Here is a 288358-nt window from a genome sequence, read left to right as displayed (position 1 = left end):
AAAAAGAAGCTACAATTAAAGTTTTGTAGAACTTATCAGCAGCCACAATAAAAGACAGCAGGTTCTGGAATCATATATACCAGCAATCAAAAAATTAGGTCTGCAGTTCAAAATAATATATCCAGAAAAATAACCCATAAAATTGAATGGAAAAAAAGGACAATGAAGAAAATATTTAGGATTTTCTATCAAACAAACCAGAACTCAATAGAAAATTTAACATATGAGAGATCAATTTCAAGGAACTTATGGACAAACTTTATAATTTCTACATGGAAATGTATACCATAAGTTTAGGATTGACATCAGCAATTGGGTAGCTCAAAAGAAAAATTGGGGCAGAGTTGCATATTATCTAACTAAAAAGCAAAAACACCTAGAAAAAGGTAAAAATAGTAATTATGCTCTGTAAATGAGGTGCAGAGGAAGAATAGACATAGAGGCATCAGAAGAGGAAGGTAGGCCTGTAGTTCTGAAAATCTATTCACATTGGGAATATATTAAATAGGCAACACTACATATATACCATGAAGGGTATAGTACCCTCCAAAATCTATAAAGAAATAAGGAGGGTGGGATGGATGGAAAAAGAAACAAAGGTTAAGAAAAGAAAATAATAGGGGGATCCATGGGTTGAGAAATTTTAAGTAATAGCAAGACAAGTTAAGGAACAGAATTATAGCAGAAGAGTTAGCAGTGCTAGAAGAGATAAGGTAAAAATTAAAGATTCAGTCAAGAGAGAAATCTACAATATACATCAGTCATAATAATAGTTTTAAATGCATGTTTACATATGTGTAAATGCATGTTTATATATGTGTTTGAGTATATGTAGATATGTATGCTTCTTGCTCTATGTATGGGTATATGCATATATATATATATATATGCATATATATATATATATATATATATTTGAGTGGATCTGTGGGTGGGTGTGAATATTTATATAAATTTGTGTATATGTATATATCTATCTATCTATATAACATATATCTGTGCTTAACTATAGCCTCCTTGGGGGAAGTGGGGGGAATGAAAGGGTGAAAAAAGAATAAAATAAAAAAATGTATAGCAGACATAAAAGAAATAATCTACAAGGAAGTAAAGAAAAGAGGGACACATGAATATAATTTCTTTTATGATTATTTATCTTTTTCTGAACTGGTAGTTTATTGTTACATATTTTGAATCATCCCTGATGTTCTGCTGGGAACTAGATAATGTTCTGTTTTGTTTTGTTTTTCTTTTTTCTATTTTTTAAAAATAAAATAATTTCTTTAAAAAATTATAGCAATGCAAAAGCTAAATATACAATCTAAAAACCCCTCAAGTTCAATGAATTAGGCATGAGGTTTCCTGATCCTCAAATTTATTTTATATTAATTTTGAACAGATCTTATATATAGTATTTTTATATTCACATTTTTTTTCTTTTAATAGAAGTTAAGCTCCTTGAAGGCATGAGAGATTTTAGGTTTGTTTTTGGATCCCAATGCCTAACAGGGTGTCAGCAATAAAAATGTCCTTAATAAATGCTTATTGGTTGATTGATTGATTGACTTTCAGCAAAATAGCTAACTAATCTGATCCTTAATTTCATTAGCTATAAAAGAAAGTAGTTGGACTGGACTGGTTAACCTCTTAGGTCTCTTCCAGCTAGATCAAAATTTTAATCTTTTTTTTTTTCTGAGGCAATTGACATTAAGTGACTTGCTTAGGGTCATACAATTAGGAAGTCAGGTCCTCCTGACTTCAGGCGGGTGCTATATCCACTGCACCATCTTGCTGCCCCTAAATTTTTTTTTATCATTTTAATCATTTTCTCTATTCTTTTTATATTTTGCTCCCTAAAATTTTCCTTTTATGTTATTAATAACATAGCAAAGATTAATATATACATAAATATGAAAAAAAAACAGAGGCAGACTATATATGAAAACTTGATATACCAACTATATATTTATATATAAAATATATCTAAAATTTATATATATTTCAAATAGATATTTCAAACAACATGGAAGTATCGATCCTCCCTATGTCTTCTTTTGAATTTACTTCTACTCTCTTGTTTTTTTTTTTAATAGAAGAGAAAGAAATGGTACAGCTATTATAATCTCATATGATTCACAAAACAACCATTTGAGGTAGGTGCTATTATTGACTCCATTTTATAGTTGAGGAAATTGAGGCAAAAGGCAATAAAGTGACTTGCATCTGAGTTCAGATTTAAAGTCAGGTTTTTCTGACTCCAGGCATAAGATTCAGTCCTCTGTGACATCAAATGTTTCTATAAAGCTCCTTGATGTTATTTTTAATTTGGGGAATGTTATTAATATGCAGTCTTCAAAAATATCCCTATTTTTTCCCCCTTCAAAAAACTTTATAACAAATAAGCTTAGTCACATGTAACAATTCCACACACTGGCTGTTCCTGAAAACATGCATCTCATTTTCCATATAGTTATGTTGCCTATTTAGAAAGATATGGGAAACCCGATTGATTAATCTTCTGGAGTAATTGATAAGTTATTTTTAAGATCATTATTCTTAAATCATTCATTTACAATGTTGTATTAATTACTTAACTTTTCTTCTTGTTTTAACTTACTGTATTTTGCAACAACTGATATAAGTCCTCTCATCAATGGACTCTGTTTTACAGTAGAGCATGTGATCTAGTACTGCTACTTTCCTTTACTCCTTGTAACTATTTCCTTTGAAGTTTTTGACTTTTATTCTTCTAAATGAACATTTAAGTTATTCTTTTCTGGTTCTAAAGAGTAACCTATTTCTAGCTCAAAAGGTATGATACTGAATCTGTAGGTTAATTTAGGTAATACTATGCTTTTTATCATATCAGCATGATCAAATAATCATATCTCTCCATTTATTTGTATCATCTTTATTTTTCTAAAAATAGTTTGTAATTTCATTTACATAAATATGTCTGTATGTATGTCATAGTTATTTTGAATGAAATTTCTTTCTTTGATCTCTTCTTTTGAGTTTTGGTTGTAATAAAGACTGATGGAGGGGTTGTTTTCTATCTTGCTACTTTGTTGAATCTATTGGTTCAATTATTTTACAAGTAAAGATGTTATTAACTACAGAGAATTTTTTCTTCATCTATGATCTCAATTTCTTTTTCTTGCCTTATTGTTATAACATATTTCTGCAATGTTATGAAAAATAATTGTGAAAACAGGCATTGTTGCTTTGCCCTGGATCTTATTCAAAAGACATCTAGCATTTATCTACTAGTAATACTATTAATTCTTGGATTTAGATAGATAATTTTGATCAGGTCAGAGATCAGTCCATTTATTCCTAATATTTTTGATCTTTAAAACATAAAGCATTGTTGTGTTTTGTTAGAGACTTTTTCAGTTTATATAATTGTGTGATTTTTATTTTGTTTTATTATAGTCTATTATGTTTATAGCTTCTTTCAAGTATCAATACTGCATATCTGGGAAAGGGGATTTAGAGCATGGAAAATGTATTTAGTAGTGATATAACATTGATTCATTTGGCTGTGATGTTCCTGTGATCTTGAAAATTCACATAAAATTTTTTGGTTTTCCCTTTGTGCCCAAGAAGTCTGAATTTTTATGGCATTGAAAGTTCAAATATGTTGATATAATGTGTTACTATGCATTGATTTGATGTACTTCTGAATTTCTAAATTGTCATCTGCTGGCTTTTGTATATCCCATTACTTTTATACACCCCTCCCCCCAAATTTCCATTAAATTTCTTACGCTGACCCATGATATAACAGAACTCTGATGTGTAAAGTTCTTATGTAGAAGGGATAACCATAATCAAGAAGATCTGAATTCTAATTCTTCTTGCTATATTATCATGAGCAAATAGTTTATATCACTTAAGCTCTGTTAGTCTTAGTTTCTTCTGTAACATAGGAATGATAATAGCCTGTACTCCTCAGGGTAGTTGAAGCAACAAATGAGAGCATATTTGTAAAGTGCATTGAAGATCTCAAAGTTCTATATAAATGGTACCTATTATTATTATTAACAATAAGAACAAATATGGACATCTGTCCTAGAAAGCAGTTCTAAAATTTTATGTAGGTTCTTAACATCTTTCTTGTTTATCTATTTTTACTCAGCCTCTTGACTCCAGGGCTATCTATCCTCTGCCCTAACTGCTCCTTGGTTATCTTTCCATTAAATTTTCTTAGGCCAGAAAGGACTACACTGAAGGTCTTGCCACTTGTTATAATTTTTTGCTTTTATTCTCTGTGTATTTCAAATCAACCCTTTCATTAAATAATTGGATGCTGCACCATTCAGCACCTTTATATTGAGTGCTGATATTATTTCATTATTTATGATACCTTTAAATATATTATAGTTTCCCTATTTATCTTATTTAAGCACATCTTTTTTTTTTGCCTCATCTAATAACAGTAATAGTAGTAGTAGTAGCAATGTTAATACAGAATATAATAATAGTAACTAGTTAATAATCACAGATAGCATTTATATAGTACTTTAATGTTTATAAAGTACCCTGTAAATATTATCGTAAGATCACAATTGCAATCTTGAAATTCATTAAAAACATAAAAAAATTCTTCTATAAGCTCTTGTGTTATATAAGTGAGGTTCAAAACCCTGTAAGGACTTGAGAAGGCTGTGTTTTGGATAATCATTGTTCAGTTTCCTTACCACCAATTATATAAAAGTCCCAGTCTATGGCTGGTGTTCTTAGAATAATTCTCACTGCCCTGTGTCTTCCTGACCTAGAGTGGCCCGTTGCTGTGATTAATGAGGAGGTGGAGGGAAGTAGCATTTTATCTGAATTGTATCCTTTTTAATCTTGCCTTAAGTAAAAATTTTATTGCTTTTTTATTGTCTATGAGTGGCTCATTACATTCTAATTCAGAGCTGGAATAACTGGACTGGTCTGAGTTAGCAAACACAAGGAGACTTCTATTTGTGGGGAGTTTGAAGCCTATTGCCATATACAGATATTTGGTTTTTTCTGTCACTCAATTAGCAGTCAACAGGAAAGAAGAGACTCTCTGTGCTTGGTTAGTGTCATTTGAAGATACCCCAGTTCTGGCACCAGAATCAATCAGCACCTCATATCTTCATGTGGTTAGCTGATCAGTCACAGTTTCAATGCAAATACTAAGATACTAATCATTGGGGAACAGAATGTTCTATTAAACATCATCACATCTTTTCTGCAAATAGGCTCCCAAGCCTCTTCCATGTGGAGACTACATCAGCTAAGCACAATACACATGTTCACACATTCACCTTCCCTTTTCCCTATGTGTAGGTATATACGTATGTATAAGGTTGAATAATTGAAAGAAGGGATTAAATGATGATGAAATGTTTTGTATAGGAGAAAAAGAGAAAAATGGCCCCTCAGAATCCTAATATATTTAAGGGTCACAGAGAGAGTTAAGTTAGACAAAGTCAGGATGTAGTTCTGTTCAGTTTTGTTGGTTTTAAGACAGGAAAGAAAAAGTTGGGCAAGAGAATATACCAGAAAAGTAATGAGAACAGGAGAATTTTGTTATTTTCCATAATTTGAGATAAATAAGGAGATTATTAAGTCATGGAGGAAAGAGTAAAGGAAAAGGACATCTCATGAATGCAGTTGTTTCTAATTAGAAAAAGGAAGGTTGACCACACAGACATATGAAGATTAGTGTATAAATGAATTATACTTAACATTTATATGGCCGTGAGTAGAGAAAAGATAGTAGGGAGCAATAGGTTCAGGAAAGGAACAGTCACCAACAAACAGCTTCTGGAACTTGATCATAAAGAAAGGATTATAAAAAGAGAAAAAAGAATGGGAGAAACAGAAATCAATTGAAGAGAGGGAGCAGCAGTGGATAAACTACATACCTCAATTCATTATTATTATTGGTGATCAGATATATTTTTCTCCATAGACTTTCTTCCTGGAAAAAAAATTAGGGATAAAAGGAAAAAAGAAAAAGTATAGAAGATTATAATGGTGGAAAATACACAATTAAAAATCGTATCAGTGAATTTGAATGGGATAAACTCTTCCATAAAATTAAATATGGTAGCAGAACAGTTTAGAAAGCAAAATAGACAACAAAATACATTTGAAACACAAACATTTACATAGCATAAAATGGGATCATTTTATTTTAGGCCTGGAATATCTCAGACCAGATCAGTAATTCAGACATGGGATCATGAACAATCATGGACCATAAAAATGAAATACAATGATTTTAAGATTTAATTTAAGATAGAACTTTGAGATCTTCAATGCACTTTACAAAGCTAACCAACCACATTTCCAATGCAAATTGGACAAAATGCTATCATCATAATAGCACTTATATACTACATTTTATATATTTACATGCTATAAAATTTTAATTTATTTTATACTCTCCAAACAACTGGATTATAGATGGTATTATCTCCATTTTACATAAAGAAAGGAATGCAGACACAGGTTGGCTGAATTTCTCAAAGTCACACTGCTAAGAAGTGACTGATTTCAGATTTTAATCCAAAGTCTCCTAACTCCACATTCCAGATTCTATCTACCATACTATCTGGCTGCCATTCTCTCCATCGCCGTGCTTTCACTAGGGCAACTAGACAGTCTGGGTCACAAAGTTTCTTTCAAGCAGCGACAATTCTTCTAAAACCTTTAACATAATCTCCCCATGAAACTCTATCAGGAAGTGGGTAGCATGCTTCATTTATCCTCTGATCTGTGGCTAATCCTTATATTGATCAGAGTTCTTAAGTTTTGGAAGATGTCTTTACAATGTTTTTATTTTAAATTATTTTCTGATTCTACTCATTTTATCTGGCATTAGTTAAGAGTTTTTCCAAGTTTCAAACTATCCCTTTTATAATTTCTTATAGAACAATAATATTCCATTACCATCATAAGTTCATGGGACATGGTAAATTATGAGACCTGGAATCAGATGAGGTCTGGTTTTAAATCTCATCTTTAATATTTAGTTCCATCATCTAAAAAATGAGGAAACTTGAGATTAGTATTGCATGAGATCATGTACATTAAGCACTTTTTAAATTTTATATTCTTATATAAATTACAGCTGTTCCTGTTACCTCCTGTACTGATCTTTGGGATACATCATCAAATAACTTTTTATTAATTAACTGTCATTTCCTGATATTTCAAATCTGAAGGGAAAAAATAACAAATTTGACTATTATAACTAAATATTGTGTCAATTTAGTCCAAATTAACTTTTGTTTTTGTTGGTGTCGTTTTTGCTGAGGTAGTTGCAGTTAAGTGACTTGTCTAGAGTCATACAGTGTCTGAGATTGGATTTGAATTCAGGTCTTCCTCACTTCAGGGTCAGTATTCAATCCATTGTGACATCTAACTGCCCTCCAAATTAGCTTTTAAACCTATTTTTGGACTATGTTAGCTAATTATTTTTCCCCCCAACTTACTTCTCTTACCTCCTCCCCACCTTAAAGAGATCAGGCTATTAGCTCAGTCATTAGGAAGAATACTGAATTATCCTACTGTTTCTGACATAAATTCCATGTGAGGCTTTTGCTAAATCACTTAACTTCTCTTTATCTCAGTTTTTCTACATAATAAGATAGTTATTCTAGATAATCTTAAAAAATAGCTTAAAGTTCTCTGATGAATTACCTACAGATTTCTCATGGATCTATGAGTTCAATTCACATAACCTATTGCCAGCCAAGTTTATTTCTTGCCCCTGCTTTTCCTTCCTGAAAAACTTTACTAAACTAGTTCTGGTATTTTTATTAATTAACTATAAATATATATGTATATATGTATATGTGTGTAATTAACAACTTCTCCAAAAACACCTAGCCATTAATAATAAAATTTTATAATCACCATAAAACTGTCCAGAGCATGGAAGATGGTGCAATAACTCATTCCTAATTGCTTTTATCCTCCTGCCCACAAACTCAGTAGGTGGAGAAATGAATTCCAATCTTGTAATTCATGCTTCATCATGTTTTATTGTTCAATTTACTCATAGTACTTAAACCAAAATAATCTGTAGTACTCAAACATTACAAAAACTCACAATGCAGCATGTGATGGTCAGTCAATAAGGACTTATTAAGCACCTACTATGTGTTAGACACTATGGTAAGAGATGTGGAAACAAAATGAAAAAATCTGTGATCTCAAGGAGGTCACGGTCCAATGGGGAACAACATTCAAACAACTATGCACACAAAAAATACTGCATAAATTAGAAATATTCAATAGAGGGAAGTCACTAGTATGAAGGAATATGAACATTTATACCTTTGAGATTATCAAATATTACAAATCAAGACTTAATTTAATAGATTATTGATTGTCTCCACTTATAAAAGTGATGGGGAAAATGTTCATAATGCAGACTAAATTTATAAGTGTATTAATTGTTTCCAGAAAACTAATTGATAAATATTTATTAGCACATAACTGATAAAGGGGGAAAGAGATATGGTTCTTGAAGAAAATGGGACTTTAGCTGAGAATTTAAGTTATCTAAGGGATCCAGGAGGGAGAGATGAGAAGAGAAAGTCCTATCTATGAAGAACACCCAGTGAAAATGCCCTGAGACAGAAGATGAAGTGTCTTTTGCAAAGAGGCCAGCATCACTGGATCAGAATATGGTAATTGAGGGAGAGTGTAAAGATGTAAGAAGACTGGAAAGGGATGGAAGTAGGTTATGAAGATCTTTGAAAGAAAAAAAGAATATTTTGTATTTGATTTGGAAGGTAAATGGTATCACTGGAGTTTATTGAATAGGAGGATGATAAATGAAGCATGTACTTTAGTGCAGTGAGACTTAAAGACGGCAGAGCAATCTGTAGGCTTTTTCAATAATCCAGACATGAGGTGATAAGGACTTCTGTCATGGTGGTAGAAGAATCAGAGGAGAGGAAAGGATATATTAGAGAAATGTTACAAAGAGGAAATTGACTGATCTTGACAACAGATTGGATGTAGGGAGTGAGAAACTGAAGGTTACAAGCCTGGGGAACTAGGAGGATGTTTCCCTCATTAGTAATAGAGAAGTTAGGGAGAGGGAAGTATTATGGTGGTAATTTTTGGATATGTAGAGTTTAAGATGTCTATGTCAATATCTAGTTGGTGATTGGATATGTGAATCTAGATGTCCGCTGAGAAGTTATAGGTAGACAAATAGATTTGGGAATCATCAGCATGAAGATGATCATTGAATCTTGGCAGTGATGATATTACTAGATAAAATATAATATAGGGAGAAGAGAAGATGACCTAGGACAGAGCTCTGGGGGACACCAACTGTTGGTAACTATAAAGAAGATCTAGCAAAGGAGACTGAGGTGTCCAGAGACATATGAGGAAAACCACATAGAGTAAAATCATAGAAACCTAGGGAAAAGAGAAGATTAAGGAGAAGAGAGTGGATGACAGGCTTCTGAGAAGTCAAGAAAGATTAAAAAAAGAATAATAGATTTGACAATTGGGAAATTAATTAGCAGCTTTGGAGAGAACAATTTCATTTGAATGATGATATCAGAAGTCAGATTACAGAGAGTTAAGAAGAGAACTAAAAGAAATGCATGGAGACTTCAATTGTAGGTGTCTTTTAAAAGAAATTCAGATCAAAAGATCATAGAAAGATATAACATGATAGCAGAGAACCAGAGAAGGATCAAGTGAGAATTTTTTTGAGAATGGGGGACACATTCCATTTTATAGGTAGCAGGGAAGCAATCAGTAGACAAGAAGATAAGTGAGGGAGTAGAACTGATAGAGAACGAAATCTGCTAGAGAAAATGGAATGGAATGAGATCACTTATGTATGTAGAGGTTTTGCCTTGGCAAGGAAAAAGGCTACCTCTGTGTGAGAGGAGATTGTTGTGAAGTAGGATATAATTGAAGAAGTCATCTGAGTGAGAGAAGATGAAGATCTCTGCAAATAGCTTCAATTTTTTTTTCAATGAAACTAGGTTAGGTTCTCATCTGAGAAGACTGAAGGAAGGGAAGCTATGAGAGATTTGAAGAAGAACTAAAAGGTTTAGAAGAACCCTTATAATAAGTGAGATAAAAAGATGATTAGGGAAGTATAAAAGAAAAAATGGAAAGGGTGCTTGATTGGGAGTCAGAAGTCCTGTCCTTTGCCATTTATTATCTGTGTCATTTAATCAACAGTATTGGGATAAATGACTTTTAAAGTCATTGTTAAGTCTATAGTCTAGAATTCCATGACTTTTGATTTTAGTCCTTCAAATGAAAATTTCATCATATTTTATTTTCTATAGTATCAACAATCAGAGGACCATGTCTCTTTTCCAGAAGTAAATGAAGTGATTCTCTTTGAGTAACAAGCATTTATACATGTGCACATGTGCACACATACATACACAAATGTATTTCCAGCTATAGTAAGTACAACAGTAACTGATTCAAGCAATTTAGATACTGTGTCACAGAATCATGGAATGAGAGAATTTTTAAACTAGCCAGTAACAGTTAAGTCTTCTAACTTATCTAGGCTAAGTAAGTCTATGTGTTTGATTGCAGACTTGTAGTTTCTATAATTATTAAGTCTATTAAGTCAATCTTTTACTATAAGGACTGGAGAAAGGGAAAATTTTTATTTTGCAGATAAAGGAGCAAGAATAAAAAAAGTTTTAAAATATATATTAATGCAATTAGTTTGCAAGTAATTTAAAATCAATTTCTATTTCTCACATAATATAATTTGAGTAATCATTTCTATCTCTGCAACAAACTTTTATTAATGCACCTATTAGGGGTTAGGCATTGGATTAAGAACTTTATAATCCTAATTATAAAATAATCTGGTTTATTCTCTTATGGACTAGAGAGTAAGTTATGAATGGACACTTCACAACTATTTCCATAACATAGTAGAACAGAAACAAATGATTGCACATGAAATTACAAATCTATTAGTTCAACTTATATTTCTCTTAAATATGCAATAAAGCTATCATGTAACTTCTTAAACCCCACCCCCTCCATTTTTTCTTTCCTCTCTCCTGCCCCTATCCTAGAAGTAAGAGACTGATATTATCATCTTTTTTGTCTCTCATAGTACTTAGCACAAGGCTGGACACAAAGGTCAATAATAAAGGTATAATGCAAGAAAAAAATAAAGTATTTAAAGATTGATTTTGGACAACCTTACTACCAAAATACATATCCAGCAACACCCATGAACACTCTCACACACAAATTACCACTACCATAAGAACAGGCAAAGTCGTGTTCCAGAGAAAAACTAGAGGATGATTTGGGTCTCTCAGGTATACATAGTAAGTACCTTTCCAACGCAGGAAACCTGTCTTGTCTATTTTACTTTCCTGTCCAATCCCTCAGGATTTTTCTCTTCTTTCTTATCAGTCACAATCTTGTTTGCTTACATGCCCTCACTCCATATTTTCATTTTCAAATATGTTTTAGTAATTTGTCTGTATTCCTTTCACATCTTTGTCTCATATCATAGTTATTTCTGCATTTGCCTTTGGTACTTGGACCAGGACTATGTTAGTTGCCTGTTTGTGTTCTTATTGTATAATAAGATATTTTAAAGTGGAAGCTTCCTGATAAAGGTTATTGAAGAAATGAATAAATTGATACATTTTATTTCATTGTCTCCTTCAAGAAAGTGTCTCCTTATCTACTATGTGCTGAATTGTAGACAAATGCCCCATCTGCTGTGTGAGACTAGAAACAGATCAGCCAATTCTTTGACTTGCTTTCTTCCTTTCTATAGCATAGGAGTTCTTACCAGAGCTATCTGGTGAGTTAAGACCCATAACTACTGAATGCCTGTCACAACAAAAGAAGTAAATAAATTTCTATATGATTAGGTGACCAACCCCCTTAGCAAATAATGAACAAGCAGAGAGGGCATCTGTTGACATGATGCCTTGATGGACTTTGTCTCACAATTCTTATGACCCTGTCTCTGTCTCTTTGTGTACATCAGCTCATTTGGCCTAATTAACCTTCATTTGCTTTGCTCAACAGAAACCATCCCCCTGAAACAGATGTTGCTTGCAGATTCTCAGAAAAGCTTTCAATGTGATATATGAATAGGAGCATCAGTCCTGAACCATGCCAGGAAATCAGCTTAACTTGATCTTCACTGGTTTCCAAAGTTGGTGTGTGGGTATGGGCTTTGTATGAATTGTGACAAAGGAAATCTATTACCGAGTTGACCCTGATTTTTAAATACACATTCAGTTCATTTTAGTTCTTCAGTTAGCAGTTATTAAATGATTACTCAATACCAAGCTTTCTACCAGGCACCTGGAATATGAAGACAAAAATGCAACAGTCCCAGGCTTCAAGGAAGTTATTATGTTTTACTTGAGGGAAATGACAGGTACACAGGTAAGAAACCATGAAGTTATTTTTTGGGGGGATGATGTTAATAACTGGGAGGGAGGAAAAATCAGATGACTCATAAGGTGTAACACTTGAACAGAGTCTTGAAGTCTTAGGACTCTAAGAGGTAAAATTGAACAAGAATATAATTTAAAATGTGGAGTAGAGTCTGTGCAAAACCATGGAGGTATGGGAGATGGAATGCTATGTATAGGGAAATAGGAATTAAGCCAAGTTGGATGGAATGAAGACTCTATGAAGCAGGAGTAATATGAAATCAATATGAAAATTTTTGGAGCAAAAATCTATAGGACTTTAAATTTCAAATAAAGATGTTTGTATTTTTCCTTAGAAGCAGTATAAAGACCCTGAAATTTCTTGAGAAGGGCTATAGCATGGCCAGAAACACACTTTAAGAATATCACTTTGAAAGCTGTTTTAGAAAAGTACTGGACTGCTGCTAGAAACAATATAGGCAGCTATTTCAGTAGTTCAAGAGAGAAGTGACGAAAGCTTGCCCAGGGTGTCTATTGTGAAGCTAACACTGAAAAGACACAAAAATTGATTGGATCTGGGAAATTATGGAGAATGAAGAGTAGAAGATGGTTATGAAATTGTAATTATGTGTGATCAGAATAATTGTGGCACCCACCATATAAGCAGGAAATTTAGGGAAAGGGGCACATTTAGAGACAAAGACAATGAGTTTAATTTTGAAATATGTTGTTAGAAATACCTATTCACTTGGGTATGCTAACATGAAGATGTGATAAAACAAAACAATGAGGACTAGACATGTTAATTTTGGAGTCATCTACTTAAAGATGATAATGGAATCAATGGGTGAATGTAAAGCAAGAAGGGCCAGGATGGAGATTTGGACGTGAGAGTCTTAGCACACTAGACTACTATTATATACTCTTACTTTCCAGGAAAAGAATTGATCAACAAATCAGTAAACGTTTATTAAGTTCCTGCTTTATGTCAGGCAATATGCTAAGCACCAGGAATGTAAAAAGAAACAAAAACCATTCCCTGCATTCAAAGAGCTTACAATCTAAAGGGGAATAAAATATATGGACAAAGCAAGTTATATAGAGAATAATTAGGATATAGTTAACAGAGGGAAAACACTAGAAATAAGAAAGATTGGGCAAGACTTTCTGGAGAAGACAGGCTTTTATCTGTGATTTAAAGTAAGGCCAGGAAGGTCAATAATTTTAGTAGAAGTGGGAGAGTGTTTCAAGCATGAAAGTCATCCAGAGAAAATGACTAGAAGAAAGATAGAGCATCTTGTTTGTGCAACAAGTAGGAAGCCAGGATCACTGAAACAGAGTATATGTTCAGGCTTAAGGCTCAAGAAGACTGAAAAGGTAGAAAGAAAAGTTAATCTGGTCAGTTCATTTAAAAAAATAGATGAAATTTCGGAGATAATCATATTTGAGTGGCCATGCATAAAAGATAGGACACAGATCCAGGAAAGGAAGAGGTGTGATTAGACAAATAGGAAGAGAATTCTGAGAGAGCAGCCATCAAAAACTCAGGGAAGTGAAAGTAGGTAGCCAGAAGGAAAATATGGTCAATTCCAGATGCTGCAGAAAAGAAGCAAAAAAGGTGAGACTAGAGATGAGAACTTGACAATTAAATTTTTGATTGGCAACGTTGAAGAGAATCACTTTAGTTGATTGATTGAATCAGAATATATACTTTAAGGAGCTGAGAAGAAAATGAGAGATGAAATAGAGATTGTGAATGGGAGGAAAAATATAGCATGACTCAAGCAACATCAGTGTCAGATAGAGTATTTTATTTGTTTTAAGTTCTTAAGGCTGGGGGAAAATCTAGAATGCTTGTAGATAGCAGGAAGGATACAGTTTATAAAGAAATTAAAGATGGGTAGAGGTGTAGAAAATTGAAATTTCCAAGTACCAAAAGGGATGGGATTAAAGATGCAAGTAGAGAGAGTGGCTTTGAAAAGAAACATTCTTCAGAGATTAAAACAAAAGTGAATAAAATGGGGAATGATATTGAGAGAATTTGAATGGTAGAATTGGGATATATAATTACCTTAAAAAATAGGAAGTACAAAGAAGTACAATTCTACTTGTATCATATTTATCCATTAAATAGTGATTGCACAGATTATCAAAACATTGAATTTTTAAAAAAGATCATAGAATGTCTTTAAATATATTTTGATTACAAGGAGACTATGGATCCAAAATGCCTAGAAATAATTGTATTAGGTATGGCAGTTTATAGACAATCAGAATGTTTGGATGCACTATTTTGCTCATTAAATTGGAAATTTCCATATTAATCTTCAAGTATTTGTAAATTCAAAAATTTTCCAGTCAAATAACCTCTAATTAGCCAAAGTATGTAAGTCCTTAAGAAAAGTCCTAAAGAAACCAAATGCTCATCAATGCATTAAGTTTGAACCATTTTTTATATTTTATTTATAGGAGATAAATAACATGAAAGAAAAAATAATTGTACAATTTATCCAGTTTGAAACAAGGTGAAAGAAATATTCAGTATAAAGTTTCAATGTGAGTATCAATTACTTTTTTAGATTTGAGCATAGTTCATTAGCAAATAAACATAATAATGTGAGAATTAATAATATCAATATTAATATGTGTAACATAAATAGAAGTAGAAATAAATAAAAGCTATATCATGATGTGAGGGTAACTAAGATGTTCTCTTTTAAGAGCCAAATAAAGAAATTGCTGGAATTGATATTATTGCACATTCATGAATAAGAAGAAATATAATTTTATGAAATATGTGGTCAACTTGCTTTACCTTTACTGAAAGACTATGAGAAAAAATTTTAGCTAATGCATCAATATTTTGCTTCAAAAATAAGAAGATAGAAAAATTTTATAAAGAATTCAGTAAGTCTCATCAAATTAAATCATATATACTTTAATACTAAATGACTTTAGAAGAAAAATGAATATAATGAAAGATGATGAAAAATATTTTAGAAAACAGAAGAAAAATAAATTGTAAAACAGGTTTTAGAATAAAGAATGAGAAAAGCAAAGGCCTGGTAGTCAATATAAAACTCTCATGTTACATGTTATGAAGGCTTTCAAGAATAGAATAAGAAACATTAGATATGCCAGGCATCAAATGTTATAAAAATAAAACTTATTCTATTTTAACAGACAGAAAATAGATAATTGTTCACTTAAACTCAGGATTTCCTGAATCCAGGCTCCACTTTCTATCTTTGAGACATACAGTTGTCTCATCACTTATATATCATTTTTCTCCTGACTGTGTTCTGACTCTCTTGATTTCACCAACATGATTCAGTCATCTTTTCAAGTGGGAAATTTTCTCATTCACTAGAATCTTCTTGCCCTTGAATATCCCTCCATTTTGCCAACCTCCTTTTACAATTAGTGAGTTTCTTCTGGGGTTTTCTTTTCTAGCACAGGTCCAGATGTATCATGCTTCATTCCTCTTCTGGCTGCCTCCCCAAGAGTACTTTCTTCTATCCTCCCTCCCATTTTTAGTTCTCTGAAGATAAAAAAATAATTAGTTGATACACTGGATAGAATGCTGAGCCTGGAGTCAAGAAAACTTGAGTTCAAACTCAGCTTCAAACACTCACTAGTCTTGTAACTCTGGTCAAGTCACATAATTACTATTACTATCTGCCTTGGTTTCTTCAGTTTGTAAAATGGATAATATTATTATTGTTAGATTGTTATGCAGAAAAATCAAGGTAATATTTGTAAATATCACAGGTGTAGTGCATTAGTAGTTATTATATAAATATTTATGTTCTTCTTTTCTTTCCAGTGTTTTCTTCTCTCAGATTTTTCCTCATGAGAATATTACGTGTGTGTGTGTTTATGTGTGTATATATGTATATGTGTGTGTGTGTGTGTCTAATTCTAAATTGATCTCCAGAATGGGTGGATCAGTTCACAACTTCATTAGGAGTATAGAATTGTGATTGGCATACAGGTGATGGGTTCAAAATGCTGAAGAAAACATTTCTTTGAATACTTAAAAAAGAAATTTTCTCTTGTGATGTGTATTTGTTGCATGAATTTCATTTTATTTTTCTTCTCTATTTAGTGACAGGAAAAGAAAATATCTATTTAAAAATTTAAAAAGAAAAACGATTCTGGTCAAAACAGATAGAATTGCATAATGATTAACAAAAAACTAACAAAATTAGCCAGGGCAGCAAAATAATGGACAGCTAGATGGGATAGTGTATAGGGTGCTGGGCCGGGAGCCCACGTTCAAATATTGTCACAGAAACTTACTTGTATCTGTTACTTGTGTCAGACCTGTGTGACTCTAGGTTAGTCAGTTAACAGCCTCAGTTTCCCAATCTATAAAATGAGCTGAAGAAGGAATTGGTAAACTACTCTAATTTCTTTGTAGAGAAAATGCAGATAGGGTCATGAAAAGTTGGACATGTCTGAAAAGACTGGACAACAAGCAAAAAAAGTTCTGCATTAATTTAGATGATTGCAACTTTCTTGTGCCCATCCTGCGATTGGTATAGTGGTCAGAAACTGTGAAAGGAGCTGAAGCTCTTGTGCACTGATCCTTTTGAACTGTGACAACCAAAAAAATTAGGCAATGATTCAAGCCTTTAGTTTCCTGATTTAATTAAGTCTTAAAGATAATTTTAAATAATTAAAAAAAACTACCTTAGCCTATCTACTAGTAGATATTTGTCTCATCATTTTTCCTTCCTTCCCTCTCTACCTCTCCATTTTTTCTTTCCTTCCTTCCTTCCTTCTTTCCTTCTTTTCTCCTATCTCCTTCCCTCTCTCCTTTCCTTCTTTTGAAAAATAGGATATATTTAACTATGTAGTGTCAACACTGGCTTGTGTCTGAACTTTCTTCAACTCCCTTTTGTGTATGTGTGTATATGTATATGTGTTTTAAGTGAAGTTTTAAAAAATCATTTCACTATCACCTCCTAACATTTCCTACCAAATATCAACCCCTCTTAAAACATTTTCCTGTATATCATATATTGTATTAAAGCAAATTTATCTGCATATTAGTCTTTTTTGAAAATGCATGTTGTATTGTTCTATCACCTCCCTGCCATGAATGCTAAGATGCAACATCATTCTTTTCTAGTCATAAGTGGTCACTAGATTGATCAGTTCCATAGTCTTTCCAAGTAAAATTTTTTTCTTTTCAATGTAGTAGGCATTATATAAATTGTTCTTTTGTTTCTTTCTTCATCAGTTCACCCTTATCAGGTTTCATTGAATCTGTCCCTTTCAAAAAATTTTGGACAATAACATTCTATTATATTAACATAGTAGCCATTCAAAAAACAAACAAAAATATTAGCTATTATCCGATTGATAGTGATTCACTTTGTTTCTAATTCTTTGGTATAGCAAATTAATGACTATACATACATACACAGATGTGTATATATACACACACATATATATTTAACATAACATTATTTATATGTATATATATAAAATATGTGTGTGTGTGTTTAACATAGGTATCCTTTCACTCCATCTTTGAGTTTACCGGTCAAAATGTCAGAGAGAATGCACAAATCAGTGATTTTGGCTAAAGACATAAATATACATTACAAAATGATTGGACCAATTTACATCTTCACAGATGGTGTATTGGTGTATCTGTCTTTTCATGTAACTTCTTTTTGGCTATTTCAAATCATATCATAGGATTATATTATCATACACTTAGAAGATGGAAGGGAACTGACATCTATCCAGACCAAACTCTTTGAGACCTGAAGAGATAAAAAAAAAAGATTTACCTATTTATATGATGGAAATAAGTGTTAGGGACTGGACTTTAACCCAGGCCCTCTGATTCCAACTGAATCTTCTTTTCATTCTATTTCAATGACATTATTGTTACCAATAATTATTGTGCCATCTTGAATCCAATAACGATGACTTCAGGACATGTAAAGTATGTGTAAGACTGGTGATAGAGACACCAAGTGACCTACAGACTAGTGTGTTTTGGTAGTTGGTGGTCTTTTTGCCCTCTTCTGTCCCTTTGCTGTGAGCTGTCACTTCCCTGTTATTGTTCTTGTGTCCTATTGCTTCCTCAGAACTGAGGTTGTCAGGTTGTCAATCTAGCTAAATTAATTTTACACACAATACTAAGTCATTGTCTCTGAACTGAGGGTGACTTCACACCTACCCTTCTGAGTGAAGGACTCCATTGTTTGTGATAGCCATTTTTCTCTTGGGGCTCTTAAGACATTTTCTATTTACATGCATTTTAAAACTGTGTTCTGGATGATTGATGTTGCCAGAATTCTGACCTCTGGATAAGTGAGGATATTTTAATGTGTAAACTCAGGCTGTATTAAATGCATGACACCAAAATAAGTGGTTAAAAATGAAAAGATTACATTAACTTGAATATGGTCTCTGAACTCTCAATGACTAAGGTTCTTTGACCCTGTCACAAGCATACTCTTTGGTTGGTGGACAGGATTAGTGAGAATGCTGTCAGGAATGCAGCTGACCTTGGCCTTATTTTATTATCAGTGGTGCTCCCTAGGTGCAGGAGTTCTGGCTCTTTGGCAGTGGTCAGAGTCATGCAAGACCTCAGGTATACAAAAATAATAGCCCCCTTGCTAGAGGTGAAATAAAGACCCTTTTAGAGAAGGTGGAACCAAAATGTCAGAGAAGTAGGAAACCATACAGTGACTTCTCTTTCAAAATTCTTCCAAAGGGATTTAGAAAACTTTACAAATGTATCTTGATAGAGAAGTCCAAAGAAAACTCACATTGTTTGTAATTTTCAAATATTTAAGTTAAAAATCTGGAATTCCTAATATTAGCAATTATGTTATTTATTATTAGGAAAAATAGGACTTAAGAACTTTGTAACAAAAGACTGAATAGAATAAACAAGTATCGATTTACTTTCAGTTTGTTTTTCATTTCCCTATTAGAGTAAAAGTTTCTTGAGAACAAGATTGTATCATAAGTAACATCTGTATTATTTGAATACATCTGCATTTATCACACAATAAGAGCTAGACAAATTTTGGTTGTGTTATATTGTATTATAATATACTGTTGATGATACCTGGTTAGCATGGTACACATTCTCAGAAAATAATTTTCAATAGCAGGGGACCAAATAGCTTGTGTGCATGATATATGGAAATAAGCTGCAGCACATTACTGAAGAGGATTAGAATGTTTAAAGTTAGATATCACAGGGAAGTGAAAATAAGATGGCAGAATAGCAGGGAGAAGTACAATGAATGAACTCATCCCTTTCCCTCAGTTCCTCCAAATAGATCTAGAAAGAGTAATGCTGATAGATAAATCCAAAAAAACACTCACTCTGAGTCATTTTTCCAGCCCAAGTGGAAACAGAGAGAGATAGAAAGGCCATTGGACACTGAAAATGGAGCAGAGGTGTGCTGCAAGGAGAATATTCCAGTGACCCAGAGGCTGTGCATCACGGCAAGAGGAAGTTTTAGACCTATATGTGTCTCACCTGGATCAGATATCAAATTGGTAGCTTTATAGCCCTCTACATTATTCAGGTCACAGATCCAGGATGAACTGAGGAAATGACCTAAAAAGGTGAAATCTTCCCTCCTCCCCAAAATCTGCCTGGCACTGTATATAAGGAAGGATCAGGTTCATAATCCAGCAGCAACAATGAGACTCAGATATCAGGGGCAGAACCTGAACTTACTTCTGATTTGTAGCCTCATCTGAAATGGAAAACAAAATAATAACTAGGTAGGAATCCTAGACCAAAGAGAACCTGTAGTTCTGATTCCCTAAATCAGGAGAACTTCCCAGTCTGGCTGTAGAGTCCAGAACTAGCCTAATATTACTTAGACTCAGAACCAAATCAGAAACTTTCAGAGTTCAGATTGAGAGAGAATAACAATCTTTCTCCTGGATCAGAATACTTTTGAAATACTGAAAGCTTGTAGTTCTCCAAGCTGATCTTGGAATTGAAATCTTGGAACAACACAACACTCAACCTCCTAAAAAAGCAGCAACAAAATTAGCCTAGACCTTTTTTTTTTTTTTTTTTTTTTTTTTTTTTTAAATTACCAGAAGTATACAAAGACTGGCTCTATTATTATGTTAAAGTTAAAAAATAGTATGGAAGAATGAAAACAAACAAACAAACAAAAAGAATCCCACAATAAATAAGCTGTTATATTGATAAGGATGCTCAAGATACAAAATCAGAAGAAGAAAACGAATCCAAAGCATCTATTTTTTTTTTGAAAAAAAAATGCTTTAAAAAACACACTCTGGACATAATTTAAATGTAATTCCTGGAAGAGATGAAGCAAGTGTTTTCAAAAAAAGAAGGAAAGATAAGTTTCTGTCCAGGAAATAAGTCTTAGAATGTAAAAAAAAATGAAAAAAAAGAGAAGTAAGGGATAAAGAATTGGAAAGGGAATCAATAGCTTTGCTCAAGAGGCACAAAGCCATGGCCAAACAACAAAATATCTGACAATGAGAATGAACTAAATAGAAGCCAATAATTCTACAAGACAACAAGCAATATTAAAACAAAGGCAAAGATTGGAAGAAAGGAAGAAAGTAAAAAGTATCTTATAGCAAAAGACAACTAACCCAAAAAGAGGATAAAAAATTTTTAGTATCATTGGATTACCCAAAAGCCATGAATAAATCTAGAGTGTAGACATTTAATTTCAAGAAAGCTTCAAAAAACAACAAAATTACCCTTTCCAAGATCTTTTAGAAACAAGAGGCCAGTATGCTAGTCCTGTTTTCAAAGAAATTCTTAAATGAAAACTTTCAGAAACATAATAACCAAAATTCTGGGCTTCCAGGTCAAAGGGAAAATATTTCAAACATCCAATAAACAAAAATTCAAGTATCAAGGATCCATAGTTAGGGATCCCACGTAATTTAGTAGCAACCATTACAAATAGTGGAGAAATTGGAATATGATATCCAAAAGGAAAAGAATATTGGCTTAGATAAGAATAACTTATCCAGGAAAAAAATGAATATAATTCTATGATGATGAAGAGGAAGATCTTTAATAAAATAGAAAACATCCAAATATTCCTGATGAAAAGACTAGAGTCATGGAGAAACTATATATCTATTCCTATATATACATATATGTTCATATATATATGATGTAAATGCAGAAATTTGTTTGTTTTTACTCTAAATGTTTGTAATAGGAATTTTGTGTTTCTTTTATTTCTAATTGAGGAGTGGATGGAAATGAGAGAAGGAGAATTTTTGTTGATTGAAAAAATATATAATTTTATAAAATAGATCATAAAGGGCATAAAAATTTTAGTAATCTCATTGTATAGTACAAGTGAAGAGGAGTTCCACTGGTTGTCCTATAAACTTACAACTTTTACTTTTGTTAGATAAGAACACTTCTTGGTTGAACTAATCAAGCAAAATAAAGTATGAACAGTTTTACATATCTTCTTGAATCATTCAGAATCATTGTAAAGAGATTTGCTCATTCTTTAAAAATATCTATTTGAATAAGGGGAAATGTACTCAAGCTAGAAATTCCAAGGTTCTGGAAGCAAGGAAGTTAATTTAAGATTAGAGTTCCAGCACATTTTTTTTTTTAGCTTTGTAGGCATTGTGGAACAGAAGAGTAGGGATGAAAGAAAGCTTGAGAAAAGATTGGCTTTCTTTAACTTCTCTGCTCAGTGCCTGTTATCTGCAGTATAATGTAATCTGCTGTTTCATTGCTCAAACATTTCCACTAAACTGAATTTTGCTTCAATCACAAAGAGTCTAGGGATTAACTAGAGATAGACATAAATGTAAAGTTAGGCATACAGCCCAATCTTTGACAAAGTGTAAGAAATCTTCCTTACTGGCAGCTCAGAATGATTGTGACAGAACTCATAACATTTCTTCTAAAATAAACTCTCTAATGCTGAAGAAGAGGGAACCACATGGACCTTAAAGACCATTTATATTCTTCCTTAAAATAAGCTAATTATTGTAATAGTGATACAAGTGATAACAGATGTACAAACATAGTGGAGTACCATGAACATGATTCTTAGCAAATTAGAGAAAAGTTTCTTATGCTCTGGAAACCTCCATTCATGGTAGATATCTAGCAAGAAATAATCAAAACAATGTAAGATGAGAATTGGTTAAGTGTTCTTATTCAGTATAGAATATGTATCTTAATATTATCATCATAACATAAACGCCTACATGTCAAATGCCCCCTATTTTAAATTTATTGTTTTAAATCTTTTTTTTTAATGCCTAAAATTTAAAACAGTATATGGTGGCCATAATTAATGTTTATGGAATTAATTCACAAAAAGTAGCATTCTAACTACTGCCACAATGGTGCAGGATGAAAAAAGCCCTTGAATTCCATATTGGAAATGCCAGTAGCCAGTGTATGTATTAGACACTAAGGAACTCAGTTTGATCCAGACCTGACTTAGTCTGTCCTTCAGGTTCCAGACTAGAATAAAATGAAATACTCACTCTAACAACTCTAAAAAGGTTCTAACAGTTCCAAAGGAATGCTAAGCCAAAGTATTAATATGATATATAGCTTTCCTCATTTTTATACAAAATTTATACATTCATTTGTTCAGAAGAGCAGGGTGAAGTGAATTGCACAACTGTGGAATATACTCCAATTCTAAGGGACCCTGATTCCTGATGAATTAAACTCTTTGGTTAACTAAGAGTTACCTGAAGACAGATCAGCTGCTAAAGCTTCAATCCTCTAGATGAATCAAACCTTAAGAATGACTTCTTTCTAGTATGAGAGGTGGATAGGAAACTAACCCAGTTTACATGGTGGGAATCCAGGTAGATGCTTCTCCTTCAACTGCATCATTAAAGTTTTTTTTTTTTTTTTAAGTACAATAATGACATAGCCATATCTATATGTAAACAAAGAAATTTAAATATGTAATAGTTTGAAGGAAACTTTGACTAGAGAGAAAAATAGGAAATCCTATTAGGAAACTACAGATGAAAATGAGGATCCATATTTAGTCAACAGTAGTGGAAATAAGAGATTATTGGTGTAGTTTAGGGCAACTTTCCCTTTTTTCATAATTTTCCTTGGAATACTTAATTTTTTTGCCCTTTTTTCCAGTTCAGTAATTTTATTGTCATAGCACTGAATAAGTAAACTGATTTAGATAGTATTGTCATTTCTGTTGTATTGGTATGACACAATTACAAATAGATTTTATACTATGGTTTATTTTCATTATACTTATTATAAATGTCATAACCATTATTGGATTTATGCTACCCTTTTATTAGAAAAAACTAGTTCCATTTTTCTTCATTTAACTATTTCCTTTCTAATATTTTTATTTAATATCACCCCCAATTACACGTAAAAACAATTTTAATATTCTTTTTTAAAAATTGAGTTTCAAATTTTCTTCCTCTCTTCCTCCTTAATTTTCATTTAAAAGGCAAACAATTTGAAATGTTACACATGTTCAATCACCCAAATCTTATTTTCATATTAGTCATGTTCTGAAAGAAAAAAATACAACAAAGGAAAAAAATATAAGGAAAATTAATTTTAAAATATGCTTCAATTTACATTTAGATTTCATTGGTTTTTTTCTGAGATGGTTGGCATTTTCATCTTGAATCCTTTGGCATTATTTTGGATCACTGTATTGCTGAGAATAGCTAAGTAATTTGCATTTGACTATCATACAATAGTGCTGTCATTGTGTATAATGTTGTGATTCTATTCATTTTTGCATTCATTCATGTAAGTTCAGGTTTTTCTGGCAGCATCCTGCTCATTGTTTCTTATGGCACAGTAGTATTTTATCACAATCATATACTATAATTTGTTTAGTTATTCCCAAATTAATTGGCATCCGCTCACTTTCCAATTCTTTGCCAGCATCAATATTACTGCTATAAATATTTATGTCCAAATAGGTCCTGCCTCCATATTTTTCATTTCTTTAGAATACAGACTTACTAGTGGTATTGCTGGGTCAATGGATATGCATGTATGCTTTTATACCATTTGGACATAGTTCCCAATTGTTCTCTAGAATAATTAGATTTGTTCACAACTTCAACAGAGCATTAGTGTCTCAACTTTCTCACATCCCCTCCAACTTTTGTATTATGTAAGCCAGTCAGATAGATGTGGGACCATACATAGTTCAAAGTTGTTTAATTTGCATTCCTCTAATCAATACTGATTTAGAATATTTTAATAAGATTAATAGATAGATTTGATGTCATTGTCTAAAAAACTTCTTGTTCATATTCTCTGACCTTTATCAATTAGGCAATGGCTATTTTTGTTAAATGAATTTAAATCAGTTCTCTATATGTTAAGGGACAGGTCAATTCTCTGAGAGCCTCCATAGCTGTGGATCATAGCATCTGAAGGAGTTGCAAGGCCACTTTTGCTGACACAGGTTTTGCAGAGTGGGAATGAGATAAATTGGAGGCAGAAGGAAGAGGAGAGAGGTCAGATAATGCAATGGCCTCTCAGTCAGAGAGGTCAGAGAACAACAACAGCCTCTCAGTCTCCTTGTATCATCCTCTCACAAGAGGAGATCCATTCTGGCTTGGACCTCCAGCAGCCATTGTCAGGTAGGTCCTGTCTATTCCAACAGGTCTCCCGTGTATTCCAACATCTATATATTTGAGAAATGAGGCCTTTACCAGATAAATTTTCTGTAAATTTATTCACAGTTATGATTACTGTATATTTCCCTCCATTTTTTGGTGCAGGTTTCTTCTTTTATCTCTCCTTTCTCTTTGTTCATCTCAAAAGTGTTTTGCTTCAGACTAATGTTTCCTCCAACCCACCTTCCTTTCTATTAGTCTTCCTCTTTCTCTTATCTTCCTCTCCTACTACTATCCTGTAGGCTAACATAGATTTCTATAACCTAGTGTGTATGTTATTCCCTCTTTGAGAAAACTCTGATGGGAGTAAAGTTCAAGTATTGTCTATTTTCTCCTCTTCCATTTCCTTTCCACTGTAAAAGATTTTTTGCATCTCTTTTATGTGAGATATTTTGCCTCATTCTAATTTTCCCTTCCCTTCTTTCACTGCATACCTCATTCTCATCCCTTAATTTTTTAAAACAATCATTCCATTATATTTAATTCATACCTGTGCCCTCTATGTATACTCTTATGAACTACCTAAATAATGAGAAAGTTCTTAGGAATTACAAGCATCATCTTCCCATTTAGGAATGTAAATAGTTGAACCTTATTGAATCCCTTAGGATTTTCCTTTCCTGTTTACCTTTTTATACTTCTCTTGAGTTTTGTATTTGAAAATTAGATTTTTTTATTCAGATCTGGTATTTTTCATCAAGAATGTCTGAAATTTACTGTATGCCCATTGTCCCCTACCTCTCTCCCATCCCCCTGGCCGCAGTATTATATACTCAGTTTTGCTGGGTAGTTGATTCTTGGTTGTAAAATTAGTTCCATTTCCTTCTAGAATATCAAATTCCAATTCTTCTGATCCTTTAATATAAAAGCTGCTAAATCTTATGCTATCCTTTCTGTGACTCCACAATATTTGGATTGTTTCTTTCTGGCTACTTGTGAAATTTTATCCTTGACTTGGGAGATCTGGAATATGACAATAATATTCCTAAGAGTTTTCATTTGATATCACTTTTAAGAGGTTATTAGTGGATACTTTCAATTTCTATTTTACCCTATGGTACTAGAATAGCTTGATAATTTCTTGAAAAATAATATCTAAACTCTTTTTTTGATGATAGCTTTCTCATAGTCTAATTCTCAACTGACTCTCTTCAACCTACTTTCCAGAGCAATTGTTTTTCCAATGAGATATTTCACATTTTCTTCAATTTAATTTCATGTTTATTTTGTTGTATTCTTTCTTATGTATATGGAGTCATTCATGTTTATTTTCCCAATTCTAAGTTTTAAGGAAAAAATTTCTTTTTTATTGTGGTAAGTTGATTTATTTTTTTAATACGTATTGCTTTATGAATCATGTTGGGAGAGAAAAATCAGAGCAAAAGGGAAAAACATGGGAGAGATAAAAAAAAACAGAATAAAAGAAGTGAACAGAGCATGTGTTGATTTACATTCAGTCTCCTTAGATCTTTTTCTGGATGCAGATAGAATATTCTGTCCAAAGTCTGTTGAGATTGGTTTGGATCACTGAACTTCTCAGAAGACCCAAACCTTTCATAGTTGATCATTGTACATATTTGCTGTTATTGTGTGAAATGTATTCCTGGTTCTGCTTGTTTAACTTAGCATCAGTTCATGTATATCTTTTCAGGCCTTTCTATAATCAGCTTGTTCATCATTTTTTCTAGAACAATAATATTCCACTACCTTCGTGTACCACAGCTTGTTCAGTCATTCCCCAGTTGATAGATATCCACTCCTTTTCCAATTCTTTGCTACACTGCTACAAACATTTTTGCATATGTGGGTCCTTTTCTCTCCTTTATGATTTCCTTGGTATACAAACCTTGGTGGGTCAAAGAGCATACACAGTTTTATAGTCCTTTGGGCATAGTTTCAGATTGCTCTTCAGAATGGTTGGATTGTTCCACAACTCCACCTACAATGCATTAGTGTACTAGTTTCCCATATCCTCTCCAATTTTCCTGTTATTTTAGCCAATCTGAGAAGTATGAGGTGATGATACATTAAATCATAACCTGGTTTCCCTGTTTATCTTTTTAAAATCAAGTCTATCTTCTGTTTTCTTGTCTGAAAGCATTCTTTCCTTCCATTGATTTTTTTAAAGTTTTAGGAAACTTGAGGCATGATATATATACATACACACACACACACACACACACACACACACACACACACATATATATATATAATATACATATGTATATATAAAAGTTTTTTTTTTTAAATCCAGGTTATTTTATTGTTGTTCCTAGTGCTTTTCTGGAAAAGCTAAATAAAAAAGCAAATAAGACATACAATTGTTCTGTTTTTTTTTTTTTTTTTGCCACCATCTCCCAATTTATGGTTGCATTCATTCCATTTTGATTCACAATTATGATTATTAATCTTATAATTCCCTCTGTCTTTTACTCATACTTCCCCCCTACACTCTTTAAAAAGAATAGGATAGTTAGAGATGACTGTTTTCGAAAGTAGTGACACAATCTATCTCTGTATATATTATATTATATGTGTACCTACTTTCTTTTGAGGTGATCTTCCACTTACCTAAATATATCTCATGTACCATAGGTTGTTTATGTATTGTCTCCCTTATTTGACTATGAACTTCTTGAGAGTAGGAACTTTTTTTGGATCTTTCTTATTATCCCCAATGCTTAGCAAAGTGTTTGACTTATATGTGATTAATAAATGCTTACTGATGACCTGAGCTTTTCCCTAGTGTCCAGAGGATTCTTTGTGCTAACTGGAGCTGGAAAAAAATTTAATATAATTTCTTCTTGGAATCTTTGATCATTGTTTATTTGTTTTATCTTTGTTGAAGTAATTTTGAGAGCTTTGGACTATTCTATTGTCTATCACTTTTTCATCTTAATTAGAAATTCAAGTGAAAAATTTTTTGAAAATCTCTTCTTCTGATCGCTTCTTCCTACATTTTATTTTTATCTCAACTTAGGTTTAGTCTCATTTAGACATCACATTTTACCTTGTTTTAAAGCTCCTTGAAGGGAGGCAACAAATATCATTTGGAATCAATGACTATGTTTGAATGAATAAATGAATGATAGTAAAATTCTTAAAGACATAGACAATTTAATTTTTGTCTTTGTTTTCTCAGTGTCTAGCACAATGCCAGACACATAGATATTTAATAAATATTGTTGATTGGATGTATTAGTTGAATCAATGAAAGATATTAAGAAATCTGTTTCTATAGGAATATATAAATATCTATAGGAATATGAAATTGTGATCTCAGGGGTTAACTTTTATTGTGTCTGTCTATTTTGTACCTCTAAGCAAATTCATTCAGCTGGCATAAACTGTGTTATATTTTTATTGTTAACATTTCAGTGAAGGAATATACCAAAGATCAAATATTATAACTTTCTTTCAGTAGGAGACTTTAAAGAATAACAACAAACTATGATTTTAAAGTAGATCTCAATGGATGATTTGAAGTCTTGGTGTCAAAGCCTGAGAGTAATAATTTTATGGCCAGACTAGATTTAATAACAGTGCTCTATCCCCTCTTTCTCCTCATTTACCAGATATAGCTATTTGGAACAATTGTATGAATTTTTTTTTCTCTTTAGTAATTATCTCAAAGAAAATGCTTTAAATAATTTCCTGCTACAGTGTAAAGGAAGTAAATTGAAATGTGCTGAATTTTACTTCTGGGAGTAGTGTTTCTCAGAATCTGCTCTCTCAGCAGGTATTATAGTGATCTTTGAACCAAGATACTATGTTAGCTTCATCTATAATTGTTCCTTAGTTAACAAAAAATACTTTCCCATTAACTGGTCTTGCAAAAAAAAAAAGAGAAGAGATTTGGAATCTTGAAACTTTGGGGACATTAGGAGAGTTATAAATATTCTATTGTTTTGAGTGTGAAAGGTATTTTTTCTTTGTGTTACTCTCTATTCTCTTTACTTTTAAAAATACTTTCTTACCATGTTAGACTAAATTTTAGTCCTAACTTTAATTTATATTGAGATAATTTAATATTGAGTAAGCTCGGGAGTGCTAGAAATGGCAGAAGTCTTGCTTCAAGCCCAACTATCATCCAAACAAGGAATGCTTGAACAATGTATCCTGTTGACTGCTTCTCTAAGTGTTGAAAGACCACTTCTTCCCTTCTCCATCCCAAATCATAACTAATAAAATATCCAGAAAAGAAAATTTTTATTAATGAAATCCTTGACTCTGTCAGAATTTCATAATCAATTTGATTTCATTGAAAGAGTTTATATTTAAAAAGATGTATTATCATATTACCTTAGAGTTGCATTGTCATTGAACCTTGTTATCTCTCTTACAGTTAAAGTAGTTTCTCCAAATAGAATATGATCTCCTTGAGAGCAGGGACTGATCTAATTTTTTTAATTGTGTTCTCAATGCTTAACTTATAAGAAGCATTTAACAAGTGCTCATCCATTCATCTATGTTTGTATATGTATATATGTAAAACATATATATGTTTCTATTTAAACAGCCTTTTAAGTTTATATGCAATTTTATATAGTAACTTTATATCATAGGTACTAGTATCATCCTCATCTTGTAGATGGGGAAACTGATGCTGAGAGAAGTTAAGCATCTTTCCTAGTAACTGGCTAAGATAGTATTTGAACTTAGTTCCTACTGAGAGTAACTAGGTGGCAAAGTAAATAGAGCTTCTGAATTCAGGAGGACTCGAATTCAAATATGGCCTTAGACACTTACTAGCTATGTGATTCTAGACAAGGATGCTCTTTTCAGGTACAGAGAAATGATTTGGTGTTTAAGGTAAAAAAGGAGAGACAATATAATTTTCACAGTCAGCAATGGTCATTCTCTTGCTGATCTTGTCATCCCAAGAACTGAAGTACTCCATGGCTTTCATGGTGTTCATTCTTTCTTTCACTTGGTCAGAAACCATATGCTTCTGATCTAACTAATCAGTCTTAGCAGTGTAGTTGAAAACCAGGAGCCATTTTATTTGTGTTGGTTCTAACATTTGCCATGGACAATGTGTCAGAACCAGAATAATTTAGAATATTCTCATCAGCAAATTTATCTCCTGGTCTCTATGCCAGACATTGTGTTAAATTCTGGGGATACATATAAAAAGAAAGACAGTTCCTGATCTCAAAGGGTTTATTAAGGGAAGATAACAATGGAAGAAGCTGGGAAAAATACTTAATGTGGCTACAAGGAAATATCCCAGGAACATCATGTTCTTTGTAGCTCAAATCATGACCTTTAGATGGGAAGTGGAGGATTATTTGGAGAATCTGAGTTCAAATATTCATAAAGCTTTGGGAGGAGTTTAATAATAAGGGGAGAGGAGTCTGGAGAAATGCAGAAGGGCTTGAGTATCCAAAACTGAGTTAAACAGCATGATGTATTTTCTTTTTCCTTTTTGATCTGATTTTTCTTGTGCAGCATGATAAATGTAGAAATATGTATAGAAGAACTGCATATGTTTAAACATATTGGATTACTTGCTGTCTATAGGAGGAGGAGAGGGGAAGGAAGAGAGAAAAATTTGGAACACAAGGTTATGAAAGGGTCAATGTTGAAAACTTAAAAAAAAAAAAACATGATGATAAGATTTAAGATGATTAGTTTATCCCAGGAGGGACATTATATTACTTGGAATTCAAACAAGCAGAGCAACTGATGGAAAGTGAACAAAATATGCATGTTTATATGTATGTGTATGTATTTATAAGTGAATACGTATATGCATATACACATACATGAATGTATGTATTGTTGAAAACCATGTATACATACTTGTCTATATGAATTGTTGAATACTCATTTCACTTACAATTTATCTCTTCTCTATCCAAACAGCTCCTTCTAGGTTTTTTGGTAAGCCAGGCCAGCAGTTGGACTCATCTTCATTTATCATCTTTCCCTCTGACTTGTGATATAATAACTTGGGGGGAATTTCATTTGTGAAATCTAGGATTCCAGAAAAAAAACTCTTCCAGAAAAAAACAAAAACAAAAACAAAATAAAAACATGTTCTAAGATCACTGGGTGATCACATGTGCTCAGGGAAAGAAATAAGGGAGTTAACCCTTCCTCCACTTCTCATTGGAAGTCTAAGAGAGGAGTTCCAAGCCACATGCTGAATCTCATCAAACAAGAAACTACCTGAAGACAGAGTTTATCTCTTAAAGACTACTGAGCATGCAATTGTTCCTGGTTCAGAGTTCAATGCCATAATGCAGCATCTATTCTGTCCCATGTATACCCTGATCAGAAACTTCCAGTTTTGCATGTCTTTTATTAAGAGATACCCAACATATATGAATGGTATGGAATATTATTGCTCTGTAAGGAATGACCAGCAGGATGAATACAGAGAGGCTTGGAGAGACCTACATGGACTGATGCTAAGTGAGATGAGCAGAACCAGGAGATCATTATACACTTCGACAATGATATTGTATGAGGATGTATTCTGATGGAAGTGGATTTCTCTGACAAAGAGACTTAACTGAGTTTCATTGGATAAATGATGGACAGAAACAGCTACACCCAAAGAAGGAATACTGGGAAATGAATGTGAACTATTTGATTTTTGATTTTCTTCCTGAGTTATTTTTACCTTCTGAATCCAATTCTCCCTGTGCAGCGGGAGAACTGTTCGGTTCTGCAAATGTGTATTGTATCTAGGATATACTGCAACATATTTAACATATATAGGACTGCTTGCCATCTTGGGGGGGGAGGGGGGAGGAGGGAGGGAGGGGAAAAAACGAAACATAAGTGATTGCAAGGGATAATGCTGTGTAAAAATTATCCTGGCATGGATTCTGTCAATACAAAGTTATTATTAAATAAAATTAAATTAAAAAAAAAAAGAAATAAAGCAGTAAACAAAAAAAAAAAAAAAAAGAGATACCCAACAAAGACCAAGGACAATGTGTCACCTGAAGAATCTCAGCTGCAAAGTCAGTAGGTAAGGCATTGAAAGGGACCCAGGTCCACATATGCTTTTTGGGGTATATTCCTTCCTAAATCAATCAAAGATTGATTATGTGCATTGATTATGTGCATTACACGTGTAATGAGATTTTGGTGTATAATAAACCATTTAAGATGGATCACATCATCCATGTGGAAAAATGCTAGAAAACTAGATTCTGGGATACTAGAGAACGATCACATGGTAAAAAAGGTGTTTATCTATTGGTTGGATAGTCAAAATTGTCATATCATTGAAACAGCCTGACCCAGCAATTTGGGAAAATAAAGAGAGAGTAAAACTTAACAAACCTGGTCAACTACCACGTAGATTAATATATCATCAATATGGAGACATTGCAATTAATAATGATGATGAATTAAAATAGTTGACCTCATGGCACATTATTTTGCACAATACTTTACAATTTATTATATTTTGTACTTAGCTAGATAGGGTTTAGGCAAAGATGAGATATAATAGATTTGTTGGACACAGTGAATAAAACATTCTGTCATAGTATGAAGTATAGGAGAAACAGAAATAGAATGAAGGCAGAAAGAAAAGCTGGAGAATAATGGGGGGCTTAGTTTACTTTGCAATTTTCCTCCACCACCTGTTTTATGTTTTGTTATTTAATGATGCAATAATTTTTAAAATGAGATAATTCACAAATAAAATATTGAATTATAAGGACAGGCATCTTAGACCAAAGCAGGTCAACAGTTTTGTCCCTCTGAGTCAGAAGACTTTTCTAGTTTGCTCAGAATGGATAAGTTCAATAGCAGTTTACTGGTATTCCTTCCTCAAGCAAGCCCACAGATATGTTGCTCAGAAGCAAAGATCTGAAATTTATTCAGAACATGAAATCAGTGATGGGACTTTTATCTGGATCAGACCATTATGGGAGAACTGAAACTTTGATATCCTTAACCTGAGCTCTCCCTGAGATCCTGAAATAATATAATACTCAATATCACAAAGAAAACAAAGTCAATTCCTTGGAAGATATGAATTCAGTCCAGAAATTGACTCCAGAAATAGAATCATAATATAACATGATATAAAGTCTAAAGTAAGAAATCAGGTTGTAAGAATGAGCAAAAAAAAAAAAAGAATCCCAACATAAAATAATGATGACAGGAATTCACATCTAGAAGGGAATGTCTCCAAAATATGTACCAATAAGGTTTCAAAGGGAAATATAGATTTAATAGAATAAATATAGAATTTAATAGAATAATAAAGGAAAAATCAAAAGGTAATTTTTTTTCTAAAAAATTTTAGAAACATTAGAACATTAGAAAAAATATTGGGGAAAAAATGGGAACAGTGGAAGAAAGAATTGAAAAGAAAATTAACAGGTTGGCTCAAGAGATACAAATGTCCTGAAAATTAGACTGGATCAAGTAGAAAATAATGTTTTCATGAGACAATAAGAAATATTATTTTGCTAATTATGAAAAACAAAAGCAAAAAGGAGAAAAGATATAACAAGAGGGAGGGTAGAAAAAGATAACAATTAGTTCTAAACCAAAGGAAAAATTCTAACTATAGGTAAATAAAATATTTGTAGAGTTCTTTTTGCTACAAGCCAAAAAAAGTTAACTTAGGAGATGTCCATTAATTGGAAAATGGCTAATCAAAGTATGGTATATGAATGTGACAGAATATATTACTATACTAAAAGAGATGATAAAGGTTGATTTCAAAGGAGTCTGGGAAGATTTGTGTGAACTGATGCAGAATGAAATAGGAAGAAGTAGGAGGAAAAATATAAATAACAATTTTATAACTATCAACAACTTAAAAAGATCTTAGAATTTTAATCAATATGATGATACTGAGAGGTGATAGAAAGTAAAAGTATACACACACATTTTCAATAAAAACACCATATATAATACACACATATGTATAATTTTTGTATAAATATACTTAAATATGAAGCTTTTGCTATGTGTGTGTATGTATACATACATACAAACTATATTTGGACATGACCAGTGCAGGGATTTGTTTGTCTTGATTATAAATAGGTGATGTTTGTAATCATGGAGGGTTGTTTTTCTTTATCAATAATTTTTCCTTCTTTTGGGGAATTTTAGGAAGAATTTTTTCTTTTAGCATAAAAAAATTGAACATACTTAGCAAAATAGATATTGAGCTTTCTTTATGTGTGTTAGCCATACCCAGGTGTCCTATTACTATCAGGGAAGTAATGGTTAAATGAACAAAGATACTTAATATGCAAATTATAAGGTATTTCAACTTCTTTATTTACCACTTAATGGTCATAAAAAGAGTTAGAACATCATTCTTCTTCAGGTGATGAGATGAGGTAAGATGATTCCTGACTTCTAGAGTCTTCTCATTTATCAATAATCAATTAGTAAGTTAATCATTAAGGATAATAATCATTTCCAGCACACTTGCATTAACATGCTGCATATGTCAATTAATCATTATTTTACTTTAGTTGAGACCTTAAATCAATTTCTTATTATCATCAGTTTCACTTCTGAGACCATGATGGACTTTCAAAAGACCAGAACACATGCAAATAATGGCTAAAAGATAGAGACAATCATCAGGTTTTATTAAGGGTTTTTTTTTTTTTGGATCATTGGTTCAGACATTATGAACAATTTGTACAATAAAAAGATGTGATTGCAGAAAAAGTTTTAAATAACCATGTAGTTATAATCCTTTTGTTTCTTTTTAAAAATGTATTTTGATATCCTTTATTGAATAAATCATTAAGATTTCTTCCAGTATTACTTTCCCTCAATCTTCAAAAATGTCATTCAATAGCAAAACTATTTTAAAAGAAAAACAAAAAAAGAGAAAGAAGGGGAAAGTTTGCAAAAGCAATCATTATATAAAATATTAAATTGAATGCAATTTTCACACTTCTAGTCTTCCCACCTCTTCAAAGAAGTGGGATTGGATTGTCTTCTCATATTTCAGCTTTGTAACAATGACTTTTCTTTGAAATTTTACAACCACACAATGTAATTTTTGTTTTCTCTATTTGAATTATTTTAATCATTGTATATATTAATCTTCTTCATACTGTTTAATTCACTCTGCAACACATCATATAAACCTTTCCATGATTTTCTGTATTTATCAGATTCAAATTTCTTAATGTACAATAAATTCCATTGCTACAACTTTTTAAAGCCATACCATGCACCAATGAATGAGCATCACCTTTGTTTTCATTGTTTGTTTTTTTTAATTGGGAAATGACACATTCTTATAGAGTTGAAAAAGTTCTTTATATATTTGGAATATTAGACCTTTAGCTGAGAAGCTATTATATAGTCACTTTTAGACATATTCTTATTATTGATATTTCTGGATCTAAGATTATGGACCTTTTAATCACTTTTTTGCATAATTTGAGAATGAAGGACCACCAACAACTGCAACAACAGCAATTCATGCATTAATGCACCAGCATGAGATTGGCTAAAATGAAAGGGAAAGCAACAAATTTTGGAAGGGATGTGGAAAAATTGGGAGTTATCATTGTTGGTTGAATTGTGAACTGATCCAACCATTTTGGAGATCAATCTGGAATTATGCCTAGAGTTATTAAACTGTATATACTCTTTGACCCAGCAATTTTATTGCTAGGTATATTTCCAAAGATGATTAGGGAAAAAGGAAAAGAACCTATATATTCTAAAATATTTATAACAACTCTCTTTATGGTGGCAAAGAACTAGAAGTTGTGGGTATGCCTGTCATTTTAGGGAATGAACAAATTGTAGTATATATGTAGTATATAAAGTATAAAGTATACTTTATAAAGTATATGTAGAATATGATGGTGAAAATACTACTGTGCTACAAGAAATGAGCTCAATAATCTAAGAAAAAACATGGATAGACTTGTATGAAATAATGAAGAGCAAAATGAGGAGAACAAGGGACCACTTTTTATAGTCAAAGAAATAACTTTGAGTGACTAAGCCATTTTGACATCTATAAATACCCGTTAAACAAAAGAATCATGGAGATATTTGCATCTAGAAAAAGAACTGATAAATAGAAGTATGTATAGAATAATTAAACACACACAAACACACACACACATATACACACACATAAAATAGTAGCCACCCCAAGGTTTGAGAGGGGGGAAAGGAAAGGGAAAAAAGAAATTTACATGGCAACTTGATTTATTATATTATTTTTATTATTATATCATATTATATTGCTATATTACATATTACAACTTTATTATATTTTAAAAAGGAATACCAATAATAGATTTGCTGTTTCATGTGCATTTAAAATTATACTATATTAAAATGCTTGCTTTATTTTGTAAATTAAAAATAAATAAATAAAAATGGATTATATATAAAAATGGTTTTATATGTATATTGAATATAAAATGGTTTTAGTGACTGCAGCTTTATAATGTAGTTTGGGGGTCAAAAGTACTATTCATCCCTTCATCTCAACTTTTTCATTATTTTCCTTGTTCTTCTATATCTATATTAGATGAATTTTTTTAAATTTAATTTTATTTAATAATAACTTTGTATTGACAGAATCCATGCCAGGATAATTTTTACACAACATTATCCCTTGCAATCACTTATGTTTCGTTTTTTCCCCTCCCTCCCTCCTCCCCCCCCCAAGATGGCAAGCAGTCCTATATATGTTAAATATGTTGCAGTATATCCTAGATACAATACTTATTTGCAGAACCGAACAGTTCTCCTGCTGCACAGGGAGAATTGGATTCAGAAGGTAAAAATAACTTGGGAAGAAAATAAAAAATGCAAATAGTTCACATTCATTTTTCAGTATTCCTTCTTTGGGTGTAGCTGTTTCTGTCCATCATTTATCCAATGAAACTCAGTTAAGTCTCTTTGTCAGAGAAATCCACTTCCATCAGAATACATCCTCATACAATATCATTGTCGAAGTGTATAATGATCTCCTGGTTCTGCTCATCTCACTTAGCATCAGTCCATGTAGGTCTCTCCAAGCCTCTCTGTATTCATCCTGCTGGTCATTCCTTACAGAGCAATAATATTCCATAACATTCATATACCACAATTTACCCAGCCATTCTCCAATTGATGGGCATCCATTCATTTTCCAGTTTCTAGCCACTACAAACAGGGCTGCTACAAACATTTTGGCACATACAGGTCCCTTTCCCTTTTTTAGTATCTCTTTGGGGTATAAGCCCAATAGAAACACTGCTGGATCAAAGGGTATGCACAGTTTGATAACTTTTTGGGCATAATTCCAGATTGCTCTCCAGAATGGCTGGATTCGTTCACAACTCCACCAACAATGCATCAGTGTCCCCGTTTTCCCGCATCCCCTCCAACATTCATCATTATTTTTTCCTGTCATCTTAGCCAATCTGACAGGTGTGTAGTGATATCTCAGAGTTGTCTTAATTTGCATTTCTCTGATCAATAGTGATTTGGAACACTCTTTCATGTGAGTGGTAATAGTTTCAATTTCTTCATCTGAAAATTGTCTGTTCATATCCTTTGACCATTTATCAATTAGAGAATGGATTGATTTTTTATAAATTTGAGTCAATTCTCTATATATTTTGGAAATGAGGCCTTTATCAGAACCTTTAATTGTAAAGATGTTTTCCCAGTTTGTTGCTTCCCTACTAATCTTGTTTGCATTTGTTCTGTTTGTACAAAGGCTTTTTAATTTGATATAATCAAAATTTTCTATTTTGTGATCGGTAATGGTCTCTAGTTCATCTTTGGTCACAAATTTCTTTCTCCTCCATAAGTATTAGATGAATTTTTAATATTTTATTGAGTTCCACAAAGTAACTTTTTTGATAATTTGGTGTAGTATAAAAACTGTGAATTAACTAGTAGTTTAGTTATTTTTGTCATACTGCCATGACCCAATATTAGAGCCAGCTCTAAATCAGCAGTCCTCTTCAGGTTCAATTTGAGAAGGAAATGAGACAGTTTTTAAAAATGGAGCAGGAATATGCAAGAAGATTATAGTGACTCTTACCTTCAGTTTTTACAGATATAGCCTTCCTCAATTCTTTATAGAAACATGTCTCTCCAGTTCATGGATATTAGGTTATGGCAACTTATATGATTTTAGAGACAATAATTCTGAGAGACAACAATTCTTCACCAGACATTCAGGGTTATCCATAGTAAAGTGGTTATAAAGCTAATCCTAAAATTCAAGTAGAAAGACTATTCCTGAATTGCCACTTACCTTGGTATTTTCTGGTCTACCCACCAAAACCTCTTCCTTCCTGGGAGCCAAATAATTGCTTCTTTAGAAGCCTCTGCTGAAGTTCTGTCTCTTTAATGCAGGACTGGGTAAGGACTAGCGCTTACTTTCATCTGACGATTCAGGGTTTATACCAAATAGGCTAAGGATTCTTTCATTCATAATCATCATTATTCTGCAGACATAGATGTATCTTCTTCATGTTATTAGAAAGCAAGCCAACCCTTAACAATTTCAATTTATAGTCCCCCAAGATTTCAATGGGGAAGAACTGATAAATCATCTTTTGGGAAAAAAGAACTGTCAATTAAGGAGGACCTGAGTTATTTCCCCAGAATGTATAGATCTTTCTCTGAGGAGACCAGGTTGTAGGGAATAGAGCAAAGAAGGCCTTGAGTGACTCACCTGGAATTACATAAATTTCTTATTTATAAACAGAGATCTTTCTCAAGTCCACAACCAAGAAACTGTTGGATTGCACATCCCTTTCCATTCTAGGGGTAGTATTGGTTTGTTAATGACATAACTTTTGGAAGCTGGGACACTCAACAATGACATTTAGGAGCATGGAGCTGAAGTTGTTTCAAGAGTTCATTCTAAAGTTTTGCAATGCCAGTTGCCTGAGAATGATAATGGGAAGTGAAAAATCCTAGAACTGTTATGACAATTTCAGATATTCTGCCAAAAATCATGGTCCAAGCAAGGAGCTATGAGGTGATTTTGGCGATTTTTGGTGATTGCTGCTGCAATGGATTGTTTTAAATATATTTATTGGCATATTTTCTCCTCATTAGATAAATTCCTTGAGGAGCTATCTTTTGCCTTTATTTGTAGTTTCAACTAAACACAGTGCCTGTTAAATAGTTATTCCTTTCATAAATGTTTTTCATTTTATAATTCTCCATGAGAAGTGATGAAAGCAGTTGTTCCAGAGGAGCCCTGAAAGTCTATATAAACAGATGCAGAGTGAAATGAAAAGAACCAGAAACACAATTTATACAACAAAACAATATAGTAAAGACAAATATCTTTGAAAAAGTTGAGTGGTCCGTTCAATGCAGTTACCAATTATGTATTCAGAAGATTCATGATGAAGTGTGCTATCCACTCTCTGACAAAGATAATAGAGTAAAGATGGAGACTAATTTTATACATATGTGTGTACATTATATATATTCAATGTGTGTGTATATATATATTATATTCAATGTAGAGATATATTTTGTAATATATATGTACATGTACATGTATATATACATGTATATGTATATAACTCCAATATACATTCAAACATAGTTATCATTCAAACAAAGTTATCAATATATTCAATAACTTTTATTACTTCTTCAATAACTATTATTACTTCTACCCTATCAACCTTGTTGAGGGGAAGAAAAGGATAACCTGGAAAAAGTAAGGAAATACAGTCAGGGTCATGCTATCTACCCTAAGATTACTATGGTAGCTATGAAGGCGTGGGAAAAACCCTGAATCACTCAATTTGGTTTTGATGATACAAATGATTGGAATAATATCCTGATCAAGATAATGCATCTCCTCTCATAAATCTAATCAATAAACTGTTTTATTAAGTTTTTAAAGCATCAACTTCAGTTGAGGGATTTAAAAACATTTAAAAACTCTTCTTTGAATTTCAAAATTTCAATTTGTTTAGTTGACTTTTTTGATTTGTTGCTATTACAGTTCCATGTCAAATTCTTTAATCTAGTCTTACTCTTTTATTTATGAAAGCACTTGGAAATATAATTTTTCCATCCCTACATCCCACTTTTATGCCAGGAATGCTTTTGATGCACATCATGTTTTAGGTATGTTGTTTCATTTTCTTTATTGAAATTAAAATAAATCTTTTATTTGATAAATTATCTAGGATTAGTCTCCATTTAAGGTTGCTTCAAAAGTTCTTTATTGATTATGATTTTACTTGACATGTTCAATATTCCCGCTTTGCTTCATTATTTTTGTGGTTTAATGTCTTAGCACACACATTGTGTTACCTCAACTGGACATCAGGCTTTATCCTTTAACCTCGTTAACCTTGACCAACTTCCTCCTGGCCAAAGCCTCTGTAGACATAAAACAAATAAACAAATAAGGCTTTGTAAGACTTCAGCAAAGAAGTGACAAAAACCATGATCAAAACAGGAAAGCCCACCCAGGCAGTATGAAAAGTCACTCCTAATGCTGATTTGTAACTGGGCAGTTAAGCACTCTTACAGAATGAACATAATCTACAGTATGGATAATCTATCTGCAAGCAATTGAGAGATAATTGTGCAGAAATTGAAAGTTGATTTATTGGCTGATTTTATCATTTCTTTTTTTTTCAGTTACTAGTATCATTACATTTTCCATAACTTATTACAATTGTATAATTACATAGCAATTTTTAAATGGTTTTAAATAGCAAAAACAACTTATAAAAACATGCATTTAAAAATAATAAAGTATAGTGAACTGATGACAAAGGGAGATGCAGGACTTTTTATTTTAGAAAGAGACACTAATAAGGAAGTGACTGTTTTTCTAGTTCCTGGGAAAATAATTCAATATTTGGTTTTGTTTGTTCAGCTGAATAAGTGATGCTTGCTACTGCAGCTATACTATGGGTTTTCCTCTGGGTACTTTTGGAGACTTCAATTGAAATGTAGCTCTTGTTTTCTTACCCCACAAATTATTACAAATATGGCATTTTTATTGTATAGTTTTCTCTTAATAGTTTGAAACAATTACATATAATAATATCTCTTAAAATACATATTATAAAATGTTATCATAATTGATACATATTGTTTTCTGTCCTATGTAAAATGTAAAAATGTTATTGATGCACTTTATTTTGATCCAAGTATCTGTTGGATGTTTGTCCAGCTGTTTGTGACTCTCTACTTATTTCTATATATTTTCCCAAATCAAAATTATCCTTTGATTGAAAATAATTATGCTGACTTTCAAAATTCTCAGAACTAATATTGAATCACCTATATTAACTCATTTTAAATATTGAATACTTTACTAATATTAAATTCTTTTTTTTTAAAACCTTATAACCACTATTCACCTACCACAAAGTACCTAAATTTAGCTTTTACATAAAGAAATTAAACACTGGAAATTAAATCAAATATTTAATTTTGTTTCCATCAAAAAGCTTTTATGAGAGTTGTATGGTGAAATACTAAAATTAAACTCCACAAAATACTCACTGGGGAAATGTTAAATTTTCTCTTAGTAGTATTGCAGTTCTTGGCATCCAACTCACAACATATACTATCTTCACTTTTAAATTTCAGAATCTACAAAAAAGTATGTGTTTGCCATCAACTTTATTTCCATAGATTATTATGTTTTATACGTGCAAAATTATTTTATGGGTCTTTTGTTTTTGATAAGGCTATTGTGGTCAAGTGATTTATAGCTACTAAGTGTTAAGTGTCTGAGTTGGAATTGAATTCAGAAACTTCTGACTCCAGGGCTGGTGTCCACTGTACCATTTAGCTGCTCCAATTATATTTCTTAAATAATAACTGCCATTTAAATAGCAGAATACTTTATATACACTATTTTATTTGAGCCTTATGACAACCCTGCACAATAGGTATTATTGGCGGATTTTTCCCCCCATTTTATAGATGAGAAAACTGAGACTTAGTAAGAGTGTGTGTCCTTTATAGAATCATAGACAAATAAATGTCAGACATAAGATTTTAATGCATATTCGAAAAAAGTATTTCACCTATTATTTACTAGGCACTGTGCTTAGCATTGTGGATATAATTAGTAAAAAATCAAGACAATCTCTGACCTTAAAGACCTTACAATTTAATGGGGGAGACAATACACAAAAAGAGGCAGAAAAGTAAGAGGGGAAGACATTAGAGGGTCCCCAGCATTAGGGTATCTTGTTCAGTGCAGTTGAAATCAGGCAGAGTAGCAGATGCCGAATGGAGTGAGCCCCAAAGTCCAATTTCCGCCCTTTATAAAGGAAGGCAAACTTCCAAAAAGAAGGTTACTTCTAGCCAAAGGGTAAAAAAGACTAAGGAATCCAGGTCTTCCTATTTTTTAAGTTCAGCACTCTGTTTATCATGTGATATTGTCTTAAGCAGGAAAGTATTTATTAATTGCTATTATTTGAAATATTACCTTATATGCAACAGAGACAAGATTGTCACCTGTATTTCTTTTTTTTTGCAATGCTATTTCTCTGTAGACCAGAATTAAACTGTTCTGAGATAGATTATAGGTTCCTCGAGAATAAGAACTTTTTTGTTGTTGTATTTCCCATTATATCTCTGGTTCTGAGAGATAAAGCACAGGATCTGTGATTTCACTGATATATGTAACTCACAGTGAGGAAACTTTCTCTATCAATCTAGATTAGTATATTTTCTGCCAAATTATATTCACAGAAACTTGCCTGTAGCATTAAGAAGTTAAGTTATGTGCCCAGAGTATAGAGTCAGTAAATGACAGGCAGGATTTAAATCCAGAGCATCCTTCCAAAAAAAGTCTATTGAGAGAGTCTAACCCTCTCTCAATCCAACCTACCTTTCACAGATAATTAATATTCAATACATATTGGTAGAGTGACTAATTGCTCTCTTCCCTTGAGATAAGAGAACTGAAATCATACTTTTTTTCTGAGGGTGCTGTTCCCCATATTAGATATGGCTGCTTATAGTATTATCTGTGAATATTAATTAGTTAACATGAAAGTTAATAAATCTGCTCATGGATATTAGTATATCTCTTTGACAATCATGATAGAAATAAATGTCTTCTTTAACCCTGCTTTTTTACCATTCAAATTTGGATCAATATTAAACATGCTGTGCTGCAAGAGAAACCACTAGGCAAGGATTTAGACTCATACAATGGGTGTTACAATAGGCAATCAAGGGATCATGTAGGACGAGACTTAGGTACTTTGCTTATATGAATTTTAAAAAAATACTATTTGTCATGGTCTAAACAGTATTAACATAATAGCATTTAAAATGTTTTAAATGTAAATGAAATTGATTTTAAACCATTTCAAATTAAAAAATTATGCATCCTCAAATTTAATAATCATAAACCATATTTTTCTAGGTTACAGATCATTAGCCATACTATTTAAGCAGATAGTTTCTATTTTTCTGATACTAGATTACTGATAATTTCTTTTCTTTTCTCTCCTTGACATTTCTTTAATACTTCTAAAGTTTCTGCACTCTTCTCAAGGCATGCAGTCCTTCTTACAGGGCAGATTGAATTGCATTGATGCTATCTGATCTCATGTAATTCTATTCATTGTCTTCCAATACTCCTTTCATAGAGGAATATTGAAAGACAGAGGCCTTCCTGTAGGTTTTATAATATTCTGCAGTGCAGAATTATTTGTCCATTCCTTATCCTTTGTTCTCACTAAATTATTAGCTTGCCTTTTGTGATCCAACATTTTCTGGATGATGCTTTTAAAAAATTTCTTGAAAGTAAGTCATATTTGAGAGAAAATATGATGATCTAGTGAATAGAAATATAGATTTGGAGTTAAAAAAAATTCAGTCCTTTGACATATATTGGCTGAGTCATCTGTGCAAGTCACTTCATCTTTTACTGGTCTAAGGTCCTCTTGCATTTGAATCCAACTATAGTGACCTTAATATATACTATTGGAGCTAGAAATAAAGTGGCTGATAGCATCAGACTTGCCCTCCAGTGGGTTTTGTAAAAGCCTCTCTGCAACATACAGATCATAACATCTTGGATGTATATGTCACTTAATCTCTTAGTGATCTATTCAGTTTTTGTAATGACCGTGTATTTAAAATCAGCCAGAGTCAGGAATTCAGGTTAAGGGAAAAATCTTCAATCTTTATTGAAGTGAAGAGGTGAATAAGGATTGTGATAGCAATATGGGCAAGAAAGATTGCGATAGCAATATGGGCAAGAAAGATTGCGATAGCAATATGGGCAAGAAAGATTGCGATAGCAATATAGGCAGCTGCGACAGGAAGCTAGCTAACAGAGGGGGATCTGAGCTGAAAAGCCATCACAAAGGCAATGCAAGCAGTCTCTCTTTCCCCTTCCTTTTCCACTCCCCTGCCTCCACCCACCAAAATTGTCATTTCCTATACAACACATAAAGGACTTGCACAAAGATTGGGCAGGGGGCCATTCTTTCTCCAAGCATATATATTAATAGAGTATGGTCCAATTACTATTTAGCCCCATGTGCTTGGGACCTCAGTGCATCAACTCAAGCCTCAGCCCATTACAAGTTTTTTTTTTTTTTTTTTTAATAGATTTTAAATCGCAGAGGAGGTACTAACTTTATTTATTTATTTATTTATTTTTTGCTGAGGCAATTGGGGTTAAGTGACTTGCCCAGGATCACATAGCAAGAAAGTGTTAAGTATTTGACTTCAAATACTTTTTTTTTTTTGAACTCAGGTCCTCTTGACTTCAGAGCTGGAGCCCTATCCACTGTGCCACCTAGTTACCCCTTCAATAGAATTTCTTTAACTGAAAGTGACCTTTATCAATGAAATCACAGGTTCAGTCTTATATACTTAGTCATATCTCTCCATTACCCTTTGGTAACTACTCACTATTGTTATTTTTTTGAAGATTTTGGTGTTCCTCAATTTCAAAATAATGTCAAATGGATGTTTCTAAAGCATTGATATGACTGCCCCATTCCTCAAAAAGCTTTAATGGCTTTCTACTTCTTTTAAGATGAAATAAAATTCTTTTGTTTGATATTCAGAGCTTTTCAGAATCAGGCTTCAACTTCATTCCTCTCAAAGTTGCACTTCTGTTTTTCTATCTTACCCATCATAAGTAATCAGTCCTATTGCTTTGCCTCCTCTACTTTAACAGTTTCCTTTTAAGTTTTTTTTAAATTAAAGTTTATTTTTATTTTCAAAACATATGCATGGATAATTTTTCAACATTGAACCTTGCAAAACCTTGTATTCCAAATTTTCTCCTTTTCCCCCCACTCCTTCCCTAGATGGCAAATAATCCAATGTATGTTAAACATATGCAATTCTTCTACACATATTTCTACAATTATCATGCTGCACAAGAAAAATCAGATCAAAAAGAAAAAAATGAGAAAGAAAAATGCAAGCAAACAAAAACAAAAAAGTGAAAATCCTATGTTGTTATCTACACTCAGTTTCCACAGTCCTTTCTCTGGGAGTAGATGGCTCTCTTCATCACAAGATCATTGGAATTGGCCTTAATCATCTCATTGTTGAAAAGAGCCATGCCCATCAGAATTGATCTTCATATAATCTTGTTGTTGCTGTGTACACTGATCTCCTGGGTCTGCTCATTTCACTTAGCATCAGTTCATCTAAGTCTCTCCAGGCCTCTCTAAAATCATGCTGCTGATCATTTCTTATACAACAATAATATTCCATAAGATTCATAGACCATAACTTATTCAGTCATTCACCAACTGATGGATATCCACTCAGCTTCCAGTTTCTTGCCACTACAAAAAGCTCTGCTTAAAACATTTTTGCACATGTGAGTCCCTTTCCTTCCTTTATGACCTCTTTGGGACACTAATACATTTTTGGTGGAGTTATGAAGTGATCCAACCATTCTGGAACAATGCCCAAAAGGCTATCAAACTGCATACCATTTGATCCAGCAGTGTTTTTATCAAAAATGTATTAGTGTCCCAGTTTTCCCACATCCCCTCCACATTTGTCATTACTTTTCCTGTCATCTTAGCCAATCTGAGGGGTGTGTAGTGGTTCCTCAGAGTTGTCTTAATTTGCATTTCTCTGATCAGTAGTTATTTACAGCACTTTTTCACATGGCTAGAAATGATTTCAATTTCTTCATCTAAAAATTGTCTGTTTATATCCTTTGATCATTTATCAATTGGAGAATGGTTTGAATTCTTACAAGTTTGAGTCAATTCTTTATATATTTTAGAAATGAGGCCTTTATCAGAACTTTTGAATGTAAAATTTCCCCCCACTTTATTGCTTTTCTTCTACTCTTCTCTGCATTTATTTGCACAAAGCATTTCAATTTAATATAATCAAATTTATCTATTTTGTATTCAATATCACTCCAAATCTTCTTTGGTGACAAATTCTTTCCTTTTCCAAAGATCTGAGAGGTAAACCATCTTTTGTCCTTTTGATTTGCTTGTAATATCACTCTTTATATCCTAAATCATGAACTCATTTTGACCTTATTTTGGTATACAATGTTACATGTTGGCCAAAGCCTAGTTTCTGTCATACTAATTTCCAATTTTTTCAGCAGTTTTTGTCAAATAATGAGTTCTTATTCCAAAAGCTGGGGTTTTGGGGTTTGTCAAACACTAGATTGCTACAGTCATTGACTATTTTGTCCTGTTAAGCTAACCTATTCCACTCAATGACTACAATTTTTTAGCCAGAACCAAATGGTTTTGATGACCATTGCTTTATAATATAGTGTTAGACCTGGTAGAGGTAGGCCATCTGCATTTGCATTTTTTTTCATTAATTCCTTTGAAATTCCCGACCTTTTGTTCTTCCAGATGAATTTTGTTGCTCTTTTTCCTACTTCTGTAAAATAATTTCTTGGGAGTTTGATTGGTATGGTACTGAATAAGTACAATAATTTAAGTAGTGTTGTCCTTTTTATTATATTAGCTCAGCCTACTCCTGAGAACTTGATATTTTTCCAATTAATTAGATCTGACTTATTTGTGTGAAAAGTGTTTTGTAGTTGTGTTTATATATTTCCTGACTTTGTCTTGGCAGATAGATTCCCGAATATGTTATACTATTGACAATTATTTTAAATGGAATTTCTCTTTGTATCTCTTGCTGCTGGACTTTGTTGATAATATATAAAATGCCAATGATTTATGTGGATTTAATTTATATCCTGCAACTTTGCTAAAGTTGTGAATTGTTTCTAGTAGGTGTTTTAGTTTATTCTCTAAGGTTCTCTAAGTACACCATCATATCATCTGCAAAGAGTCATTTGGTTTCTTCATTATCTATTGTAATTCCTTTAATCTCTTTTTCTTCTCTTGTTGCCAGAGGTAATATTTCTAATATAATACTGAATAGTAATGGTGACAGTAAGCAAGCTTGTTTCACTCCTGATATTATTGGGAATGATTCTAGCTTGTCCCCTTTATGTATGATGCTTGCTGATGGCTTTAAATAGATGCTACTAATCATTTTAATGAAAAGTCCATGCATTCCTAAACTCTTGTGTTTTTAATAGGAAATAGGTGTTAGATTTTATAAATTTTTTTGTATCAATTGAGATAATCATATACTTTTTGTTAGTTTGGTTATTGATATAGTCAATTAGGCCAATAGCCCTGAATTCCTAAGACAAATACTACTTTGTAATGGTGTATTATCCTGGGGATAACTTGCTGTAATCTCTTTGCTAATATTTTATTTAAGATTTTTGCATCAATTTTCATTAGGAAAGTTGGTCTATAAATTTTTTTCTCTGTTTTCATCTTACCTGGTTTAGGTATCAACACCATATCTGTGTCATAAAAAAAAATTGGTAGGATTTTTTCTTTCTTTCCCTAGTTTTTCAAATAGTTTGCATAGTATTGGAATTAATAATTCTTTAAATGTTTGTTAGATTCACATATAAATCCATATGGCCATGGAGATTTTTTCTTACGCAGTTGATTAATAGCTTGTTCTATTTCTTTTTTCCAAAATGGGATTATTTAAGTAATTTCTTTCTTCTTTTGCTAATCTGGGCAATCTATATTTTTGCAAATATTACTCCATTTCATTTAGATTATCAGCTTTATTGACATATAGTTGGACAAAATATATGTCAATTGAGCAAATTGGGCAAAATAATTCCTAATTATTGCTCTAATTTCCTCTTCATTGGTGGAAAGGTCTCCCTTTTCATTTTTGATGCTAAGAACTTGATTTTCTTCTTTCCTTTTTGTAATCAAATTAACTAAAGATTTATCTATTTTATTGTTTTTTTTCATAAAACCAACTCTTAGTTTTGTTTATAATTCCATAGTTTTGTTACTTTCAATTTTATTACTCCCCCATTTTATTTTCAGAATTTCAAATTTGCTATTTGTTTTTTTTAACTTATTATTTTTCTAGCTTTTTTAGTTGCAAGTTCAATTCATTGATCTTGTCGCATGAAATTATTGATTGTGTCTATGATTTGTTCTTTCACCCACTCCTTCTTTAGGATTAGAGTATGTAGTTTACAATTAATTTTTGTTCTATTTTCCCCTGGCCTTTTATTGCATGAAATTTTTATTGTATTATGATCTGAAAAAAATACATTTACTATTTCTGCTTTTCTGCATTTGATTTTAAGGATTTTATGCCCTTATACATGGTCAATTTTTATATAGGTTCCATGTACTGCCAAGAAAAAAATATATTCCTTTCTGTCTCCATTCAATCTTCTCCAAAGGTCTATCATACCTAACTTTTTTAGAATTCTATTTACCTCTTTAACTTCTCTCTTATTTATTTTGTGGTTTGATTTATCTACTTCTGAGAGAATAAGGTTGAGATCCCCTACTAGTATAGTTCTGTCTAATTTTTCTCTCAACTCTCTTAATTTCTCCTCTAGAATTTGGATGCTATGCCATTTGGTGTATATATGTTTAGTATTGAAATTATTTCCTCATCTATGCTATTTTTCCCCTTTTAAGTCTTACTTTCACTTATTTGAATATAAATCCCTGGAGGGCAAAAACTATCTTTCTGATTGTTTTTGTATTAAACAATGCCCAGCACAAAGTAAATTTAAAAATATATATTTTGAATCTTAAAAAAAAAAAAAACTTTTGAATTAAAAATTTTGTCTCATTCTCATCCCCACTGCTGGGAAGGCAAGCAATATGAAATAAATTATACATATGAAATTATGCAAAACATGTTTCCAGATAAGCCATTTTTAAAAGTTGTCATCTACAATAATCTTCTGGTTCTTCTTACTTCAATAACACACAGCAACATTGTGATAATCAATGTGATCATCATCATCAATTGGTCATCAATAATCAATTGTGAGAGATGGTAATTCTAACTAATACAATTATACAAGACAATTTCAAAAGACTCATGATGAAAATATCTATCATGCTTCAGCTGAAGCAAAAAGAAAAACAGGGTTAGCAAGTATGACCTCAGACAAAGCAAAAAGAAAAATAGATCTAATAAAAAGAGTTAAGCAAGAAAACTACAATTTGCTAAATAGGCACTTAAGACAATGAATCAATACTAAACATACATGCATCTAATAGTAAAGCATCCAAAATTTTATAGGAAAATTAAATGAGATAGAGAAAGAAATAGACATTGAAAGTGTAGTAGTGGGGAGCCTCAACTTTCTCGTCTCAGAATTAGATAAATCTAAGAAAAAGAGAAAGAAACTAAGGAGAGGATTAGAATTTAAGAAGAATTACCAAAGTATAGATTTGGAGAAAATTGAATGGGAATACAAATGAATATATATTTTTCTCAGTATTAAATGGAAACTGCACAAAAATTGATCATGCATTAGGATATTAAGATTTCACGAGCAAGCCAATTGGAAATTAAATAATCTAATTCTAAATAATGAGTGGGTTAAACATCAAATCACAGAAACATGTGATAATTTCTTTCATTTCTTTATTTTTTATTTTTTAAAATAATTGATAATTTCATCCAAGAGAATGACAGCAATGAGATAACATACCCAAACCATGAGATGCAGCCAAAGTAGTTCTTAGAGGAAATGTTACATCCCTAAATACTTATATCAATAAAATAGAGAAAGAGGAGATCATGCCCCATTTGGGCATGCAACTAAAGAAGATGGAAAAAAGAACAAATTAAAAGTCCTCAATTAAATACCAAACTAGAAATTCTGAAACTCAAAGGAGAGATTAATAAAATTGAAACTAAGATAACTATTAAGCTAATTAATAAAACTAAGAGTTGATTTTATGAAAAACTATTTGGAAAAATAGGTGAAGCAAGAGTCCTGCCAATTTCCTTCTATGACACAAACATGGTACTGATACCTAAATCAGAAAGAGCCAAAACAGAAAAAGAAAATTATGAACAGACAATTTTGAGATGATGAAATTTAAGCCATTTACAGTCATATTTAAAAATGCCCTATTGATTAGAGAAGTGCAAATCAAAATAACTCTGAGATATCACCTCACACCTCTCAAATTGGATAAAATGACAGGAAAAAATTATGATAAATGTTAGAGAGATATGGGAAAACTGGGATACTGATGCATTGTTGGTGGAGTTGTAAAATAATCTAACCATTTTATAGATAATATGGAACTATGCCCAAAGGGCTATAAAACTGTGCATACTCTTTGACCTATTAGTGCTATTGTATCCAAAGGAAATCACAAAAAAGGGAAAGGGACCCCATGTGCAAAAATGTTTGTGGCAGCTCCTTTTGTGGTAGCAAAGAATTGGAAAAGGTGTAGGTGCCCATCAATTGGGGAATGGCCAAATAAGTTGTGGTATATGAAGGTAATGGGATGTTATTGTTCTATAAAAATGATGAACAAGATGATTTTAGAAAGGTCTGGAAAGATTTATGTGACCTGATGCTGAGCAAAAAAAGCAGAACCAGAAATACATTGTACACAGTGACAGCAAGATTGTGAGATGATTAGCTATGAAAGATTTGTTTCTTCTCACTGGTTCAGTGATCAAGGCAACCCAATTAAACTTTGGACATAAAATGCCATTTATATCCAGAAAAAGAACTATGGAGATTGAATATAATTATCACATGCTATGTTTATTTCTTTTTTTCTGTGTTTTTTTTCTCTCCTGTGATTTTTCCCTTTTGTTTTTGTAATGTTGTGATTAGGTTTCTGGGACCAGCCTTGTTTTCAGCAGAGTAATCACCATGAGAATACACAGGGATCTTTATTATCTCCTTCATCTGGAGTCCAGCTAGCTTTCTGGAGGCCCTCCAGTATGGGTCTTGTTTTCAGTGGGGGAAGCAGGAGAGCCATCTGGAGTCTGATGAAGATGGAATGTCTCTCTCCTAGTCCTCGTTGGCTCTTCTATACTAAGGAAAGTGAATATGGGAAAATTAAGACTAGTGCATTGTTCATGGAATTATGAACTGATTCAAATATTCTGGAGAGAGATTTGGAGTTATGCCCCAATGATCTATAAAACTGTTTATATCCTTTGATCAATACAAAAATAGTTATACCAGCTCTCTCTGTATGGTCTCAGGTTCAGAAACTGAAGGGGTGTTTATCTATTGGGGCAGGGCTGAAAAAATGTATGTAATTTTGATGAAGTTCTTCTTATCTTTTTGATGCTTTTATTTATATTTGAAGTTGAAGAGATGTTGAAGTACTATTGGACTGTGACAAATGATGAATAAGATGCTTCAGAAAAACCTGGAAAGATTTACATGAATGGACACAAAGTGAAGTGAGCAAAACCAAGAGAATATTTTATATATATAGTGACAGAAAGATTATACAATGATTGACTGTTAATGACTTAGGTATTCTAAACATTTCAAAGATGAAAATGCCATTAACCTCCAGAGAAAGAATTGATGGAATCTGAATGGAGATCAAAACATACTATTTTTTTAAAACTGTTTTTTTGCCTGTGTCTTCTTTCACAATGTGCCTGATGTGGAAATCTGCTTTACATGGCTGTACATATGTAATCTGTATCATATTGTTTGCTTTCTAAATGTGGAGTTAGGGGTGGGAGGAAGGAAAAGAGAGAATTTAGAGCTCAAAATTTTTTTTAAAAAAAATGTTCAAATTGTTTTTACAGATAATTAAAAAAATAAAATATTAAACAATGAAGAGACTCATTATATAAACCCAATGATCTATAAATATTGCAAAAGAATGGAAAAGACTTTGAGGATTTCAGACAATGAACAGTAGCATAAAGCCAGGTGAATTCACTCAGAATGAGCTCTTTGAATTACTTGACTTATTTAATTATTCAAGTATCATAGATATGCTGATAGATTATTAATACCTGTGAACTAATCATTAGGTAACCCAAAGAGGAGATGCTAAGAAAAATGGCAACCCTATTGATCAAGGAAGGCATTATTACAAAGAAAATAAATCATATACAAGTCTGAAAATGACATTCCCCAGGAGGGACAAAAAGCCTGTGAATTCTGTATTTATCAGAAAAGTAAATATATCCTCCAGAAAAAAAAACAAAAAACATTAAAAGGCTTATATTCCAGCAAAACACTGGCCAGTACCAGAAGCACAAAAGATTAATGGATTGATGGAGAAACTTAAAAGGCTAGTTCTTGGCTTTTTGTAGGGTTTTAAAAAACAATAATCTAGGATCACCTAATAGGCATATTTGAAATCTAGAAATGTTGTATGGTCCTGATAAGATTTCATAAGAAGCTAAGACTACATTTATCAATTTTATTATTTAGTCTAAAGGAAAAAAAAAACTTGACTTTGTAGTCATATTATATATTCTATTTTAGAGTCTACTGTAGAGGAGTTAGAGAAAAACCTGTGAAGAAAGTCACACCAGATTAAATATATAGAGATTTAGGGATATCTCAGAACAGTGAAATATCCCTACATGGAACTGACATAATTGCCATCAGTTCAGTCTCTTATGATAAGATATAGTATACTAGTTAGCTTTCTGGAGGTCTTTGGACCAGGCTTCATTTCAGCTGAGTAATCATCATGAGAATAGCCAGAGATAAAGTCCAAAAGTCTTTATTGTCTCCTTCATGGTCTGTCTTCTTGCCTGGGGCCTGGGCTAGCTTTCTGAAGGCCCTTCAGATGGGCCTTGGTCTCAGTGGAAAAATGAAGGACAGGCTAGCCACCACAGTAATGGAAGTGTCTCTCTGAGTTCGAGAGCTTGAGCTCCAGTCGCCAGTCCACTGTCTTCTCAGAGTCTATCTCTGGCTGAGTTTGTCCCAGTTTATATGCTCTATTATAATTACATCATTACAATATACTGAGTATAAACCAATCATTATATCACTAGGGCAATCATACTGAACTAGAAAACTCACAAGCTAAACTAGATAACCATTGTCTTATCAATTCCACTGAGTTAACACATTTTTTAAATCAATCATACTGAGCCTTAAGTACTTTTCTCCAGAGTTCTGGTCCATTACAGTAAAACAGCCATATCTTTCCTTATCTTTGTGAAGAGGTCAATCTCTACTGACCTGGGGACATGTTACCAAGTGACACAGACATAAAGCTAGGAAATTAAGCTACATATGGAGAATGCAAAAAAGTTGGCTAGCTTAGAAGCATAAATGCTATTATGTCCACTATGTGTATGGACAAAAAGTCTATAACAAAAGAGGAGTCTGATTCTTTGATTATATCCTGGTAGAGGTATATCATATATGTCACCCTCAAATTTCCTTGATTTTTCACTTTGCCCAGAATAATTGTTTTCTCTACTATTTCTTCTTTCCCTTGATTTTATCATGCTTGCCTCCTGTTTTGCAAACAGATTATATTTGTAGTAAGTGCTAAGGAAGATTAATGTGGATATAGATATCTTCTTTCAAATATCACATGACAGAAAAGTTATAGTGATACCAAAGGAACATATAAAAATTATATGTGATTTCAAGAAGATGGACTATAGCCTTATTTCATTGAATCATAATTTTTATTTGCAATGAATTTCTGTGGATTATTAGCAGCAAGAGCAGATAGATAATGAAAGATTGAGAGAAATTGTACATGACAAAGGAAACAAGTGATGCTCAAGTATGCAAGTAAGTGATGTTCTGCTTTTACCACTGAGACAATGGTAGAGTTTTGCAATGGAGTGCCACATCCTACACAAGGTACCAGAAAAGAATCAGTGCTATCTAAGGTACATTGTTCTGTGGTCAGTAGAGTGGTAATATCATGATTTTGGACATTTGGATCAAATAAAAGCCATAGACGTAACAAGACAAAATATATTTTTAGTTCAAGAAATCAGCAAATGTAATTAAGTAGTATTAAAGTTGTGGTGTGGATAAAATTCATTATTGTATATTTGGAAGCTATAAGTACCAGCAAACCTTTGGAAATTGTTCACATTATCTTTCTGTCTCTGACCAATTACAATAAAAATAGATTATATCTCATTGATGATTAATTTTTCACCAGGTATGCACAAATATACCCAACCTTAAACTTCATAGTTGCTAAAGTATTGTGGGAGAAGTTTTTTCAATATAGATATTCCTTTCCAGAATATATTCTTATCAAAGTAGAGACTTAGAAGATTTATCAAAAGAGAATGAAAAAGAGTAAATATGTGTATAGAAAGACAACCAGGAAAGAACAATAAGGACAATGTCACAAAAACATAGGAATGAGTATTAAGGAGAAGAAGTTAATAGATAACATCAAAAATTGTAGAGAAGTCAAGAAGACTGAAGACTGAGAAAAGGTCATTGGATTTGGTCATTAAGAAATTGTTAGCACTTCTGCAAAGAGCACTTTCTGTTGAATAATGAAATCATAGATTAGACAAGTAGAGAGTTAATAGGAAAGTGAAAGTAAGTGGAAGCACCTATTGTAGACTGTTTTCTCAAGTAGTTTAGCCATAAAGGATAAAAGAAACATTACATGGTGTCTAAGAGACATAGACAAATCAAGTAAAAAAAATTGATGAGGGTGATATGGATGTGTTTGGAGACAGTAGGAAAGTAGACAGTGGAGAGTGACTAAAGATAACTTTGAGAATGGTAGTGATAAAGGGGGCATTTTTTTTTTTTTTTGGAGAAGATATGATGAATGATGCAGAGGGTTTTGCCTAGGCAAGGAGCAACTTCTTCACGAGAAACAGAAGTGAAGTGAAGTTGGTGAAGATAGTGGCAGAAATCATCCTAATTATGTGAGACGAGGAAGAGGAAAGAAGAGGGAGCTTATGGCAAAAGTTTCACTTTTTTTCAATGAAATATGAGGCAAAGTTTACAACTGAGAGAGTAGAGTTGGGGAAAACTATTGAGATTTAAGGAGATAAGAAAAGGTTTAGAAAAGCCATTTTGGTGATAATGAATCCACTAGAAATGCATATAAAACCTGCCTTGCTTCAGTGAGGAGGCCAATGGAGATTATATAGCATAACTTTTTTTTCATTGTATTTTTTTTAATAGCTCTTTATTGACAAAACATATGCATGGGTAATTTTTCAAGACTGATCCTTGCAAAAACTTTTGTCCCAACCTTTCTCCTCCTTCCCTCTACCTCCTCCCCTAGATGGCAGGTAGTCCCATGCATGTTAAATATGTTAAAGTATATATTAAATACAATATATGTATACATATTTATATAGTTATCTTACTGCACAAGAAAAATTGGATTTAGAAAGAAGGTAAAAATAACCTGGGAAGAAAAATAAAAATGCAAACAAACAATAATAGAAAGAGTGTAAATATAGCATAACTTTTTAACAGATCCAGTACTATTACATTTTGACTGAAGACAAATATGAATTATTCAGAACAATATGGGAAGATTTGTGTAGTTCATTTATCCCTTGGAGATTTAATAAGTATCTCGTTTGTGCTAGACACTATGTTAAATCCTAGGGAAAAAAAAACTTGAAATAAAAAAAAAATCAAAGAAAATGTAAAGAAATTTAATTTGAAGGTGCTTTAAATTTTCTATTATTAGTAAAAGAAGATTCTTAATTAATTAAGCCTTTGGTATGGACTAAGGACATTTTGGAAGAGTGCACAAAAGAGAGAGGGAATAGCTTTTATTAAAGGTAGTCTACATAAATATCTTTACAATTTTTTTTTTTTACAAATATTAACTCATTTGATTCTCACAACAATCCTGGGAGGTAGGCATTGTTACTACCTTATTTTACACTTAAGGAAATTGAGATAACAGAGGTCACCTGACTTGCTCAGGTGATAGGATCAGCTTGTTTACAAGTAGTAAGGAAGACAGGATTTCCACTCAGGTCTTCCTGACTCCAGACCCACTACTCAGTCCACTGTACTACCAAGTTGCCTCTAAAAATGGATAAAAGTGAAGAAAGCAGAACCAAGAGAATATCTTCAGTAATAATATAAAGGATAATACCTCACAGCAGCTGAATTTTGATGACCTATAATTAAAAACTGATAAGGCAACATGCCTTTCTCTGCTCACTAGAAAAGTAGGGACTACAGAAATAGAATGGAAAATATATTCTCTGAGGGTATCCATCAGTGGACTTTGCTTTCAAGTTTTTCTTTAAAGGACATTTTGGACTGGAATTTGGAATTATGCCCAAAGAGTTATTAAACTGCCTAGCTCCTTTGACCTAGAAATACCACTACTAAGTTTATTTCCAAAGGTAATTAAAGAAAAAGGAAAAGAAGCTATATGTTTTAAAATATTTATAGCAGCTCTCTTTTTGGTGGCAAAACATGGATATTGTGGGAATGCCCATCAATTGGGAAATGGCTAAATGGTATATGATTGTAACAATGAATCTGATGATTTTAGAAAAACATGAATAGACTTGCGTGAAATAATGAAGAGTGAAATGAGCAGAACCAAAAAAGCATTGCATATAGTAATCACACTATTAGGCTTTTTAACTTTAAAACTTTAAAAAAAATTTGTTTTTTTAAAATTATAATATTTATTATATACAATATATATAAAGTTTTTTCAAAATTTATTTTATTTGAAAAAACAGTTAGAAAAAAAGAAAAAAAGAAAAGGAATACTAAACATAATAACGCAAAACAAAGAAGAACATTGTTATATGTCCAGTAGCACATCAGGAAGGATTTAAAATATGTAATCACAAATTACCATATCAAGAAAATATATATTAGTAGAATATATTATATTCATTAGCTATATTATTTTAAGAACAACTGAATGATTGAGTTATTTGACTATTACAAATACCAATATTTACTACAAAGGACATATAAAGGAAGATACTATCTGCATCCATAGAAAGAACTGATAAATAGATATACAGAATGATTACATACATATATATATGTATATATACATGGATATACATGCATTCACATACATATACACACATATATGTGTGCTAGTGCTAGTGATTTCTAGAGTGGGAAGAGGAAGGGAAAAAAGATAGAAGTTACATAATTATTTTATTATATATTTAAAAGGAATAGCAAATTGTATACAATAGATTTGCAGTTTCATATTCAATCATTTAAAAAAATTATACTGTTATGGCAATGCCTATTTAATTCAATAAATTAAAAATAAAATTAATTTAAAAATTTTAAATAAGGGAAAGTAAAACTAAAAAAAAAACCCACCACAAAATATATTAAAAGGAACAAAGACACTTGTGAAAAGAAGGGATGAGATAGGATTATTATCCCAAATGAATTCTATATACTTCCTTTGCAGAAACCATATGTCAAGACTTCAACCAAGAAGTCATCTTTCAATCATATCTGCTGATGTGATGTAGAATTTTTCATGTCTCTTGAATAATGAAATGATAATGTGATTTTTCTTCACTGGTATAATTCTAAGTTAGGAATTCATTTTAACACCATTTCTCACTAATTGTAAGACTGATTTAAATGAGAAGTAATTAATCTATGCATGTTTATGTGTGTGTGTGTGTGTGTGTGTGTGTGTGTGTGTGTGTGTGTATTTAATGGATTCCAAAGCAATCGTTAAATGGAAGTTGCCTAAATTAAAAAATCATTCTTTAAAAAATAATATTTGCTGGAGTTAAATGCAGTGACAAAGAGGCTAAACCTTTGAAAGTATATAAGCAATCTTCGCTCAGAAAATATTACTAGACTATGTATCCAGTGAACAAGATAGTCAAGCAATATACAAAATACTCCCATACTTAGAAATTCTTCCTAGGAACATTCCTTTACCTTCTTTATTTTTCTATTTTGGAGTGGAATTTACCTATTTACCTCTTTTACTTGTGTCTCCCTCTCCTGATTTTTCATTCTTTCCAGACAGAGGTGACCCCCTCTTTCTTTAAAGTCTCCTAATACTTTGTATATTTATTATAAACTTTATTTCTCAAATTTGTTTTTTTTTTTATTTTTTTGTGCCTGCATTATTCCCCCTTCAAAATTGTAAGCCCCTTGAGTATCCTTTTTTCCCCTAAAACACATGTTGAAAGTAGTTCTATATGTATTTAAATGTTTGTTGAATGGAATCTTCCAATAATAACCCTCTGAAAAAGCCACAACAATCCATGTAACATTTGATGCCATAGAATTTAAAACAGTAGCTCACTACCTTTCCCTATCACACTTTCCATTATAGCTATAATACCATCAATGAATGCTCTTTGAACCTTGCTGCTTGCCCTACCCCTGACTAGCTTTTTAAGGGTACAGCTACACGTCCCTGAGTTTATAGAAAAATATACTTTCTTAACAAGAAATGTACTTCCCTAAAATCCAAGTGGAGTTTTGAGAAACTCTCTAGGTTCTATCATGGCAGGTATGACTCAGGTCTATTAATAATGCCAAAATTAAATCAGGTTCTCAGAATGAATGAGGATGGTACAGGAAATAAATCCTGTAAATGTTATGATTCAAGAAAATCATATTACCATAGCATCTCCATATTCAAGTGACTCAATAAAATGCCTTATTGCTCTTGTGGAAATGATTGAAAGGCCATTTCTTCATTCAACTCTGTAAGATTAATGTCTATAGGGAATTTACAGAAGAGTTTTATTTCAGGGTGTCTTTGAGGGCATTGCAGAGTGACTTCAAAAAGAATTTTGGGTTTCCATAGATTGATGAGAAAAAATCAGATAGAAATTAACAATGAGAAATATTCAAACAGAGAGCCAGTAAGGATAAATATGAAAAAGAAGAAACCTAGGTCCAAGGAAACAGCTTCATCCAGGGAACAATAAACCCCATCATTAGAATTCATAAAGACCACTGTTGTGTCAATACTATAATTATTTAGTGGTTATAAAAACCACTCAGGTCAGTCATAAAATTATTTGAAAATTACAAATCTATAATTAGTACAATTGAATTTAGCAATTTGAAGAAAGGTCTTTCTAAAGTTCCCTTCTCTGAAAGACTGACAAAGAAGATCAGTTAGACAGTATGGCAAATTAATGGAAGCTCTAAGTGAGATGCTGACAGTTGCCCTTCTTTACATGTAGAAGGGAATGAAGAGGCTTATAAAACTGAGAACTCAGGAGGATTCAGTTGCTTCTTACTTCTTTCAACTACTTTCTTCTGATGTTACCACTGAAACAAGTCCATTGCAATGACAGATAAGTTTGTTTAGTTGAGTTGTTACCAATTTCACATCAACCATTCTAGTCTTATTCTGTTCATTACAGTGAAAATGTCATTCTTTCTAGCAAAAAGCAAAACAAAACCAGAAACAAAATAAGAACTCAGTAGCTTTTTATTCTCTCAGTTTTCAGTGATCATCATCCCATCTACTCTAATACTCCAAGCTATAGTTCTTATACTTCATTTGACCCAGTTGTTTCACCTAACATGAGTGAAAAAACAAAACAAGAAAATCTTCCTCTTTAAACTATACATTGCTTCCTTCAATATCAGCTCATTTCGAGACCTTTGATACTGTTTACAAGATTGTCCCATGCTCTTATTATCCTCTATTACACACCATCTGATGTACATTTCTTTTTAAAAATCTTAGTCTGTTGATTTCTCTGTATAGCCACTTTTTTTCTCATAAAATTATGATTTTTCATTAAGTAATATAAAATAGTATAATTTGTGTTTTTAGGATTGAATTGAGAGTTATAATAAAAACAATATACTATATCTTAACTCTTTGCAACTTAGGCTAGTTGATTCTTAAAAGGAATAAAAGTCTATCCTTAAGACTAGATAAAAGAAATAAAAACTTAATCATAGATATCACTTCTTAAGCATTTGAGTACAAGGCAGCCACACAAAGTGCTGGGCAGCCTTCTACTAACTTTGGTTAGTAAAAAATGATGAGCAACATAAGCTTTGCCCAGTGGAATCAACTGTCGGTTTTTTCAATATGTCTCCTTTTTGTTATAGTTAAGTAAACCCCATTTTGTTAACTGTTTAATGTTAACTTTTTAATAAGTATTTGAACAAATCATTGATCATTTTATTCCATCATCAAACTATGAAGATTAAAATTATCCCAGCAACAAGAAAAAAAAAACTGAGACAGAGCTCTGAACCAATGGCACTTTTTCAAAGAATTCATTATCCACTCTAATAAAGTGGACCTCAGATTTCCCTTACACTCTGAGATGCCTTCTTCCAGGGTTCTATTTTTACAGAGCTTTTATAGAGCTAATTCCAGAATAATTCCATTGATTAACATGTAATGCATAAGTTAAACTAATCAAAATAATATGTTAGCAGGGTCACGAGTTGGGTAAAGTAAGGAATATCTCCTCACAAAATGTACATGCTATTACAATCAGTGACCTAAGATGTCATAAGATGGTCATCTGCTCCTACTGGGCAAGTGATTGGCTCAATTGGTTAAAAAAAAAACACATTGGAGGGGTGGGACTTATCATATAGTTATTATCTTTGCAATGCTGGGCTTGGTCACATGACTAGTTAAAACAAGGTTGAGGACCTTTCGTTAACTTCCTATTGTTAAGCAAATGAACCTAGAATTTGTAGCTTACAGCTCTGGGGCCTTAGATATTTTGTTATGAGTCTATCAAAATGATTAATATTGATCTGAAATAGAGTAGAAGTCCAAATAAATTGTTTCTCCCAAAATCTATTCTAACCATGAATGTAGCTTGTGCCAGGTACAGACCAGAACAATCCTGTAGTCATTCAGAGTTAGAATATAATTATTACATTGAAATGGAGGCTAGGCAGTGTGGAAGAAGTTGAGCCTGAATTGTACATCATGTTTCTGATGATTCTTTTGGTGACTGATGCTCCTAGAGATGGAGATTTTCACTGTGAGGTACCCTTGACTCCTGATAGATTGGAGAGCAACTTACTATCATCCTTAAACTCAGTCAAATATGGCCTCTGTCCCAGGCTTCTACTTCAGGGAATCCCATGCTTTGAAGAACCCTGACCATTGTAAACACAAACATTTATTAAGAGGGGGAGTGGGAAAGGGAATACTTATCGTCTTACAGCCTTCATGTCTAAAGAAATATTGAGAGGTAGCTTAGCTTAGAGCAGACCAGTCCTTGACGCCTGCTAGCTATATGACCAGGACAAATCACTTAAATTCTTAGTGTCTTATGACAAGCATTCTCCAAATTGTTTTGATAGTACGTATCTACGGGTAATGTATAAATTATATGCACATAAAAATTATAATTAAAAAGGAGGTACATGTAAAATAAATAATTTGACAATATTTTAACTTATTGAGACAAAAATCTTTTTGCTCTAAAATATTAGTAAGAAAAGTATGATTGAATGTTTTATTATTTTAAGAAAATTAGTGTATATAACCTTGAGGATAAGATAGGCTTATAATGAATAGTTTTAGTAATTAATTATTTGGTTAATTTGATTTTTATAGTTAGTCAAACATATAGATTTAAAAAAAATTTTTTTTGAAAGCTACACAAAACAACAGTCACAGGTCACATAAGTCAATGTTTTTATATTAATCAGAGAAATCATTTTTAGGATAGAGACTGAATCTAAGGAATCACTGGGATTAGGAAGCCCAAAGTGAGGTAATTCCCTTTATCAAGACAGGTCTACATCTTTTCTACATCTCTAAATTTAGAGATTTAGACTTAGATAATCAATATGTTTTGTATTCATCAATATATGCTAGAGGCAGAGCATGAAAACTGGGTCTTCTTGACTGAAATAAAATCTCTGTTTACTATGCCATATGGACTCTACTAGTTTTTTATACCTGATTTCTTTGGAGTAGATATTTCATTCCATATTTTATCTGAAATCACGTAGTGTTATTATTCATATTGTGTTTGCATAACTAGTTTTATACAATTTATTTTAGCAGTAGGACCAAACTCTATCTGCAATCTTTTACTTCTGGGCATGTGTCTAGTATGTTCCCCTATTTTCTTAGATGTAAGTTCTCTTCCACTTAAAATTTTCTTGGATTCTTTGTATCTCAAACTTGTACTTGTCATAATGTATCCTAACTTAGATGTGTAGGTAATAAGTAAATAAATAAAATATGTATGTAATAATTTAAACTCCATGGAGGAAAAGATTATATATTTTTAAAAGAGTGCCTAAATCAGCAAGCACATATTAAGACCTACTATCTGTCGGGTATTGTGCTAGGAGCTAAAATTACCAGCACCAATCAATTCCAGCTATGTTGGAGAGGCAAAATGGTTCACAGATGAGTAAATATAGGAGATTAGATAGGGATAGCTAGCTAACTGGATAGAGATTGATCTGTAGATTATATTTGATATATTAATCATAGTAATAACTTCTAGAACATAAGCCTCTAAGTTTCTTTTCAAAATATTAATCACTAATATTATGATTTTAATTGTAATAAACTTAAATTTAAAATTATTCAATGTAATAAAGGGGCAAAATGGTGATTGACGTCAATGTGTACATGTGCCCTAATTTACTATGTTTTATAAATGATATATTGTGTTATTTAATATTAAATAGAGGTTGCATGGTTTGGGTTTTAATAATCTGATTATTTGAATTTTATACTTTTTTATGTCTATATTTTAACTGTTGTAAATATATTGCAAAGGGCATCGTTTTAAATATGAAATATTTTATATTTGTATAAACAAGTAAATTCATTTTATTTCATTTACTAAATTTTAATTTTGATGTACTTTTTTAATGCAAGGAAATTATATTTTACTCCCAAGGAAAAGTTTCAAAAAACAGGGCATTTTGAAATGTAAACAGCAGCAATATTTCATTCTCAGGTTTTGTTTTTATTTTATTTTATTTTATTTTTTGTATTGCCAAGCCAACAAATAATATTTAAAGTAAAAATACCTGTAAATTTTAGGCTAAGATACAAAAATAATTTCCACAATTATCTCTGTGACAAAAACCAATATTATTATGACATTCTATGAAAGATTTCCCATTTTAATTTTAAATTATTTTATCTTTAACATTTATTTAAACATTTTTGAGGTCTATGTTCTCTCCCTCCTTCATGTCCCTCCTATACTCATTTGAGAAGATGAGAAATTTTGATGCCAATTATACATATGAAGTCACATAAATTTTTTGCTCTTAGTTTTAGTGAAGTTCCCTCTAGAGAATCCCTATTTGTATCTTTTGATTTGTGAGACACAAGACAATTTTGATTAATTCTTTTCAGACTGTAAATGTACTGTGAATTTCCCCAATCCTGGCATCTCCCCAATGTGTGTTTACTCACACTTAAGTTTTTGGCATAATTTTGCAAATTTTTCATTTGTTTGTATGACTGTTTAAAAACTGGGATTTTTTTTGCATTATTAAGTTAAATATGAAAAATCTGGAATCAGTAGATTGGTACTACTAGAAATATTCATATTGTTCCTTTTGTATTTAAATAGACCTAGATTTTTGACTTTAGTGATAACAAAATGCTGAACAACTTAGTTGAGAGTGACTATGCTGAAAATTCACAATTAGCTAATATTCTTAGCCTTTTCTCTAACTGAACCTCTTTGTCTTCTTGTCTGGTAAGATTGCGATTCCATTTGGTTTATCCTGGAAGTAGTAAAGATACATGAGGGAATTTAAGATAAGAGAACCAGAGGAAATTGTCTGGACCTCTATGAGTATAAAAGAATTGAAATTCCTAGAGGATTTTTATATGCCTTCTATCAAAAGCAATATATTTTGTGCAAACCACATGGGGATTTCCTTACTTACAGAGGGAATCATTAAAACGGTTTTAAATGCAGGACAATTTTCTCATTTGATAATGGGTGAATATCTGCTACGTGTAAGTATTGTACTGTGCTCTAGAGTTATTAGCATCAACTCTTACTGCCAAGTTGACTACAGGTCCCAAATCCCTCTGAGGAGAGCTTCATGTAGTTTGGAAAACTAAACTCAGACTTTGTTTCTGTTTGAAATGGAAGCCAGTTTTCTTTGTCTTTATTTATTTATTTGCTCATGGATTGAGGAAGCGTTGGTAAACAAATAGAGATATTTAGTAAACTTTGAAATTCTTCTTATTTTGTTGAATCTGAAAATTTTATATTTGCAGATAATTGTTATTTTCATTTGCTCATATGGGATATATATGATCCTGTATCATTGGCTATTTGGAGATTTTACTGACTAACACCAGGAAAGCTAGTGAAAGTTTATGCCTCCCTTGAGACTTGCATTGAATTTGGGACAAGAAGAACTTTGAATTAAGGACAAAAATCTATATTTGGGAGGAGAAAATGTACCTCTGATTTTTTTTTGTCAGGATATTTGTTTTTTAATTTGGCATTTAAGAAGTCATATGGAATTCTGCCACATATATTTTGTTGTGATTCTTTGGTGCAAGCCATCATGGAAGGTGCTTAAAAGAACAATGCTTAATTATCTTCCAGAGCTTTGAAACAGTTTTGGAATTGTGGATATGGACAAAAATGCCAATTGTGCCCCTGTCAATTTGCTGAGGATAAGCAGGAGTGCTTAATCACTTTTCAATCTCAGTCCAAATTGTTCACTGTAACTTCCTGGAACTTCCATTGAAAAACTCTGCATAGTTCAGGATCAGGGGTCCCTTTCCTAGTCTAAAGGAAATAATTGCTCTTCCTCAGATGTCTATTAGGTATCTTTAACCAATAACTCTATAGCTAGATTGCTTGAAGGACAAATGACTTTCTTTTTAGTACTCCAGCTACTTCTTCAGAATAATATCTTTTTTTAATTTCCAAGCATACTTTTATCCTTTTCCTTTCTTCCTCTATTTGACATTTTTCTACTTTTCAACCTCCTTCCAGAATTTCCAACTATCGAGGATCTGTTCAAAGAGTTTTTGTTCACAGGGTTATATTTATACTTATTTACTATATTAGAAATAAAAAATGATTTTGAATTTGTAGACCTTCTGAAAGGGTTTCAGAGACCCCAACAATTCTTTGGACTACACTTTGAGAATCACTGGTTTAGAGGATCAAGGATGCAATTGTTGGGAAGTGCAGAAGAGTGTGGAAGTTGTATCCTCAAACCAAGTGGAAGAGGAATAGTTGTTTATATAAACAATTCTAAGGTGAAAAAGATTTGATATCCTTTCTCATATTCCATTGAAAGAGGGAAGTCCTGGAAAGTGGAGGTAGGTCTCAGTTTTGACTCTGGAACTGGGTCAAGGTGTATCCATGGAGGTAATAAACATTTGGCTACCGAAAATGTCCTTAATGAAGGTCAGATGATTCAGGATAAAGCTTAGTTGATTGGTTGTATTGATCTTTGTTGAAGCCCTGATGTTCTTGATTATGTTCTACTCATAACTGCAATTTGATTTTGGGAGACTCATTGTGAACTGCAGAGATCTGGTATCATTCACCATATGTTGGATAGTCAGTTTTGAAGATGGATGGTTAAAATTGGGATTTGATCTTTGCTATTCTTCATGAAGTTATTCCTTCAGAACCTGTTATGCCAATTGCCATCTTCTATTTTGCTTTCTGCTATTCCACTTTAATTTTTCTTTTCTCCTTTCAGTATTTTTTATGCCACTTTTCCTTATACCTCCATGATCAAAATTGTTCAGTATATGTCTAAAATCACTTGATTTGTAGAAAGACTTTTAGAATCTTGCCTTTAATGGATGAGGTGAAATGATAGTAACAATCCTATGCAGGTTACATGGTTGTTTTTTTTTCTTGAAAGGCTTTGAAATTGTCAATGAAATTTACTTGTCTCAGGGAACTAATGACTGTGTGGTTGATGCAGCTTCCTTGTCACTTGAATAAGAAAAAAAATGGTACAAAGAGCTATACCTCTTTCTTCAGGCTTCCAACCACAGACCAACAGTAGGAACAACACAGAACTATCATAAAAGAACTTTTTTTTAAAATTTGCTGAGGCAATTGGGATTAAGTGACTTGCCCAGGGTCACACAGCTAGGAAGTACTAAGTGTCTGAAGCTGGATTTGATCTCAGGTCCTCCTGACTTCAGGGCCAGTGTTCTATCCTATGCCACCTACCTGCTCCAGAACTCATTCTTTTACAATATACAATTATTGTGTTATGTAGTTAGCATTGCCATTGCCAAGTTAAGCAACAATAGAAAAAAGATGGAGTTTTCAAGGAACACTTTGAAGAGCAATTATCAAGCACTGCCATGGATGGAAAATTTGATTTGAAAATGCTATCAAAGATCTGTGAAAAGTATTGGATACGTATTTCATTAACAAAGTAGAAAATTCAAAGGTTTTATTGCCTAATTAAAACAATAATGACAACAGAAGATGATTTTTTGTATTACTCTCAAAAAAACTGAAAGTAAAAGCCAAAAGATTAAGGGAATACAAAGAGTCAAAGTAGAGGGAAAATTAAATCATCAATTCAAATCTATCAAAATCTCTATTACAGAGATTTAAGAAGCAAGTACTCAAATGAAAGGAGAGAAGCCCCAAAGGAAGAGGATATGGAAATTTTCTGATCCTCTGTATGGTTGTTTGGGGAAGGAGGAGAGGGTCAACACAACAAACATGGAAGGCAGATTAATTGAGAAACAGAAAATTTGCATATTATTAATGTTATGAATATCAGAACAGTTTTTCAAAGAAGTTACTAAAACTTTAAATTCTGCAAAACAGATCAGATAAAATCCATATTTGTTGGTTCAAACATTTCACAGTAATATATGAATTACTATTAAACACTTTATCAGATTATTCTCATATATACTACCTTTCTTTTTTTTTTTATAGATTTAATAGAATACTTTCTTGATTATTTACCATATGCAGATAATACAATCAAGTATTTCATGACAATGTTATAATACCTTTCTTAACAGAAAACATTATGTATTTACTATAAAAAGATGAGACTCCCACCAACTCTCCAAATATAGGCCAGTTACATGTATGTACATATACATATGTCCACATTACACATGTATTACATGTGCATGTACATAAAACATTTATAGCTTGTATTACTTTTCAAAAATATCTATGAACACAAGATAACATATTAGCTGAAGAGGAAAAGGTGGTGCCAAAAATTCGCAGGGGTAAGAAGATTACATTATTATTTATTTGGTAATTATTGAACAAGTCTTCAGAAAATGTCATAACATTTATACTGTCTTTACGGATGATAGTAAATCCTTTGACTCAATTCCACATTCATGGTTTATTAACTACAAATATATATAGTGAGAACACTATAGTATTTGACATAAACATGAAAAACTATTCAACATGATATTGCCACATCAATGACAAGAACAACTGATAAAAAAAAATGTGGCATTTTTCAATGAGACAGTCTAAGTCCATTAGGGATCTGCTAGCTTTAAATCCATTATCATCTCTCCTAAATGGAACTAAGCATGGCTTTCAAAATAAAAAGAGTCAAATAAAAAACATCTTATTAATCATTCAATGTACATAGATGAAATAAAGTTACATGACTCACAAAATACCCATTCTATCAAGTCTTTCCAGCCATGGAATCCATTGCTAATGTTTTCAAAAAGTCAATTGAAATCTATTAAAATTTTTTAAAATAAGCTCTCAGGAGAGATAGACAAGAAAGACTTCAAGCCTGAACCCAAAGATCAAATACGTATATATATGTATGTTTGTGTATATATATATATATATATATATATATATATATATATATATACATATATATATATATATGTATGTTTGTATATATGTATACACACAAAAGCATCCTAAGATCAAAAATCAACAAGAAGAAAATGATAAAAACAATTAACACTTATATGAAACCAATCTTAATATAGGCTCTTGGAAATGTAAAATAAAGAATAAGAAATATGGAAAGCATCCAAACAAAAATCTGCATACAATTATTATAATTTATATATAATTTTATAAAGATGAACATTTTCTCATCAAAAAGGATTCATAGAGATTCATTTAAGCTATGAGAAATGGCTGACATGGGTGCAGGAATGATTTTAGAAATATTACTCTTTACTGAATCATAATCATGGCTGAGAATAGACGTATACCATTCATTTTGTTAAAACAGTCAATCAACAAATATTTATTTTTCTCCTATAGGATAAAAACTGTGCTAAGAACTATAGACACAAATGCAAAATACAAATACAAAAAAATTAAACATTTTTACTCTAAAGGGAACCCCAAAATACATATAAATATGTACAGAATAATTAAAAAGAAGATAATAGGTACAAATCAGTTAAGTACAAGGTAGTTTGAGAGAGAGAGTTAGGAGAATCAGGAAAGAATTTTTGGAGAAGATAGCAAATAAAGATTTCTTCTCAAGAAGGTGGGGAGGAATGGGAAAGAGGGACAGAAATTGGAACCTACAATTAAAAAAAAAAGATAATGTTAATTTTACATATAATTTGGAAATACTTAACAAATATATAGATTTTTAAAAAGAGAAATGATAGTGATTAAACTGAATCTTAAAGTAACAAAAAGATTCTATGAGATAGAAATAAGAAGACCGTTCATTGCTAAGCACCGTCATCTCTCCAATGGAATCATCTTTCCAGTTACTGGTATATTATTTCCTTCTTCCTGAACCCTTTCATCCCTCCCTCCCTTTCTTCCTTCTTTCCTTCCTTCCTTCCTTTCTTCCTTCTTTCCTTCCTTTCTTCCTTCTTTCCTTCCTTCCTTCCTTCCTTCTTTCCTTCCTTCCTTCCTCCCTTCTTTCTTTCTTTCCTTCCCTCCTTTGTATACCAATGTTTATCAATAATTGTGTTATTGGGGTAAATGAGTAGAACATATTACTGTCCAAAAAACAGTGTTATCTCTATACCTGGATTAGAAAGAGACACAATAAAAGAAGCAATTGAGAAACTACTCAGATTTGAAGAGGGAAGTCACTGAAAAATCTTCACCTAATGCAAATTTCTGAAATTCAAGATAATAACAAAAACATCACTGATAGCTCCAATGAAATTGATAATAAAATATTCATAACTTAGACTGGAATTCAGAGGAGGGGAAGTCCTTTTATACATGTATGGCATAAATTCTTGTAGCAGAGCCATGATATCAAATGAGTAAAAAGCTGGTCTTTGCTAAAAACAAAACAAAACAAAACAACAACAACAACAACAACAAAAACACGACAAAGCAAAACCCCATATTATCTGACAAAAAAAAAAAAACCCTTCAGAAGCCACACACACACACAGTAGTATATATGACAGCCATTGCCATGGAAAGAACTGCAAGTGAAGATAGAGCTATTAAGGAATAGCCACAAAGATAGGAGTCAAATTCCAGTGACAGAAATGGTGCATAAGGTTAAAGTTGTAAAACCAATTTAACCTTAATTGAAAGAAGAATGAAGAAATCAGAGGCCAGAGAGATTCCAAGAAGAAGGAGGGGGATGTAGAAGGAAAAGGTTGTAGAAAACTTCTGGTCTTCTATATGGTCCGAAGATGTGCTATGCAATGAAAATGAAACTTATATCACATGATAAACAGAATTGCACCAAAGTGGAAAGTGGAATTCCAGATAAGATGTATAATTATTTACTTTAATGCTTCATAGACATGCATGGATTACTAGCAAAGCACTTTACTTTTTTTTTTTTTAATAACTTTTTATTGATAGAATGCATGCCAGGGTAATTTTTTACAGCATTATCCCTTGCATTCACTTCTATTCCGATTTTTCCCCTCCCTCCCTCCACCCCTCCCCCAGATGGCAAGCAGTCCTTTACATGTTGAATGGGTTGCAGTATATCCTAGACACAACATATGTGTGCAGAACCGAACAGTTTTTTTGTTGCACAGGGAGAATTGAATTCAGAAGGTATAAATAACCTGGGAAGAAAAACAACAGTATACATTTCCATCCAAAAAAAATAAACAATTTAAATTGTGCATACCCTTTGATCCAGCAATGTTTCTACTGGGCTTATACCCCAAAGAGATACTAAAGAAAGGAAAGGGACCTGTATGTGCCAAAATGTTTGTGGCAGCCCTGTTTGTAGTGGCTAGAAGCTGGAAAATGAAAGGATGTCCATCAATTGGAGAATGGTTGAGTAAATTGTGGTATATGAACGTTATGGAATATTATTGTTCTGTAAGGAATGACCAGCAGGATGAATACAGAGAGGACTGGCGAGACTTACATGAACTGATGCTGAGTGAAATGAGCAGAACCAGGAGATCATTATATACCTCAACAACGATACTGTTTGAGGATGTATTCTGATGGAAGTGGATCTCTTCGATAAAGAGAGCCTTAATTGATCAAAGATGGACAGAAGCAGCTACACCCAGAGAAAGAACACTGGGAAATGAATATAAACTGCTTGCTAATGATAAACAAATAATAGTAGGGGAACAAAATGGCAGAGTGAAGTCAGGAAGCTGCTTGAGTTCTCTCAGTTTACCTTGAAAACCACATGAAACCAAGCCTCTGAACAATGTGACAGAATGAAATTACTCCCCAGTTTAGGATAGATTGGAAAAGAAATAAAAAAGGTCAGTCTCACTGGGGTGAAAAAGGTGTTCAGCCATCAGACAGAACTTTTCAAATTCAATGAGAGGGTCTTAATCAAAGCAGATCAGTATCTGAAGCCCTCTGTCCTGGCTCAGTCCCCAGTCCAAGCTCAGAAGGTAAATTCTGGGAATCCAGGCTGTTTTCTGGAAAGAGCAGATAAAGTTACACCTTGTTAACACAAGAGATTCCTGTGCTCAAAGCCAAGACTCAGAACTGCACAGAAAGCTTGGTACAGCACTCCCTTCACCCAGGAGCAGAGCTTGACTATAAATGTTAAAAAAGAGGAAATACCAAAAGAAAAGGAAAGAAAATGAGCTAGAAACAGAAAACAATCTTGACCATAGAAAGCTACTATGATGACAGGAAAAACCCAAACACAAACTCAGATGAATACAAAATGTACACAGGGGAAATCTTAAAGACTGATATGAATTGGCCTAAAGTCCAAAGAGGCTTCTTGGAAGTGCTCATAAGAAATTTTAAAAGGCAAATAAGAGAGGTAGAAGAAAAAATGAGAAAAGAAATGAGAGATATGCAAAAGAGAGTCAATAGCTTGAAAAAGCAAGGCAATTCCTTAAAAATACAATTGGTCAAATGCAAGAAAAAAATCCATTGAAGAAAATAACACCTTCAAAAGTAGAATTAACCAAATGGAAAAAGAGATAAAAAAGCTAAATGAAGAAAATCACACATGAAAGACTAGAACAGGGCAAATAGAAGTTAATAAGACACTAAGAAAAAATTTTAAAAAATGAAAACATGGAAGAAAATGTAAAATACCTCATTGGAAAAATAGCCAACCTGGAAAATAGATCCAGAAGAGACAATTTAAAAAATTATTGATCTACCTGAAGACCATGACCAAAAAAAAAAAAAAGAGCCTGGATAGCTTTCTTCAAGAGATCATCAAGGTAAATAACCTTGATATACCAGAGAGAAATAGTCATTGAAAGAATCCATCAAACACTTTCAGAAAGAGATTCTATAAGGAAAACCCCAGGAACATTTTTGCAAAACTCCAGAACTACAACCTCAAGAAAAAAATACTGCAAGCTATCAGACAAAAACAATTCAAATATCAAGGAGCAACAGTCAGGATTGCCTAGGATCTGGCAGCTTCTACAATAAAGTATTGGAGGGCCTGAAATACTATATTCCAGAAGGCAAAGAAACTGGGGTTACAATCAAGAATTAACTACCCGGTGAGACTGAGCATCATTTTTCAGAAAAAAAACAAAACTAAACAGGAAATTTAATCTTCAAAAACAGAACTCAAAAGAAGCATAGAAGGCTAAATAGGATGAAAATATATAATATTTAAAGGTTAAACTGTTTACATTCCAAGTTGGGAAAATGACACCTGTAACTCTTAAGAATTGTTATCTGTTAATGGGACAGACAGAGAGGTGAGGCATCATATGGACAGAAGGTGTGGTTGTGAATGTACTATGGTGTGATGATATCAAAGAAAAAGACATTAAGGGATGGAAAAAGGACTGTTTAGAGAGAAGAGGAAAGGGGAGGTATAATGGGACAAATCATTGTCAAATCATAGATTGCATGAAGAGGCACAAAAGACCTATTACAATTGAGGAAAAAAAGAGAAAGGTATGAACACTGTCTGAAGCTTGATCTCATCAGTTTTGGCTCAGAGAGGGAATAACTTAACAACTTAACAGTTGAGTATAACAATTTATCTAACCCTAGAAAGGGGGAAGAAAGGGGAGGAGCTGGATAGAAAGGAGAGTAGGAACACGAGGGAAAAAGAGGTATGAGAAGAAGGGAGGGTGATAAAAGATAAATTAGTGGTTGAGGTAGGTAAAAAAACACAACTAAGAACAGGGTGTAAAGAGAGAACAAAAGTATATACAAGGGAGAAAATAGGATGGAGGGAAATATAGAGCTGGTACCAAATCATAATTGTGAATGGGAATGGGATGAACTCCACATAAAATGGAAGCAAAGCTCAGAGTAGATTAAAAAATGGAATCCTATAATATGTTGTTTACAAGAAACACATTTGACATAGAGAGAGACATATAGAGTAATGGTAAAAGGCCTGAACAGAATTTATTATGCTTCCATTGAAGTAAAAAAAAGCAGGGAAAACAATTCTGATCTTAGATAAAGCAAAAGTAAAAATAGATCTAATTAAAAGAGATAAGGAAGAAAAGTACATCTTGGTAAAGGACCATAAATAATGAAGTAGAAATAATATTAAATGTATATGTACTAAGTGATAGAACATACAAATTCCTAGACAAGATATTAAGCCACTTACAGGAAGAAAAAGACAGCAAAACTATATTAGTGGGGGACCTCAACCTTCTCCTCTCAGAATCAGACGAATCTAACCATAAAATAATCAAGAAAGAAACTAAAGAGGTTAATAGGATCCTTAAAAACCTAGGTGTGATGGATCTCTGAAGAAAATTGAATAGAAACAGAAAGGAATATGCCTTTTTTCTCAGAAGTATATGGCACCAACACAAAAATTGACCATGTATTAGGGCATAAAAAACATCTCACAATCAAATGCAGAAAAGCAGAAATAGTAAATACTTCCTTTTCAGACCATAATGCAATAAAATGATATTCAATAAAAATCAGGGAAAGATATACTAAAAACCAATTGGAAATTAAATAATCTAATTCTAAAGAATGAGTAGGTGAAACAACAAATTACAGAAACCATCCATAATTTCATCCAAGAGAATGACAATAATGAAACAACATACCAAAACCTATGGGACGTAACCAAAGCAGTTCTTAGGAGAAACTTTATATCTCTAAATAGCTACATGAATAAAATAGACAAAGGGGAGATCAATGAATTAGGAAAAAATAATAAGTAGCAGGATAGCAACTTGAAGTGGCACATTTTCCATCTGAATCTCTTTGAAAAAGGTAAGAGATATGATAATAATAATGGCTGGTAAATATTCAATTCAATACTTTTTGGCTTACAAAGCATTTTAAACATATTATCTCACCTCATCTCTCTATATAATAACCCTATAAGAGAGATCATTAAAAATATTCTCATGCTACAGATGAGAAAACAGGTTCAAATAGATTAAATTATTTGCCAGAGGTCACACAATAAGTGAATGTCAGAGATGAAATATAAAACGTGTGCAAATCCATTGCTGGTACATTGGAAGTATAGTCTCATGAGCATAAACCAGAAGGGTTAATTCCTAAAGGCAAAGGACTAAAGTGTGATTCAGGGTCTTTCCCATGCATGACTGATGCTTTTGAGGTTTACCAACTGTTAAGAGCTGGGCAAGCCTGCCCCAGGCAGCTTTTTGTTAGTTCAGGTTCAGAGAAGAAATGAGGTACTCATAGGTCACTGAACAATTAACAAAAGGAGTTTTAGTTAGCGTTAAAATAGAAAAAGAATCTCTACAAGGATACAGTAGCACTTACATCAGGGGGAACCAGTTCTCTTGTGTTTATAAAGAAACATATATGGTTGTCAGGGTATAGTATGATGACTTTTATCATCTTGGGGCTGTCATCAAGCATAGGAGAACACTGCAGATGATCTTTTATGCATTTAGGTAATGAGGAAGCCATGTAAATATAGACAAAAATCTATCAGGAAGCTTTATCCAGCATAGCTTGAATCTTACCTCCCTTTAGGCTAGTCAAGTTCTAACATTATCTCCTTAAGAAAAATCTAGCCTCATCCAAGTTGGAGATTGAAAGAGAAGGGGAGACTCAATAGATATTGGCCATGTCACTCCAACATTTAATCATGGTAATAATTGCCTCATTTTATCATGGTGGAGATTAAAAACCCTTTCCTTTTTTTTCTTAGGAAAGAAGAAGAAAAGGAATTAGATTTGTTTGTTGACACAAATAGGTTCCAGTGAACAAATTCTCTCTATTGCCAAGTTCTTTGCATATTAGAGAATAATCAAGTTTAAGAGATGGGGGACATCATATTACTACCTTTTTAAATGATAAGGAAGTGGATGATAATAGAGAAGATATATCCATATTTATAGAAATTTATATCTATGTCTATTTATGTCTATCTATCAACTTCAGTCAAACTCCCATTTCATCCAGGGCCATCTCCAGCAATCCTAATCTATATCTGGCCACTGGATCCAGACGCCTTTGGAGGGGAAAGTGAGGCTGATGATCTTGTACAGCCCTCCGTCACTTAAATCCAATTCACTTACATGTCATGTCATCATCTTCCTGATGCCATGGTGCTCTTTAAGAATGAAGGACCAACTATAGTATCTACCTATGAAATTGTATAATGGGGATGAGGTGTTTGAAGCTTGTTGGGAAGAGTGTCAGAAAATTAAGTGACTTGACTAAGATCACAAAATCACAAATGTCAAAGGTGGATTTTGAAACCAGGTCTTTTTCATTGCTATGTTTTATCTTGATTTATTATCCCTTGCTGATTCACCCGTCTTTATTTATTTACATTATATTAGGGTCCCTTTTCTGCATTGTTAACACATGAGAAATTATTACTTAGATTGATGAATTGTTCTTATTCATGGGGCAGGGACAACGGCAAATTGGTGGGAAATGATGATAATATTTCATAAAAGAAGCACTTCTTCTGTTGTAAAGTAATTAGTTCTTTAAAAAGAAGATAGAAGTTTGGATGTCTAATTAGAGTTCTTCCCTCTGGTTCTTTCCTAGTAACCATGACCTTACCATTTGAGTTAGAGTGAAGGGAGCTATGCTTTCATCCCAATGGTAAAGTTTGCCTTTGGATATCAGTTTGAGTAAGAAATTTCTAATGTTGCATGATTTAAAATGAGAAAAATCAACACCTCTCAGCCCTAGTAATTGGCCAACAATTTAGGCAAATGCTGGATATTTAAAGAATAGGATCATCCTGACCCCAGTTCTTACTCATACTAATTACCTATGTTACTTTGGGAAAATCATTTCATCTCTTTACGCCTTAGTTTTATAATAGATAAAATAAGGGGATGTGACTAGATCGCAAAAGTTAATTTCCACTCTGAAATCCTAGGATTCTAAGAATAGCTGGTCACTTTATAAAGCTTGGGAATTTGAAGGAGATTTAGAAATGGAGTGAACTGTAATCATGTGGCCCAGCCCCCTAAATTTATAGATGGAGAAACTGAGTCTCAGAGAGGATAAGTAGTTGGCTCTAGGTCACTAGGGTAGTAAATAAAAGAACTAGAATTCAAAATAAGGTTCTCCAAAGTTCACCTCTACTGTACCACTGTTCAATTTCTCCATCCTCCATTAAGTAATACTATTGACACTGCCACCTCTCTTCCTTGCTCAGTATGAAACTATAGTATGAAAGTCTAGGTTAGTACCCTAATTTTGAAATAGATAAAATTCAGGAATGATATCCCTTTATGAATATGAATAGGATGAAAGAAATATATGTGGGAGAAAGGTTCTTGAAAACCACACTATGCTCAGTTCATTTTAATTCATTGATTCATTTAATTATATATAAATATATGTATATACATATATATATATATTTGTTTTTTGATTTTTTCCATAATTACACTCTTTCCAATTGTCTCTCCTCTTCTTTTGATTCACTTCTTAAAAGTTCTGAAAAATATCCAGTTTGAAGAATGGTATCAAGCTTATATTATGAAATCTAGCTGGAGAATAGTCCCCCAATCCCTAAACTTTTCCCAACTGAGTACTTGGAGTTTCAGGGAAGTGAGTTTAGCTAAGCAGTGAGATCCTTGTGTGATCCCATTCAGTACAGAGAGCCAACTTTCAGTTGTCATGTTAGAGTCTTTATTACAACAAAATATTATTTTAATGTAGTACTAACAGTAAATAGAAGCAATTGAGTTTTATCAACTAACACAAACTGTGGGATTTCAGACTTGGATTTTAGTTGGTATTTTAATGAAGTGTATGTGAACAACTCCAAATCTTCTGACACTTCAGCAGCTGAATTGCATATACAGAACATTGATAGTGGACCATGTGTTAACACTCAAAGGCTTCGACCCCATCAACTGCCTCCCCTCCCCCCACCATTACTTCACAGATCTGTCATTGGCTTATTATTTCTGCCCCTTCCAATGAAAAATCTGACATTCTAGGCATTAGCTTCAAAGCTGGTTACACTATTAGCACCAAGGTTGTATTTTTCTCATGATTTACTATAGTTGGATTGTTTTTTCCATGATAGATGCTCTGATAGTTCATCTCCTGTTAAAAATAAAGATACTTTTTGCTCCATTGTCTCATTCCTTAAATATATCCTTTATATATATTTAACATTTACTCAAAGGAGAAATACAATAGACAAGTGGGAGAAAAGAAGTTAAAAGAGGATATGAACACAGTTGAAATGAAAACTTTTAGCTAAATAAATCTCAAAGAGGATTAAAAAGGCATCCCTCTTTACATTTGAATCTTAGGAGTCTTGGCCAAAGGACTATTTCTGTAGTATATTTTCCAGAGAACAATCCAAAATTTACTTTAACACACACACACACACACACACACACAGAGAGAGAGAGAGAGAGAGAGATACAGAGACATCGAGACACACAGAGAGAGACAGAGAGACAACAAAGACAGAGACAGAGACAGAAACAACTAAAGTAATGAACTGAATCATAGGCCCAGAAGGTTTAGGGTTAGGATATCTTAAACATCATTTAATTCAAATCTCTTTTCCATGGATGAGGAAATTGAAGCTCAGAAAAGGCTTATCTGAGGCTACATTCATCATAATGACCAAGATCATGAACTTGATGAAATCTCTCCTCTCAATGTGACTAAATATGCAGTAAAATCACATTCCTTACATAAAATAAGTTTTGCAGATAAGTTAGGAAAGCCAGTCAACCAACCAAATAAGTTTCTCATAAATTAAAAAAAGCCACAGAATTTCTACCTCATATTTATCAGCTTCCAAAACATGATACAATTAGAGACAGTGTCAATGTTCTGAAGAAGTATTTTAGAATTTATATCAGATTAAGGTAAAACAATTAAATTTGAATTTCTTACATATATGCTGTCACAATAGGAAGTTAAATTTTGACTATGGGATCATTTTTATGAAAATGATGATGAAACTATATTTAATCAATAGAAAATAGTATTCATGGATACTGTATACATTGACCACATGCTAATTTAATAGAGTACAATCTTTAAAATAGAATGGAGTTGGTTTTTTGAAGACCAATTAACAACAAAGTATGAGAACTGACAATTCCTTCCCTGCCAAGAAATCTTTGAATATGGACTTGTCAGTAAACTAGATAGGGAGGACTTGGTTAAAGTCAGAGAGGCTTATCACCAAAAGTTTGGTCATCAGAGTTGTTGGCCATAATGATTCAATACATGGACAAACATCTAAGTACCTAGGATATGGGATGCTGAGAAAATGGTCTCTACCCTTAAGAAATGTCCATTCTATGGATTAATAGATGGACTTCACTGAATAAGGAAGGAAGAGTATGCCCAGTGAAATGACATTTAAAAAAATGTTGAAGTAACTAATCAAATAAAATATTTGAATTTAAGAAATTTGATAGAGAGGACTTTGGGATCACAAGAGAAGAGATAGAGAAAAATCTTGGAAAAAGACTGAACCTGAGGACATTATCTATTTAGATTGTGGGAAAGGACCTGTGCATTATTAGGCAAGGCTTGTTCAAAAATTAGAAATTATATTCTATGGTACCATATCAAGTAGCAGATTGATTAGATGATATTATTTATTCTATTGCCTATTGTAATTATTATAAGCAATAATATTAATGTAAGGTGATTTCTATAAGATCAAGTTGCTAAAATATGAAACACTCTAAACTTAAGGTTCCATATATAGGACTAAGTAGGTTCCAATGTATATTGTTCCTATGTGTATCATCATTATGCTTTTCTCCAGCCACATGAATATCTTTGAATGATACACATATGTCTAGTGCACAAATGAAAACTTTTATGATCAATAGGATTGCTTTTCTTAGGATGGGATCTTATTCTCAGTTTGGAAACTTATTTTCAAAGGAAGAACTCCCTTGAAAATAGTTTTCAAGTAATTTGGTAGACATTCTACAAGTGAGGTATTACAATAATATAAGGCACTATGGAATCAAAGAGAGGAGGACAGTTGGTGGGGGAGGCACAATGGATACAGCTCTGGGTTTGGAATCTGGAAGACATATTCATGAGTTCAAATCTGGCCTCAGACACTAGCTGTCTGACACTGGGCAAGTTATTTAACTCTGTTTGCATTAATTTCTAATCTATAAAATATGCTGAAGGAAAAAAAAAAGGAAAACCTTTTCAATATCTTTGCCAAGAAATCTCCAAATTGAGTTGAGAGGAGTCAGACATAACTGAAAAATGATTGACCAACAACACAGAATCAAAACTTTTAAGATATTGTTCAATTGGATCCCATATTGTTAAGAAAAAGAAATTAAGGGATTTAGTTCTCTGGTGTCTAATTAGTTTTTTTCTATTCAATAGTCATGGTCATCTTTGCATCAAAAATTTTTGATAAGGTCAGGTATCCAAGTTATATATGAGATGTATATACAAAAGACCAAGAGCCTACTTGATACAAAAATATAAACACAGAATTCTCAAAAGAAGAATAGAAAACTATTATAATGAAAAACTATTTAAATCACCAATAATAAGAAAAATGTAATTTGAGGTTGTAGGTTATTCTTAACAAATTGGCCAAGATGACATAGGATGATTGTTCATGTTGGAAGGACTATGAAAAAAAGACAGACAGTAATATTCTGTAGATAAAGGTAGGAATTAGTACAGTCATTATAGAAAACGATTCCGATTTTAAATGCCCTTTGACACAAAAATCTTTTTGATAGAAAATTGCTAAAGATGAAAAAAATCCTATGCAACAAAATATTTATATTATTTTTTGGCAACAAAGATAGATAATTATAGATAGTCCTGCTCAAATCCTGAGATCCCAATTCATATGCATCTTGGTATAGTATAAAGAGCATAGGTCTTGAAAATCCAAGCATTCTTGCAATAAATATGAACTTAGATATACCAGCTGTGTGATCTTAGGCAGACCACTTTCTCATTTGCATTAGGAAAATGAAACTATAGCACAATTTCACAAGATTGTTATGAGGAAAGAACTTTGTACTAAAGTAATGCTTTGTAAATGTGAGTTGCTGCTACTACAAGTGTTACAAATGGGACCAAAAAAGGGCCCAGATACTTTAGTCCAAAGTTATCACCACTATTGGAAAAATAATTCAAAGCTCATGCTTAAATACTATTATTTTAAGATAGAGAATGAGAATAAATTAGGGTTAGATTGTAAAATAAAAAAATTTAATTAATATATATTCAGTGTCTATTTGGAATTGTCATGAATTTCTATCTTAGAGGAATAGTCTTCTATTTACTTCACATGCCCCCAATCTTATATTATACTGAAACAGACACACACACACACACATACACACATACACACACACTCATGCATACATACAGGAGTAACAAATTTTAAGAAAGTTTTAAGGAATTGTCTTATTAAAAAACAATAACACATAAAGAATATTTTAAATGCTTAATAAGATTTAGAATAAAGCTTTCCTTTTTTACAATTATCATATGTATATATTGCTCATGACGTAGCCTTCTCAAAGTGCGGTACTCAGTTGAAACTGAATCTGTTAGTTCAGCTAGAAACAATTAAGTTAGGGAGTAGCGGGGAGAAAGCTGATGGAAATTAGAAATTTAGAATAAAAAAGAATAAAAAGTGTCATCTGGACCATAATAACCAGATAGCAATGCTATCACAAGGCTATATTATTTAAGTTAGAATGCTATTTTTTCTCTTCTCAATAAAATTGTAATAGCTTTTCACAGACCACTTCAGAGGTCATTAACTTCTCCCTCATCTACAGACAGCTTCCCCCTCTCTCTGTCTTATTTTGCATTACTTAACCCTGTGAAGTGTTTTCAGACAAAGGCTGAATAAAAGCAGTTACACACAATGTAACCCTGCAACAATCTCATTTCTAAGGCCATCTGCCTGCCACTTGTTTTCCAATGGAGTTGGTTCACCTAATAACAATAATAATAATGATAATGATAATAACAATATAGCTACATGAAACATTGATAGCTGTTCAATGAAAAGGAAATTACACATTTGGCAGATGGGCAACAAACCCTCCTACCTGATGAAATAGTCTTCACTTTAACTACATTAACTACATTATTTATCTATGTGGAATCTACTGATGTGGTATTTGTACAATATATAATAGACCAAGTAGCAGGCTGTTTCTTGTTTAGAGAGAGGACTGTGATAGAGGTTACAAGTTGTGAAAAATTTCAAGTTGTCAAGCTCTTACTATTCACTCCCCTTCAATCCTTTGTTTCTTCATTTAAAAAAAATTACTCTAAGAAATAAAAGAAACAATTCCATAAAATAGTAGAATAGGGAAAAATGTTTGCATATGAAACTGCAAATCTACTAAATGCAACTTACTATTTCTTTTAAATATATAATTTTACAAACATACACATATGTGTATATGTGTATGTATGTATACACACACATATACCTATTTGTTTCGAGTAGTACGGAGGGAGGGAAGAAAAAACAACAAAAAAAGAATTCACTTAATAATTTTGTTGTATATTTGAAAGGAATTACAAGTTGTACAGGATAGATTTGCAGTTTTATGGGCAATCATTTTTTTTTAGTTGTACTATATTATGGAAATGCTTCTTTTATTCCATAAATTAAAAATATAATAAAATTATCGTATAACATTTTTTTTCTTTCCTTCTTCTCACCCCACCCTGCCTTAAAGAGAGCCACCATTAGACACAGATATGTATAAACACACACATGCATAAAATCAGTTTTTATACATTTCTAATTATTAATTCTATCTGGATGCAGATGGAATCTTCTCTCATAACTTCTTTGTAGTTAATTTGGGTATTTATGAAATATAAAATGCTATCCTTTTCTTCAGAGTGAAAAGAAGACTTAGTGACTTGGAGGCCCCCAGATTGGTTGTAACAAAATGACCTTGACCTAGGTAATGCAGCATCATATGAGTGAATCCTACAAATGCTTAGTTTGGGATTAAAATGTAGCATTGAAAAAGAAAAGAACATAAAACTGGCAGTGTACATGTGTGTCTAGTATCTGATTAGTTCAGGTATATTATTTTCCATTTTGGGTAGAGGGAGCAACATACATAACAATTTCATGGCAATGGAAAGATATAAGATCATAGATTTAGAATTGAAAGGTACCTTAGAGGCTACTCAGTTCCTTCCTCATCATTTTACAAATGAGAAAACTGGGGCTTAGGTGACATATACAAAAAAACTAAGTGATTTATTCAAGGTCACTAAGGTAGTAAGTGGCAGAACAGGGTGGTCTTTCCACTGTACCCTTGTGGATAAAAGGAATAGACATTTTAATTCTCAGATCCAGGTAGGAAGCATTAGTTGTATTAATAATTACAGATAATTCTATGGTATATTAGAGTTAGTAGAATCACAGAACTGTGGTTGGTTCTGGCCATCATCTCAAATGTTTTATTCTTTCTGAAACCAGTGGCTTAGAATTATGGTAATATGCTCAATTTTTTAAAGATTCAGTATAAAATCAGATAACCATAAATTTAAGGTGGATTAGAACAAATTTCCCAGGAAGGATCACAGAGAAAGAAATGGAAAGGCAGTTCAAATGACCTATGATAAAATCTTGTTTTTCAGTTTTGCAGACATAAATTTATTCATTGATGACTTATGCCAAATGGAGAAGAATCCTAGTTAAAGTACTAGGATATAGTACTATAGAATAAGGGAGGTCTTGCTTATATCTAAAAGGTAAACTTTGAATTAAATTAAAATAGTTATTTCATGCATTGCCACATGTGAGATTATTCTTTCTCATCCTATCGAGGCTTAATCAATTGTAATGTTCTGGTTGGTTTTCTGGAGGTCTCTGGACCAGCCTTCCTTTTCAGTAGAGTAATCACCATGAAAATAGCCAGGTGTTAAAGTCAAAATCCTTTATTGTCTCCTTGCATGAGGTCCAGGCAGCTTGGTCTCAGTGGAAGAAATGCAGGAGGACATGCCAGCCACCACAGTTGTGTGAGATGGAGTGAATCTCTTTCCTTGGCATCAAGAGCTTAATTTTGCACCTCCACTTCTCTGTTTTCTCTGAGTCTGACCCTGGCTGAGTTTGTCCCAGTTTATATGCTCTATTATAATTAGATCATTTACAGTATACTGAATATAAACCAATCATTATATCCCTAGGAAACCATTATTTGTTGTAAGATAAACTATTAATCAACATGCTAAACTAGATAACCATTGTATTATCAATCCCACTGAGTTAGCACCTTGTAAGAATCCTTGTTTCAAGTATAGAGTTCTGGCCCATAACATTTCCCACTTTCTTTTGTTTTAGAACACCTCTTGACTTCCCAGGGAGGTGAGAACCCCAAAAAGGAGGTGATCATGCCTATCCTGACATCTCGGGAAGGAAGATGAAAACACCAAAGGAAAATGGGGAATCAAACCAGATTAATGGGTTTCTAAAGGATCTAAAGATATTCATAAATCCATCAACATGGAAGATATTACACAAGTACACAGTAACACAGGCTAGTAGTGATGTAACAAACAACATGAATTAACATAAGGAATTATACATCCATAAGTCCTAGAAGTAGTCCAAGACCAATCTATTGTCTGTTACTTCATGTGTCAGGGAATCCAATGATTCCTGCAGATTTTGAAGTCCTGTGTAATATCAGCCATGCTGTTTTAGTGTCAGATGTTTCTTAGGTCTTCTCCTTTGTTTCCAGGTTTTTCCTTCTCCCATTTTCTTTTGTTTTAGAACATGTGGTGAGAACCCCGAAAAGAAGGTGATTATGCTTTCTGATCTTCTCAGAAAACAGGGTGAAAACACATAAAAGGAGGTGATCATGCCCTCCCTGACATCTCAGGAAGGGAGATAAAAACACAAAAGGAAATGGGAAATAAAATCAGATTAGTGGGTTTCTGAAGGGTGTCTAACTTTGAAACAGGTATACATAAATCCATCAACATAGGAGGTACTATAAACAAACAAAATGAATCAACATGAGGAATTACATATGTCCATAAGTCTTAGAAATAGTCCAAAACCAATCTATTGTCCATTACTTCATGTGTCAGGGAATCCAATAATTCCTGTAAGTTTTGAAGTCCTGCAATAGTCTCTTCATTTGTCAGGGAATCCAATGATTATTTGCAGATTTTGAAGTCCTGTATCAGTCTTATCATGTCTCAGGGAATCCAATGAGTCCTGCTGGTTTTGAAGTTCTGCAACAGTCTTATCAACAATTTTTCATCTCAGGGAATCCAATGATTCCCTCATGCTCTTTCAGTGTCAGGTATTTCTTAGGTCTTTTCCTGTGTTTCAAGGTTTTTCTTTTTTTCTGTCTCTCTCTGATGGACAAGGTGAATATGGCTTGTTGGCACCCATCTTATTCTTTCTCCATCTGTAGAGATACAAGCAGTTAACCTATCTAGTCCCTTCTATTCACTACTTTATGGATCTCTCCTCATCACCTGACAATTACATTGGAGTTGCTTGAACTAGATACTGCCCTTTTGTTGGGTTAAAAAGCCTGTATTCTTTCCAATCGTAATCCCTTTCACCCATTTGATTGCTTTTCTGCTGATTGATAATATCAGAGTATTTAGCTTCTAAAGACTCTCTGGGTGTAACCTTGGATGCCATCATGCTCCACCTGTTTTTGTTTGAGGTCTTGGAGCTGGGTCCCACCTCTCATTTCCCTGGGTCAATCTACATTCTGAGGCCCAGTAGAAGCCCTTGTTGCATTTTGAACATGGGGTTTTAGGTCTTGTTCTTCTATCCTGTCTTCTCACTTTATCTCTATGCCTACATTGAGCTTTCAGATGTGTAATGTTCTTGGTTTGGTTTTCTGGAGGTCTTGGAGTAGCCTTCCTTTCAGCATATTAATCACCACAAGAATAGCCAGGTGTTGAAGTCCAAATTCTTTATTGTCTCCTTCACAATCTTGTCTCCTTTCCTGGGGTTCGGGCTGGCTTTCTTAGAGGCCTTTCAGAGTCTTGGTTTCAGTGGAGAAGCGAAGGAGGAGAGCCTTTCAGACTGGCCTTTGTTGGAATCCTTACTAACTGCTAACTAATTAGTTAGCAGTTAGTGAATCTGAGGCAGCTTCAGCCCCACCTGAGGAGCAGGTAATTGACTCTCCTCCATCAACTCCACCCTCCGGGATGGAGGGAGGAGGGGTAGTGGGGGGGGCAGTGATAGCACCAGCACCTCCCCCCCAGCATCCAGCACCTCCCCCCCAGCATCCAGCTGCTCCTATGAGTAGATTGCAAAAGGGACTAATTAAGGCCAGAGAAGAAGGGAAAAATGTATCAGAATTTCAACACCACATTTTTCCTGTAATTCAACAGTTTAATTCTTCAGGTCAAGAAAGTAGAAGATACTCACCTTTTGATATAGAAATCTTCAAAGACCTGAAAAAAGCTTGCATTCTTTATGGGGTTACATCAGCTTATGTTAAGATGCTATTACAAAATTTGTCTTTTGAAATCTTGACCCCTAATGACTGGAAATCTATAGTAAGAATATGCCTAGAACCTGGACAGAACTACTTGTGGCTTTCTGAATATAGTGAGCTCTGTAGGATACAAGCCCAACAAAACAGTCAAAGTGGAGTTCATACTGCAATCACCTGTGACCTACTAACAGATACAGGTCCTTATGCAGATGTCGCAGCACAAATTAGTTATTCTGTAGCAGCATATCAGCAAATTGCTGATAATGCTATCAAAGCGTGGGCTTCTCTTCACAATAAAGACAACAAGGGGGGGGGCTTCACAAAAATAACACAAGGGCCAAATGAACCCTTTGCTGACTTTGTGGGACGCTTGCAGATAGAACAAATGGAGAAAATGCAATAACAGACATTTTGATAAGGCAACTTGCTAAGGAAAATGCTAATGAGGTTTGCAGAAGAATTATACTAGGACTGCACAAGGATGCTCCTTTAGAGGAGCTCATAAGACGCTGTGTCACAGTGGGCACAGGTGCCTTTTATAGCCAGGCTATGATGCAGACTTCCCAAAATCCAAACATGAGAAGACAGAGTGCCTCCTGGCAAGGGACTTCCAGAGAGACTCGTAGATGCTTTCAGTGTGGAAAAGTAGGACATCTGAAAGCTCAATGTTGGTATAGAGATAGAATGGGAAAACAAGGTGGGAGAACAAGACCCCAAACCCCATGTCCAAAATGCAACAGAGGCTTCCATTGGGCCTCAGAATGCAGACAGATTCAGGGAAACGGGATGAGGGGCCCAGCCCCAGGGCCCAAGGCAAAAAACACTTGGGGCATGATGGCAGCCAATGGTGCACCCAGAGAGTGCCTAGAAGTCAAGTACCCAGACATGACCAATCAGCCAGAAAGCCATACGATGGGAGAAGGGGATTATACAGTCAACCAGCCAGGAAGCAACCTGATGGCAGAAGGAAATTACAATTGGGGAGAATAGAGCTGTATGCAGCTGGGACAACTGAGATACCCCCTGGAGAGGTGAAATCTGTTCCTCTCCAGCCTATGGATCCCTTACCTCCAGACCATTTCACCTCCTTTTTATACATACAAAACAGTGTCCATCCACACACTGATGTGGGAAACTGGGGAATGTGTAGATAATATCCCAGTCACTAATACAGGTAGACAATGTGTGACTTATCACCCAGGAGACATAGTAGCATCAGGTTTACTCATACAGAATCCTAATAAGCAGCCTGGTGATAGTCACCCAGGTTCTGACTCCAGACCACAAAATCCAGGAATATACTGGACAGCAGCTGTAACAGCTGACCGATCTATGCTCACTATCTATATAAATGGCCTACCATTGGAAGGATTGGTAGACACAGGTGAAGATCGTACAGTCATTAGAGGTGCCAATTGGCCCAGTCACTGGCCAAAGATTAAAGCAGACACCTATATGTCTGGAGTAGGAGGATCAATAGCAGCTGAAGTTAGTGCTGCCCCTATGAGATGGACTTTTGAAGGCAAAACAGGAGTTTTTACTCCTTTTATAGTCGAAATACTCCCCATCAATCTGTGGGGAAGAGACGTTTTACAACAATTGGGGTTAAAAATGAGTACTTTGGTTTTTTAAGCAGGGCTGCTGTTGAAGGCCTGCCAACACTTTCACCTGTTCCTATCCAATGGAAAACTGATACACCAGTGTGGATAGAACAGTGGCCCTTAAGTAGCGATAAAATTCAGGCCTTATTAGATATAGTACAGGAGCAGCTTGAACAAGGGCATTTACAACCTTCTCTAAGTCCTTGGAATTCACCAGTGTTCGTTGTAAAAAAGAAATTGGGAAAATGGAGGATGCTCACTGATTTAAGAAAAGTGAACGAACAGATGGAAACTATGGGAACTCTTCAGCCTGGACTTCCATCTCCTACTCAGCTTCCTAGAGAATGGCCTCTTTGGGTTATAGACATCAAGGATTGTTTCTATTCCATTCCTCTGGATAAGGAGGATATGAAGAGATTTGCCTTTTCAGTGCCCAGCGTTAACTTAGCTGAGCCTTATAAAAGATATGAATGGACAGTTTTGCCACAGGGAATGAAGAACAGCCCCACTATGTGTCAAATGTATGTTGCTGCTGCTCTTGCTCCAATAAGAAAAGCATTTCCAAAAGTTATGCTATTACATTATATGGATGATATATTGGGATGTGCACCTGAGGAACAAATGCTAGAAGCATGTCTACAAAAAACCATAGAAACATTAAGATACTACAAACTTCATATCGCTACAGAAAAAATTCAAAGGCATGCTCCTTTTCAATATTTAGGATATCAAATATATCCTAAGGCACTTACACTACAAAAACTGTCTTTAAGAACAGAGAGGTTGAACACCTTAAATGATTTCCAAAAATTAATAGGAGATATCCAATGGATGCGTCCAGTATTAGGTTTAACTACCAATCAATTGCAACCCCTATATGACATTTTAAGGGGAGACACTGCTTTAAATTCACCACACCAGCTTACAAAAGAAGCTCAAGAGGCTTTGAGAGAAGTTGAACTGGCTTTATCCAATATAGTTGAAAGAGTAACTCAAAAACCCTTGGAAATATCAGTTTTTGCTACTAAAGAAGCACCCACAGCAGTCCTTCATCAAGGAGACAGTGTGATAGAGTGGGTGAACCTCCCAGCACAACCAGAACAAAGCCTTACGCCTTACCCAGTGCTTGTGGCTAGAATTCTATTAAAGGCCATTAAGCGAGCAGTACAATTATCTGGGACAAGACCTGACAAGATATACACCTTTTATACAAATGCACAAATTAATGTATGCTGTGAAACCATCCCAGAGTGGCAGATTTTATTGGCCATGGCTCCAAATTTTGCACATGGATCTCCATTAAAGATAACCAGACTACTTCATAATTGGCAATGGATTTTTGAGGAGAAGGTTTCTAAGGTTCCTCTTGAAGGACCAACTATTTTTACAGACGTAGCCAAACAAAATATTTGTGCTGTATACTCTCATGATTTAACTGTAAAAAGAGTAGTCAGAACTCCTTTTCAGTCCACTCAGCAGAACGAATTATATGCGATCATGCTAGCTCTCACTTATTACCCAGGCAACATAAATATAATATCTGATTCAGCCTATTCAGTAGGTGTGGTACAAAGAATTGCCACAGCCCAAATAAAATTTGCAGCTTCTAATATATATCAGCTCTTTAAGGAACTTCAAGAGCAAGTGAGAAAGCATCCAGGAAAGATTTATATCCTGCATGTCCACTCACATAGTGGACCTCCAGGTCCTATTTTTGATGGAAATTCAAAGGCAGATAGCCTTTTAACTATGTGCCTTTGTTTCAGGAGGTCCAGGAATCCCATTCTAAATACCATCAGGCTGCTCGAGCTTTGCGTTTACAGTTTGGGGTTACAAAAGAAGAAGCTAGGAGCATAGTGAAAAGCTGTACAGCTTGCCTTCCCTTCCACGCTCCTACACTGCCTCCAGGGAAGAATCCTTGTGGTTTGAGACCCAATGAAATCTGGCAAATGGATGTGACCCATTATAAATCTTTTGGTCGTCTGTCTTTTATCCACGTTGTGGTAGACACCTTTTCAGGATTCACTTTTGCCATACCAGCAGCAAAAGAGACAGCCCGAGTGGTCACTGAATTCCTCATTCAAGCATTCGCAATTATGGGTGTGCCATAAGAAATAAAAACAGATAATGGACCGGCATATACCTCCAAACATTTTGAACCCTTTTGTGCACAGTATAAGATTTTACACACTACTGGCATACCCTTTAATCCTCAAGGTCAGGCAATCGTAGAAAGAAGAAACAGAGACATTAAGACTCCTCCAAAAACAAAAGAAAGGGGGAGCCACGGGTAACCCCAGAGAACTTCTAAATTTAGTTCTCTATACCATTAATTTTTTAATCTTTGATAAAGATGCACTGGCTCCAGCAGACAGGTTTTATAACCCACCAGAAGAGCAGTGTCCAGTGCGAGCAGCTCCACTATCTTTAGATAATCGCCAGGTGATGTGGAGAGACCCAGAAAGTGGTGAATGGAAGGGACCAGATAGGCTAACTGCTTGGGGGAGAGGATTTGCTTGCATCTCTACATGTGGAGAAGGAATCAGATGGGTGCCTATGAGCCGCATTCGCCTTGTTTATCGCAGAGAGATGGAGCAGACCCTTGAAACAAAGGAGAAGACCCAAGAAATATCGGGTGGTTCTGTTGCTGATTGTGCTCACCATTGAAAGAGCATAGCTGACAAGGAGACTGTCAAAAAGACTTTTAAAATCTTCAGGAATCATTGGATTTCCTAACACAAGATGAAACTGTTTTAGTTCTTGAAAAACCAGCGAGAATCATTGGATTCCTTAAGATGAAAAATTGTTGATGAGACTTTTGCAGTACTTCAGGGCTTACAGGAACTATTGGATTCCTGGCACATGAACTAATGGACAATGGATTCCTTATGGACTATTTCTAGGACTTATGGACATGTGTAAATTTTCAGGTTGATTCATGTTGTTACATTACTACTAGCCTGTGTTATATTGCTATGTGCTTTTGTAAATTATGTATAATGCCTCCCATATTGATGGATTTATGTATACCATGTATATCTGTTACAAAGTTCTGGCCCATATTGATGGATTTATGTGTACCCCTTCAGAAACCCACTAATCTGATTAGATTTCCTATTTCCTTTGGTGTTTTCATCTAACAAAAGAAAGGGGGAGATGTTGGAATCCTTACTAACTGCTAACTAATTAGAGTTGATCTAATCTTACAAGAAGATTTTGGCCAGAACCTGAAACAAGGTACTAAGTAGAACTAATTAATACAAGGCTTGTGTTCACACCTTTACTCATTGGAGTTCACAAGTATGCCAGCTTCACAAAGTAAACTTTCTAACTTCAAGGGAGCTCACACCTCCCTTAAAGCTCTTTGGGCCAGAGAGCACTATGGGAGAAAACCCATAATCCCATTCTCTCAGAAGATTCGCATATAAAGAGAGAGAGCTATTCAAGAATACATTTTTCCACTTGGCTGGCTGGTGGCAGACTAAGAGCTTTCAGAGGATAAAGCTACGAGTGAGAGTTCAGTGGACAACCAGATTCATCTTCATCTCACACCACTGTGGCAGAAGAAAGCAGAGGCAGAGGCTAACGGACATAACCTTTGGATTTGGAGATATTTGGAGGGCCCTAAGCTAAACCGGCTGTGTTTTGAGAAGAACAAGAACTCCAACATTTGAACTCATAACAGGCCTTGGTCTCAGTGGGGGAAGTGCAGGAGGCCAGCCACCAGGAACCTGACCAAAGATGGAATGATTCTCATCCAGTCCTTACTCCATTATCATAGATGTGAATCTTGTGGAACTATATTAAGTACTAAGTACATGTACTGAACTAGAGAATTATTAAACACCATGTTAAACTAAACAACCATTGTATTTATGAAATCCACTGATTTAACACCTTATAAGAATCCTTGTTTCAAGTTCAGAGTTCTAGCCCATAACAAGATGCGCTACTTTACCACACTGAAAGCATTGATGTGTCTCTCTGGAAGTCCGCTGCCAAGAGGGACCCTGTCTTCCCATGTTCTGCATTATAGCCTGGGTATAAAAGGCATTTGTGCCCACTCTTGCACAGCATCTTATGATCTTCTCTAAAGGAGCATCCTTGTGTAGTCCCCGCATTATTCTTCTACAAACCTCATTAGCATTTTCTTTAGCAAGTTGTTTTTATCATTATTCCTGTAGTTGCATTTTCACCAATCGTTTTTATGACAGCTGTCTGCAGATGTCCCACAAAATCAGCAAAGGGTTCATTTGGACCCTGTTCTATTTTCATGAAGACTTCTCCTCTATCTTGTTTTCCTGGGAGAGAGCCCCATGCTTTGATAGCAGCAGCAACAATTTGCTAATATGCTATCAAAGGGTAATTAATCTGTGCTAAAGTGTTTGCATAGTGACCTTTACCTGCTAGTTGATCAAAGATGATTTGTATATTAACTCCAGTTTGCCGATTTCATTGGGCTTGTATTCTACATAATTCACTATATTCTGAAAGCCATAACAAGTTTTGTCCAGGTTCTAAACATGTCCTTGTTGTACATTTCTAGTCACTAGGGGTTACAATTTCATAAGCCAAATTCTCTAATATCATCTTAACATAAGACAATGTAGCCCCATAAAGACTGCAACCCTTTTTCAAATACTTGATTTTTTCCAGATCAAAAGGAGTGTATCTTCTCCTTTGTTGACCTGAAGAGTCAAACTCTTGAATAACAGGGTATGCATTTATTTTTAAATGAGACATATCCTGTCCTTATTGTTTAGCTTTAACTAGTGCCTTTTGTAATCCTGTCAGGCTGCTTCATAGCTGGTGCTGATTGTGTCACTGCCCCTCCCCCTCCTCCTTCTCCCTCTACCCATGAAGGATTAATTGAGAGGGGTAGGTCATGACATGGGGAATGCCCTAATGGCTCCTGCTCCTCAATTTCATCAGAATAATACTTAACTCCATTCTTGTCTAATTCTTCATCCTTTTCACCTAGTTTGTGAGTATCCTCCCCCTCCTGTTCTTTTTTCTTTTTTCTTATTCTAATACTTACATAATTTCTTAAAGCCAATTGTATTAAGTTATATGTATAGAATGTTTTTTTAGGAATTAAATCAGGACATTATCATTGTAATATTTACATAGTTGTTCTCCTACTAATTTCCACTCATCTGGATCTAATTTTCTTTACTTTAGAGAACCAAGGAGATGTGTATTTTAATATTTTGAAGAGTTCAATGATCTGCTTCCAAGTTACGATCAAACCTTGGTTTTTTATTAGATTAACAATGCTTTCAATACATTTTCCTTGAGGTAGAAAAGGCTCCTTTTTAAACATTTGTCCCATTTCAGCTGAAATACTAGTTTAGGCCTTAACAAAGTTTCCTTCTTATTTATTTTTGTACTTACCCTAACTTCTGGGTCACAGAGACTTTTTCACTGAACTCAGGATTGTGTCAATCTGCTCTTAAATTCTCATCCCCATGTTCAGATGCCAAAATGTAGTGTTCTGATTGGTTTTCTGGAGGTCTCTGGACCAACCTTCCTTTCAGTAGAGTAATCACCACAAGAATAGCTAGGTCTTAAAAACCAAATTCTTTATTGTCTCCTTGCCTGGGGCCCAGGCTAGCTTGGTCTCAGTGGAGGAAATGCAGGAGGACAGGCTAGCCACCATGGTTGTGTGAGCTGGAGTGAATGTCTCTCCTTAGCTCCAAGAGCTTGAACTTCCGCCTTCAGTCCTCTGTCTTCTCTGAGTCTGACCCTGACTAAGTTTGTCCCAGTTTATATGCCCTATTATAATTAGATTATTTACAGTATACTAAGTATAAACCAATCATTCTAATCACTAGAAAACCATTATTTGTTATAAGATAAAAATCAATCATACTGAACTAGAGAACTATTAATCACCATGCTAAACTAGATAACCATTGTATTATCAATCCTATGTTTCTCTGATTTATTTATAATCTCATTCTTTATGCCTAAATCATGTACCCATTTTGATCTTATCTTGGTGTAAGGTGTTTAGTGTGGGTCCATGCCTAATTTCTGACATATTAATTTCCAATTTTCCTAGCAGTTTTTGTTGATGATGTATAAAAATGCTGAGAATTTATGTGGGTTTATTTTGTATCCTGCAACTTTGCTAAAGTTGTAAATTATTTCTAATAGATTTTTTAGTAGAATCTCTGGGGTTCTCTAAGTATATCATCATATCATCTGCAAAGATTGATAATTTCATTTTCTCATTACCTACTCTAATTCCTTTAATCTTGTTCTCAACTCTTATTGCTGAGGCTAGTGTTTCTCATATAATATTGAATAATAATAGTGATAGTGGGCAACTTTGTTTCACTCCTGATCTTACTGGGAATGGTTCCAGTTTATCCCCACTACATATGATGCTTACTGACAGTTTTAAATATGTGCTCCTGACTATTTTAAGGAAAAGTCCATTTATTCCTATACTCTCAAGTGCTTTTATTAGGAATGGATGTTGGATTTTATCAAATGCTTTTTCTGCATCTATTGAGATGATCATATGGTTTTTGTTAATTATTATTGATATAGTCAATTATGCTAATAATTTTCCTAATATTGAACCAATCCTGCATTCCTGGTATAAATCCTACTTGGTCATAGTGTATTATTCTGGGGATGATTTTCTGTAATCCTTTTGCTGATATTTTACTTAAGATTTTAGCATCAATATTCATTAGGAAGATTGGACCTTACCCTACCTATAGCAGTTGATAGACAAACTCCATGATTCTCTGTCTTTTGTCTTTCTCTGAATCAATGTTAGAACTCTGCATCTAACAAGAGACAGGATGAATAGAGCATAGGAATATGCAGAATAAGTGGAAAAGATATTGTGTGGCATAATTTCAGTGGTTTAGGAAAAACTCCACTGATCCATCCTAAAGTGTTTCTTTACCTGAACAATTGAGTTCTGAAATTCCACATTTAGAGATTTTCCCCTTTGATTAAGGTTTATTAAAATGCACATACTCACTGCATCTAAAGCTGGGAGGATCTGAGTTCAAATTTGGCCTCAGGCAATTAATGGTGACCCTAGGCAATTCACTTAATCTCATTTCCTCCTTTTAAAAATGCACATAATACTGAGAATGTTTAATTTATTGTATTATCAATTACATATGTCTTATTTTGAATGAGTACGTCTGAATCAGGTCTTTTTTTTGAGAGCAGAGTTTTTTGTTTGTTTGCTTGTTTGGTTTTTAAAAATGTATTGCTCTTTTTTGGTTATCCTGAGGTAATATTGTAGGTGAGTATATATTGCTCCTATAAAGCAAAGGTAGATTTATCTTCTGTGCTCCAGATCAATAATTTCATCATGGACTCAAGGTGCTCACATTTTTCCAGGCTTTTTCTTCAGAGTGATTGACCTGTTAAAGAAAAGCTTTCTTTCCATATGGGCTGGGTTCTCAGAGAAGTAGCTTGTGCATTCAAAGTTGTAACTTTTCAAAGAGCAATATACCAAAGTGTCTTTAATCATACACAGAGAATCCTTGTTCAAGTCACTTAAGAATCCACCAGGAAGTTTAGAATAATCCTTAGCATTTTTGTGTTAGAATAGTCTCTCATAGAATTGGATCTCATAATGCACAAGGGCTCAGATACCAGGCATGTAAAAACTTTGAGTTTCTCAGAACTATTTGCCTTGCTGCATGTCACTTCCAGCTTAGTCACTTGGACTCTGACATTCTTTATGATAATCTGTAAGTATTCTGTAAATTAGTAACATAACTTGGCATGGCTCCTTTTTAAAATCTGCATGATCAATATAGATTATGAGTAAGAAGGTGACCAAGTAGAAGCTCTTGGTCTCATAAACTAGACAATTGGGTTTTATTACATCTTGCTCTGGAATCATCTTTCTATCCTTCACAACCAATTTCATCCTCAGTGTGGCCTCTCCTTCAGCAAACTTCTCCTTCTTCATTCCCTCAAAAAGCAATAAAAATCCTTCAATTGGTTGATTTCGCCATGGGAGGATGGAGGATTTATCTCTTCTACCTGTTGGCAACAAACATAGGCATAATCCCTACAGATGAGCTTGTAATCCAGCTATTCTACCACGTCCTGGACTTTGGAAAAGTATTTCTCCTCCTCCTCAGGATCTGTGTCATCATAATGCAGGAAGCAGACTCTGTTGTTGACCTTAGAATAGCCAAAGTTGAACCTTAGAATGTCCAATATGCTAAATACTACTGGGCCCCAGTGGGAATCATCTTTATACCTGTCCCCCTATAATTTCCATGTGCTGCTGCAACAAAGGTATGGTATTGGGTCAGAATTAGGAATTTTGTAGTTTTTTTACTTTCTTTGTGAAATGTAAGTGTTTCTTTGCTGAGTTCCATCAGAGTTAGAGAAATTACAGGTTCTTCATTATTCAAAACAGAGGTCTTAGATGCCTTCAAGTCCTTCTTCTCATTTAGAGCTTTTGCAGCTTTCGATTTCTTTTCCAAATCCACCTCAGTCTTTGGGCCCAGAAGATGTAAAACTTGCACATCTATCTCATTTTTAATATTCTTGCTATCTTTTCACTTTAATGCTGTCCTCGCCTCTTCCATTAGCATCCCCATGTTGAAATGGTATCAACAAATCATATCTTCAACAATCTCTTCAATTTGCTCTGAGGATACTGATATCTATACCACGCTTCTGCTCAAAGTTTGGTATTAATAAGATTCAAGGGATAGCTCCACAGGTACTCCAGGACAGCACTGAATTGCAAGTCTAGGTAACAGAACCCACTAGAAAGGACAACTGTCAGGGGTCCTTGAGGCAAGATGTCACATTATTTAGAAGCATTCTTTTAGACTTCTCAAGCAGGGACCCAGACTTGCTGAGCCAGTGTTGCACTGCCTGGAGTTGTGTACTTAGTACATGGTTCTTCATCTTCTTGAGGGTCTCATTTTCACTTAGGTTGTAGCCAGTGGAGAGCTTATTGTTGTTTGTCCTGCATTTTCAAAGAGGACCATGACATAAACATCAAGGAGATGATGCCATGAAACACAAATAAATTGGATTTAAGTGGGGGGGGGTGTACAAGGTCACATGCCTTACTTTCTCTTCCAGAGCCATCTGGCTCCAGTTGCCAGATATAGATGAATAAATCAAGACTTTTGGAGATGGCTCTTGATGAAGAGAGACAGCAAGTCAGTTGCCATGCTGGAGCTCCTCAGATCAGGAAGAAGAGAGAAAGTTTGTTTTATTTATTTATTTATTCAGTTATTTATTTATTTATTCATTCATTCATTCATTCATTCATTCATTTATTTATTTATTTATTTTTAAGGTTTATTACATTTTTATTTTTATTTTTTAAAATAACTTTTTTATTGATAGAACTCATGCCAGGGTAATTTTTTACAACATTATCCCTTGCATTTACTTCTGTTCCGATTTTTCCCCTCCCTCCCTCCACCCCCTCCCCCAGATGGTAAGCAATCCTTTACATGTTGAATAGGTTACAGTATATCCTGGATACAATATACGTGTTCAGAACCGAACAGTTTTCTTGTTGCACAGGGAGAATTGAATTCAGAAGGTATAAATAATCTGGGAAGAAAAACAAGAATGCAAGCAGTTTATATTCATCTCCCAGTGTTCTTTCTTTGGGTGTAGCTGCTTCTGTCCATCTTTGATCAATTGAATATTGTTTTAAAGGAAAAAACCTTGGGTGTCTCTGAGTGACATTCTCTGATTGGAAAGAAGAGAGTGTTTTATAAAGGTAAAAAGAATGACAGGGAAAGGGACAGGGCAACAAAAGGGGAGTCAATTGGTGTTAAAAAATACCCCATAATTTTCTAGATTGAGATCTAGTTGAGATCTGACAAAGGTAAAAACTTAATGTCAATTGTAGCCCACTTATATACACATCTACATTCAGTATCTTAGGCTAGAAGATTTTGAACATATTAGCTTTAAATCTTACAATCCTTCAAATTAGAGACATAAGGCTTCTTTATTCTATAAACTATGTATCTTGACCTAATTATACTAGCAGATGACTCATACAGATCTAAGCACTTAAAAAAAAACCCCACAAAAAATTCCTGTCTTCTCTACTCTTGACATCTTAAAATTGATGGCGATTTGGTACCTTGGTGCCTTTCAAGACTATTCATCTTTACCTCTCCTCCTAGTCACTTAGCAGTCACCTCACTCCATGCCATTTCAATAGGACTTATCAAGTTAATAACCTGCTTCCCTCTACATTTCGATACTGGCTGTCTTTTTCAGCTTGATGTTTCAGGGATTTAATTCTGAGCTGGATTTAAATAAAATCAGAATCTGTCTGTGCTGGGTGAGATGTGTTTGACTGTACTGAAATGAAATTCGTCAGCTGGGTCAGTTGGTAGTTAGCCCCATTTCCCTCCTGCTTTGGGACCCAAGGAAATGATATGCTAACCCTCCCCCAAGCTGTTCATGTATTTTTCAGGGCCTAGGGTGAGGCATTGTGAGGGGAATAGGTGTAGGTGTGGGGAGAGGGAAAAACAAATTTTTCTTTTTCTGTATCTCTGAATTTGGTTTACTTTCTTCCAGAAATCTATTTAAATTATTAATCAAAAAGTAATGATGGTATCTAGCCAATATTCTATCCTGAACACAAACCCAGCTATCTAGGCTTGACAAAATAGAATGTTCCCGTACACAAGAAATTGCATGCTAATTTAGGGAATTAGTTGAAGGTTCTTAACTGTCCTCAGAGAACAGGAATTTTCCAACTTAATGGTAAAAGCAAAACAAAATAAAAACTCTCTGTTCTAAGTATAGGGGAAAGAATGAACAAAGAATTTTATCTTTCTTGAATCACTACTACAATCACTTTAATTCCAGGAGGCTAACGTTCTTTTACCATAATGGTTACTCTACAGATTGGTTTCTAATTGAAGGTGTATTTTATAGCATGGGTCCTTCAGTGGCTAAAGGCATAGAGGGAAGAGTAATTCTCATCAATCTTTACTGTGCAGAATTATTGTTATTGTTCAATTGATCTGACTCCTCTTGACCCCATTTGGTGTTTTCTTGTAAAGATACTGGTGTGGTTTGCCATTTCCTTTTCTATGCTCATTTTACAGATGACGAAATTGAGGCAAATAGAGTTGAGTGACTTGCCCAGGGACATACAGATAATAAAAAGCTAATAAGAGTCAGAGGTTAGACTGAAACTCAGGAAGATTAAGTCTTCCTGATTTCAGACTCAGATTTCTATTTACCACATATCTAGAAGTAAAATGTAAAAATAGGGAGCTCTATGTTAAGTGCTTTCGGATATGGGCAGAAAGGATCTTTGTGAATCTAGTTTATAAGGACCTTGTTCTATATGGTCAAAGTGGTATCAAAGCTCAATGACATGGGCATCAATGATATATTTTTTAAGAAGCAAATGATTGGTTTTCCTTTAATCTTAAAACAGCAAGGTGGAGGCAAAGTAAACCTGATTCAAACAAAAGAAAACACAATTTTAAAGTTTATAGAGACATAGTCATAAAGTTATATTTTCTTAACAATACACAACACACACACACACACACATATATATGTATATTATATATATAATTTTCCATGGTAAAGAACCCACTTAAAATGTAGATCATTTAAAATTCAGGATTCATGATTTTTAAAAGTTTGAGATAGGTAAAGAAACATGCATTTAACTATTTTAATTTTTTTTCTTAAAATAAAGAAAACATGAAGTCATTAAAAAAGTCTATAATATGAGAAAGAAATAACAATTGAACTAAGGCAAAAAAAAAAAAAAAAAAACTAGCAGAAGCCTAAAAACAAATATAAAATTGAAGTTCATTTTTCAAATTTTTTTGAAGATTGCTGGGGAATAAAAGTCCTTCTTGAAGCAGGAGTGATTACTATGTTGTAGAAGAAAATGTAATCAAAATGTGATATAAGTGCAGCCTAGTGGTGTTTATTTTTGGCTTTAGATGCTAACATCAACAAAGGCGTTTGCATATTAACCCACTGCCCTTATCAAAATAAACAGAGGGCCAATTTACCCACTTTGTTTCTACTTTAATCTTGGATTAAGTCTATTTATTGACATTATGAATTGACATTATGAATTAATTAAAATGAAAGCATGAAGAAATTAAGCAAGGAGTTATGAATACTTTAGAAAAGATGGAAATCTATTATGATAATCTTGTTCATTGTAAAAAACAAAAAGAAAGAAAGAAAAAAAGAGAGGGAAAAAAAAAGGGCAGGGAGAGACAATTTCAAGGTTGTGATCCTAGATCCAATGAAGTAAATGTTATGGGATAGAAGAATGCTAGATAAAAACAGGCAGCAATGAATTACTAGTATTATAAATCTAGAGCTAAAAAGGATATCAGAGACCAAGTACACAGTCTTCATTTTACAGATGAAGAAACTAAGGGCAAAGGAGATTAAGTGGCTAGTCCCAGGGTTATAGAAGTGATTAAATATAAGCATTAAGACTTCAACCTATATTCTTTCCACTATTCCAATTTTTTCTATGGCATACTTGAAGAAAGGCCTAGTGCAAAATCCAAAATTATTGTTTTCAAAATTTCAATTTTATTGTAGCAAAATTTGAAAGATATTTTTCTATAAGAAGGACATTTGAGATTTTCTCCCTACTACTAATTTAGCATAGACTCAAAGTAGATGGTAAAAAACTATAATTTCTTTAGTTATACTTATATCATGTCAATCATCACTCCTAATGCTGTTCCTACTTTAGCTAAGAAAGTGATGTTAATTAGCTGAAACTCATCTTCTTTTGCTTTCTTTTATCTAGTGGCTAGTATTCAAGGATATATTCAATGTAACTTTTAAATAACAATGCCCACAAAAGATCTGTGGATTTAATTTGCAAATCCTTTTAAAATTTGATCCTAATTTGAAATAGATACCTTTATTAAAGACAGCTATTTCCTTATATCCCAACATGGAATCCTCTCATATATAACAAAGAAAAAATGACCTACAGAGAAATTATATGTGTATCAAATAACTTTATTTATTTATTTATTTTTAACCAAGAAGGCTTTATCCTGTGTTCTGTCCTAGAGGTTTTTTTGGTGGTGGTATCTAGGTGCATCAGTGGCTAGAATACCAGCCTTAGAGTAAGGAAGTCCTGAGTTCAATTTCCAACAGACATTTACTAGCTGTGTGATCCAGAGCAAGACACTTAACCTCTGTCTGCCTCAGTTTCCTCAATTTCAAAATGAGGATTATAACAGCCCCTACTTCATAAGGTTATTTTGAGGATCAAATGAGATAATATTTGTAAAGCACTTAGTACATTGCTTGGCACATAATGGGCATTATATAAATGATAGCTATTAATACTATTATTATTACAACTCAATCTTTATTAGAGCAAATAATTAATCCCTGAAGTGGTCTTCATAGATTTGAATTGGTTCTATTGACGCCACAATTATATAAAATGTGATAATTGGTTCCAGCTCAATGGAATTAGGTAGCATTACCTAGAATCTGGCCATGTCAGAGGATTCATTATTTGAATTAATCAGGGTCTAGTTATAATCTGAGTTTAACTACATTTTAGTATTCTTTATGTCCTTTTGATATGAAACAAGGGAGTATAGTAAAAAGAGTATTGGACTTGGAAGCAAGAAAGCTAATAATTAAATGGCCTAGGGCAAAGTATGAAGAGCTTCTCTTGGAACCTCAATTTTCTAATCTGTAAAATAGATAACTATCTCATAAAAACTCATAAGGTTTTTAAGTAGGTGCTTTGCAAAGCTTCCAGAGCTATAGAAATCTAAGATATTGTCATTGTGTGAGTTGTTCTTTGTCCTTTGTTCTTGCAGAGGACTATGATATCAGGAAGGTAATGTCATGACTTGAAAGTGAATTTAATTTAAGTAAGGCAGGGCTCTACAAAGTCAGGAGCCTCACTCTTCCTTCTGGAGTCATGTGGATTCAGTGGCAAAAGTAGAAGACTGATATGATTATCCTCATTTTCTTTAGGTGACACCTCTCCCCCCCCCTTTAAGTGACTTCCCCAAAAGCACTGTTGGAAAAATTGAGGAACAATCATAATTTTTGGATGCATGACTATTTTTCTAGCTGTACAGAATGCCAGTGACACAAAGTCATATCACTACAATTAAGTTGCCCATGTAAAAGAACAGGACTATGAACTTTGTGGCATCAATTGGAAAATCAGGTATTCTTGATTCCAAGTAAAGATTTTCCTCCTTTGTACAGTACTGCCTTTCATATTTGTGCTTAACCACGATCCTTAAGAGTACATGAGCATTATTTGCAATTTTCTGTGGCTCTAAGGTTCAGAGTAGTTGCTGAGTCACATAGTAATTATTTAGTAATTGCTTATTGCTTTGACTTTCATAGCTCAATTCCTTTTTTTAAAGTTCTCTATATATTTTTCACCAACACTTCCTATCCTTTCACTTCTCAACCCTTTGTAATTTGGCTTCTTACATCCTCATTCAACTGAAAATGCCTTCTCCAAAGTCAAACTTGATGATTTTTCTTACCTATCAGTTTTCCTTGACATTGCTGACCACCCTTTCTTTTCTCGGTTTCCTTGACAGTACTTTTTCACTCCCTACTTGTGTTCTTATTCTTCTTTGCTGGCTCACACATCAATATTACACTCCCTAATTGCAGTTATCCCAAAAGTTTTGATCCTTACCCCTCCATTTCTCTGTATATAACTATATTTCTCTCTCTCTCTCTCTTTATATATATATACACATTTATTATGCAAAGCATTACACACATATGTGTATATGTATGTATGCATAATTAGATTCTACAAGTTTAACTCTCTTGTCATGTAGATAAATCTAAAATTTAAATATTTAAATAGATCATCAATTACTTATTTTACATTAAAAATGCATATCCCTGGGGATCTAAACTCAGTGGATTTAAAATTTTCATCATTATTCTTCCCCATAAATCCTTCTTTCAAATGCTTCTATTTCTGTTGAAAGTATCTTCATTTAGGGGCAGCCAGATGGCACAGTTCCATCCCTGAAGTCAGAAGGACTTGAGCTCAAATCTCAACTCAGACATTTAATACTTCCTAGCTATGTGATCCTGGGCAAGTCACTTAACTCCAATTGCCTCAGCAAAAAAAAAAAAAAAAAAAAAAAAAAAGAAAGAAAGTATCTTCATTTTTCTTGTATCTTAGTATAACAATCTTGACATTTTTCTGAACTTCTCACTTTCCTTCATCCCATCTAATCAGTTACTCAATCTTTCTATATTTACCTTCTCCAAGGTTTCTCACATCTATATCTTTTTCTCCATTCACAGAGCTACTGCTTCAATTAAGGTCCTTATCACTTCTTATCTAGTGTAATGGACTTTAGGTATGTCCTCAGATCACCTAAGATGGAGATGCTGGGCATCTGCTATTGGGAGAAGCCATCTTGCATTTCTCTACAGGATAAATTGGAGCAGCTTCCTTCTACTGGGGGAATAGCTGGAACTAATTGCATTTTTTAAACTACCGGACTGGATTCCAGCAGTACCCAGGAATGAAAGATTCTATGAGTTTTTCACCTACTGAATGGCATACTGTTGTTGGAAAAGACCAGAAGGCACTTTTCCCTCTCTTTAGACCCCATGATTCTAAGAAATGGATGTGGCGTTTTGGTTCATTTGTCCTTTCCAGTTCTAGGTGCATACTGGGCTCCAGGAGATCAAATGTTACAACCAGACCAATAGGAAGCTCTGAGAAACCAGGATTTCTGGATACAAGAGAAAGGGGAAGACTACTTGGAACTTGGAAAGGTTGATGTTTCATAAAAGTGAGTTAAACTGTGAACAAATTCTCCTGTTCTGTGTTTAGGCTGAAGGAGTGTAGGAGATCATGCTCCAAGATTTTGATGGGAATATTTTTATATTTGTTTTTGTTTTCCTTTGCAATAAAAATTCCTTTGTAAGAAACAATCTGGTTAAATGGAATGGGATGCTGGGACCACTAAAACTGTGGAAATATAAATGGTAGAAGCAGAGAAAAGAAACCTTCTTTCACAACTTGCCTAAAGGTACCTTGGGGAGGAATGAAATGAACAAACTTGGTTAGGCAGTAGGGACCACAGCAGTCACTGTTACACTAGAAAATTGTAATAATAAAATAGCAATGCTTCATAACAGTTCTCCCTGCCAGGCCATATTATATATTGCTGCCAGAGTTATTTTTATTAAGTGTAGATCTTATTGGGGGCAGCCAGATGGTGTAGTGGATAGGTCAACTGCCCTGTAGTCAGGAGGACCCAAGTTCAAATTGGGTCTCAGACATTTAACAAACACTTCCTAGCTGTGGGACCCTAGGTATTTAATTCCAATTACTTCACCAACATGTTAAAAAAATGTAGATTTCCTCATATAAATCCATTGTTTTACAGGATCCAATGGCTTCCTGTTCAAATAGGATCAAATATTGTATAAACTGCTCTGTTTAGTTTTGAGAGTCCTATATAACTTGTTCCCCAACCTAACTTTCCAGTCTCTATTCCTCAAAAAAGGCATCTCTTTGCCCAACTCCTGTTTTTATATTACCATTTCCCACGCTCTTAATGCTCTTTCCTCTTACCACTACCACCTCAGCTGTTCCTGTCTTCCTCTAAGATGCAGCTTAGATGCCATCTTCTCTTCACGAAGCCTTTCTTAATAACCTTCAGCTGATGGTGCCTTACCTCCCAGACTACTTTGTATTTAACAACTTTCTATATATTTTTATTAAATTTATATTTATTCAGAATATATTTTTATATGTACTTTTTGTCTTCCTCATTAGAATACAATTCACTTCAAATTGGAACTGTTTCATTTTTTGAACTTGTGTTCCCAAAATCAGGAGAGTGCTTCACACATAGTAAGTTCTTAATAAATACTTGATTGATTAATTGGTGGAAGGAGGAAAAGCAGCTCTGGAAACATAAATGAAAAATTGCTATTTTGTCTGTCTCTTTGTTAATAGTGCAGATATACTCTAAAGGAAGGGCAAGAAAGTACTTGCTGAATAAATAACCATTTTCCATTTTAATGTCTCTGCATAGGGAAGGTTCCAGGCAATACTCTCAGTTCTTGACCTTAAAGAAAAGTCATGAGCTCAACAGGTTAATGGGAGGAGTTGGGGAGCAAGTTTGCGGGGGAGAGAGGAGTGGAACCTTTGGGATTTAGCCTCAGAAATAAAAGAGATACCAAAAGGGAGCTACTTAGAAAAACCCCAGTACATAAAAGAGTAATGACTCCACCTGAAACTATTCTTACATGGGAACAAATCCTGGGTAATTCCAAAGCGAACATGTGGGATGCATCCATACATGTTTTCAATTAGCCCAGTCAGAACACTGGGAGTCAACTGATGAGCAGTAACAGATGGAGGGGTTTCCGAGGCAGCCAGCTTTTATTTAAGTATGAAGGCTCCCTCTTGTGCTAATGTCAACCAGTCATCTCCACTTAAACAATCCCTTTGCAGTGAATGGTTGTACTACACATAACACCTCTTTTGTCTGCAAACCTTCCAATAACTATCTTGTCTGTCTGCACTTTGCCCATGCATTTTTATGGGAATGATCAACACAGTTCTTTGCCCTAGAGACACCCAAATTGTTTAAAAGGATCTGGTCTTTTTCTCTAAAAATAGAGCTTTCTTGCACACCAAAAATGCTAAAGGATATCAGGGTAAATAATGATAGATTTTACAAATATTTGTCATCTATTTTCTTGGAAATTACTTAAAAACGGAAAGTAAAAATGATGGAGTGAGAAGGAAGGGATTAAGGCTGAAAAAAGACTACATTTAAAGAAGACATTCTTTGTCTATATTTTCTCCTTTTCTTTCTGGCTCTATCTCTGTCTCTCTTTTCTAGGCTGAAAATGCAGCATGTGCTCACAAGTCCAACCCCAATTCTGATTGGAATGGAGGTTTTGTCCTTCTCAATTTCTGACCTGGGCCAGTTGATTCCTTTTAGGCAGCTAATTCACTAAGAACTTACTGTATTGGTGTGAAACTTAGCTCAGAAGATTGATCAACTTCAACTCTAGTGAAGATCAGAATTTTTGAACCCAAGTCATCCATCAGCCTCAACCTCCCCAATATTAGGCATTGTAGGTGTGTGACATCAGGAGCAGCTTATTTATTTTCTTTGTAATTACTTTTCTTACATCTAAAATCAGGTTATCTTGAAATTTTTAATCTTTCTTGTAATTTTAATTTAACATTTGTCTTGGTTAGATATTGTGTGCTTGACAAGCAGAATTTTGCTAATTTTATGGGAGTAAAATTGGCCTCTTCATCATATTCATGAACCTTCATCATATTGCCACCCTGGAGAGTGGTAGTAACTTTATACCTGGAAGACATCCACTAATCTTGCCAATGACCCTAAGCCATTCCTTAAAATAGATAGGATATGTAATAAATGTTTTAGGGAGAATTAATGGATTTTTTTTAATATTATTTTTTAAAATCTTGAACTTAAAACAAAAGAAAACATTAAACCAAATAAAATGGGCAAATTTTTATCTTAGAATAAAATATATAACATAACAAATCTGCAAAAAAAAAAAAAAACCCACAAATAAAACTGCTTATCTCTTATGTGCAGATTGTTTTTTTGGCTTTTTAATTTAATTTTTATTTTACTCATTTCGAACTTAAATACAAAAAGGCAAGAAAAAAACTCATTTTCATATACATAACAGAGCACACTAAAAAGGATTCAATATGAAATCATGCATTTCCATTCAAACTGTTGACTTTAAAAAACAAATAAGCTGTGTTTGCTATAATAGTTTTCAAAATGACTTCACTTTGCTTCCTTTTGAGTTTTCCTTTGTTCTCCACTGTGCACTTTATATTTTTATTTTTTTTCTCCCTCTCTCTTTCCCTACCTCACTCTAGAGAAAACCACCATTTGACAAAGATACACACATATACATAAAACCCTACTATATATACTTCTATATATCTGTTCCTTCTCTGGAAATGGATAGCATCTTACATTGTAGATCCTTTGTAGTTGATTTGAATATTTATAATACTCAAAATAACTTAGTCATTCACAGTTGTTCTTTGAACAATATTCTTGTTAATATGCACAATATTCTTTTGGTTCTGCTCATTTCACTCTCCATGATTTCATGTAAATGTTTTGATTTCTTTTTTAAATCAACTAGCTCATCATTTCTTATAGCACAGTAGTATCCATCACAATCTGCTTTTCTTCTAATCTTGGAGACATGGGTTTTATTTTTAAAAAAAAAACTTTTAATTTAATATAATCAAAATTATCTATTTTATAACTCACAATACTCTCTCTTACTTATTCATAAATTCTTCTTCTATCCATAAGTTTGATGGTTGATATGATCCATGAGCTTTTTAATTTTCATGATATCTCCCATTATATCTAGATCATGTATCTATTTTGCTCTTATCTTAGTAAATGATGTAAAATGTTATTCTATATCCAATTTCTGTCAGACCACTTTTCAGTTTTCCCAATATTATTATTATCATTTACCAAATAGCAAATTCTTATTCCAAAAGCTTAAATCTTCAGTGTCAAATACAAGACTGCTATAATAATTTATTATTGTCTGTCTATTGTATGTCTGCTGCGTTCCACTGATCCACTTTTCTATTTCTTAGTACCAAATCGTTTTGATAATCTTTGCTTTATAATATACTTTAAGATTTTTTAGTGCTAAAACTTTTTTTTACATTTTTAAATTAATTCCTTTGACCTTTCTTGAACTTTTGTACTTTCAAATGAATTTTGTTATTTTTTCTAGTTTAAAATGTTTTGGGTAATTTAATTGAGATGGTATTGTTATTGAATAAGTAGTTAGGTAGAATTGTTATTTTTATTATATTGGTTTAGTTCATCCACGAACAATTAATATTTCTCCAGTTATTTAAATCTCACCTTATTTGTATAAAAATTTGTTAAAAAACACTATATTTGTATAATACATATAATTATGTTCGTGCAGTTCCTGGGTTTGTCTTGCCTTATATCCTGTTTTAAATGGAGGCATCTCTTACTATCTCTTTTGCAGCATTTTGTTGGCTATATACAGAAATGTTGATGATTTAAGGTGGGTTTATTTTATATCCTGTTATTTTCTAAAAATTATTGTTTTAAATAACTTTTTAATTGAATCTCTAGGATTTTCCAAGTATGTTATCATATCATATCATATCACCTGCAAAAAGATAGTTTTATTCCTCATTGTTCATTCAGAATCTTTCTACTTCTTTTTTTTCCTTATTGCTATTAGTGGCATTTCTAATACAATATTAAATAATATTGGTAATAGGGATATCCTTGTTTCACTCCTGATCTTATTGAGAAGGCTTCTAGCTTATTTCCATTATAAATAATGCATACTGATAGTTTTAAGTAGATGCTTCTGAGTCTTTTAAGGAAAAAATTCATTTAGACATATGCTTGCAAATGTTTTTAACAGAAAGGAGTGCTCTATTTTGTCAAAAGCTTTTTCTTTACTTATTGAGATGATTTGTGTCACTTTGGGGTTTGATATAATCAATTATATTAATAGTTTTCTTTATATAAAATGTCCCTGCTTCTTAATTTTTTAAATTAAATTTTATTTTATTTTCAATCAAAGTTAACTCTCTCCCCCTCCTTTTTCTCATTCCATTGTCTTTCATCCAACATTGAGGGGAAAAAAGGAAAACAAAGCCCCTATTACAAACATAAAGTAAAAAAAAACCCAAAATTTTTCATTTTTCATTTTTCATATTTAAAAAAAATTCTCAATGTAAGTATTGTTGCAGCTTCCAAAGATTCACTTTCTCACCTGCTCATTCCAATTTCCCTGCCATTGAGAATATAACAAAAATAAAATGAAATAAAACCTATTCTAAACCTGTATTCAGAACAAATTTCCATGTATTCTATTTCCAAAAACTGTTTTTGTTTTATTCTGTATTCTGAGTTTTTTTTTGCACTCTACCAGGAGATGTTAGTATATTTCCTTTTCAGACTGTTTAAATCCTGTTTGGTTATTATGGTAATTAAGAATTTATTCCATCACATTTATATATCATAACTTGTTTAATCTATTCCCTGAGTTATGATCACTCCCCTTAAGTTTGTATTCCTTTTTTTTTTTTAATAATTTTTTATTGATAGAACGCATGCCAGGGTAATTTTTTACAGCATTATCCCTTGCATTCACTTCTGTTCCGATTTTTCCCCTCCCTCCCTCCACCCCTTCCCCCAGATGGCAAGAGTCCTTTACATGTTGAATGGGTTGCAGTATATCCTAGATACAATATATGTGTGCAGAACCAAACAGTTTTCTTGTTGCACAGGGAGAATTGAATTCAGAAGGTATAAATAACCCGGGAAGAAAAACATAAATGCAAGCAGTTTATATTCATTTCCAGTGTTCTTTCTCTGGGTGTAGCTGCTTCTGTCCATCTTTGATCAATTAAGGCTCTCTTTATCAAAGAGGTCCACTTCCATCAGAATACATCCTCAAACAGTATCGTTGTTGAGGTATATAATGATCTCCTGGTTCTACTCATTTCACTCAGCATCAGTTCATGTAAGTCTTGCCAGTCCTCTCTGTATTCATCCTGCTGGTCATTCCTTACAGAACAATAATATTCCATAACATTCATATACCACAATTTACTCAACCATTCTCCAATTGATGGACATCCTTTCATTTTCCAGCTTCTAGCCACTACAAACAGGGCTGCCACAAACATTTTGGCACATACAGGTCCCTTTCCTTTCTTTAGTATCTCTTTGGGGTATAAGCCCAGTAGAAACACTGCTGGATCAAAGGGTATGCACAGCTTGATAACTTTTTGAGCATAATTCCAAATTGCTCTCCAGAATGGCTGGATGTGTTCACAATTCCACCAACAATGTATCAGTGTCCCTGTTTTCCCACATCCCCTCCAACATTCTGCATTACCTTTCCCTGTCATTCTAGCCAATCTAACAGGTGTGTAGTGGTATCTCAGAGTTGTCTTAATTTGCATTTCTCTGATTAATAATGACTTGGAGCATATTTTCATATAGCTAGAAATAGTTTCAATTTCTTCATCTGAGAATTGTCTGTTCATATCCTTTGACCATTTTTCATTTGGAGAATGGCTTGATTTCTTATAAATTTGAGTCAGTTCTCTATATATTTTGGAAATGAGGCCTTTATCAGAACCTTTGATTGTAAAAATGTTTTCCCAGTTTATTGTTTCCCTTCTAATCTTGTTTGCATTTGTTTTGTTTATACAAAAATTTTTCAATTTGATATAATCAAAATTTTCTATGTTGTGGTCAATAATGATCTCTAGTTCTTCTTTGGTCATAAATTCCTCCCTCTTCCACAGGTCTGAGAGGTAAACTATCCTATGCTCTTCCAATTTATTTATCATCTCATTCTTTATGCCTAGATCATGAACCCATTTTGACCTTATCTTGGTGTACGGTGTTAAGTGTGGGTCAATGCCTAGTTTCTGCCATACTGATTTCCAATTTTCCCAGCAATTTTTGTCAAATAATGCATTTTAAGTTTGTATTCCTTGCCACCACCAAAAAACACAAAAAAACCAAAACACAAAAAACCTGCAAACATTTTTGTACCTCCTTATAATACATTTTAGTTAGGACTAATGCATCCCTAAGTCTTCCTTCCCAGTTACTCCTTCTTCCTTTTCCATCTTGTTTCTTGTTGAGTGAAATGTATTTTTGTACCCAAGTTTATAAATGTGTTTATATATGTTCTTTCTTTTGAATAGTTCAAATAAAGTTAAAATATTAGTCATTTTCCTCTTCCACTACCTCTCCCTTGTTTGTATGGATGTCTATTTGTTCACTTTGATTATATTAGATAATTTTCCCTAACTTTCCTTTCCATTTCTCTAAGGTATTCTTTTCCCTCTCTTTTTCCATTCTTTTCTTAAGGTCATCAAGCCATGCTTTGTCTAATTGGACTCCTATGAATCCTGATGATAACAGTGCTCAAATAGGGTCCATGTAACCAGTATACATTTATATAATATTTGAATGTAAGTAGTTCATCTGTTCAATTATTTTTATTACCTTTTAAAATATTTTTTAACTTTTTAAATGTTTTATTACTTTTTATGTTTCTTTTCACTTTGTATTAGATCTTCTAAGTTTCTCTGTAACCCTGGGCATTTTATCAGGAATGATTGGAAGTCCTCTATTTCATTAAAGATCCATTTTCCCCCTGTAATAGTATCCTATTTTGCTGGATAAGTTTTTTTTTTCTGTAAGTTTATATCCTTTGCCTTCTAGAATGCCATATTCTAAGTTCTCCATTCCTTTATGGTAATGACTGCTAAATTGTGTGTATGTTCCTGACTGTGGTTCCTTAGCACTTGAATTCTTTCTTTCTGGCTGCTTGAAGTATTTTTTTTTTTCTGTGACCTTCAAGTTCTGGATTTTGACTATAATATTTATGAGAGTTTTTGTGGTGGTATTTTCAGGAAATGACTAGTATATTCTTTCTATTCAACTATGCCCTCTGGTTCTAAGAGGAATCTGGACAGATTTCTTGTAAGAGTTCTTGAAATATTATGTCTAGGTTCCTTTTATGGTCATGACATTCAGCTAGTTTAATGATTCTTAACTTTTTTTCTTTTTGATCTATTTTTCAGATTAGTTGTTTTTGTTACAAAATACTTTACTTTTTCTATTTTTTAAACCTTTTGACTTCATTTTAATATTTCCATTTGCCTCATGGAGTCATTAGTTTTTATTTGATTTTTTTCTAACTTTCAGGAAGTTTGTTATTTTTCTGCCAAACTGTCAATTTTCTTTCTACTTCTTTATTCCATCACTCTCATTTATTTTCCATCCTCCCTGCCCCTTATGCCTTCTAATTCCATTTATAAAAACCATAACTTAATTATTTTAACTCTTACTTCACCCAGGAATTCTTTTTTGGTGAGGCAATTGGGATTAAGTGACTTGTCCAGGATCCCACAGCTAGTAAGTGTTGTATCTGAAGTCAGATTAAATCCTGACTCCACAGTCACTGTTCTATTCACTGGATCATCTAACTGCTCCTTACCCAGAAATTCTAGTTGAGTTTATATCTAAGTTATATTTTTTTCTGAAAACTTGCTTGTAGATATTTTAGAGTAATTATCTTCCTCCATCACTATCCAGTATAGTGCTTATTCTAGATTTGTTTGGAGAAGTTTATGGAGTGGAGCTTGGCTGCATTATTCTTTTATTCACCATTCTAGCTCTACTCTTTGTATCTTTCTCTTTGTCTTAAGTTTATAATAAATTCAACATATAACTCCTCCTCCCACCATAGCTAATATGAAGGTTACTCAGCTTGAATAGTGGCTATTATAATGGAATCCAAATTAATGAGGTTCTGTGTATTATTCACAGTAAACACCTGACTTTCAAAGCTTCCTATTTGATTTGTTTTTTCTTCTGACCTTTTTATTTTTTCTGCACATTAAAAATGCTTTAATTGCTTTTCTCTCTCTCTCTTTCTCTCTGTTTCTCCCTCTTTTCCTACTCTCTGCTTCCTTCCCTCTTTCCCTTCCTTCCTTCTTTCTCTTTTCTTCCTTCCTTCCTTCCTTCTTCCTTCTTTTCTTCCTTCTTCCTTTCTTCCTTCCTTCCTTCCTTTCTTCCTTCCCTCCTTCCCTCCCTCCTTCCTTCTTTTCTTCCTCCTTTTCTTCTTTTTTTATTTCTTTTTTCCTTTACTTCCTTTCTTTCTTTGTTACTCTTTCCTTACCACTTCTCTTCATTTGAAAAAAGGAAAAAGAAAAACAAATTCTTCAAACAAATATATTTAATCAAACAAAATATTTTCTATTGTCCATATCTGAAAGTGTATGTTTTGTTCTGTAACTAGATTTCTTTTCTGTCGGTACATCCGTGGACTTCTGGAGTCCATAATTGGTCATTGGAGTGATCCCAGCTCAATTCTTTTAAAGTTGTTTTTTAATATGATGTTGCAGTTATAAAAATTCTCGTGGTTCTGTTCACATCACTTTACATCAGTTTTCTGCAAATTTTTTCAGGTTTCTCTAAAGCTGCACTTTCATCATTTTTTATAGCACCATATTAATTTACATTATCATGCCATTTTGTACAACCATTCCTCAGCTGGCAGGTACCTCTTTATGTTCAACATTTTTCCACTACAGAAAGAACTGCTAAAAAATATTTTTGCAAATGGGAGTCATTACAGTTTAGTAACTTAGGTGGCAGAATCCCAATTGCTTTCCAATTCATAGCTGTGCTGATAAGGCAATAATGTGCCTATTATCTCATGGCCCTCCACCATTGTAATTTTCTTTTCTTTTGACCATCTTTGCCAGTCTGATGGGAGTGAGGTTGAATCCAAAAGTTGCTTTATTAGTATTTTTTTTTTAATGATTAGAGGCTTCTCTATTTTTCCTTACATGGGTTTGTTTTTGGATTAAATTTCTTCCATAGAGAATTATTTTTAATTTTTTACTGTTTACCATTTGAGAAATAACTCTTTAATCAGTTTCTTATATGTATATTAAATATGAGATCCTTATCAAAGAAATGACCACAAAGATTTTTTTCCTAGTTAATTTTCACCTTAATTTTAGATGTATTGGTTTTCCAGTTTTTTAACATAATATGATCAAAACTGACCATTTTATTACTTCTGATCTTCATTCCCTTATTTAGTCATTAATTTTTCTCCTATCAGTAATTCTAAAAATAAAATTCTAAAATAATTCTAAAAGGAATTATTTCATTCCTCACTCCTCTGATTTGTTTATAATAAATATTCTAAGCCTAACTTAAATATCTATTTAGAGTTTATCTTAGCATATGTTGTGTTATGTTGTTTTATACTTAATTGCTGCAAGGCTGCTTTCTGGTTTCCTAGGAATTTTATCAAATAGTGAGTTCTTACTACAATATTTAAAGTCTTAAATTTTTCCTGAAAACAATGCTACTGTATATTTTATGACCCTGATATACTTCATGTTTGAAATTGCTTATGTTTGTTCCAGATTTCCTTTTTTTTCTGAATTATCCTGAATTATTCCCATTCTGAAAGTATCAAAGAAATATACATATCTTGCAAAATCTGAGGAGCTTAATATAAATGGAGTAGCTTTTTAAAAAAGTCTTCATCTAATGTTTGCTATAGTAGCACATTTAAAATAAAAGTAGTCAAGTTAGAAATATGTTTAAAATAGTACTGAAAATATACAGATCTTTTTATTCAACTATCCTACCTATATACAAAAATTATCAAAGAGACAAATGTCCCATATCCACCAAAAATATTTATAGCTGCAGCTTTTGTGGGAGCCAAGAAATAGAATCAAAGTAGATTCCCATCACTTGGGGAATAGCTAAACAAATTATGCTACAAAATTATAATAAAATATTATTGAATTTAAAGAATATGAAGAATTTGGAGAACCATAGGAAGTCTTATAAGAACTGATGAAAAGTAAAAAAAGCAGAACCAGGAAAGCAATAATATATATAAGGAGTATAACTCCCTAAATGGCAACTCTTCCCCCCTCCCCCCACCCCAGCAAGTTAACATTGAAACTATTATAATATCCACATAGTTTGACTCTGGAGGGAAATTGAGAAAATGTACCTCTCTCCCTTCTTTTCAGGGACAAAAGAATCTGGAGATGTAATATAGCATGTACTATCAGACTTGTTTGATGGTCTAGTTTCCTTTGCTGAACAACTTTTTTTTTTTTTAATATAAAACAAAACAAAACTCTTCTATGAGGGAGGGCTCTTTGATTTGGGGAGAGGAAGGGATGTTTACAATAATAAGTTGACATAAAAAGATATCATTGTAAAAGCTTAATGAAATAAAAGAAAATCAGGTTTTGGAGGGATATATTAGAAGAGGCTCAGATAACATCTGGCTCATGGGAAGGAAAAGTTGATTGAGGAGCAATCAGGTAAACTTTCAAGTGGCCTAGTGTTGCCTAGAAATTAGTCATGAAGCCATGACTTCTCCCTAGTCTCTCCCTAGAGAATTCAGGATGTGACTCACTGTTTACCATGTGGTAAGATTAGTTACTTTTCCATTTAGTAATTTTGATTTGATGGTGATACCTGATACCTCTCCTTTAAAATATCTTATTGAACACTTCTTCTCTTGGTAAAAGTGAAACTGAGCACTTCGAGTTTGATGGAAATATTAGCAAACACTAGAGAGTTAACATTTCATTCTTCACCTAGATGTAGCAAGTTGCAATTTTGTCCAATAAATATACTCCATGATATGACTGTGCAGTCTTTTGCATCACATAGTGGTGGAAAAGAGATGAAACCACTTATGGGATGGGGGCTGAGCCATTTTCATAAAGTTAATAAGTAAAATCTCATGATGCTTACATGTGTAATCCTTCACTTACAGGAAATGGGGAACCTGAGTTGATTTCAAAGACATTATAAGAAAGCCATAGAGAAGTGAAGATGATCAGTTCCTTTTTCCTTAAGAGAGAGAGAAGTGGATTGAAAGGAGAAATGGCCTACTTGTGATCCAGTTATACCAGTGCGGAAAATGTTGGTCTGCTTGAGAGTGGGAGCAGCCTGAGCTCACAGCACCACCTGCTGTTGGTTTTCAGAGCCCCACTCACCTGACTGTGGAGAAGATTCCGATTATAGACATTCTTTTATTTCTCACCAGTCTCAAGTTGCAGAAGTTGTTAAATTTCAGTGATCAGGTGGAAAAAAAGAAAAATTTTTATCATTCTGCATAAATCTCATTTAAAGGGTTTCTTCCAATTTTGGATATCTTAGTTGTAGTCCCAGGTCAGAGTATATATTACCATAATAATTAAAAATTATCATTTTCAAACAACTTTTCTGACTCCCAAAGCAGAGAGCAAAAGCTAAAGTGACACAGGCAGTGGATAAATGTCTATCTGTTTGTCTCTTTCATATATATACACACATATGTATGTATATGCATATATAATTTATACACATATACATATGTGTATATCTATATTTTAAAATTATGTTTAAAATATAAATTAATTTAGGGAAGTTGAGACAATACAATTTTTGTAAAGTGCTCAACCACTGATCAATCCTGAATATGTATAAGAATACACATCAAGATAGACAATTATTTTCTATAAGATTAAATATGAATTTAATGCTATTTTCTATAATCCAAACCATCGGGAGAAAAATCTTTCTGTTGGTACTCTATGTCTTTTAAAAATAATAGAGATAGGTTGCACTTTATGATGCCCATGCTATGTACTGATTGTGATATTTATACTCTGAACAAAATAGATAAAAAAACATTAAAAAGAGCAGTTGAAAAAGAAAGATCAGGTGTAATGCTTATGTGCCATGCCTTGTGTCAGTCATTGGAACTACAAACACAAAAACAAAAACACCCTGCCTTCAAAGAGCTCATGCTGTATAGGAAGAATCAAAGGAAGGAAGCAGTAATAGTTAGGGAGTCAGGAGGTGCTTTCTATAGAAGATACATGAACTGAGCTTTGAAGAACAATTGTTATTCTAATTTCCCTTTCCCTATGAAAAAAATAGGAGATGGAAAGTGGTGTGGAAGGAATAATATGAAAATCAATTTGGCTGAACAGTAGAACACCTGAAGGGGAATAATAAGCCTAGATAGATAGATTGGAATCAAGTAGCAAAAAAACTTTAAATATTATACCAAGAAATTTTTATTTGATCTGAAAATTCATAGGGAACTTCTGAAATTTATTGAGCAAAACAGTGACATAATTAGACCTGTGTCTTGAGAATTTTATTTTGACAGCTGTGTGAAGAACAAATTAGACTTGAGGAAAATTAGTATAATAAATAGTGCAGGTGAGAGATGATGAGATTTGAAGTAGTGTTGTGGCTTTGTGAATATAACTGAGGGAACAGAGATGTGAGATGTTTTATGGAAGTAGAATTGATACATTTCCCTCCCCTTCCCCCCATATTAATTAATTTTAAACAAACATTAATGGCAATTTTGAAGGGTAAATTAATTTTTTTTACTTGAAATAACTTATTTATTAATTTTAAAGCATTTTAAACACACATACAAAATTTGGGAAAACATTGCATAGAAGAACAAGAGAGGATTCAAAATACAAAGCAATAAATTTATATTTCAAGGATGCCTACATAATAAATGCTACATATTGTGTAAAGAACTATCCACCTTTCCTTTGTTTTCTTGTATATTTTCTTTTGTTCTTTGGGTGTATTTCTTTTTCTTTTTTCTTTTTTTCCTATCCCTCTTCCCCAAGAAGGCCACATTAAGTCCAGATACACACACACACACACACACATATCCACATACACATAATCTATAATCCTACAAATAAATACCCATATACATTCATTTATAGAAGGCCAAACTATGCTTTTTTGTCCTCTATTTCTCTGAAGGTGGATGACATCTTCCTTTATAGAGCAAGTTTTTTCCTACTTTTCTAACTCCAACAACTTAACATTTCTTATATCACAGCAATATTCTAACCTTATATTGTTCAGTTATTTTAAATAGGCTAAAACAATATTAATATGGCTGACACAATGTAGTTTCTCTGTTTTTCTCTTTTGATTAAATCTGTTTTAGCTTTAACCTTGTCTGAGATTGTGATTTCCATCCCTGCTTTTTTTTACATAACAAATTCTACTCCTGTACTTTATGTTTGTGTGTATCTCATTTCCTATCCTTTTAGACGTCTGTTTTACTTCTGTCTGCTTCCTGTCCCTCCTATTACTTGACTTACTTATCCCCCCAATCCCTCTTTCTCCACCCATCCTTTTCCCTTGCCCTCTTGTTTCTTTTGAACTAAGAAGACTATATTCTTCCAAATATATATATTGCTTTCTTTTTATCCCATTCTCATTAATTTATATAACCTTCTATACCACCCCCTTTTCCTATTCCCTAGCCATCTTATTTCTTTCTGAATTTAGAAAACTTTTATACATATATGCATATATATATGTATATATGTTTTCCTTATTGCTCATAATGTTTTTCTCCTTGAGTTGGGGATTTCAGAATTTGGCTATAACATTCCTATAGGTTTTCCTCATAGAATCTTTTTCAGGTGGTGATCAGTGGATTTTATTTTTCTATCTTTACTTTCCCCTGTTGTACTGACACTTCAAGACAATTTTATTTAATTATTTTTTGTTTTATTGTATCAAAATTCTTTTTTTAATCTTGTCTTCCAGATGATCTGGTTATTTTTATACTTTGTCTTCTTTATCTGTTCTCCAGATGTTTTTCTTATGAGATGTTTTATAGTTTTTCTATATCTTCATTCTTTATATTTTGTTTTAATTACTTTTTGATCGGACTTCCGGTTAAGATGGCGGAGAGGAGGCTCACAGTTGCATAAGCTCCGCGCTTTCTCTCACTATCCACTTCATTACAAGCCTCTGAATCAATGCTTGACTGAAAAAAACCCACAAATAGTTACCAAGAGAAGCCATCCTTGAGATCCGCCAAGAAAGGTCTGTCTTTACTGGAGGGCTGGGGCGGTTTTAGATCGGGAGCAGGCGGCGGGCAGCGGCAGTGAGGGCACAGGAGCAGACTGGAGAGGGGGTGGGGAGTGATCGCAGCTGTCTCTGCGGGGAGAGCTTCGCTACAGGTTTGGAACCTGCAGCAAGTCAGCAGCCCAGCAGAGAAGCTAAAAACACCTGGGCTGAAGAATACAACCCCAAACAGATGGAGTCTCTCAGGACCTGGCCGCCCCCCCCTTCCCCCCCCTCAGTGACTCAGCACGCTCTGGGATCTCAGAGTGCAGGCGCAGCACAGTCCTGCTAGTGCCTCACTGCTGCCCCCTGCAGTCTGTAGAGGAAGCTCGGTAACACACCCAGCCCCTCCCCCAAAGAAAGACTCCAGTTTTTTCTGTTCTTCTTTGGTAGTTTGTCTCTGACTAATAGACAGAATGAGCAAGAAGCTGAAGAGGACTTTAACCCTTGACAGCTTCTACACAGATAGAGAGCAGACTCTAAATCCTGAGGAGACTAAAAACAGGCAGTCCCCAGGTGAATCGCCAAAGGAGGAGATTGTCTGTTCCTCAGCACAGATGAACCTCATAGAAGTGATTAAAAAGTCTCTCACAAGGGAGCTAGAAGAAAAATGGGGAAAGCAGAGTGAGGCTTGGCAAAAGGAGAGAGAAGCTTGGGAAAAGGAGAGGGAGGCTTGGCAAAAGAGCCTGGAGAAAGTTAAAGAGAGAGTGGATAAAGAAGTAAAATCCTTGAAAAATAGGATTAGTGAACTGGAAACAGAAAACAGCTCTCTAAAAAACAAAATTGGCGAAATGGAAAAAAATTCCACAGAACAAAAGAACTCAATTGGACAATTAGAGAAAGATTTTAAAAAAGTGAGTGAAGAGAATACTTCACTGAAAATCAGAATTGAACAAGTGGAATTGAATGACTCGAGGAGACAAGAAGAATCAGTCAAGCAAATCCAAAAAAATCAAACAATGGAGAAAAATGTGAAATACCTTCTGGGAAAGACAACAGACCTGGAAAACAGATCCAGGAGAGACAATCTGAGAATCATTGGACTCCCAGAAAAACATGATGAAAAAAAGAGCCTGGACACTGTCTTCCAGGAAATTATCAAAGAGAACTGCCCAGAAGTCATAGGAACAGAGGAAAAAATAAACATTGAAAGGATTCATCGATCACCCACTGAAAGGGATCCTAAAATCAAAACACCAAGGAATATAGTGGCCAAATGCCAGAACCCTCAGATGAAAGAAAAAATATTGCAAGCGGCTAGAAAAACCCAATTCAAGTATCAAGGAGCCACAATAAGGATCACCCAGGATCTGGCAGCATCCACATTAAAAGATCGAAGGGCCTGGAATATGATATTCCGAAAGGCTAAGGAACTTGGTATGCAACCAAAAATAACTTACCCAGCGAGAATGAGCATCTTTTTCCAGGGAAGAAGATGGACATTCAACGAAGTAAGCGAATTTCATCTATTTCTGATGAAAAAACCAGAACTTAACAAAAAGTTTGATCTACAAATATAGAACTCAAGAGAAATCTAAAAAGGTAAAGATTAATCTTGGGAACTATATTTTGACTATATAGATGTATAAAGAATACATGTATACCTTGTTCTAGAAATTGATGTGGAAAGGACATTGTACCAGAAAAAGGGTAAAGTGGGGGTAGTACATCTCATGAAGAGGCATAGGAAACCTATTATATCTGAGAGAAAGAATGGAGGGGGATGAATATAGTGGGTATCTTACTGCCTTCAGAATTGGCTTTAAGTGAAAAATCTTAAGACATATTCAATCTATGGTGAAACTTCTCCCATCTCATTGAAAAGTGAGAAGGGAAAAGTGGAAAGGGAAGGAATAAGCTAAGCGGAAGGGAATACGGGAACTGGGAGGGAAAGGGGTAAGATAGGGGGAGGAACTCTAAGGCGGGGGGAGGGACACTAAAAAGGGAGGGCTGTGAGAAGCAAGGGGTGCTCACAAGCTTAATACTTGGAAGGGGGGGAAAGGGGAAAGAAGGGAGGAAAGCATAAACCGGGGTTAACAAGATGGCAAGTAATACAGAATTGGTCATTCTAACCATAAACGTGAACGGGGTAAACTCCCCCATAAAGAGGAAGCGGTTAGCAGAATGGATTAAAAGCCAGAATCCTACAATATGTTGTTTACAGGAAACACACCTGAAGCGGGGAGATACATGCAGGTTAAAGGTAAAAGGTTGGAGCAAAATCTACTATGCTTCAGGTGAAGTCAAAAAAGCAGGGGTAGCCATCCTGATCTCAGATCAAGCTAAAGCAAAAATTGACCTAATTAAAAGAGATAAGGAAGGACACTATATCTTGCTAAAGGGTAGCATGGATAATGAAGCACTATCTATATTAAACATATATGCACCAAGTGGGGTAGCATCTAAATTCTTAAAAGAGAAACTAAGAGAGCTGCAAGAAGAAATAGACAGTAAAACTATAATAGTGGGAGATCTTAACCTTGCACTCTCAGAATTAGATAAATCAAACCACAAAATAAATAAGAAAGAAGTCAAAGAGGTAAATAGAATACTAGAAAAGTTAGATATGATAGATCTCTGGAGAAAATGTAATGGAGACAGAAAGGAATACACTTTCTTTTCAGCAGTTCATGGAACCTATACAAAAATTGACCATATATTAGGACATAAAAACCTCAAACTCAAATGCAGTAAGGCAGAAATAATAAATGCATCCTTTTCAGACCACGATGCAATGAAAATTACATTCAACAAAAAAGCAGGGGGAAGTAGACCAAAAAATAATTGGAAACTAAATAATCTCATACTAAAGAATGATTGGGTGAAACAGCAAATCATAGACATAATTAATAACTTCACCCAAGAAAACGATAATAATGAGACATCATACCAAAATGTATGGGATGCAGCCAAAGCGGTAATAAGGGGAAATTTCATATCTCTAGAGGCCTATTTGTATAAGATAGAGAAAGAGAAGGTCAATGAATTGGGTTTGCAATTAAAAATGCTAGAAAAGGAACAAATTAAAAACCCCCAGTCAAACACTAAACTTGAAATTCTAAAAGTAAAAGGTGAGATCAATAAAATTGAAAGTAAAAAAACTATTGAATTGATTAATAAAACTAAGAGTTGGTTCTATGAAAAAACCAACAAAATAGACAAACCCTTAGTAAATCTGATTAAAAAAAGGAAAGAGGAAAATCAAATTGTTAGTCTTAAAAATGAAAAGGGAGAACTCACCACTAACGAAGAGGAAATTAGAGCAATAATTAGGAGTTACTTTGCCCAACTTTATGCCAATAAATTCGACAACTCAAATGAAATAGAAAAATACCTCCAAAAATACAGCTTGCCCAAACTAACAGAGGAAGAAGTAAATATCCTAAACAGTCCCATCTCAGAAAAAGAAATAGAACAAACTATCAATCAACTCCCTAAGAAAAAATCCCCAGGACCAGATGGATTTACATGTGAATTCTACCAAACATTTAAAGAACAATTAACTCCAATGTTATATAAACTATTTGAAAAAATAGGGATTGAAGGAGTCCTACCAAACTCCTTTTATGACACAGATATGGTACTGATACCTAAACCAGGTAGGCTGAAAACAGAGAAAGAAAATTATAGACCAATCTCCCTAATGAATATTGATGCTAAAATCTTAAATAAAATATTAGCAAAAAGATTACAGAAAATTGTCACCAGGATAATACACTATGACCAAGTAGGATTTATACCAGGAATGCAGGGCTGGTTCAATATTAGGAAAACTATTAGCATAATTGACTATATCAATAACCAAACAAACAAAAACCACATGATCATCTCAATAGATGCAGAAAAAGCATTTGATAAAATCCAACATCCATTCCTAATAAAAACACTTGAGAGCATAGGAATAAATGGACTTTTCCTTAAAATAGTCAGGAGCATATATTCAAAACCATCAGTAAGCATCATATGCAATGGGGAAAAACTGGAACCTTTCCCAGTAAGATCTGGAGTGAAGCAAGGTTGCCCACTATCACCATTATTATTTAATATCGTATTAGAAACACTAGCCTCGGCAATAAGAGTCGAGAAAGATATAAAAGGAATTAGAGTAGGCAATGAGGAAACCAAACTATCACTCTTTGCAGATGATATGATGGTATACCTAGAGAACCCCAGAGATTCTACCAAAAAGCTATTGGAAATAATTCATAATTTTAGCAAAGTAGCTGGCTACAAAATAAATCCCCATAAATCCTCAGCATTTTTATACATCACCAACAAAACCCAACAGCAAGAGATACAAAGAGAAATTCCATTCAGAATAACTGTTGATACCATAAAATATTTGGGAATCTATCTACCAAAGGAAAGTCAGGAATTATATGAGCAAAATTATAAAAAAGTCTCCACACAAATAAAGTCAGACTTAAATAATTGGAAAAATATTAAGTGCTCTTGGATCGGCCGAGCGAACATAATAAAGATGACAATACTCCCTAAACTAATCTATTTATTTAGTGCTATACCAATCAGACTTCCAAGAAAATATTTTATTGATCTAGAAAAAATAACAACAAAATTCATATGGAACAATAAAAAGTCGAGAATCTCAAGGGAATTAATGAAAAAAAAATCAAATGAAGGTGGCCTAGCTGTACCTGATCTAAAATTATATTATAAAGCAGCAGTCACCAAAACCATTTGGTATTGGCTAAGAAATAGATTAGTGGATCAGTGGAAAAGGCTAGGCTCACAAGACAGAATAGTCAATTATAGCAATCTAGTGTTTGACAAACCCAAAGCCCCTAACTTCTGGGAAAAGAATTCATTATTTGATAAAAACTGCTGGGATAATTGGAAATTAGTATGGCAGAAATTAGGCATGGACCCACACTTAACACCATATACCAAGATAAGATCAAAATGGGTCTATGACCTAGGCATAAAGAACGAGACTATAAATAAATTAGAGGAACATAGAATAGTTTATCTCTCAGACTTGTGGAGGAGAAAGAAATTTGTGACCAAAGATGAACTAGAGACCATTACTGATCACAGAATAGAAAATTTCGATTACATCAAATTAAAAAGCTTTTGTACAAATAAAACTAATGCAAACAAGATTAGAAGGGAAGCAACAAACTGGGAAAACATTTTCACAGTTAAAGGTTCTGATAAAGGCCTCATTTCCAAAATATATAGAGAACTGACTCAAATTTATAAGAAATCAAGCCATTCTCCAATTGATAAATGGTCAAAGGATATGAACAGACAATTTTCAGAGGATGAGATTGAAACTATTACCACTCATATGAAAGAGTGTTCCAAATCATTATTGATCAGAGAAATGCAAATTAAGACAACTCTGAGATACCACTACACACCTGTCAGATTGGCTAAAATGACAGGAAAAAATAATGATGAATGTTGGAGGGGATGCGGGAAAACTGGGACACTAATGCATTGTTGGTGGAGTTGTGAACGAATCCAACCATTCTGGAGAGCAATCTGGAATTATGCCCAAAAAATTATCAAATTGTGCATACCCTTTGATCCAGCAGTGTTTCTATTGGGCTTATATCCCAAAGAAATACTAAAGAAGGGAAAGGGACCTGTATGTGCCAAAATGTTTGTAGCAGCCCTGTTTGTAGTGGCTAGAAACTGGAAAATGAATGGATGCCCATCAATTGGAGAATGGCTGGGTAAATTGTGGTATATGAATGTTATGGAATATTATTGTTCTGTAAGAAATGACCAGCAGGATGAATACAGAGAGGACTGGCGAGACTTACATGAACTGATGCTAAGTGAAATGAGCAGAACCAGGAGATCATTATACACTTCGACAACGATATTGTATGAGGACATATTTTGATGGAAGTGGATTTCTTTGACAAAGAGACCTGAGTTTCAATTGATAAATGACGGACAAAAGCAGCTACACCCAAAGAAAGAACACTGGGAAACGAATGTAAACTATCTGCATTTTTGTTTTTCTTCCCGGATTATTTATACCTTCTGAATCCAATTCTCCCTACGCAACAAGAGAACTGTTCGGTTCTGCAAACATATATTGTATCTAGGATATACTGCAACATATCCAACATATAAAGGACTGCTTGCCATCTAGGGGAGGGGGTGGAGGGAGGGAGGGGGAAAAAATCGGAACAGAAACGAGTGTCAATATAATGTAATTATTAAATAAAAAATTAAAAAAAATTACTTTTTGATCTCTTGTAACTTTGCTGGATTTTTCTTACCCAATTCTTATTCTCAAGGACTAATTTTCTTTCTTAAGGCTTCTATATTTTCTTTTCCACTTGGTTGACTTTCTTTTCAAAATCTTTTTCTCTAAATAAACTTTTTTTAAAAGATCAGTTTAAGAGATATGTGTGGCAGGAAAAAAAGACTGATGGTTTGTATCACAGGTTTTCTTCAACACTAGTTTGAATTGTATCCACTTCTTGCTGCTTGTTTAAACCTTTGTTCAGGAATCTGAAAAAACAGATGTCCCCAAGGTGAATAACTGATGTCATCATCATCATTCTTTATACTTTTAAAATAAAAGAAGATCTAAGGAAAATATAATTCTAAGGAGTTCAGTGTGGTCACAGGAGAGAGTTAGATCACAAATTGATGAGGGAATGAGTGTAAAGCAGCTTATATTCACATCACAGTCACATCCTCCATAAATCTGCTTAATTTATGTATATGTTTATGTGACAAATGTACCATATATATATTTACAGATAATTACATGTACAAACATACATGCTTGCATATATATGCCTATATGTACATATACATGCACACATACATATATATTACTTCATTAAAGTAGCCTGAGCTTTCTTTGAAACCATCCTCTTCATTGTTTCTTACATTACAATAGCTTTCATAATCATGTAGTACAATTTGTTCAGTCATTCCCCAATTGTTGGGCATACCCTTAATTTCCAATCATTTGCCATTACAAAAAAGAGTTACTATAAATATTTTTTGTATTTTTTCCTTCTTTCTTCCTTTGATCTCTTTGGGGTATAGACCTAGTGATAATACTGTTGAGAAAAAAATATGTAAAGTTTAAAAGCTTTGGAGGCATGGTTCCTAATTGCTTTTCATAATGGCTAGACCAGTTAATAATTTCACCAATTGTATATTGATGTATCTACTTTATACCCATCAGATTAACAAGCAGTGTGACAAAAAAGAAAAAAAAAATGCTGGAGAGGCTGTGGGAAAACAAGTACATGAATTTGAATCTGTTCCCTATCTTATGAGGCATTTATCAGGAAAATTTATTGCAAAGATAGATTTCCCCTCCCTCTTTTTTTGCTTCTTTTCTTATTTTAGTTGTGTTGGCTTTGCTTTCACATAAACTTTTTAATTCTATGAATTAAAAAAAGTTCATTTTATGTTCCTGACCCTCTTAATTTCTTTTGGTCATGAACTCTCCTCTGTCCTCAGATCTGACAGCTACTTTCTTCCATACTCCTGTCATTTGCTTATAATGTCAACCTTAAGTCTAAATTCTATACTTATTTTGAGTTTGCCTTTGTAGAGTTATTAGATGATTATCTGTACCTAGTTTCTGCTAGGTGAATTGTGGTTTATGGGATTAAAAGCCGAATATAAATTAATAATGTGATATGTCAGTCAATAAAAAAATTACTGTGTTCTTGGGCTACTTCATAAGAAGCATCCTGGAATAGAAAGGAGATAGTCTCATTGGATTTTAAACTCATCAAACCACATATGGAATATTTTTTGTTGTTATTGTTATTGTTTTTGCTGTTATTGTTGTTTCAGACATGATTTCAGGGGAGTAAAAAAATGCCCAGTGGTGAAATTCCCCTGACTCATGAAGAGTGGTAACTTTCTACAACTATTAGAGAAATTGACATAAACATAGAAAGATTAAATGACACGTCACATGTGACACAGCCAGCATATATCCAGGGTATAAATTAAAATCTATGCAATCCTAACTACTAAGATAGATCTCTATCTCTATGTATCTCACCCTTCAGGTATGGCTATAGACGCAGGGGTCCTCAAACTATGGCCCGCGGGCCAGATGTAGCAGCTGAGGATGTTTATCCCCCTCACCCAGGGCTATGAAGTTTCTTTATTTAAAGGCCCACAAAACAAAGTTTTTGTTTTTACTATAGTCTGGCCCTCCAACAGTCTGAGGGACAGTGAATTGGCCCCCTATTTTAAAAGTTTGAGGACCCCTGGTATAGAGGATTTAAAATGCTATATTCAAACTGCTGTCAGTGCTTCCTTATACACTTACTCAAACCATATCTTTAGGTATAGTCTTATTAGTACCAAAAACAATCCTTAAATAGCTATACAATGCTCACAATGCTAACTGTATTTATTGTATGTGGTAAAAATGTTTTCTGGAAAAGAAATTCTCTATACTAATACTTTTAAATCAATACAATCTAGAAGTAGCAATGTGTTAGAAATAGTGCCCAACTAAAGCTTAAGAATTCCAGGGTACTTGGCCTTTGTATTTAAGATAACATTTTTTCTCGGGCAATATAGCCAGTATTACCACATGCAATTTGATAGCTACCCTTGGTCATGTGAGAACCTCTTGTTCTAGAGGCTTTGTTATCCCCACTTGACTTTTCTGCTGTTGAAACTTCTCCTGAGGACTGTTTCATTCTCTCTCTTCTATCATAGACCATAGATGCAATAGGTTTGGTGCATGTCCCACTTGTATGTGGGCACATGTACAATTATTATTCTAAGAAAAAAATAATTTTTTTTAGTGAACCTCAGAAGAGACAATTGATGATTGCTATAAAGATGAAGGGGGGAAATATTCAGGACTTTTTAATAATGGAGTTATACTTTCCTCAATAAAGGGGGAAAGACATTTACCAGAGACCATGTGAAGCAGGATTGTGTTAAAAAGAGATCCTGAGTTTCAAATATCCTCTAAATTATTGTGTGACCTAGAGCAAGCTTTCTCTGAATCTCAATTCCCTCATCTGTAAAATGAGGGGGTTTGTAATACATGTAGTCCCTCCCAACTTTAAATCTATTTTCCATTGATAATATGGCTCAGATTGTACATAGAGTTCAGTAAATATAGAGGATGACATAAATTTAAAACAAGATAGACTGCTAGCTTTCTGGAGTGCTTTATATGGAAATAGGGGGATGGTGAGTGGAAGGGAACCAAGTGATTCTTTAAGATCTCTTCTAATTCCATATCTCCATGAATGATGCTTGAAAAAACTGATTGACTCCTGAGTGCTTGAAATAATGTGGAATAAGATTAAATATAATATAATTCATTGTTATCTTTCAGTTTTGTAGTTGTATCTGAGTCTTTTTAACTCCATTTAAAGATTTCTTGGCAATGATACTGGAATGGTTTGCCATTTCCTTCTTCAATTCATTTTTTACAGAAAAGAAAACTGAGGCAAATTGGGTGAAGTGATTTGGCCAGCATCATATAGCTAGGAAGTGTCTGATGCCAGATTTGAGCTCAGGAATAATGAGTCTTCTTGATTTCAGACCCAGCACTCTATTCATTGCATCACCCAACCACCTGAATGGAATACTTGACATATTATTTCATACATCAATCAGCAATCATTTGTTAAGCAGCTATTAATATACAAAGTTCTGTGTAATAAAATGATAAAATATTAGTAGTCTTCCCTCTCAAGAAGCTTATTCTTTATTGGGCAGACAACTTATACACATATTAAACATCTACAAAATATATGCCAAATTAATTAAGATAATTGTGGGAATTGGCATTAACAGATGGGTGTGCTGGAGGTAGGGATCAGAAGAAGTCATATTTTGAGATTACTTTTTTAGGAAGAATTTTGTAGGACTTCTGAGAGGTAGAATTAAGGAAGGATTCAATTCTCTGTTCACCATCTTTTCTTAATGCTACTAGATGGAAAGATTAAGACTATTAAAGATTAGAAATCAGTCAATGTTTGTTGTATTGACTTCATTAATTGACATCAAGTGAATGGGGGGAACAATTTTGAACCAAACTTTCTTCCAGAAACCATTTCATTACATGACAGTGTCATAGAGGATAAATACTTGAATTCTTTTTCCTTTTCTTTTTCTTCCTCCTTCCTTTCCTCTCTCCTTCCTTTCCTCTTTTCTTCCTTTCCTCTCTCTTTTCTTCCTTCCTTCCTTCTTTCCTTCTTCCTTCCTTCCTTCCTTCCTTCCTTCCTTCCTTCTTCCTTCCTTCCTTCCTTCCTTTCTTCCTTCCTTCCTTCCTTCCTTCCTTTCTTCCTTCCTTCCTTCCCTTCCTTCCTTTCTACTTTCCTTCCACTTTCCTTCCTTGCTTCCTCCCTTTCTTCCTCCCTCCTTCCCTCCCTTTCTTCCTTCTTCCTTCCATTCCTCCTTTCCTTTTTTTTAAATCATTTTTTCTTTTATGGTGTTTTGAGTCCATTTATCTATAAAGCAAAAGAGTTAAGTGTTCTATATCAGAAATCCCAGAAATTTGGATAAGCCAATATGAACCTCACACTTATAAGGATTAACTATACAAGTCCCACAGGCTTGATAGACCTTGCATTTTGCAGGCATTTTACACTGCCTCCTCAGATCAGTGAAAAGGGTTTATGAGTGTGTCTACAAAAGTGAAGTAAAGAGCCAACACAATTATCCACATAATTGAGAGGGAAAAAACCCCAAACATCCTGTTCTTGATCAAGTATCTTGGTTGGGACTTGAATTATTTATATATGTCAGTAATTTTCTGTTGACTCAACTTGACTTCATATTGGGCAAATACTCTGGAAATACTGTATTTCCACAAAGGACTGCCAACACTAGGGAAATTTTTGGCTTGCTTCTACCTTAATATGGCCCAGATTGGCTTGACTGTGGATATGATGCAAGACAGAGAGCCTGGCATTGTGTTTGAAGGAGAAGACAACAGATGCATGTGGCAAGTCTTATAAAGCAATACAATACAGGAAGTTTTACCTTACTTAATCAATAAAAAGAAGTTGTGGCTGGCTAGTCAGGAGTTATTTGTTCTAGGGCCTGTGCCATTCTGGAGAAACTTGGTCTCTCTATTACTATAGAGTAGCATGTGTCTTGTATTGATTCCTAATCTATATGTATCTATGGAGGTAGCAGCAACTCCTATTGTTCTCGACCATATATCTACAAGAGAAGCACTGGCAATGAGATCTAGTTTTGTGATTATTTCCCAGTGACACTTATCTGTGGGCATTCTTAACCTCTGCCTATTCCCTGCTTATTATACTGGAAAGTGATGCTGAGAACGGGCCTGAGGGACTCTCCTGGGACTCCACTGAGGGAGGGACTTTTGTTTAGGAGATAGCAGTTTGTGATTAATCAGAATGGATGATTATAGAGTTTATGTCAACTCTTATGGGCATTTGATATTGTGTTACCTTTTAACTTATCTAATTATACTATTTAATTATGAAATTGAGGCTATTTGGGAACAATGTGGATGAACTAAGAGGAAATGGTAATTTTTTTTTTTCAGGGAGATGTGATAAACAAGGAAAAAAGAACTCTGGATTTTTATTTCTTGTAACATTTCTTAAAGAAAACCTATTTACATATTATTTCTATACTCTGATCAAAGTTATCATGGTAGTTAGGGTTTGCTTAATTTTTTTAACTTTACTTTTCATGTTGAGACAAAATTTGCCTCAGTCAGCAAAGGATGGAAAGATATTTGTGCCTCAAACTGCAGCAGGGAAGCAAGTTTTTCCTATCTTGTCAGCAAAAGCAGGAAACTGAATATTGGAACTCTTCTTCCTATATACTCAAGTGTCTCTGGAGAGTGCAGAAAGATGGCCATGAATATGTAGGCAAGTAAAAAGATAAGTAAGGCAGATGTCTCTCTGATCTCTACTGGGGACATTTTGGATCGCATAGAAGCTAATATACAGCACCTTTTTTGACTGTTACTTTTAACATACTACTCCCCACCCTTCTGCCTGTAAAATGTGTATACTTCCCTGCCCCCTTCTTCGTGGAGCAAGTTAATTTCAGCCAGTAGCAATGAGAAAAATCCGGGGAGAGGCTGAGTGGAATAGCTTAACTTTTGGTTACAAGTTTACAGGCTCATAGAATCAAAGATTCAGAGCTGGAAAAGACTTCATTTATCAATCAGGAGAGCTCTTATAGATGAGAAGACTGAGGGATTAAAATGCCTCTGTTTATACAGGTAAAAAATTTGAGCTGGGATTCACATACCGGTTCTATGATTACAAATATAGTGTTCTTTTCAACTGTCATCTTTTGTCACAGGTGCACATATTTTCATATGTAAAAACACTTGTCTCTTTTTTTCTTTGTTTCTTTCCTTCTTCTTCCCCTACCTTACTCTCTTCTTCTTTCCTTCCTTCCTTTCTTCCTTCCTTCCTTCACTTAGCATCAGTTCATGTAAGTCTTTCCAAGCCTCTCTGAAATCATACTGCTGGTCATTTCTTTTTCTTTTTTCTTTTGCTGCTCATTTCTTTTTTTTTTTTTTTTTTTTTTTTTTTTTTTTTTTTTATAATAAATTTTATTTTATTTAATAATAACTTCGCATTGACAGAATCCATGCCAGGATAATTTCTACACGACATTATCTCTTGCAATCACTTATGTTTCGTTTTTTTCCCCTCCCTCCCTCCTCCCCCCCCCCCCCCCAGGATGGCAAGCAGTCCTATATATGCTAAACCTGTTGCAGTATATCCTAGATACAATACATATTTGCAGAACCAAACAGTTCTCTTGTTGCACAGGGAGAATTGGATTCAGAAGGTAAAAATAACTCGGGAAGAAAATCAAAATTGCAAATAGTTCACATTCATTTCCCAGTATTCCTTCTTTGGGTGTAGCTGTTTCTGTCCATCATTTCTCCAATGAAACTCAGTTAAGTCTCTTTGTCAGAGAAATCCACTTCCATCAGAATACATCCTCATACAATATCGTTGTCGAAGTGTATAATGATCTCCTGGTTCTGCTCATCTCACTTAGCATCAGTCCATGTAGGTCTCTCCAAGCCTCTCTGTATTCATCCTGCTGGTCATTCCTTACAGAGCAATAATATTCCATAACGTTCATATACCACAATTTACCCAGCCATTCTCCAATTGATGGGCATCCATTCATTTTCCAGTTTCTAGCCACTACAAACAGGGCTGCTACAAACATTTTGGCACATACAGGTCCCCTTCCCTTTTTTAGTATCTCTTTGGGGTATAAGCCCAATAGAAACACTGTTGGATCAAAGGGTATGCACAGTTTGATAACTTTTTGGGCATAATTCCAGATCGCTCTCCAGAATGGCTGGATTCGTTCACAACTCCACCAACAATGCATCAATGTCCCCGTTTTCCCGCATCCCCTCCAACATTCATCATTGTTTTTTCCTGTCATCTTAGCCAATCTGACAGGAGTGTAGTGATATCTCAGAGTTGTCTTAATTTGCATTTCTCTGATCAATAGTGATTTGGAACACTCTTTCATGTGAGTGGTAATAGTTTCAATTTCTTCATCTGAAAATTGTCTGTTCATATCCTTTGACCATTTATCAATTGGAGAATGGCTTGATTTTTTATAAATTTGAGTCAGTTCTCTATATATTTTGGAAATGAGGCCTTTATCAGAACCTTTAATTGTAAAGATGTTTTCCCAGTTAGTTACTTCCCTACTAATCTTGTTTGCATTCGTTCTGTTTGTACAAAGGCTTTTTAATTTGATATAATCAAAATTTTCTATTTTGTGATTGGTAATGGTCTCTAGTTCATCTTTGGTCACAAATTTCTTTCTCCTCCACAAGTCTGAGAGATAAACTATCCTATGTTCTTCTAATTTATTTATAATCTCGTTCTTTATGCCTAGGTCATGGACCCATTTTGATCTTATCTTGGTATGTGGTGTTAAGTGTGGGTCCTTGCCTAATTTCTGCCATACTAATTTCCAGTTATCCCAGCAGTTTTTATCAAATAATGAAATCTTATCCCAAAATTTAGAATCTTTGGGTTTGTCAAACACTAGATTGCTATAGTTGACTATTCTGTCTTGTGAACCTAACCTTTTCCACTGATCAACTAATCTATTTCTAAGCCAATACCAGATGGTTTTGGTGACTGCTGCTTTATAATATAATTTTAGATCAGGTACAGCTAGACCACCTTCATTTGATTTTTTTTTCATTAATTCCCTTGAGATTCTCGACTTTTTATTGTTCCATATGAATTTTGTTGTTATTTTTTCTAAATCATTAAAATATTTTCTTGGAAGTCTGATTGGTATAGCACTAAATAAATAGATTAGTTTAGGGAGTATTGTCATCTTTATTATATTTGCTCGGCCTATCCAAGAGCACTTAATATTTTTCCAATTATTTAAGTCTGACTTTATTTGTGTGAAAACTTTTTTGTAATTTTGCTCATATAATTCCTGACTTTCCTTTGGTAGGTAGATTCCCAAATATTTTATGCTATCAACAGTTATTTTGAATGGAATTTCTCTTTGTATCTCTTGCTCTTGGATTTTGTTGGTGGTGTATAAGAATGCTGAGGATTTATGGGGATTTATTTTGTATCCTGCTACTTTGCTAAAATTATGAATTATTTCTAATAGCTTTTTAGTAGAATCTCTGGGGTTTTCTAGGTATACCATCATATCATCTGCAAAGAGTGATAATTTGGTTTCCTCATTACCTACTCTAATTCCTTTAATCTCTTTTCCTTCTCTTATTGCCAAAGCTAGCATTTCTAATACAATATTGAACAGTAATACTGATAGTGGGCAACCTTATTTCATCCCTGATCTTATTGGGAATGGTTCCAGTTTATTCCCATTATATATGATGCTTGCTGACGTTTTTCAATAGATGCTAATGACTGTTCTAGGGAAAACTCCATTTATTCCTATATTCTTCTTGTGTTTTTAATAGGAATGGGTGTTGGGTTTTATCAAATGCTTTTTTTGCATCTATTGAGATAATCATATGGTTTTTGTTAATATGGTTATAGATACAGTCAATTATGCTAATTGTTTTCCTAATGTTGAGCCAGCCCTGCATTCCTAGTATAAATACCTACTTGGTCATAGTGTATTATCTTGGGGGTGATTTTTTATAATTGCTTTGATAATATTTTATTTAAGATTTTTGTATCAATATTCATTAGGGAGATTGGTCTATAATTTTCTTTCTCTATTTTCATTTTACCTGGTTTAAGCCTCAGTACCATGTCTCTGTCATAGTTTTTTCAAATAGTTTATGTAGTATTGGAGTTAATTGTTCTTTAAATGGTTGGTAGAATTCACATAGTAAATCCATCTGAACTTGGGGATTTTTTCTTAGGGAACTGATTAATAGCTTGTTCTATTTCTTTTTTTTTAATGGGACTACTTAAGTAATTTATTTCCTCATGTTAATCTGGGCAATGTATATTTTTGTAGATATTCCTCCATTTCACTTAGTTGTCAAGTCTATTGGCATAAAGTTGGGCAAAGTAACTCCTAATTATTGCTTTAATTTCCTTTTCATTGGTGGAAAGTTCTCTCCATTTTTAAGACTAACAATTTGATTTTCCTCTTTCCTTTTTTTAATCAGATTTACTAAGGGTTTGTCTATTTTGTTGGTTTTTTCATAGAACCAACTCTTAGTTTTATTAATCAATTCAATAGTTTTTTTACTTTCAATTTTATTGATCTCTCCTTTTATTTTTTGAATTTCAAGTTTAGTGTTTGATTGGGGGTTTTTAATTTGTTCCTTTTCTAGCATTTTTAGTTGCAAGCCCAATTCATTGACCTTCTCTTTCTCTATTTTATACAAATAGGCCTCTAGAGATATGAGATTTCCCCTTATTACCGCTTTGGCTGCATCCCATACATTTTGGTATGATGTCTCATTATTATCATTTTCTTGGATGAAGTTATTAATTATGTCTATAATTTGCTGTTTCACCCAATCATTCTTTAGTATGAGATTATTTAGTTTCCAATTATTTTTTGGTCTACTTTCCTGTGGCTTTTTATTGAATGTAATTTTCAATGCATCATGGTCTGAAAAGGATGCATTCACTATTTCTGCCTTACTGCATTTGAGTTTGAGGTTTTTATGTCCTAATATATGATCAATTTTTGTATAAGTTCCATGAACTGCTGAAAAGAAGGTGTACTCCTTTCTGTCCCCATTACATTTTCTCCAGAGATCTATCATATCTAATTTTTCTAGTATTCTATTTATCTCTTTGACTTCTTTCTTATTTATTTTGTGGTTTGATTTATCTAATTCTGAGAGTGCAAGGTTGAGATCTCCCACTATTATAGTTTTACTGTCTATTTCTTCTTGCAGCTCTCTTAATTTCTCTTTTAGGAATTTAGATGCTACACTACTTGGTGCATATATATTTAATATAGATACTTCTTCATTATTCATTCTACCCTTTAGCAAGATATAGTGCCCTTCCTTATCTCTTTTGATTAGATCAATTTTTGCTTTAGCTTGATCTGAGATCAGGATGGCTACCCCTGCTTTTTTGGCTTCACCTGAAGCATAGTAGATTTTGCTCCAACCTTTTACCTTTAACCTGCATGTATCACCCCGCTTCAGGTGTGTTTCCTGTATACAACATATTGTAGGATTCTGGCTTTTAATCCATTCTGCTAACCGCTTCCTCTTTATAGAGGAGTTTACCCGTTCACATTTATGGTTAAAATGACCAATTCTGTATTACTTGCCATCTTGTTGACCCCGGTTTATGCTTTTCTCCCTTCTTACTCCCTTACCCCCTCCCTTACCCCCCTTCCCAGTATTAAGCTTGTGAGCTCCCCTTGCTTCTCACAGCCCTCCCTTTTTCAGTATCCCTCCCCTCCCCTTAGAGTTCCCCCCCCCAACTTACCCCTTTCCCTCCCAGTTCCCGTATTCCCTTCCACTTAGCTTATTCCTTCCTTTTTCACTTTTCCCTTCTCACTTTTCAATGAGGTGGGAGAAGTTTCACCATAGATTGAATATGTCTAAAATTCTTCTCTTACTGCTAAATCTGAAAGCAGTAAAATACTCACTATTTTCATTCCTCTCCATTCTTTCTCTCAGATATACTAGGTTTTCTTTGCCTCTTCATGAAATGTAGTACCCCCACTTTCCCTTTTTTCTAGTACAATGTCCTTTCCTCAACTAGTTTCTAGAACAAGGTATACATGTATTTTTTATACATCTTTACAGCCGAAATATAGTTCCCAAGATTAATCTTTACCTTTTTAGATTTCTCTTGAGTTCTGTGCTTGTAGATCAAATTTTTTGTTAAGTTCTGGCTTTTTCATCAGAAATAGATGAAATTCGCTTATTTCGTTGAATGACCATCTTCTTCCCTGGAAAAAGATGCTCAATCTCGCTGGGTAAGTTATTTTTGGTTGCATACCAAGTTCCTTAGCCTTTCGGAATATCATATTCCAGGCCCTTCGATCCTTTAATGTGGATGCTGCCAGATCCTGGGTGATCCTTATTGTGGCTCCTTGATACTTGAATTGGGTTTTTCTAGCCGCTTGCAGTATTTTTTCCTTTGCCTGAGGGTTCTGGCATTTGGCCACTATATTCCTTGGTGTTTTGATTTTAGGATCCCTTTCAGTAGGGGATCGATGAATTCTTTCAATGTCTATTTTACCTTCTGTTTCTATGACTTCTGGGCAGTTCTCTTTGATAATTTCCTGGAAGATAGTGTTCAGGCTTTTTTTTTCATCATACTTTTCTGGAAGTCCGATGATTCTCAGGTTGTCTCTCCTGGATCTGTTTTCCAGGTCTGTTGTCTTCCCCAGAAGGTATTTCACATCCTTTTCCATTGTTTGATTTTTTTGGATTTGCTTGACTGATTCTTCTTGTCTCCTCGAGTCATTCAATTCCAATTGTTCGACCCTGATTTTCAGTGAGGTATTTTCTTCACTCACTTTTTTAAGATCTTTTTCTAATTGTCCAATTGAGTTCTTTTGTTCTGTGGAATTTTTTTCCATTTCGCCAATTTTGTTTTTTAGAGAGCTGTTTTCTGTTTCCAGTTCACTAATCCTATTTTTCAAGGATTTGGTTTCTTTATCCACTCTCTCTTTAACTGACTTCTCCAGGCTCTTTTGCCAAGCCTCCCTCTCCTTTTGCAGAGCCTCCCTCTCCTTTTCCCATTTTTCTTCTAGCTCCCTTGTGAGAGCCTTTTTAATTTCCTCCATGAGATTCATCTGTGCTGAGGGATATAAGGTCTCCTCCTTCGGGGATTCACCTGGGGACTGTTTGTTTTTAGTCTCCTCAGGGTTTGGAGTCTGCTCTTTATCTGTATAAAAGCTGTCCAGGGTTAAATTCTTTTTCAGTTTCTTGCTCATTCTGTCTATTTATCAAAGACAAACTATCAAAGAAACAGAAGGAAAAAAAACCCCTTGAATGGAGGCTGCTTTCTTTGGGGGAGGGGCAGGGTATTCGTGAGGCACAGGTCCTACTGTGCTATGGCGCCTGCGCACTGAGATCCGAGCGCTCTGAGATCCGAGCGGGCTAAGACACTGTGGGGGAGGGGTGGCCAGGTCCCTAGAAACTCCAGCTGTTTGGGATTGTATTCTTCACCCCCGGTGTTTTTAGCTTCTCTGCTGGGCTGCTGACTTGCTCCTATAGCAAAGCTCTCACCGCAGAGACGGCTGCGGTCCTACCCCCTCTCCGCTCCACCCGGTTCTGAGCTGCTATCTGTGCTCTGGTTGCAGCTGCTGCTACCCGCAGACTGCTTCCAAATACCGTCCCCGCCCTCGCGCAAAAACAGACCTTTCTTGACGAGTCTCAAGGATGGTTTCTCTTGGTAAGTAATTGTATGGTTTTTTTTTCAGTCGAGCATTAATTCAGAGGCATGAAATGAAATGAATAGTGAGAGAAAAACACGGAGATTACACAGAAGTGTATTTCCTCTCCGCCATCTTGGCCGGAAGTTCCGTGCTGCTCATTTCTTAAAGAACAATAATATCCCATAATATTCATATACCACAGTTTATTCAGCCATTCTTCAATTGATGGGCAAACATTCAATTTCTAGTTTCTAACCACCAACATTTTTGCACATGTGGCTCCCTTTTCCTTCTTTAATATCTCTTTGGGATATAAGCCCAATAGTAACACTGCTGGATCAAAAGGTTTGCATAGTTTGATAGCTTTTTGAGCATAGTTCCAAATTGCTATCCAGAATGGTTGGATCCATTCACAATTCTGCCAAGAATATATCATGCCCCAGATTTCCCACATACCCTCCAACATTCATCATTATTTTTTTCCTTTCATTTTAGCCAATTCTGAGAGGGGTATCTCAGAGTTGTCTTAATTTGCATTTCTCTGATAAACAGTGATTTGGAGCACCTTTTCATATAACTACAAATAGTTTCAACTTCTTCATCTGAAAATTATCTGTCTGTATCCTTTGACCATTTATCAATTGGAAAATGTCTTGATTTCTTATAAATGAGTCAATTCTCTAAATATTTTGAAAATGAGGCTTTTATCAGAACCTTTATATGTAAAAATATTTTCCCAGTTTATTGCTTCCCTTTTATTCTTGTCTGCATTAGTTTTGTTTTTACAAAAACTTTTTAACTTAATATTATCAAAATTATCTATTTTGTGATTAATAATGATCTCTAGTTCTTCTTTGGTCCCAAATTCCTCCTTCTTCCATAGGTCTGAGAGGTAAACTATCCTATGTTCTTCTAATTTATTTACAATCTTATTATTTATCTAGATCATGAACCCATTTTAACCTTATCTTGGTATACAGTATTAGGTGTGGGTCAATGCCTAGTTTCTGCCATATGAGTTTCCAATTTTCCCAGGAGTTTTTGTCAAATAGTGAATTTTTATCCTAAAAGTTAGGGTCTTGGGGTTTGTCAAATACTAGATTACTATAGTCCTCGACTATTTTGTTCTGTACATCTAACCTATTCCACTGATCAACTGCTCTATTTCTTAGCCAGTATTAAATGATTTTGATGAATGATGCTTTATAATATAGTTTTAGATCTGGCACAGCTAGGCCACCTTCATTTGCTTTTCTTTTCATTAATTTCCTTGAAATTCTTGACCTTTTGTTCTTCTAGATGAATTTTGTTGTTATTTTTTCTAGGTCAGTAAAATAGTTTCTTGGAAGTTTGATTGGTGTAGCACTAAATAAATAGATCAGTTTAGGTAGTATTGTCATCTTAATTATATTCACTCGGCCTGTTCAAGAGCACTTGATATTTTTTCCAATTGCTTAGATCTGACTTTATTTGTGTGGAAAGTATTTTGTAGTTTTGCTCATACAGTTCATGACACTCCCTTGGCAGATAGATTCCCAAATATTTTATACTATCAACAATTATTTTAAATGGAATTTCTCTTTGTATTTCTTGTTGTTGGATTTTGTTAGTGATGAATAAAAATGCTGATGATTTATGTAAATTTATTTTGTATCCTGCAACTTTGTTAAAGTTGTAGATTACTTCTAATAGTTTTTTAGTTGATTCTCTAGGGTTCTCTAAGTATATCATTATATCATCTGCAAAGAGTGATAATTTGGTTTCCTCATTACCTACTCTAATTCCTTTAATCTCTTTTCCTTCTCTTATTGCCAAAGCTAGCATTTCTAATACAATATTGAACAGTAATACTGATAGTGGGCAACCTTATTTCATCCCTGATCTTATTGGGAATGGTTCCAGTTTATTCCCATTATATATGATGCTTGCTGACGTTTTTCAATAGATGCTAATGACTGTTCTAGGGAAAACTCCATTTATTCCTATATTCTTCTTGTGTTTTTAATAGGAATGGGTGTTGGGTTTTATCAAATGCTTTTTTTGCATCTATTGAGATAATCATATGGTTTTTGTTAATATGGTTATAGATACAGTCAATTATGCTAATTGTTTTCCTAATGTTGAGCCAGCCCTGCATTCCTAGTATAAATACCTACTTGGTCATAGTGTATTATCTTGGGGGTGATTTTTTATAATTGCTTTGATAATATTTTATTTAAGATTTTTGTATCAATATTCATTAGGGAGATTGGTCTATAATTTTCTTTCTCTATTTTCATTTTACCTGGTTTAAGCCTCAGTACCATGTCTCTGTCATAGTTTTTTCAAATAGTTTATGTAGTATTGGAGTTAATTGTTCTTTAAATGTTTGGTAGAATTCACATAGTAAATCCATCTGAACTTGGGGATTTTTTCTTAGGGAACTGATTAATAGCTTGTTCTATTTCTTTTTTTTTAATGGGACTACTTAAGTAATTTATTTCCTCATGTTAATCTGGGCAATGTATATTTTTGTAGATATTCCTCCATTTCACTTAGTTGTCAAGTCTATTGGCATAAAGTTGGGCAAAGTAACTCCTAATTATTGCTTTAATTTCCTTTTCATTGGTGGAAAGTTCTCTCCATTTTTGAGATTAACAATTTGATTTTCCTCTTTCCTTTTTGTAATCAAATTAACTAAAGGTTTATCTATTTTGTTGGTTTTTTCATAAAACCAACTCTTAGTTTCAATTTTATTGATCTCTCCTTTTATTTGTAGAATTTCTAGTTTGGTATTTGATTAGGGTTTTAAAATTTGTTCTTTTGCTAGCTTTTTTAGTTGCAAGCCTCATTCATTGATCTTTTCTTTCTCTATTTTGTGCAAGTAAACATCTAGACATATAAAATTTTCCCTTAGGACCGATTTGGCTATGTCCCACAAATTTTGGTAAGTTGTCTCATTATTGTCATTCTCTTTGATGAAAATATTGATTGTGTCTATGATTTGCTGTTTCATCCATTCATTCTTTAGAATGAGATTATTTAATTTCCAATTACTTTTGGTCTTATTTCCCCTAGCCTTTTATTGAATGTAATTTTTATAGTGATCTGAAAAAAAATGCATTTACTATTTCTGCCTTTCTGCATTTGATTTTGAGATCTTTATATCCTAATATATGGTCAATTTTTGTATAGGTCCATTAACTGCCAAGAAGAAAAGTGTATTCCTTTCTATCTCCATTCAATTTTCTCCAAAAATCTATCATACCTAACTTTTCTAGTGTTCTATTTACCTCTTTAACTTCTTTCTTATTTATTTTGTGGTTTGCTTTATCTAGTTCTGAGAGTGCAAGGTTGAGATCTCCCACTATAATAGTTTTGTTGTCTATTAACTTCTCCTTTAGGGATTTAGATGCTACAGCACTTGGTGCATATATGTTTAATATTTGATATTGTTTCATTATCTATGTTACCCTTTAGCAAGATATAGTTTCCTTCCTTATCTCTTTAAATCAGATCAGTTCTAGCTTTTGTTTGATCTGAGATCAGGATGGCTGCCCCTGCTTTTTTTACTTCACCAAAAGCATAATAGATTCTGCTCCAGTCTTTTACCTTCACTCATGTATCACTTTGCTTTAAATGTGTCTTTTACATATTGTAGGATTCTGGCTTTTAATCCAGTCTGCCATCCACTTATGCTTTATGGGAGTGTTCACCCCATTCACATTTAAGTTCAAAACTATTAATTCTGTATTTTCTGTCATCTTATTAAGCGCAAATTATACTTTTCTCTTTCCTTTTCTTCTTTACCTCCTTCTCAGTATTTTAATTATGAGCTCTACTTATGAGCCTCAAACAATCCTTTGTTATACTTTTCCCCTAATATTTATGTTTTTCCTTCCATTTAGCTAACCTCTCTCCTTTTCTCCTTTCCCCTCCCACTTTTCTATAATGTGAGAGAAATTTCTTGGTGAAACCTAATGTGTCTAATATTTTCTCTTTGAGCCAAATCTGATAAGAGTTAAAATTCACACAGTGTTCATAAATCTCTCTTCTTTCCCTCAAGTATAATAAGCTTTCTTTGCCTCTTCATGAGATGCAATTTCCCTCATTCTACCTCCAATTTCCCCCCTTTTTTTTTCCCGGTACATTCCCCTTTCCACCTCTAATTTCTTTTTTATATTATAACAGTAAAATCAGATTATACGTGCACTCTCTATGTATACCCATAACAGAAATAAAGTTCTCAAGAATTCTTTTTTTAAAAAAAACAAAACCTTTTTATGCTTCTCTTGAATCCTATATTTGGAGGTCATATTTTTTGTTTAGCTCTGATATTTTCATCAGAAATAAATGGAATTCACCTGTTTTTTTTGAATGTACATCTTCCCTGAAAAAAAAAGTTCAGTTTAGCAGGGTAATTTATTCTTGGCTGCATTCCAAATTCCTTCACCTTTCAGATTATCAGATTCCAGATCCTTGGATCCTTTAAAGCAGAAGCTGCTTGGTCCTGGATAATCCTTATTGTGTCTCTTTGGTATTTGAATTGTTTCTTTCTGGTTGCTTTAATATTTTTTCACTGGTCCAATAGTTTTGAAATGTAGCCATGACATTCTTTGGGGTTTTAATTTTGGGGTCTATTTCAGAAGGTGTTCAGTGAATTCCTTCAATGGTTATTTTACTGTTTGATTCTATATGTGGGCAGTTCTCTTTGATGATTTACTAAAAAACAGTGTCTTGGCTCTTTTTTTCATCATAATTCTCAGGGAGTCCAATAATCCTTAGATTGTCTCTCTTAAATCTATGTTCCAGGTCAATTGTTTCCCCAATTAGGCATTTTACATTTTTTTCCCTATTTTTTCTTTCTTTCTTTCTTTCTTTCTTTCTTTCTTTCTTTCTTTCTTTCTTTCTTTCTTTCTTTCTTTCTTTCTTTCTTTCTTTCTTTCTTTTTTTGTTTTGCTTGACTGATTCTTGTCTCATTGAATCATTCATTTCCATGTGTTCAATTCTGAATTTTAGTGAATTATTTTCAATTACTTTTTTCAAACTTCTTTTTATATTTGTCCAATTGAATTTTTAAATGAGTTGCTTTGTTCTATGGGATTTTTTCCCCATTTCATAAATTGTTTTTTAAGGAGTTTTTTCCTTTTTCTGTTTCATAAATTCTGTTTTTCTGGGAGTTGTTTTTTTCCCTATTTTATCAAATCTATCTTTTAATGAGTTATATGCCTTTCCCAAACTCTTTTGCAAAATTTTCATTTCTTTTCCCCATTTTCCTTCTAGCTCTCTTTTAAGATCCTTTCAAATGTCTTCTAGGAGAGCGTTGTGTGATGAGGATAGGTTATATCACCTTTTGGTGCTTCATCTGGAGACAATCTGCTTTTATTCTCCTCAGGGTTTAAAATCTGTTTTTCTCTTTCACCATAAGAAAACTGTCTATTGTCAGAATTCTCTTTGCTTTTTTACTCATTAAAAAAATTAGTTAAAGTCTGTTTTTAGGGCAAGGGAGGTTTTCTAAGCTTCCTCTACAAGCAGTGGCTTCCTCTATAAGCAGCAGCTTCCTCTATAAGCAGCCTTGGATGTGCTGGGTCAGTATTGACTCACACCTGGTGCTGGGTGGGCATGGCCAGATCCTGTGAGATTCTGGCCTTTTAGGGTTCACTATTTAACTTTTTTGTTTGTGCTGGATGTTTTTTATAACTTCTTTGCTGATCTATTGGCTTGCAGCCAGGGCAGAGTAGCCAATATTGCTGCTGTAGATTCCTCCCCATATATTCTCCTCCACATGGAGTTTGCATCACCTTGCAAAGTCTATGCTGTTTTTTCTGGTGTCTGTGCTCAGCTTGCTTGCATTTGGCCTGCCTCTCTATGTTTCCAATTGAAACAGACCTTTTCTGGTGATCTTCAAAATTATCTTCAGCTGATAATTTGTTGCATTCCCAATATTTGTGGATTCTCCCAGTCCAGAGCTAATTCAGAGGCTGGATTTGCTAATTGGTCTGAGGGCTGTAGGAGGTCAGAAAGAAACATGTGTCCTTTCTGTCATCTTGGCTCCACCCCTCTTCCTTCCTTCCTTCCTTTCTTTTTCTTTTTCTTTTTTCTTTCTCTTTTTCTTTCTTTCTGTTTCTTTTTCTCTCTCTTTGTTTCTTCTTTTCTTCTTTCTTTCCTTTATCTGTCCCTCTGTGCTTCCTTCCTTCCTTTATTTTTTCCTTCCTTCCTTCTTTCCTTCGTTTGTGAAAAAAAAAAAAAGATCTGTAATATCAAGTAATATGATGAAAAGTAATAAGGGTAAAGAGGAATAGTATTTCCAGAACCCAAACTGTACTATAAAATAGTGGTCTTCAAAGCCATCTGGTATTAGTTAAAAAATAGAACTAGATCAATGGAACAGACTAGATAAGGGAGAATCAGAAACAAGAAAACTCAACAACCCAGTGTTTCATAAAATAGAAAACATAAATTACCTGAAGTGGAAAGCCATCTGAAATAAATTCAACTTAGATTAATATGTTATATTATGCCACTAAAAACATTCTAAATGCACATATGACCTTAATATTAAAGATTAAATGATTTTTAAAAAGAAGTGAAATAAATAATATATCTCATAGTAATAATTCATCCTCAATTTGGTCAAAGACTCTGAACAAAGAGTTTTCAAAAGAAGAATTAAAAAGTATTCATGATCAGGAAAGAATTCTTCAAATCACTAATAATGTAAATACAGATCAAAACAACTCTGAGGTTTCATTGCACATCCCATAAACTGGCAAAGATGATAAAAATGGCAATAATCAATATTGGAGGAGATGATTGCAAATGACAGACATAATGACAGATGCATTTCTGGAAGAACTGTGAAATAATATATTCATTTTGGAATGCAAATAATGTGACTAAATGTGCTTACTATTTGAACCAGAGACTCCATTACTGGGCTTATTCCTCAAAGAAGCCACCAATAAGAAGAAAGTCCATATATGTGTGTGTGTGTATATATATATATGTCTATTGTGAAATTTTTTGTGATAACAAAGATTTTGAAAAATTGATGCCCATCAAATAGGGAATGGTTGAAGAAAATGAGGTATATAATGAAATATTATTATGATATTTGTGAGAAATACAGAGAAATATAAAAAGGATTACATGAATTAATGTTGAATGAAGTAAACAGAAACATGAAACCAATATACATAATAACAAAACCAAAAAAAGGTAACAAAACAGACCAAAAAGCCAATAGTGAATGTAAAAAAATAATAAAGATGAAGCAGGATTCAAATGAAAAGATAACAGATTATTGGTGGAGTTATGAACCGATCTAACCATTCTGGAGAGCAATTTGGAGCTGCCCAAAGAGCTTTCAAACTGTGCATACCCTTTGATCCATCAATGTCACTACTGTTCTGTATCCGAAAGAAATCATAAAAGAGGGAAAAGGACCCATGTGTGCAAAAATGTTTATAGCAGCCCTTTTAAGAGTGGCAAGGAAATGGAAATTGAGTGGATGCCCATCAGTTGGGGAATGGCTGAATAAATTATTGCATATGAATGTTATGGAATATTATTCCTATAAGAAATGATCAGCAGGATGATTTCAGAAAGGCCTGGAGGAATTTATATGAACTGATACTAAGTTAAGTTAGTAGAATCAAAAGAACATTGTATGTAGCAACATGATTATATATAATGATCAACTCTGATGGACTTGGAATGTCTCTTTTCAACATTAAGGTGACTTAAGCCAATTACAATAGATTTGTGATGGAGAAAACTATCTACCTCCAGGGGAAGATTGTGGGGCTTAATGTGGATCACAACATAGTATTTTTTTGTGGCTATTTCCTTGGTTTTTGTTTTCTTTCTCATTTTTATCTTAGTGTTCTTCTGCAGCATGATAAATGTGGAAATATCTTTGGAAAATTGCATGTTTAACCTATATTAGATTACCTTTTGTCTAGGAGAAGAGGTAGAGGAAAGTGAGAGAGAAAAATTTGGAATACAAGGTTTTGCAAGGGTGAATGTTGAAAACTATCTTTGCATCTATTTTGAAAATGAAAAGGTATTATTTTAAAAAAGGAAAAGATATGAAAGGACACTGACAAACTATCCCTCTACTGGAATGATAGGATTTACATATTATATGTTTTCAGATTTTTTTTTTTAGCATATTGACCAGTTGTATTGATTTTTCTCCTCTTTAAAAATGCTATTTATTATAATGGATATGGGGGAAGAAGGATAATAATATAAAAAACAGAAGTCATTTAATAGAACTATTTTAAAATGTTAAAATATGGTTAAGGTTGGTATTAGAGCTGAACTAATTCAAGACTCTTTTAGTTTAGATTTAGATTTTGGACACAATGAAGCAGTCATAAGTATTTAAACAGTTAGCAAAAAGGAAGTTGACTTTGCCCTGAGCAAGAATATTCAACAAGAATTAAATTATCCTTAGTTTCAGCTTTGGGAGACATAGCCTCATTCACCTACTTATGGAAATATAACTTCAGTAGGGAAGATATGTTTTTTTAAAATCAAGAATAATACATGACAAATTAATTTTCTTTATGTGATAGAGCTGCTGAGTTAGGAGAACAACAAATGTGTGTGTGTGTGTGTGTGTGTGTGTGTGTGTGTGTGTGTGTGTGTGTTTGTGTGTGTGTGTGTGTGTGTGAGAGAGAGAGAGAGAGAGATTTTGGTGAAGCATTTTATATAATATTACATGCCATTCTTATAGAAAAGGTAAATAAATAGACTAGAACAATAGTATATTTAAATGGATTTAGAAGAGGGTGAATGATCAGATTCCATGAGTGACTGCTAATGGTTCAATATTAAGTTCGTGAGACATTTTCAGTGGAATGCTTGGCTGTGAACTGTTTAATTATTTTTTCTTAATGACTTGGATAAAGTTTGGGTGATACAAAGTTGAGAAGGATAGTTAACACATTTCATGACAGAGTTAGAATCTAAAAAGACATTGATCTAAGAAGATGAAATTGAAAAGAATAAATGCAAAATCATGCACTTGAGTTTTTTTTAATATTTAATTGACCAATACAAAATAGGTTAGGTATGTTTAATGATAAATTAATTTAATGAAGCTTGTGGAGGTTACAGGGGAAGGGGGAAAAATAAATGTTTTACAAATATTATTTCATTTAACCCTTAAGATATTATCTTTATCTCTCTATTTTATTATACATTCTACTCTATTTCTATATCCTTTTTCTATTTTGTTGCCTAGAGGAGAATTTACTCTGCTTTTAACCAGCATCATGATTCCTCCCACTTTTTTGGTAGGAATGTGGCTTCTTGCTATTATAAGAAGGCTTTTCATCCTTCTGAGTCACAGATGTGGGGACTGGATTTAGGCTCAGATTTTTCAACTGTTGGATTCTTTTAAACAACTCCCTAATGTATCAGAGGAATCTTGGGAGGGTTATTATTTTAAATGGACTGCCTCAGTCAGGAAGTACATATGAAGTAGAAAGGCACATGGGAAGAGGACAGGAGTACTTTTCCTAACCAGACTAACTTTACAAGAGGAATTGATCAAGTGTGAGAAACTCCCACCTGGACTTTTAGATAAGAAAGACATATTTGGACTTCATTCATTCTAACTTGTCGAGGAATCAGGAACAGGGTGTAATTGGAGGAGAAAGTTCAGTGATCAGAATTTGGAGAACAGTTTATGCAAAAACAAACAAGATGAAAAATAAACAACTTTTTATGACTGAAGAACTCTGACAAGTGCAATAATCAATCATGGTTTCAGAGGACTGATGGTGAACTATGCAGTGACTTTCTAACAGAGAGATGACACACTCAAGATTAGAAATAAGGCATGACTTATTTGAGATTTTGTTTGGCCTATGAGTATTTTATAAGGATCTTCTTTTTCTTTTTTCTTTTCCCCAGTGGGAAGTGTAGATGGGAGAGTAAAAATATTTGTTAATTGTAAAACATCAAAAGTAAAATTAAAAAAAGAAAGAGTTTTTAATACTGGCTATTTCCACTCCCTCTTCTCTCACTCCTTAACCTTTTGAAATCTGTTATTCAACCTCATTACTCAACTCATTATTAAAGAGCAATGAAATTGCTCTAACAAGGATCTCTTAAGTGCCTTTTAAAGAATCTCCATCCCAATGTTTCTCATCCTTTCCTCTGCAGTGGCACTATTGATTACTCTGCCATTCTGCATCCACTTGAGTCATCTTTGGGTTTTTTGATATTACTCTCAATATTCTACCTACCTGTCAAACTGTACCTCTCAGTGTCCTTAGCTAGTTTATTTTCTCTATCATGCCCTCTGCCTATGAATCTTTCCTCAGGGTTATGTCTTTTTTTTTCTGTGTCTATCTGTCACTCTGTTCAGAAGCTCCCATGGATTTCTTTATATATTCAATCTAGTCTAACACTGGAGCTTTAGTTTTAAATTGCCAATTGCCTATTATAACATCCTTGATGTTGAGGAAAACATCTTAAATGCAATGGGTTTAAAATGTCTTCCTTCTAAAGTTGTATTCAATAACTTGTGTATTTTGTGTGTATGTATACATTTATGTATAGATTTATGTACATGTACATGTGTATGTAAACATGCAGTTTGAATATAGGAAACTTCACTAAGACATATAGATTGTGGATTTGGGCATGGTTACACACTTATGTGTATATGTATAATATGTATATATATAATATGCATATATATGTATATGTATACACATTGACATAGATGTCACACATACATACCTTGTATGTATGTATTAATTTTATATTTATGTACTTTATATACTTTACATGTACTCCTCTTGTGAGGCTTCAAAAGTATACACAATAAACTTATTGGGACTAAGAATTTTTTTTATTCTTTATACTTTTTCTCACATAACAGGCTTTTCACAAATAAGACCATGTAATACAGTGTGACCAAATCAGTTGTATCTTTGCGTTTGGGGGAAGAAAACACTAGTTAATTGCAAAGAGTTTGGTCTTCTATATTAAATGATAAATCCAAGATCATAGAGTTGGTTAATGGTATATATAGTAATGGATCACAGTTATGTAGCATTTTAAGGATAACAAAGCATTTTCAATGACTTAGGTAATGCTAATGTTACCACCCTCATTTTAGAGATGAAGAAATTGAAGCTGAAAAATGACTGGCCCAAGATTTTGCAACTTCTGTTAGAGAATCAAGATCCAAAACAAAGCTCCTGAGCCCAAGTTCAATGTTCTTTTCTTTGCATTCTACTGCCTCTCTAGGCATTCAAGTTCACTTCAGAACTCAAAGACAGTAATCATGGATACAACACTTAAGTCTGTTTTGGTTATTGGAGGGAGCTAAATTGCCTCTGTCTAGTCTTCCATCTTTCATTCATGATAGTGTCTGACAGGCTCCCATTATGTGAATCAATTCGCCTGCTTCATTGTTTCTAACAACATGTTCCTAAAGCTTTGACCAACCTTTCTAAAAGCAACTTGAAAGCTTCCTAGCTTTAACTGAGTGGGTGGGAAGGAACAAAGAAGACAGGTATGGTACAGAATGAAGAATGGAAAAATGGCACTTAGTCTAGTACATTTTACCTCTTGTTAACAACAATACATCTGAAATATTGGCGTTTTCAAAGGTCTCTGAGGCACAGAAGTCTTCCATCTGTATTCTATTTTCCACTGTTGTTCCAATCTGACTGATTTTACCCCCATTGCTTAATTTTTATCATTATCATTAGTTGTCAAATTTGGACAGAGAATGGTATCAGTACAGCAGTTTGTGCAAGATGCTGTCTACTGTCAAAACCTTTTATGTCTTTATTATAGACATATAAAACCTTCTTCCTCCACTGAGCTATCAAAGGCATGCTATCTGTCAACATGTCATCTGGAACAAAGTGACAAAGTCTTCATTCTTGTCTAGCAACTTGAAAAGCTGTTTAATATTGAACAATCCACTCAGCCTGTATGCTTTGTTTAAGATCTTATTCTCTCAGTGTATTTTTAGTGTAACCCTTTCTTTTCTTCCTTATATGTGGACAGCCCAATGAATTTCTCTAAGGATTGAGCACAGAGCAAATGGATGTTGCTAATTATTTTTTTTTCTTTTCTCCCCATTTGCAATTTAATTTCCTATTAATTTACTTCCCAGGTTCAGTTTCAACTGCATCAATCAGCATCTTGGGCTATAGAGAAGAGGGTTATGAGCTGAAAGACACTTAGAAATCATTACCCTATCCTTCCTATTCCAATTTGTGCTGATAGTAAAAAGGTGAAATGAGGCTTAGTTCCAGGTAGAATGACTAAAAGATTTTGTAACCACAGTTAATAAAATCTTACTGTATATAAGTACCTAGGAATGCTTAGAAAAGTGAGATGTATTCAATAGGCTGATGATTCTGTTGAAGATAATTCCATAGTATATGTACAAAACTCAGTAGTACATATAGAATAAAACTTTAGCTCACTGGAATCTTTGGTGGAGGAATATTCTGACTTGACATTTTTTATATAATTTAAGGGTTTAATCTTTTAAACACCAAGAGTTAAGAATATATGGAATGTTGCCTGTGCTAAGATATGACAATGTTATAATAGTTGCATAGAAAACTTTTTATTTTTATTTTTTAATCTTATTATTGGTACAAGGAAAAGTTCATTGGTTAGGTTTATATCCAGAATGACTATGATGTGAAAAAACAAATGATATCAAAAACATTTATAAAAGAACTTCTTGAATAGGACTCTTCCTGAAATTAACTGGACATTTTTCTGTCTTTTAAACAAAACCGACTGAATAGAATTTAGCCTTTTCTTGATTTTTTTTTTGGTGATTGGGCAGATCAAAAAAGGCACTGTGATAAAATGCCAGTGTTACTCTTAGGAATTATTAAAGATTTGTTGGTCCCTAAGTTAAAAAGCCCTGAATGGATATACTTTATAAGTTCTTGTATTTGCTCTTTGTAGTTATTATCAACTGATTTTTGCATTCAGACACTGCCATATAGTAATCATTCTCTTAATGTGCTGCTTCCAACTTATAATTTTCTGGGTTCACAGTCAGTGTGATCCCTTGTTAATGATTACATTTGTTAGACATTTGTGTAAAGTAAAAGTAAATTGGCTCTTAGTAAGTGCTGAGGGATCTCCACATAAATTGGGTTCATTAATTTTAATAAAATCTTTAAATTTTTTCTTTTGCATTTTATGGTCCATGATTATTTTGTGTAAACTAGTCTAAAACCTGAATCATTGAACCTCCTGAATTAGTCCTGGCCCAGAATATTTAGTGATGTTTTCAGAATTGGATTACAATGATTTTGTGGTTGAGGTATATGTGTATGTATATGTGTCTATGTATTTAAGAGTATGTGTTTATAAACACAGACATATACATACATATGGATAAATAGAATGATACACATACTAACACATATACTATGTTTGTTCTCTGTATCTCTGAAGGTGGATAACAACTTCCTTCATAAGTCCAAATCTTTCCCTATTTTTCTAACTCCACCAGCTCTTCATTTCTTACACTATAACACTAATCCAATCTTATACTCTCCAATTATTTTAAATTATTTGAAACAATATTGGTTAATATGGTTGATGGTATAGTTTCCTTATTTTTCTCTTTTGATTAAAACTATTTTAGCTTTAAATTTGTCTAAGATTATGATTATTACCCATGCTTTTTTACATAATAAATTCTAATCCTGATCTTTATTTTATATTTGTGTATATCTCTTATTTTCTATACCTTCTGACTCTTCTGCCTTACTTCTACCCACTAACTTGTCCTCCCATTATTTAACTTATTCCCCTTCCAAGAATCCCTTCCTTATGATCTCCTCACCCTTCCCCTTTGATCTTTTATTTCTATATGAATTTAGAAAATACCTTGTTTCTCTACAAATTTAGAAGATTTTCATTTCCTTTTTCATTTTTAACTCAGATCTGATGTGAGTAGGGTTCCTTTTAAGAATTCTTCCCTTTTGCTCTCCTCCTCCCTATTTTCTTATCCTCTTATTTCCCTCTAAATTTAGAAAACTTTTAAACTCTTCATATATATTTATGTTTCTTCTTTAACCCACTCGCAATGAGAGTACAGTTCCAGAACTATCAGCCCTTTCCTCCCATCTAAGTCCTCTGTGTTTCCTATATGGTTTTGCTTTTTGGAATCACATCATACTCAGCTCTAGCCCAATCTTTTTAAAAATTACCCCATTGCTAATGACAATCTCAAACTTAAGGTTTACATTTTCATGTATAAAAAAACAACAACAAACAGTGTGTCCTTATTGAGTATCTTGTATTTAGTCTTTAATGTTTACCTTATATTTTTCTTAGATCTTGTATGTCAATTATTCTAAGGTATAGTTTTTTGCAACAAAATCCTAAAAGTCTTGCAATTCATTGACTATCCATTTTTTCCCATTCAGGATTATACTTAATTCTGCCAGTTCTTTTGTTTTTTGAAATATGGTGTTCCAAGATCTGCAGTCTATTAATGTAGCCACTGTTAAGTCTTCTGTGGTTCTAATTGTAACATTTCTATGTTTCAGTTGATTTAAAATTTTTTTTTCATTGCTTATAACATTTTCTCCTTGAACTAGAAGTTTCAGAATTTGACTATGATAGTCCTATAGATTTTCCTTGTAGGATTTCTTTTCAGGTGGTGATTGGGTGGGTTTTTTTCCTATTTCTATCTCTACTTTTACTTGTTCTAACACTTCAAGACAACTTTCTTATTATTTCTCATATTAAAATTATTATTTAATTATTATTTTTTATATTATTGTACCAAAATTTTTTTATTGTAGCTTTTATATAGTCTGATTATTCTTATGCTTTTTCTTCTTCATTTGTTCTCCAGATCTGTAGAGAGCCACAGACAAGGGAGAACTCTTGGTGAGGTATAAGACTCTTCAGCCCAGAGAGAACCCATTGACAATATCTGGTTTGGCACTCATCTCCTCTTGGGGCACCTCATCCTTACTGAAAAGTTGTGGGGGGCATGGCAACCTGTGTTACATTTGAAACAAGAGATATTTAGAGTAAAATAGGCATTTATATATTAATAGCAGAGTGCTTATAGTTAGCACATGCTCAATGTGCTGTAGTGATGAAATTGTACAAAGTATTTAGAGGCTGAGAGAAATTGAAATAAACAGATTCCATTTTTGACCATCCCATGTGGATCCCTGGTTCATCACTCCTCCACTAGGGCCAAGGACTCGGATTGATCCTGAGATCCTCCAGAGAGCCAGTTCAGATGGTATATTTTGGCACCCCAGCATGGGAGGGGGTCTAGAAAGCACAGTACATTTTGGCATCCAATGTGGGGCTCTAAAAAGCATACTACATGGATCAGTTATTTTTCTTTTATGTTGCATCAAGAAGAAATGGAGAAAGAAAGAAAAGGAAGGAAGAAAGGAGGAAGAAATGGAGAAAGGGAGGGAAGAGGAGAGAAGAGAAGGGAAGAGAGGAGAGGAAAAGGAGGGGAAGGAAAGGGAGGGACAGTGGAGGGGATATAAAAAGGGAGGTAGGGAGGAAAAAGAAAGAAATTCCTACATATGTGGGAGCAATTGTAAGTGGACAAATATAAATGTTTCATCATCATTTGGCCCCTTCCAGTTACTCAAATATATTTACCTTTTCATACTTCCTAGATTCCTGTGTTTACATTTCAAAATTTCTTTTTTTGTTTTAACCTATTCATAGAAATACTCAACAATTTTCTTTTTTATTATTAAAGTTCAATTTTTTCCTCTCTGCAAGTTTATTCTTAGTTTTTTCCTAGATAATATATTTACTTGTAAACATTTATAATTTGTTATTTAGAATATTGTGTTTTCTTTTCTTTAGAGTAGTAGCTACTAAGTCTTTTGTGACCTATGTAGAATGCTTTTCCCCTTTGATTTGAAAGCTCTTGATGTTGCCTATGATATTCTTATGTCTTTTGACTTCAGGATTTCTTTTAAGAGATGATTGAGGAATCCTTTCTACTTTTACTTTGGTTTGTAATTCTAATAGAGGAAGTTTTTTTTAAAATAAAGTATTTTGGTTATGGATTTCTCACAACTCTTATGATTTGGTTTGTTTTTTAATTCATCTCAAATTATTTTTCAAGGTCAGATAGTTTGATTGTATGTCTTATATTGTCTTCTATTCCTGTAATTTTGTGAATTTGTTTTAATATTCCTTTTTTTCTCCTAAATTCATTTAATTCTATTTGCTCTGTTTTATTTTTTCATGGAGTCTACCACTTGAATAAAATATAATGCATTCTTTTCAAAGTTATTTATTTTACTTTCTTTTCTTCCCCTCTATTGTCCTCTCATTTCATTTTTATTTTTTGCTTCTTTTAATTTCTTTCAACTGTATTGTAGTCCTTGTAATGAAAGTATCTTTCCCCTCTGAGATTCTGTTTGCATTTCTTGTGTAATGACAATCTTTCAAGGAATGGTATTTTAGTACTTGTACAGCTAATGCTTTAGCAAGGAGCTTGACAAATCATAACTACTTAATGATTTTTGCTTATGTATTGAACTTCATATCTCATAATTCTTCATAATGTTTGGTTCCTGTTGGAATCCTTACAAACTGTTGAGTCATTAGAATTGATAGAGACAATAATTATCTAATTTAGCATGGTTCAGTATGATTGATCTGATCCTATAAGGAGATGTTATGGGCCAGAACTTGAAATAAGGTACTAAGTGGAACTGAGGAGACAATGTTTAAATCTAGTTTAGAATTGATTTAATCCTACAACAAATAATGGTTTCTCAGTGACATGATTGGTGTGTACTCAGTGTACAGCATATAAGCAAGAAGCTCTCGGGGCCAGGGACAGAAGCCCACTCTGGAAGGCAGAGACAGATTCATTCCATATTCCACCTTTGTGCTGGCTGGAGACATTTGAAGGAAGCTAGGGGCTGAAGCTCAAGACTTTGAAGGATACAGTAAAGGACTGGATTTTAACTTTTGGCTGCATTTGAAGTGATTATTACTTTGAACTGAAACTAAGGCTGCCTCCAGAAAATCTCCCCAAGAAACCTGCTCCTGGAGAACGATCATATATTATACAAAAGAAGACAACACCATAGGTTCCTTTTGCTTACTTATTTTTCTACCTCAATTCCTGATTGAGATTTTTTTTTCCATTTTGGCCAGTCTCCTCAGGTACATTTGAATATTTTGTGTAGGTCGTATTTTATCCTATTCCCTCTGAGGTCTAGAAGTTTTTGCCCACTGCTGATCTGGATGATGGCTGGTTCAGTCCCTTGTTTTTATATTAGTTTCTGGGTGATAGATTTAAGATTCAAAAAACAGGTGGTGTCTTCCTCCTTTTCTTTTGACATTGGTCCCAATCTCTGCACTCTGGAATGCTTGCTTCATAGATAACAAAATAGCTTTCATCTTAAAGCTTTCCCTTTTGACTGCTTGCCATCTAGGGGCGGGGGTGGAGGGAGGGAGGGGAAAAAAAAATCGGAACAGAAATGAGTGTCAATATAATGTAATTATTAAATAAAAAATTAAAAAAAAAAAAGGCAACCCACAAAAAAAAAAAAAAAAAAAAAAGACTATAAGGAGAGACTTTTCCCTATTCCTCATTCCTATAACTACCATGGCACACAAAAAAAAGTTGCTATAAAATATAAGTGAGAAAATTATATTTTCTTTACATGTCAAACACACACATATACACACCTGCACACAATCAGATGCAATGTTATAGCTTTTATCTGAAACCTTATTATCTCTCAAATAAGCAGGTCTTTTTCCCCAATCTCTGCTGAACCAAACTATGAGACTGAACTATGAAAGCAATATTATGATAAGAATATCAGACAACTGTTATCCTTTTTAACATACCTATTTAACTTTTAACTTCCTCCTAACCTAGTTTGGCAAAGTAAAACAAACAAAAAAGCATATGAAATACAGTCTTCTGACTTTGATGTATGTTTTATTCATGTAGGAAAAGAATATATGTATGCAAAGAGTAAAAAGTAAATTTATGATTCCTTGCTTTTTCTATCAAAATAGAGAACATACTTAGGTATCAGGAATTATTCTTCAATACAGCTGAAACACTTTTAGCTCCTTAAAGGAACATTTGTATCTCAGATACAAGCCTTAAAATGTAAGGCTTGTAGGGTGATGCTAAGTGATTTTCAAATACATGCATCAGAAAAGATATAGATATGTAAATATGCAAGCATACCTTGTTGTATTAAACTTAGCTTTATTGTTCTTTGGAGATATTCCATTTTGAGGGGATTTTTGTTTGTTTGTTTTTACAAATTGAAAGTTTGTGGCAACCCAGCATTAAGTGTCTTTCCAGTGACATTTTTCAAAAGCCTGTATTCACATCATGTCTCTGTGTCACATTTTGGTAATTGTTGCAATATTTCAAACATTTTCCTTATTATTATATCTGTTACAGTGATCTGTAATCAGTGATCTTTGATTTTACTATTGGAATTGATTTGAGACATCAAAATTATGCCCATACAATAATGCAAACTTAATCAATAAATGGTGTGTGTGTTCAAAAAAAAAAAAAAAAAAAAAAAAAGCTTTCCCTTTTTTTTTAAACTCCATTTTCTTGTGCTCATTGAGATATGTATCCTGATAACATAACTTTTGGGGTCACTTATTTGTTGCACATTCACTCATAAATCCTGTATTTATTGTACATTTGTTGTTTTTGCTTATCCCATCATATCTGACTCTTCATGATCTCATGGACTGTAACATGCCAGGCCCTTCTATCCTCCAGTATCTCTGTACAAACTTCATGTTCATTGCTTCCAAGACACTATCAATCTCATCTTCTTCTATCCCTTTTTCCTTTTGTGTTCAATCTTGCCCAACATCAGGGTTTTTTTTCCCAATGAATTATGTCTTCTCATTATGTAGTCAAAATAATTAAGATTCAGCTTAAGTATTTGATGTTCTAGTGAATAATCTGAATGATTTTCTATAAGTATAGACTATTGGATCTCCTTGTTGTCCCAGGAACTCTCAAACATCTTCTCTAGAACCTAATTCAAAAACATCAATTCTACCATATTCTGCTTTCCTTAGTCAATCTCTAACAGTTACACACACACACACACACACACACACACACACACACAAACATATATACACATACACACACATACATACTGCTGAAAAAAAAACATAGCTTTGACTCTATGTCACCAAGCTGATGTTTCTGCCACATTTATGTATGATGTATTTTGTCCAGATTTACCATTGCTTTCTTTCTAAGGAACAAAAGTATTTTAATTTTATGGCTATAGTAGTCACCCTAAAGTGATATTTGAACATAATAGCATATGTTTTGCCCCCACTTCTTTTTTTCTCATTTTATTTTCCAGCAGTTGATGGAATCAGTTGCCATGATCCCAGTTTTTATTGCTTTTTTATGTTGTTTTAAGTCAGCTTTTACTTTCTTCTCTTTCACCCTCATGAAGAGGTTTCTTAATTCCTCTTCACTTTTCTTTCATCAGAGTGATTTACTCATCATGGACTTTGATAGTTCTCCCAGCAACCTGAATTCTGGCTTTTGATTTGATCAATCTGGCATTTCAAATGATATACTTCTGTATGCTATATTGCATTAGGCTGTTGAGAGCAAGGACTGATTTTTTTTTTTACCTTTTTGGTAGTATATTTAGTGTTTGTGATGATTTAGCACATAATAGTTACATGATAAATTTTTAACTTGACTTGCCGTTTTGTGTTTTTTCATGTAATCATAACGGAATTCAGTGGAATGTTGCACATCAAAACCTACAGAATCTTTCTAGAGATGGTACCTAACCATTTAATTGTGCTTGCTTTCTACCATAATTATTTTTACTCTGAGAAATCTATGGTTAATTCCTTTCCTTCTGCAAAATGTGGGCTTCTTTTATTTCTGCCTCTACTGACAGAGCAGAATTAAGATGTGTCATTAGCAGCATAGTTACTAGATTTGGTGTCAGCTTGAAATTTAAGTAATTACTAACTGGTTTTTGGTTGGTTGTTAGAGTTCACATTGGTTTTCTTTTATTTCTTGGTGCTTCCACTGAACTGGCACTAACATTTGTGCTTTAATGCCTCTATCATCTTCTGAATGTTTTTTGTGCAGTTCTAGAATGGCTGAAGTAGCTTACTTATCCTTTTTTTCCTTTTTTCTTTATGATTGATCTTTCTGGGGCTTATTTCAAATTTTCCCCAGAGTTTATATGGGAAAAATGAACATCTTTATGTGTAATGGGCTGAGGCTTGAGTTGATGCACCGAGGTCCCAAGCACATGAGGCTAAATAGTAATTGGACCATACTCTATTAATATACAAGCTTGGAGAAAGAATGGCCCCTGCCCACTCTTTGTGCAAGTCCTGATGTGTTGTATAGGAAATGACGATTTTGGTAAGTGGAGGCAGGGGAGTGGAAAAGGAAGGGGAAAGAGAGATTTTTTGCATGGCCATTGCAACGGTTTGCTCAGCTCAGATCTCTCTCTGTTAGCTGGCTTCCCGTTGCAGCTGCCCATATTGCTATCGCAATCTTTCTTGCCCATATTGCTATCGCAATCCTTATTCATCTCTTCACTTCAATAAATACTGAAGATTTTTCCCTTAACCTGAATTCCTGACTCCAGCTGATTTTAAATACACGGTCATTACATTTATGACCTTTCACTTCATCTTAAAAGTCTCTTGCTCAGTACATTTTCAGAAACTGAGATTATTGATATTATTTTATATAACTCTATAATTCAATCAAGTAGATTGAAGAATTTTTCACCTAAAGGACCATACTTTTAAAAGTCCCTTACATTGACCAACAAAAGTCTGAAACAATTAAACCCTTTACATGTGAGAATAAGCCACTCCCAGGTATATACGTTTTGTAGTATTCAAAATGTTTTAAATAACACACAAGTCAAACAAAAGTTTCATGTCCTTCACAAAATATGAATGTGACCATTCTAAATCTGAAAGGCACAACAAACGAACACCTCATTATCATTGTTATCAGTGTTTTTTAGCAAATGATTTCATGAAATAAGTTTTAACAGTTTATCAGGAATAACATCAATTCCTCTAACTCTACCATACCAAGAAGATAATCCATGGATAGGGGCAATCTATACAACACCTGGTCTTTCTGCCTCAGCAGTAGAAAGATCATCTCTGAATATAGGTTGAGTGCCTAATCTTCAGATATATCTTCAAATTTAGTAGTAATGGATCAATTATTGGATATAATGAGTACCAGAAGAAATAAAATGAAATCAGAGAAGATAAAAACATGAGATGGAATAAATGTGTGAATTTCCTGGCATTGTTCTGGCCTTTATGATGCTGGCAAGCTTACTTACCCTTTCTGTGCTTAAGATTGACTATCTTTATGATGGATTTCAATTTGCCATCCAGTCAAGTAATCTATATTTATATTCATATGTGTCCGGTTGAAAATTTGAGATGATATTTGTAGAATGTTTAAAACCTTTAAAATAATTTAAAAATATGATTTGATTTAAAATAATGTTAAAAAATAACATCATAGTTGAGAATAGTATCTCAGAGGAAATAGAGTGGCTAGAATGTTACAGCTTAACAGCATTCCTTGAGCAGAATGTGGCAGCCTTGCACATAAATGCTCATTTGCATCTTCTCAAGGAACAGCTGGAGAGGGGGAAAAAGTGGTTTTGGAAAGTTGTTCAGCTCACAGAAAACTGAGGTTGAACAAACATTCCAGCTTTCCCTTGCTGACCATCACTCATACCTAATGTATTTATTCTTTTAAGCAGACAAGCCAGCAATATTCAGAATAGCTCAAGCTTCTGAGTTAATCATCAGGACACAACAAAAATGTTTTAAAAGATAGTACTATCCATTCTTATGCAATTTGGCCCCCTAACATTGGTGAGGACAATCTGAAGGCTGAGTCTGGAAGCTCAGTCTAACCAATGTGAAAAGAAAAGACTGACTTAACCTATTGGATTTTATCTATCTGTTTAGCATTGGCAGGTCTCATGGCAAGTGAGTTCTCAGAGTTTCCAAAATGACTCCAGTATATTATTTATATGAGTCACGAGATATAAACAATATCAGAAGAAGGATATTCTTACCTAATATGGATGAATTATGCTTCTCTTTCTGATATCATATTATAAAGTTTTACTTCCTCCAAAAAATACAATAGGAAAAGTGGTTTCTTTGGCTGTTTTTTAATTTGTGTCAAGACTGTGTGATTTAGCCATCCTCTTCCTACTCCACCCCTCCTTTACCATTTATAATAATACTTCACAGGAAACTTTGCTTATGTCCAAGTCCATACTAACCATGCTTCTTGCACTGTTTAGAATTCCAGGGCAAGAATTCCAAGATTTTGGCAGCTGGGTGAAATGTGTCTCTAGTTCTGCTCAATCAGGTGCATAAAATGTTCTACTCAGTATAACAGGATCATAGATCTTAGTGGGTATCTAGTTCTGCATGAGGAAACTGAGGGCCAGATATGCTAAGTGATTTGTTCATGGTTGATAGCATTTAATCTGATATACTGTGACTTCACATGCCCTAGTTAGTGGGGGGTGGACGTTCTTGTGCCTCAGTTCTAATTACTAATGTTTTTTACATCATCTCATTTGAATCTTACAATTATTTTATATTAGCTGTAGGGAAGTGAATTAAATAGGAAAAGTCAAAAGAGCTTTTATCAGCTGAAGTCTTCTAACAATAGTGAATTTATGAAGCAATATGAAAATAGTTTAGAATTTGAAAATGTCTTTTAAAGTTCCTTTGTAGATTGTGGTTTGCATCACTTTGCCTATCAACTTACAGTATAGAATCCAAGAACATAAACAACAGTATAGAGCTATGATACCTAAAATTGCCTAATTTAAGGCATCCATATGCACAGGAATTAAGATACCACATAGCCCCTCAGTTTATTTCTTGGCACTGATTGTATGAAGTTAAAATTGTCAAACCTGTGAGAGAGGACACTGAGACAATGGCACTGTATTAAAGAATCTATTGTTCCCTCTAATGAAGTAGACTTCAGCTCTTCCTTATGATCTGAGATTCTCCATAGTTCCTAGGATCTTACTTTTATAGGGTTTGAAAATTAAATATGCTAAAGAGGTAGGTAAAATACAGAAACTCATTGGTTGATAGACCTTGCTCTTGGGGGCCCAAAATTAAAATAGGTAAGGCAAGAGTCATCTTCAGTAATTAAGTGATCATAAGATGGTCCTAATATGATCACCTGTTCATGTTGGACAAGAGAAAATATTATAGGCATGTGAAAATAAGTTGGGGGACTTTCCAAGGAATCAAGATACTTGCCCAGATTGGTTTTGGATATGGAATTTTGATAAAACAGTGTGGAGTTATTTTTCTCAGCATTCACACGGTTCTGAAAGTGAATTTCATAAGTGATAAATAAATAATGAATGTTACATTAAAGTTTGAGACCCATTTTAAAGGCCTTGTATGGGATCCTCTTTTATCTAATTGTCCCTATATGATTTATGTAAAATATCAAACTGATTAACTTTGATTGGAATAGAGTAGGAGTTCAAATGAATCATTTATCACAACTGCTTTTATAGAAGATGATGCCATTATTTGGTTATATAAACATGTACAGTAAACGCTGAAGGCAAAGCTTATGGGTAGGGTCTGAATTATTGGGAAGTGCCTTCAATTCTTCCATTGTATATCAGTTGATGCAGTTGAACTACCCCTCCCCCTGCCTTTTTTTTTTTTTAACACTGATAGTCACCAGACAAAATTCTTATGTCCAAGGTAGCTGGAATATCGGGAAGAAAGATCAATAGAGGGAAGATTTTCAAAATTACTTTTCTATTCTTGTCATCCTGCCAACAGTCTAGTAACTTATTTAATATTCTATAAGAGCTTTGACCACTAATAGTCTGATTCCAAATATATTTTTCCCACATTTTCCCTTCTCTGTAATCTTATTCATGTGATAAGAGAGTGGATAGAGATCTGACTTCAAAATCTCAGAGACATGAGTTTGAGTTCTGCCCCTTGAACATACTAACTATATTAATGGCTTACAGAACTCCTTGACTATGAGTTATAGGCCAAATACAATTACCCATTGGTAGAAAGAATGTCCTGGGGTTAGGGGAAATAATACTATTTACTAAGTCATCATTTTTTAAAGATGGGTTGTAGCATGCCTTGGATATAGAAACACACTAGGTGCTATATTCATAAGATGTATGAGGAGTAGTCCAATTCTATTGAATAACTACACACCCATAGGAACTTGTTTGGTCTCACTTTGCTTTTGTCTCAAGGGCTGATCCTAGTTAGTGATAGGGATATATGTATATGTATGTATATGTGCATGCATGCATAAATGCATATATACATGTATGTTTACATGTATTGTGTGTGTATATACGTATGTGTGTGTATATATGTATGTGTGTGTATGTATATATATATATATACATTCTCTTGAAATATATATATATATATATACATATATACATATATATATATATATATACATATGCATGCCTTTCTGCTTATAGGCTTTGATGTTCATGGAAGCATGTGCTTGCCTAAGAGTATGATATTCTACTTCTTTTATGTGATATTCCACATATGCTTGGTGTTTACTATTCTGTGCCTCATCCAATATTGAGACAGAGATGTCTTTCTCATTCCCAAATCCCTATGCATTGAAAGACTAATCATACTGACAAAGAATAACAGCTACCAAAATTTCATTTTGTGAAGGTAAATTACAACCACAATTTAGAGTAGAACAGAGAAATGGTCCATTTGGATATGAAGAAGCAAGAAAGATATATAATCTCAGAAGAAGATTATGGACATAATGTATAGATGAGTGGCCAGGTCAAGTTTTGTAAAATAGGTGCAAGTTTACTCTAACTCTAAACCATCAAAGCCTTTCAGCAAGCAGGTAGACTCTTGGGATCGGAGGTAATACACTAGAATGCCAACTAGAAGCCCCAAGGATATTCAAAAAAGAAACTCAGAAGAAGACAAGAGAATTGGAAATGAAATTAAAGTTCAGGAGGGAAAATGTAGAAGAAATGTTAGATCTGGAAGGATACAATATATTTCCAAGTAACAAATTCCTTGAGAATCAGATTTATTTTTTTAATAGCTTTTTATTTACAAGTTATATGCATGGGTAATTTGAGAATCAGATTGATTTAAAAAGAGGTTACTGAATCTATGAGAAAACCAATTATGTTGAAACAAAGTTAAAAATGAAACAAATAGAAGAAAATTTAAATTATCTTATTTTGAAAATTAACTATTCTATAAAACATATAGAGGACAACTAATTTAAGAATTATTTGACTACTTGAAACCTATAACAATAAAAAAAAACTTGCTATGAATGTTAGCAAGAACAAAATAGATAAAATATGGAATAGACTTGAAAAAGTTGTTTTTCACTAGTTGAAAAGGAGATATTGAAGAATATTAAAATTTTGCTTTCAAATATCTCTAGAAAAACTAAGAAGTAAATATGTATCCAGACTAAAAGCATTCCATATTTTCTCTCTTTCTGTCTCTGTCTCTCTCTCTCTCTCTCATATATATATATATGTAGATAGATAACTAGATACAGATATAGATATAATAAATAACAAAAGACCTAATCAAATGTATCTCTTTTTTAAAATTTTGTCATTCCTTAAAACATATAGCCTATAACCTTCCCAAAGGAAAAGTACTTTTCTGTAATTCAGAAAAGATTAAAACATTTGTCATATTATTCCAGGAGAATATTTGTGGTGAGTGGACAAAGAAGGAATTGAGTGTAAATGAAAAATAATTGAATGAAAAGGCATTTATTAAATATTTACTATGCTAAAAGAACTGTGCTAAATACTGGGTACATATTAGAAATATGTGTCACTATTCTCAAGAAGATTACTTTCTAATGGAGGAGACAACCTATACTGAAATTTTCAGCTGTATATTAGATGGAAAGGTTCTGTGAACTTTTAAGGTATAGTATCAAATTAGGTGGTAATATATGTTTTTAAGTGTATTTAAATTAAATTAAAAATTTGAATGTTTTTTATTGATAAATAGTAGCAACAATTAAAGATATCTCAAAAATAAACAGATTGTGACTATTACTCTTGGATATTTACCCCCAAATCCTACTTTAGCACATTATTAGCTATTTCTTATTTAAAATTCCTATACGTGTTATTTAAATTTTCCTAGAGAGAGAAATGTCCAAGGATATAGAGTGACAATGCTAGTTTATAAATTTCTCATTGTAAGCCAGAAATGGTTAGATAAAGAATAATGTTATATGAAAATCTGACAGTGCCCAAAATGCAGAGTATAATAATAATGTTTTTTTTTTCAATATAGATAATGAGGACAAAGTAGGGGCTTTCCCAGTAAGATCAAGGAGGAATAAAGCAAGGAAGTCTATTATCATCATTATTATTTGATTTGGTACTAGAAATGATAGTGATAATCATAAGACAAGAAAAGGAAGAAATAATCTCAAATAATTAAAATAAGAAAACTATCACTTTTTGCACATAATATTGAGTTAATAGAACTATAGAAGGTCAACTAAATATGAATCATGGTAGTTAAAATTTGGTAAAGAATGAGAATATAAAATAAATTAAGTAAAAGCATAATTATTTCTATATAATACTAATAAAATCCAACAGGAAGAAATAGAAATATTTCATGTGAAATAACTACAAATGAATGAAATATTTGGGATTATATGTTTACTAAGGCACAAATACAGGAACTATAAAGACAATTTCAAAACACTATAAAATCAAAAAGGCAAATTAATTGAAGAAATATTCATTGCTCATTAGTAGGTCAAATCAATATAGTAAAAATTATGATAATATTCAAATTAAACATATATTTAATTTTGATGTCTAAGCTAGTTTTTTAAATCTCACATCAAATATAATTTATTATTAATCTTAATATAGATAAAAGTAATTCATTAGTAATCACTATTATAAGCTTAATAAAGAAGTACGATTTGGGGGGGGGGGAATTGACTATAATTTGTATGTTAATTTTTCTATTTTCTGTTGTCCAAACATGTGAATGGTTTAATCATTGGGTCTATGCTATCCTAACAGACAATATCCCTTTAATGGAAATGATTTAACTTGTAAACAAAGGATTTAGGTTAATTATCCTCTGGGATACATGCCTTACAAATTCAATCCTAATTCTATGTTGTCAAAAACAATGTGCTTATTACTTGTACTACTAATTTTGGCACTCAATCATGTTATTTTGTGGGTTTTTTTAATTACTGTTTTGCCTTTAAATGTCTTGTCTTTCCTACTAGCCTTTTACATACTTAATAAATGTTTGTTGAATTAGTTTGTGAGATCCTGAGTAAGATGACAAGTCCAAAAACACCTTCAAAGAAAAGAATGTCCTGGCCAAAGGTTTTATAGCAGTACCTAGAAGAAATGAAGAGTAGAAATAAAATATAATATCTAGGAATAAAAAAAAATGGTAAGGTGATAATGTTAGACTATATGTGGTAAATCATGCTCAAGAATACCTGTCTTTGAAAATTAGAATGTACCGAACAGAAAACAATGATTCCCTCCTAATACACACACACACACACACACACACACACACACACACACAGTGTGCAGGCACACAAAAGAAAATTACAACAATAACCAAAAGTACTCAAGCATAAAAGATTGGAAAATAGGTAATTGTAAGTTACATGACATTACAAAAACTAATATGGAAAACAGATCAAGGAAAGATAGTTGAAGAATTATCAGATTAACAGAAAATTGTGATTAAAAAACCCTATATGACATATTAAAAGAGAGCATAACAAGCTGTACTTGGTTATTCCCACTCAGCATGACAAGAAAGTCAGCAGCACTGGCCTCAGAGCAGCATGAAGGCACTGTTACTTATAGAGGAAGCTTCAGATAATATCCTCTCTGTCTTAAGAGCAGTTTTCAATCTTTGAAAATGAGCAAAAAAGCAAAAAGAGCTGTGACAATAGATAGCTTTTATACAGACAGGGAAGAATAGACCTCTAACCCTGAGGACACTAAAGGAAAAACATCTCCAGATGAAGCCTCATAGGGTGATATAAGTTGTTTACCATCTCACAAAGTTTTCTGGGAAGAATTCAAAAAATCTTAAAAGAGAATTAGTTGTACAAACAAAACCAACAGAAACAAGATTAAAAGGGAAGTACAAAGCTGGGGGAAAATCTTTATAGCCAGTGTTCCTGATGAAGGTCTCATTTCTAAAATATATAAAGAAATATACACAAGTCATTCCTTAATTGACAAATGGTCAAATGATATGAACAGACAATTTTCAGATGACCAAATTAAAGCCATCTATAGTTATATGAAAAAATGCTCTACTGATGGTGAAAAATCACTACTGATTAGAAAAGTGCAAATTAAAACAGCTCTGAGACATCACGTCATACCTCTCAGGTTGGCAAAGATGACAGGACAAAATAATGATAAATGTTGGAGGGGAAATGGGAAAATTGGGATACTAATGCATTGTTGGTGGAATTGTGAAATGATTCAATCATTCTGGAGAGCAATTTGGAAGTGTTCCCAAATGACTATAAAACTGTGCATACTCTTTGTTTGATCCAGCAATATCATTACTGGGTCTGTATCCCAAAGAAATCTTAAAGGAGAGAAAAGGACCCACATGTGCAAAAGTGTTTGTAGCAGAATTTTCTGTGGTAGCAAAGAATTGGAAAATGAGTAGATGCCCATCAATTGGGGTATAGCTGAACAAATTGTGGTATATGAAGATAATGGAATATTATTGTTCTATAAAATTGATGAATAAGCTAATTTTAGAAAGACTTGGAAAGGTTTACATGAACTGATGCTGAGCAAAACAAGCAGAATCAGGAATACATTGTACACAGTAACAGCAAGACTGTATGATGATCAAGTATGAAAGACTTGGTTGTTCTCAGTAGTTCAGTGAGCCAAAGCAGTCCCAATAGACTTTTAACTGAAAATGCCATCTACCTCCAGAAAAAGAACTAAGGAGACTGAATGTAAGTCCACATATGCTATGTTCGTCTTTTTTTTTTCTTTCTTGGTTTTTCCCTTTTGTTCTGATTTTTTTTCTCCCAACATGATTCATAAAGTGTATTAAAAATAAATAAATTTACTAGAAAATATATTTAAAAGAAGAAAAATTGATACACAATCTTGAATCAAAATTTTAAAAAAGAATAGTTGCAATTCTGAGGATCAAAATGGAACAGTTCACTTGTGGTTGCTTATTTATCAGCTGATAAGTAAATTTATTTTATTTCTTTTATAGGGTTATCTAAATAAAATGAAAATAAGCAACTATTCTTTTAAAAGTGGAGAAAGCAACTAAGGTAAACTGGAGAAGATTTTCAAAGTGCCCTATGTATTAAAAAAGGCAACCATGAAGAATTATTTTGGGGTCAAAATCTTAATGTACTATGAGCATTATCTAAATAACCAATATTCAGTGGATATGGGAAAATTGGGACACTATTCTCCTGTTGGTGGAACTGCGAACTGATCAAACCATTTTGGAGAGCAATCTGGAATTATGCCCAAAGAGTCATTAAATGATCTATACCAACAATTCCACTACTAGGTCTATTTCCCAGGATGATTAAGGAGAAAGAAAAGAATCTATATGTTTTAAAATGTTTACAGCAGTTCTCTTTGTGGTGGCAAAGAATTAGAAATAGAAAGTATGCCCAAAATGACAGAATGGCTGAATAAAGTGTGGTATATGAATATAATGGAATACTATTGAACAACAAGAAATGATGAACTGGCAAATCCTGAAAAACTTATACAAACTTACACAGAACAAAATAAGCAGGAGTATACATTGTATACAATATTAGCAACAATGTGAAATGATCAACTATAATTGAATCAGTTTTCAGCAGTACAATGATCCAGGAAAATTCTATCCATCATTTGAAAAAGAACTAATAGACTCAGAATGCATATTGAAGCATATTTTTTCACTCAATTTTCTCTTGTGTTTTTAAAATCTATTTCTTCTTTTGTAACAATATTATGGAAATATGTTTTACATGATAGCACATGTATGAACTAGAACCTGCCTACGAACTTTGGAAGAGGGGAGAATAGAGGGAGAAAACTTTGGAACTCAAAATCTTGTAAAAGTGATTTTTTTCTTTGCATATATCTTGGGAGAAATAAAATATTATTATGTGAAGAAAAAATTAAAAGGAGATTTAGGAAGAATATGGGGAAGAAAATGAGAACTCTGGAAAAGGAAATACAGAAATTCTCTAAAGAAAATCACTCCTTAAAATAGTTTTGGTGAAATGGAAAAGGAAAACTCTTTGAAAAACAGAATTTGTGAAATGGGGAAAAATCCAATGAATAAAAGAAATCATCTAAAAGTTCAATGCAAAAAGAGATTAAAAAAACTAACTAAAGATAATAATTCACTAAAAATTAGAATTGAACAAATGTAAGTTAATGATTCAATGGGACATGAAGAATCAATCAAAGTCAAAAGGTGAAAAAAAAGAAAACAATGTAAAATACTTCATTGGAAAAACTGATCTGGAAAATAGATCCAAAAGACAGTCTAAGAATGACTAAATTACCTGAAAACCATAATGAAAAAAATTAGCCTAGACAAAACTTTCAAGAAGTCATTAAGGAAAACTGCTCTGATCTCCTAGAACCAGAAGGCAATATATCCTTTGAAAAAAATCTACTAACCATATCATGAAAGAGACCCCAAATGAAAACTCCAATGAAGATTGTAGCTAAATTCCAAAATTATCAGATCAAGGAGAAAATACTGCCAGTAGCTAGAAAGAAACAACTCAAATATCAAGCAAACACAATCAACATTGCCCAGGACCCAGAAACTTCCAATTTAAAGGATTGAAGGCCCTGGAATATGATGTTCTGGAAGGCAGAGAAATTTGAATAGCAGCTAAGAATCAACTATCCAAAAAACTAAGCATTATCTTTTAAGGAAAATGATGGACATTCAATAAAACATGGGGTTTTCATTTATTTTTGATGAAAAGACCAAATGGCTTTACAGAATATTTGGTCTTCAAATTCAGATCAAGAGAATCATAAAAAGGTAAAAAGGGAAGAAAAAAAAAACATTTTAAAAGTTAAAATGTTTGCATCCCTATATGGGAAGATGATATATTTGACTCTTGAGAGTTATCTTTGTTATTTTTGTTAGGTGTATACTTAGAGAGAATAGTAGACATATTTAGGTTGACATAGAAACTTGTCTCATTCTATAAGGAAATAGGAAGAGAAAGAGGAAAGAAAAGGGGGTGGTAATAGAAGAGAAAACGGAAGTAGAAGGGGAAAGGGCTAAGATGGGGGAAGGGCTTTAAAAGAGAAAGGTAGATTGAGGGAAGTTGTGTTTAGAAACAAAACATTGGGGAAGAGGAAAAGGGAAAGAGGAAAGAGAAAAGTATAATTTGGGAATATAAGATGGTAAAAATATAGAGTTAGTAATTTTAACTGTGAATGTGAATGGAATGAACTCTTCCATAAAATGGAAGCAGATTCCAGAATGGATTAAAAGCCAGAATCCTACAATATGTTATTTACAAGAAACACATTTAAAGCAGAGTAATATATATACAGAGTAAAGAAAAAAGGTTGGAGCAGAATCTATTTTGCTTCAGCTGAAATAAAATAAAAAAAAAAAACAGGAGTAATGATCCTGATGTCAGATCAAGCAAAAGCAAAAATAGATGTAATTAAAAAAGGTAAGGAAGATAACTACATATTCCTTATGTAATAATGAAGTAATATCAATCATTGAAGTAAAATCAATTATTAGTAATACTAATGAAGTAATAAAATTGCTAAACTTGCTAATGAAGTAATATCAATGTTAACTATATATGCAACAAGTAATATAGCATGCAAGTTCCTAGAGAAGAAGTTAAGAGAGCTGCAAGAAGAAATAGAAAACTATACTAATTGGAGATCTCAATTTTGCTCTATCAGAACTAAACAAATCAAAACACAAAATAAACAGGAAAGAAGTTAAGCAGGTAAATAGCATTTTAGAAAAAGTTAGGTATGATTGATCTTTGAAGAAAATTGAATGGGGACAGTTTTTATTATCTCCTTCACCTAGTGTTGCTTGGCTCTCAGAGCTTGAGCTCCTGCCTCCAGTCCTTTGTCTTCTCTGGCTCTCACTTTGGTTGAGGTTCCCAGCTTATATGCTCTAAACTGAGTATAAATCAATCATTATATCACTAGGAAACCATTATTTGTTGTAAAATTAAATCAATCATACTGAACTTAGAGAACTGTTAAGCACCATGTTAAACTAAGTAACCATTGTCTCATCAATTCTACTGACTTAACACCTTGTAAGAATCCTTGTTTCATAGTTCTGGCCCATAACAGAGAGGAACATATTTTTTCTTAGCAATACATGGCACCTACACAAAAATTGACCATATATTAGGGCATATAAAATGCAAAAAGACAGAAATAGTAAATGCATCTTTTTCAGATCATGATGCAATAAAAATTATGTGTAAAAAAAAAAGCCAGGGAGAAATAGAACAAAAATTAACTGGAAACTAAATAATGAAATCTCAAAGAATGAGTGGGTGAAATAACAAATCAAAGGCACAATCAATAATTTCATCCAAGAGAAGGACAATAACAAGACAACATACTAAAATTTATTGGATGCAGCCAAAGCAATTCTTATGGGAACTTTTATATCTCTAGTTGCTTACTTGAATAAAATAGAGAAAGAGAAGATCAATGAATTGGGCATGCAATTTAAAAAGCTAGAAAAAGAACACATTTAAAAAACATTTAAATATCAAACTTGAAATTCTGAAAATAAAAGGAGAAATTAATAAAAAAAATTATTGAACTGATAAACAAAACAAAGAGTTAGTTTTATGGAAAAAACAATAAGAGATAAACTTTTAGTTAATTTGATTAGAAAAAGGAAAAAAAAGAAAATCAAATTGTTAATAAGAAAAATGAAAAGAGTGAACTTTCTATCAATGAATAGGACATTAGAGCAATAATTGGGAGCTAATGAATGAATACTTACAAAAAATTTAGATTGGCCAGATTAACAGAGGAGAAAATAAATTACTTAAATAGCCCCATTTTAGAAAAAAAGACATTGAACAAGCTATTAATCATTTCCCTAAAAAATTTCCAGGGCCAGGCTAGATGGATATAAAAGAGAATTCTCCTTAATAGAATTACTTAATTCTACTTAATAGAAATTATTAATAGAATCCTACTTAATAGAAATACTTGGAGAACAATTAATTCCAATACTGTGAAAACTATATGGAAAAAACTATATGGAAAGGAAGCATTGTACCAAATTTCTTTTATGACACAGATATGGTGCTGATACCTCACCATATAGGGTCAAAATAGAGAAAGAAAATTATAGACCAATTTTCCTAATGCATATTTATGCAAAAATCTTAAATAAAATGTTAGCAAAGAGATTACAGCAAGTTATTACCAGTATAATACACCATGACCTAGTACTATTTATACCAGGAATGAAAGGTTGGTTCAATATTAGGAAAATTATTACCATAATTGACTACATAAATAACCAAACTATTACAATCATATGATTATCTCAATAGATGCAGAAAAACATTAGACAAAATCCAGTATCCATTCCTATTGAAAACATTAGAGACCATAGGAATAAATTGAGTTGTCTTTAAAATGATTAGTGGCATCTATCTAAAACCATCAGCAAGCATCATATGTAATGGGGATAAACTAGAACCATTCCCAATAAGATCAGGGGTGAAACAAGATTGCCCACAATCACTATTAGTATTCAATATTGCATTACAAATGCTATCTTTAGCAATAGGGAAAGAAAAAGAAATTAGAATAGGTAATGAGTAAACCAAATTAACACTTTGAAGATGATATGAGTTATGCTGAGTAAATCTTAGAGAATTAACTAAAAAACTACTAGAAACAATATAAACAATTTAGAAAATTTGTAGGATACAAAATAAATCCATACAAATCATTAGTATTTCTATATGTTAGTAGTTAATTAAGGCAGCAAGAAATCCAAAGAGAAATTTATTTAAAATAACTGCAGATAACATAAAATATTTGAAAGTACCTGCCAAGACAACATCAGGAAACTATATGGACACAATCATAAAACACTTTCTATACAAATAAAGTAACATCTGAATAATTGGAAGAATATCAAGTGCTCATGGGTAGGCCGACTTAATATAACAAAAATGACAATTCTACCTAAATTAATTAATTTATTCAATGTCATACAAATCAAACTGCCAAGAAATTATAGAGCTAGAAAAAATAATAACAAAATTCATCTGGAAGAGCTAAAGATCAAGAATTTCAATGGAATTAGTAAAAAAAGACAAATAAAGGTGACCCGACTCTACTAGATCTAAAACTATATTAGAAAATATCAGTCATCAAAGCCATTTTGTACTGGCTAAAAAATAGAATGTTGATCAGTGGAATAGATTAGGTTCACAAGATAAAATAGTCAATGACTATAGTAATCTAGTGGATGATAAAGACCCCAGCTTCTAGGATAAAAACTTACTATTTGACAAAAGTTACTGGGAAAATTGGACAATAGTAGGGACTGACTAACACCTAACATCCTATACCAAGATAAGGCTGAAATGGGTTGATAATTTAGAAGTAAAGAGTGATACCATAAGCAGATTAGAAGGATAAAGGATAGTTTACTTCTCAGATCTGTGGAGAAGTGTAATGGGCTGAAGCTCAAGCTGATGCACTGAGGTCCCAAGCCCATGAGGCTAAATAGTAATTGGACTATACTCTATTAATATATTCTTGGAGAAAGAATGGCCCCGCCCACTCTTTGTGCAAGTTTTGATGTGTTGTATAGGAAATGACCTTGGGACGATTTTGGTGGATGAAGAGAGAGAGGCAGGGAGAGAGGCAGAGAGAATGCTGGCTGGGTTCGTGTGGCAGCTGCTCACATTCCTATTGCCATCCCCCTTCACCTCCACAAAGAATAAAGATCGAGGATTTTCCCTTAACCTGAATTCCTGACTCTGGCTGATTTTAAAATATATGGTCATCACAGAAAAGGAAGAAATTTGTGGCCAAAGAAAAACTAATGTATGAAATACAAAATGGATAATTTAGATTGTATTAAATTGAAAAGATTTTGTACAAAAAAAAAAAAACTAAAGCAGATAAGATTAGAAGGGAAGCAGAAAATTGGGGGAAAATCTTTACATCTAAGGGTTCTGATAAAGGCCTCATTTCTAAAATATATAAAGAACTGCTTCAAATATCCAAAAATACAAGTCATTTTCCAACTGACAGATCATCAAAGGATATGAACAGACAATTTTCAGACAAGGAAATTAAGATTAATTATAGTCATATGAAAAAATCCTCTAAATCACTATTGCTCAGAGAAATGCAAATTAAGGCAACTCTGAGCTACCATTATATATCTCTCAGATTGAGTAAGATGACAGGAAAAAATAATGATAAATGTTGGAGGGAATGGAAAACTGAGACTTGGTGGAGTCATGAACTGATCCAACCATTCTAGAGAGTAATTTGGAATTGTGCCTTAAAGTTCATCAAACTATGCATACTCTTTGATCCAGCAGTGTTTCTATTGGGCCTGTATCTCAAAGAGATCTTAAAGAAGGGAAAGGGACCTGTATGTGCAAGAATGTTTGTGGCAGCCCTCTTTCTAGTGGCCAGAAACTGGAAAATGAGTGGATGCCCATCAGTTGGAAATGGCCAAATTAGTTATTGTATATGAATGTTATGGAATATTATTGTTTTATAAGAAACAATCAACAGGATGATTTCAGAAAGTCCTGGAGAGACTTACATGAACTGATGCTAAGTGAAGTGAGTAGAACCAAGAGAACATTGTACACAGCAATAAGAAGATTAGGTGATGATCAATTCTGATGGAGGTGGCTCTTTTCAACAGTGAGATGATTCAGGACAATTTCAACAGACTTGTACTGAAGAGAGCCATCTTAGAGAGAGGACTCAGAGAGAAGATTGTAAGGATTGAGTATGGATTACAATATAGTATTTTCACTTTTTTTTGGTGGTGTTTGCTTGCTTTTTGTTTTCTTTCTCATGTTTTCCCTTTTGATCTCATTTTTTTTTTTTGGTGCAGCATAATAATTATGGAAATATGTTGGAATCCTTACTAACTGCTAACTAATTAGAGTTGATCTAATCTTACAAGAAGATTTTGGCCAGAACCTGAAACAAGGTACTAAGTACAACTAATTAATACAAGGCTTGTGTTCACACCTTTACTCATTGGAATTCACAAGTATGCCAGCTTCACAAAGTAAACTTTCTAACCTCAAGGGAGTTCACACCTCCCTTAAAGCTCTTTGGGCCAGAGAGCACTATGGGAGAAAACCCATAATCCCATTCTCTCAGAAGATTCACATATAAGGCGAGAGAGCCATTCCAGAATACATTTTTCCACTTGGCTGGCTGGTCGCAAAGGAGAGTTCAGCTGGACTGGAGAGGAGCGACTCTGGTGGCAGACGAAGAGTTTTCAAAGGATAAAGCTACGAGTGAGAGTTCAGTGGACAACCAGATTCATCTTCATCTCACACCATTGTGGTAGGTGGCTGGGCTCCTGCACGCCCCCCACTGAGACCAAGCTGGTCTGAAAGACTCACCAGAAAGCTAGCCTAGCCCCAAGAGAAGGAAACAAGAGATTCATTCCATCTCTGTGCTGGTTGGAGGCTGAAGAAAGCAGAGGCAGAGGCTAACGGACAGAACCTTTGGATTTGGAGATATTCGGAGGGCTCTAAGCTAAACTGGCTGTGTTTTGAGAAGAACAAGAACTCCAACATTTGAACTCACTACAGAAATATATACAGAAGAATTGCACATGTCTAACATCCATTGGATTACTTTCTATCTAGGGGAGGGAATGGGGGAAGCAAGGGAGATAAATTTGGAAAACAACATTTTGTAAGGATGAATGCTAAAAGCTATCTTTGCATGTATTTTGAAAATAAAAAGCTATTATTTCAAAAAATTAATTATATAACCTATTTTAGTTGGGAATCATCTACCATGACATGCGCAAAATCCCTAGAAAACAGTCAGTAATTAGAGATTTATTAGGTAGTGATAAGTCTTGGACATGATGATAAGCATTGGAGATAACAAAAAACTGACGGGGGAGACAAAGTGTAAAAAAATAGGTACAAACAAGCCATATTTAGGATAATTTTTTTTGATTCTGATATAAAATTGTTTTTAAGTGAGACAGACTTGCCTGAAGTCATCAGCCTCATTCTCTCTTCCAGAACCACCACTCCAATGTCAAGATATGATTGGTGATGACTCAAGATACAGTGGATGACCTTGGTGTCTTCAGTGTTTGACCAAGCTCTAGGCATTCCACTATCCTTGCTTCATCTGCTTTCATGTATGTTGAACAAATTGTTCTCATATGACCTCCCTCAATGAATACCCCCTCCACTCATCATATGTTATGAGACCTCTTGATTACCCTCAAACTAGTTCAGCCCATCTGCTGAAATGGTTTACCAGGGTGTGGTCACTATGGATGCTAAAATTTCTTAAACTCACAGATGAGAGTTAGATGGGTCAGATGTGCATTAAAGGTGGAAAGCAAGCCCCCACTAGAGATATTAGTCTTCCCTGAATACATGCTAGACTCAATTGACTTTGAATGCCAATTGGATAAAGATTTTCAAATTTTAGCTTTTCAAAGTCAATAGAATCTTATCAGTGCCTTGGACAATTCCTGCAAAGGAACAAGAACTTGGAGTGGAAGGAGTTGTGATACTCTCTTTTCCCCAATGCAGGAGATCAGACTAGAATCCTGATGGAGTGCCATTTTCTCCCTTCCTCTCAGAGGCAGAAAACTAGTATAATGTAATAATGATTCTCTTCATATAAGAGACTAGTGACTAGTAGGAGATGGTGATAGTAAGTCACCCATCTCTCCACTTTCCACTCTATTTGAGCAAAAATAAAACTCTTTACAGAGAAAAAAGCTGGGTGACTCTGAAGAAATATTAGTTGCTTTTTTGATAGATTAAGCCAATATAATGAAAATGTCAATAATACTTAAATGAATTTACTTATTGAATGCCATATCAGTCAAAACTGATTGTTTTATTGAGCTTTAGGACTGTAGAACTAAAATAATAATAATAAAGTATTTCAAGAAAAATAACGAAAATTAGTAGAGTGTCTGGTGGGAGAAGAAACCTAGGAGTAACACATCTCAAACTATACTAGAGAGTAGTAATCATTAAAGCAGTTTGGTACTATTTTAAAAATAGAAAGGTGAATCAGTAGAATAGATTAGATGCATAACAATGTGGGACCAAATATCATTAGTAGTTATTTTAACAAATTCAAAGACTTCTGGTGTCAGGTCTCACTAATCGACAAAAAACATACTAGGAAGCTCTCTGGCAGAAATTAGGACATACCTAACTTATCTATTCTTTATTCCTCTCCTAGTTTCATTTGTAACCTCTTCCTTCTTTCTGATTTTTAATTCCTTTTTATGTGATGTTCTCTCCAATTATGATGAAAACTTTTTTCTTTTGTTTATTTCCCTGTTCCTGGTACATAATATATTTTAATTGAATTGCTCTTGACTTGGGAATAATTTTTTCTTACTAAAGAATAGGAATAAAACATTGATTTCACACACCTTTCTACCATGAGTGATCTCTGCAAGTGACATTTATCATTAGGCCAACAGACAATTTCAATTGTCAAATACCATGCTTCAATCATTACTTATAATTGCTATGTTTCTGGATGCCTTTGATATGTTTATGTATGATCACAGTTTAATTATATATAGTCTGGACCCTATAGTTTCACCAGGGAAGGTAGATCACTATGCACAACAATTTTAACAATACTATAGCTGGAAAGACAAAAGATATATGGTAGTAGGATGTAGCATTGTACATGGAAATTGACATAAGAGACATTAATTATTGAACCAAAATTTGTTATAATCTTACTACGTGTAGAACATTGGAGTAGGCTCTAGGGATTCAAAGACAAAAATGAGACAATCCTGGCACTCAACCAGCTCAGATTAGTAGGTTGTAGCATGTAAAAAGACATGAATAAAGACATGCATAACCAGAAAAAGGATGAATAATTAGTAAGGAATGGGAGGCTTGAGTGAATTGATGTCCACCAAATAGTTTGACGAATGGAAAGAACACGGTGATGGAATATGACCTGCATTGGCAGATATCTGTCATGTTGATGAGAATATAAAGCCTCTGAAGCTTTGAAATAAAAATAGAAAAAAAGTACAATAACTTTACTAGGAGTAAGTCCAATGAGTCTGCCACCTACCAAGTTTACATTTATAGCTCCAGTAAGATTTGATGACCTCTATAAAGCAGATAATGAAATTCTTATCCAGGTACTAGATTTTTTTCCTGTTATTGCTTCCCCTCACAACTCATGGATCATGACTGACAAATGACTAATTGTTTCCAAGGACTATTTGACTTTCTATGCAAAAACATTTTTATGTACTAGTTCAGATATACTCAAAGAAAAGGCTTGTAACCTCCATTTGTACCACTTTCATTAGAGGAAGATGAAGATATCATTTTCCAGGTATCTGCTGAGGTGTGTGTGTGTGTGTGTGTGTGTGTGTGTACCATATAAGAGAATGGTGAACAGAATTTGAGTAAAAAGGTAGTCACTTTAAACAGATCTGAGTGTCCAAGAAATACAGCAACATTATTTAAAGACCTCTTAAAAAGAATCCTCCCCTGTTAGCACACACTTGGCTGGTAATCCCCGTCAAACAAACTGCAGCTATATTTCTTGGAGACATTATTTAAAATCCTTTTAAAGTGCAGTTCCTCCTTATCCCCTGACGATTGATACCTGTGAATTGCTTAATAGTATTAAGCTAGGGAGTTAGAGTGGAGGGGGGAGGTTGGGAAGAGGCCCTAGGGGAGGGGGAATTGGAGGAAGACTGATACTTAAAAGGATTTTTAAAAATGTCAAAGACATATTTCATTGCTACATTGCCTAAAAGCCTTTACAGTTAGGGAAACTGTGGCTGCTCCCTAATGTAGGCATAATTTTGTTCTTGAGACTGCACATTTACCAGTGTTACTTCACTAGCTTTAGGAGATACAAGTACAGATGGTTTGCCTGTCAGGAACGGTTTTACATCATGGATGTTACTTATTAAGAAAGACTGGAGAAATTCTTGGAATTACTTCTTATGGCCTTAAACCAGTTATTCATCTTTTCAGACATGAATTTAGATTAGGGAGTCTCCTAAGGTCCTTTCCAATAGTGGTTTTGTAATTATTATACCCAAGTCACATGTACGGAGAAATCAGTGGAATTAACTATCTCTCCCCTTTCTCAGATTGAAAAATTGTGTTTGAAGCCCACTGGACTAATCAGATCACAAAATTATAAAAATTTGGAATTATAAAAGATCATTTTGCTCAATTTCCTCATTTGTTGCAAATATACTTGCCCAGAATGACCAGAATCAGGATCAGAACCTTAAACCTTCTGGACTCTGATATATCACATTAACTTTAGAATTTACATAATTCTTGGATACCTTATTTGTTAGTTGATGAAGGAGAAGGGTTGGAAGGACATAGGATCTTAGAATTTTAGGGATGGAAAAGGTCTTAGGTCTTATTTAGTCTGATACATTTGAGGAAGCTGAGTTCCATAAAAATTAAGTGACTTAAGCAAGATCTACAGTAAGTAGTAAAGTCAGGATTGTAATAGGATACTTTTAACTTTAACTTCTAACAATCTTTCCACTGTTCGAGAATAACATAGAATACAAAGTAGATACTTCAAATTCTAAATCTATGATCTTCTTTGAGACTTTTTTTTTTTTAAATTTGAAAGTTCACATTAAGATGGCAAGTCAACCTTTCCATTAAATCACAGTACATTCTAGGTTAGGTCTCATTTGTCCACATTGGTTAGCATATAGCATGTGACTGATCATTGAATTGCTTAAAAAGTAAATGTTAAAGTAAATCAAAAAAGCAAAAAAAAAAAAAAAAGCATTCTAATTTTACAAACATAAGTTTTCCAAAAGTATTTAGGCTGGTCTACTGCTTGACTTTTTTTTAATGATAAATTTTATTACTGTTTTGTAGTAGAACTTGAAATTTCCTATTCTTTTTTTTCCTGCAATTCAATTTTTTCATACCAATAATTTTTCATTATTATATTTGAAATACTTCATCTTTACTTTCTCCATGTGAATATAATTACTATTTGATTGATTAATGCCAAATATATTTAGGTAATGTTATCATTTTTATTATATTAGTTCTACTTACCCAGAAACAATTAATATTCATCCAATTATTTTAGTCTGTTTTTATTTCTTCAAAGATTGTTTTATAATAGGATTCATAAACATGCTAGCTCAGTCTTGGAAAACATACTCTGAAATATAGATTCTGTTGTTCTTTAGAATTCAATTTTTCTTTCTAATGTTTTCTGTTTGATTTTGTTGGTCATATAGAGGAATGTGTATGATTGATGTGGATTGATTTTATATCTTGACATTTGCTAAATGTATTAGTTGTTTCAATTAATTTTAATTGATCCTTTAGAATTTTTTAAGTAAAATATCATATTATGTGCAAAATAGAATAATTATTTCCCTTTCTTCTATGCTTATTCCCTCGAGTTGTTTTCTCCTTACTGCTACAGTTTGAATTGTTAGCATTATTTTAAATGTTGATGATGATGACAGATATCTTTGCTTTGCCCCAGCTTTTATTGAAAAAAGGTTTTAATTTTTCTCCCATTGCATATATCATTTGTTCAATTTGTTTATTATGTTAAAAATTTGCTTATTTATTTCTTGCTAGTATATATTAAAAATAGATATATGTGTTGAGTTTTGTCAAAACTTTTCATCATCTATTGGCATATAACATGGTTTCATTATGTATATTATTAATATGGTAAATATTTTTATAAACTTCTTTATTTTGAATCGACACTGTCCTATTGCAATAAATCCAACTTGACAATGGTGCATAAATTTTGTAATATATTGTATCTAATTTATAAATATTTTATTTAAAAACTTTTGTCAATGTCTCTTAGTTATATTGGCCTGTGGTTTTCTTTTTCTAATTTATCTCTCTCTGGCTTAGGTATCAAGATCTATTTATAACTTATAGAGCCATTTTTTTTCAAGATGTTTATGTAATATTAGAATTAATTATCTTTACTTTTTGATAACTTTCATGTGTAAATTCATCTGGAACTGGACTTCCTTCTTTTTCTCCAACCCCTACTGAGGAGTTCATTTATAGCTTGGATAATTTTTTGGGTTATATTTGATCATTTAAATAGTCTAGGTTTCTTTTGTTAATATGAATACTTTATATTTTATAAGGGCTTATTTTTTCCTCTAAGTTATCAGTTTAGTTAACTATGTAATTGGGCAAGATAGTTTCTCATAATTTTCATTATTTCTCTACAATTGTTTTGAATTTTCTTTTTAAAAATTTAATTATAATTTCATTTTTCTCTCTTTAAAATGTGAGCTGCTTTTTACTTTTTAAAACTACTAATTTTAACATAATAATAACACAATATACATTTTATATGTAGTGCTTATTGTATATCAGACACTATGTTTCATGCTACATATATATTATCTTATTATCTGATAACCATGTTTAGTAGGATCTATTATTATCCTTATTTTATGGATGAGGAAACTGAATTAAATAGATGGTAAATTGACTTGTTTTATTTGTCAGTTTAATACTTATGTATTTTTTTTTTGCTCCAAATTTTATTGACCTCTTCTTTGATTTCTCATATTTCTAATTTTTTGTTTGGTTGAAAGGAATTTTGTTTTGGTTGTTCAAATTTTTCTCTTTTTTTTTTTTGATGTGTCAACTCACTGATTTTTATTTTTTTCTTTTTTCAATGAAAGCCTTCTTATTTCTTTAAAAACACCAACTAATGTGCCATTAGCATGGTAGTTATAAATAATTCTTATTTGATAAAAATAAGACTAAGCTAAGACTTGCATTTCATTCATCCATTTATTTACTCACACAATTTATCAAAATTTCATAATTGTTTATTAAGAATCTGCTTTAAACATGAATCTACAATGTATAAAGATCTGAAGGAAATGAAAAATTTCTTCTAAAATTTTCAATGATTTACAATTTTCATTAGATAGAATTTTCTTCTGAATCAATCCAGATTAGTGAAGGTCAAGTATATTTTCTCCTTTCTCTTATCCACTAATTTAGTTTTTAAAGGGAATAAGATTATTATTTTATTAGCTCTACTCCTATATCAGGTATTTTGAAAGTACTGATTACTTCCTGTCAAATTCCCAGAAGGCCTTAAAGAATTAAATATTGGAAAAATCTTCAACATGACCATCAAGTGATTCATCATTTTTACCTTTCCCAGGAAAAAAAAATTCTAAAATTTTGACCTTTGTAATAGACATCTTGTCAAAATGTAGTCCCAGAATTTTAAAGTTAAAATATTCAAGGAAGAGATAACAGAACTCAAAATGTTCCACATTCAAAGTTTGGAAAAGGGAGAAAGATAAAAGGAAAGAAAAGCAAATTTCCTGTCTGTTTCATATGTTAGCATTCTTGTTGCTAAATTCCTTAAAGCTATGAAAAATTAACCAACTGGAGTATATTTCAAGCTTTGTTATAAACTTTGGTCTATATCAATTAATAGTTTTGTAAAAAGAGACAGATGAATCTAATTGCTAATAAAATCTATGGAGATTGATTCATGTTTCATAGGTATTGCCAACCATTTATCTCATTAAAGTATTCATACTTGAAGGTTGACCTTGGACTTTATTGCCACTAAGATATCAAATATTAAGCTTTAAGAAACCTTGAGTTGTCTTCCAGTCTGGACATTTTCCAAGCATGATTCCACTTAAACCATTCTTATATAATAAATGTTTAGAAAAATCTTTAGAAGATATTCTACTATTCCATCTTGCTAATCCATTTTAATATTTAATAATGAATTAGATGACCCTTAGGCTCCCTTTAAACTCTAGATCTATGATCTTATTCTATTAAATGGTTACTTTTTTTTGCCAAAAGTTCACCTTGAAATCATCACTTGCACCTCAAAGGTCTTAGTAATTTCATTTTCTGTTTTAGCTTACTCTGCCTCCTTGACTGATAAACAGCAAAGTTCCATTTAACCCCAATTATTAAAAGGAAATATTTGTAAAATCACTTAGAACAATGCCTAGAACATAGTAGACTTTATGTAAATGGTTGTTCCTTTACTCCTTAATTCATCCCTAATATAGAATTAACTGGGGAAGGGGGAGGGAGGTTGTTGTTGTTGTTGCAACTTTTGTTGCCCTTTTCTCAAGAAAATGGGAGAAATTTTTGTCAACATATTCCATATGATAACTCTTTGTATTCAAGTTTATCATTGTTTTATTTTTTTCTCTGACATACCACCTATTTTAGATATATTATTGACAAGCTTATTTCTTTGGGATAATCATAAGAAGATATTGAAATTGCATATTAAGCCTATGAAAAACCACACTTTATTATTTTATTAAAAGAAAAAGATGGGGTACCCACCTCTGAAGAGAGCTGATGAATTCGGAGTGCAGAATCAAGTATTTTTGTTCATTTTCTTTATTTTCTTGTTTTCTTATGGTTTGGGAGAATTGTGTGTTTTTTCCCTATATTACTCACATGAAAATATTTCTGAGAAGAGCTAAGTTGATTTTTGTTGATCATCACACAGCCTTGCTGTTACTAGATACAGTGTTTTTCTGGTCTGGTCACTTCACTTAGCTTCAGTTCGTGTAAGTCTCTCCAGGCTTTTCTGAAATCATCCTGCTCATCATTTTTTTTTTTTTTTTTTTTTTTTTTACAAAACAATAACATTCCATTCCATTCCATAATATAACTTACTCAAACATTCCCCAACTGATGGGCATCTACTCAATTTCCAGTTCCCTACCACTACACATAGGGCTGCCACAAACATTTTTGCACATGTGAATCCTTTTGCCTTTTTAATGATTTCAATGGGATACAGACCTAGTAAAGGCACTGCTGGATAAAAGCGAGCACAGTTTGGTTGCCCTTTGAGCATAGTTCCAAATTGCTCTCCAGAATGCCTGGAGCAGTTCACAAGTCCATCAATACATTAGTGTCCCAGTTTTCCTACATCCCCTTTAACATTTATGATTTTCTTTTCCTATTATCTTAGCCAATTTTACAGTGTGAGGTGGTACCTTAGACCTATTTTAATTTGCATCTCTCTGATTAATAGTAGAGCATTTTTGTATGACTATAGATGGTATTAATCTCTTGATCTTAGCATTACCTATTCATATCTTTTGACCATTTATCAATTGTGAAATGATTAGTATTCTTATAAATTTGACACATGAATTGAAAATTTTTTTCATGATTACTAAAAAAAAAGTAGAAATAACAAAGATGAGGAAATATTAGAATTCATCTAATGAAGTAGAAGTTTCCATATCCAGAAATTACTGAAATGTCTTTTATGTAATGCTTTCTTCTTGGGGATCACTTATAGTAAGATTTAAGGGGATATTGAGAATTTCTCCCCCACTTTCTTAGTTACTTAGTCATTGCTCTGACTCATTATGCCCAAAAGAAATCCTTATTGGATGAGTATAGAAGGATCAAAATTGCTAGTATATTTAATGGTAGAATAGAGATAGTAAGTCATTTGTTTCCTTAACCTTTCATTCATCTTATATTATATAATGTGTTACTGTTCATAAATTAGTGGTAAATGATATCTTATAGATTTGATAAGAACAAAGAAAGTCAAATGAAATATAGTAACAAAAACATAATTTTTATACCTTCTTGAGATAGCATTCTGCCTCTGATCTTTACTCCTTGTAAAGCATTAAGCAAATAATAACTTTCTTGTCCCTCAGTTCCTTTATTTGTAAAATTGAGGGAATAATTTTTAAATTTCCTTTTAGTTTCCAATCTGTGATTTAAGGAAACAATAAATTCATTTGCTTGTGTTTCCAAAACAAAGTTAATAATTATTGATTGCATACTATTAGTAAAATTCTAGCACTCTTTTACAATAATTAGCTCATCTTAAGTATAAAGACAATAATAATGGTTCCTCAGCTCTACAATCCCCTCTTCTGCTGTTTTAGGATTTTTTTTTATTTAATAGAAAGTTATGGATAAAATCGTAATTTTTCTAAGCCTAGTAGGAAAGTATTTTTCTCTCACGCGTCTTTGATCCCATTTTTAATGCTTTTTTCCTTTGTGATTCTTTGCCCTCTTCTCTTTCTCTAGTATTTCACTTTGTGTTATCTCCGCTCCTCTGATTTCAATTATTATATCTATGTTGAGAATTCTCAAATATACAATTCTCTCTATTAACTTCTAGTCTCACATTTCCAACTATCTATTGACATGTCAAACTGGATATTTCATAGACATCTTAAATACAACATATTAAAAACTTTACTCAATTCCTGCCCAAAATTTCTCTTTTCTAACTTTCTTCTTACTGTCAAAGATACTGCCATCTCTAGATCTCCTTTTTTAACTCACCAAAACCAATCTTCCAAAGACTACTGATTTATCTTCATAACGTGTTTTGTATGAACTTTTCCCTTGCCTATGATACTGCCACCACCCTGGTGTCCTCAGCATCTCATGCCAATCTATTGCAACAGGATGTTGGTTGACTTCCCTGCCTAAAGTTTCTCTGAAATCTGTTCTATTTTCTACTAAGCAAAAGATATATTGCTAAATATATTGGATTTAACATATATTTAAACATATTTAACATGTATTGGACTACCTGCCATTTAGGGGAGGAAGTGGAGGGAAGGAAGGTAAAATTTGGAACAGAAAGTTTTGCAAGGGTCAGTATTGAAAAATTATCCATGCATATGTTTTGTAAATAAAAACTATAATAAAATAAAATTTAAAAAAGAATAAAGATATATTGCTAAAGCACAAGTCTGACTACATCACCTTACTGCTCAATACAGTAAACTACAGTGGTCTTCTATTACCTGAAAACTCAAATAGAAAAAAAATGACTGTCTCACTCTTTATTACCTATCCCCCCTCATTACTTTTCCAGTTTTTTTACATTTTATAGTGTTGCCCTTTCCATGTATCCTTTGATACAATGACACTTGTCTACTTCCTATTCTTTGAACAAGTTATTCCATCCTCTAAGTTAGGGCATTTTCCTTGGCTGTCCTTAATGATGAAATAAATGTTCTTGCTTCTGATCCCAACCTACTGGATTCCCTAGCTTTTTCAATTCTCCACCAAAATTCCAGCTATATAAAAGAGTTTTCTCAATCCTCTTAATTCTAATGCCTTTCCTCTGGTGATTCTTTCAGTTTTACTTTGTATTTAGCTTATATGTGTATAATTTTTAGCAGATCATCTTCCCCTTCAAGGACTGTGAACTCCTTGACAACAGAGATTATCTTTTACCTTTCTTTCTAACCCCAATGTTCGGCATGGTATCTGACACATATTAATAAATCTTTAATAAATATCTTTAATAAACATTGACCATCTGATTAAATTGTTGAAGCCTATTCATGCTAGAATTTTGTTCTCTGCCTTAATTTGCACTTATATTTGTTTAGTCCATCTGTGGTTCTTTGTGCTTAAGTAAAAAAATCTGGTTACTAAACATGAATGTAAAGTTAAAAACCAGATTAGTTTTTTTTTTTTTTTTTAAGTAGAAAACCACCACAAAGAGAAGTTGGAAATTTTTCTTAGAACTTTTCGGTCTGTGAGGAAATGGGTTAAACTGATAGCATGAACTCAAATCTTCTGCAAAATGTCTAGAGGGCAAAGGTTCTCCTCCATCTCTCCTTTTTCTTCCACAGCTCACTCCTTGTACCTCCTCTTGATTATCCTTATATTGCTAATTCTTTCCTATTTAACTATTGATGCATCATTCCTTCCTTTTTATGCCAGACCCTAAAGTCTCTGGGTTCCAGCTAGTACGGTGATTTTATACAACCACCAGAAGATACGACTAAATTCTCCAGCAATCTGAAGATACTTCCTCTTGGAACTCAAGAAGTGTTCAGATCTTGTTGCTTTCTAATGTAAAATTGAGGTTTGTACCCTGACAAAATCTTGTCAAGTTTATGTGATTAAAATATATTCTGAAATTATTAAAAATATTGAAGGGTTAAAAGAAGTGCACTGATTTTTCCACCACCTTTTTGCAATAAAATTAATTTGCATTTCACATAATGAGAATTTGTGAATCTAAATGATTGTCACTGATTATCATTTAAAAGTATTTTTGAATTTCTAGAGATTTTTTGGTAAAAATGAATTAACATAAAATCAGTATTCCAGAAAACTAAGATCTCTTTAATGCCACTCAATTTCTGAGTCGTCATTGCTTCTTATATGTCAAGACCTCTTTACATATAATATTATTATGCAGTGTAGATTCACAGTGCTCCCTGCAATTAGCTTGTCCCACTTAAAGTTACTTATTTGACCAAATTCAATTTTATAAATATTGAATAAAAAATCTTGAGGACATACTATGTGCAGCTTATTGTACTATGTCCTTATAGTGCAAAGTTTATATGATACTATCCATGCCCTTCTAGAAGTGATAGTTTAATAAAAGTATGTGAAATATATACAAATAATTATAATATACATTAGAACATTATAATATGAGAGCAGCAGAAGTTACCAATATACCATATATAAAAGACTTGAAAGAAATCAAGCAATATTTAAATTAATAATAGTCTATAATTCAAATATTTTGCTAAAACACATATGATTTCCCTTGAAATAGAAAAAGTGAAAGCTCCCAATTGTTATATTCTTTCTTTGAGAAGTAGTTTCATATCATTTACTATATAGACTTGTGTTTATAAACATCAAAGAGCTTCATAAACTTTTATGAACAGATAAAAAAGTTTCTAAGGAGACACAAAAAAATGAAGGCCCAAAGGACTTGCTGTATCCTCAGTGTGGGTATTCTCTTTAACAATCATTAATAAAGTATAACACAACTATGACTACTGTTAGGAACAGATTTAAATCAGGCCTGCTCATTCAGGTTCAAAGTTGAGAAAAAATGAAGAATTTGTAAGTCATTTAACATTTAATGAAAGAAGGTTTCCTTAGCTATGGCATAGAAAGGATATTCAAAAAGGATGCTCCAGCACTTAGTTCATTTCCCATATGAAAACCCTGTCTGTTCTACAAGGGAGATTGTGGTAACTCACTGGTTCTGGGACATACCTCAGGAATAAAGAGCTTTGGATGCAAATGAGTGGGCCTTCAGGTCGATGAAAACAAGGCATCTAGACCTTGCACTTGCACCTTCGTGGGCAATAAAGTCTCAGGGAGAGATTTGTCATGGTTAAGGGGAAAACTTTCTTATTTTGAATGGAGGAAGAAGTTGGATATTTCTTTAACTACATTTGATCCTAAACCTATTCTTGTCCATGTCTTCTCAATAATTTTAGCACAAAGTTTTCATTGATATTTCCTGTAATTCTTTGTGTTTAAGGTATTGTAGTCTACTCAAATTCATTATGTGCTTCCCAATGATAACAGATTACTTTCAACTTCAATTCTTCAGAGATTATAGTTTTCCATGATACATAGCTACACAACATAACTAAGATCTGATCAGTTTTTAAAAGGAAAGGACTTCATTTTTTTGGAACTGAATCAAATACCTGCTTGGTATCATTTAGCACATTGGATATTGATGGTGTCAAAATAGTGACTTGACATGATGGGTGCTGGTAAAGAGGTAGAAATAAAACAAATGGGGGGTGGGGGAGAAAGGCAGGATTAACAGCACTACATAGCTACTCAGAGATTAAGTGAACACAAAAAGCCTGATACTGCCCAAATGGTATGAAATTCTAGTTGAATAATCTCTTCATAAAGCGTGCTGGGATATAATGCTCCACTTTTTGTTCTGCCATTTTGATTTTCAAGTAGTAAATAAGCATTCTGAGAGTATGGTATGAAGTTATTTCACTGATATAGAGAATCCTCAATGAAGAAAGATTTTCCCCCAATCAACTTGGAACCATTTTGCAACTAATGATCTCTGGCAAGTTATGTGACTTGCCAAGAGTCCTACAGTCGGGATGTATCAGTGGTGAGACTTGAAACCTCATTTTCCTAATTTACAGGCCATTTCTTTATTTGTTGTCAACCAGAGGAATATTGGTGTTAAAATGATAAGTGTTTCTTTTAGGGAAAAGTTTGGAATCATTTATTTCTATCCTATTCCTTCCAGAATCAAATATAATGTGCTCTCTTTGACCTTTTATAACTTACCTCCTTCCTACCTTTCTAGTCTTCTCACTTACTTCTCACTTAATGCCTTACAGATATACTCTTTGATTCAGTGGAACTAGTATTCTGACTTTCTGATGAACAAGACACTCCATCTCTCAGCTATGGGCATTTTTAATGGCTGTCCTTTATGTCTGAATCACTCTTCTTCCTCATTTCTGCCTCCTGACTTAAAGTTCCAACTACAATTCCATCTTCCTTTAAATCTTTTTACCATTTCTCAATTTTTAATTTATGTGTGTATGTATTTTTCCCTTCTATTTTCTTCCTGAATAGCTAAAAATTAGTAAAACATTGATTTGATGAGTGTTGGGTCCCAACAAACTCTTACTCTTCATTACCACAATAAACATAATATTTAGTGAAGCTTGTGGATCTAATTAATAAAGATCATTTATCTCACCTTGTTTATGCTTTCTAGTCAAATCTTCATGCTTTCCTTTCCTTTTTCATTTTCTTTGTAGCAAATATTACATAATTATACAAAGAAAAAAATGGAATAGGAAGAAAGGAGCAAAGAACTAATTTTTACCTAGAATTTCTGATAATGTACATAATAAAAAGCAAAAAAAATTCAAGGTCATGGTAAGTCAATCTCACTATTCTGTAAGAGTCCAGGTTTTCCTCTAGAATATATTTCTTGGCAAGTCTTTTGGGTGGGAGGCAATGCTATGGTTTGTAAAAGGAAGAACATTATTTCTTTCTAAATTTAAATTTTTTTTACACTCCTCTATGATGGATTCTCCCTTAATATCATTAGCTGCACATGCTGCTAATTGTAAAGGCTGCTAATCCATCTGAGGAGCCAAAATGATATTAGCTTTCAATAGGATTTACATATATTCAGTCATGTTTCTGCATCAGCTAGCAATTAAAGTTTAAACTGTTGAACATGCAGCTTGCTGTGGGCTAAGTAATATTTAATACCATTAACAATGCACTTCCCTATTCAGCTCCAAATCTCTTTACAGGATCATCAATTCACAGGCCTCTTTGTATGGCACAACAGACATTAGCTGTCATCCTAATAGTTTCCAGAGGAGGGCACTGTTATGTGAAGCACGATGGAAATGACAATTGCATTCATTATACCTATTAAGAATATATGTTTCTCCCTTCCTCCCTCCCTCCTTCTCTTTCTCTGTCTCTGTTTCTGTCTCCTTCTCTCTCTCCTTTAATTGATAATACATTAGTTATTAATCTCTCTTTAATGAATAACAATAACAAAAGTTAAATAAGTTGCCCTAAGTTGGGGGGAGGGTCTATATAGATGACTAATAAAAAGCATTACTAAAATATTTTACTATTACTCAGCTTCAGGCATGTTGAGTGCAAAGCAGAAATGATCCAATAGCAAAGCATTTTTTTCCCTTTCATATCAAAAATAAATCCATTCCTCCTTGCCAAAGGACCTTCTGGTAAAATCTGACAGCTGGTGATATCAAAAGGTATTCTAAATGATAAATCTGCTTCAAAGAAAAGACATGAGTCAAAAAAAATCCTACTATTGTCCTCAATCATGTATATGGGGGGGATATATGTGTGATTTGAAAATGTCCCTCATGCTAACCTTTTTTTTAAAGCTACATCTAGATTAAAACTTGCTGCATGTTTTCATTCAGACACTAAAAAGAAAAAAGAAAAATCAGTCTACAACTGTTGGTTCCATTTCCTCACCCTTTCTTGCTTTGACACAGTGAAATTTCACTTCTGACTCCACCACTTTATAAAATCCAATTATTTCCAAGCTTACCAATGGCCATTTAATTGCCTCATCCACAGTTTTATTTTTTCCTTATGTTAAATTGATCTCTCTGTACACAATTATCCATTTCATCTTTCTTGACACTTTTTTTTCCTTATCCTATAATTTCACAAGAAGAATCACTTTTCAGTTCTTTTCTCACTTCTAAGACAATATCTTCTTTGACTTCTACTAGTCTTTTTTCTCCTCCTTAAATGAGTATCCCTTAAGGTTCTATTTGCTAAAAGTTTTGCTTTTCTCTATACATCTCATTTTTTTGGAAACCTATTTTTTTCACCTTTCTGCAAAATTCCTAAATATATTATTCCATTCCCAAATCTGTTCTAAATGTAATAATGGATTTAGAGGATGGGGGCTACACTTATGATTTCATTAATGTAAAACTCTTTCAGTTGAAGAAATTCCCTCTATCAATGCTCATTAACACTTTCTCTGCAATTTATAGATAACCTAAGAAAGTTTCTTAGAACACTGTGGTAGAGATTTGCTTAATGTTATACCACTAATTAATTAATGTTAGAAGCTGATCTTGAACCCAGTAATAATGATTAAGACTAAGAATTTCTAGATTCTTTTAATCCATAGTTGAAAGAAAAATATTAAAAGGTTAAGGCAACAAAAAATAAAAGGAGCTCAAGGAACAAGACAAAAAAATATTTTTTTTTTCCTGAAGTAATTGGGGTTAAGTGACTTGCCCAGGGTCACACAGCTAGGAAGTGTTAAGTGTTTGAGACCAGATTTGGACTTAGATCCTCCTGACTTCAGGACTGGTGCTCTCTTCACTTGGCCACCTAGCACCCCCAAACAATTCACTTTTTTTTGCCAGTTAATTCTTTTAATTATCAAGATCTATGAAATATAGTAACATCTTTCTTTTTTTAATTATAGCTTTTTATCAAACATATTCATGGGTAATTTTTCAACATTGACCATTGCAAAAATTGCTGTTCCAACTTTTCCCCTCCTTCCTTCCACCCTCTCCCCTAGATGGCAGGTAGTCCCATACATGTTAAATATGTTAAGTATATGTTAAATTCAATATATGTGTACATATTTATACAGTTATCTTGCTGCACAAGAAAAATTGGATTTAGGAAGAAGGTAAAAATAACCTGGGAAGAAAAACAAAAACACAAGCAAATGATAACAAAAAGAGTGTAAATACTATATTGTGGTCCACACTCATTTCCCAATGTTCTTTTGCTGGATATAGCTCGTTCGGTTCATCACTGATCAATTGGATCTGATTTGGATCCTCTCATAAACAATTCACTTTTAATGAAAATCTCTTTTTCAGGCTTAAAGGAAATCAGAGGTGAGAAAAATTGAAAAACATTATGAAAAATGTCTGATCATTTTTATCTGTGGTCCTCAAAGTTAAGACTAAGGCATCTTGAGATTGAGGGAATCATGATCTGACTGCAGGAACACGTGATCAAGTAGGTAAGAATAAATCCATATTTCATACTTATTTCTATACCCAATTATGGGCCTCATCTCTAACATAGTCATTCCCAGCATCCCTCAATACTTACCATTTTGCTTTCTCCCTTTGCTCCTAATCATTCTCCTAGTCATTCTCACCTGGATATCAGGGTAAAAATATCTGCACAAATTCATTGAAAAAGTTTCTCCACTAATTCTTGCCTCCAAGATCACATTGAATCTTTCTCAAAACTCTCTCAGTGAGGAAAACTTGGAGACAATAATAATAAGTTCAATATCTTTTTGTTTTGAATTGCACAGAGTAAATTGTATGAGAGAAGCAGGCATGGATAGTTTGTAACATGCAGCCCCCAGTCTTTTTTTTTTCCTTCAAAATTCCTATTCCAAATTTAATCTTGAAAAAGATACCATCATTCTTCCAATCGTATATTATTTTTTTAGTTTTAGTGTTATCTTTTATCACTTATTCCCTCCTACTTCACATAGAATCTCTCCTCATTATCTTCTGCAAGAAACCTTTTCTAATTCCACTAAATAAAAGTGTTGTTCCTCCCAAACTATATTGGATTAAGCTATACATACCCATATTTATTTCCTCATATATGTATTGTGTATTTATTCTATGTGCATTTATCCACAGTGCCTAGAATATGGTATGTATAGTAAATATCTTTTGAGTGATATCCATGTCAAATCTTGTAAGTTTTATCTCTAAATCTATCAATTTTGTTCTTGCTTTCTTTCTTCTGACATTGCAAAGGTCACAATGGAGCCTCTGCTAAAGCCATCCCTCATTCTTGCCATATGACTGATCCATATTCTTCCTATTATACAATTTCTTGGTAGAATTCTTAATTCTTGTTCTTCTTAGTTCTTTGTTGATTATGCATTGCAGCCTACTTATATTCATTAGGGGCTGATTCATTGCCTTTCAAGTCATATTTATTTCATCAGAGGCAGTGTTGTTCCGCAGCTCACTTTACTGGGCACAGTGGGTTTGTTTTTATTACTGATGGACCTTTGCCTATTTTTGCAGAAAGTTTGGATTCAGTAATAGAGGTTGGCAATTTTCTGAATGACTTTCAGGGCATTTCCCTTATTCTTTCCTATTCAGGGTCATATTACTATGCATTTGTACTTTCTCTTGCAGATATACATTGCATCCATTGACAAATGCCAAGATTTTAAAATGCATTTGTATGGATATTCTTTAGGGCTTGTCCAGTGTTATGTTGGAAGAGCTGTGCATAAATACAAATATTTTTGAAAGCCATTTAGAATTATGTAATAAAGTAATTAACATGTCCACATTCATTGAGTAAGGTATTCTAATACTTCCTTATCAACAAAGTCATTGATAAAAGAAAGTCTTCACATACACCAAAATATTTATAATAACACTTTTTGTGATAGCAAAAAACTTGGAGAAAAAGTACATGCAAGAGCATATTAGAGAATGGCTAAATAAATTATAATGAAAGAATGTAGTAGAGTAATACTTTGCTGTAAGAAATGATAATATGAATACATAAAAGATTGAGTGAAGCAAATAGAGAAGTGAGAACAATATAAAATGGTAACAACAATAACCACAACAAAAAATAAAATGTGAATGTTGCAAAATTGCAAAGGATAAGCATGGCTCTAAAGAAGAGATATGAGAAGATAACCCTATCCTTCTTTGCAGTGATGGAGGTATACGGATTACATGCGTATGGATCATCACAAATATTTTCAGAATTTTAAAATTTTATTGTTTTTATTGAATTATTTTATTCCTTGACTTTCCTTAATCAGACTTTATAAATGAATTTGTATTCTAACCAATTATTACCTTTGACAGGTAATTTCTCTCTATTTGGAAATAAGTCAGAGGTTTGCTTAGGAGTTATTTGAACTAATTTGACGTTCTTACTTTGCAAATGATTTACATGAATTGCAATCCTGTATGAAATTATTAGTTAATGGAATATCTTTTGTTAACAATGCTAATGATAATAAACCATCAGAATGACAAAAAGAATAAGATAAGACTCATAGTAAAAGAAGGAAGGGACTGAATAGACATTGTCAAAGTACATATCTATTTGCAGCAATTTTATGGATGAAAGTGTAGGTAAGTGTTACAAGGTGAAAGAATTATACTCAAAAATCATACCTTTCAGATCACTATTTAACTGTCACCTTATTCTCACACACCAAATTCAAATGCATTTTATTAGAGATGATCTAAAATTACCTCATAAATTCAGATAAAAAAAACCCTTTCATTATTTTTTCCTAGTACCTACCTCTGTTTTTAAAAAAGTAATAACTGTAGAAACATCTTTTCACAAAACATTTTCTCAGTCTCATATCCTGTACTCATAGGCTGAGATAAAGATCACTAGTACTGACTATGCAATTTATTAACAGTATCAAATAATGCAAAGATCTAGATGAATGTTTGAACAGACTATCAACTGTGAGACAGGCCAAAGTCATTTCTAACATTTATTCCTCCAAAATATTTTAATTATAGTCCAGCAATTCAGTTCTCTGGTTGATGGTTAAAAGGTTTCAGTAATTCTCTTCAGTAAGTTTTTTTTTCACAGAATATCTTGTTTGTCTAATAAGACTAAGGCTAGAGCATTAGTGATGATTAGGAGAATAGCATTATTTATTATTTATTTTTTTAAGAATAATTTTTTTTAATGTGAAGAAGAAAAGAAAAATTGGGAAGAACAATAGATTCTGTGAATAATAATGCATAGAATCAACCTTAGGCAAAATTGATAAAGTAAAATTCAGGACCTAGATATTCCCATCTCCTTTCAAACTCTCTATATATTTTTTAAATTTAATTGTATCTTTTTATTTACAAAATTATGCATGTGTAATTTTTCAACACTCTCCCTTGAAAAACCTTCTATTCCAAATTTTCCTCTCCTTCCTCTCACTCCCTTCCCTAGATAGTAGGTATTCCAATACATGTTAAAATATATGTTAAATCCAATATATGTATACATAGCCATACAGTTATCTTCCTGCACAAGAAAAATCAGATCTAAAAAGAAAAAAAAACTGAGAATGAAAACAAAAATGCACACAAACAACAATAGAAAGAATGAAAATGCTATGTTGTGGTCTACACTCAATTCCCACAGTCCTTTCCCTGGGTGTAGATGGCTCTCTTCATTACTGAACAATTGGAATTGGTCTGAATCATCTCATTGTTGAAGAGGGCCACATCCATCAGAATTGATCATCATAGAGTCTTGTTGTTGCCATCCATATACACTGATCTCCTGGTTCTGCTCGTTTCACTTAGCATCAGTTCATGTAAGTCTCTCCAGGCCTCTCTGTATTCATCCTGCTGGTCATTTCTTACACAACAATAATATTCCATAACATTCATATACCATAATTTATTCATCCATTCTCCAATTAATGGGCATCCATTCAATGTCCAGTTTCTAGCCACTACAAAAAGGACTGCCACAAACATCTGCACATACAGGTCCCTTTTCCTCCTTTAAGATCTCTTTGGGATACAAGCCCAGTAATAACACTTCTGGTCAAAGGGTATGCACAGTTTGATAACTTTTTGAAAGATAGAAGACTCTTTAGACGATATTGTGCAGAAGGAGAGATGGAAGATAAGAGATTAGAGATTCTTAAAATTAACTGTTGAAAGGGAGATCAAAATCAGTTAGTCAATAAGCATGTATTAGACATCTAATGTATGACAGATACTGTGCACATTTGACATACAATGAAAAAAACCCAAGCCAAAACTGTGCTGTCAAGGAATTTCCCTAAAAAGGGAAATGGTTGTACTGGTAAATGTTTAAGCACAGTTCTCTAGCAAAAAAAAATGTGGAGGGATGTATGATACATTTTATTTTATTTTATTTTTTATTTTTTAATTTAATTTTTTTTATTATAACTTTTTATTGACAGAATCCATGCCAGGGTAATTTTTTACAACATTATCCCTTGTACTCACTTCTGTTCCGACTTTTCCCCTCCTTCCCTTCACCCCCTCCCCCAGATGGCAAGCAGTCCTATACATGTTGAATATGTCACCGTATATCCTAGATACAATATATGTGTGCAGAACTGAACAGTTCTGTTGTTGCACAGGAAGAATTGGATTCAGAAGGTAAAAAATAACCTGGGAAGAAAAACAAGAATGCAAACAGTTTACATTCATTTCCCAGTGTTCTTTCTTTGGGTGTAGCTGTTTCCGTACATCCTTGATCAATTGAAACTGAGTTAGATCTCTTTGTCGAAGAAATCCACTTCCATCAGAATATATCCTCATACAGTATCATTGTTGAGGTATATAATGATCTCCTGGTTCTGCTCATTTCACTTAACATCAGTTCATGTAAGTCTCTCCAAGTCTCTCTGTATTCATCCTGCTGGTCATTTCTTACAGAACAATAATATATTCCATAGCATTTATATACCACAATTTACCCAGCCATTCTCCAATTAATGGGCATCCATTTATTTTCCAGTTTCTAGCCACTACAACCAGGGCTGCCGCAAATATTTTGGCACATACAGGTCCCTTTCCCTTCTTTAGTATTTCTTTGGGATATAAGCCCAGTAGAAACACTGCTGGATCAAAGGGTATGCACAGTTTGATAACTTTTTGGGCATAGTTCCAAATTGCTCTTCAGAATGGCTGGATGTATTCATAATTCCACCAACAATGTATCAGTGTCCCTGTTTTCCCACATCCCCTCCAACATTCTGCATTACCTTTCCCTGTCATTCTAGCCAATCTAACAGGTGTGTAGTGGTATCTCAGAGTTGTCTTAATTTGCATTTCTCTGATTAATAATGACTTGGAGCATATTTTCATATAGCTAGAAATAGTTTCAATTTCTTCATCTGAGAATTGTCTGTTCATATCCTTTGACCATTTTTCATTTGGAGAATGGCTTGATTTCTTATAAATTTGAGTCAGTTCTCTATATATTTTGGAAATGAGGCCTTTATCAGAACCTTTGACTGTAAAAATGTTTTCCCAGTTTATTGTTTCCCTTCTAATCTTGCCCACATTAGTTTTGTTTGTACAAAAACTTTTCAACTTGATATAATCAACATTTTCTATTTTGTAATCAATAATGATCTCTAGTTCTTCTTTGATCATAAATTCCTTCCTCTTCCATAGGTCTGAGAGGTAAACTATCCTGTGTTCCTCTAATTTATTTATAATCTCAACCCATTTTGACCTTATCTTAGTGTAAGGTGTTAAGTGTGGGTCAATGCCTAGTTTCTGTCATAAAGTCTCTTGTTAAAAAAAAAAAAAGTAGAGTCCAGCCTCACTGACAAGTGTGCACTACAAAGTCTAAGAAGATCGAAAGAAAAAAGTGGCCACGTTATGTAGGACTTTACAAGCCAAGTAGAGAATTTTATTTTTGTTCAGAGAGGCACTGGAGTTTATTGAATAGGAAGTAAAGATTTGTGCTTTAAATTTTCAATTTGATAGCTTACTGGAGAATAAAATGGAGTGGGGAGATACTTGAGGAAGACCAACCAATTAGTTATTGCAAAAGTATAGATATGGAATGATAAAGGTCTGCACTAACAACTTATAAACAACTATATAAATATAGAGTACATATATGTATGTATGATGGTAGCTGCTAAATCTTGTGGGATTGGCACTACAATATCTGGATTTTTTTCCTTCTTTCTACTTTAGCATTTTCTCCTTCACCTGGAATTCTGGCTTTTGATGTCATTATTCGAGGGAAGTTTTCATTTTTAGATTTTTTTTTCAGAAAGTGATCAATTAATTCTTTCAATTTCTACGTTGCCCTCTATTTTGAAATAGAAAAAAATGGTTTTTCCCCTGAAAAGTTTTTCTTTATTTCTTGAAATATGATAGCTAACTTTCTTTCTATTCATAGTACTCAGATACTTCAATGATCATTTATTTCTTTTCAATCTACTTTCCAGTTCAGTTGTTTTTCCTATGAGAGATTTAACATTTTCTTCTATTTTTAAGCCTTTTAGTTTTGTATTATGTTTCATGATATGTTATGTAGTCATTAACACTTAACTAGTTCTAATTTTTAAGGAATTTTTTTCTTCAGTGAAGTTTTATATCTCTTTTTTTATCCAATCTGTTAATTTTCTTGTTATAATTCACTTTTAGAGCTCTCACTTCTATTCATAATTTTTGTTCTGCTGCTCTTATTTGATTTGTAAAATCATTTTTGCTCAATTTTAATATCTTTAATTCTTCTAGAAATTTCTATTGGGCTTGTATCTAAAATACATTTTTTTCTTTAATACTTTGTTTATAGATATTTTCAAGTCCTTCTTTTCTTTTGAGTTTGTGTCTTGAGCTTTCCTGTCATCATAGTAGCTCTTTATGGTCAGGATCTTTACTGCTTGCTTATTTTTTCAACCTATTTCTTGATTTTGGATTTTGTGTTAGTGTTGAGCTCTGCCCACTTCTAAGGATGAATGTTTAATCTGTTCTTTATGTATTTCTGTTGCTTTCAAAAATTAATTTGGGCTTAATTAAAATTTTAGTTCTTCCAAAGTGGTATGATCCAGTGAGAAATTTGCTCTTTGTAAGTTTTTGACCTGCTTTGGGTCTGTTTGTTGGTTTCCTCTTGGTTTTGGTCTTCTACCCTCATGTATTATACTCTAAGTTTGTATTCAGGGTTAAAGATTAGAATTGAGTACCCACTGTATTCTTGGGCTCAGAGTCATACAACTATGGTATGAAGCTTTTTTCTTGCTTCTTACACAGGGAGGTCTCTCTTCCTTAGCAGCCATAACCACTTCTCTTTAATTTGGAAATGTGATGAGTAAGAGGTGTCTGACAGCATCAGGGTCTTCTGGGCTGATGGGCTGCTTTTCAATGCTTCTACTCTTTCTCCCTGCTGCCATGCTACTGCTGGTGTACTTCAGGCAAACCTCCACTCCAGTGAATATCAACCCCTATGTCTATCTACTTAAACTTCTGTAGTTTGAAAAATGATTCATAAATTTTTCTTATTTTTCCCATTCGAAATTTGGTTTTATGCCTTTTCTTTTTTATATACCAAATTGAATTTATTGCTAATTTGAAGTTTGCCTAATTTTACATTTAACCATACACCAAAAACAGTTTTTTAAGGCATTTTCTAAAATATTGGGAAGAAGATTGTAGAGAAATTAAGGCAAAATTGTTAACTCTCACTCTGCCATTTTGATTCCTCCCCTGCTTCTCATTGGTAACTTTGGAAAGAATGGTTTCAGTTGAATGATGAAATCAGAAGCTAGACTGCAGAGAGTTAGGAAGAGAATGAGAACAAAAGAAGCAGATGAGTTTCTCAAAGAAGTTAGCCACAAAAGAACAAGGAAGTATAGGATAATAAATAGCAAGAAAACAGACTTCTATACTTTTCCTTGAAAATATTTATCTCTCATTCTTGTCATTTTTTTGGTCTGTCTCTGATATTTGGAGTGCTCTGCTTTCCCATCTTTGCTTTCTGGCTCCCTTCAAGTCCCAGTTATTTATTTTATTTTTTCCATGATCTTGAACAATGTAAAACTATTGTCTTCCTCCTGTTGATTATTTCTAATTTATCCTGTCTATATCTTATTTGTACATAGTTGTTTGCATGCTCTTTCTCTCATTAGTCTGTGAGCTCCCTGTGGTCAAGGACTATGTTTTGCCCTTTTTTTTTTTAATCCATAGCACTCAGTACAGTGCCTGTCACATAGTAACCTTTAGAGATTATATGTTAGTATGAGAGTTGGTGTGAGGTGATAATATAATAGCTCAAGATCTAAACATAAAAAAAAATTGATGAAACATTCTGGAAACCAAATTATCAAACTGAAAAGCAAACACCAATGGTTAAGTGTTATCCTTTTTTGGATGTCTTATTTGCCTGATCCTTGAGAGGTCTTCTTGGTTCTTATTTGGAACCAGATGTTTTTAAAATCTGTATTTCTAGGCCTTGGACATATATTCTATTTCTCCTGTTGCCCCATGATAATCAATTTATTTTTTTCCTTGTATAATTTCCCATTTGCTTTTCAGTATTAAAAAGAAAAGCATACTCAAAAATCTTCAGTGACTTCCACCATATCCCTCTACTCACACAACTATTTCTTATACTATTAAGGGCAAACATATCCTTCCATTCAAGATTCTCCATGCTCTGGCTAGAAACTTATGTTTCTAGATTTGTTTCCCATTACACTCTCATAGAAATATTCGAAGCAGTCAAGCTTATGATTATTCAAACAGACCTTGTACTTATAGTATAAAGGAAGAAATTCTAAATTGACATTTAGAAACCTAGTTCATACCATAATGGATCATAATGTCCTTCACCTAAACTCTTCATCAATTGTACTCTTACAACAATCTGTCATGTCTTTACCTCTTATCTCTTCAAATATAAATTCTATCTAATCTTCATGGAAGAGACAATTGGGCAGCACAGTGGATAGAATGCTCAGAGTCAGAAAGACCTGAATTCAAATCTTTCCCCAGATATTAGTTAGTTGTGTGATCCTGACTAATTTACTGAACTTTTGTCTTCTTTTGTTTTCTTAATCATACACTGAAGAAAATAATAGCAACTTCCTTTAAGAATTGTAATGAGGATTAAATGATATGATATTTGTAAGCATAGATACATAATAAATCCTTCCTTCTTTCATTCCTTCTTCCTTCCTTCCATTTCCTTTATTTCAGCAATAAGTTAAAGAAGTATAGGCATAATTAATGATGTTTTTTCTGACATGCTTCAATTTAAATGTTATTTTAGTATTTTTGCTATTATTTATAGGTATGACAATGGGTTGTATCACTGCTAGGTGAATATCAATCTAATTAAGTTAATAGAGAATCATCAAAAGATTGGGTACAGGTTGATAACCTATTTAGGACCATAAAAGTTCTCAGAGACAAACTACTAAATTAAAGAGGAGTTATGCATTTCATTAGTGGTAGGGATATTTGTATCAATTAACTTATCTGCTTCTCCAGTGTTATGGGAAGACACATGTTAAGTTTAAGGAGGTTACAGGTTGCATCTTAGCAACAATAACACATAAAAAGAAGCATGTAGGACAGAGGCTCAGAACTCATGCAGTGAAAAACTTCCTGGAGATAGTTGTGTTCAAGATGTGTGACCTTGTACACGTATTTTATCTCATATCTTTTAACATCAGCTTTTTTCATATCCATATAGGGAGATTAGATTACTTCTGATGTCCTTTTACCTTAATAACTATGATTAAATATAAATATAAGATTCTTGAATGCATATATTAGCAGAAAAAAAGTATACCTATCATATAATAAGAATGAGAAACAATATATGGAAAGCTCAGATGGGATATTAATTTGCCTAAGATACTATAAATAACTACAAGAAAACATAGCATATTGAATGGGATTTAATGAAAAATGTTTAAGGAAGCATGTATAAGAATTCTACAGGATAAAAAGACAATGAAGAATTCTCATTCTCTAGTAATAGAGCCTTCAAAATACCAGTGTCAAAAGTTTCTTGTCTTTTCTACTTCTTGAGGATAGGAATTCTGTAAGAAAAGGAAAGAGAGAGAGAGAGAAAGAAAGAAAAAGACAGATAGAGAAAGAGAGAGACAGACAGAGAAATAGAGAAGGAGGGAAGGAGGAATAGAGATAGAGAAAGAGGAAGGAGTAAAAGAGAAAGGAGGGAGAGATGAAGAAGAGAAGGGAAAAAGAGAGAGAAAGAGACACATACAAAGAGAATAGTGGTATATATGAATATTTATGTATGTATATATTATGGCAAACAGAATGATGCCTACACATAAAGTTCAATCAATATTTAGTCACTATTTTAATGGTTATCTTTTTTTCTTAAATAATGTTAGTGAAAAAACACATACAACATAACCATTTGGTATTTTATGTAGTTTTCAGGTCAATATTATTGGGAAGTTTTGTTTTTGTTTCCCATTTGGAGAACAATAATGATATGACTTTAAATTGTCAGCAGAGTAGTCTCATTTTATAAAAAAGTCCCTCTCAAATTCATCATTCCCAGAAACACCTATCTCAGCTTGTTTTTGTTTTCCTGGGCTTGGGGGTGTTGAAGTAGCAGATTAAGGAGTTGTTTTCCAAATTTCCTAAGTATTTCAGTGACTAAGAGATCAACATCCAGGGAAATAGAAGGAAGAGTAAAAGCAAGGTGAAACAAGGTATCTAGATCTCATTATGTAAATGGATTTTGTTGTGTCCTTTTATGTCCTTGTGTCTTGTGTTCTTGTATCTTGTCTGTTTCTGTCTACTAAATAAATTAAGTCTCACTCTCCAGATGGTACTAGAGTCCAGCACCCAGGGAAATAAGGAAGAGGTTCTAGAGAACAGCAGCAAGATGAAATATAGTGGGAGGCTTCTTTTATTTTTATATCACCAGTTTCTCTCTCAGACAGACAGTTTTCTATTATAATCGCCAAAAAGAGTTAGTCAAGATAACTACCAAAAAGAACAGAAATGATTCTTCATCCAGTTTGAAGCATGTATTGAGAGCAAGGTGAATTTTCTTTAATCCACAGAGAGTGTACTCTGTGTTTTTGCCAGTATGTGCAAGTTTATTTTTATCTTAAGAAAAAAATAAAAAGATTATAGGAACATTTTTTTTCTCTTCAGTGGTCAGAGGAGAGGATATTTTCCTTTTAAGAACAGAAATGTTTCGAAGAGAAAAGAAAAACATTAGTGTAAAGAGAGAAAATTGTGTTAGGAATTTGGAGAATGGAAGAATATGACACAAAAGAAGAAGGAAAGAAGGATGAGAGAACACTTCAAATTATATAATAAATATGAGGTTCTTCTCATAGAGAATTTCTGTACTTTCTTTGAAGTGTGGCTTCCAAAAGAAAAGAAAGATCACTAAGAAGATTTTGCCTGAAGCAAGATTTTGCTTTAATTTTATTTGGGCAATTTTTAAAAATTTCATGACATCAAATAAATATTTTTTCTTTTATAATTAATTGACTGCATCCCTTATTTTATTATTAAAGCATGTCCTATTTATAGCTGTTAAAAGTTTGTAATCTACATCTTTACTAATTATTATAGTATGCTCTCTAAGAAATAAGTGACATATCCAGCTTGAATTTATTGTAGTATATTGCAGTTGGAATCTTTGCTAGTGTGATTAGCACACCATTAAAATAGTGAATTGTCATTGTTATTATATCGATTGTATTGTCATTGTTATGATATTAGCATAGCTCAACCATGAGCAATGAATATTTGTACTTAAATAATTTAATTAATGATAAAGCAGTAGTCAAAAGAATAAAGATAAAATGTGTCATTTATTAATCAGAAAAGTGATAAATATTAAATGTCAGATATGGGATTTGTGGAATTTGTTTTGTAATACTATGCATCAATGAATTGAGAACATTTTTGTTCTATTTTAGGTTCTATTTTTTTACCCAATTGGGGCATAGTGGAGGAATGGATTAAAAAGGAAAAACATTTAAAATGAAATAAGAGGAATAATGGAGAGGTCTTATATTTTTTGTTGTTGCCATGTTAATGATAATGGTATTTGTTGTGGGAGGTAGATTGAAGGTATCACATTATAGAATAAAGGCAAAGCAGTATAGCTGCATCTGCAGACTCAAATTTGTGAAATGTTACTCTCTGAGGTTTCAAAAACAGCCCAACTTCTTAATTGTAGTTGAACAATAATTGAAGAGGTTACACCATAATGGTAACTTTAGCTGTAGGAATTCTTTTGTTGAGGGATATATTATGCTTCTCTCTTCTTTTTTAATTTATATCTTCATTTGTTCATTAAATAAATGGAGGGATTAGAGAAGAATTTGATTTCCCCTGGTCTATATCATACAACTAGTTAGTGCAAGAATTAGTGCTGGCTCCCCTTCTTTTAGCCTACTCTGCATCCAGAAGCTGTTTGAAAATTGTCACATTCCATTCTTTTTCTGGAAGTTTTTTCCCCTAGATATATACAGATATATAAAGAGCTGGGAGGAAGCCAAAGAAAAAGGCACTTAGGTTCAACTGAAATGTCAGCCTGCTCCACTCAAAGAAGCATGCTTTCTGAGAACCAATGTCAAGCAGTCTGTGCTGTTAGAACCAGTCTCCTACTAATTCATGGCTTAAATGACTATTAAAAAAATAAAATATTATTGGATTGTGGGGAAAATTAAATGTTTGTTCATTGAATAATTGAATTAACATTTCCTAAATACATGTATTACTCAAGACAATGCCAGGGATCAGAGATGTAAAAATCAAACTTTCAGGTTAATTATGTTGCAATGTATTGAAGATCCTAAACTTGTCTTCTAGTTTCCCATGAATCATAGCAGTCAAAAAGTGATTTAAAGATTCTTTTATGCAATGGTACTTCTCTACCAGCATTAGTTGAACAATCAATGCAAAAAGAAATGATACAAATGGAAAATAACACCAATGCCCATGTGATTAACAAAGTAAAGAGCCTTTCTCATACTTTTCTAATAGCATGTTATACTCCTGAAGGTCTCACTCAGTCAGAAAGGCCAAAAACATAGGAATGAATTTCTTCATGTCACTTTTTCTTTTGCTGAATTAGTCAGGCTCAGAGGTCATATAAGTCGCAGGAGTTCTAGAGCTGTCTAAACAGTTGAAATATCAAAAACAAACCATGGAGGACAGCAAAGTGAGAAAGAGTTTCTGTTAACTAAAGATCAAAGGAAGTCAGCTTACTAATATATACATTCTATGAAACAAGAAAAGAAATATAGTTGGCTTCAATGAGTGAAGAGCATAGCTTGAAAATAACACAAAACAGTTCTACAGAGAGAGCAGAAAAAGTTCTTAGGGAAGGTGATTATGAGGGTGAACTTTGGTTCAAACTATCTTAGGGAAAATCAGTGGACCTGTGCCAGGGCTTCTCATATGACAAAGTAGTGCTTAAAACCTGACAATGCAGAATAAAGCAATTTAAAAAATCTTATTTTCTAGACAGATTTTGATTTTATATTACTTTAATTTCTAAATATATCCTTTCTCCCTCTTTTTCTGAGTGAATCAATCCTGGATAAAGTGCTTAGCCCAGGACCTGGCACACAGCAAGCACTTAATAAATACTTATTCCCTCCTTTTCCTCTCATCTTCAATTTAATTCAATTCAACAAGTATCGATGACATGTCCGTTATATCCTGGACACTATGTTAGAATCTAGGGATACCAAGAAAAGAAAAATAAAACAATTTATGCACTCAATAACTTTGCATTCTGCCAGGGAAAACAAAATTCCTATAAGCAAATAAGAACAAATTATTTCCTGGGAAAGAGAGGTAAGTATGATTGAAGAACATTTTCTTAATCAAACAGAGTTGTCAGTGGTAAAATGGAACAGTTGGGAAGAATACATTTGGGATAAAGATTTAAATAGAAAATGAGAAAAAAGATCAATTTGACAAAAACAAAATAAACAAAATGGCTAACTGGTAGCATATGAAATAGAATAAAACCAATTTAAAATCCCTGTATTTTGAATTAAGACAGGCAGGGATTTTTAGGGAGCAATTGATGGTCTAAATGCACTGGAAAATATTCCCATAATCATCTTTTAATTCATTCATTTAAAAATTAATATGGGTTTTTATATATTTGACAAATGGGTATCTCACTAACTTTGTAATAGCATATAATAAATGTTGCATGTATTCTGAAAGGATAACATATGCACATAGAGATAAACTACAACAAATTATATGAGATTTGTTTTCTGCTATGCATAGACCACAGTTTATAAAGAAGCAACTAAGTTTCCTGAAAAGGAGGATTTGAATCTAATTTGAAATAACTTTTAGCCTTGAACATTTTGGGGGGGTCTTTTTAACCAGCAGTTTAATAAGGTAAAGTATCATCTTATAGAATCCCATCATTTGCTTTGCTTTCACCTTAGTCATAGAGCACCTATTCCCTGTAGCCTCATAATTCAAGCAGAGATTGGCAATGAAGATTTCATACAAAACTCCATCAACAATCATTTACTATTTATTGTGCATAACAGCAGGGTGTCCTAAAATATGGGCTGAGTGTATAGATTAGAGAAAGCTGAAGATGATGTTTTTGTAAGCAAATAGGCAGCTATTCCCTGAGGCTGCTTTGTATCTGGTTGAATTGAATTTCACATTTGATATATCTGGAGTATTAGTTTGCGAGACAGTGACAATTAAAAAACTAAGACCTTTATTCTATGCAGGTTCAAAGCACTTGATAAAACACTTTCATTTAAAATGAGAAGCATTAGAGTTTATAAAATAAAATATATGTGAATAGCAACTAATTTTATTTAAGTAGGAATAATTAATACTAATATGTAATTTTTACAAGATTCTTTCCTTATAACAAAATCCCTATTTCATTGATAGGAAATTGTGACTCAGAGCCATTAAATGACTTGTTTTAGGTCACATAATCAATAACTGGCAGGACCAGGCCTAGAATTCTAATCTGCTATTGCCCAACCTCATGCTTTTTTCATTATGGCACAGCTGACTCCCTCATGTTATAGAACATGTGATCCTTGTCCAATTAGATGATTTGAATGTAATACTCAAAACTCCCAATCTAATGAGACCATAGACACTTCAGATGTAAAACTCATTTTTACTCAGGCCAGATGGAGAAAAGACAATCCTGTGCTATATGCTGTGTACATGAAGGAAGAAATGACAACTCATAGAGAGAATGTTGTTTTTTACTGTACATCTATGTAAAGAAATTGCTTCAGGTGATTGTATAGAGAAACAGAGACAGTGAGACAAAGATACAGAAATAGAGAGAAAAAGGAGATTAAGACAAAAATTTGGAATTATGAACTTTGAGTCCCTGGTGTAGGGAAAGTCAGAACCATACCATGTCCCTTTCCCTCCAGTATCTATAAAACTAGAGACTGTTGAGAATAGGACTTCTCCATTGTGAAATCATTCTTTCTCTGTCTCTCTGTCTCTGTCTCTCTCTGTGTCTCTGTCTTTGTCTCTCTCTCTCTCTCTAGATGAATTGAGATACTTTTAACTTGAATGCCAGATAAAGAGCTCTTTGATTATTGTTTTTGTTTTTCATTTTTGTTGTTTACTCATTTTCAGTAGTGTTGAATTCTTCATGATTCCTTTTTTGTTTGTTTGTTTTTTGCAAAGATCTGGAGTAGTTTGATATTCCTCTAGCTCATTTTATACATAAGGAAATTGAGACAAATAGGATTCAATGAGATGCCCAGGGTAAAACAGCTATTAAGTGTTTGAGGACAGTTTTGAAGTTAGGATCCAGAGCTGGTGATGTATTCACTGTGAGACGTAGCTGCTTTCACAGTATGGGGGAGGGGGAGGAGGATGTTAAATAAATAAAGGAAGGAAGGAAGAAAAAAGAATAGATGCTTCAAACCATAGCCAGTGAGCTTTACTTTGAATTCTGAGAAGCAGTTCATCAGAGATGGTCAGGAATCATCTAGAAAGGGAAGTACTGATTACAAATTTTATTTGTTTTCTGATAATATTACTCAACTAGCAAATTAGAGAGATACTGTTTATATTTTAGTACAATTTTGATGAAAGATCCCTTACTAGTCATAAAGAAAATGGAGAAATATTTACACAATAATACTGGTTAATTGGCCAGACTCAGAATAGTTGTTGATGGTGGCTGTCAAAGAACAATGTCAATATTGCATGAGGTCTCCAATGGAGTACATTAAGGATCTATGTTTGTAATTTTTTTTATCAATTATTTGGATAAAGGCATGGTATATCCATCAAATTTGATGATGATATGAATCTAAGATGTATAAATCATTCACTGAATAAAAGAGAATCCTAGCAATCATTTTGTCCACACTCCAGCTCCTCTTATTGTACAGATGAGGTAATTGGGACCCAGGAAGTCTTAATGAATTCTTCAAGGTCACAAAAAATAAATGTCCCAAGCAGGATTTGAATCTAAATCTTCAGATTCTAGAGGAAGTGTTACTTTTACTAAACTACTCTATTCTATTAACATGGATAATTTTAACTATATAAAATCATAATGGTTTTCACAAATAAAACAAGTATAGGGAGACTTAAGAAAGAAAAGGTTAACTGGAAAATTTCTATAACAAATTTCTCTACTGAAGATCAAGAATGCATGGGAATTGCAAAGATAGAAGAATTTTAAAGCCAACCTCAAATGGATAAATAATCAGAGGATGTGAATATTTTCAAAAGAAGAAAATGCCAAATGTTGGAGGGGATTTGGGAAAACTAAGACACTAATGGATTGTTGGTAGAGTTCTGGACTGATCCAACAATTCTGTAAGGAAATTTGGAACTATTCCCATAGGGTTATAAAACTATGAATACTCTTTGATCCAGCAATACCTCTGCTAAGTCTACGACGCAAAGACATCGAAAAAGGGGAAAGAACCTATTTGTACAAAAATATCCATGGTAGTTCTCTCTCTCTCTCTCTCTCTCTCTCTCTCTCTCTCTCTCTCTCTCTCTTTCTCCAAGAATTAAAAATTGAAGGGATGCCCACAAACAGTGGAATGGCTAAACAAATTGTGCTGTATGGTTGCTATGGAAATTACTGTGCTATAAGAAGTGACAGCAAGAAGAAAGAAAGAGAGGAAGGAAGGAAGGAAGGAAGGAAGAAAAAAGAAAGAAAGAAAGGCAGGAAGGAAGGAAGGAAAGAAGGAAGAAGGAAGGAAGGAAAAAAGAAAGGAAGGAAGGAAGAAAGAGAGAAAGGAAAAGAAAGAAAGAGAAAGGAAAAGAAAGAAAGAAAGAGAAAGAAAAAGAAAGAAAGAAAGAAAGGAAGGAAGGAAGGAAGGAAAGAAGGGAAAAAGAAAGAAAAGAAAGAAGAAAGAAAGAAAGGAAGGAAGGAAAAAAGAAAGGAAGGAAGGAAGAAAAAAGAAAGAAAGGAAGGAAGGAAGGAAGGAAGGAAAAAGAAATGAAGGAAGGAAGGAAGGAAGGAGAGAGAAAGGACAAGAAAGAAAGAGAAAGAAAGAGAAAGAAAAAGAAAGAAAGAAAGAAAGAGGAAGGAAGGAAGGAAGGAAGGAAGGAAGGAAAAAGGAAGGAAGGAGCAGAATGATTTAAGAAAAAAATTAGACTTACACAAATTGATACAAAATGAAGCGAACAGAACCATGAGAATGTTGCATACAATAACAGCAATATGATTTGAAGAAGACTTGTGAATGGCAGCTATTTTCCAATACCTTCTTCCAATCATCTAGGTTCATAGTTTACAAATCATGGTTAAGTTCTGCCATATCCCTCTTATTGGCTATTGGGATAGCCAAAACAATCCACAGTTTTTAATGATGAAGCATACTATGTACTTTCAGAGGAAGGCTGATATTGTTTGAATGCAGACTGAAACATTTTTTCACTTTCTTTCTTTCATTCTTTTTCTTTTATTCGTATTCTTGTATAAGATGACTGCTATGAAATGTTTTACATGATTGCACCTGTATAACATATATCTGATTTTTTTTATTAATTTAGAGAGGGGGGAGAGTGAGGGAAAGAGGAAGAGATTAGAATTTGGAATTCATAACTTAAAAAAGAACCTAAATATTAATTATTTTGACATGTAATTCAGGGAAACATATATCTGTTTTTGCACATAAACATACATATATGTAAATATATGCATGCATTTTATAAACATATATACACAAACATTTTTAAAAATATAAAAGGAAAGAATCAGAGAAATAATGGAGGCTTTGATATAATGCACATTCAAATAAATAGTCAGGAGAACAATTTTTACAATGATACAATGGTATAAAGAAAAGCAAGTATATATGACTTAAGAACTAAGATCAATGAAATGCCCATTCTTAAAAATACTGATGATGAAAAATGTTTCCCACCTTCTGATAGAGATGTGATGATGTAGGCTTCCAGAAAATATGCAGATTTACTTTTCATATAGCTATGTACATACTTTTGTAGGAGCACTTTCCCTAATACACTTGTTTCTTTGTGACAAGAGGAATTTTCTTTCTTTTTATTTCTTCCTTCCTTTCTTTTTTTTTTTTTCAGATTATTTGGGACTAGGTGATAGTCATGCTAATCAAGAAAAGAAAAGAAAGGCCAGCCATTGAATTATTGTTTTTAAAGTAGGCAGAAGAGAATAGACCAAACTTCAGAAGGGGTCAGACAAGCAGATGTAATTACTCTCTTAAATTTGAATTAAACAAAACAATATGAAAAAATAAGTTGCTAGGAAAAATAAACAAACTGTACATTACAGAACAACACAATTCTTTCTCCTTTTATTTCCTATGCTTTGAAAACAACTCCCTATAATCTTTTTGCTGTGAGGTCTGCTGCATTAAGGCTTGTCATATCCTCACCAATTTCCCCACAGAAGGGACTAGGTATACAAACAAGTTCCCAGTCTTCTACTGTCAGTATTTTAAATTTTTTTTTGAAATTTTTTTTTTATTTTATAATAACTTTTTTATTTACAGAACCCATGCCAAGGTAATTTTTTACAACATTATCCCTTGCACTCACTTCTATTCCGATTTTTCCCCTCCCTTCTTTCCTCCACCCCCTTCCCTAGATGGCAAGCAGTCCTATCTATGTTAAATATGTCACAGTATATCCTAGATACAATATATGTGTGCAGAACTGAACAGTTATCTTGTTGCACAGGGAGAATTGAATTCAGAAGGTAAAAATAACCCGGGAAGAAAAACAAAAATGCAAATAGTTCACATTCATTTTCCAGTGTTCTTTCTTTGAGTGTAGCTGCTTCTGTCCCTCATTGATCAATTGAAACTGAGTTAGGTCTCTTTGTCAAAGAAATCCACTTCCATCAGAATACATCCTCATACAGTATCATTGTTGAGGTATATAATGATCTCCTGGTTCTGCTCATTTCACTTAACATCAGTTCATGTAAGTCTCTCCAAGTCTCTCTGTATTCATCCTGCTGGTCATTCCTTACAGAGCAATAATATTCCATAACATTCATATACCACAATAACCAACCATTCTCCAATTGATGGGCATCCATTCAATTTCTAGTTTCTAGCCACTACAAACAGGGCTGCCACAAACATTTTGGCACATACAGGTCCTTTTCCCTTCTTTAGTATCTCTTTAGGATATAAGCTCAGAAGTAACATTGCTGGATCAAAGGGTATGCACAGTTTGATAACTTTTTGGGCATAATTCCAGATTGCTCTCCAGAATGGTTGGATTCATTCACAACTCCACCAACAATGCATCAGTGTCCCAGTTTTCCCGCATCCCCTCCAACATTCATCATTATTTTTTCCTGTCATCTTAGCCAATCTGACAGGTGTGTAGTGGTATCTCAGAGTTGTCTTAATTTGCATTTCTCTGATCAATAGTGATTTGGAATATTCTTTCATATGAGTGGTAATAGTTTTAATTTCATCATCTGAAAATTGTCTGTTCATATCCTTTGACCATTTATCAATTGGAGAATGGCTTGATTTCTTATAAATTGGAGTCAATTCTCTATATATTTTGGAAATGAGGCCTTTATCAGAACCTTTAACTGTGAAGATGTTTTCCCAGTTTGTTGCTTCCCTTCTAATCTTGTTTGCATTAGTTTTGTTTGTACAAAGGCTTTTTAATTTGATATAATCAAAATTTTCTATTTTGTGATCAGTATTGGTCTCTAGTTCATCTTTGGTCACAAATTTCTTTCTCCTCCACAAGTCTGAGAGATAAACTATCCTATGTTCCTCTAATTTATTTATAATCTCATTCTTTATGCCTAAATCATGGACCTATTTTGATCTTATCTTGGTATACATTGGTATAGCATTTTTATACATCACCAACAAAATCCAACAGCAAGAGATATAAAGAGAAATTCCATTCAAAATAACTGTTGACAGCATAAAATATTTAGGAATCTATCTACCCAAGGAAAGTCAGGAATTATATGAACAAAATTACAAAAAACTTTCCACACAAATAAAGTCAGACTTAAATAATTGGAAAAATATTAAGTGCTCTTGGATAGGCCAAGTGAATATAGCAAAGATGGCAATACTCCCTAAACTAATCTATTTATTTAGTGCTATACCAATCAGACTTCCAAGAAAATATTTTAATGATCTAGAAAAGATAACAACAAAATTCGTATGGGACAATAAAAGATCGAGAATCTCAAGGGAATTAATGAAAAAAAAAATCAAATGAAGTGGCCTAGCTGTACCTGATCTAAAACTATATTATAAAACAGCAGTCACCAAAACCATTTGGTATTGTCTAAGAAATAGATTACTCGATCAGTGGAATAGGTTAGGTTCAAAAGACAGAATAGTCAACTATAGCAATCTAGTGTTTGACAAACCCAAAGATCCTAACTTTTGGAATAAAAATTCATTATTTGATAAAAACTGCTGGGATAACTGGAAATTAGTATGGCAGAAATTATGCATGAACCCACACTTAACACAGTATTTTAAATATTTTTGCATAATCCAGTAGATTGGGTTGTTCCTAAAGTGGTCTCTTAAATCCTAATTTTCCTACAAATTATTTTGCATTCTCTAAATCATTTGACTTTTCTTGTTGATATCTTTGTATTTTTTTTTCTCTGCTTAGATTCCACTTCTAAAAATTAGGATATTTCATATATATTTCAAGTACAAAGCAACAGAGTACTCATTAAACAGATCAATCTTCAATTTTTCAAGTATTGATAATATAGAAATTGTAATTGGCATACCAATATGCCATACTAATCAATAATCCTGAAGAATAAGTAGAATAAATAATGAAATAATAGCTACATGAAATTAATGTGTATCATAATAGCAAAATAGGAAAATTAATGCCATTAATCATTTGCTGCAATTCACATCTGTGGGTCTATAAATTCTAATAATTTGATAATGAGATAAAATACTTAATTGCAAAGGAAAAGATATTCAAAAATCTCAGATACTAGATCCCATGTATGGCAGGGACCTAAAATTAACCATTTTAAATGTCACATAAGGTAATCAATTGTTCATTTATTATTAGCTCATTACTCCCTTATTTATTCTTATTCTTGGTTCTAAGATAAACAAGAGACATGTTCAATATTTCTACATTAATTATTAAAATTGCAACATATTTCTCATTGATTTATCAATTAGGTTTGAGTCCTATAAAAGCACTTTCCCCATATTCCTTTGCTCACCTTTATATAGCAGAACCCTTATTCTCTTAGGCATAAATAAACATGTCTTACTGGCTGTATTCTTTATTAACATTGTAACAAACACTAAAATAGCCATAAATTATCATTTAAAGCATATCAACCATGAGAAAGATTTTAGCCAAAGTCATCTTTTACCATCACTATGATAAACATTTTGTTTCTGGAAGCACAAGCCTACAATTCATACTCTCAGGATAAGAATTAAAGATTCTAAGCAATTCCTAAGGCTCTTCTATAGCACTTTTAAATGTTTTGGGATTTGTTTGTGTTTTTTTGGGGGGTAATCATGCCAGCATAAATTATATTAAAGGTAAAAAGGGGGGAAATCTCCCTCCAGTCTTCTGAAAGAATCACAATAAAGAAAAATGAAGAAAGAAATATGGAAGAGAATAAATCTCAGCAATTTAATTTATATGGTGGTTGTGACTGCTCTTCACAGTTCACAGTAGATTTTCTAATGTAAGGAGGTAACAATGAATCAGAGCAATAACACAGAGGGATAGGTCACAACACAGATAATAACAGTAGTACAACTAAGAATTTTTCATCATGCATTAGGTCATTTGTAATCATCTGGCTAAAATGCTAAGTTCATTTATCAAGACTTTTCCAATACTTCTATCTTCTCTATATTCTCTTACCAATGCATCAAAACGTTTTGTTCTTCAAGGATACATCACAGAATGATACCACATGTTTGCTTCCTTGGAGGTCTTTATAGAGGAAATAACTCCTTTCCCCACAAAATAACTTGCCCCGTCCAGGAATTTGTTATTATCATTGAATCAGGTTGGGGTTTCTTTTTCTTTCAAGTGAATTCACATTCAACATAACAACATACTGAAAAATTATGTCTTTCATGCTTTTAGAAAGCAAGGCATCTCCCAACATTGCCACTTCCTAAATTTTTTATGGTCAGTACTTGTCCAAAGCATCTCAAAGGAAAGGAAGTCTTTCACTCGAGAGAGACCCAAACTATTTCTTTAGGACAAACAGAACCCTGTGAGAAGGCAAGGGCCTTAAAGTCAAGATACTTCTGTGCTGGAAAAACAATAAGAAAGAGACAGAAAGATTCATCTGGAACTTTGTCCAAAAGTATTCCATTTTAAAGTCTTGATAGAGATTGGATACAAGAAACCATTGGACTGGAAGTCCCTTTTCTCCCCAGAGTGACATTTAATCTATCTCAGACATGATTTCTGGGAAGTTGGACATTTAAAATAGGCAGTTAAGCACATGGTAATGTAGCTGTGGATTAACCGGGTAAATTCCTTGCTGTGAGTTAGGAGAGTGCTGTTTTGCCAGACAGGAACAGTTTCAGAGTCAATAGCATTAGGTAAATGCTCTGAGCACAGAGAACTCAGCTGGTCAGGGATAGCTATCTTGTTTTTACTTTGTGTGATAATATTATTCCATGAAAGGCAAAATTTGATATTACTAAATTAATGTCTTTATTGGCAAAAGACCTATTCCTCAAACTCTGCTGGAAAGGGAGAGAGAAGGAGACATGGGAGACAGAGATGAGGGAGGAAAGAAAGGAGACAGAGAGAGAGAAAGGAAGGAGAAGGGAGAAGAGAGGGAAAGAGAAAAAGAGAGAGACAGAAACTACTAGGGGAATGGAACATGGATGATGACTAGTGGAGGACAATGAGAATGAGTGCTTTGACACATTGGAGGAAAACCAAAAGAGTTAATAAAATAATGAAAACCAAAGGAAGAAAAATATTGGGAGAAATGGGTGCTCAATGTCAAATGTTTCAGAGAGGTCAAATGAAATAGAATTTTTAAAAATCTATTGTATTTGGCAACTAAAAGATCCTTGGTAATTTGGGAGAGAGTAGTTGTAGTTGAATAAGTGATCAAAAACTAAATTTTAGGAGTTTGAGAAATGATTGAGAGAAAATGGAATAATTGATGTAGACAGATTTGAGGGGATGTTTGCTATAAATGGGAGGAAAGATGTAGGAAGGGGAAGGTCAGATCAAATGAAATCTTTTGTTGCTGCTGTTGTTAATATATTTTTTTTAATGGACAAGATCTGATATTTTCAGGAAAGAAAGAAGTTGATATGGAGAGTTTAAAAATTAAAAATGGAAAGGAAATACTCATTGGTCAAGCTACTCAAGGAGATGAGAGTCCTAAGTAGAGGGGCTGGCTTTCCTTTTCTACCTTAGAGGCTAGAGCTAAGGAGGAGAGAACTGGAGAGTGTGAGGATGAGTTCTATCATGTGTAGAACTGAAGAGAAGTGTATAGTTCCTCATGGATGACCTTGTTTCTCTATAAAGTAAAAGTCTCCAGTTGAGATTGAATCAGGAAGCTTTATAAGAGATACTATGAGAGCATAATAAGAAGTCAACTGAATAAGCATAAAAATGCAGTAATGGAGGTTCAACTGAGATTAAATAACCTACATTTATAGTGAAACTAGTTAACACAGCAATGTGAGTTCCTCCATCAGTTTTCAGCAGCATCTGTAGGCAGCAGAGAAGGTGAATAAGAGTAATCCCAGATGGTGTTTGCACAAGGATTAGTGGTGATAGGACAAGAGAGGAAAGGGAAGAGGACATCTCAATTTAAATCTCAAAGTACTTTATGGTTCCTCATCTGCACAAAGCCATAATTCATAAGCTTGCGCTGATATGTTTATTTTTACTAGTCAGTTAGAGGACACAATTATTTCAAAGTAAAGACATCTAATGTAATAGGATGATAAGAAAAGTAGAAAGAGGACATTTACTCCATAAGCTTAAAGCATGCTCTTCTAAAATATACATACCATGAATAGGAAGAATGGACAGATCTATGAAATATTTGTGGGATAATATACACATTGAAACCAGTGTATATGTGGGAAAGGTAATTCACATCCCGAACACTGCCTATGTTTTCCAATCAAATTACCTTAATCTCAAGTTACCACTGGGCATTATTACCCATTGGTCTGTCACTGTTGAATATATCATTGTAGAGTTTGTTAACAGTGTTTTACTGAAGTTGGAATATTCAAACAATATTCTATCTATTCCCCAAGAGAAAGATAAGCAAGAACTACCTTCTCTTTTTTAATGTAGAGCTCAATAGTATTAAGTTCAACTCTTTCAAGGAAAGAGATAGCTCTTCAAAGGCAGTAGACCAAAAAAAATTTAATTATTATCTCTTAAAAAGAAGCAAGATCTCTGAGTTCCCAGAATTGATGTCTGCAAGGAATAAGCTCTTTTGGTATCTAAAAAGACTCTGAAAATAAAGCCTATTTTTGAGCCTACTTCCTTCTACTCATCATGATAAAATTCTCTTATCTCAATGCTCCCTCTGATTTAGGTTTACAAACTCTTCTAATTCCTGTTTGTTTGCTAATTATCAATCTGAATCCTTTTGAAAATAATTTAAAGCATTGCTAACAATAAACCACAAAGGGATGTTTTTGTCTAAAGTCTTGTGTATTTCCCTAGCCCTACAACATTCTTGAATTCTCTCATGCAGATGAAATGAAGTGGGGTAGGTGAAAAGGTACAAGAAAAGCTAGCTGAAAGTATAGTATATTATCATTCTGTCTGACTCTTTGTATTATATAACTGGTTAACAAAGACTCAGGCTTTTAGGCACTGAATACTTAACTGATGGAGGCTCTTTTTGTCTTATTCCTAACATTGCCTTGATTATAACATATGACACAGAAAAACAAGCAAACACATCTTTTTTCAAAAAAAAAAAAAAGCATTGTACCATGATTTTGATGCTAGATTTAGTGTGAAAGAGCCTGGGTTCAAAGTCTGATTCTACCACTTAATACCTCTATAGCCTTATAGATATAACTTAAGCGCTCTGATTTAGTTTTCTCATTTTTAAAATGAAGAGATCCCTGCCAATATTTTCAACCAAGTGCTGATTAATGTTTAATAATTGGTGCTCTGGGAAAAATATATAAGCAACACATTTTTCAATTTAATCTGAATTATATAGACTATTAACAAAACAGTAATTCCTGATTTGTATTTGCTGAATTGATGATTATATTTGCTGATATAACAAAATTTAAACAACTGATTCTTGTGAAATAGTTGAAGTTGGATCCAGTACACCTTTGCTTTTGGTATAAGGTGATAAATATGTCACCTTATGATCCTATAAGAGCTTATCGCTTACCATCGGCCTTACTTGTGTCAGTGAGTTGCCTAGTTATGGAGGTCTTAAGACATCCAAAATATTCCTTTTTGACTAAGAAGATTGACAAGAGCATTGCAAGATCTGTCCATGCCTAATTGAAGGGATAATTCTCACAGGACTGCTTGGAGGTAAATACTCTGGGAAACCTCAGATTTGGGAGAGAAATCTAGCACCAATGACCTAGGGAGGAAGCCATAAATCCAGGACCCTGAAATTCCTTCACTTCCTCTTGTGTCTATTCTTTCTTACCTAAGGTGAAGAAATATTGGAGACAGAGCTAACTAGATGGGGAACTTGTGAATTCGAGGGCCTGGAGACCTATCAGAGGTACAGAGAGATATGTGGGATGCAGCCCAATAGAGACTAGGACTTGGTAGCCAGGGAACCAATTTTTGCCATTCAGCTATTCTTATTCAGAGATGAACTTCACAAAGAAAATTCTTTAAGCTCTCTTGGAAACTAAGATTTTACATGAAAAAGTATAACCTAGTTTAGGAAAATAGTTTCTGTTCCTATCATTTCTTTTTGTTGAATGGGGAAGCAAATAAGCAAATGAAAGTAATAACCTAGGTTAGGGAATGAGTTGGTCACAGTTGAACTTTAGGTACATTTATCATTTAAATAGAGAGCTTCTTATTAGTCAGTAAAAGAGTAAAAATTTTAACCATTAAATAGCTATTCTTTTTTTTTTTTCAGTTGGTTACTTCACTAAAAGTAAAAAACAAAACAAAACAAAACTACATCTGTTATCAAGACAATTTGCAAAATTATCCTACCATTTTCTCCCACATATTGTATTTGTGTGAGCAAATATTTTCAATTTTTTTCTGGTTTTAACTCAAAATTCAGAACCTAATTTAGACTGTACTTGTCTAGTATTGAATTGAATATTATGTTATTATTATTATGCAAAACACCTTCCAAATTACAAGATATTTCATTGAAATATTTTTTACATTCAACAAAATTTGTAAAGAATTTTTATTAATGCAAGTTTTAATTTGGAAAGTTTATAAGCACAAGTGATTACTATACTTGTTCTAGGTACTTAATGAAGAAATAAAAAAGAATATTATGAGTGGTATGTTGAGTTATACTAGGAATTCAAAAACTTTTTTATTGAAAGAAGTTTGTAAATCAAATTTTTTTGAGAATCATTGAGTAGAGTAGCAATTTTGAAACTCCTTTGTCTTTTGATTCCCTAAATCTATTAAAAATTACTGAGGACTCCAGAGTCCTTATTTATGTGCATTATATCTATTTAAGTTTGCCATATTTGAAATTAAAACTGATAAAATTTTAAGAGGCTAATGTATTCCTTCATCTAAAATATAATAAATGCATTACATGGTAATATGAATAATATTTTGTGAAAAATCATAGTTTCCAAAGCAAAAAAAAATAGAAGAGTGGCATTGTTTTACATAATTTTTCAAATCTCTAATGTCTGGCTTAATAGAAAACAACTAAATTCTTATATCTTTTACAGTAATAAATCTAGTACAAATTTTTATGTGTGTGTTGAAATATATGAAGAAAATTTAGCTTCATACAGATAAGTAGTTGAAAAAAGGAGAGCATTTTAATAAATAAATAACATTATTATTATGAAAATTGTTTTAACCTTTTGGATCCCCTAATGGGTCTTGAAAACACTAAGGACACTTAGATTATGCTTTTTGAACCATTTGTGAAGAGGAAGAAGAACAGGATTACTCTCAGACAAATTCACTAGGTGATCACATTTTATGTGATCTCTCAACTTAACATTAAAATAGTTCACATATGTCCTCCAGGAAGCTTCCTTGAATAGTCTAAAACACAAAGTATAAGGCCAGCTGGGACAGAGACAAAAGATTCCTTCAGATAGTTAGTCTTGGCTTGGGAATTAGTAATGTAAACCTATAAAAGACCTCCTATGGAAAGCTCTCAGTGGCTTTCCAGACTTGATTAGACCCCACCTTATGCAAGCTGCTCCATCAGGGTCCCAACCATGTGTGTCTCTGTAGGACTGAAAGAAACTGAGGAAGTTACACATCAGCCAGCCACTGAGAAAGTTCCTCTTTGTTGTATCTATATTTTAGTTTTGTATCCTTGTTAGAAACATTATTTTAGCATTAAAAGTAAAATGCTGTTGGTTTCATAAGGTTTATCACAGAAACATAATATGAAAATAATGATAATGGAACAGTAAAAATAGCAAGTTAGAAAAGTGTCCCTGAATAAGAATTGCCTGATCTGAGTGTCTAGTATTCAGTGCCTAGAAGTTCTTCCTATTCCTGGGGTATTCCATACAATGGAGTAAAAATAATTTCCCTAGGCTATCTGATTAATTAATTGTGGATCAAAAGATAAGATATAGCTATATTATTAAAACAAAAATCCAACAAATAAAATGGAGGGGAGTATTGAACTTTTTTCTCTCTACATATGAGATTTAAGCAATGTTCTACAGAGACCAAGAGGAAGAAACAAGGGGTAAGTCTAAATCTTGTAAAACAATTTGAAAATTAATTTCCCCTTGGTCTAGTTAAAACAGAGTTTAGTGTTTTCTGAATCAGGAAAAGCTCAAACAATTCAATTTAGTATGAAATGTGTGCCCAGACTAAACTAAAATGATCAAAGAACTTCACAAAATAAAATTGTTTTCCTATTTTCTCTTAAGGAGTAGAGAAACTTAGAAGACCTAGAATGGGCCTTAAAAGAATTTCATAATGTCTGAAGACATTTTTGTTATTGTAAAATTAATGTCAATGTCAACAAAGGCATTTGCTTCTACTCTCTTTCTAAGCATGCCCGATTAAATACTATTTATTTATTCAACAAATAAAATTAGAATCAATTTTAAAAGAAATGGGAGTTTATAAGTAAAGAAGCTTTCCCAAATTATCTGATTATAAGTATGATTACATTTCTTTTCTTTTTCCTCTTCATTTGGCCAAGGCAGAGTAGAATGAGGAAAAAGGGGAAAGATAACAAAAATGTCAAGAAAAAAGGCTCTTTTAGAGAATTATGAATAAAAAGAAGAGACTAAAATTGTGTTTAATATGACCCTCTTCTGGATCATTGTCTTTTCATGGTGGAGGGCTTTCCAAGTTCAATGAAACTATGAACTATGGCCTGAAAGTTTACTGGAGACAGACAGTAGAGTTCAGAGAAAAGGTCATCCACTGGAGAAGGAAATGAAATACCACTCTAGTATCTTTGAAAACCCAAGAAAACCCCATGGACAATATCAATGTGCTAAAAGATATGACAACAAAATATGAACCCTATGTCCAACACATTTCTGGGAAAACTAGGGGACAAGTACAAATAATCAAGGAAAAAGTGAATCAGCTGTTTCAAAACTGAAAAGATACTCAGTTGTGGATGTCACTGATGAAAAAAGGAAAGTTCAATGCTGTAAAGATCAATATTGCAAAGGAACCTGGAATGTAAGATTTATGAACTAGATGTAGTCAAATGGGAGATGGAAAGATTAAACATTAACATCTTGAGTGTCAGTGATCTCAAATGGATGGAAATGTGTGAATTTAATCCAAGTGACTATTACATCTACTAGTCTGGACAAGAATCCTATAAAAGAACTGGAGTAATCCTCATAGTCAATAAAAAAGTGAGAAAAGCAGTAGTGGAGCATAATTTCAAAAATAACAGGATGATATCTTCAAATCTAAAGCATACTATTCAACATCAGAGTGATACAAATCTGTCCTCTAACTATTGATTCCAAAGAGGCCAAAGTTGATCAGTTTTATGAAAATCTACAACACCTTCTAGAAATAATATCAAAAATGGCTTAATATCATAAGCCATTAAAATGCTAAAGTAGGCAATCAAAAGATAATTGGAATAACAGACAAGTTTGCCTTGGAGAACAAAAATGAAGAGACAAACAGAGATAATTCACTGATCATAGTAAATACTCTTTTTCAACAACCTAAAAGGTGAATCTACACATGGATACTACCAGAGGCTCAATACTGAAATTGGGTTGATTACATACTTTTTCAATCAAAGGGGAAGGAGTTCTATACAGTCAGTTAGAACAAAACCTGAAACTGACTGTGGCTCAGATCACAAGCAAAATTTAGATTACAGTTCAATAAAGGAGGGAAAACAATGAGACCATATGGATGTGGCCTAAATAACATCCATTATTAATATATAATAGAGGTGATGAAAATGACTGAAAGGATTAGATATGGTAGATAGCATTCCTATGGATGGAGATTTACAATATTGTACAGGAGGCAGGAACAAAAAACATCCCCCCAAAAAAGAAACACAAAAACCCCAAAATGATAGTCTACTGAGACTTTACAAATAGCTGAAGAGAAGGAAAATGAAAAAAAAAGAAAGGGAAAAAATACCTAACTAAATGTAGAATTCCTGAGAAAATCAAGGAGAGATGATAAGAAGGTTTTCTGAAGTGATCAATGAAAAAAAAATAAAAGAAAACAATATAATAAATAATAATAAAGAAAAAGAAATTTCTTTGAGAAAATTAGAGATAATAAGGGATGTTTCATGCAAAAAATTGGAATAATAAAAGATAAAAATGGGAAAGATTTAACAGAAGTAGAAGAAATTAAGAAGAGGTGGCAAGAATATACAGAACTATACATAAAAGATCTTAACATCACTGACAACCACAATAATCTGGTTACTGACTTAGGCCAGACATCCTGAAGAGTGAAGTTAAATAAGCCCTTTGCATTGCTAACAATAAGACTTGTGGGAGTAATGGAATACCAGATGAATTAGATGATGGTCTTATGAACTTGATGGTTATGTTAAATTGCTACATTTAATATGACAGCAAATTTGGAAAACTCACCAATGGCCTCTAGATTGGAAAATATCAATTTATATTCCAAATCTAAAAAAGGGAAAAGCCAAAGAATGTTCAAATTATCAAACAATTGCTCTTATTTAACATACCAGCAAGGTTATACTTCAGATTTTACAAGCTAAGTTTCAGCAATATGTGAATTGGGAATTACTAGAAATGGAGACTACTTTTTGAAAAGGCAAGGAAACAGGAGGCCAAATTGCTAACATTAACTGGATTATGGAGAATGCAAGGGAATTCCTGGGGGAGAAGAAATCTACTTTTGTTTCCTTGATTACACTAAAATCTTTGACTGAAATCACAACAAATTATGGCAAGTTTTCATAGAGATGAAAGTACCAAATTGTCTTGATTGCCTCTTGAGGAATTTGTAGGTGTTTCAAGATGAAAAAGAACAGAGCATGAAACATTTGATTGGTTCATGATTGGAAAAGGAATAAGACAAAATTGTATGTTGTCACCATTTTTTTAAACATATATGCAAAGTATATCATTCAAAATGCCAGGTTGATTAAATTAAATACCAGAATTAAAATTGCCAGGAGAAATGTTAATAGTCTAAGGTATGTAGATGATAGCACTCTTATAAAGAAGGACTGAGGATTAAAGAGGAGAGTTAAAAATGGCTTGAAACTTAACATTAAAAAAAAAAAACTAACATCATGCCATCAGATAGCATTACATTCTGGCAAAGAGAGAGAGAGAATAAATAGAAGCAATATCAGATTTCATATTCTTGGGCTCAAAATTCATTGTAGACAATGACTGCAGCTATGAAATTAAAAGACACTTCTTGGAAGGAAAGCTATGGCAAATCAGACAATGTATTTAAAAAGCAGAGACATCATATTGCTGACAAAGGTCTATATTGTCAAAGTTATGATTTTTTCAGTAGCAATGTATTGATTTAAGAGTTGAACTATAAGGAAAACTGAGTACCATAGAGTCAATACTTTCAAATTCTAGTGCTGGAAAGGACTTTTGAGAATTACTTGGACAGCAAGGTAATCAAATTAATACTTTAAAAATTAACTCTACCTATTCATTGAAAGAAAAATACTGAAACTGAAGCTTAAATACTTTGGTCATATAATGAGAAGACAGGACTCACTGGAAAAGAATATGATGTGCAGAAAGATTGAAGGCAAAAGAAGAAGGCAATGGTAAAGAAAGAGATGGATAGAAAGCAATGAACATGAGGTTGGACAGACTTCAGAAGATAGAGGAGGACTGAAGGGCCTACAGTACTGTGATGCATAGAATCATGAATATTTGGAAAGGACAGAACAACTAAACAACAATGATGATGAATCAATGCAAAATATGGTGAGAAAGATGGAACTATGATCTTTGTATTAGTGGTGGTTGGTGATCAGGGTTCTTCACTCTAGTATTGATTATTGTCTTAATAAATTTCCTAGTGTAAATCATTTTTATTTATTCTGGGAAGTTGTAATAAAAGAGTACATAATTCTACCTATTTTTAAAAATACAAGCCTCCAGACTTGATGCCCTGATAAAAAATATTTCCACTATTAAAACTTCTATTTTTTCTGAGAATTCTCTTTCTCACCATCAATTGTCTCATTTTCAACACATGTCTAATAAGCAATCTAGACTAAAAAGGTCTGTGTTTAATGTATTGTAAATAGATAAAATAATAAAAATAAATAAAGGTAAAATTTTTCTCAGATGGAGATGAAAAAATTAGACTTGAATTTGTGTCCAGAGGGTTTTAATTTTAACAACACAGTTTCTATCCCAATCTTCTGTCATGTTTAATATACTTTTGCTCCCATATCCCTAATCCTGCTCCTTGTGTTGTTTACCTCTTCCCACATTTTGGCCTTCCTAGATTCATGAGGATTACCATTGCCCCACTCATCTTCATCCCTTGTTCTGCTCCATTTATTGCCCATACATTTTCTCAGAAGTTGAGTTTTCCTTCATGCTTATAACCTAATGCCACTTGCACATTCCTTGCTAGGTAGCTAAAAAAACTCCAGCTTCAAACTAAGCTGGAAGCCTGATCTGGGATAAGCCTTGGCAAATATTTCCCCAGCTTTTCTTTCTTGGTATTTCTCTGCTGATACTTGCCATATCTCAAAGAGCAACTTGAAGAACAGATCTATCCCATTAAACTAATATTCTTTAGGTTTTTGCTTATTCTTTTCTATAATTCTTTCTGTTACAATATTGAATCCTGTCAGTGAAAAATCTTCCCCTAAATTATGGTGACTATTCAGTACCTTTAGCAAATTATTTCTGCCAGAAGGATCGGGTTTTCTTAGTGAGATTTTATATTTCCTTGTCCATTTAGCTTACTTTTCTTAATAAGAAGTTCTTTTCTTCAGTGGTTTTTTGCCTTTTACCATTCTGGCAATTCTATTTTTAAAGATGTCATTTCCTTCATTTTTGTGTGTCTCTTTTTACCAAAGTGTTAATTGTCTTTTCACAGTTTTCTTAAATCACTCTCATTTATTTTCTTTATATTTGCTCTACCATTCATCTTTTTCTTTAACTTTTTCAGTAATTCTTGTTGGGCTTATGTTCCAACAAGCATTTTTGTTTGAGACTTTGTTTGTAGCTGTTTTTATAGTATGGTCTCCTGAGTTTATGTCTTGGTTTTCCTTGCCACTGTAGAAGCTTTTAATGGTCAAATTATTTTTTATTTTTTGTTTGCTCATTTTCTTATCTTATTTTGAAATTTTTCTTAATTTTGGATTCTGTTCACCTGGGAGCTACTTATTGCTGCTATTGAGTTTAGAGCTTCAAGTAGGTTTTTTGATTATTTTATTTTCTTATGCTATAAAAATGTCTCACCCTGAACATTTGTTGGCTTTATTACTGAAAAATTTAATTTGAAGCATTATTTTAAAGTTGTTTTGAGGGCAATGTTGATAGAGTCTACTTGGATTGCCACTGATTCAATAATCTTTGGCTTCAATAACCTTTGTTATTTCAATAGGTAAGAATGAAATAATGTATTTACTATGATGTATTAAAATTAAAGTTCAGAAATGGGTAAAAATGTACCGAAGTATATTTTTTGAAATGTTAATCCACTCCAATCCTAATCAGAAAGAAAGGAGGAAATTATTTATGCTCAGTGATTGGGTATTTGACAAATTCATCTCCACATTTACTTATCTATACAGCTTATTGAAATAAATATTTTCATAATGAATTCATCCAAATGCTGTATCCAACCATACCAAATTAGTTCCATTTTAAAGAAAACTTACCATGTTTGCTTCAGTGCTCATCTTTCTGGCAGCCAGCTATACAAGTGGCAAGTGGGACATAATTGATCACCTTGCTTTTAAGTTCCTGCTTAGCCTGGCAATATGGGATGTAATGCAGTTAATTTGCTGTTCAGATTGCATTTTCATTATAGAGAGCAGTGATATTTCAGAAGGATTTTAATTCTCATAGAAGAAATAGGAGTACAAGGAAGGGGTTAGTTAAGAGAAGGGCCTTGAAGTAGAGACTTTAAAGAAAATACCAAGATCTATTTATTACTGTCAGAAGAAAATTATTATTTCTAATGGAAATTCTTAGTTTTCTCAAAGAATGAAAATAGGCAATATGTGATTTCTTCCACTGTTAAAATTAATTTAGCAATTGATTTTGTGTTCTCTTTAAAATACCATTGGTCATCTAAAGGAATGACAAATACTTAATGATTTAAAACAAAACTTCCCTAACATGGTAAGGTTTATTCTTGAGTTAAAAGGAAATCTTTGTTTTATTTTAATTCTTTGACATGAGCTAAGATTACTCACATTTAGCACTAAAAGTAAGGAGATAATCTAAAATGTTTGACTGAAAATATCAAGCCCTCCACTGTGGCATATTCTACATATAGGCACATTGTTTTACATTTAAATATATATAGCTTTTAAATTTTAAATGGTTATATAAGAATCCTTGGCAGCAGAGAAATTAGATTGGGAAGTCAAGTGAGAAAACAAGAGCAGAAAACATATTAAAATGGGATTTTTTATTTTTAGCATCTCACATATCCACCTGAAATCCAGAGTAAATTCACAGATGGGCAGTGTCCAACATGGCATTTTCTGAAATGCCAAAGTACATGACAGAATGTTGAATAACTGTTCTTTAAAAATATCCAACTCTGTAATAAAAAGGTAATAAAGGAAAAAAAAATTGAAGGAAGCAAAGAGCTATCAGTATTATCATTGAAGAAGTAATGAATATCTAGGAAATAGTCCTTAAATGAGATTCAGAAATCCATAGCTCTGATTTACTTAGAAGATATTGGGAGTAATGCAGCTCATTATTTCCTTTTCCTAGTAACTTCCCATGAAATTGAGATAAATAAAATGGAGACAGAATAGAGTTTTTAGAGATTACTCCTTCTATTTAGTAATAAAGAGAATATGAATTGAAGTTTTGTTAGTATGAAATGAACTTCATTAAGATGGTTCTCTGAGGTGGAGACAAATTGTCAGTATACCAAAAAGAAGCACAGCCCACCATCCCAACATGCCTCATTTATCAAGAGTTTTGATCATGAAATACAAAAAAACAATCATAGTGATTTATTTCTAGCTTGGGTTTATACCTGGTGACAGACAAACTTTGAGATTCATAGTGGTTAAATCTAACAATTGAATTCAAAAACAAGTTCTGAAAATGATCAGGAGGAAGACCAGCAAACACAAAGGAAAAAATTCAAATAATACAAGACTATTATGGCTCACCAGAAAACTCAGTATGAAATGATATAATGGGTTCCAAAAAGCATTGCTTATATATCTGTATATTGTCCAGTTTGACTTAATCTAAAACTATAAAATGAAAAAAAAGGTGAAAACCAATAAGACAATATTTGAAATATTGTTAAAATGAAAATGACACATCTTTAGCATTCCAGACAATAGAAGTATAGAAAGGATGAATGAATGCAGCAATCAATGATAGCAATAGCAGCAGAGTGATAGCAGAGAAAACAGCAAGAGATTCCTTTCTAAATGTAGACAAGGAGACAGAATGAAAGTGGAAACTCAGTGGAGATAACAGCAAAGGAGCTGGCTTGAGGCATTTTGGACAAAAGCTAGTGATATCTTTCCTTATAGATGAATTAATGTTTTTATTTCGGGGTGGATGATTGGGACACCTACTTAAAAATGGAAGAATACATGGGAATAGATGAGAATTTGGAAGAACATGCAATTAGGCAAAGTTGACCCCTCTGATCTCAGGAAGAGAAGGATCTGCAAACAGTAGGTGAGGAAAATGAAGGAAGGGTTAAAAAGGAAGACAGAATTAAGAAGCATTGCTTTTCTTTGATGGTAAGAGAAGGTTCCACATGATAAATGAAGAGAGACTTGTGAAGGGAAATGGGGATCATATCCTGGGTGTGATCTGGAGGTGCATATAAAGACCACTCACTCTACCTTGGGAAGAATGGAGTTGGAACTCTTAGGAACAACTGATACGCAGGAGAATAGAATATGGACTAAAGGAAAAGATTTAGAAGCAAATGGGGAAAAGAAGGTAACTGAGGGAAGGATATAGATTGGTGGTTGACTACATAATCCCCTACCATGTTGGGGAAGTAGTGCCTTATAATGATGTAAAGTCCTGCGATTCTTCTGCTGGGATTAGAATTGTACTGTGAGTGAGACACAACAGAAAGACATCTCTTCAGCAAGTTCTAAAAGACAGTGGTAGACATTACCTAGAGGGGAAAGTGCAGAATGGGTACTTCAGAAGTTTTTATTCCATGAGGAATATATAGAAAAGAGAAAAACTAGATAGTTATAGGGGTCATGAACAGAAAGAAAGGAAATATAGATAACGATAATAGAGAGAAAAACGCTCTCAGAAAAGGATTGCAAAAAATTAAATAAAAAAAAAAACCTAAGAAGCAGGACTAGTTAAAATGGAGTAGAGGAAGAATCTTTTTTTAAAAGCTTTTTTATTTTCAAAGTATATGCATTGTTATCAGCATTCATCCTTGCAAAACCTGTGTCCAAATTTTTTTCTCCCTCCCTGCCCTCTAGATAGCAAGTAATCCAAAATCACATATGTTGAATATGTAAAATTCTTCTATATTTATTTCCACAATTATCATGCTGCTCAAGAAAAATCAGATCAAAAAGAGAAAGAAAACAAAAAACAAGCAAGTAACAAGAAAAAAAGAGAAAATACTATATTGTGATCCACATCTAGTCCCAATGGTCCTCTCTCTGGATGCAGATGGCTCGCTTTATCACAAGACCATTGGATCTGACCTGAATCACTTCACTGCCAAAAAGAACATAAGAATTAATCTTCACGGAATCTTGTTATTCCTATGTACAGTGTTCACCTGGTTCTACTCACATCACTCAATCTTTCCAGCCCTTTCTGAAATTATTTCTTATGGGACAATAATATTCCATAACATTCATACACCATAACTTATTCAGCCATTCTCCAACTCAATTTCCAGTTTCTAGCTACTTATAAAAGAGATGCTTACAAACATTTTTGCACATGTTGGTCCTTTTCTCTTTTTTATGATCTCTTTGGGATATAGACCCAATAGAGGCATTGCTGGATGAAAAGATATGTATGATTTGATAGCCCTTTGAGCATAGTTCTAAAGTGCTCTCCAGAATGGTTAGATAATTGCGCTTCTTCACCAACAATGTATAGTGTCCCAGTTTTCCCACATCCCCTTCATCATTCATTATTATTTTTTCCTGTCATTTTAGTCAATCTAAATGATGTCTAATGGTAACTCAGAGTTGTCTTAATTTGCATTTTCCTGGTCAATAGTGATTCTAGAGCATTTTTTATATGACTAGAAATGGTTTTACTTTCTTCATCTGAAAATTGTCTGTTTATATTGGTTGACCATTTATCAATTGGAGAATGACTGGTATTATAAATTTGACTCAATTCTCTATAGGATTTAAAAATGAGGTCTGTATCACAAGTCTTGGATGTAAAAAATTTTCCCCAGTTTTCTGCTTGCTTCTAATCTTGTCTGCATTGATTTTGTTTATATACAAATTTTTTAACACTCAAAATTATCCATTTTGCATTCCATAATGTACTCTAGCTCTTCTTTGGCCACAAATTGCCTCCTTCTATAGATCTAAGAGGTAGACTATCCATTCTTAGCTTATAATATCACACTTTATGTCTAATTCATGAACCCATTTCAACTTTATCTTGATATAAGTGTGTTAGGTATAGGCAATGCCTATTTTCTGCCATATTAATTTTCCAATCTTTCAAAATAATTTTTGTAAATAGTGAGTTCTTATCCCAGAAGCTGAGGTATTTGGGTTTTTTCAGAAAATAGATTGCTATAGTTATTGACTATTGTGTCTTCTGAACTTAACCCATTCCACTGATCACCTCTCTATTTCTTAGCTAGTACCAAATGGTTTTGTTGACCACTGCTTTATAATATTGTTTTAGGTCTGATAAAGCCAAGTCACCTTTATTTGGATTTTTTTTCATTAATTCCCTTGAAATTCTTGACCTTTTGTTCTTCCAGATGAATTTTGTTTTTTTCTAACTCTGTAAAATAATTGCTTGGGAATTTGATTGGTATGGCACTGAATAAGTACATTAATTTAGGTAGTATTGTCGTTTTTATTGTATTCTCTCAGCTTACATATAAGCACTTAATATTTTTCTTATTGATTAAATCTGACTTTGGAAAGTTCTTGTAATTGTGTTCATGTAGTTTCTGATTTTGTTTTGGCAGATAGACTCCCAACTATTTTATATTATCCATAGTTATTTTAAATATAATTTCTCTTTTTAGCTCTTGCTGCTAGACTTTGTTGGTAACATATAGAAATGCTGATGATTTATATGGTTTTATTTTGTACCTTGCAAATTTGCTAAAGTGGTGAATTGTTTCTAGTAGTTTTTCAGTTGATTTTCTAGGATTCTCTAAGTATACCATCCTCATAACTTACTTTAATTTCTTTTTCTTCTCTTATTGTTAAAGCTAACATTTCTGATGTAATATTGAATAGTAATAGTGATAATGAGCAACCTTGTTTTATCCTTGATCTTTTGGGAATGCTTCTAGAATATTTGCATTACATATGCTTGCTGATGGTCTTAAATAGATGTTACTGGTTGTTTTAAGGAAAACTCCATTTATTCCTGTGTTCTCTAATGTTTTTTAATAAGAATGGGTGTTGGATTTTGTCAATGTCTTTTCTACATCTTTCTTTTTCTTTTTCTAAAATGGGACTATTTAAGTAATTTTTTTCCTCTCCTGTTAAAGTAGGAATCTTTTGACTGAGAAGTGAAAAAAAGGAAGAATTAAATAATCAAATAAAATCTGGAAAGGAAAAAGAACTAATAAGCAAAATCTCAAAGAGAAAGGTGCTAAGAAGTAAGAAGAGAAGACTCAGAATAAGGCAATAAAAGTCATTGGGAATGGAGCCACCTTTAAAAAGATTAATCTAAATCACAACAAAACAAGATGTAAAAAAAGCAATAATCTGACCATGTGCACAATTATTTTATAACAAAACTAAAGAAATAGAGGAATGAATTTAAAAAACCTCAAATATCCAAACTATCAGGAAATCAGACAGATCTAAATAACCCATTTTCAGAACAAGAAAAATATCTAGTTGCAAAGGAAAATAAAGAGAAAAAGTATTTTAGTCCTAATGGTTCATAGCAGAATATTGTCAAAATTATTTAAAAAAAACAATTAGTACCCATACATCACAATTTATTACAAAAATTGAGAGAGAAATCACCTTTCCAGAATTATTTTATGAAAGAAATATAGTATGTTTTTAAAACTTAGTTTAATTTTTAAATTTATTTTGTTTTTATTTTATGGGTTAAAACAAGAATTTCCATAACAATATAACAAAAAAGATAATTACACATTAAACTACAAATTTATTATGTATAATTTGCAATTACTTTTAAATAAATAGTAAAGTTATCATGCAAATTTTCCCTTTTTCTTTAAAATTACCCTGTGCATCCTAGAAATAGCTACCAGTAGACACAAATATATATGTATACAAATACACACACATTCATTCTATGCATCTATTTATCAATTCTTTCTCTGGATGCAGATAGTGTCTTCATATGTTCTTTATGGTTAATTTGGGTATTCATAATAATCATATAATCAAATGATTATAATCAATTTATAATATTGAAAAATAATAATTTATTTATTCAAAGTTGTTCTGAAAACAATATTCTGTTACTGTATAAAATATGCTCTTGGTTTTGCTCCTTTCACTCTTCATTATTCCATGCAAGTCTATCACATTTTTTCTAAGATCATCATTTTTTATCACATAGTAATATTCCATCACAATCACATACCACAACTTGTTCAGTATTCCATAATTCCCAAAATTTTTAGTTCTTTGCCACCAAAAGAGAGTTGCTGTAAATATTTTAGAACATGTAAGCTCTTTTCTTTTTTCCCTAATCATCTTTGGAAATACAACTAGTCGTGGTATTGCTGGATTAAGGGATATAGTCTGATTTTATCAGGGAGGGAGGTATTCATATTTTGTAAGAGATCACTAGGTTTTTAAATTTTGTTATCTAATCAACATTTCATCATCTATGATCATATCATATAACAAATTATTTGGCTAGATGGCAAAAGGAGGGAGAAAATAGAAAACAAGTATTCCTTTTCATTAACATGAAAAGAAAAAAAAAACAACTTTTATTAACCCATCTTTTCTCAGAGAAGCAGACTTTGCATAGTAGATGTAGAAATAACCTTAAGACTCTAGATATTTTAAAAAATCATTGGACTTAGGGACTTCACCAAAAAAAAGTCTAGATATTATCTTTCAAGAAATCATTTTTAAAAACTGCTTAGATCATTCAGTAAATGGGGGAAAAGTAGAAAAAGAAATAATTCAATTGTCTCCTGAAAGAAATCGAAATGAAAACTCTCAAGAATATTAAAACTTAAACCCAAACTTTCCAAGTTAAAGAAAAAATACTATAAACTACCACAAAGAAGAATTTAAGTACTTTGAGTCATTGTCAGAATCACACAGAATTTACCAATATAAGAAAAAAACAGAGAACAGAGCTTGATATGAGGCATTTCAAAAAGCAAAAGATTTGAGCTCACAAGAATAATTTTCTAATAAAAATAAATACCATCCTCTGGGCAAAAAGCATGGCTTTTTAATGAAAAGACTTCAAAGCATTTCTGATGAAAAGCCATGTAATGCATAGAAATTTTGAAATATAATTATAAAAGTTAAAAGAAAAATAAAAGGTAAACTGACTGAAAAATCAGTCATAAAGGACAAATAAAGATAAACTATACATATCTGCTAATATGATGAAAAAAATTAATAGAAGAAGTACAATTAGATGGAAAACCTGGAATAAAAGGAGAAAGTTGGAGATTATTCATAAAAACAGGTTAGAAAGTATCATAACACATAATTGTGGTGTATAAGGAGAGCAGTACATAAATGAGCAAGAAGATCTGGGAGAACTGATGACACTAAAATTTCATTCTCTTTTAATCTGGCCAAGAAAAAAAGAACGTACACACAACTGTGTACAGTAATATATTTCACTCAATGAGAAAATAGGCAGAAAAAGAACAAGGGGAAGGGAAAATAAGGAGAATAGATTAAGGAACATCAGTCACAAGCTAAAAAAAAAACTATTTAAGCAGTGTGGTTTCTGAAAAAGAACATAGAAGATAAAACTAAAAAAGAATAAGAACGATATTGGTGAGGACAACTTTAGGGGAGAGCAAGAAAGCAGAATCAGATTATAACAAAACTAGAATCCTAATGGTGAGCTCAAACATTTTCTCTCACTTTGTTTTCTTTTTTCTCTATAAAGAAGGAGTAGAAAACAAAGAAAATTAAAAAGTAAAGAGAATAGGATGAAGGGAAATACATAATTACAAAAAATAACTGAGTGTGAATGCTTTGAATTTGCCCATAAAATAAAATAGGGGAATAAAATAAATCAGAAAGCAGGATCAAATGATATTGTTTACAAATTATACAATTGAAACAAAAGATACACTTTGAGTTAAAATAAGGGTATGGAACAAAATTGAACGTTAACTAAAATAAAAAAGAATTGAAAAGAGTTCATGTTTTCAGAAAAAACAGCAACACAATATAGCCTTAATTAAGAGAAATGGGCAAATGGCATTTTGAAAAAAGGTTGCCAAAGTTAATAAATTAGTGTCAATGATAAAAAACATGCACCAAAATGAGATAATATCTAAATACTCAAAGGAAAAAAATAGAGGGAGAAATTGAAAAGAAAAATGTAATAGGGAATTTATTCCTCTAAATAAATTTATTCTTCTCACTCCTAGATAAATGAAATAAATAAATAAGGAAAGCAGCAATAGGCCTAAAATAATTGTATAAAAGTTTGAAAAGATAGCATTCTGAAGCTTATTAAATGGAAATAGAAAGGAATGCATTTTTTAGTCTTTCATGGCACCATTACATTGAAAAAACAATTGAATTTAATTAGAGATTAAATAACTTAATCCTAAATAATGGATGAACAAAAAAAAAAAACGGGAAAGAATCAATAATGATATTAAAGATAATAATAATAAGAAAACAAACCCTCAAAATTTGGGGACTATCAAACTTATCTTTAAGAGAAAGTGTATATCCTAAAAAATTTCATTGATAAAAGAAAGCACAAATAAATGAATCAGGAATGAAAAACATTAAATCTTAGAAATAAGCAAATTCAAAACTCTTAATAAGTCTTCAAAATTGAAATCCCAAAAATTATAGAGGAGAGTGACAAAACTGAATGAAAACAACAACACTGAATTAATGAAACTTTTTAATAAAATAGAAAAGGGAAGGGAATAAAAGATTAAACATTTATATAGTGTCTATTATGTACTAGAGGACAACTAAATGGTATAGTGGATAGAGTGCTAGGCTTGGACTCAGGAAGACTCATCTTCCTGAGTTCAGTGATTGGCACAAATCTGTTTGCCTTGGTCTCTCATCTTTAAAATGAGCCAGGAACTGCTACATATTTAACATATATAGGATTGCTTGCCATCTTGGGGGGGGGGAGGAGGGAGGGAGGGGAAAAAATGAAACATAAGTGATTGCAAGGGATAATGCTGTGTGAAAATTATCCTGGCATGGATTCTGTCAATACAAAGTTATTATTAAATAAATAAATAAATTTAAAAAAAAAATAAAATAAAATGAGCCAGGAAAGAGAAATTCATAAATGGAGGTGAGAAGAAAAATGTTTCTAAGCATGGAGAATAGTCACAAAGATACAAAGATAGGCAATGCAATGTCATATGTGAGAACTGCAAGGAGGTCATTGTGATTAGATCATAGAATGAATGGAGAGTAAAGAATAAGAAAACTGGAAAGTTAGGAAATTGCTAGATTGTGAAGAATTTTTAGAAGGTTTAGGAATAGGGGTGGAGGGCCCAGATTGTTAGATAAAAGATTTTGGTAGTTCCCCTGGAACCTAAATAAAAGAATATTGTACAATAAGAATCTGCTGGAGTTCAATAATAGTGTATATATCTCTGTGTGTCTAGTTTGTATTGAAGTTTGTGTTTAGAAGTGAGGGAGGTAACCGCTAACTCTGTCTGAATCTGTCTGAACTTTAGAAAATCACTTTGGTAGTTGAGTGGAGTAAGTGGTGCTACATTATTATTACCAAAAAAAGAAGACCCAAATAATTTATTTACCTATATACATTTTCCCCATCTCTATAGAATTTTTGAGAATAATGTGTACCTATATATTGATGATATTTTCAACAAAATTAATGAGAAATGAATCATATGTTACATTTTAATGATTTTGGTACAGAGTAGATTCTATTTGATGAGGAACAGAGGTCTAATTATTCCATCGTCCTAGTGGCCATTTTCGTTGTGCTACAACTTCCTTGTCCCTCTATTCTTCCCAGTTCTGTCAACTCCTATGGCTCTTTTTTTTTTTTTTTTAGCATAGTTTGGTATTCTTTTCAAACCATGTAGGGTTAAGATTTGGGGGGAACAATAGGAAGATAAAGTAGTTGATATGCTACTGTGAACACAAACTCCCAGTTTGTTCACTATCTTTTCCCCAACTCAAACTACTAAAACTCATTTTCCTACAAGTAATAATGATCCACTATTTTCCTTTCTATTGTTCTGAGGAATTATAAAAATTAATGAATATTTTTTTTAAATTTATGTCTGAACCCTCATGTTAGGAAAAGTCCTAGAACCCTCTTTGTCTCTTTTTCTTTCTCTTTCCCTCTTTCTCTCTCCCTCTCCTTTTCTTTCTCTCTCTCTCTCTCTTTTTCTTTCTTTCTTCCTTTCTTCTTCCTTCCTTCCTTCCTTCTTTTCTTTCTTCCTTCCTTCTTTTCTTTCTTTCTTTCTTTCTTTCTTTCTTTCTTTCTTTCTTTCTTTCTTTCTTTCTTCTTTCTTTCTTCTTTCTTTCTTTCTTTCTTTCTTTCTTCCTTCCTTCCTTCCTTCCTTCCTTCCTTCTTTCTTTCTTTCTTTCTTTCTTTCTTTCTTTCTTTCTTTCTTTCTTTCTTTCTTTCTTTCTTTCTTCCTTTCTTCCTTTCTTCCTTTCTTCCTTTCTTCCTTTCTTCCTTCCTTCCTTCCTTCCTTCCTTTCTCTCTGTCTCTCTCTCAAATATATAATCAATAAAAGAATAGCAGATCACCTATTTTTTCTTGATGAATATGATTTAAAAAAAAACAAACAAAACAGAAAGCAATGAAAACCCTTAAGAAATAGAAATTGGGAAAACAGATTTATTTCTATTTTGAGAGATAGAAAGGAGAATGGGAGTGAAGCAAGAAATGAATGACAAAGAGAGGAACCACCAGTTTTAGTAGCCTAAAGGGCAGAAGCTATTCTGTGTAGTGTAGTTCTTAAATAGTCTGTTCACAGACCTTATCTTGGTTCCTCTGCTATCGGCTCCTGTAGCCTTATTGAATCTCTTTCTCCTCTTTGGAGCCCTTTGCACATGTGCCTCCATCTTCCATATTCTTTTCTTAAATAGTTTTCTTCCTTTTTATGTTCCCTTAGGGATGGGATGGAAAGAAGTTCTAAATTATTAGCCACAAGATTTCAATAAACCCCTAGAAACTTTTAAAAAGTAATATTGTGGGATTTTCTAAACAGCAGTGGGCATTGCCCTCCATTGTCCTTTTATATGAACACCTGAATAATAATGCAAGGCAGAGCATCCTATGTCTCATAAAAGGTAGATATTACTTAGTTTAAAAAAGGGAAAGTTAATACTTGGTAGCATTTAAAGAGGATGCTGCAACAGGTATAAATGTGGAGGTAAAGGACAAGTGGAAAGAATGGCATGAGTCTAGGAATGGATGTAAGAAAGTACAGTTTAGGGCATTCTTGTGGAATAATAGAAATGAACTTGATTGATGACAGGAAGTGTCCATGCCTTAGTCCCCAAACTGAATTGCTTGTGCAGGTCTCAGGAAATAAGAAGGAAACACAGATTTCACTTTGTGTTTATTATTGTTGACATTGACCATCCACCAGAGAGAAATTATGTATAAGAAATAAAAGCTAATATTTCCTCTTCAATTTGGAGAATGAAGGGGATTATTAAATTTCTCATAAAAACTATATTCTCATTTCCTAAAGCATTCATTTCTTCTTGATTTAAAAACAGGAAATATGTTTCTAAACTAACAGGATCTGGACAGTTTCTATATTTTACAGTACAGCAAATAGAAAGAAGCACTAATTGGTCCTTAATGAGAGCTATGATTTTTGTTGCACACTATGTTAAAAGCATGATCAGCTTTAAGACATTTTCACATCTTTCCTCTTGTGCTGTTCCCCTATATATGACAACCAACCAAAGCATGTGTGGCACTCATGTCTCTCCTGATCTCTTTTCAACTTCATTATAGTGCTATTTAGCCAACAGCCTTATTAAATACTTGTCATTTACCATAAGAGTCTTTCTGTCTGGGTAGTTGGCTCACACTTCAGAGATAAAGTATTGAGATTTCAATGTACTCAAGTAGGTCACAGATTCAGTAAAACAAAGCAAAACAGAAATACTTCTACTATGTTTTCTATTATTTGTTATCAGGTCCAATAAAAGTGAAAAACAAACAAACATGGAAATGACAAATCTATTTATGAGAAAAAAGTATAAGAAATGTAGCATTTCCCTTTTGCCCTTGACTACAAAATAAGGCTCTCTTTTTTTTTGTCCTAAGAAAGATTGTTTAATTTCATTTAGATATCTTAAGTATGTCTTTAAAGATTAAAAAAAAAAGAAATGAAACACTCTGCTTACACATACACACACACACAAAACACAAAAGTTTATTTGATAAGGTCCTGTTTTTCCTTTTATTCATGCCCTCCTTTAATAATGTAATCCTGTCTGTTTGTTTTGTACCCTGGGACTTTTTGCAGAGGTTAATATATTCTAAGCTTGTTTATTTACCATCTAACATTACTTCTAATCACAGTGGGGTTTTTTCAGCCCACAAAACATCATAAGGAGGAAAAAAAATTAAGAACACAGCTTCTTTTGCTACAGTCATAAATTACAAAATGCTTATTTGATTACCTTAATGGAAATATTTTGTTTATTAATTATCTTCTTCTGTACACAGGTGAATCCAATTCAAATTCCAGGTGAGTGGTTATACCTTGTTCAATCCTTTATAATTTATAATTCTTCTGCAAATAAAGTGTATATGTATATTTATGTATATGCACACAATGTCTCTCATATATTTTCATATATGTCATTCTTGTATTTATACACATACATAGATGTAGTTATGTCATATGCATCTGTATACATCCCCATTCTGTGCATACAGAAAAGTTATTCTTAAGTTATATCAAGAAGTGAAGCTAAAAACTAACAACTTTTGAATTTCGACTTCTAGACAAAGTGAACGTTGATTATGAAATAAGAAAGAAAAAAATAGTGACCCCCATGGAAAGAAAAGCCCATCTGAGGGATTTGGAGGACAGCAGCTCTGAAGGGGCAAATCTGCTTCTTTTGATGTGGGAGGTCTGAGAGTAACCTGCTGGGATGTTCCCTGGGACATCTCATTAACCATGTCATCAAAGCCCCCCAAGGTCCCCTGAATCATAACATTATCTCTGACATTACCACACAGATACAAGGTTCCTAAGGCAGTCTATAAACATGCCTGTACTAACCAATCCATCCCGGTTTGACATCCCTGCAAGGGCTGGCTGCCCTTTAAGGAGCTTTGTGAATTGCCCTGGTCATTCATCAAAGTTTCTTGGAGTGCATTTCACACAGCATTAAATTTAATTAAAGCAACATTGACTGCCTTGTAAGCCTCTGGAGGCGCTTTGTCAGAAAGAGCTGGAAAACTTAGCTTCAAATATCCTATTGTTTTCTTGCGATTTGTTTAGTTCTTGGGTTTGGGCTTTGCTTATTTTATCTCTTCTTTGTTTCAAGTTGGCAGTCCAGATCTAATGAAAGTGGTAACATCTTTCCTCTTTTATATTCTTTTTCCTAAATCAAGAGGTATGTTGCTGAAGAAGTTTCAATAGGATATTTCACCAAGATTTTAAGTACTTTTCCCACACAAGTAAGACTATTAAGTATTTTATATTTATCGGCTAGGCATATATAAGCAGAAAAAGAAAAATCCATTTATTTATGTGTGTATATACAAATATATTCAGTTGAGCAAGTGAACACTCTCAAGGCAATGGTGTTCATACACAGATATTGTGACATCTCATTTCCCAAAATTCTTCTGAAAATGTATTGTTCTTAAAGGTTTCTCTTTTTAAAAAATACTTTGCATTATTATATTTTCAGCTGAGGAAAAATAAACTTTTTTCTTTTTTTAGGGAAATAACTGAATTTTAAGAAAAGGAAAAAAGTTCCAAAGAAAAATGAGTTGTTTCATTACTAGTTGAATTATTTGTAGAGTCAAGTGGGAAGGAAGATCAGTGGTAGAAAAAGTGAAGATTAAAATGGATATTATTCTTAACTAGGTTTGTCTAACAACCTATAGTTTGTATTTATCAATATTTCAAATAATTTATGAACATTTGGATCATAGATTTAAAGCTGGAATGAATCTTAGAGGTCATCTGGTCCAATCCTGTTATTTTATAGATGAAGAAATAGAGGATTGAGGCCTTGTGATGATTAAAAAAAATAGTTGCTCTGAGTCACACATAGTAAATGCTAGAGGTGAGATTTTATTTTATTATTTTTTAAAATAACTTTTTATTGACAGAATCCATGCCAGGGTAATTTTTTACAGCATTATCCCTTGCACTCATTTCTGTTCCGATTTTTCCCCTCCCTCCCTCCACCCCCTCCCCCTGATGGCAAGCAGTTTTTTACATGTTGAATAGGTTACAGTATATCCTAGATACAATATATGTTTGCAGAACTGAACAGTTTTCTTGTTGCACAGGGACAATTGGATTCAGAAGTTATAAATAACCTGGGAAGAAAAACAAACATGCAAGCAGTTTATATTCATTTCCCAGTGTTCTTTCTTTGGGTGTAGCTGCTTCTGTCCATCCTTGATCAATTGAAACTGTATTAGCCCTCTTTATCAAAGAGATCCACTTCCATCAGAATATATCCTCAAACAGTATCATTGTTGAGGTATATAATGATCTCCTGGTTCTGCTCATTTCACTTAGCATCAGTTCATGTAAGTCTCTCCAGTCCTCTCTGTATTCATCCTGCTGGTCATTCTAGAGGTGAGATTTTAGACTACATTCTATGATCCCAAGTATTTACTTAATTAGGGTATTTGAATTATATATGTAGACCTATATTGGCAGGGAGGCTGCTGAGAAGTATACTTTTCACAGACTGAAAGGGAAACTGAAAAAAATGCGAAAAGTGAAAGCCATATTGAGAGTGGAAGCCTAGAAACTTTTAAGCTCAGTGGAGAAGAAAAAGTGAGGGGACATAAAGATAAGCCAGTGGGGAAGCCCACTGCAAATCAATGGCACTGCTGAACTAATTATACTTATGAGCAACTAAATCTTGTCTGGCTCCTTGATCTGCTAAAGGAGTGATCTGCATGATCAACACTTAACATTTGTTTGAATGTACATGAATTTATACACTACTTTCTCCCTGTTCCACCTGTCTCAATATTGTCTAGCAAAATGAATTTTAAAGGAAGTACATTAGAAAAATGACTGTCAAACTGGAAACTGAGTAAATGCCCATCAATTGGAGAATGGCTGAATAAATTGTGGTATATGAATATTATGGAATATTATTGTTCGGTAAGAAATGACCAACAGGATGATTTCAGAATGGCCTGGAGAGAGACTTACATGAACTGATGCTGAGGGAAACGAACAGGGCCAGGAGATTATTATATACTTCAACAACAATACTATATGATGATCAATTCTGATGGACTTGGCCATCTTCTGCAATGAGATGAACCAAATCAGTTTCAATGGAGCAGTAATGAACTGAACCAGCTACACCCAGAGAAAGAATTCTGGGAGATGACCCAATCCCTATATTTTCGCCTGCCTGCATTTTGGATTTTCTTCACAGGCTAATTGTACAGTATTTCAGAGTCTGATTCTTTTTGTACAGCAAAATAATGGTTTGGTCATGTATACTTATTGTGTATCTAATTTAAACTTTAATATATTTAACTGGTGATCTTGCCATCTAGGGGAGGGAGTGGGTGGAAGGAGAGGAAAAATTGGAACAAAAGGTTTGGCAATTGTCAATACTGTAAAATTACTCATGCATGTAATTTGTAAATAAAAAGCTATTTTTAAAAAATAAATTAATAAAAAAAGAAAAATGACCGTCCATTTAATCAGTGTAGAAATAAAACAAAATACTATTTTTCTTCCCCCAAAGGAAAGAAAACCCTAAAGTATATCCTGGGTGAAAATCTTTTTAGTGACTCCCGGAAAATGCATGGAGCACCTAAAGTATATGATGAATGAGGATCTGCAGTAGTTTGCCTCTAGGGTATCCCTTTCCCAATTTTCATTTGCAGACTGAATTCCCTGGTAGGCAACTGGTTAAAGTTCAAATTAATCTATGGGTCTGGACTCTCAAAATTAGACCTCATGAGTCTTCACTAATGCATTTATTTTGGATAATCAGACAGTTGACGGTGAGCTCAAAGCAAAGGACTAGATATGTTTTTGAAATAGTCTAATATGAGCATTAGTAATATCATATTTTCCCCATAAAGTAAACTCTATCACAGGTATATACAATATTATTGTTAATTCTAGTCTCATACAACATATTAGAGGCAACTTATGACTCCAATGGTATACCTCTCCATAACCTTCCTCTTCTGAAGAAATCCTATAATGCAGTTTGCAAATGTTAATCAGTCATTCTTCAGTATAAACTTAGCTGTTAGAACCAACAAATAAAGTGAATAGCAAATAAATCCATATATCCAAGTACAAAAATAAAAGAAATTATACAAAGGGGAATGTGAGCAAGAGGAAGGGCTTCCCCTTTGAGGAGGAGGAGAAGGAGAAAGGGAAAGGGAAAGGAAAGGAGGAGAAGAAAGGGAAAGGAAAGGGGAAAGGGAAGGGGAAGGGGAAGGGAGAAGAGAAGGGGGAGGGGAAGGAGAGGGAAATATAAAGGGAAGGAGGAAGGAAAACATGGAGGGGGAAGTAGGAGAGGGAGAGGAAGGGGAAGGGGGAGGGGGAGAGAAGGAAAAAGGGGCAAAAGAGACACATTAAGGAGAGAGAAAACAAAAAATGAAAAGGTTTGTGTAAATGGCTTAAGTTTCAGATTTTATATAGACAAGATATATGTATACACATTTATATGTGCACATATGTGTATATATACATTAATTATTAATAATAACAATAGTAGTAATAGCTAGTGTCTAGTAGCTCCTACTATATGATAGGCACTGTGCTAGGTGTTTTATAAATAATACTTCATTTGACATATAATTACATATGGACACACACACATATATATATGAATTTCCATTTTATCAAATGACTAAAAGGTGGCTTAAAGACAGAAAACATCAACAGCTGGAAAGATCAGGAAAGTTTTCAAGCAGATGGTTATATTTTAGGTGACTTAAAGGATAAGGCTGAAGTGATTTGGAAAAGCCTTTCAAGCATAAGGGTATGACTAAGTAGCAAAAAGGCCAGTTTGTCTACAATATAAATTACAAAAACAGGAGTAATAAGACAAGAAAGGCAGATTGGGGATAGATCATAAATTTATAATTAAAATAAAAATTTATATTTTATCATAGAATCCCTAGGGAACTACTGGGTTTTATTGGGTAGATGAATGACATGGTTAGATGTGCATCAAAGGAAGATAACTTAAGCATTAAGTGGAGGATGGATTGGAGTGAAGAGAGACTCAAGGCAAAGAGATCAATTAGGAGACCATTAGAGTAACCTAGGTCAGAAGTGATGGGAACACTGATGAAGGTGGTGGCTGTTTTCTAGAACAAAGACTGGGGTATAACATCATTTAGATACAGGGGTCCTCAAATTTTTTAAATAGGAGGCCAGTTCACTGTGCCTCAGACTGTTGGAGGGCCAGACCTCAGACTGTTGGAGGGCCAGACTATAGTAATAACAAAAACTTTGTTTTGGGGGCCTTTAAATAAAGAAACTTCATAGGCTTAGGTGAGGGGGATAATCAACTTCAGCTGCTGCATCTGGTTCGCGGGATGTAGTTTGAGGATCCCTGAAGATGATATGTAGAGATGAACAGCCATCAAAGGATACTAAGAAACATTTCTCATCAGTAGAACTTTTTTTTCATCTGAAAATTATAAGTTTTGCATAAGTAGTCCCCATACTATATTTTCATGCTGATATTTGGAATAAAGACAGGGGAGATGGCTGGGAGTATTCTATATTTTTATAATTGTGGATTTTTCATTTAACAGAGTTTTGCTTGAGAGACCAAATATTTTTGTTATGCTACCTTTTCCTATAAATCAAGATATGTGTATTATACCACAGCATAACAAGCTATGTGTCAAAAGTTGTTTCTATGTGAAGCTGAAAGCTCTGTTTTTATAGGCTTATCCTATTTCACATGTATTGCCACACTGATATAAATCAAAACATTCTGTATTCATGCCTGTGAATGGTATTGACTAAAAATTATAACAGATCAGAAATGATATAAGATTAAATGATACAAGAGAGGAAGTTAGTCTAGGTAGAATGGAAAGCTTTTACAAGACAGGAAATGAAAGAATTACGATAATGATGGGGAAAGGGAGTTACCTAAAGAGTCAATTGTACTTGGAACTAATCCACCAGCTAAGATTTTAAAAAGCTATGTGCAGAAGATAGAAAAAAGGGAAGGTAATGGAGGACAAATATAAAACTGTTATAGAATTCTCATAAAAAAAAGTGTTAGGAGTGCTATGGTTTGGAATAAGTTGATGCTTTAATACAGAGTTGTCAGCAAAACATTGTTTTCACATAAAAATAATGGAGTTGAGGAAGAAGGAAACAGAAGAGAAAGAAGAAAAGAACCAACCACTGGCTGTTTCCTTTGGCAAAGTATCTTCATTGGAAAAGACAATTTAAATTTCAAAAGGAAGTTGATATATAAGATGAGAAGGAATATGGTAAGATTTACTTGAAAAGTCCAAACCATAAGGCTTGATAGATAGAGAGACAGAGACAGGGAGACAGAGACAGAGACAGAGATAAGGAGAGAGACAGAGAGACAGCCAAAGAGAGATAGAGACAGAGACAAGGAGAGAGACAGAGACACAAACAGACAAATAGAGAGAAAGAGAGAGGAGGAGAGAGAGACAGAGAAACAGAAAGAGAGAGACAGAGAGAGAGAGAGAGACAGAGAGAGAGAGACAGAGACAGAGACAGACAGACACACGCGCGCGCGCGCACACACACACACACACACACACACACACACACACACACATATAGAGGGAGACAGAGAGAAAAAGAACTTTATCCTAAGGAATTTACATAAAAGACTATCATTTAAGCTATCTCAGAACCAGAGGTAGGCATCTAGAAATCCTGGATTTCATATAATGTGGTTTTTATAGCAAACCTTTGACAAGGAAAGATAAACCTGAGTTCTGTCAGAATAAGTAGATATCAAAATATCATTGATTCTATAGTAATACTGGATCAGATGATCCAGACTAGAGGAAATCTTGAGAAAAGGCTATTTTTTTCTAGTTCCTATCTCTACACAGACCCTGTATGTATGATTTAATTATCTAAACATTTCCAGTAAGCCAAATTTTGCTTTAACTAAAAAGACACCAGAAGGTGTGTGTGTGTGTATGTGTGTGTGTGTGTGTGTGTGTGTGTGTGTGTGTGTGTAAAGAGAGACATATAGTACAACCTTTTTCTAAATATTAGGATTCTTTGTAATTAAGAGCTTGGAATAATTGTATCTGAACTTATTTATTTTAATTTCAAGCACATGCTCTAAAATTGAAGCGTATAGAATGTATGTGATTCTTAGAAGCCATTATTTTGGCCTGTAGGGTTAAAATGACTTAATTAATATAATGGGTTTTATGTAAGACTAAAGAAAGAGAAAAAAATGAAGGTTATAGATCATGAAAGAAGTAGTACAAGATTGAAAATGAAGAAATGTCTTCTCAATTAAGAAATACAACCTATAGAACCGTGATTTTTTTCTAGAAAAAAAAAAACTAGACATATTAAAAGATGGATGGTTAATGAAGATTTAAAAAAGGAAGCCTGATCACAAAGAACCAACAACATGACATTGTATGCACAAAAATAGACCATGTCAAAGTTATCTATTTTTTAAGACAGATTTAGTAGAAGCGTAGATTAGAGGAATGACACAATTATAATTTATCTAAATTTTAGAAGAATATATAATCAAACACTTTTTCCATAGGCAAGATGTGAGATATTCAGTAGAAAACAGAGTCATTAGGTGAATTAGGAAATAGATGAATAATAACCAGTTCTAAGAGTACTCATTGAACTAGCTAAAAGTAGATTATATAGAATTTTCTGAACTTATAGTAAGGAAGATCTATGGTCACATTTAGCCAAATACACATACCTTGACAAGAGACTTGACTTTTGTAGTTGATTCTTATGTAAAATGGGAATCATAATAACATCTACCTTCCAGAGTGAGGGAAAGAAAAATAATATTTGTAAAGTACTTTGCAAACATTAAAATACTACATAAATGCTAACTATTGTTATTGTTGTTAATATTAATGGTTCTAAGCCAACTTAGAAGAAAATATCTAGTAGGTGGGCAATGGATTTAAGCTTTATCTTGGGCAATTTAAATTTTTTATCAGTGACTTGGATAAAGGCATAGAAAATGTATGTGTATATGTTAGGATTCTTACAAGGTGCTAAGTAAGTGGAATTGAGGAGACAGTGATTAAATCTAGTTTAGCATAGATTTAATCCTATAACAAATAATGATTTCCTAGTGATATAATGATTGGTATATACTCAGTGTGGTATATATAAGGAGGAGCTGTCAGGGCCAGAAAGGACAAACCCACTAGAAGCTCTTGGAGCCTCAGCCAGGATTCAGATGAGGAGATTCACAAGCCAGAAAAGGCAGCTTAAAAAGCTCTTGGAACCAAGACTACAGAAGGCTTCTAAGAAAAACTAGCCAAGCCCCAAGTGAAGGAGATAAGATTTTGAAGGAGACAATAAAGAACTTGGACTTTAACTCCTGGCTGCATTTGGGGGGATTACTCTGAATCTAAAACTAAGGCTTCCTCCAGAAGTCCCTCAAGAAACCTGTTCCCTGAGAACATTATACTTTAGAGAAGAAATTACACATATATATATACATATGTTTAAAATATTTGCAAGTGACATAAAACAAAGAGCTAAAGTGTTGGATGATATTGTCAGAATCAAAAATTCTGTTCAGATCTAGTCTAATTTTTTTTAAGTACATAAAGCAACCCCAAATCAGTCATTAGCCTATCTGTTATACTACCAATGAAACCTAGCATGAAGAGATAGAATCAACCAATTTCCTTTAAATATAACTATAAAAAGTATAAAATATTTGGCATTAAAAATGGTTTATACTGACATAACTACAAACTAAAAACAGGAGAAAAAATGTATCATAGCTATGCAATGCCAACTTAATAAAAGTTATCGTATACTAAACTAATTTACCTATACATTACCATACTAATCAAACCAGTAAAAGATTACTTTATAAAAAAATTTAAAATTATAATAATCTGTCAAAAACATTTACTTTTAAAATTTCTGAAAACAATTTCAATTTTAAAAATTTATCTTTTTTACTCCTGCTGCTACTTTATAAAAGCCTATGTTTTGAATATTCAAGCAAACCAAATTTCTATTCCACTCATTTCTGAGAATATATGACTCATTTTACATCTTAGTTCCAACACCTCACTGTCACTTGTTGGGTAGCAACAAGTTTAAGATCTTATTGAATTTATCAGTGTTCTTAAGTTATTTGTCTTTACAATGTTGTTTTTGTATGAATTTTACTACCTCTGTCCCCTTTAATCTGCATAAATTCAAATAAGTCATTCCAGATTTTTCAGGCATACTTCCTTTTATCATTTCTTATGGAAAATAATATTACATTGTATTCATATACCATAATCTAGTCATTCTTTACCCACTTGATAGAAACCTCTTGAATTTCTAGTTCTTTGACATGGCAAGAAGAACTTTTGTAATTTTGATTTTATATAAAGGAGTTTTTATATTCCTTCTTCAATTTCTATGGAAAAAGGGTCTTTTACTGAAGTGATAAGGCAAAGAACTAAGCAGTTTTGCAACTCTTATCACACAGTTCCAAACTGCCTTCAAGAATGACTGGGCCAATTCACAGTTCCACTAATGGTGTATTAAGATAACTATTTTTACTGCAGCCCTATCAACATTTGCCAGTATATTTTGGTCATCTTAGTCATACTGAGCTGAAAACTCAATATTACTTTAATTTACATGGCCCTATTACTGATTTATTACTTCCTATTATTAAGATATCATTACATAATGATGCTAACAATCAAATAAAAAAGAAAAATAATTAGGAAATGACATGAGTAATGAAAGAAAATTGTGAAAAGATAATTAATAATTTGCTAAAAGAGGTACAAAAACCACAATAAAGAAAATAACACCTTTTAAAAAACAGAATTATTAAAATGATAAAAAAACCTCACTAATGAAAATAGTTCCTTAAAAAGCAGAATTGGTCAAATGAAAAAGGAAGTACAAAAGTTCACTGTGGTGAGCTTTTTCTTCTAGCCCAGTTAGCTTAGAGGCCTATCTCTCTGCTTGGTTCCAAGAGCTCTCTCCAAATGTCTTTAAATCCAAAGGTCTGGTCCTTCAGCCTCTGCCTCTGCTTTCTTCAGCCTCCAGCCAGCTCCAGTCTTCATGTCATTCCGGTGAAATCTCGACTTGTAGCGTCTTCCTCTCTCAAGAGCACTTCTGCCACCAGCCAGCCAAGTGGAAAATATTCTGCCTTGCCTCGGAGAGAGGGCTTCTGGCGTAACTCTACTGAAATCTGACCGAGAGCTTCTGTCTGTTTCTTTTATCCAAGAGGGAGGAATTGTGGGATACGAGAGAGAGGGATTATGGGTTTTCTCCCATAGTGCTCTCTGGCCCAACGAGCTTCAAGGGAGGTGTGAACTCATTGAACTTAGTTCTACTTAGTACCTTGTTTCAGGTTCTGCCCAAAACATCTTCTTGTAAGATTAGATCAACTCTAATTAGTTAGCAGTTAGTAAGGATTCCAACATCTCCCCCTTTCTTTTGTTTTAAAACATAGGGGGTTTCTGAAGGGGTACACATAAATCCATCAATATGGGCCAGAACTTTGTAACAGATATACATGGTATACATAAATCCATCAATATGGGAGGCATTATACATAATTTACAAAAGCATACAGCAATATAACACAGGCTAGTGGTAATGTAACAAATAACATGAATCAACATGAAAATTTAACTACTGCAAAAGTCTCATCAACAATCTTTCATCTCAAGAAATCCAATGATTCTTGCAATTGCTTAAAATACATAAGCACATAGTAATATAACACAGGCTAGTAGTAATGTAACAACATAAATCGACCTGAAAATTTACAAATGTCCATAAGTCCTAGAAATAGTCCATAAGGAATCCATTGTCCATTAGTTCATGTGCCAGGAATCTAATAATTCCTGTAAGCTCTGAAGTACTGCAAAAAGTCTCATCATCAATTTTTCATCTTAAGGAATCCAATGATTCTTGCTAGTTTTTCAAAAACTGAAACAGTCTCATCTTGTCTTAGGAAATCCAATGATTCCTGAAGCTTTTAAAAGTCTTTTTAACAGTTTCATAGTCAGCCATCTGATTCTTTCTCCATCTGTGGAAATATAAGCAGATCCTCTTCCCCAAGCAGTTAATCTAATTCCCTTCTATTTACCAAATTTGGGATTTCTCCTCATCATCTGGTAATTACATTGGAGTTGTTTGCATTGGATATTGTCTTGTTGTCTTAAAAGGCCTGTATTCTTCCCAACTGTAATCCTGATTGCTTTTCTGTTGGTTGATGACAACAGAGTTCTGAATTTCTAAAGTCTCTCTGGGTGTAACCTCAGCTGCTATCATGCCCCACCTGTCCTTTGATTGATACTTTAGAGCTGGGCCCTGCCTCTCATTCCTCTGGGTCAATATACATTTAGAGGCCCAGTGAAAGCCTCGGTTACATTTTGGACATGGGGTTTTGGGTTTTCTCTCACCCTGTCTTCTCACTCTATCTCCATATCTACAATGAGCTCTCAAATGTCCAATTTTTCTGCACTGAAAACATCGACGAGTTTCTCTAGAATTCCTCTGCCAAGAAGGACCTTGTCTTTCCATGTTCATCATAGTCTGGGCATAATAAGCATTTGTGCCCACTGTGGCACAGCATCTTATGATTTCTTCTAAAGGAGCATTTTTGTCTAGCCCCCATATGATTCTCTTGCAAATCTCATTGGCATTTTCCTTAGCCAAATGTCTAGTCATTATTTCTGTTGCTGCATTGTCTCCAATGGTTCTTATTACAGCTGTTTGTAAACGTCCCACAAAATCTGCAAAAGGTTCATTGGGACCTTGCTCTATTTTTGTGAAAGCATTATTTCCATCTTTCTGTCCAGGGAGAGAATTCCAAGCTTTTATTGCAGCCTTAGAAATTTGCTCATACACTGTTATGGGATAATAAATCTGTTCTGAACTCTCTGCATACTGACCTTCTCCAGTTAGTTGGTCAAAAGCAACTTGTACAATAGCTCCTGTTTGCCTATTGCGTTGGGCTTGAATCCTACATAATTCATGAAACTCCGAAAGCCACAATAAATTTTGTCCTGGTTCTAGACAAGTTTTCGTTATGGATTTCCAGTCATTCGGGGTTAGGATTTCATTAGACAAATTATCCAGTAACATCTTCACATAAGATGATGTAGCCCCATAAAGAGTGCAACCCTTTTTCAAATCTTTAATTTTTCCCAAATTAAAAGGAGTGTATCTTCTCCCTTTTTGACCTGAGGAGTTGAGCTCTTCAATCACAGGATATGCATTTATAAAATCAGATATATCTTCTCCTTCATTTTTTGCTTTAATTAATGCTTTTTCTAATCTTGTCAAATTCTGCTTTACAGGAGAAGCTGACTGTGTTTCTGTCTCTCTCCCTCCCCCTTGTTCCACCCATGAAGGGTTAATTGTGGGGGGAGGGTCATGAGATGTGGAATCACCTAATTCCTCCTGCTGTGAAGTATCATACTCAGAATTGTAATTAACTCCATTCTCATCTGATTCATCCTCCTTTTCACCTAGTAAAGTTGGCACTTCCTCCTGTACTTTCCTTTTCATCATTCTATCACTTAAATAACTTCTTATAGCCAATTGTATTACATTATATGTATTAATTATTGAGTTAGGCCCATTTTTATCATAGAATTGACAAAGATCCTCTCCAACCAATTGGTATATACTCAGTGTGGTATATATAAGGAGGAGCTGTCAGGGCCAGAAAGGACAAACCCACTAGAAGCTCTTGGAGCCTCAGCCAGGATTCAGATGAGGAGATTCACAAGCCAGAAAAGGCAGCTTAAAAAGCTCTTGGAACCAAGACTACAGAAGGCTTCTAAGAAAAACTAGCCAAGCCCCAAGTGAAGGAGATAAGATTTTGAAGGAGACAATAAAGAACTTGGACTTTAACTCCTGGCTGCATTTGGGGGGATTACTCTGAATCTAAAACTAAGGCTTCCTCCAGAAGTCCCTCAAGAAACCTGTTCCCTGAGAACATTATACTTTAGAGAAGAAATTACATATATATATACATATGTTTAAAATATTTGCAAGTGACATAAAACAAAGAGCTAAAGTGTTGGATGATATTGTCAGAATCAAAAATTCTGTTCAGATCTAGTCTAATTTTTTTTAAGTACATAAAGCAACCCCAAATCAGTCATTAGCCTATCTGTTATACTACCAATGAAACCTAGCATGAAGAGATAGAATCAACCAATTTCCTTTAAATATAACTATAAAAAGTATAAAATATTTGGCATTAAAAATGGTTTATACTGACATAACTACAAACTAAAAACAGGAGAAAAAATGTATCATAGCTATGCAATGCCAACTTAATAAAAGTTATCGAATACTAAACTAATTTACCTATACATTACCATACTAATCAAACCAGTAAAAGATTACTTTATAAAAAAATTTAAAATTATAATAATCTGTCAAAAACATTTACTTTTAAAATTTCTGAAAACAATTTCAATTTTAAAAATTTATCTTTTTTACTCCTGCTGCTACTTTATAAAAGCCTATGTTTTGAATATTCAAGCAAACCAAATTTCTATTCCACTCATTTCTGAGAATATATGACTCATTTTACATCTTAGTTCCAACACCTCACTGTCACTTGTTGGGTAGCAACAAGTTTAAGATCTTATTGAATTTATCAGTGTTCTTAAGTTATTTGTCTTTACAATGTTGTTTTTGTATGAATTTTACTACCTCTGTCCCCTTTAATCTGTATAAATTCAAATAAGTCATTCCAGATTTTTCAGGCATACTTCCTTTTATCATTTCTTATGGAAAATAATATTACATTGTATTCATATACCATAATCTAGTCATTCTTTACCCACTTGATAGAAACCTCTTGAATTTCTAGTTCTTTGACATGGCAAGAAGAACTTTTGTAATTTTGATTTTATATAAAGGAGTTTTTATATTCCTTCTTCAATTTCTATGGAAAAAGGGTCTTTTACTGAAGTGATAAGGCAAAGAACTAAGCAGTTTTGCAACTCTTATCACACAGTTCCAAACTGCCTTCAAGAATGACTGGGCCAATTCACAGTTCCACTAATGGTGTATTAAGATAACTATTTTTACTGCAGCCCTATCAACATTTGCCAGTATATTTTGGTCATCTTAGTCATACTGAGCTGAAAACTCAATATTACTTTAATTTACATGGCCCTATTACTGATTTATTACTTCCTATTATTAAGATATCATTACATAATGATGCTAACAATCAAATAAAAAAAGAAAAATAATTAGGAAATGACATGAGTAATGAAAGAAAATTGTGAAAAGATAATTAATAATTTGCTAAAAGAGGTACAAAAACCACAATAAAGAAAATAACACCTTTTAAAAAACAGAATTATTAAAATGATAAAAAAACCTCACTAATGAAAATAGTTCCTTAAAAAGCAGAATTGGTCAAATGAAAAAGGAAGTACAAAAGTTCACTGAAGAAAATAATTTCTTAAAAATTAGAATTGAAGACATGGATGCTAATGACTCAATAAAACATTAAGAAAAAATAAAATAATGTCAAAATACTAGAAAAAAAATAAAAAAAAATGTGAACTATTTCATCAGTAAAACAATTTTCCTGAAAAATAAATTGGGAAGAGAAAATTTAAGAATTATTGCTCTAGCTGAAAATCATGATCCAAAAAAAACAAAGAGCCTAATCATCGTATTTCAAGAAGTTGTAATAGAAAAACTGCCTCAATATTCTAGAACCAGAAAGTAAAATGAAAATGGAAAGAAATCCATTGGAGAAAGATTTCCAAATGAATATTTCCAGGAACATTATAACCAAATTCCAGAGTTCCCAGGTCAAAGACAAAATACTAATATCAGCCAGAAAGAAACTATTCAAATATCATGGAGCCATAATCAGGATTGCATAAAAGCAGCCACTACATTAAAGGAACATTAAAATTAGAATACTATAAACTGGAAGTCAAAGGAACTAAGATTGCAACCAAGAATAACCTACCCAGCAAAACTGAGTATAATTCTTTAAGGAAAAGTGAATATTTAATGAAAGAAAGAACTTTTAAACATTCCTGAGGAAAAGAATAGAAAATTTGACGTCCAAATACAAGACTCAAGAGAAGCATAAAAAGGTATACAGGAAAGAGGAAATAATAAGGGAATAAATAAGGTTAAACTGTTGACACTCATATTGAAGTATTCTACACGTAACCCATAAGAACTTTATTATTATTAGAGCACTTAAAAAGACTCTTCATAGACAGAGGACATGAGAATGAGTTAATTATGTTGGGATGATCAGAAAAATAATGGATGGGTGAGAAAGAAGGATGCACTGGAAGAAGTGAGAGGGAAGAGGAAGAATAGGAAATATTACCTCACATAAAAGAGGTATGCAAAGAAGACCTTTTACAATGAAAGGGAAAAGGAGGGGCAGACAACAAGAACCTCATTTTCACTTGAGTTGGTTTAAAGAGGAAAAAAAATATATGCACACTCAATTGCATACAGAAATCCATCTTACCCAAAAGAGAAATTGGGAAGGAGATTAAGGAGTGGGGTATAATAAAAGGAAGAGTAGATTAAGGGAGACAATGGTCAGAAGCAAAACAGAACAGAAAAAAAAAGGGAGAAGAATTAAAAAGGAAAAGATAGGATGAAGGGAAATTCATAGTAATCATAGCATTGAATGCAAGTGGAATAAATTCACCCACAAAATGAAAGTAGATAGCAGAATGGATTAAAAATAAAAATCTAACACACTTGAAATAGATACATTTGAAGTAAAAATAAAAGACTTCAAAGGATCTATTATGTTTCATCTGAAGTTAAAAAAAAGGCAAGGTTAACAAACATGATATCAGACAAACTAAAAGCAAAAATATAGCTACTTAAAAGAGACAAACAGGGACACCACATCTTGCTAAAAGGTACCAAAGACAATGAAGTAATATTACTAAACATCAAACATTATGGCATCCAAAATCTTAAAAGATAAGTTATTCAAGTTACAAGAGGAAAGAGTAAAATTATATTAGTGGGGAGGTTTCAACTTTCCCCAAATAGAGCTAGATAAATCCTAAACAAAAAATAAATAAGAAAAAAATTAAGAAGATGGATAGAATTTTTAAAAAACTTAGATATGAAAGCAAAAATTGAAATGGAAAATTGAACAGGAATTCAGAGGAGTATACCATTTTCTCTGCTATATATGGCACCTTCACAAAAATTGATCACATATTAGTATGTAAAAATCTCACAAACAAATGCATAAAAATGAAAATGCTACATCCAAACATTTCATACTATAATGCAATAGAAATTACATTCAGTACAAGGTCTTGGAAGAATTTGTTGTTATTGCTGTTGTTTATTCAGTCATGTCCAAATTTTAATGAACCATAGCACACTGAGTCTTTCTATCTTCCATTATCATTTCTTGAAGTCTCAGTTCAGTTTCATTGATTGAATAACAATATCTATCCATTTCATCCTCTATCCTCTTCTTTTTCTTTTACTTTTCAACTTTTCCAACAACTCTTTTCCAAAGAGTCCCATTTCCTCATTATGTGACCAAGGATTTAAGCTTCAGCTTCAGGATTTGACCTTGCAATGAATAACCTGAATTAATTTCTTTAACTATTGACTGATTTGATGTCCTTGATGTCCCATAGGCTCACAAAAGTCTTCTCTTTCCAACCATCTTTTAATTTCATGACGGTGGTCACAATCTGCAGTGATCTTTGAGTCCAAAGATATGAATAGCAACAGAGCTTCCATTCTTTTTCCTTATATTTGCCAGCTAATGATAAAATCATTTGTGAAGATCTTAGATTTTTCCCGTTTTATTATTAGATTTTTTTAAGTTTAAATTTTGAGCCAGCTTTTATATCGTCTTTTTCTTTTACATTCATCAAGAAACTTCTAAGTTCTTTTCTTTTTAAAAATTTTCTTTGAAAATTTGTTTACTTTATTTATTTACTTTAAACTTAAATACACAATAGAAAAAGAAAAAACAGAATAAGGAAAAAAGATCATTGCCATGTTCACACTAAAATGTGAGGAATCCAAAATTTGAAATAATAAACTTCCATTTCCTAATAATAAATACTACATATTGTGTTCAGAGCTGATCATCTTTGCTCCTTTGTAAGTTTTCTTTTGTTCTTTGCTGTGCACATTTTACTTTATTCTTTTTTCCCCCTTTCTTCATCCAAGAAAACTACAATCAAGAGTGGATGTATTATTAAACACACACATACATAAATACATACATATATATATATATATATATATATACATATATACATATAGATATCCATAATCATACACACATTCTATATATATACATATATACGTATATGTTTGTGTAATGTTTATACTATGCTTCTCTGTTTCTCTGAAGGTAAATAACATCTTTCCATATTTTTGTCAATCCAGCAACTCAACATTTCCTATTTCAGAGAAATATTTCAATATTATACTACCAAGTTATTTTAAATAGTTTAAAACAGTATTTGCTGATATGACTGACATATAATATAGTCTCTTTTTATCGATAATATATTTTTTATATTTTATGTTTTACAGATAATATATTTTTATATTTCATATTTTCATTCATGTCATATAATATTTTCTCTTTTGATTAAATCTATTTTAGCTTTAATTTTGTCTGAGAATGATTTCTATCTCTGCTTTTTTCCCCTACTAATTAGATTAAATTCTACTAATGAATTCTATTGGAATCCTAGTGTTAACTCAACTTGAAACAAGGTGATAACTCAAGGGAGATGTTAGAATTCTAGTGTTAACTCAATAGAATTGATACAATGCTTGTGTTCACACCTTTAGAGAGCTCATATAAGCAAGAAGTATTTAAGTACTCATTGGAGTTCACACTTTTGGGAGATTCACAAGTCAGTATTCTGTATGAGATTCACAAGCCAGAAACCCACAATCCCACTCTCCCGGAGAAGGAGTCAACCTTTGGGAGATCATATATATAGAAGCTCTTAGAGCTTCAAGTCAGTTCACTTTGGAACATTGCCAGGGGTCGGAGAGGAGCACTCTGGGAGGAAGCCCACAAGCCCACTAGCCCACTCTTGGAGGTGGAGTCAGATTCATTCCAACTTTCACCTTGGTGCTGGCTGGAGATATTTGGAATGGTGACTGGCCTCCTGCACTTTCCCCACTGAGACCAAGGCTGGTCTGAAAGGCTCTCCAGAAAGCTGCCCAGGCCCAGGCAAGGAGACAAGAGATTCATTCCATCTTCCACCTTTGTTCTGGCTGGAGGCTGAAGGACAAACTTTTGGATTTGGAGACATATGGAGGGAGCTTTTGGAACCAAGCAGAGAGATAGGCCACCAGGAAAAACTAACTGGGCTATATTGAAGAACACAATAAAAGATTTGAACTTTTAGTACCTAGATGCATTTGAGTGATTATTACTTTTAACTGAAACTAAGGCTGCTTCCAGAAAACATCCCCGAGAAACCTGCTCCCTCCCAGAGAGAACTATTAAAGAAGAGAATACCACAGAATTCTATTAATTCTACTAATTAGAATTCTACTAATGATTATTGTTCATATGTATATTTTTAAAATATCCCTCTGATTCCTCTACTTTATTTCTAACCACTATCTTGTATTGCTATTACTTAACTTCTCTCTGCTTACCAAACCCCCATCCTTTCCCTTTCTTTTTATTCCATTCCCATTAATCTACGCACCCCTCTATACTTCCACCTTATCTTATTCCTTCCTTCTCTTATTTCTTTACAAATTTAGAAAACTTTTTTAAAAAGTTTATATTCACATGTTTAATTTTTTTTTTTTTAGTCCTAACCCGTTGAACCCCATTCGTGATGGGGATCGGGGATTGCAATTATTCCCCATGAACGAGGAATTCCCAGTAAGTGCGGGTCATAAGCTTGCGTTGATTAAGTCCCTGCCCTTTGTACACACCGCCCGTTGCTACTACCGATTGGATGGTTTAGTGAGGTCCTCTGATCTGCCCCGCCGGGTAGGCTCACGGCCCTGGCGGAGCGCTGAGAAGACGGTCGAACTTGACAATCTAGAGGAAGTAAAAGTCGTAACAAGGTTATTTAAGTTATTTATTTATTTGTTAATAACTTTTTATTGACAGAACCCATGCCAGGGTAATTTTTTACAACATTATCGCTGCACTCGCTTCTGTTCCAATTTTTCCCCTCCCTCCCTCCATCCCCTCCCCGAGATGGCAAGCAGTCCTATACATGTTAAATATGTCATAATATATCCTAAATACAGAAGGTAGAAATAACTCGGGAAGAAAAACAAAAATGCAAACAGTTTACATTCATTTCCCAGTGTTCTTTCTTTGGGTGTAGCTGCTTCTGTCCATCATTGATCAATTGAAACTGAGTTAGATCTTCTCTTTGTCAAAGAAATCCACTTCTGTCAGAATACATCCTCATACAGTATTGCTGTTGAAGTATATAATGATCTCCTAGTTCTGCTCATTTCACTTAGCATCAGTTCATGTAAGTCTCTCCAAGCCTCTCTGTATTCATCCTGCTGGTCATTTCTTACAGAACAATAATATTCCATAATATTCATATACCACAATTTATTCAGCCATTCTCCAATTGATGGGCATCCACCCAGTTTTCAGTTTCTGGCCACTACAAAGAGGGCTGCCACAAACATTCTTGTACATACAGGTCTTTTTTTCCTTCTTTAAAATCTCTTTGGGATATAAGACCAATATAAGATATCAAAGGGTATGCACAGTTTGATAACTTTTTGAGCATAGTTCCAAATCGCTCTCCAGAATGGCTGGATGTATTCACAATTCCACCAACAATGTATCAGTGTCCTTGTTTTCCCACATCCCCTTCAACATTCCACATTATCTTTTCTTGTCATTCTACCCAATCTGATAGGTATGTAGTGGTATCTCAGAGTTGTCTTATTTTGTATTTCTCTGATCCATAGTGACTTGGAGCATCTTTTCATATGGCTAGAAATAATTTCAATTTCTTCGTCTGAGAATTGTCTGTTCATATCCTTTGACCATTTATCAATTGGAAAATGGCTTGATTTTTTATAAATTAGAGTCAATTCTCTCTATATTTTTGAAATGAGGCCTTTATCAGAACCTTTGACTGTAAAAATGTTTTCCCAGTTTATTGTTTCCCTTGTAATCTTGTCTGCATTAGTTTTGTTTGTACAGAAACTGTTCAATTTGATATAATCAAAATTTTCTATTTTGTGATCAATAATGATCTCTAGATCTTCTTTGGTCATAAATTCCTTCCTCTTCCACAGGTCTGAGAGGTAAACTATCCTGTGTTCCTCTAATTTATTTATAATCTCATTCTTTATGCCTAGGTCATGAACCCATTTTGACCTTATCTTAGTGTAAGGTGTTAAGTTTGGGTCAATGCCTAGTTTCTGCCATACTAATTTCCAATTTTCCCAGCAATTTTTGTCAAACAATGAGTTCTTATCCCCAAAACTGGGCTTTTTAGGTTTGTCAAACACTAGATTATTAAGGTTATTGACTGTTTTGTCCTTTGAACCTAACCTATTCCACTGATCAACTAGTCTATTCCTTAGCCAATACCAAATGGTTTTGGTAACTGCTGTTTTATAATATAATTTTAGATCTGGTACAGCTAGGCCACCTTCTTTTGATTTTTTTTTTTCATTAGCTTCCTTGAAATTCTTGACCTTTTGTTTTTCCATATAAACTTTGTTGTCATTTTTTCTAGGTCATTAAAATAGTTTTTTGGGAGTCTGATTGGTATAGTGCTAAATAAATAGATTAGTTTAGGTAGTATTGTCATCTTTATTATATTCGCTCAGCCAATCCAGGAGCATTTCATATTTTTCCAATTGGTTAGAACAGGCTTAATTTGTGTGGAAAGTGTTTTGTAGTTTTGCTCATAAAATTTCTGATTTTCTTTTGGCAGATTGATTTCTAAATATTTTATACTATCAGTAGTTACTTTAAATGCAATTTCTCTTTGTAACTCTAACTGTTGGATTTTGTTAGTGATATGTAAAAATGCTGATGACTGATGTGGGTTTATTTTTTATCCTACAGCTTTGTTAAAGGTGTGGATTATTTCTAATGCTTTTTAGTAGAATCTCTGGGGTTCTCTAAGTATACCATCATGTCATCAGCAAAGAGTGATAATTTGGTTTCCTCATTACCTACTCTAATTCCTTTCATCTCTTTCCCAATTCTCATGGCCAAAGCTAGCATTTCTAATACAATATTGAATAGTAATGATGATAGTGGGCAACCTTGTTTCACTCCTGATCTTATTGGGAATGGTCTCTCCTTTTATTTTTAGAATTTCAAATTTAGTGTTTGACTGGGGGTTTTTAATTTGTTTCTTTTCTAGTTGTTTTAGTTGCAAGCCCAATTCATTGACCTTCTCTTTCTTTATTTTATGCAAGTAGGCCTCTAGAGATATAAAATTTCACCTTATTACCTGTAATGGGCTTGAAATTCTTGAGTCGATGCACTGAGGTCAGGACAGCCAAGCACTAAAGGCTAACTACTGATTGGACAATACTCTATGGGCATATGCTTGGAAAATGACCTTTCCCACCCTCCTGTGCTGGGTCTATGATTGGTATATACAGATAATTGTAGGAGGGCCTAAGAGGTGGAGTAAGACTAGTCAGAGTCACTTTGGTGGTAGATGAGGGAGAAGGAAAGTCACGGAGATTCTGCTTCCATACAATTCAATCCTACCTCTAAAGACCAAGAATAAAGACTAATGACTTTTGCTTATCCTGACTCCAGCTGATTCTAAGGTATCCAGGATGCTAACACAGTCATCACAGTTACCACTTTGGCTACATCCCACACATTTTGTTATGACATCTCATTATTGTCATTTTCTTGGGTGAAATTATTGTGTCTATGATTGCTGTTTCACTCAATCATTCTTTAGGATGAGATTATTTACTTTCCAATTAATTTTTGGTCTATTTTCCCCTGGATTTTTATTGAATGTAATTTTCATTGCATTGTGATCTAAAAAGGATGCATTTACTATTTCTGCCTTTCTGCATTTGAACTTGAGGTTTTTATGTCCTAATATATAGTTAATTTTTGTATAGGTTCCATGAACTTCTGAGAAGAAAGTGTACTCCTTTCTGTCTCCATTTAGTTTTCTCCAAAGATCTATCATACTTAACTTTTCTAGTATTCTATTTACCTCTTTGATTTCTTTCTTATTTATTTATTTTGTGGTTTGATTTATCTGATTCTGAGAGTGCAAGGTTGAGATCTCCCTTTATTAGTTTTTGGTTTTGCTGTCTATTTATTCTTGCAGATCTTTTAATTGCTCTTTTAAGAATTTAGATGTTACCCCACCTGGTGTGTATATGTTTAATATTGATATTGCTTCATTATCTATGCTACCCTTTAGCAAGATATAGTGCCCTTCCTTATCTCTTTTAATTAGATCAATTTTTTGTTTTTGCTTGATCTGAGATCAGAATGGCTACCACTGTTTTTGTTTTTTTTACTTCACTTGAAGCATTGTAGATTCTGCTCCAGCCTTTCACTTTTACTCTGTGTGTATCACCCTGCTTCAAGTGTGTTTCCTGTAGACAACATATTTTAGGATTCTGGCTTTTAATCCAGTTTGCTCTCCTCTTCTGCTTTATGGGGGAGTTTACCCCATTCACATTTATGGTTAAAATTATGAATTCTGTATTTCTTGATATCTTGTTAACCCTTGCTTATGTTTTTCTCCTTTCCTTCCCTCTTACCCCCCTCCTCAGTAAACTTGGCAGTACCATTTGCCTCTCACAGCCCTCCCTTTTTATGATCCTTCCCCCATCTTAAAATTCCTCCTCTTTTCTTCCCCCCTTTTCTCACAATTACTGTATTCCCTTCTGCTTAACTTACTCCTTCCCTTTTCCCTTTGTGTAATATTTTTCTCTTTAAGCCATTTTTCATGATACACAGTGTAAGATATACACTGTGTTCAGTCCCCTCCCTTCTTTCCCTAAGATATAATAGGTTTCCTTTGCCTCTTCATGAGATGTAGTACCCCCGCTTTATCTCTTTTTTTTTGGTACAATTTCCTTTCCACCTCTAATTTCTTTTTTAAATTATTACTGCAAAACCAAATTATACATGTGTTATTTATTTATATTCATAACAAATATAGTTCCCAAGATTTTTTTAAAACCTTTTTATGTTTCTCTTGAGTCCTATATTTGGAGATCAGATTTTTTGTTTAGTTCCAGTTTTTTCATCAGAAATAGATGAACTTCTGGCCAAGATGGTGGGGAGGAGGCACACAGCTGTGTAAGCTCCACGTTTTCTCTCACTATCCATTTCATTACAAGCCTCTGAATTAATGCTTGACTGAAAAAAACCCCACAAATAGTTACCAAGAGAAGCCATCCTTGAGGAAAGGTCTGTTTTTGCTCGAGGGTGGGTACAGTTTTAGATCGGGCGCAGACTGAAGGCAGCAGCAGTGAGAGCACAGGAGCAGACTGGAGAGGGGGTGGGATGTGATCGCAGCAGTCTCTGTGGGGAGAGCTTTGCCACAGGATTGGATACTTTGCCCTGGCAGCAAGTCAGCAGCTCAGCAGAGAAGCTAAAAACACTGGGAGGTGAAGAATACAACCCAAAACAGCTGGAGTCTCTCTGAACCTGGCCACCCCCCCATCCCAGTGACTCAGCACACTCTCCGAGTCTCAGAGCGCAGGTGCTCTGCTAGTGCCTCGCTGCTGCCCCGCAGTTTGTAGAGGAAGCTCGGTAACACCACCCAGCCCCTCCCCCCCCCCAAAGAAAGCAGACTCCAATTAGGGTTTTTTCTTTCTTTTTTTTTCTTTGCTAGTTTGTCTTTGATTCTTTGACAAAATGAGCAAAAAATTGAAGAGGACTTTAACCCTTGACAGCTTCTATACAGATAGAGAGCAGACTCTAAATCCTGAGGAGATTAAAAACAGACTGTCTCCAGGTGAATCCCCAAAGGAGGAGATCATCTGTTCCTCAGCACAGATGAACCTCATAGAAGTAATTAAAAAGGCTCTCACAAGGGAGCTAGAAGAAAAATGGGAAAAGGAGAGGGAGGCTTGGCAAAAGGAGAGGGAGGCTTGGCAAAAGAGCCTGGAGAAGTCATCCCACTCATTTAAAGAGAGAGTGGATAAAGAAATAAAATCCTTGAAAAATAGGATTAGTGAACTGGAAACAGAAAATAGCTCTCTAAAAAACAAAATTGGTGAAATGAAAAAAAAATTCCATAGAACAAAAGAACTCAATTGGACAATTAGAAAAATATTTTTAAAAAGTGAGTGAAGAAAATACTTCATTGAAAATCAGAATTGAACAATTGGAATTGAATGACTTGAGGAGACAAGAAGAATCAGTCAAGCAAATCCAAAAAAATCAAACAATGGAAAAGAATGTGAAATAGTTTCTGGGGAAGACAACAGACCTGGAAAACAGATCTAGGAGAGACAATCTGAGAATCATTGGACTCCCAGAAAAGCATGATGTTTCCAGGGAAAAAGATGGACATTCAACAAAGTAAGTGAATTTCACCTATTTTTGATGAAAAAGCCAGAACTTAACAAAAAGTTTGATCTACAAATATAGAACTCAAGAGAGATCTAAAAAGGTAAAGATTAATCTTGGGAACCATATTTCGGCTATAAAGATGTATAAAGAATACATGTATACCTTGTTCTAGAGACTAGATATGGAAAGGACATTGTACCAGAAAAAGGGTAAAGTAGGGGTACTACATTTCATGAAGAGGCATAGGAAACCTCTTTATCTGAGAGAAAGAATGGAGGGGGATGAATATAGTGGGTATCTTACTGCCTTCAGAATTGGCTTTAAGAGAAAAATTTTAGACATATTCAATCTAGGGTGAAACTTCTCCCACCTCATTGAAAAGTGAGAAGGGAAAAGTGAAAAGGGAAGGAATAAGCTACGTGGAAGGAAATACGGAAACTGGGAGGGAAAGGGGTAAGATAGGGTGAGGAACTCTAAGGTGGGGGGAGGGATACTAAAAAGGGAGGGCTGTGAGAAGCAAGTGGTGCTCACAAGCTTAATACTGGGAAGGGGGGTATGGTGGAAAGAAGGGAGAAAAGCATAAACCGGGGTTAACAAGATGGCAAGTAATACAGAATTGGTCATTTTAACCATAAATGTGAACGGGGTAAACTCCCCCATAAAGAGGAAGCAGTTAGCAGAATGGATTAAAAGCCAGAATCCTACAATATGTTGTTTACATGAAACACACCTTAAGCAGGGAGATACATGCAGGTTAAAGGTAAAAGGTTGGAGCAAATTCTACTATGCTTCAGGTGAAGTCAAAAAAGCAGGGGTAGCCATCCTGATCTCAGATCAAACTAAAGCAAAAATTGATCTAATTAAAAGAGATAAGGAAGGGCACTATATCTTGCTAAAGGGTAGTATGGATAATGAAGCACTATCTATATTAAACATATATGCACCAAGTGGTGTAGCATCTAAATTCTTAAAAGAGAAATTAAGAGAGCTGTAAAAATAAATAGACAGCAAAACTGTAATAGTGGGAGATCTCAACCTTGCACTCTCAGAATTAGATAAATCAAACCACAAAATAAATAAGAAAGAAGTCAACGAGGTAAATAGAATACTAGAAAAATTAGATATGATAGATCTCTGGAGAAAATGTAATGGGGACAGAAAGGAGTACACCTTCTTTTCAGCAGTTCATGGAACTTATACAAAAATTGACCATATATTAGGACATAAAAACCTCAAACTCAAATGCAGTAAGGCAGAAATAGTAAATGCATCCTTTTCAGACCACGATGCAATGAAAATTACATTCAACAAAAAGCCAGGGGAAAGTAGACCAAAAAATAATTGGAAACTAAATAATCTCATACTAAAAAATGATTGGGTGAAACAGCAAATCATAGACATAATTAATAACTTCACCCAAGAAAACGATAATAATGAGACATCATACCAAAATGTATGGGATGCAGCCAACGTGGTAATAAGGGGAAATTTCATATCTCTAGAGGCCTATTTGTATAAAATAGAGAAAGAGAAGGTCAATGAATTGGGCTTGCAACTAAAAATGCTAGAAAAGGAACAAATTAAAAACCCCCAGTCAAACACTAAACTTGAAATTCTAAAAATAAAAGGAGAGATCAATAAAATTGAAAGTAAAAAAAACTATTGAATTAATTAATAAAACTAAGAGTTGGTTCTATGAAAAAACCAACAAAATAGACAAACCCTTAATAAATCTGATTAAAAAAAGGAAAGAGGAAAATCAAATTGTTAGTCTTAAAAATGAAAAGGGAGAACTTGCCACTAATGAAGAGGAAATTAGAGCAATAATTAGGAGTTACTTTGCCCAACTTTATGCCAATAAATTCAACAACTTAAATGAAATAGAAGAATACCTCCAAAAATATAGCTTGCCTAAACTAACAGAGGAAGAGGTAAATATCCTAAACAGTCCCATCTCAGAAAAAGAAATAGAACAAACTATCAATCAACTCCCTAAGAAAAAATCCCCAGGACCAGATGGATTTACATGTGAATTCTATCAAACATTTAAAGAACAATTAACTCCAATGCTAAATAAACTATTTGAAGAAGTAGGGATTGAAGGAGTCCTACCAAACTCCTTTTACGACACAGACATGGTACTGATACCTAAATCAGGTAGGCTGAAAAGAGAGAACGAAAATTATAGACCAACTCCCTAATGAATATTGATGCTAAAATCTTAAATAAAATATTAGCAAAAAGATTACAGAAAATCATCCCCAGGATAATACACTATGACCAAGTAGGATTTATACCAGGAATGCAGGGTTGGTTCAACATAGCTCATAATTTCTACAAATTACCCAATATATGTTTCAGAAAGCAGCATATTTCATCTAGTTAGGGATATAAAACATGTGACTTCTTAAGGTAAGTTACCAGAATTTTGTTTTAATAACTCCTTTTTAACTTAAAATCAAATAAAACATAGATTTAAATTTCCAGTAGTAATGTTTCAATAAGTGTACACAAATTTCTAAGATCTTGTGTTTAAAATAAACAAACTCACAATTCTAGCACATAGCATTTAATAGTATTGTCTCATATAATTGTAAAAGTAAGAGATTCATCACATAAAATTTACAACTCATTTTGATATCTATGGAGGTGGTCTTAAGCTCAAGATTCCTGGTGTAAAAGCCAATCATAAGTTGTTTCTACTTAACAAAGTTATACATTATCAATAAACGCATTCTTTCATTGGGACTTATGTAACTCAAACAAGTTATTTCTCAGGGAGAACAATAGTTTAGGAAGTCTAACAAACTTACAATTTAAGAGGAATGCCAGAAAAAAGACTTTACTTCCTGTCTGTTTACTTTCTTTGACTGATAGACATCTGCTTTCTTTATTCTCTTTTATCTCTCTTCCCCTACCTCCATTCAGAGCTTACTTTTAGGTCTCCAGGCTTTTAAAGTGAAAACCTGATCCAGATAAGGTTTGTTTGTTTTTGTTTTGTTTTGTTTTGTTTTAGTTTTGGTTTTGGTTTATTTTGCAGAGACAGACTTTTAGTTATATGCCAAATCATAATCCTACAATTTTAGAAAGAAACCATTACTTTTGATTGTTTTTGTTTCCAAATTATTTTACACACACAAAATTCATTTATCTCAACATTGACATTGTATGTTTGTCACATCTAAATATCCATATAAAGTTATGAAATACGAAGCAATTAAATCCAATAAAGTTAACTCTGATATAGCATTTGTTTTTTGCTAAGCACTTTTTCAATCTTGAATTGACCAACTGCCAAATTCCTCAATCATTGCTCTCAAAAATTAGCTAACTTTATTTCTGTAGCTCCCAACTTAGCCAGAGCTGGGGTCCACAGGAAGAAGTCAGACTTTTTTTTTTTTTCTAAGGAGGAAGCCACGGATGTTAAGGAATATTTCCTAGTGTTCTAACTATAGCATAGAAATTTTTCTTCATGCTGGCTGCATTTTAAATCTGCACAAACATTCTGCACAAAGACACAGACAAAAATTACATGTAAGAGAACTGTCCTTCCCCATCCAAAGCAGCAATATTTCATCAAGTGTACTCTCTACTGGTATTTTAGATTTTTGCTCTGAAATTTGGTTTGTACTGCTCCTTCTCCTTTCCTTTCTGGGGAGAGAAGCTCCAATCTCATGGCTAATGATCCTGTAACTCACAGAGCCGACTTCTCAACTTGGATCCTCAAGTCTGGAGGAATCTTCCCCATCCAGCAGTCATCCAGAGCTCCCCTGCTTTGTGCCATTTACCAGGATTTCCTTCTGGCTTACTAGACACCAAGATCACCAAACCTTGATGATCCCAGGTTCCCCTTCAGCCTGAGGACAACCTAAGTGCTTTTTCCTCAGATTATGTACCCATACATTATCTGACTGGCCACTTCACTTGCCCTTGGGCTTCTTAAGAGAATTCTGCTTCTGTTTCTGTGTGAGTGCCTTTCTTTAGGCCCATAGTTCACAGAAAGGCAAAGCTGAGAGTCCGATCTCAAGAACAATTGAATCCAAGCTAGTACCTACCCTGCACCAGAACCTCAGCCATCAATCTGGAAAGTCACAGATCCCGGATGAGCCCCCATAAACTGTGTAGGATGGGGGAAGGATCCCCTTACCCAAATTGACTATTCAGAGGCATTTTCAGATACAAATAGGAAGCATTTATTTGGTCCTTGCAAGGAAAGGCCCAAGCACACCAGAGCAGAAACAGAGCTTCTGAAGTCCAATCTCTCAGCATGGTATGTATGGTCCTGAGCTAGAAACAGGGAGTTAATTATATAGCAAAAGACTTGGGTTCATTGGATGGACTGAAAAGGAAGCAACCATTGACCATTGATCACCAATGCTGTCTACTTCCTGTGGGTCATGTAACTTCCTGAAGCTTAGACCTAGGGCTTGACCTTTTCCTGAAACTTAGCTTAAAGTCTGACCCACTCCATCTCATAAACTTTTTGAGAACTCTTCACCTGGTCTCTCTCAATATTATCTGAAAATAGATTAAAGAGAAAAAATTTAAGAATTACAGAACTTCCAGAAAACTGTGACCAAATAAAGAGATATGGCTGGAATGTATCAAGAAATCATTCAAGAAAACTATCCAGACATATAAGAACAAGAGAACAAAATGAAAATAGAAAGAATATGCTGATCACCTCCTAAATGAAACTCCAGATAAAACTATTAGTAATTTCACGGTACTAGTAATTTCACACTCAAAATCCAAGGCTTCTAATTCAAAGGAAAGAAAAATGTTGATGAAAGCAGGCAAAAGGAAAGAGTACCAGTACTGGACAGCCATTGTCAGAATAAAGCCCACAAGCTTTAGCAGTCACCACATGAAAGAAGCAGAGAGCAGGCAATATGAAATTCTAAAAAGCAAATGATATAGGCTTGCAACCTAGAATAATTTATTCATAAAATAGTCTATATTTTTACTGGGGGGTGGGGGTAGGAATGGGCAATGCATATTTGATTAAATGGAAAAAAAGAATTATGCCCAAAGAGTTATTGTGTGGGACAGTAGCAAGCACAAAAACATTCAGATACTCTCAGGGAAAGAAAAAGCAAAAAGAGGTTTATTAAGATTTCATGAGAAAGGGAGAAAGGGGCATCATCTTCCATCTGACAAAGTGTTTGTCAACGAAGAAGTGCCAAACATAAACTGCAAAACACCAAATTATATAGCCTGAATGTAGAAGCCCAATCCCCCAGCCTTGCCTTTTCTCTTATTGTTTACTAGAGTCTGGACTTAAATTCTAATCACTGAAATATAACCCAGAAGCAAAAGAATACAAGAAATAAACTCAAGAGAATCCAAAGCCATCATTATCTTCTTTTTTTTTTTTTTTTTTTTTTTTTTATTTTATTATTAAATTTTTTTTTAATAATTACATTATATTTACACTCATTTCTGTTCCGATTTTTTTTTCCCCTCCCTCCCTCCACCCCCTCCCCTAGATGGCAAGCAGTCCTCTACATGCTGGATATGTTGCAGTATATCCTAGATACAATATATGTTTGCAGAACCGAACAGTTCTCTTGTTGCATAGGGAGAATTGGATTCAGAAGGTATAAATAATCCGGGAAGAGAAACAAAAATGCAGATAGTTCACATTCGTTTCCCAGTGTTCTTTCTTTGGGTGTAGCTGCTTTTGTCCGTCATTTATCAATTGAAACTCAGGTCTCTTTGTCAAAGAAATCCACTTCCATCAAAATATGTCCTCATACAATATCGTTGTCGAAGTGTATAATGATCTCCTGGTTCTGCTCATTTCACTTAGCATCAGTTCATGTAGGTCTCTCCAAGCCTCTCTGTATTCATCCTGCTGGTCATTTCTTACAGAACAATAATATTCCATAACATTCATATACCACAATTTACCCAGCCATTCTCCAATTGATGGGCATCCATTCATTTTCCAGTTTCTAGCCACTACAAACAGGGCTGCTACAAACATTTTGGCACATACAGGTCCCTTTCCCTTCTTTAGTATTTCTTTGGGATATAAGCCCAATAGAAACACTGCTGGATCAAAGGATATGCACATTTTGATAATTTTTTGGGCATAATTCCAGATTGCTCTCCAGAATGGTTGGATTCGTTCACAACTCCACCAACAATGCATTAGTGTCCCAGTTTTCCCGCATCCCCTCCAACATTCATCATTATTTTTTCCTGTCATCTTAGCCAATCTGACAGGTGTGTAGTGGTATCTCAGAGTTGTCTTAATTTGCATTTCTCTGATCAATAATGATTTGGAACACTCTTTCATATGAGTGGTAATAGTTTCAATCTCATCCTCTGAAAATTGTCTGTTCATATCCTTTGACCATTTATCAATTGGAGAATGGCTTGATTTCTTATAAATTTGAGTCAGTTCTCTATATATTTTGGAAATGAGGCCTTTATCAGAACCTTTAACTGTGAAAATGTTTTCCCAGTTTGTCGCTTCCCTTCTAATCTTGTTTGCATTAGTTTTATTTGTACAAAGGCTTTTTAATTTGATGTAATCGAAATTTTCTATTCTGTGATCAGTAATGGTCTCTAGTTCATCTTTGGTCACAAATTTCTTTCTCCTCCACAAGTCTGAGAGATAAACTATTCTATGTTCCTCTAATTTATTTATAGTCTCGTTCTTTATGCCTAGGTCATAGACCCATTTTGATCTTATCTTGGTATATGGTGTTAAGTGTGGGTCCATGCCTAATTTCTGCCATACTAATTTCCAATTATCCCAGCAGTTTTTATCAAATAATGAATTCTTTTCCCAGAAGTTAGGGGCTTTGGGTTTGTCAAACACTAGATTGCTATAGTTGACTATTCTGTCTTGTGAGCCTAGCCTTTTCCACTGATCCACTAATCTATTTCTTAGCCAATACCAAATGGTTTTGGTGACTGCTGCTTTATAATATAATTTTAGATCAGGTACAGCTAGGCCACCTTCATTTGATTTTTTTTTCATTAATTCCCTTGAGATTCTCGACTTTTTATTGTTCCATATGAATTTTGTTGTTATTTTTTCTAGATCAATAAAATATTTTCTTGGAAGTCTGATTGGTATAGCACTAAATAAATAGATTAGTTTAGGGAGTATTGTCATCTTTATTATGTTCGCTCGGCCGATCCAAGAGCACTTAATATTTTTCCAATTATTTAAGTCTGACTTTATTTGTGTGGAGACTTTTTTATAATTTTGCTCATATAATTCCTGACTTTCCTTTGGTAGATAGATTCCCAAATATTTTATGGTATCAACAGTTATTCTGAATGGAATTTCTCTTTGTATCTCTTGCTGTTGGGTTTTGTTGGTGATGTATAAAAATGCTGAGGATTTATGGGGATTTATTTTGTAGCCAGCTACTTTGCTAAAATTATGAATTATTTCCAATAGCTTTTTGGTAGAATCTCTGGGGTTCTCTAGGTATACCATCATATCATCTGCAAAGAGTGATAGTTTGGTTTCCTCATTGCCTATTCTAATTCCTTTTATATCTTTCTCGACTCTTATTGCCGAGGCTAGTGTTTCTAATACAATATTAAATAATAATGGTGATAGTGGGCAACCTTGCTTCACTCCAGATCTTACTGGGAAAGGTTCCAGTTTTTCCCCATTGCATATGATGCTTACTGATGGTTTTAAATATATGCTCCTGACTATTTTAAGGAAAAGTCCATTTATTCCTATGCTCTCAAGTGTTTTTATTAGGAATGGATGTTGGATTTTATCAAATGCTTTTTCTGCATCTATTGAGATGATCATGTGGTTTTTGTTTGTTTGGTTATTGATATAGTCAATTATGTTAATAGTTTTCCTAATATTGAACCAGCCCTGCATTCCTGGTATAAATCCTACTTGGTCATAGTGTATTATCCTGGTGACAATTTTCTGTAATCTTTTTGCTAATATTTTATTTAAGATTTAGCATCAATATTCATTAGGGAGATTGGTCTATAATTTTCTTTCTCTGTTTTCAGCCTACCTGGTTTAGGTATCAGTACCATATCTGTGTCATAAAAGGAGTTTGGTAGGACTCCTTCAATCCCTATTTTTTCAAATAGTTTATATAACATTGGAGTTAATTGTTCTTTAAATGTTTGGTAGAATTCACATGTAAATCCATCTGGTCCTGGGGATTTTTTCTTAGGGAGTTGATTGATAGTTTGTTCTATTTCTTTTTCTGAGATGGGACTGTTTAGGATATTTACTTCTTCCTCTGTTAGTTTGGGCAAGCTGTATTTTTGGAGGTATTTTTCTATTTCATTTGAGTTGTCGAATTTATTGGCATAAAGTTGGGCAAAGTAACTCCTAATTATTGCTCTAATTTCCTCTTCGTTAGTGGTGAGTTCTCCCTTTTCATTTTTAAGACTAACAATTTGATTTTCCTCTTTCCTTTTTTTAATCAGATTTACTAAGGGTTTGTCTATTTTGTTGGTTTTTTCATAGAACCAACTCTTAGTTTTATTAATCAATTCAATAGTTTTTTTACTTTCAATTTTATTGATCTCACCTTTTACTTTTAGAATTTCAAGTTTAGTGTTTGACTGGGGGTTTTTAATTTGTTCCTTTTCTAGCATTTTTAATTGCAAACCCAATTCATTGACCTTCTCTTTCTGTATTTTATACAAATAGGCCTCTAGAGATATGAAATTTCCCCTTATTACCGCTTTGGCTGCATCCCATACATTTTGGTATGATGTCTCATTATTATCGTTTTCTTGGGTGAAGTTATTAATTATGTCTATGATTTGCTGTTTTACCCAATCATTCTTTAGTATGAGATTATTTAGTTTCCAATTATTTTTTGGTCTACTTCCCCCTGCTTTTTTGTTGAATGTAATTTTCATTGCATCGTGGTCTGAAAAGGATGCATTTACTATTTCTGCCTTACTACATTTGAGTTTGAGGTTTTTATGTCCTAATATATGGTCAATTTTTGTATAGGTTCCATGAACTGCTGAAAAGAAAGTGTATTCCTTTCTGTCTCCATTACATTTTCTCCAGAGATCTATCATATCTAGCTTTTCTAGTATTCTGTTTACCTCTTTGACTTCTTTCTTATTTATTTTCTGGTTTGATTTATCTAATTCTGAGAGTGCAAGGTTAAGATCTCCCACTATTATAGTTTTACTGTCTATTTCTTCTTGCAGCTCTCTTAGTTTCTCTTTTAAGAATTTAGATGCTACCCCACTTGGTGCATATATGTTTAATATAGATAGTGCTTCATTATCCATGTTACCCTTTAGCAAGATATAGTGTCCTTCCTTATCTCTTTTAATTAGGTCAATTTTTGCTTTAGCTTGATCTGAGATCAGGATGGCTACCCCTGCTTTTTTGACTTCACCTGAAGCATAGTAGATTTTGCTCCAACCTTTTACCTTTAACCTGCATGTATCTCCCCGCTTCAGGTGTGTTTCTTGTAAACAACATATTGTAGGATTCTGGCTTTTAATCCATTCTGCTAACCGCTTTCTCTTTATGGGGGAGTTTACCCCGTTCACGTTTATGGTTAGAATGACCAATTCTGTATTACTTGCCATCTTGTTAACCCCGGTTTATGCTTTCCTCCCTTCTTTCCCCTTTCCCCCCCTTCCAAGTATTAAGCTTGTGAGCACCCCTTGCTTCTCACAGCCCTCCCTTTTTAGTATCCCTCCCCCCTCCTTAGAGTTCCTCCCCCTATCTTACCCCTTTCCCTCCCAGTTCCCGTATTCCCTTCCCCTTAGCTTATTCCTTCCCTTTCCACTTTTCCCTTCTCACTTTTCAATGAGATGGGAGAAGTTTCACCATAGATTGAATATGTCTTAAGATTTTTCACTTAAAGCCAATTCTGAAGGCAGTAAGATACCCACTATATTCATCCCCCTCCATTCTTTCTCTCAGATATAATAGGTTTCCTATGCCTCTTCATGAGATGTACTACCCCCACTTTACCCTTTTTCTGGTACAATGTCCTTTCCACATCAATTTCTAGAACAAGGTATACATGTATTCTTTATACATCTATATAGTCAAAATATAGTTCCCAAGATTAATCTTTACCTTTTTAGATTTCTCTTGAGTTCTATATTTGTAGATCAAACTTTTTGTTAAGTTCTGGTTTTTTCATCAGAAATAGATGAAATTCGCTTACTTCGTTGAATGTCCATCTTCTTCCCTGGAAAAAGATGCTCATTCTCGCTGGGTAAGTTATTTTTGGTTGCATACCAAGTTCCTTAGCTTTTCGGAATATCATATTCCAGGCCCTTCGATCTTTTAATGTGGATGCTGCCAGATCCTGGGTGATCCTTATTGTGGCTCCTTGATACTTGAATTGGGTTTTTCTAGCCGCTTGCAATATTTTTTCTTTCACCTGAGGGTTCTGGCATTTGGCCACTATATTCCTTGGTGTTTTGATTTTAGGATCCCTTTCAGTGGGTGATCGATGAATCCTTTCAATGTTTATTTTTTCCTCTGTTCCTATGACTTCTGGGCAGTTCTCTTTGATAATTTCCTGGAAGACAGTGTCCAGGCTTTTTTTTTCATCATGTTTTTCTGGGAGTCCAATGATTCTCAGATTGTCTCTCCTGGATCTGTTTTCCGGGTCTGTTGTCTTCCCCAGAAGGTATTTCACATTTTTCTCCATTGTTTGATTTTTTTGGATTTGCTTGACTGATTCTTCTTGTCTCCTCGAGTCATTCAATTCCACTTGTTCAATTCTGATTTTCAGTGAAGTATTCTCTTCACTCACTTTTTTAAAATCTTTCTCTAATTGTCCAATTGAGTTCTTTTGTTCTGTGGAATTTTTTTCCATTTCGCCAATTTTGTTTTTTAGAGAGCTGTTTTCTGTTTCCAGTTCACTAATCCTATTTTTCAAGGATTTTACTTCTTTATCCACTCTCTCTTTAACTTTCTCCAGACTCTTTTCCCATTTTTCTTCTAGCTCCCTTGTGAGAGCCTTTTTAATCACTTCTATGAGGTTCATCTGTGCTGAGGAACAGCCGATCTCCTCCTTTGGGGAATCACCTGGGGACTGCCTGTTTTTAGTCTCCTCAGGATTTAGAGTCTGCTCTCTATCTGTATAGAAGCTGTCAAGGGTTAAAGTCCTCTTCAGCTTCTTGCTCATTCTGTCTATTAATCAGAGATAAACTACCAAAGAAAAACAGAAAAAAACTGGAGTCTTTCTTTGGGGGAGGGGCTGGGTGTGTTATCGAGCTTCCTCTACAGACTGCAGGTGGCAGCAGTGAGGCACTAGCAGGACTGTGCTGCGCCTGCGCTCTGAGATCCCAGAGCGTGCTGAGTCACTGAGGGGGGGGAAGAGGGGGGGGGGGCAGGTCCTGAAAGACTTCAGCTGTTTGCGGTTGTGTTCTTCAGCCCCGGTGTTTTTAGCTTTTCTGCTGGGCTGTTGACTTGCTGCCGGAGGAAATTATCCAAACCTGTAGCGAAGCTCTCCCCGCAGAAACGGCTACGATCACTCTCCACCCCCTCTCCAGTCTGCTCCTGTGCTCTCACTGCCGCTGCCCTCAGCCTGTGCCCGATCTAAAACCGCCCCAGCCCTCCAGTAAAGACAGACCTTTCTTGGCGGATCTCAAGGATGGCTTCTCTTGGTAACTATTTGTGGGTTTTTTTCAGTCAAGCATTGATTCAGAGGCTTGTAATGAAGTGGATAGTGAGAGAAAGCGCGGAGCTTATGCAACTGTGAGCCTCCTCTCCGCCATCTTAACCGGAAGTCAGCCATCATTATCTTCAAAAAAAGTACTTAAATGCTAATTAAGAGGTGGTGGGAAAACAGGAGGAGAATGTTCATCTAAGACTATCAAGCACCTGGAGCATTTAGCTAAATCTGCATAAAGCCTCAAATTACAATTAAAATATAGTTTAAGGTAATATTCCCATGAGAGCATCTTCACTCAGTTAATCTTTCACAGTTATTAAACTGTCTATGTACCTCTGATCCAGCAATATCACCAGTAAGTCTAAATATGATTGGAAAAAAAAAGAAAAGAACCTATGTACTGTGAAATATTTGTAGTAGCTTTCTTTGTGATGGAAAAGAAGTAGAAATATCATAAATGCCCATCAATTGGGAAATGGCTGAAAAAGTTGTGGTATACAATTGTGATGGAATACTATTGTGCTATAAGAAATGATGAACTTGATGGTCTTAGAAAAATGTGGATAATCTTGCATGAAATAATAAAGATCAAATGAACAGAATCAAGAAAACTATGTCTGTAGTAACACCAATAATATTTTAAGAACAATTTTGAGAGAATAAGTAATTTTGACTTTTATATTACCCAAATTAGTTACAAAGGACATATGAAGACATCAACTACACTCAGAGAAAGAACTAATAAATAAATATATTGAATGATTTCACATATATACATATTTGTGTCTAATGGTAACAATTTCTAGGATAAGATGGGGGAGTATAGGAAAAAAAGAAATTTACTTGATAACTTTATTATGTATTTAAAAGACATAGCAAAGTTGTATATAGTTAATTTTCGATTTCATGCACAATTATCTTTTTTTTTTTTTTTTTTTTTTTACTCACACTGTTAGAGAACTGCTGGTTTTACTAGGCATTGACCTACACTTAACACCATACACCAAGATAAGGTCAAAATGGGTTCATGACCTAGGCATAAAGAATGAGATTATAAATAAATTGGAAGAGCATAGGATAGTTTACCTCTCAGACCTGTGGAAGAGGGAGGAATTTATGATCAAAGAAGAACTAGAGATCACTATTGACCACAAAATAGAAAATTTTGATTATATCAAATTGAAAAGTTTTTGTACAAACAAAACAAATGCAGACAAGATTAGAAGGGAAACAATAAACTGGGAAAACATTTTTACAATCAAAGGTTCTAATAAAGGCCTCATTTCCAAAATATATAGAGAATTGACTCTAATTTATAAAAAATCAAACCATTCTCCAATTGATAAATGGTCAAAGGATATGAACAGACAATTCTCAGACGAAGAAATTGAAATTATTTCTAGCCATATGAAAAGATGCTCCAAGTCACTATGGATCAGAGAAATACAAAATAAGACAACTCTGAGATACCACTACATACCTATCAGATTGGTTAGAGTGACAGGGAAGGATAATGTGGAATGTTGGAGGGGATGTGGGAAAACAGGGACACTGATACATTATTGGTGGAATTGTGAACACATCCAGCCATTCTGGAGAACAATTTGGAACTATGCTCAAAAAGTTATCAAACTGTGCATACCCTTTGATCCAGTAGTGTTTCTACTGGGTTTATACCCCAAAGAGATACTAAAGAAGAGAAAGAGACCTGTATGTACCAAAATGTTTGTGGCAGCCCTGTTTGTAGTGGCTAGAAGCTGGAAAATGAATGGATGCCCATCAATTGGAGAATGGTTGAGTAAATTGTGGTATATGAACGTTATGGAATATTATTGTTCTGTAAGGAATGACCAGCAGGATGAATACAGAGAGGACTGGTGAGACTTACATGAACTGATGCTAAGTGAAATGAGCAGAACCAGGAGATCATTATATACCTCAACAATGATACTATTTGAGGATGTATTCTGATGGAAGTGGATCTCTTTGAGTTTCAATTGATCAAAGATGGGCAGAAGCAGCTACACCCAAAGAAAGAACACTGGGAGAGGAATATAAACTGCTTGCATTTTTTTTTCCCGGATTATTTATACCTTCTGAATTCAATTCTCCCTGTGCAACAAGAAAACTGTTCGGTTCTGCACACGTTTATTGTATCCAGGATATACTGTAATCTATTCAACATGTAAAGGATTGCTTGCCATCTGGGGGAGGGGGTGGAGGGAGGGAGGGGAAAAAGCGAATGCTGTTGTAAATTACCCTGTTGTAAAAAATTACCCTGGCATGAGTTCTATCAATAAAAAGTTATTTAAAAAAAGAGAACTACTGGTTTTATTCCATAAATTATAAAAAGGTACAAACTTAGTTTTAAAGAAGAGAAGAAAATATGCACAAAATATTTATAATTTTTTTTTCTAGAGGTAAAGAAGTAGAGTGCTCTTCTGTTAGAGAATAACTAAATGAATGATAGTGTGTGTGTGTGTGTGTGTGTGTGTGTGTGTGTGTGTGTGTGCATTAGAACACAACTATAACCTAAAAGATGTTGAAGGGGAATGTTTCAGAGAAGTCTGGGAAGAATTTTATGAACTATTTCACAGAGAAGTGAACAAAAACTTATAAATAATTTATACATTAGCAACATTATAAAGCCAAGTGACTTTGAAAGATCTAAGAATTCAGGACACTGTGATTATTAAATATAATTCAAGACTATCATTGAGAGAGCATTTTAGCCACCTCAGATTTACTCAAGTTGCAGAATATATACATTTTTGGAAAGAGCCAAAGCTATAATTTGTTTTACTTAACTATTTGTCTTAAAGAGTATTTGTCTTAAGAGTCTTAAAGAAAAGAGTCATTTTCTTGCCATGCATCCCATTAGAAAGTGAAATCCTTAGGAGAAGTGACTTTTTTATTTGTATTCCTGGTGCTTAACATAATCCTTTGCAAATAGTAATTTCTTTATACTTTCTTTGCATTGTATTTATTATCCATTCATCCATTATTTGGAAATGGGTAAGAAGCAGGATGAGGGCATATTTTTCTTAATTGAAAAAAATGAAGTAAAAAGTTTCTCTTTTAATCAATGGAGAGAAAGTATTGGTAGATAAGAGTATGGAGGAAAATTATGTAGGCCTTTCTTTTCTACTTGGAAGGAAATGAGTTATTCTAGGTAGCAGAGGTAAAGGAGGGATACCTTCCAGGTAAGAGATAATTCTTGTACAAAGACACAGGGCAGGGGGTGGGGGTGGGGGAGGGGGTATGATATAGAATACAATGTATAAGCAATAGTTAAGTAAGTAGATAAAACTTAAGTAATACAATGAAGACTATATATAGAGGAAATCATAAGAATTAAAACTGAGAAGTTCTAGGTAAGAGCCAGAATATTATGAACCAGATAGAGAATTTTATTCTTTATCTCACAGTCAATAATATATCACTGAGGATTTTGGAATAGCTAATAACATGGTGAAAATCTGTGTTTTAAGAATATTAATTTGATAGACATGCATTGAATGTACTATAAAAGGAAAAGATTTGAAGAAATGGAAGCAGTTAGGAGGCAATCACACTACTTTATGTAGCAGATATGTAAGTAGGGAGAAGCAGATGGATACCAGACATATTGAGGAGGCAGAATGGACATGGCTGTGTAGAATCTGCAAATAAAACATATTTTTACTTTTAGGTACATGTAGCAAGTGTGTTCTGGCTTTCTCTAGGGAGAGAAACTAGGTGTCTTAATTTCTAGCATACCCTTGGGAGATTATGAGCTGTTTCTTTCCTACTTGGTTTCCTACTTGGCTCAAGTCCTTAACATTTGTGGAACACTGCCACATTCACTCCCTTCCCTTAACTATTAGCCTTTTGTGATTATTTCCCTTGTTCCATTCAATAACTTAGCATTAATTACCATGTCCAGAAGGATATTTATTTTGAAGACAAAATATAGCTATTTCCCCCAATACTTTGGGGAGGCACACTTCCCTTTATATTACCTGAGTCCCTAGAGAAAAAAGGCTAAACAAGAATTAAGTTCCTACATAGCAAAAGAACCCTCAAGTTCCTTCTCATCTATCTCAAGTCAGCATTCCAAAGGTCAATTTTCCTGTGTACTGTTGCTGAACTGGGAAAAATAACCAGCTACTGGGAAGCTTAGACAATCACTCCTAATTTTTCTAAAGCCACAGGATCAGAAGCCCCAATCCTTTTCCCCAACATGGAAAGAACAAATACAGGGTCTTGTTTCTCAAGATCATATGGCCACGAGGAGGAGAAAGCTTCTTCCCTTCCAGTATTTATTTACTCTCAGCTTGGCTCAACTATGAGCCAAGAACTTATGCCACCAGAACTAAGAAGGCAGAATGGCCAAAGAGGCCAGGACAAGCTTGACTCAAGTCTTTTGGAATTCTCTCCTTTTTATCTTAATCTCTGGTCTAAATTTCAATTAAGTAGCTAATCAAACTAAGCAGCTCAGAACTACATGATTTGCAGTCCAAAAACAGCAGTAAATGGTCACACATTTTCTATGTAAAGTCATCACAACTGTATCATCCAGATAGAAGTTATTAAAGGCATTATATATGGACAAGACACTGTTATGTAGATATAAAAGAAATTTAAGTATCTGAATGTTCCTTTTTGAATTTAAAATAACATCACCTTTAGATGCTCTCTGATTTGGGTCTATAAAACTCCAGCTCTTCTCCTATCATTTATTTAGCCAGAAAACTGAATCCTCAGGGATTCTTCCCAGGGAGAAGCCAATGAAAGGGCTCAACCTTTCTGTGGGATGTCTATAACAGCATATGGTATAGATTCCATTTTTAGCATGTGTTCGCACATGTGCCCCAGGTAACCAGTGTTATTCCATTAACCTCAGGGTTCTTTTGATCGGCAAAAAGAAAGTTGCCTCAGTTACTCTCCAGTCCCTCAGTTACTCACACAGTATTTCAGCATTTGTCCTAGTCTAACTTCATCTGCATCTCTATTGAAAAAGGAACAGAAAAAAAAAAATGGCCTCCTCTGATTGCAGCAACACTGGTAAAGTGAAATTGCCTCATTTTGTTTTTGTTTGTGTTTTTTTCTTTTTTATCTCTGCTCTGCTGGAGTTGGTGGTTAGGTGTCAGGGGAGTTTGTTATAAAAAGGTCAAACACATAACTTTGCAGCTTTCAGCCATCTCTATTCTTTTCTTTGGCAATTCGTCTCTCTGATTAAAGTTTGAGATCTGTCTAGGCACTGTTGGCTAGCCCTTCACATTGAATGATTTTATGCATCACTTCCCCCCAACATTGCTGAAAGCCCCTGCCAGGTCCAGTGTACGCTTTGCTTTAGCCTTTGAAACAGCTTATGTCCACCAACATTTCTTTCAGAGTATCCGTTATTGTCGTTTTTTTCTCCTTGTTTTTCTTTTCTTATTTGGTTTTTTCTTTTTTCTTTTTTTGTCATTGTCATTGTTCTTTATGTCCTTCCATTTTTTTTTTAAATTGACAGTGAAAGGAAAAAAGTGGGCTTTGGAGAGGCATTCCAGAAGAGAAATAAGTGATTTTTATTGACTTTGTCTGAGGTCTTCCTGTTCTTAATATATATTTTTTCTAATTTTTATTTATGAAGCAAGGGAAATTAAAAATTTACTTGACAATTCCTAATCAAAAAGAAATGGCAAGTTAAATGGTGGGGTCAGTGTTAAGAAGAACAAAGAAAGGAGCCAAAAAGAAAGAACAAATAAACCTGAGTCAAGGAATGATAATAGAGTTTTCTAAGTTTACAACTGTAGGAATTTAGCAATTGCCCAATCCATCCCCTTAATTTGACAGATAAAGAAACCAAGGCCAAGAAAGGCAAATTATGGACTCAAAGTGTACATAGCTGGATAGTAATAGTACCTAAACTATGACATAGTTCTCCTGCTTGAAAGTCTGATGTTCATTCTTCCATACTGAAATGTGATGAGCAGCTTCAATTTATTTCTGAGGAGACTAGAAGTGGAGGCAGAATCTTCAGGTAACACAACCATCCATTCCTTTCAGAGTCACCATTTTGCACACAGCTCACATACAAGGAGGTGAGAGGATTTAAGACAGAAATTGAATTACAGATTCAGGTTTGCAAGGTAGTATTTTTAAAAAAATTATTGATGTTATTTATTGATATTTACATTACAAACTGTTACAGAGTACTGCCACTTCATAAGAACTCTTTTATAGCAAAGAAAAATAGTTAAGTAAAACTTAACAAAACATATGACCTCATCTGAAAGTACATGAAGCATTTCACATCTGTAGTACTTTCTACCACCTCTCTCTTTTTAAATGAACAAAAATGTACTTTTTCTCCCACCCCACTGGAAAAAAAGAAAAAGGAAAATACGATTTTGTAACAAATATAGTCAAGCAAAACAAATATCCTCAGTGGTTTTACACAAATAGGTAGAATGGTCTCTATCATTTTTCTATTCCCCATATACATTGCTTTGTTGTAGTAGATAGAATGTGTCATCATCAATCTTCTGGAATCATGAATGACTATTGTATTGATCATAACTTTTCAAAGATGTATACTTTTGCAATGTTGTTATTTTATGAATTGTTCTTCTGGCTATGAACATTATTCTCTAGATTATCAATTGGGGAATAACTCTTTTTTCCTCTGAACTTTACTTAAATATCTCAGAAACAAGACTTTTATGAGACAGAGTTATCCTTGTTTATTATTTCTTTTTAAATCTTGGCTTTATTAAATTATGCAAAACTTTTAAAATTTTGTATTTATTTTTTTCTGTGCAAAAATATATTTTTAAAATGTTATACGATAAAAAAAATTATTTTCCATGATCCTTATTTAATCAAGAACATTTTTCCTATACTCATGAGTGTGATGGGCAATTTTTTTCTATATTACTTTAATTTGTTTGTGATATTATTTTTTGGTGATGTGGGCTTCAGTATAAAAAAAACATAATATAAAGGAGTAACTCACAAGTCCTGGTTGCTGGACATCCTTGCTCCTTTCTATGTAGTACTAATGAAGTTCTCCCCAAAATGCACTTTTTCTGCTAAACTTCTTGTAAAAACTTAGAGATGTCTTTCTGCAATGTGTTTAATTAGTCCTCAGCAATTCCTTCTTAGACTTTTGGCAGGAATAGTTCTAACTCCTCTCCCTGAAAGACTTTTAAACACTAAGTTCTAGATTGGCTTGCTACTTTATATAAAATTCATAGGGCACATGACCAAACCTCCTTAACCAATCTGAATGCATTTCCTGTGAAATGTTACTCCCATGCGTCCAAGGAATTTCAAGGACTTCTTATTAGGTCAAGGACTCTTTCCAACTAAGATGTTCAATTAATTGGTAGAATTCACAGAGGTTTTCTCTACCTGCCATCATGTAGCATCTCTGTCGGTTACTTTAAGTACTTTAGGTAATTGGGTGATTGATTGATTCAATCAATTCCCACTCTTACACAGACATTAGGGAATAGAACATCTGGAAACTAAATGTCACAAAGCAAATAAACTATTTTAAAAGAGAAAGATTAAAAGGAAAATAATTAGATTAGTGACAATGTGTTCCATTGAGTTAATAGCACAAAAAATGAACAAATATGCACACATGATTCATAGATTGAAAACAGAATTCTGATTATTATAATAGAATTCTAATAATGATACCCCATGCTGAAATGCTCTTCCTATTCATGTTTACCTACTGACTTTCCTGCATCTTTCAAGTCCCAATTAAAACTTCATCTTTTCCAATACCTCTTAATTCTTACATCCATAAATTATTTGCTATTTATTTCATTTATAGCTTATTTGTCCATGTTTGTTTGCTTGATGTCTCCATTCTTAGTTTGTAAGCATCTTGAGAGCAGGTATTATCTTTTGCCTCTTTTTAGACCCAGTACTTATCACATATTAAGCACTTGAGAAATATCTATTGGATAAATATTCTTCACATGCCTCTTTTTCTACCCTCATATTAGAGAATATTGCTCAGGTAGATAAATTGCTCAGGTTCTGATAGCAAATAGTCCCTTCAGAATTAAGGGTATTGGGGGTTCTAGGATTACATGTGGACCAAGATGGCACCCTCCTTGATGCTCTTGCCACAATTATCCCAACTCCATTTGGGTTCAAGCTCCCATGCCACATTTTGGTTCATTCAGCATTTTATATTCAGGACAAATAAAATGACAAACCCAACTGGCTGAAAGTCATTTTAACATTGGTCACTACTCTTCTAACAACAGGAAAAAGACATTTTAAAGTATGAAAGAAGAAAAGGGCTAGAATAAATTATTTGAGTCTGATTTTGTGTTATAAGAAGTATTAACAACCAGTTTGTTGGTCCATTGAATGATATCTCAGAAAACTAACTTGTGTTAGGATTTCTCTGCATTTTCTTAGAATGTATAAATAAAATTTTTTCCAATAAAGGATATTTATTCACTTTTTCATTGACAAACAACTTATCAACTTGTAGAAAAGTCAGTTTGGAACAAGTACATAATCCAATTATGCATGTGAGAGGCACCTTCCTTATACCTGAAAGGCATTACTATAAATAAGCAAATTAAGAATTTCTTTTTTTTTTAAGATTTTTGATTTTCAAAAACTATGCTTAGATAGTTTTCAACATTCACCCTTGAAAAACCTTGTGCTCCAATTTTTTTTTTGTAATTCCCTTTCTCTATTCCCTCTCCTAGAAAGCAAGAAATCCAATTTATGTCAAATATATGCAATTCTTCTATACTTATTTCCACAATTATAATGCTTCTCAAGAAAAATCAGATCAAAAAGGGAAAAAAATTGAGAAACAAAAGAAAATGCAAGCTAACAACAACAAAAAAAGTGAAAATACCATGTTTTGTGATCTACACTCAGTTCCCACAGACCTCTCTGTGGAAGCAGATGGCTCTCTCCATTACAAGACTATTAAAACTGGCCTGAATCACCTTGCATTTTAAAAGAGCCATGTCCATCAGAACTGATCATCATATAATCTTGGTTTTGTGTACAATGTATTTTTGGTTCCACTTACTTCACTTATCATCAGATCATGTAAGTCTCTAGGTCTTTCTGAAATCATCCTGATGATTGTTTCTTATAGAACAATAATATTACATAATGTTCATGTGCTATAACTTATTCAGCCATTCTCCAAATGATGGGCACCCACTCAATTTTCAGCTCCTTGCCTCTACAAAGAGAACTGTTACAAACATTTTTTGTACATGTGGGATCTTTTCCCTTTTGTATACATCTTTGGGATATAGGCCAAGTAGAGAGAGTACTGAATTAAAGGTGTACATACTTTGATAGTCCTTTGGACAGAATTCCGTATTGCTCTCCAGAATGATTGAATCAGTTCACAACTTCACCAACAATGTATTGGTGTCCAAGTTTTCCCACATCCCCTCCTCTTTCATGTCATTTTAGCTAATCTGAGAGGTATGTAGTGGCATCTCAGAGTTGTTTTGATTTGCATTTCTCTGACCAATAGTGATGTAGAGTATTTTTTTTCATATAACAGAAATGATTTCAATCTTCATCTGAAAATTGTCTGTTTATATCCTTTGACCATTTATCAATTGGAGAATGACTTGAATTCTTATAAATTTGAGTCAATTTTCTATATATTTTAGAAATGAGATCTTTAACAGAACCCCTTGGATGTAAATTTTTTCACAATTTATTGTTTCCCTTATAATCTTGCCTTTATTGCTTTTGTTTGTACACTTTTTTAAACTTAATATAATCAAAATAATCCATTTTGCATTTCATAATGAACTCTAGTTCTTCTCTGGCCACAAATTCTTTCCTTCTCCATTGATCTGAGAGGTAGATTATCCTTTGTTCTTCTAATTTGCTTATCTTTATGTCTAAATCATGAATTCATTTCAATCTTATTTTGGTATAAGGTATTAGGTATGAGTCAAGGCAAATTAAGCATTTCAATAAAAACTAAAATTAAAACATGCTGCCTAAAAATGAATACTGGTAATTAATATTTTACAGCACTTATAGTTTCAATATCAATCTTTTAAGCTGATTTTTTCTTATGTAAAGTTTTATTTCAGAGTGTTAATTATTTAAGCATTTAGCAAATTGAGAAGACAGAGATGCTTCTATTAAATCTGAAAATGTCACCTTCTTTATTTTCTTCTACTATGGCCATTTAAAGTTAGGAAAAATGTAGCAATACATACCTAATCTAGACTCCTATTTCTATTCTTTGGAAGTTCAGTGATTTAAATTTGAGTTCCCATCTTTTTTTCATAGTTTCAGGTGCTTCATGCAACCTGTTAATCTTTTTTATATGTCTCTTTTATAGTCTCTGATTTGGTGAATAAGTTATTAGGGATTGAGGAGATACAGAAATAATTAGATGGTCCTTTCCCTTGAAGAGTTTGCTATCCACTAGGGTAGATGAAGCTTAAATTAGTAATTATAGCACCACATAGAATGTAATGTTTCTTGGGAAATACAAGGGAAGTGCTCTGAGAAGTCACAGGAAAGAAGAATATAAAGAAGGAGGGCTCAGAAATGCAACTGCATACCAATAAACATATACCTATTCTGATTTGTCCTAAGGACCTTTATTTATAGATAAATTAAAAATTCTACTTGTAATTAACAAAAAGAGAATTAAGCAGATCTTCTAGTTCTGACAGAAAGCTGTCTCTTCATTTCAGTTTGCATAATTCACTTTTACCCAGTTTAAAATCCATGTTGTAGGAAAGCTACCCTATACCTATAAAAAAACTAAGTGTTTTACTCAATGAGTGACCTATTGGGAGATCACAACTTCTGCTGAAGCTAAGCCAGGGAGGGAATTTCTTCTCCACTTAGTGTTTAAATATTTCATTTTCAACTATATTGGTTTGGTTGGCAGAATTTAAGATATCTCATCACACTTCATCAAAATTTCATTTTTAGAATGTTTGAGATCAATAATTCAATGAGCATTTATTAAATACTCACTAACTACTGTGCTGGTTACTAAAGACACAAAGAAAAGAATGAAATGATCCTTTTTCCCAACAAGTTGACAAAGTGGAAAGGAGATATAAATATAGTAAAATAAGAACAAAACAAATACAAAGGAATTTGAAAAGCACTTAAGACAATCTTCATGAATAAGGTAACATTTCAGGTAACTCCTCAAAGGAGTTAGAATTTCTAAGATGTTGATATAAGAAGAGATAGATCTCCAGATGTAGAAAAGGGTAACATTATGTATGAGGAATACCAAGTAGGTCAGTTTGGTTGAAATGGATAGTGTCTAAAAGACAATGATGTGTCATCACTCTGGAGAAAATAGAATGTTATTACAGTGTTATAAGTTCTAAAAGATTAAAGGAGTTTTTTTTTTTCCTGGAAGCAGCTGGGAACTGGGGAAGCTTCTTGAGCAAGAAGGGCAGAAGAGGGGGTGACATGGTTAGACAGATACTATAGACATTTCAGTTTAAAACTGTGCCTAACATGGACTGAAGGCAGGAAAGACTGGAAGCAGGTAGATACATTAGGAAACCTTTAGAGAAGGAATTATTAGGTGTAGTGTCATAGAGAGGAAAAAATGGTTGATAGGGAAAGACAAAGTAGAATAGATAAGATTTGACACTAATTGGATATGATGGGTATAGAAGTGACAAGTCAGATATATTAATAAGTTACAAATGTTATTGAATAGAAGAACAGTGGTACTATCAATAGAAATAGAGAAATTAGGAAAAGGGTAGATTCCAGGAGAAGGATATTCAGTTCTGTTTTAGAGCTACTGAGTTCATGAGTCTGATTCCCCAAAGTCTCTTCTAACAATCATTAGTTTTCCCATTGTATGTGTTTTGCTAAAAAAAAAAAAAAAAAAAAAAAAAAAAAAAAAAAAAAGTACTGCTCCTGATTCTTTAAAAGCTAAGACTAATGATACTACAGTAGACAAGATGAACATTCAAAGTGAAATTCAAGGGCATTTCAACATAATGTTGATTATGTTGAGTGGACACAGTGAATTTTTTTGTGTGCCAACTTATGTATTTTAAATGACAGAAATTTCTTCTTTTCCTAGAACAGAATTTCGTGATAACCATGGTAACTGTGTGAAAAGTGTGTCACAAAAACATATCAAAAACTTTAGTAGCAGAGAGAACAATTTTTTCAAACTTTATTTAGGGTACAAAAAGCTGACTTGATTTTTTTCTCTTTCTTTTCCATATTTTTCCCTCTTATTCTTATTCTATTTTATTATGCAAATTAAATTCTACTCATGATAATAACTAGAATGATTTTTTTCCTTGTCCATGGGCAGATATGTAGATACACATACAGTAGATCAGGTGATGGGGCCAGAGTCAAGAAAACCTGAATTCAAATATACTCTTAAATTTACCTAGATGTATGACTCTGAACAAATCATTTAACTTCTACTTCAGTTTTCTCATCATTAAATGGGAGATGATAATTTGTTTAAGTTGTTTTTCAGTCATTCTGACTCTTCAAGACCTCATTTTGAATTTTCTTAGCAAAGATGGTGGAGTGATTTGCAATTTCCTTCTCCAGTTTATTTTATAGATAACAAACTGAGGCAAACAAGGTTAAGTAAACATGCCTAGAGTCACACAACTAGTAAGTATCTGAGATTGGATTTGAACTTGCAAAGAAGTGTCTTCCTGACTTCCCAGAACTATTTCCACTGTGTCACTTAGCTACCCTGGGCATAATTATAGCATCTTAGTTACAGGCTTTTTTGTGAAAATAATGTGAGATATCTGTACAGACCTTTGCAAATCTTAAAACATACAAATGCCAGCTTTTGTCTTTTAAATATATTTTTATCTCCCTACTTTCTCTATTCTCTGTATCCAAAGTCCTTCTCTCCTATACTCTGAAAACAACTGTCAATCATTTAGTAACTCCATTATGCACTTGTCTCCAGAATCCAGACCTCATAACTTCTAGTCACCCTGATTTATTTAGGTTCACCAAGCATTGTCTTACCTGTCTTATATTAATAGCCATTTTACAAGGTCTTCATTACTTCCTAATTCTGCAAATTCCATTTCCTTATTTATCTTGCTAAAGGCAGAGTTGAGAGAGAAGTTCATTATCTCAGCTATTTTATAGTCATCATTAATTTTAAGCTCTTATTTGTTATGGGCCCAGCTACTCTCAAGTATTTCTTCCCCTCAAGGTACTTATAAAATACCTTATTGGTTTTCTTGATGCATTTGGCCAGCACTAGCTAGTTATATCATTTAATCTGCCTTTTCCATCCTTTTTCTGGGAGGCTTGGGAGATTCCTCCCCCCCCCCACATTGTTTAATCCTTCCTCTCCTTTAGCTTTCCCAGTGAAGTGTTCTTATTCTCTTTCACAAAATCAGGAAGAGTGTTAGAAGAAGAAATAACCATTGATATCTCCTAGTCCATCCCTCCCTCCCTTTCTTTGATACAGACAAGATTATGGAGATCCTTCAAGTTGAAGTGACTTTCATGTCACATAGCTCAAAGACAAAGCGGTAGTTCTCCCTCTGTGTTTCTATTTTTTACTTTGCCTTTTCACCAAACTTCTGTTATTTGTTTTAACTATCTCCAGATCTCAGTACTTTAAAGAGACACATGGGCTTCTTTTGTTCTTTTTCAGGGAAATTATCCATTACTGTCTTTAGGGATTCTTCAGATTTCTTCCAGACTCATGGATTTTAATACTTCCTCCCAGTGCCCCATAGTCACCAGTTTTTTTTTTTTTTAATTCCCTAAACCATACTTTCTGGAAATCTAATACCCTTCTAGGACTGTCTCCTGTGAAGTCATTCCTTACTGTGCTAAATTCAAGTAGCTCATGTTCAAGGTCACTAAAATTCCTTAATAATATTACATTTTCTATGGCCTTATTCTTTTATCAGAAAGACCATATCTCAGTGGGATATCTCCTCTGGTAGGGTTTTCTATTTTTTTATATATAATTTGTTCTGTATTTGACCAAGATCCATGCATATTTTAATGTGGCCATGTAGTTGTCTGACTACAAAGTGCCTTATAACTGTGATGGAATTGAAAAGGCCACATCCTGTATGCTTGTTATGCTTTTGGTTTATTAAACTGGAGCTTTGTCTTAAAAGCTATGTCCTTTAGAACTAGATTTCTGTAGTAGGTACCTTACTATACTCCATTACCCAATCTAATCCCCACATACACACACTCTCTCTCTCTCTTTCTTACACACACACACACACACACTTTTTGTCCCAATGGAAACAAAACAAAAAAGACCTTTAAATTGTAATTATCTGCAGTGGCACAATGATTGCAAAAACTCTTTTGGTTGCAATTTTTAATGCTATTATGTGAGCAGAAGTCTACTCATACAATAGCAAAAATGGGGACATTCTTCTAAGTCAATAGTATAATCTCAACAATTAAGAGTTGAAAGATTGCCACAAATAATGGTTATTACAAACTTATTCTTTCAATTGTGGGAAAACTTGAAATTTCCTTAAAATATCCTCTATTTTTGAAGTTCTTTATTAGTTCTCATTACTTATAGTCCATTCTGAATTTTATATATACATATATAAAGAGAATTCCTCTTTAAGCATTAAGGGCAACTATCAACCAATAAGGGTGGGAAGAGTATTTTCTTTAAATTTGAACCTTGAAGTGGATTTGGTAGTAAAATAATATAGTGTTGAAAATGATAATAGTATTTTGAAATAAGATTACAAATCCAAATTAATTCCATTCCTGTAAATATAAATCTCACTGATATTATAGCCTTCCTATACAAAATTAAGTTTTTGTATGTATTTGGCACTTTTGCTTAAGAATTTACTCTTAGGGAACTTCCAGGGATGGAGGCAAGATGGCAGAGTGAAGGCAGAAAGCTGCTTGAGTTCTCCCAGTTTCTCTTGAAAACCACATGACCACCAATTCTCTGGACAGAGTCTGATGGAATGAAACCCCTCTCCAGCTCATAATAGACTGGAAAAACTTCAAGAAAGGTCAGTCTCACTGGGGTGAAAATGGTGTTCAGCACAGCTAAGATGGAGTCTGGGAAAGCCAGTAAGAGCATCTTAATCATAGCAGATCAGCAACTGAGATCTTAAGTCCTGGCTCAGTAGAGAAGTAGAGTGGCAGGGCAGCCTCCAGTCCCAGCTCAGAAGGCAAATTCTGGGAAATCATGGGAAAAGCAGAGAAAGACCCCTATGGGCCTAAGTGCCCAAAGTTAAGGCTCAGAACTTCACAGGAAGCTTGGGACAGCACCCCTTTACCCCAGAAGCAGAGCTCTATCCTGAAAGCAAAAAAAAAAAAAAAAAAGGAGGTAACAAAAGTAAAGAAAGAAAATGAATAAGAATCAGAAAATAACCTTGACCATAGAAAGCTACTATGATGACAAAGAAGATCAAAACACCAACTTGGATGACTACAAAATATCCACAGAAGAAATTTCAAAGGGTGATATGAATTAGTCCAAAGCCCAAAGAGGCTTCTTGAAAGTGCTTATAAAAGCTTTAAAAGGCAAATGAGAGAGGTAGAAGAAAAAAATGAGAAAATAAATGAGAGATATGCAAGAGGGAATCAACATCTTGGAAAAGGAAGGCAATTCCTTAATATATACAGTTGGCCAACTGCAAAATAAAAATCCACTGAAAAAAATAAAACATTACTGTAGAAGACGGAATTACTCAAATGAAAAAGGAGATACAAAAACTAACTGAAAAAAATTACATAGGGCAAATGGAAGCTAATGACTTCATGAGATATCAAGGATTAGTCAAATAAAGTAAAAAGAATGAAAAAATAGAAGAAAATATAAAATGTCTCAATGGAAAAACAGCTAACCTGGAAAAGTGATCCAGAAGAGATGATTTTAAAATTATTAGTCTACCTGAAGGTCATGGCCAAAAATGAACCTGGTTAGCATTCTTCAAGAGATCATCAAGAAAAAAACTACACCAATGTTCTAGAAAGATAGGGGGAAATAGTCATTAAAAGAATCAATCATCTCTGGAAAGAGATGCCACAAAAATTTCCCAAAGAAAATTGTTACAAAACTCTGGAACTATAATCTCAAGGAAAAAATACTACAAACTGCCAGAAAAAAATAATTCAATTATCAGGGATTAGCAGTCAGGATTACCCAGATTCTGGAAGCTTTTATAAAAAGGAAAAGAGGGCCTGGAATACTATACTTCCAAAGGAAAATAACCTGGGGTTATCACCAAAAAGTAACTATCCAGTGAGACTAAGCATCTTCTTTCAGGGAAGATGATGGATCTTTAATGAAGTAAGAGACTTTCAATTATTTCTATTGAAAAAAAAAAAACAGAACTAAAAAGAAAATTTGATCTTCAAACACAGAATTCAAGAGAAGCATAGCAAGGTAAACAGGGGGAAATTTATATACTATT

General features: G+C 33.4%; 1 protein-coding gene across 1 annotated transcript; it reads right to left on the bottom strand.

Annotated features, from left to right (window-relative positions):
- Positions 1-94501: 94501 nt before the first annotated feature.
- Positions 94502-236669, bottom strand: QARS1 (glutaminyl-tRNA synthetase 1). Its single transcript, XM_051966719.1, is given in 10 exon segments — positions 94502-94756; positions 94759-94869; positions 95009-95145; positions 95148-95335; positions 95337-95443; positions 95445-95805; positions 95807-95830; positions 95832-95895; positions 95898-96115; positions 236599-236669. Coding segments are annotated over 10 exon segments (1536 nt in total).
- Between the last annotated feature and the right edge of the window lie 51689 nt (positions 236670-288358).

This window comes from Antechinus flavipes, chromosome 6 (assembly GCF_016432865.1).
Source record: "Antechinus flavipes isolate AdamAnt ecotype Samford, QLD, Australia chromosome 6, AdamAnt_v2, whole genome shotgun sequence".
Taxonomy (NCBI): domain Eukaryota; kingdom Metazoa; phylum Chordata; class Mammalia; order Dasyuromorphia; family Dasyuridae; genus Antechinus; species Antechinus flavipes.
The sequence above is the reverse complement of the archived record's forward strand: the minus strand, read 5'-3'. Positions and strand labels throughout refer to the sequence as shown.